This window comes from Topomyia yanbarensis, chromosome 3, assembly GCF_030247195.1.
Source record: "Topomyia yanbarensis strain Yona2022 chromosome 3, ASM3024719v1, whole genome shotgun sequence".
Lineage (NCBI taxonomy): Eukaryota > Metazoa > Arthropoda > Insecta > Diptera > Culicidae > Topomyia > Topomyia yanbarensis.
In genome coordinates this window covers 381,635,853-381,918,245 of record NC_080672.1, presented here as the reverse complement: position 1 = coordinate 381,918,245, position 282,393 = coordinate 381,635,853, and the positions used below count along the sequence as shown (strand labels likewise).

At 38.4% G+C, this 282,393-nt stretch overlaps 7 protein-coding genes and 4 non-coding genes across 25 annotated transcripts; 5 read left to right on the top strand and 6 right to left on the bottom strand.

Annotated features, from left to right (window-relative positions):
• Positions 1-13,842: 13,842 nt before the first annotated feature.
• Positions 13,843-15,308, bottom strand: LOC131693189 (uncharacterized). Its single transcript, XM_058980813.1, has 2 exons — positions 15,169-15,308; positions 13,843-14,886 (listed from the first exon to the last, which is right to left on the bottom strand). Exons 1-2 carry the CDS (start codon positions 15,199-15,201, stop codon positions 14,125-14,127), a joined length of 795 nt encoding a protein of 264 aa, XP_058836796.1. The 5' UTR covers positions 15,202-15,308; the 3' UTR covers positions 13,843-14,124.
• Positions 15,309-54,229: 38,921 nt separating this feature from the next.
• LOC131694053 (uncharacterized) lies at positions 54,230-54,831 on the top strand. The gene is made up of 2 exons (XM_058982407.1): positions 54,230-54,384; positions 54,484-54,831. Exons 1-2 carry the CDS (start codon positions 54,352-54,354, stop codon positions 54,790-54,792), a joined length of 342 nt encoding a protein of 113 aa, XP_058838390.1. The 5' UTR covers positions 54,230-54,351; the 3' UTR covers positions 54,793-54,831.
• Positions 54,832-76,592: 21,761 nt separating this feature from the next.
• On the top strand, positions 76,593-77,394 carry LOC131687032 (uncharacterized). The gene is made up of 2 exons (XM_058971065.1): positions 76,593-76,720; positions 76,821-77,394. The coding sequence occupies exons 1-2, from the start codon at positions 76,688-76,690 to the stop codon at positions 77,103-77,105; spliced, it is 318 nt and encodes a 105-aa protein (XP_058827048.1). The 5' UTR covers positions 76,593-76,687; the 3' UTR covers positions 77,106-77,394.
• Positions 77,395-106,079: 28,685 nt separating this feature from the next.
• On the bottom strand, positions 106,080-106,151 carry Trnam-cau (transfer RNA methionine (anticodon CAU)). Its single transcript has one exon. It is a non-coding gene; the product is annotated as a tRNA-Met (tRNA).
• An 864-nt stretch (positions 106,152-107,015) lies between these two features.
• Positions 107,016-107,087, top strand: Trnam-cau (transfer RNA methionine (anticodon CAU)). Its single transcript has one exon. It is a non-coding gene; the product is annotated as a tRNA-Met (tRNA).
• Positions 107,088-109,710: 2,623 nt separating this feature from the next.
• Positions 109,711-109,784, top strand: Trnan-guu (transfer RNA asparagine (anticodon GUU)). Its single transcript has one exon. It is a non-coding gene; the product is annotated as a tRNA-Asn (tRNA).
• A 5,160-nt stretch (positions 109,785-114,944) lies between these two features.
• Trnan-guu (transfer RNA asparagine (anticodon GUU)) lies at positions 114,945-115,018 on the bottom strand. The gene has a single exon. It is a non-coding gene; the product is annotated as a tRNA-Asn (tRNA).
• Positions 115,019-120,021: 5,003 nt separating this feature from the next.
• LOC131693786 (intermembrane lipid transfer protein Vps13) lies at positions 120,022-169,890 on the bottom strand. Of its 7 annotated transcripts, none has more exons than XM_058981918.1 (27): positions 169,790-169,890; positions 169,204-169,407; positions 152,284-153,522; positions 151,454-151,736; positions 151,142-151,393; positions 150,179-150,948; positions 149,760-150,121; positions 149,579-149,698; positions 149,309-149,510; positions 141,641-141,753; positions 141,465-141,575; positions 140,739-141,407; positions 140,556-140,679; positions 140,099-140,143; positions 139,676-139,858; positions 139,180-139,620; positions 134,305-135,989; positions 133,911-134,243; positions 133,723-133,850; positions 133,570-133,657; positions 132,518-132,568; positions 123,679-123,882; positions 122,283-123,620; positions 121,686-122,218; positions 121,198-121,620; positions 121,005-121,143; positions 120,022-120,947 (listed from the first exon to the last, which is right to left on the bottom strand). In XM_058981918.1, the coding sequence occupies exons 2-27, from the start codon at positions 169,301-169,303 to the stop codon at positions 120,735-120,737; spliced, it is 10,149 nt and encodes a 3,382-aa protein (XP_058837901.1). In that variant the 5' UTR covers positions 169,304-169,407; positions 169,790-169,890; the 3' UTR covers positions 120,022-120,734. The 7 variants fall into 7 exon arrangements, with proteins under 7 accessions (XP_058837901.1, XP_058837899.1, XP_058837903.1 ...); XM_058981916.1 differs by having other exon boundaries at positions 169,574-169,882; XM_058981920.1 differs by having other exon boundaries at positions 141,641-141,726; positions 169,574-169,876.
• Positions 169,891-175,331: 5,441 nt separating this feature from the next.
• On the bottom strand, positions 175,332-176,290 carry LOC131692543 (LDLR chaperone boca). Its single transcript, XM_058979654.1, has 2 exons — positions 175,976-176,290; positions 175,332-175,918 (listed from the first exon to the last, which is right to left on the bottom strand). The coding sequence occupies exons 1-2, from the start codon at positions 176,129-176,131 to the stop codon at positions 175,508-175,510; spliced, it is 567 nt and encodes a 188-aa protein (XP_058835637.1). The 5' UTR covers positions 176,132-176,290; the 3' UTR covers positions 175,332-175,507.
• Positions 176,291-177,168: 878 nt separating this feature from the next.
• Positions 177,169-178,035, top strand: LOC131689700 (ribulose-phosphate 3-epimerase). The gene is made up of 2 exons (XM_058974959.1): positions 177,169-177,437; positions 177,495-178,035. The coding sequence occupies exons 1-2, from the start codon at positions 177,249-177,251 to the stop codon at positions 177,978-177,980; spliced, it is 675 nt and encodes a 224-aa protein (XP_058830942.1). The 5' UTR covers positions 177,169-177,248; the 3' UTR covers positions 177,981-178,035.
• A 13,152-nt stretch (positions 178,036-191,187) lies between these two features.
• LOC131692050 (guanine nucleotide-binding protein G(q) subunit alpha) lies at positions 191,188-274,144 on the bottom strand. 9 transcript variants are annotated; one of them, XM_058978894.1, is made up of 10 exons: positions 250,053-250,154; positions 248,780-249,697; positions 213,636-213,820; positions 213,421-213,575; positions 213,063-213,191; positions 207,042-207,170; positions 206,320-206,449; positions 206,111-206,264; positions 205,664-205,771; positions 191,188-195,030 (listed from the first exon to the last, which is right to left on the bottom strand). In XM_058978894.1, the coding sequence occupies exons 2-10, from the start codon at positions 248,895-248,897 to the stop codon at positions 194,948-194,950; spliced, it is 1,191 nt and encodes a 396-aa protein (XP_058834877.1). In that variant the 5' UTR covers positions 248,898-249,697; positions 250,053-250,154; the 3' UTR covers positions 191,188-194,947. The 9 variants fall into 9 exon arrangements, with proteins under 9 accessions (XP_058834877.1, XP_058834876.1, XP_058834870.1 ...); XM_058978893.1 differs by lacking the exon at positions 207,042-207,170; XM_058978887.1 differs by lacking the exon at positions 213,063-213,191 and having other exon boundaries at positions 250,053-250,153.
• Positions 274,145-282,393: the final 8,249 nt, after the last annotated feature.

Genomic DNA, 282,393 nt, shown 5'->3' with positions numbered 1-282,393 from the left:
GGTTTCAGAGTGCGGCCACACAGAAATTTCTCATATAAACTATAGAAAAAATTAAAAACTGAATTTTTATTTTTGATGCTAAATGTGTTCAAGGTGCATGAAACGTCGAGATTTGATGCAAACTCGAAAAAAAAAATTTGACTACGATTCACTTTTTTGGATTTTGGCACATTTTTGCCTTTCTCATATAGAAAGGTTATGCAATCACTCTGAAAAACGTCAACATAATCCCGGCCCGGAGGGCCGAGTGTCATATCCCATTCGACTCAGTTCGTCGAGATCGGAAAAAGTCTGTATGTGTGTGTGTATGTGTGTATGTATGTGTGTGTATGTGTGTGTATGTGTGTGTGTATGTATGTGCGTATGTGTCAAATAATGTCACTCATTTTTCTCAGAGATGGCTGGACCGATTTGCCCAAACTTAGTCTCAAATGAAAGGTGCAACCTTCCCATCGGCTTCTATTGAATTTTGGATCGATCGGAATTCTGGTTCCGGAATTACGGGTTTCAGAGTGCGGCCACACAGAAATTTCTCATATAAACTATAGGAAAAATTAAAAACTGAATTTTTATTTTTGATGCTAAATGTGTTCAAGGTGCATGAAACGTCGAGATTTGATGCAAACTCGAAAAAAAAAATTTGACTACGATTCACTTTTTTGGATTTTGCACATTTTTGCCTTTCTCATATAGAAAGGTTATGCAATCACTCTGAAAAACGTCAACCTAATCCCGGCTTTTTCGACTCGTTTAGGGTTTCTGGATTTTAACAGGGGCGTAGTTGATGGTTTACGGAGAGGGGTTACACCCCCCCTCTACTGTTCGTGCCCCTCCTTTAAAAATCTCCTTAAATCACCCCTCAGACCACCACCCCATCCAGCCCTCATACCCCTCCCTTTCAACCCCATCATCTTTAAACCACCACTATATCACAAAGCATACCAATTTAAGCTGGGGAGTCGTTCGTTCATGGGACTTTCGCCCTCCTCACATACCCACCCCCGCATGACAAAATGAGTTAGCAAGCAGATAACATTGATCTAATGCTGATTAGGCTAATGAAGTATGATATTTTTTTGTTTCAAGTGTTTCACCGTCGACACGTAGCTCATCAAGTTCGTGGCTGGCATGCCATTGTGTATAAGTGCAAAGTGTACTAAGAATGTAATGGACATTTCCACGATTATGTTGAACATAAAAAGTCTCCGTGCCATAGTTTAGAGAAATGAGAAAGGCACAATTGCACCGCTAGGTGGATTAAAACAGGTTTTTGTATAAATATTTTGCAAAAATGTTGTCCTGATAATCATCGTGAAAAACATGATATTAAGTCATGAAAATCTTTTTCGGCTATTGTCTCAAAGTGTCATCAGATACTACCAGATACATACAAGAAGAGATACAAGAGAGTATATTACTTTATTAGCTTAAAACATGTACAGGTCAATAAAAAATATAAAAACACTAATAACCTAAATTTGAAACTACGTTTCCGTCTCACAAGAGATTATCACATTTGAAACACTTCGTTTCAGTTGAATGTTCCGTCAATCATTTCTTCTAATACCATCGCCTTGATACTGGAAATAACCACGCCGTTGAAGTAGTTCCTGTTTTTGCTTTCGTTAAATGTACTACGAAGTGAACACAAGATTGTACCTACATGGACAACCAGAAAAGTTACTCATACACTTGTTCGTACAGGTCCCCATCGTCGGATGAGTAGTATCCCTGATCGTATGAGCTACACCAGGGACAATCTAGGTAGCGGGTTGATCGTCGACCATCTGAATACCAGGTTTGTTGCGGATTGACAGAATAACTAGATTGACTCGGACCGTTTGAGTAATAGGTTGGTCGCTGGTCATAATTTGAGTATCGGGATGGTCGTGAACTATCTGGGTACTGGGTTTCTTGTGGACCATCGTATCGGGATGGTCGTGAACTATCTGGGTACTGGGTTTCTTGTGGACCATCGGAGTAATGAGTTCGACGCGAATCATCTGAATAATAGGTTTGTCGTCGATCATACGAGTACTGGGTTGGTCGTGAACCATCTGAGTACCGTGCTGGTCGCGTACTATCTGAATACTGGGTTGATGAGGGGTGTTGCGAATAGTAATTGTTGCTTGCTGCCGCTTCTTCTGCCGCCTGCTGCCTCTCTTTACGTAGCCGCTCTTTCTTGATCTCCTGTTCGCGATAGACAAACAACGGCCGGAAAACTGCACGTTTCGATCGATGTTTGCTTGGTTCGGGGTGGTTTGTCAAAAAGAAAATTAGCGCTTGTGATGCTGTCGGGTCGATTAGTCGATCGGTATGGACCACTTCGTTAGCTGAGGTTATCGGTATGGTCGAGATCACTAGGTGATTTCCATTGTGTGGTACCGTAGGGAAGCACGAGATCAACGTGAAATGGGTCACAAATGCAAATATCTGTAAGACACGCAAAATGGTATGAGTTATATTACTATTTCCTGTTACATATACAGCTATCTTTCGAAGCTTTGATTAGAAATAAGGAGAAACTATCCAACAAGTTATGAAGAAGAAGGAAGTTGATATGACATAATTTAAAATGGGCTAAATACACATTGCGTGCGCAGCATGAATTAACTGTTTTGACCCTAATTACCTGGATTATTTTCGTCACACCTGTCTCATTCATTGTACTGGTTTTCGGTGCAGTATACTTGGGTCAATTGAAAGTATTGTTTATTAATAACCAATTTCACCCCACAATTTCTCGTACCAGAAACAGTAAGATCGTTTTAATGAGAACGTACACACTCTTCTGCTGAATCAACACTGAGTTTTCGGCCGTTAATCACCTTCAGCTTTATATATTACAACGGGAGATCGAAAATCGCTCATACCTTCCCGTTGCTCGCATCCAGCCTACCTACATGATCACTAGGAATACTATATCGGCGCCATTGATCTATACCACCCATTAAAGCATAACAGTGTGTTAAAAATAGGTTATGTGTAGGATTGTGCCATATCATTGTACAATTAGCACCTAACGCTTCCATTAAAAACGAGACAATTTCCGGATAGATGGGAACAACAACGATAAAAGATATCAATGCAAATCAAATGTTTATTACTTCCTGTATTATTTCATGATTTACAAAAATGACTCCACTCCCTGTCGAGCGGCCTTACGACAGTTGACCGGAACTTTGGCCATAGTCGTCGAAAATAAAGATGGTATATTCTGCAACTCTCGAGTCACTTTATTGATCAGTTCCTTTTTGGTTTTCGCAAGGAAATTGTTCGCATAGATCCTCCGCTTCAGATTCGCCGAGAAATTTTCATTTGGGTGCTGATGGGGCATGCTGGATGTGTTAGCTTTCTTTTGAACGACTGGGAGTTTCAAACGCTACATTTTCTCCAGTGATCATTTCACTAGAGTTTCTGGGAGACGTGAAATAATCGTTCCCATTACCAGCCATTGCCGTCGAGCGTCAGGTACGTCTTTTCGTCAATGATCACAACCACGTTATGCTTCGCACATAAGAGTATTTCTATCAAAAAAAATATTTTGACATTGTATGATCAAAGCTAGCTTTGCCATTTTCTGTCAACTATATTTTTTCGCAAGTAGTTCGATGAAAACAATTGTTTCGGGGCCTTTTCTGGAGGTTAGAAGTGTTGTCAACTAAAAACTCGATATGGGAGCCAATAGCAGGTATGTAGAGTAAATTTAATCACATATTCAACTGGATACATGGATATAGAAATCATAAGAGAGGCTCCTTTTTGAGGATTTTTCACTCGTCGAATTTGGCAAAAAGCATTTTTGTTTATGTTCTAACCAAAAAATATTATATGTTTGGAAAGCTTAGGGTGTCTCAAATCATATCCAAAAAGAAAAAATCACGCATTGAAGATTCAGGTAGTTTTGAAGTCTTTAAGTTGTGTTTTTCGGATTTTCTAAATTGAGGTTTTCCTAAACATTAGTCAGAAAACATTAAATTTTTTCTTTCAGATACTGAAAAAGATGAACGAGAATTTCCAAATCAAATATCTTTTTGAGCTGGTAGAGCAACGTTTCTCCCGTCAATAGATATCAAGTTATTGTTCGTAGAGGAAATGCTCAGAGACTGTGTCTTGTGAATTCCTATAAAATGCTTCAATATCAATTAAGTTGCTTTAAGGTAGTTAAAATGCAAGACTGGCTGGCCCGTTGAGTAGGCTAGGTCCACCGCCGTGGACTAGATCGAATAGATCGGGAAGAAGCGGGGAGCTAAATGGCTCACGGAAACGAACATCGGTATCGAGAGAAATCTATCACTCGGTTTCGGGAGTTTCTCTCGCTGGGGAATTCTCCGTCGAAGTAGGCTAGATCCATTGACGGGGACTAGACCGAATACTTCGCGAACATGTAAGGGCTCATCGTCGAAGTTAAGCGAAATGGAACTAGAGGGGAACCAAATAGCTCAAAGGAGTTGTGGCACAAGGGAGCCGAAGGGCTCGGTAAATTAAACAATCTGAAGTTGCTGCCCAGATTGTCCTCGTAACGGAAGAGCACTAAGTCTCAACTCACAGCTAACTCTCCGACTGCCATGATTTGTATGGATGGTGGTGTGTCGAGGAGTGGTGCTGTAACCCTACTGAAGTAACTAACTGCTTAGTAGTTGAAATAGAGTGGGTGCTAGAAACCCCTCCCGAAGTAATGCCGTAAGGTAGTGCCAGGAAGGAATCGGGTTCTGGGCAAGAGCTGATGTTTTAGCGGGTCAGGTGATGGCAAGTCCAAACCCGTTCCCTGAAACATTAGCGTTTTTGTACGTTTTTTTCCTGTCTCAGAGCTTTTTTGGAAGTTTTTTAATGCTCTATAAAAAAGAACACACACAAAGACATTGTCCTAAATCATCGAGCTGAGTCGATTGGTATATAAGATTCGGTCCTCCGGGCCTCGAAAAACATCTTGAAAGTTTGAGCGAATTCTATACATTTCTTTTATAATAAATGTAAAAATCAGTAATCGCAACTACTGAAAATGCATTAATTTATATCTATCAGGCGACAGATTTTTTCGCTGGAAATTCAGCCATTAAATTGTCAAACCGGACCGAAATTAAATTGTCATCGAATGGGTCGAATTTTTGGAAATCTGGATTGATTTATTGAAAATTCTGTTATTGTATTGTGAATTTGACCATTCGATTAGTGAATTTACAGCACACAGAATCAGCCAAATTGTTGGATTCGGATTTCTGAACTTACAGTATCTTGGATTGCTGATTTTTTTATAACCCTAAAATATGGTGTGTATCAAAATGTATCCAATATTTTCATTAAAAATCCACGTACGACCTACGTGAAGAGCATTTTAGATTTAACGAAACATCTCGTAAATATTACCAGATCTCCCGTGGATCTCATCCAAGCTATAAATCATGTCTGATTCATCTGAATAATCATGTACATCGTCCAAGTTGATTTTTATTCAGTTACATGCAATTCCGGTAGAGTTATGTGAAAAATAGGGTGGATGAAAACCACATGGAAAACATTTTTCAGAGTGTAGGAGAAAGGCAAAAAAGTACTGCACCTGTCGTAACCATGTTCAAGTAGCAATCTTGATTTGACGTCCGGTCAGAGCATTTTAAATGCAAGGTCATTGTTTGAAACAAGCTACAAGCTTCCAGTTCAGCGTTGTAGCAATCATATCAAACCGGTGGTCACTATGATTGTGAAGAAGAATCTATGTTTCGTTTTGATATTTTGTGTACTAGCCGTCAGTACGATGGAGGTCATGTTCGATTACTTTGAGCAATTGAACGGAACTGCCATTCTGGAATCTGACGCTCGCGTTAAGAAGTTCAACAGGTCATCGGCGGTGCTGGATGGTACTTTTACCCTGAAAATACCAATGGATGATACTTTCAAGGTAATCCAGCCGATTAAACAATCTTCCTAAATAAAAATATAGAAAGTTTTTTTTTCAGATTAAGATGGACTTTTTTCATAGTCCAAAAGGTAATCAACAATTCAATTACTACCCATTGAAATTACCACCGACTGGAGTATGTACTTATATCAGGTCTGCATGGAAAGAATATATGTCGCGTTTTGAAGGCATGGCACATAATATGCCTGCCGTCGATGAATGCCCTTTCTTACCGAGGGAAGTGCGTTTCACTAATCTGTTATACCCGAAAGAAACAGTTCCCGAGTTTGCTCCAACTGGACTGTGGAAGATATATCTCACAATACGATCAGACACTGGTGAGGGGCTTTGTTTGATGGTGCTGGCTAGGCTGTACAACGGTGATTTTTTCGGATGAGAAGTCGTATTAATGTGCATTATTGACCTTTGTAGATGAACGTTATATTTGATTGAATTAATTAACATAAACAAATCGAAGAAAATAATTGCATTCTATTTAGTCTTGAGAAAGACTACTGCAGTTGAAAAACTCTAGGCAAATCAGGAACTTTATGACCGGATCGAATGGAGGCTCAATCCAGACGAGATAGTCTGATGCGCTATAGTGTTTTCGAACTCTGTTCAAGTCTCGTTTTCATATTGAGCTGACATTTATATATATATATATATATATATATATATATATATATATATATATATATATATATATATATATATATATATATATATATATATATATGTATATATATATATATATATATATATATATATATATATATATATATATATATATATATATATATATATATATATATATATATATATATATATATATATATATATATATATATATATATATATATATATATATATATATATATATATATATTGTCTTCGAATTAATAATTTTCGTACAGACTGAAATACTATACTAACTTAAACCTATTTTCAATTTGAACATTTCTCTACTTAAATTAAAGTCAAAATGATGAAAAACGCTATTGAAGAGCTGACAGTAAACATCTACGGGGTTATTCTGGCCGTACTGCGTGCGATGAGTAGAGCGCCGAAAGAAGTCCATTCTCCGCAGAGACCTACCAGGAGCGAGAAGCAGAGGGCAGTCAATGTTGTCTGCAGAAAAACTCTCCTGTTTCGTAGCGTAGGCAAGTTGATAAGAGCACAACGATGCTCATACGGTGGTAGTTCAAAACGATTTCGCCAGGGAAGCCGTCGAAGGGCATACCGGACGAAGCTCTTTTGCACCCATTCTATGCGTTTTTTTTTTTTTTACAATAGAGAAGACCTTTATGTCCTAGCCCAGTACACGTGCTATTGGTAGGGTCCAATCTACCGCACGGGGTGCACTGGGGGCGTGTCGGACTCAAATGGTGACCAGCCATTAATACCGACTAAACTCCATTGGGCTCCGCCATCATTCCTCCCAGGAACTACCTCTCGGTATTACTTCTGGGGGGATGGCTGTACTAAATGTACTCATTCACTCTCACTCACGCGTTCATACATCCTGTATGAGGCTTACTTGGGTGCTCTCTCAATCGCACTTTGATTCACTCTCAAACACTCCCACATGAGGCTGACTTTTGTGCCCCCCTTTTACGTTCCATGCGAGGCTGACTTGTGTGCTCACCTTACTCATTCCTTGCTAGGATTACTTTTGTGCTCGCCCTACCCATACCATGTGAGGCTGACTTGGGTGCTCACCCTATCACCTGATTCACTCTCAATCGTGCCACTCTATTGTACCTTTGTCACTCCCTCTGGCATCCCATGTGGGACATTTTTCTTAGGCCCCACTTCTGACATACCATGCGAGGCTGACTTTTGTGCTCACCTTTTTCATTCCTTGCTAGGCTGACTTTTGTGCTAGCCTCTACCAACCTGTGAGGCTGACTTTTATGCTCACCCTTAACATGCAGTGTGAGACTGACTTGGATGCTCACCCTTTCACTCCTCTGCCACGCCATGAGGCATCGATAGCTTAGTTCCAACATACTACGCTACGACCCTCCCGTCTTGGCATGAGGCAGTCCACTTATACGCCTATACACTCACTCTTCTGTCTTGCTTCGGGGTGGCTGGGTTTACCCCTTACGCGGTTGCCATTCGCTGCGCCAACCTGCCTCGGCATGAACAGACCATTCACTCTCTTATTTTGCGCTTGGCCTTTTCGCTCCAGCTAACCAATCACTAGTTAGCCGTGCCCGTCGTCTGTTGCTCGGTTCGCCAGATTACCTGTAGCCTACTGGCAATCTGGATGGTAGCAGCCGAGACTGCGTTCCACTTCTCCACCGATTGACACATCCTCTGAATAAGGGTATCAGGGGTTGTGTCCCAGCCACAGACGTCAAGCATTGCTCTTCTTTCGACGTCGAACCGATGACATACGAACAGTATGTGTTCGGCAGTTTCATCTACACCTGGGCAGTCCGGGCAGACTGGGACCTCCGCGTGCCCGAACCTGTGGAGGTACTGACGGAAACAGCCATGGCCTGACAGGAATTGTGTCAGGTGGAAGTGAACTTCCCCATGGGGTCTTCCCACCCAGCTCGATATGCTAGGTATCAGCCGGTGAGTCCACCTACCTTTCGAGGAGTTGTCCCACTCACGCTGCCATCTGGCGACCGAGGTCGCCCTGGTGCGCTCGCGGGCTCCCCTATTTCCACGTAGCTCAAAGCACTCCTCATCTTCCCGAATGACCAGCCCGACTGGCATCATGCTCGCTATCACGCAGGATGCATCGTGTGATACCGTGCGGTAGGCAGATATCACTCTGAGGCACATCACGCGGTAGGTGCTCTCCAGTTTCTGTAGGTAACTGGTTACCCTCAGTGCTCTTGACCATGACGGGCCGCCGTACCTGAGGATAGATACGGCAACGCCTGCCAGTAACCTACGTCTACTGGCGCACACCTTTGAGCTGTTGGACATCATTCTCGATAGTCCCGCAACAGCAGTCGACGCTCTCTTGCACGTATAGTCGACATGGCTGCCGAAGGTCAGCTTGTCGTCTATAATGACTCCGAAAGACTTCAGACTTCGCTGTGAAGTGATCGCGACTTCTCCCACATGGATAACTGCATGTTGTGCCGACTTGCGGTTGTTGACGATAACTACCTCCGTCTTATGATGAGCGAGCTCCAGGCCTCTCGCGCTCATCCATTCCTCCACCGTGCTAATCGCGTGTTCTGCGGTTAGCTCTATCTCAGGAATTGACTCCCCGTAGACCTCCAAGGTTACGTCGTCGGCAAAGCCGACGATCTTGACCCCAGGAGGGAACTTCAGTCTCAGAACCCCGTCATACATGAGGTTCCATAGCACCGGGCCTAGGATCGAGCCCTGCGGGACTCCGGCGGTAATCGGAACCCTTTTCTGACCGGCATCGGTCTCGTATAGCAGTACGGGGTTTTGGAAGTAACTTTCCAGGATCCGGTACAGACCCACCGGTAGGCTAAGCCGGTGTAACGAGAGCGCGATGGCATCCCAGCTTGCGCTGTTGAATGCGTTCTTCACGTCGAGTGTCACTAACGCACAGTATCGAATACCTCGCCTTTTCCGTTGGATCGCTATCTCGGCAGTATTTATCACTGAGTTGAGAGCGTCCACTGTGGACTTACCCTTCCGAAAGCCAAACTGGTTGCTTGACAGACCGTCCGTACCTTCCGCGTACGGGGTGAGCCTGTTGAGGATGATCCTCTCAAGCAGTTTGCCAGTCGTGTCGATCAGACAGATTGGTCAGTACGCCGATGGGTCGCCTGGCGGCTTCCCGGGCTTCGGCAACAGCACCAATTTCTGCCTTTTCCATCTATCGGGGAAACGGCACTCGTCAAGGCATCTCTGCATAGCTAGCCTGAACATGTTCGGGTTCGCTATGATCGCTGCCTTGAGAGCGTTGTTTGGAACTCCATCCGGCCCTGGAGCTTTGTTCATTGCTAGGGATTTAGCCACTGCGAGTAGTTCTTCATTCGTCACTGGAGCCACCATTTCGACCGTGCCCGCACTGTCTCGTAGTGCAGGTGGCCAGGGGCTTGTGGCTCGAGACGGGAAGAGTACTTCGATAATCGTTGCCAACCGGTCCGGAGACCGTTCTGGGGGTGAGGAGCCCCCACGGATTCGCGTTGGCACTCTCACACAGGTTGTCGAAACACGCTCTCTTGCTGCTTTTAATAGCCTTGTTAAGGGCTAATTTCGCAGCTCGAAACACTTCACGGCGGTTCTCTCTTGCATCCTCGGTGCGAGCTCTTTGCATCCTACGTCTAGCTCTGAGACAGGCTGACCGTAGAGCTGCAATCTCGGCACTCCACCAGTATACCGGGCATCTACCGTTTCTTGGCAGTGTTTTTCTCGGCATAGTGGCGTCGCACGCGCGTGATAGAACAGCTACCAGCGCATCCCCGCTTAGACTGTCGGTGTTGGCCTCCAGTCCCAGGGCCGCGGTGAAAGCTTCGCTGTCGAAGTGATTGGACTTCCACCCGCGTACCTGACAGGGATCTCCCGCCCTCGGATGCTGCACACCATAGTTGATCTTAAAGCGGATTGCTAAATGATCGCTATGGGTGTAACCTTCGTCTACCCTCCATTCCATGCCTGGAGCCAGACTCGGGCTGGCAAAGGTCACATCAATCCACGCCTCCACTCCGTTTCTACGGAATGTACTAGCGGAGCCATCATTAGCTAGCACAGTATCGAGTTTCGCAAGCGCTTCCATTAGCGCTTGACCCCTGCTATTTGTACAGCGGCTGCCCCACTCCACTGCCCAAGCGTTAAAGTCTCCCGCTATTACTACCGGTTTCCGGCCCACGAGGTCCGACGAGAGCCTGTCGATCATCTGGTAGAACTGTTCTATTGGCCACCTTGGTGGGGCGTAGCAACTGCAATAGAACACACCATTGATCTTGGCAATCGCCACACCCTCGGCGGAGAGGTGTATTACCTCTTGAACCGGGAACCGTCCCGTTGTACAGATTGCCACCATTCCAAACCCGTCCGACACCCAATTGCCGTTGCCGGCAGGGATGCTGTACGGGTCTGATAAGAGGGCGACATCTGTCCTCGACTCCGAGACCGACTGCCACAGCAGCTGTTGGGCTGCTGCACAATGGTTAAGATTTAGGCATTCTATGCGTTTAATGTGTATGGTGTGATACGGGGCCCAAACGATAACTCCATACTCTAGAATGCTGCGTACCAGACTGATGTACAGTGCCTTCAGGCAGTAGACGTCGTTGAAATCTTGGGCAGTTACTGTATTGAAGTGTTCGATGAAACGTAGCTTACGGTCAAGTATAACACCAAGGTCCTTGATTAATGAAACTCGTTCTACTGGGGCAGCGCTCACTGCATACTCAAAAGTAATTGGCGAGAGCGAAGCGTGTGAATGTGATTATGTTGCATTTCTGAATGTTTATAGTCATTCCGTTGCTATCACACCAACTCATGATCCTATCTATGTCCATCTGAAGTGCACAACAATCTACCAGAGTTGTTATGATGCGATAAATTTTCAGATCATCTGCGTACATCACCTTACACGATATCAATTCGCTGCAAATGTCATTCACAAAGAGCACGAAGAGAAGAGGTCCAAGGTGACTCTCTTGAGGTACATCCGATGTGATGTCGAATGGGTCTGAAAGTACAGTTCCAAGTCGCACAGATGCACTGCGGTTTGTAAGGTACGAGAAGATCCAATTGGTCAGCCAGTCCGGAAATCCGATTCGCCTCAACTTTTCAACAGCTAGCTGATGAGGAAGGCGATCGAAAGCTTTGGAGAGATCTACATACACTGCATCAATTTGTTGTCGTTTCTCTAAGTTATCAATCAGCGTTGACACATAGCTCATTAAGTTCGTCGTTGTTGAGCGCTTTCTAACAAACCCATGCTGATCTGTAGTGATGATGTGATTTACTGCAGGGTAGAGAATATCTAACAGCATACAAGGGATTGAAATTCCCCTGTAATTTATGACGTCATGGATGTTACCGGCTTTATGAATTGGTGTTATTAAAGCCTCCTTCCACTTGGCGGGAAGAATTTATTCACCGAGAGAGCGATTGAAAAGCATGAATATCGGTACAGTTAACGATGAAGAGCATTCCTTGACGAAATATGGTTGTATTCCGTCCGATCCTGGTCCCTTTGAACCGTCAACATGGTATTAGCTGTTGAGTTTGTAGGAACTTCACGCGGATTTCGTAGTTGTCATTATTGCTTGAACAGCAGCCACAAATTTGGCAACCGTTTGTGGCTCAGGGAACTGGCACTAGTTTGTCCTTGATATGTACATAGAGTTCGCTGTATAATGGTATAACCCCCTTCTGTTGTGTACTGCAGGGTAAGGTAGGAGGGAATGGGTTGGTCTACCCACATTCTCACCACAAAAACACTATTTGTAAAACCCTGGAAAGTACACAAGAAATCTAGAAAAAATATCAATATTTGAAACATAGGTTTTGTCCGGCTGCTGTGCAGTGCAACGTCTCACTTTTTTTCAAATTTTCGTGGAAATTTGCTATTTTTTCAAGACAAAAACCATCTCATTGTATTTTAGATGCTTTTCGTAATTGATGAAACTGGTTTAATCAAATATTGTAGGGTTTACTTTGATGCACGATTGATTTTTAGAAATGGGCGGCATCTCTCCCCAAATTACACTATTATATGGCATTATGAACGAATTTTTATATATAATACATTTTACCTGTCAATACCAGTGGTGCAAATTTTTATTTTCAAATGCCAACTTTCAGTTCAATCAAACCCAACCATGATTCAAATTCAAAGCCTCCCTCAATCATTCACTTTCAAGTTGGCGGGATTTTCATAACTGAATCGTACGTCTTCATTTCAAATTGATGCTTTTTCATTCACCAACCAAAGCTGTCATCTGCTCTGTAGAGGCCAGTTTAGGTTAAATGTCGTCATTTTTTTCATTTTCAAGCTTACATGAACAGTGAGAACTATGTTCAGAGTAGTTTTTCTTGAAAAACCTAGTCAATACCCCAGTAAAGAGATATTCACAGGGTCAATGAAATTGAAAATGAATGGAAAATGATTGAGCAGGTCGGCTGTTTGAATGAATAATGGAAACGAACAACTGCGAATTGAACATAGTAGGGCATGATTTGAGAATTTTTCCTCCTTCAAGTTCAAAACAAACTGTTGAAAATTTGCAGCTCCCCCTATTCCATCAACTACCGATCAGCGGCTTGCGGGTACGCACACGATTGCACACGCCACAGCAAAAAAATACCAATTCACAGCTGTGACTAACAGACAGATTAAGTTTTTGTAACGCAAGTTATTTTTGCTCCTTAAGTGGTTTCTCCAAAATATATTTCAAAGGTAAACAGAATTCCATTGTAAAAAATAAAAAAAAAAAATGATGGTCTGAATGGCCCCGTAGGGAGGTTCGAATTACCCGTATATTGTAAAAGGATGGAAAACGTAGAGTTTTGTAAATCGTCGCCTAGTGCTGCAACGGAGCAGCGTAAATGAACTTTTTTGGCACCAAAATGTAGCTGAGGCTTCACATCTATCCACCCACAAGGGTGATTTGCTTAGGTAGGTCCAAAGACCCGGGTCCCCCTATATTTTTACCATGATAAAATTGTAAAGAAAAGAAGAATCTAAAAATAAATACAATCATATGCCAACTCAGTCATTAAAATAATCTCAATTGAAAAAAATGCTAATAAGAACACTCTCCAGAAGCAAAAATATGATTAATTTGAATAGAGGGACCCGGGGCTATTAAAACAATGGGGGTAATTCGATTTCACATAAAATAAAACTTAATTTTAGTTACGTTTTGTGCCCTTAATGCGCAAAGTGGGTCAGTCCAATTTTCCCTTATGGGAATTTAAGTTTGCATACAAGAAGATATTAGACACTACAATACTTTATTAGCTTAAAACTTGTACACGTCAATAAAAATAAATAAAAAACACAAATAATCTAAATTTGAAGCTACGTGTCCGCCTTGCAAGAGATTATCACATTTGATTCTTCGTTTCATTCGTATGTTCCGTCAATTATTTCTTCGAATATTATCATATTGATAATAAAGGTGATAATGGATTTAAAAAATCCGGCGAGAGCACAATTCGATTCTCAAATAAACACGCAGTTCAAGTAGTCCCTGTTTTGCTTTCGTTAAATGTACTACGAAGTTAGCACACTATTGTACCTAAATTAACATCCCGGAGAGCTAATTATATGCATGTCCATAAAGGTCTCTATCGTCGGATGAGTAGTATCTCTGCTCGTATGAGCTACACGGGTGACAATCTAAATAGCGGGTTGGTCGCCGAACATCTGAATACCAGGTTTGTTGCGGATCGCCTGAATAACTAGATGGACGCGAACCATTTGAGTAATACATTAGTGGCCGGTCATTATACGAGTACTGTGATGGTCGTGAGCCATATGAGTACCAGGTTGGCCGCGAGTAATCTGAGTACCGGGTTTGTTGTTGACCATCGGAGTAAAGAGTTCGACGCGGACCATCGGAATAATAGGTTGGTCGTCGGTCATATGGGTACGAGGTTGGTTGTGAACCATCTGAGTACCGCGTTGGTCGCGGACCATCTGAGTACTGGGTTGATGGAGGGTATCGAGAATAGTAATTGTTGCTTGCTGCCGCTTCTTCTGCCGCCTGCAGCCTCTCTTTACGTAAGCGTTGTTTCTTGATCTCCTGTTGGCGATAAACAAACAATGGCCGGAAAATTATGGCTCGTTTTGATCGATGTTTGCTTGCTTCGGTGTGGTTTGTCAAATGCGAGATTAGCCCTTGTGGTAGTGTAAGGTCCTTTAGTCGATCGGTGTGGGCTCCTTTGCTATCTGGTGGTTCCGGTGTGGCCGAGATGTTAACTGCAGAAGCGTCTCCTGTTGTGTTCACCGGATGATTTCCATTGTGAGGTACCCTAGGGAGGCATGAGCTCAACGTGAAGAACGTCACAAATGCAAAAATCTGCAATGCACATTAAATGACTTGAGTTATCGCACTATTTCATGTTTCATATACTGTTTGGTTTTTAAGCCTCTATTAGAAATTTGGAAAAAAAATTGCATAAAGTCAGTAAAGGAGAAGGAAGAAACACAGATGGTATTACATAATATAAAAGGACTAAATTCACATTGCACGCGCAGTATCAACTACCAGTTATGACCACAATTTCTAACTGTGAAATGTTTATTTTAGATGGCGAAAGTTACTCTAGACGTGAGAATTTTTTTTTCTAACAATATTTACCTCGATTATGTGCTTCACACCTGTTACATTCATTGTACTGATTTTCGTTGCAACTTAGTTCTAATATATTGATTGTTTATTAATAACCAATTGCACTTCACAATTTCTCTTACCAGAGACAGTGAGATTGTTCCACTAAGAACTTCTACACTCTTCTGCTGAATCAATACTGAGTTTTCGACCGTTTATCACCTTGAGCTTTATATATTACAACGGGCGATCAAAAATCGCACTTACCTGTCCATTTCTCTCGCATCCAGCCCAACCAATATCCCGTCTCACACCACCGTACGTACCTACATGATGAGTCAATGGAAAAATTGTCACCATTTCTGGAAAATAAAATCTCGCGTCCAGATGGAATACTAGATCGACGCCATTGGACTATGGTGAGTAACTGTTTTGTTTCTTCTCGTTGAAGGACACTGAAAGTGACGATGCAGTTCTACATGCGGTTTGAAGATACTTTGACTAATTAGCAGCATTCCGCAAACGGCATGCATACTAGTATTAACATTGCGGTACGTTCAAGATTATGAGATTCACTATAGATGTAGTAGGGATTGACAGCTGATTGAACTGTAGATCATGATTCGGCTCAATAACATTTTCTAATTAGCACCTACGCTGGATTATACAGATCCGATCATTTTACATTTCTCATAAAAGAAAGGTATAGAAGCCGTTCTAACTTCGCCGCTGCATATAGTAATCGATTCAGGTTCAGAAACGCGCACTTTCGTTTTAAATTTTGATCGTTGTTCACTGAGATATAGCTGATTTCGTCCTAAAAAATGTTACCCACTAATTTCCATGGAATTAATGCGAAACGTGATATAATTTACTTACCTGTAGGATAGAGTGGGGTCAAGTAGTTCAGTTTTTTTTGGCGAGCTCGAGCGATGGTATTTTTACACTGATTTGAACAACCAAGCACTCATTGCAAATCTTATACATTTGGTAACGTTTTGGCAATATTGATTTTAAGCATGGCTAAATATTTTTCAAGCTTAATCCAATAGGTACCTTTTCCGATGCTTTGGAAATCTGGGGGTACGATAGGTAACTATATTCGAGGTTAAATAAAACAATGTACCTATAAAAACAGCGGTTCAACTTTTATTTGGAGAGTATGAATACCGCAGACTATTTTAAAATAAATAATAAATGCAATCCGTTGACGTCATTCAGGTAATAAAATGAAGAAGTGATAAATGATATGAAAAATCATGAAACCGCGGAAGAAAATGTTGAAAAAACATGTTTTTTCAACAGCTGCGACTGGTTTTGTACTTGCAAATGACATCTTCGGTGTCCTTGTCGTCACTAGAGTGTGGAATTGAAATTGTGCTTTCCGGCTCACGTGGTTGCTTAGTTGTGCGACGACCAGGTTTGGGGCATTTTTTGGGATTCCTTTTCCTTCTCGTTTTCGATCATGTATTTTTCAACAATACCATAAATTATTATATGGTTAACTGACGCGCTTTCATTGATGACGAGTACTTTCCTTTGACAAGAAGACGTAATGTTTCGAACGGAATCTTAAATTGTTCAGAGGCTGGTCGAATACCGGCGCCATCTTGAACAGATGCAGTTGCATTTTTTATGTCCTCTTTACTTCATTTTGGCGGTTTTCGCACGAAATCACGTACAATTTTCCTGTTAAAATAATTCAAATTTAAAAAATTTACGGCAGACCTATCGTGCCCCCAAGCGTACGTGTCATGTTGAAGTCCGTATTTTTTCAATAAACAAAAATATCGAAAAACCAACACAATACTCGTGTTTAGCATCAATTTTTACGTAAGAAAGAACTCACTTGACATATTTTTTACATTGATTAAATGTACTGCACTGAGGACGAAACACAATGCATTTTCGCTGAACGACACGCGAAAACATAAACGACGCCGTAACTAATACAACTGATCCACGATAACAGCCGAAATGGCAGTCGTCAACGATGTTCTCTACCGTGTATCTAAATCACACATTTTAGTCGAAACGATTACAAAAAGTCCAGGCCAGGCATTTGGTTTCCTAGCCGAGAGACAAGAGTTCGTTTTCGCTTTCTCGTCTGCGAACCAGAGTAATGCCAAAGACTTGCAAAAATGCTAGTGAGTGTGGTATTACAAAGAACAGCGTTCGTCTGTGTGCTCGCATACCTGTTCGAAGATTTATTGCGTTCGGTTGTGCATCTTCGAAAATATATTGAATTGGCTTGCATATCTTGGAGTAAACTCTTAGATTAACTAACTAACTAACTAACTAACATAGCTAACTAACTGACCTAACCAACAAACAAACTAACTAAACTAACCTAACTAACTAACTAACATAACTAACTAACTAACCTAATTAACTAACTAACTAGCCTAACTAACTAACTAACAAACAAACTAACTAGCTAAACTAACTTAACTAACTAACCTAACTAACTAACTAACTAATCTCGCTAACTGACTAACCTAACTAACTAACCTAACTACCTAACAAACCTAACTAACTAACTAACCTAACTAACTAACCTAACTAACTAACCTAACTAACTAACCTAACTAATTAACCTAACTAACTAACCTAACTAACTAACCTAACTAACGAACCTAACTAACTAACCTAAGTAACTAACCTAACTAACCTAAATAACTAACTAATCTACCCGTTTAAGCAACAAAAAACTCGATTTTGCAACTTTGTAAATCAGGCTCTAAAACAAGTTAACCCTCTGGAAGTCGCGCAAATGGCTCCCTTTACGAGCAGCCGCAGCTGCTCTAGGACGGTTTCGCTAGATTTTCAGATCAGCGATTTGGAAAAACTATAAAAGTATCAGCATCCGTTTTCATGCAAAATTAATACGGAAACAATCCAACATACCTAGCCATGGGATCAAATTCAAAAATTACACCAAATGCAATGGAAATCCGACGTAGCTTAGTCCTGTCACTAAACTAGTGTCAGATTCTAATGAGACGAAAACGCATTCTGTAATTAATTTGAAGTCGAAATGCAAATTCTGTAACTAATTTAGTTATAGGTTTTGCGCTCTTCACTCGCAAAGATGGTTTTAAACAAGCTTCTCCTAAATGGAGAAAAAGAGTTATAATCTAAATTTTTCTACACCATGGAAAAATACAGCAGGCTTGCTAAACTAAACCAAGTTTCGATTTCCTTAATTCTTTTTTTCAGCTAGCGTCAATCCAGCTCCAACTCTAAGTGAGCGTCGGATTCTGATGAGACGAAGTCGAAACGCAAATTCCTGATTTTAAGGCAAAAAAAATGCAAAATAAATTCAGATTGCACCTTGAAAATTGATTCACAAAGTACACATCTGTTAAAGGGACGAGATTGCCGAGAGGACGAAAAAACTGAATTCGTGAAAAAGAATATTTATTAAACAAAAGCAAATTATGTTTCTATTAATGATTGCTACGTCTACTTAAAATTTAAGGTTTCTTCGATATTTTCAAAATTTATTTTTTCTAATTTCTATTAACCCTTGTGAAGGCAAGCTAAAATCCTAACATTAAAGGGCAAGCCGGGCCTCTCAGGCCCGTCTAAATTCAAGCTCCTTTTTGCCGTTCTCATATAGAAAGGTTATGCAATCGGTCGAAATTTCGACTTTTTAACCGAGACCCGCAGGGCCAAATCTCTTATACCATTCGACTCAGTTCGTCGAGATCGTAAAATGTCTGTATGTATGTGTGTATGTATTTGTATATGGATGTATGTATGTGGCAAACAATCTCACCGATTTTTCTCTGAGGTGGCTGGACCGATTTGTACAAATTTAGTCTCAAATGAAAGGTGCAGCCTTCCCATCGGTCGCTATTGATTTTTTTTATTGATCCGACTTTCGGTTCTGGAGTTACGTGTTGAAGAGTACAATCACACAGCAAATTTCCATAGAAACTGATACCACCATGATGTCCAAATGATGCAATATATATTAAAATATGTGCAACATTACTTGGCTTTGCATGTCTAGATCATTGATGACCCACCGAAGGCACTTCGACCACATTGGCCAGCTATGGCGGTTCTTGATGCCCCGGTGGGAACTTACCAAGTTCTTAAGATAATGTCATACCTATTTCTCAGCGAATTCTTCACCGATTTTTACAAACTTGGTTTCAAGTGAAACGTACAGCATTCCCATTGGTTGCTGTTGAATTTTTAATTGATCCGACTTCCGGTTCCGGAATTACAGGATGATGAGTACGAACACGCAGCAAATCCCGATTTCAGCGTATAATGCGATGGATGTAAAAAGGTCAAATTTTTTTCCAAAGGTGAGTATTCGGAAGATCACGTCGACTGTCGATTGATTCTGAGCTCCATTTCGTTTGAACACGACCAATAAATGTTTCTGGGTTGCTATTAATTTCTTCTGATGCATAACCGGAGTACATATTTAGATTCTTCTTCCCAGTCTGCATCAGATTCATTGTCGGAAGCAATATCATTCGCATCTTCTTCCTCGCTTAGCATATCAGCTTCGGCATCGTCTGCTGTTAAATTTGCTCGAATTTCTTCCATTATTTCAGATTCTTTGAGACGATGAAAACATGGGCAAATCGTTTTATAGCCATTTCAATTTGTTGATGCTTTTAGATCCTACAATTTGAATAATTACGACAACTATATCACAAAGAATAGACAACAAAAACAGACAATAACGACAGAGTTAGGTTGTGTTGTATCCAAATAATTGTCAAGTAGACCACAGTGGGTGACATAAAAGTATTTACCCAAAAAATATGACACACGTCATTATCGTATGCTATTTTTACATTTCTTATAAAAGAAATGTATAGAATTCGCTCAAACTTTCAAGATTTTTTTTCTTAAAAGAAAAGGTAAAAAGATAAAATCAATCAAAACATGAAAAAAATTACTGCTAATATGAAGATGAACTCATCAACATGTTTTTTTCAGGTAAATATTAATGTATAAAACCCGTGGTATTCCTAGTAAATGTTGCATTCACACCGGGCCTGCCAGGCCCGGCTTGCCTTTTTGTGCATGTAAAAAATTCAAACATAGCTGCGCATCACTCCATCGACGAAAATTTCACAATTCTTTATTTTTGTTATAGATTTCAAAGCTACTTATCAAAATTTCCATGCCCAAGCTTATACTGCATACACATTTTTTTGTAACTAAAAAATTGTAACGTGCCGGGCCTCTGGGACCCGGTTGCCTTTTTGAGGGTTAAAAACTTACTCACGACTTTAATAATGAACGCGTTCTGGATGTGTTTGAACATTTGAAATGGAAGCCAGCAGTTATTTTCTGGAATATTAGATGTGTATTCACGTTCTTCCCGCGAGCATCTGGCTATCGACGGAAATAACAAATCCCGTATACAAATAAGAGGAACAAAACGAATAATTTTCATTAGCACAATCGTCACTCACATGAAAATGATTTCAGCAATAAAGAACCTGTGCTAATCCATCTAGTGGTGTAAATATGACTTTCTCATCCTGGGGGAGGGCATAGCGTAGTTGGTAAATCGATTGTCTTGTACGCAGCTCACCTGGGTTGGATTCCCAACCCCGCACATAGAATTAGAGTTTTTTTTCTGAAGAGATCTTTCTAACCCGAAAAGAGGCGAATTGCCATAAGGTTAAAACCTCTATAATAAAAAAATGACTCATTTATGTGAACTATGATGTTCAGTATAATTGTGGACACGTCTGTTACTCTGGTATTAGGGACCATTCATAAATTACGTAACGCTTTTAGGGGGGGGGGGGGAGGGGGTACGACAAGTTGTGACATAGGGGGGAGGGGGTGTTAACTAGATCGTTACATAACATGTTTTCATCAAAGAAAAAAAAATTTTCCTTGGAATTTGTTACGTAACAGGGGAGGGGGGGATGGAGAAATTTGTGACAATTTGTTACATAGGGGGAGGGGAGGGGGGGTCAATTTTGGGCAATTTTTGCGTTACGTAATTTATGAATGGTCCCTTAGACTTGACACCAACATACAAGAAAAATAAATATTTGGTACCAAAAATTGTGGACTAGGACTTTTGGTCGTCACTAATACAAACCAATTGTTGTCACTCTGAACCTCTGATCACACCAAACATTTTCATATGGCATTTAGAGTTTAAATTGTTTTTAAATCTGCTGGAAACAAAATACTCAAAAAAAATCTTTGATAAAAGTATAAACTCCGCTTATATTCAGCTCCCGCCTACATAGCTTCCAAAACCATCTGGTCACTGTGGTCAAACCGACTTTGATTGGTCACTTGTGATCTAGACCAATCCAAATAATATTGCACCAATTGTAAAAAAATTGGCCTCATCTTGATATCACGGTTTTACCAGTTTCAATGAAAATTTACTGTGTAACCGCACGCTACAATCCGCCACCATAGACTAACAGACATAACACACGAAAACAATGCTTTGACCACATTACCAGTCACTTTAAATATATATTTAGTTGAGACTATGGTCACATTTGCAATGATGGCACCACTGCCAATGCACAAGTAATATTGTTCCCAAACCTGTGTGGTAACCCACTAGACAATGATTGTTTGTAACTATGTATAAAATGTGGAGTTAATATTCTGGGAAAATTGGCGGATCAATATGTTTTGGAAAAATTTGCTCATGGTAGTCTGTGCAGCAACTCGGGAACCACAGGTCAAACCAGAAAAAAAATCAATAGCAGCCAAAGAGAAGATTGCACCTTCTATTTGAGAGTTTGGTTTGTGCAAATCCGTGCAGACATCTCTGCAAAACTGAGGTGACGTTTCTGTCACAAACTTTGTAGATTTTTAGAGTGATTGCTTAACGTTTCGATATAAGAAAAGCAACATCTTTTTCTCCCATGCGCGTAGCGGTTTAAGTCACTAGCGAACGTGAATATCCAAACATTTTTCAATTTTAAATGAATTTCTTACAATAAAACAGGAAGTCAAAAGTTCATGCATTATTTCTGAATACCACCAACTGACGCTGACCAGATACCTTGGCGCTTGGCACTTGCATTTGGCAGAGAGATTGGCAGATTGACATATACTTAACACAGCGCGGAGCTTACGCAGCTGATATGCACGACTAGAAACTTAACGAAATAAGCGAAAAGCTTTAGCGAGAGGAGAACGAAGTAAAATGCGCCTGAGCATTGGAAGTAACACATCAAACAGCTTGTTGGTAAACTACTAAAATATTAGGAGCATAGCGTTGATTCATTATAAAAGAATGGAAACCGCAAATTTCGTTACGATGCAACACTATAAATAGTAATGAACGTCATTATCTGACAAAACCTAAAAAAATATTAAGGAAATGTTCATTGAATGTATCGAAAAAAAATCGTGGTATATGGCGGTACACAGGAGCGGATCCAGAAAAAAAAATCGGAGGGGGTCCAAAATTTCGACTTTGGAATATTTATTGTACAATACGTAATATGTAATACCCTCATTTGATTTAAATCGGTTTTGAAAATCGAATCTGGTTTGGAATGATTTTGAACTTAGAATGAATTTGAAATAGAAATTATTTCAAAATTTCTCAAGAAGTTAAAAATTTTCGGGGGGTCCGGACCCCCAAAGACCATCCTCCTGGATCCGCCACTGGCGGTATACATTTAAATTAGATTTCGCTGTTCGGTCATTTTTTGACGGAGAATACCGCCCGAATAAATAAATACCACTCCAGAAAGCTTCGAAACCATTTTCAAACTATTCATATAATACTCACCATATTGGGAATACTATTGATAAATTCCACCATTATAATTCAACTGTTAAACTACCATACTGATTTTAGTTACCATTTCCAACATCTTCCGTGTATTCTATATTAAAGAATGGTATACTACACGGTACTTTTGTGCCCGAGGTTAATATTGCTGTGGTGATCTTCGTTATTCGTATATCTGTTTACCCAGCTCCAAAAACCTTTAGATTAACACGATCAAAAATCCTTGTCTTACAATATAACGGCGATAGCTCAATCGAATAAAGTGTCAGTCCACTTTAGTGTCTACGAAGCTTTCTATAGAAGATAGCGTGTAACGCAATAAAACTTTGTCAATCGATAGAATAGAAATGTGGAAGAGATTTTTCTCCATCTAACATGTTGTGCATAGCTACATCTAAAATATGCAATGTACCATAAACTGTATGGTTTTTGAATGGTATGTTGTCAAAATGTGTATGGAAAAAATCATATTTTGGTACGGTGACCGTTCTTAACAACCCATTGTTTGTATGGTCGAGAATGGAAAACCGATAATGGTTATGTTCAGTATTATACCAAGCAATGATTGATCTATAGTTGAACGAACCATATTGAAAATGGTTTTTAAACGTTTGATGCAATGGTTGTCTTATGGTACACATTTATGCGGGTACAAAACGAATTGTAACAGATAAGTGAGTTAGCTGTCAACTTGCAGTTATTTGTAAATTTGAAATAAATTGCATATTTGAAATGAATTGCACAGTCGTGATTATTATCAGTGTTAATAAGAGCACCTAGTCCAAATTTCTTGTAAGTCTTTCTTTAACGCTCAATCGCAATACAGCGGGAGGGAAGCGGTTGCGACAGATCTCTACATTTCACACATATTCTGTCAAATTATGCCACTACCGCTGTTATTCCGCTGCGTTGTTAGAATTTTACCATGCCGTTTCCCGTGATAATACTTACATTACCGAATATTTAAATAAATTCCATGAAATGTGCTATAGAATGAAATGATAATATAATATAACATTTGAAAACGTGGTGAAATACCTTTTGAAAACAAATCCGAAATACCCTTCAAATAAAGTGACCAGACGTCCTGGATTAGACAGAACAGTCTCGGATTTCAAGGTCTTGTCCCGCATGGTAAAACATCCCGTCACATATTAACCAAAGCTATTAAATATTTATATTTTTCAAAACACTCATAAAAGTTTTGAGCCGTACTGCCTAATCACCAATCTACGAAAGTGCAAAATTAGCTAATTTATTTTGAGTGTCATGGTTCCTTTTCGACTCCTCAAATAAGCCATTCTTACAAACACAATTATCATCGCTTACATTTACCAAAGTCTACTTTGATTCGTTGTTGCCATGATTGAAAGCGCGGTTGGATCGCTTGACGTTTTCAGTAGCACTCCTGAATATTCCCATTTCAATTTTCGAAATATGAAATTAAAGCAATGTGCAACAAAAAACAACTAGGACGCTGTAAGCATGGGAACTATGTACACTACACTGTCCAGAAAAATAATGAATTTTTGAAAACTCAATCGACCCACCTCTGACTCGTTCCACCTGTGACCGTATAGAGGGCTCCAACACTAATTTTTCATAGAAGAGAGATAGAATGTCGAGATGTTTGGCAGAATTATTGCAAAATGTATGTTCTATAACTTTGTAGAAGACACCTCATTGCTAGCTCTCTCCGTTGAAAAGTTAGTATTAGCGGCCTCTATGCGGTAACAAGTGGAACTAAAATGTTCTAACCAAAACATGACACATAATATTTACTATAATTCTTCTGAACGTGCTATTGAACTAAATTTAACCATTATTGCACAAAAATATTTAGTTCGTGGGAATCGAGTCAATAGGCCCCATACAAAACTGACTCAGACATCAATTTGTTAAAAGTTCAATAATTTCTTTTAACAAAGCCGGGTTGACTACCAGTCTTCGATAAAGTTGTAGACAATTATATTATCTTTCTTATTTTCGCTTACAGTGATAATACGATGCATACAGTGCAATATAGCGGTGAAAATGCGAGCCAGTCGGTTTTCTCCATGTAAAATGTCGAAAAATCATTTGTTTCAAATTTGGAGTAAGTACTCCTGGTGGGACTAGGAATCGAGTCAAGGGTGGGCCGATAGGGGTCATTTTTTCTTGTCAGTCTAATGTAGGGGAACATGGGGAGACTTGACCAAGCGCAAAATTCTATTTTCGGCTATGGCGTCTTCTATTCGATTCTCAATTTTTTTTTCAAAAATATTTTTATACTTGTTTCGATCCCTTAAGGTAATTTTAAAAGTTTGGAGAGAAAAATCCTTTCCGTGCAGAAAATATTACGTGATTAATAAATTTGCATCAAATGATGTAATTTTTTATCAAACTTTGTATGGACATATCTACTCGACTACTAGTTACTATTAATGTACTAATCTACCATCTTAATCCTTGTGAAGCAGTGAAATGATTTTACATAAACTGGAACATTGGAATAGTTATTACTAGAATTTGCATGACATTGAACGCAATAACTAATGTTGGGGAGACTTGACCAAGATTTATGGGGAGACTTGACCAAGTGGCGATCAGCTGAAGAAAGATACAAAATTCCTAATATTTATTATGCTTTGGTATCTATTGTTAATGTTAATCACGCCATAAAAAATCCCACCCCAAACATAAGTCTTTATATTTTAATATTTGTAAACAAAGTTAGCAATAGTAGGACTGATTTCGTGACGTGTGAACATGCAATGCAAGCAGTACAGTTAATCCTTAAAAAGAAATGCATTAAAAAAATCAAAATTTATCAAATCCAACTCTTTTATATTTTTTTTTCTTCTACCTAAGGATCTCGACAATAGGGAAAAAATAATTACAGTATGTTTTCTGTCATTATTTTTTGCTATGATTTTTCAAAATTCTCTTGGTCAAGTCTCCCCACTCCTTGGTCAAGTCTCCCCGCAATGGGGAGACTTGACCAGAAAAAACGATCACAGAAAAACTTTTGTAACTTTTGAAAAATTAAATTAAAAATTCTGCAAAAAATCATAAAGACGCGCAATAACTTTGCGCATTATATCTGAATGACTTTTGAGGGATTGAAGGCTTTTTTAAAGATTTATGCAGTTTTAGCTGAAAACCTGGTCAAGTCTCCCCATGTTCCCCTATACCTATCATGCTTCGGTCTTCCAGTAAAATCGCTGGCTTGAAAATCCATGGAATCGAACAGTGACAAATAAATATCATCACTAGTGCATTTTTTCCCCAACTCTAAAATATCAGTTTTTTTCAATCTCAAAGTAAAGATCGTTGTCTTATTTTCGAATTTCGCAAAATTCTGGCGGTTTGAAAAGTAGCGTCGCAATAACTAAGTTAGTAATGGGAGAGGCATTTCGAGCTCCTCTCCTCAGAATCCGACACTAACTTAGTAACAGGACGAAGCTAGCGCCGGATTAACCCTAGATCTAAAATCGACTCTAACGGATAAAATCACTGTCATTAGATTCTTTCTACGGGTGTCAGTAATTTAAAAGACGTGGACAAATCCTTAAGAAGTTTTACATGTTGTCACAACTCAATTTTTACAATAAAAATTTCTGAAAGATTACACAAATTTTAAAATCATGTTCGAAAGTTTCTTTAGATACTGGAACAAAACGTTGGTATTTATCTGTTTTACTCTGTACTTAGCATAAACATAACCGTGAAATCGCAAAAATTTGCTCATTTGATCTCTGACTCATCTTAAAGTAATGTTGCGTCTCAGATCTAATTTCAGCAAATTTTTAGAGTGCCTTGAAGGTTATATCTGTGCTCAATTTATAACACATGACTCAGCACAGCTTTCCCTATCGAAATAGATTTACAAAGTGAAGCCATCTGTTTCGTACAATTTGTCCACGCGCTTATATCATTAGCACTTCTTACGCGCATACTTCCCATTTCGATTTGCTATAAGCTAGCTTATTCCGTTGCATTAATCATTCGGATAGAAATCACACGATCCTAAAAGCAACTGATGGGTTTCGCACCTTTAATTGATTTCATTGTTTGGGAAGTTTTACTATGTAGATATGTAGTATTCGGCTGTAATTTAATGTTTGATTTTTGAATACCGCATATTTCAGCGACGTAAGTTGAATACGTAGTAGCGACGTAAAACAATGACGAAGTGTGTTAAATAGATCCAAAGACTTCGAATTTCCACTACCCTTGCCTAGTATCCAGTAGGCATTCGCTGCCACTTAAGAATTGGTATTCTCACATTTTAGCAAGCGTGTTGCGTCTAATGTTCAATATTGGATCGAACCCGCAACACTCCATTCTGCAAGCACTGCTGTATTCGCGTGAACAGGAACGTTTCGGAAATTTTATAACACTTCAAATGGAGCACAAAGTTTGTTTCGGTAATTTGAAAAAGAAAATATTGACTTTCGCTGAATCATACAATGGTTGTTCCGATTTATACGATATAAGCGATATTCAGCATCGGATATGTTTAGTCAAATCCTAGAACTTTTTTGCTACAAACCTCTGTGGTTGTTCCTCTCTTTGTGAAACGAGTACCTAAATCACGATGAATATCAGAACCGGTGTCCTGTTAAAAGTTAGTATATCTTTCAAAGCAAGATGAGTGTTGAATTGAAATTTGCAGTAAGAAGACCAGTTCGTTGAAGTATACATTTTGCCATGTCAAGAAATCCTAAAACTTTCTAATGTATAATGAATGTGTTTTACAGTATAAATTAAAATAGGAATAGGTGGTTGAAAAAGTGAAGATAATCCCAGTGAAATCTATGAAGTGTTTTCAACTATTTACGTGAATTGAATCAAGTTTTGATCCCTTGTACTCTTGAAGTTCAAAAACAAATTCTTTGCACTACGATCTCATTGAAGAATTTTCGCGTACAGTTTCTACAGACTTGGCAGCCAATTTCTCCCGAACACAGCTTGTGCTATGATTCCACTGCCATCGAGAATCGTTCCGGATCGGAATTCGAAAATACGTCGACTGTCACATAATAAAATTCGACGAAACAAGCTAAATAGTTAAAATTCGTTCTCATTTTTAAATTACAGATTTTATTGTTGCTGTTCACGATAGCCATTAGGACTAGTTCATTTCCAACGGCCAGCATAGACGCGTCCACTCCCGACGAGCACATCCGAGAACGACGAGAAATAATTTTTCGACCATTATTTGTCTATCACGAGCAGGAGATTCAGGCAGAAAAGTTACACCATAAACAACAGCTACAATATCAGCCTTATTATCATCAATATTATCCGTATTATGGATACGGAACATATCCACAATACAGTATGCCATACTATACATATAATGGATAACAAACAACTAGTATTATGTACACTCATGTGGTCAGTTTAGTAAAAACATATCCTTCCTGCCTCTGTCCCACGGATAAAAAAAATGCTTGTATTAAATTTATAAATCTATAATTTTAGTGTTAAGTATAGGTGAGCTCCAAAGTTCAAATAACGGTACTAAATTTCAAATGATTTACACTTGTTTAATCGAAATTTTAAAATGGTGCCGATCGCATTATGTCATTTTTATTTAATTCATTTTTTTACCCGGCGTGTTAACGAAACTGTGAGTCTTTTATACATTTGCAAACAATAAATCATAAAATAAAAATCTATCCTAATATGTATCACTCGAATTCTGCACATGCTATTTGTCAGCGTATAAGGGGATTAGCGTCGTCTCTTTCTTCCATAGTATCGTTGCGGCTGATGTCTGGAAGATCGTGGTTCCTTGATTTATTAGATTTTTCGGTTTACAGGCTGTTAGCAGAGTGTAGTTGTGTGAGAAAACCGGGTAGGGTCTTCACCACACTTCAACGAACCTGTAAAAGGGTTTTCTTTCATAAATCATAAATAATACCGCAACCCAGAAACAGTTCAAATAATATGCCTTTCGCATTCTTTATTTGACCATTCTTTAGTATCGGTATGATCGACTCAAAGTACCTTCGAGTTTAGAGTTACATTACATTGTATGAGTCGCCTATGTCTTTATTCTACTCCCTAGTTCGACAGCGATGGATACTCATCACTTTACTACCTTCCCTACTCAGAGCGTCGGCATCGTCCGAACTAATGGCTAAAGCTTTCTCTCTCGCAATATTGCTCTCTTGTGGTATCCCGAGTGTACAGGTGTACAGAATAAACATAGTAATGATGAATTGATATTACATACCGAAAATTGATTTTCCAACACTTCCTCTCAATTTATCATTCCTAAACTGCTAACTAATTTGCAAAATCGAGTTTTATATAATGGTTTAGTAAACAAATCTGCAATCTGATCTTCACTTTTAATGTATTCCAGTATCATTTTCTTCTCTTTAATCAGATTTCTCATATACATATATTTAATATCGATGTGTTTGCTTCTTTGATGTTCTCTTGGCTCTCCTGCTATTCTAATACAGGGTATGTTGTCCTCGTATATAGTGAACGGGACAAATTGTATCCCAACTTCACGCAATATACCCGACATCCATACACCTTCTTTAGAAGCATAGCAAAGCGAAACCAACTCAGCCTCTGTAGACGAAAGTGTCACGAGCTGTTGCCTCTTGCTGCTCCAGGACACGATGTTTCCGTACACCGTAAAAGCATATCCCGAATTAGACCGACGTTCCTCAACGTCATTCGCGAAGTCAGCATCCGCATAACCCTTAAGTGGCACGTCGTCTTTATCTTGATGATATAGCAAACGAAAAGATATCGTCCCTTTAAGGTATCGAAGAATCCTCTTCAACCCAATCCAGTGTTCCTCACTTGGACAGCTCTGAAATTGACTCAAAATATTTACAGCAATTGTTATATCAGGTCTAGACATCAGGGATAAATACTGCAAACAACCCAGAAGTTCCTTATACGGTTCATTAGTTAAGTTTCCTGATTTCACCCATTTACAATTTGCATCCATAGGGGTGGCAACTGGTTTACAATCTGTCATTCCAAATCTGTTCAATATTTTGGCAATGTAAGTCGATTGAAATAATTCTAATGATCCCTTTTCAATATTTCGTGTACATTCCAGCCCTAAGAAAGTTTTCAACTGTCCCAAATCCTTCATTTTAAATATTTTAGAAAGATTGTTTTTAATCCAATGGACATTCTCGGTATTACATCCAAAAATAAGAATATCGTCAACGTATAATACAATGAATAACCCTTTTTCAAAACAAGCATACAGGCAAGTATCACTGTTCAGCTGTTTGAAACCCAACTTAGAAATAGTTTCAGTGAAATGATGATTCCAACTTCTACCCGCTTGTTTTAAACCATACAAACTCTTGTTTAGTTTGCAAATTCTTGTATTTTCATTCTTGGTTCGAGGTAAATTCATAAATATTTCTTCTTCCAAATTCCCATATAGGAAGGCAGTTTTTACGTCCATTTGATGAATTAACCACTTTTTCTTCACAGCAATTGCCAGCATAGTCCTAACCGTGGTCATTTTCGCAACTGGCGCAAAGGTTTCCGAATAATCTAACCCTGGCCTCTGTGAGCAACCTTTGGCAACAAGTCGAGCTTTGTACCGTGGTAAACCACCTTCATTTTTGATGCCGAACACCCACATGGAATTGATAGTTTTTCTTCCCTTAGGAAGCCCACTAACCAATGTCCACGTGTTGTTATCATCCAAAGCCATAAGCTCTTCATTCATTGCTTGTTCCCACTTGTGCCAATCGTCGCGTTGCATTAATTCATCAATTCGTTGTGGTACCTCTTCAGAATTATGAGACATAACAAAACTAGTTTCAAAATTATTCAGCCATGCTGGGGTTCTCGTGTTTCTTTGACTTCGGCGTCTCTCATCAATAGCTATATCTTCGAGGTCATTAGAAACATTCTCGGTGTCCACAAATTCATCTTCACTATCAGAAGCATTAGCTGATTCAATCTGAGGGTCTATTAATTCTTGTTCATTTTCTATTTCGCATTCTGTTAAAATTTCTTTCTCGTGAAATTCAACTTGCTTGCGTTCCTCGTCAATAAAACTTCGGAAATAGAAATTATTTTCATCGAATTTTACGTCTCGTGAAATTATTATTTTCCCTTCGTCTTCGTCCCATAGTCTATATCCATTTGGTGCGTACCCAACCATAGTAAGAACTTTACTTCGTTTGTCTAATTTCGTCCGATGTTCTTTATTAACGTGTGCATAAGCTAAACAACCAAATACTTTGAGCTTACTTACATCGGGCTTACTTCCAAACCACATTTCATACGGTGTTTTCAACACCTTCAACGCACTTGTTGGACTACGATTTAGTGTATAGCATGAAGCATATAATGCTTCCCCCCACAAACTCATTGGTGCATTACTTTCATGTAAAATGGTTCTTACTTTTTCCATTAGGCTTCGGTTCATTCTCTCGCTTACCCCATTTTGTTGAGGTGTATACGGAGCGGTAGGTATCATTTGTATTCCTCTTCCTCGACAGAAGGCCAAAAATTCTTTACCATAATACTCGCCTCCGTTATCAGACCTCAGTTTAGAAATACGAAGAGAGAAATGAGAATTAGCAATAGCCTCAAATTCTTTAAATTTTTCAAGAACTTCACTTTTTTGACTCAACAAGTAGACCATGACAAAATGTGTGAAATCATCTGTGAAAGTAACAAAATACCTGTAACCATCATGTGTCACTTCAGGCAATTTACCACAAACATCGGAATGAACTAGTTCTAATGGCCTTGATGATCGTATTCTTGGATCAATGTTAAATTTTTCTCGCGTTTGTTTCCCAAAAATGCATGAATTGCATCCAAACGGGCTCGCAATCATGGAAGATGGTACTAGATTCAACCTCTCAACCATATTGTCTCTTACCAGTCTGGATAAACTTTGCATTCCCAAGTGTCCAAAACGAGCATGCCATAATTCAGTTTCATTCAATCCTTTACCTGTTAATGCTTTACCAATATTTTGAACTAAAAACAGTTCCAAAATATAGAGACCATTTACCTTTTTACCTGTGATAATAACATGACCTGTCTCATCAAGTATTTCCACCATATCATTCCTGAAAACAACTGATTTTCCAGTAGATTCAATACGAGAAACTGATAGGAGATTTGAGCTTAATTCCGGAATGAAAAGCACGTCGTAAATATCAACCTTACGCATTTTATTGGTCCTCAAACAACAGTTTCCCTGTCTCTTACCAATGATACCGGTACCAGTTTTAGCGGTATCAATTTTTAGTTCCTGGCAGTCCCACATCTCGTTGAACGCTCTTATGTCTTTAAACATATGTTGAGTAGCGCCGGAATCCATCACCACTGGAATAAACGTTGTCGATTGAACGGGAAATTTTCGTGAGTCCATACAGAAAACTCGAGAGTCCTGCACAAAATCGTCGTTCAGCCTTTTTAATGGCACTCGTACCATGAAGCTACCATTCTGACGTGTGACTAACGCTACATCCCGATGCTTTCCATCCGCGTGCATCTCTACCTGAGGCTTATCCTGCTGCTTTTTATTCCTCCACTGTCGACAAAAACGTTGTTTGTGGCCTGGCTTACCACAATGGAAGCAAACAAGTTGTTTCTTCTGTGGTTTTTGCGTTGGCTGCTTGCCGTTCCCAACCATCGCCACTTGTCGATCGAAATTTTGTCCGCTCGCACCAGAATTCTCCGCGTCCAGAAAAATGCGTCTTATCTGATCAAGCGACATCTTCTCTATGTCGTCCTTTCTCACAACCGACAACGCTCCGAGAATATGTTGATATCTCTCCGGTATGGCAACCAGTAGTGTATTTAACTGCTCAATACTGGTAACAGTTTCTCCCATACACTCAAGTTGTCGAACAATCTCTTCGTGAGAAGCAAAAAGCTCTTTGAGAGATTTAAATCTCTGCGTCTTGAGCGTGTACAATCTTGTTCGCAGCCCAAGCATGGCTACCGCACCTTGCTTCTGGTAAACTTGATCCAACCGAGTCATGATTTCTCTTGCATATTTACAATGCAGCACATGCCCCATCGGTTCATCATCTAGTGCCAGCCAAAGCTCATTAACAGCAGCGTCGTCATCTTTCAGACGTTTTGCCAGTTTCTCTTTCCTTTCAGCTTCCTGTTCGGCTGAAGCCCCTACTGCCGCTTCAAAATATTCTTCTTCCTCGGGAGTTTTCTCGAGGGCATGCAACAAACCTTCATGCTTGAAGTGTTGCTCCATCCTCTTTCGCCAAAGAGGGAAAGATTTTTCGTCTCCTTTGAATACCGGAACGATTACTCTTTTCAATCGGTTGTCCATAATTGAAGATATGTCAATACCTGGAAACCTTACAAATGTTAGAAATTAAATAATTTCCCCTTCTTTCAACATAGAGCACTAGCTGTGTAGACAATATTCGGAGCTTTGCCCCACAGACAAAACAGATCTCTGTCTGAGCAAATGCAACGAAAAGTCACTCCACAAAAAGCCTCTGAACCCAACAAAAATAATCGAGAATAATTGTTCCGCAGAAAGGGTGGTCTCCGCCTGAACAATTCTCAATTCTTCCAAAGCAATTATCTGTTAGGACAATTTACTCTGGGCCCATAACCTGTTAGCAGAGTGTAGTTGTGTGAGAAAACCGGGTAGGGTCTTCACCACACTTCAACGAACCTGTAAAAGGGTTTTCTTTCATAAATCATAAATAATACCGCAACCCAGAAACAGTTCAAATAATATGCCTTTCGCATTCTTTATTTGACCATTCTTTAGTATCGGTATGATCGACTCAAAGTACCTTCGAGTTTAGAGTTACATTACATTGTATGAGTCGCCTATGTCTTTATTCTACTCCCTAGTTCGACAGCGATGGATACTCATCACTTTACTACCTTCCCTACTCAGAGCGTCGGCATCGTCCGAACTAATGGCTAAAGCTTTCTCTCTCGCAATATTGCTCTCTTGTGGTATCCCGAGTGTACAGGTGTACAGAATAAACATAGTAATGATGAATTGATATTACATACCGAAAATTGATTTTCCAACACAGGCATCGGTCGTAAAACCATCTTTTGTGTTATCTGCTTCCTTGTTAGCGGTGCTGGTAGTTGCCACTGCAGCACTAGGTATAGTCTCTACTGATGTAATATTGCGCTGTTTGGAGCACTTATGTTTAGACCAGTTCAAGAGTAGATAAATAAGTTCGATTCAACAGGGTTTCACTTTACTACCATAATAACGCGATGATAAACGCAGATAGGAGTTTCGAACAGTGTTACCAGTAGGAAGCTATCCATTTACAACTGGAGCTGAATACTGCATACTGTATTGTACTGAATTTCCCGCCAAATCTCTTCGGTTCAAACTGTATACTAGTTATAAAAGCAGCAGCTTCATCGTAATATACACAGTCCACTATATGCAATTCATGAAACCAGTCGAAGTTTATGATGCGTTTCTCTATATCTAAATAAAATAGTTTAGTTTATACGATCAAATGATGCGGTTGTGGTTGAGTGGTAAGCGTAACCGCCACTCATTCCAACTTCAATCCCAACCGAGGTCGTTGAGATTTTTCTGAGGTGAAAAAATCTGTTATCACGTCTTCCTTCGGAAGGGAAGTAAAAGCCGTTAGTGCCATGCAACCCTCCCGCAACTTGACGTTTAGCCTAAGTTGCATGAAACCACCGTGTTTCGAATGATGTCGCCACCATAGAACGCCGTCCACTAATTGCGATACTGTAAATTTCTATGCGAGAAAATAATTTCGTGTCGTCTTTTACGAACTTGTTTTCTTTATTTACATTCGGAAGAGATAATCAAGATGAGCATTTCAAAACAGCGTAATAATTTAAGATAAATACAAACAAGTCAAGGATTACAAATTGTGCCGAATGTAAAATATAAAATGCATGATTTGATTTGAGTGCGCTTCTAGTGTAAACTTTTTCCTCTTCCATTGCCCTTGAAATATCTTTCGCATATGACAATTCTCGAAAGTTTGTGGTTAATCTTTAAATACGTTTAGTTTAGTTTTTTTTATCATTTTTCACTAAATACATTTAGTTTAGTTTTTTTAAATACATTTAGTTTAGTTTTTTTATCATTTTTCACTTTGCATTTAACAAAGGCAGGATTGACTTCGACTGTTTATTTCTGACAGTACACGCTCATTCAGAACTACTCAAAATTTGAGTTTCGAGTACTCAAATTCAAAAATCTAGGCAAACTGTCAAAAAATGAGTTTTGAGTTCAGTGAAATTATCTCATCTCTTGAGTAACCGTTAAGTTTTAAAGTTTTGGGTGAAAAAATTACTTTGAACAATTGACTAAAGTTGGGTGTCGACCAGAACTTAAAAAAAGACCTTGCTGTGAAGAGGAGGCGCGGGAACATTCAGGAAAATCAATCGTAAATTTCGCCAAGTTTTATTTTTGCTTTAACTTAATTCCTTTTGATTTTTTTCAGATCCAGCCGTTACTAAGAGATTATGATCTGCATTCTATCTAGGAAGGGGGAACATTCAGGAAAAAAAGCTCCCGGAATATATGGACTGAGATCCAGACATCGTGTTAACGCCGGGAGGTATAGGTAAATAACATTTTAAATTACGTTGAATTTTCATATAGCTATATTCTAAATATGGAGTGGTTATTTCTCATATTTTGTTTTTGAGTAAAAAGTACTCAAATGTTGACATGTTCAACTCGAACTCAAAACTGAGTAAGCGAGAAAAACTCTCCTTTTGACTATGTGCACTTTTTATGAAATTGAGTGGCTGGCCACTCACTTTTGAGTTATGTTGGATGAGCGTGTAACTGATAGGTGCTGCGACATGTACGGTGCAAAGGTTTCCACGAAATTCAGAAGTGATGACAGTTCATTTTTTATCGGAGAGGGAGCAAAACAGTCCAGTATCATTGTGTGTGTTTTTTACATTGTAATACAAATATTACTACATAATATCTTAAGACTAAATAAAGGTGCTCACTAACTAGTATGAGCGCCGCTTATTTGTATGCTGATGATTCCAAAAATCATGAATCATTTAAAAATAATGCATCGGAATAAAGATGCATTTTTATAACAAAACAACACCAAACGCCCAAAAAGTCTTCAAAAATGAATTATCGAAAGTAAAAAAAAATTGAACAAGAAAATTTTCACTGTGACCAAGTTTACGCTTTTTTTAGAAATTGTTCTTGAATAAAAATTGATCCGCCATTTTAGACCCACAGACCCAAATAAGGTGGTTTCAACGATTTGTATAGAAGCTGTCAAGTTGTTCCCCCTCTGTTGCCATGTCTCATGAGTTGATGGATCGATATCTAGTCCAAATAGTGCAGTAACCTCTCTGGCGTTGGTAATGAAGAAGTCCAACTTCTATACTTACTAACAAATATCCTCCTCCCGTGATACTTGTGGGGTTGCGCAGTAGTATATACGGTGTCTAGCAAAAAGCAAGTATCGCACTAACATTCCTTCCCTTTCCTTCCGCGATCTACACTCGGGTATTGATCAATAAACACTTTAGGATTACCAGGAAGGAGCCGCACATTGAAAGATGTTTCGCTAAGTAGCGTACTCCCAAGCATAATTATCTACTGATTCCCTGTGCAACTTCAGCTAGTCCAGATCGACAACGAAGTAGCTCAAGCTCAAAACTGAATTCGATCAAATGATGCTTCCGAAAAAATAGAGTCTAAGTGATCACGCGCGTAAACAGAGTATAAGGAGCCAGATCGCTTAGTCATAGTTCCACATGCATGGAAATTGAAACGTAGGGGTTAAGTTTTCCAGAGACGTTCTACAAAAAGCTTCGTCACCGAGTCGTTTGTTAATATTTTTCGATAGAAAAATTACAGAATGTTGTTGAAATGATACACTATAAAGTACAAAAGTTTTGATCAATTCGCTTCACGCAAAGTTCTAAAAAAAATCGCAAAAAAGTGTTTTTTTTCACGCTGTAACCCTTGACCCATGACAATTTTCTCGTTAATGGAGAAAAAATAGTTTTTACCAAAATTGTTCTCCACTAAGGAGAAATATAGAATAATACAAAGAAAATAGTTTCGAGAGAAAAAGCGCACTGAAATGGAACAATAAATGCCTTGTTGTATTTTTGTTGCCCGGACATATTTTTCAGTTTTATAGTTTATCAAATATACTCTAAACTCGATTAATCAAATGTTTGTTGATGGTAACCCATGTCATCGATAATATTATTGTTAGTCAACTTGCAGAACAAACCAACAAAGACGTTAAATTGTATAATTATTTACAAAAAATGTAATTACAGGGTTCGGTGAATTTTTTTATAGTCCTAGGTGACTTTGTAAAACGAATTCATCTTAATCTGCATATATCGAGGTTTTCTAGAAATTATGCATTTTTAGGTTCCAAATTTTAACTTTAACGTGCTATAAAAATATTTAAAATGCAGCCATCTGTAGCACGGTAATCATTCTTTCGTGGTCAAAACAATTTCAATTAGGGGAACATGGAGAGACTTGACCAAGCACAGAATTCTATTATTGGCTATCACGTGTTCTATTAGGTTCTTAAAAAAAATTCAAACATTTTTATACTAGTTTCGGTTTGTCAAGGTAATTTTAAAAGTTTAGAATGAAAAATTCTTTCTTTATAGAAAAGATTCCGTATTTAATAAATTTGCGTTAAATTATGTAATTTAGTATCAAACTTTGTATGGACATATCTACTCGCCTAATAATTAATAATTTTATACTTTATGAACTAGTGAAATTATTTTACATAAATCGGTACATTGAAATAGTTATTACTAAAATTTGCACGAAATTGAACGCAATAACTAATGTTGGGGAGATTTGACCAAGATTTTATGGGGAGACACTTGGTCATAAGTGGCAATAAGCCGAAGAAAGATAAAAAAATTTGATTTTTGATCCCACATCAAACATCAGTCTATATCTTTTTGTACTAGTAAACAAAGTTAGTAGTAATATGGCTGATTTTGTGACGTGTTAATATGCAATGTAGGCAGTACAGTTAATCCTTAAAAGGAAATGCATTAAACACAGTCGAAATTTATGAAATGCAACCATTTTATATTTTTCACTGCTACCTAATGACCTCGCCAATATGTAAAAAAAGATTACAGTATTATTTATGTCATTTTTTTCTGATTTTTCAAAATTCTCTTGGTCAAGTCTCTCCGCAGTGGGGAAACTTTACAAAAAAAACGATCTCAGACAAACTTTTATAATTTTTGAAAAAGTAAATCAAAACTTACGCACAAAATTATGAACACGAATAATACCTTTTTACATTATATCTCAATGACTTTGGAAGGATTGAAAACTTTTTTAGAGATTTATGCAGGTTTAGCTGAAAACCTGGTCAAGTCCCCCCTTGTTCCCCTACATGTGGAGCAGAATGATAAACTGCAAATAAGGTATTCCTTCTCAAACAGCAAACTTGATGTTTTGCAGTGCGAGTGCACTTTACCTCGTCGTCTACTACCCTACTCCCCCAATACGAGCCTCTATCTTCATTTCCCTGTATGCATTGTGATGTCCTGAAGGAAAAGTTGTCTCAAAGAAAATCATTGTGTTCTATATGTCGATCTCTCACTATGTCGATGGCCCCTTCAATATCGACATAGAGAGAGTTAACTGTAGTGGTTCCACGAATATGTACGATAGTCAGAAAGTCTTGCTATTTTCTGAGAAATCGAGAGGATCCGAATTACCCCCACTGTCTTATTAGCTCTGGGTCACCCTATTTTATATTTATACAAAAAGGAATGCATTTTGGCACATCTACATTTTGAAACAAGGAGTCCAGATTGATATTCAAAAAATGCAATTTTATTCAGACTAAAGGATGCAGTTAGAAATATTTTTGAAGACTAGATATACAATTTGTATTTTTTAACAAGAACAATTATTTGATTGAAAATTGAAACAAGGAGAAACACTAGTAGGTTTTTTATAAGGAAAACAAAAGATATACACAAGAGGGATTGAATCCAATATCAGTAGAATAGACCAAGGGCTTTTATGTTCAGGGGATACGATTATCAGAAACGCCGATCAACCATGTTGATTTTAAAAACGGCAGCTAACAACATTGTTTACTAGTTACTAGTGAAGATACACACATATTGATATATGTTTGCATAGATTTCAGTTTGCACATAAAGTTGTTTGCTGTCATTTTGCTCCCCGCAACCTGTTGCACGTTTACCTCACTTTTCACTTAGTTACTGCCGAATACGAATCACCTTAAAACTCCAAGCACCTTGGAAAAGATCGTATCAGTAGAGGTGAGGAAGCGCGGACAACAATGGCAGGAAAGAAAGGAAATTAATGTAGTTTTCTTGGCAAACAGAAGCTCACTGTCACTACATCATGAACCGGATCGTCGGCTTGCCTCCTTGAATACGCTGGGAATCAGATTACCAGGTATCTGTTATAATGTTAACCAAAAGAGAAGAAATAACTAAATTTGAATATCTATCGTATTAAAAATATGTATTTGAGAGACATATAGGAGAGATCGAGGATAGCCAGCACACCTCGGACTGGAACGATTCCAAAGAGATTCGTTGAACAGAGATCAGCCGCTAGAACACTAGGCGCACGACCAGACAACATGTTTTATGTCACGATAACCGTCAACACAAGCGCAGAGACCGCTCTCCATGACCCCAACACGCCGGAGATGCGCATTCAACGTATAATGCTTGGACGTAACCCGAAGTATTACCCAAGGGAAGTCACGACCTTCATCAATCCTCTCTAACCAAGGATAGTTAATACCTTTAGGATTCCTAAACTTCCATTGTCCCACAAAATTTACCAATTTTCGAGCGTCCTCTGACAATAAATACTGGAAATCTCATTTCTTTCATAAACATCACCTTATACTGTCTAATTATTCGTCTTCTCGTAAAAAATCTAATCTAAGTGTCCTCTTTCTCATTACCCGGAATGGAGCAATGCGAAAGAACTCAAACGAAATAGTTGCATCTGGTAATCTGGTTAGATTTTTCAGATAAAGCTCTCAGAATCTCCCAGCTTTTCCCCAGGAAAAACAAGAAGTGCTTTCCACGCTCCATCGAACGGAAAGCCTCGTTGGAACTGTAACGATGCTGGCATGGTCGTTCATAGAATAAATATAAAACCATAAGTTTTGTGGGGTGAATACTTGCAGCACAGCCTCTTTTATAATCACCCTGCTATAATAATTAACATGGAAGCTATGCATCGCTCTCATCATCAGACGAACGTTACGGTGATATCCCCACTACAATGCTTAGCGCGAGTATCTTTGCTGTCAGATAAATTGGTGTGTTTAAAGAACAATCATTATATTTATATACAGTATCATAATTACATCACGAATCGGCTATCGCTTTGGTGTGGATCTACATGGAATGCTGTTGCTGCCAAAAAATATTTTTGGCTCAGAGTATTCTGATCAAAAGTTGAATCTAATACACAACGTAGGGCCTTGCGACCATACGATATACTGTTTCTCTCTCTCTAATTTGTCGATGAACCGGTGCCAATAGCCGCTTTTTTCAGCTTTCATTAAATTTTTCATTTGCGTTTCTAACGTCGCATATATTCGGAAAAATTCGGACAGTCCTACGTTCAAAAAGTCTATAGGACCTTTTCGCGTACAATTCTGAGCACGAAAAGCCAACCCCATGAAATACCGTTGGAATTGAAGTCTTCTGGAACCAACTGTGGTGCAATATACATGGAAATAATTCAATAAGTATTTACATTTGATTCAAACTTGACAAGCGACAACTTTAATGCCTTTTACCGAGCAAAAGCTAATCCGATTGAAATAATAGCAGCACGTTTTGTTCCCCAAAAATGCCCCAAATTAAAATTGTTACAAATCTACGTTAGACATTACCATAACACTATGGTTTCGAGAAAAACGCTATTTGGAAACAGTCATTTTGAATTTTCGAAAAAAGTAAATCATTTTCTAATTATCGATAAATAACGAATAAAAAATCAAAAGTAGAAGTTCGTATATCTTTTCATTTTTCCACAAAAAAATCTCAAATATAGCTTTAATTTTCCGCCGAATCCAGGAGAAGGTCCCTTTAATTGCCTACACCTACAGCGTGTGCCAACAAGCATGTAGGTATGTATGCACGTAAAATGATATGGAAATGTACAGAGGTTAAAAAAACAAAAGAAAGTATTGTAATTAGAGACTTTCGGAAATAATGAGTACCTCCAGGCGTGAACATTAACATTCATCCACAGATCGTGTGATGAAGAGTTATCAGTTTCTACGTTCTGGAAAGCTGGGAGATGAACATTCCAGATTTTCCGCAATTTTCGACCAATTGATAACAGTTAAGCGATAATGATCGGAAGTTAGAGCTGAAGGCGAGAGTGATTAAAGCAATAATTAGATGATAACTTGATAGATTAACACAAACGCATCAGTAGATGAGAAAGGTGCGCATTATTTAATAGCTCATGATCGAGTTCCTTTTTTAAACAATGAATAATTTAATCCAACTAATCGTTTTTATTATTCCAGATATCTTCTTTATCGCTCTGATTCTATATCGCCGAAAATATATTAATGTTAGCTCTGGAAACTAAAGCTGGAAAACATTTGTTACTTATAAAACCTAAAACTTTCCAAAGTTTCTGATATATTCGACCAGTATTAAATTACACATATCTGACCAGTTTTAAATTACAATTCCAAGATAAGTTTTTACGCGTTTCTCGAGTAGAGATCGATACATTTTTGTATTTCAGAGCAAATTCGAACATTGGAACTATATCCCGCTTTAGAATGTGACCTTCTATCGGGACAGATTTCGCTGCCTACATGTGCATTGCAGAGCTACCGCACCAAGCACATTGACGTAAAGCGTACTTCCACCAGGTCGAGATTCGAACTAATAATGGTTGGATTATGAGAAAAGTTTAATTTTTTCTGCATTTTATCGACTCATACAGATTTTAATTAAATGTACGTTCTAGAAAATTCTACCGCATTAAACTTTTAATCCTTCTTTGACTCTACCTACCTCTATTATCTTGTACTGAAAAGTCCCACAGACTCATGTTTTCGTTACTCCTTATTTAGCAACTTCGATTGGTTGAGTGTGGTTTTTGAAAGTATTGTTAATATTCAGCTCATCGGTTTAGCAAGTTCAATCTGGAAATCAATCGGTGTTTCCCAATTTCAGACGCTAACGGTAAGTGACTCTTGCAGATATAGTCGCAGAAATTATTAAGGCGGTCTTCTCCTTTTATGAGTAATGGATTCGAAATTCTGAAAAAATCGTCTTCGCAGAACTTTTACGCAATAGTAGACGGTGGCTAATCTGGGCTGGATATAGTAAATGATGGTGCGTCAATATATTATCTGTACCATTTATATCTACTTGGATGTTCTAATGCGTTGTTATAAAAATTTATTTTTAATGGCTGTAACAATCTCTAAAAAAATAATCAACCAATGCGCTCAACTTTGTGTGGTTATATCAGTGCACTACTAGTTTCAGCTAAGATCGTTGATATACCTCTTGAAAAATTAATATGATAACAACGAGAATGTTCAGTCCCTCTCAAAAATCATAAAAATGTGCATTAAATAGTCTTTATTTATATGAGAAAGACAAAAACCAACTGCCAATGGGACGATCGCCTTAATTGCAGATCCAAAAATCCCAAAACAAAAGCGTGATAATTGAACCATCGCGTTATACGGTGTGGTAGCCAAACCTGTTATAATTTCCTAGGTTATGGTTTCCTCGTCGTAATAATACTTCCTGCGTGAGATTCGGATTTAAGATTACGAATCGCAATTACTCATACATACATATTGTACAACGTTAAGAACCATAGTTCCCCCTTTGGCCCATTGTGTGTACTAGAACCACAGATCAACAGACATAACACTATGAGGAAATTCCTCTAACAAATATCGATGCGCCAATTTCCCAAAACGCTAGCTCCATCTTTATACGGTCCCAAACACTCATTTGGGAACAGTTTTTCACTAGTGGTCTATCCTTACATGCTTGTTCATATGTCAGTGGCGCCATCATCGCAAACACGCCTACAGTTCCAGCTACAAGTATATTTAAAAATGACCGTTAAAGCACTCGAAGCATTATTTTCGAGTGTTATGTCTGTTTTTTTTATTCATTTCGTTTATTTGATAGGCACAAATGCGTTAGCTTGGCGGTGCCGAATTCTTTTGTTTTTACATTTTGAATATCTTAAAACTAGGAGATTACAATGTTGAAATATTTTTTATATAAAAGAGAAAAAATTTACAGCTATCTTAAGACTAGAAAAAAGATTCTATATATAAGAGAGGGGGCTCGAGTTATGTCTGTTAGTCTATACTAGAATGTTATAGCATCATTTCATTACTCTGATTAATTTAACATACTCGAGTCACTCATGACTAGAGGAATAATATGCACGGAATATTTACAATATACAATAGCGAATCGAACGATATTAGCTCCGTACCAATTGGAATGCTGATGCAGTAATTTCGATATGAGCAGGATTCGTTTTTTCTCATCCGATTATGACTATAAATCTGATTATTCTGTGGCTTCTATTAAAAACAGTTGCGAAGAATTTCTATCAAAATTCAAATAAAGAGAATATTCTAATATCAATCGAGCAGCTTCGCTGATTGAGACATCCATAAGAACTATGGTCGGATGGTGCCTTTCAAATAGCTAGTCGAATTCAATGATTCTCAGTAGTGGATGAATGCTATGTATTCCCACTGAGTAGACACCCTCGTTAGACGAGTTTGAAACATCTTGTTCTACATGTTGTTTGAACCATCGTGGTATCCGGTATCTGACAAGTAGCCCTTCAATTTGTAGGTGGTGGTGTGAGTGGATTTATTAAGTTTTAAACTAGCTATAATTAACAAGTCTATGACCACGACCAAAAAGTTTTATGGAAATAATGAACAGTAGGTAAGGTACGTACACAATTTCAGCGAACAGAACAGGTCAACAGAAAAAAAAATGCCTAAATAGTCATATACCTACTGTAATCAAAATGTCGTGATCAAACTTCTGCCATTCTTCGTGCCTGGTAAGGAGCATGCACTTCCGGCAGCGCTCAATACTGACAAGCCTAACCCACCATGCATCGCGATGAGCTTCAGAACGGGGTTCGTGAGCCATGAAGTGGAAAAGTGCGATTTTTGAGCATTCTAAACGATATAAAAATCACAGTTGCAGCGAATCACGTCAATAGTTCTCGAGCAGCCATATATGACTAGAGATACAAACATAACTGGCGAAGAGCTGATCATTCGGTAGATCGAAAAAAAATAATACAATTTCATTCAAGTAACGCAATTATAAGTACCTACAAATACTAAACATGGAAATGCAAAGGCAAAATTGTATGTTCAAGGTAATAATTATTATTGATAAGACGGTTTAGTGCGTATTTTCTAAAAAACCTTACTTAAATTTTAATGTCTTTTCGTAGGTTGTTCTCCTAATAACTATGTGTGCGGTGGCAAGCTGCTTCCCAGCAATTAGAGACCATCTTAAACCTCAGCAAACAGCCCAGTCCACACATCCCACAGCAGTGACAGTTGCGTCATCAATCATCCCTAGAAAACCACCAATTGGTCAACCACTGGAGCTGAATCGCATCAAGCGCGAGATCATTTTTCGTCCGCTTTTCGTTTATAAGCGTGAGGAGCTGGAAAAAGAACGCCTGAAAAATCGTTTCATTTTATCACGCCAGGCAGAACGGCAATATCAGCAATTGCTTTCGGCGAATTTAAATGGTTGATCGGATCTTCATTTATACCTTCTACCAGTCACTGATATTGCTAAACACAGCTCGGCCAAACTGAAGTTGATTATTAATCTTTACGGTAAATTGTGATAAAACTAAACTGCCAGTTAGGTAAATCAGTCAAAGGTGAGAAATAATGCTCTCTCACGTTTCGAATGTATTCAATCGTTGTATGCTTCATTAACAACATATCATTAGATTGTTGTTTTTGTTTAGTTGTACCTAAATGTTTATAAAAATATCAATTGTAATAATTCTTTGTAACGCCGATATTGACATTTAGAGGAAAGATGGTTGAAGTTTTTCGTTTGAATGTACATATATAATAAATCTAATAAAAGGTATGGAAGAATTCGCCAAAATATCTTTGTCTGGCAAGCGATCTTCGGAGGTGGCAAAATGAGTCAGCCCTTCATCACATCTTGTAACATTATCGGATAAATCCACAGGTACTAATGCTCCTATAAGCGGCCTCTGCTGTTCTTGAGGTCTCACAAAAACCTTACACTATTTTGACCGGATTTATTTTTTTTAAACTTTATTTCAACATCTTCGGTAACTACTGTACAGACGTATTTTAACTTAAATGTTTCTTATTAATGACATATCTATATTTGAACATGTTAAAATCGAGCACATAACAGATTTCCTTAAAGTTGCGGTAACATCTGTCGATTGGGTTATTTTCGCCATACACAGCTGGGTAAATGGGGATTCAAAAACATAATGGGGTTACGTAGAGTACGGGGAAGCACAGACAAACTAATACTGGACGGAATGGGCTGTCAATATTGTCCGACAGTAAGTCGAATACTATACCTCTAGATAGAAAGATGCGCCGGGTCTTCAAAGTCTGCAAATCATGGTATGGCAGTAATCTAACAGAACTTTCCTGAGAGCGAATAGCACGAAAAAAAAAATAGTACACGCTCTAATTGGTCACTTTGAACGCTATGATATGACGCCCACATTTGCACCACGTACTCCAAAACACTTCTAGTCAAGACACAGTAAAGAGACTTTAGTGTGTAGAAATCGTCGAAGTGTGCAGTGTTCCATTTTAGAAAGCCTTGCACTTTAAAAGCTTTGGATATTGTCGCAGTAATATGATCGGGAAAACTTCGCTTATAATCAAAGAGTACTTCCAGGTCACGAAAAGAATTGACTTGTTTGCTTTAACTCGTCCTTGTAGGCAGCATAGTTTGCAAGCGTCGAAGCTTATCACATTGCATTTTTTAACGTTAACTTCCATGCCCTAAGGCATATACCACTCTTGTAGCAACTTTCGTTTCGACTTCGTCTCATCAGAATCCGACACCAACTTGATTAACAGACTTAGCTAGCACTGGATTGACGCTAGCTCCACTAAACGGTCGGAGACAGAATTTGTGTTCTTGAGCAAACTCCTAGTCAAGCGTGATGTCCTGCGAGAAAAGGAGCTCATTTTAAGCTGATGAGAACTAATGACATCGAAACATTTGGTATGGCTTAGCACGCCAATACAACATCTATGCTACATGTTTCTCCTTAGTGGAGAACAATTTTGGTAAAAACTATTTTTTCTCCATTAAGGAGAAAATTATTAAAAACTATCTTTGCGCGTAACGATCACAAAATCTATAACTAAATTAGTTATGGAATTTACGTTTCTACTTCGTCTCGTCAGAATCCGACACTAACTTAGCATACAGATGTTTTCTAGATGCACTATAGAGTCGAGTACCGTAACTATCATCAGCGAACATTAGTTTGCCAGATTTGATACGACTGCAGAGCTCATTAATGAAAAAGATAAAAATGGAAGAGCCTAGATGACTGCCTTGCGGGACGCCGCTGGGTGCATTAAACATGCTTGACCGCATATTATTTATCCACGCAAATACGGATTGATCAGAGAGATATGATTGCAACCAATTAGTCAGCTAAGCTGGAAATCTTAGCCGCTGTAGTTTCCGGATTGCAATGTTGTGAAGTAATTCGTCAAAAGCCTTTGAAAATGATATAAATTGGCCCTATCTGCTGGCGATTCTTGATGACAGGAAACAACAATGAAGTATAAGCCATTAGGTTAGATGTAGTACATCGATTCACGACAACATTACACTGTAGTCTAATTTTTCGAGGACTTTAGTAATACAATTTAGTAGTGAGAACGTCATTCCTGGCGGTTTCATACTGCTGCTTGGTTTAACGAAGCGTTATTTTGTTAGTGTCGGATTTATGGCGGAAATATCGTTTGCGATATTTTCGTAGAATGTTTCGTAAGCGGCGAATTTCAGCGTTCCACTACTCTTCTTGGTGCGTTTCACTGGAACATTATGGCGGAGTATTCCATAGACAGTACTGTAGAAAATCGAGACAGCCTTGTCTAGTTCATTACAGCACATTAAGTTGCTTTAGTCGACAGCAGCAATCAATACAGAGATTTCATTACTATTGCAACAATTGATACCAAAGTTGAGGTCGTCAATCGATTGGACAAAATTACGTCTCCTGCATTAGTACGTACATCCAACCGCAGCACAAAGGGTTTGTAGTCAGAAACAATTTTCAGTAAACCACTCGGAGGTTCAAGTAATTCAACTACGTCAATGTTGTTTACGAACGCAAGATCGAGTATCCTTCCGTTCACGTTCGTAATTGAGCAGATCTGGTACAGATCGGCTTCAACCGTAGATTCCGTAACAGCTTCTTCTTGTTTCGACGAGGTATTAAGAGACAAATAGCATTTCAAATCGCTGTCAAGCGACCACTGAAGACGAGGAAGATTGTAATCATCGATTATGAAAACGCTGTCGGAGGTTCTGGCTTTGTCCAAAGTATTATGAACGGAATTGGCGTGTGCTTTGTACAACTCTGGATCGCTATTTGGCCTCAGGTATATACAGCATAATAAAGACCGACTTATGCGGAAGGGTACCGGACCAGGTCCTTTTGACTTATCATCGTTCTGCGATTTGCTCCAAGTTTGCTACTCCGCCTCAGCAGAGGTAGTTCTTCAACGCTATGAGAATGCCACCATCACAGCGCAGATGGCTAAATACTGGTATACATCAGTATATTATGTAGTCCAGCGAAAGTTCTGAATTGAATACGTCGTTGCACAGCCGTGACTCGGTCAGAATAATGGCGTCATAGTCGCTGGAAAAGAGTTCCAGTGAAAAAGCTTGCATTTTCGTTCTCATACCCCTCACGTTCTGGTAATACACAGAGAGACACTCGTCGTGATGTGTGTCCGGTTGGGTAGTAAGCGCAACAGGAGCCGTCAGTGCTGGAACAAGTGAAACGAACTCGTTTGTCGATGTATCACTTATATTTTCATCATAAGCCGAAAGGTGATTCGCAAACAACGGAAGATCGATATGAGCAGGAGAAGATTGCGATGAGACACTTCCTCCAACTCCGATAGTAGTAGGCTTGTTGAAATGACCACACACGATATGATGAATACCTTTAGCATTTAGCATCTGCCGCTATGCCCGGACTGTGAAACTGACACAAAACTAATAATGTTGTTTTTTATTACGATTTCGTAGGACGGCTCAGATGCGGATCGGCAGAACACCGAGTTGCGCGTATGATGTTCGCGCTGTAGGTCCAGTGCTTGTTTGCTTGTTGACTCATACGACAGAGATGCATTGTGTCGGCTTGAAACCATCGATTGTGTTCGGTACTGGCGGAAAGGGTACTTCTGAGTATTAGAAGAAAAAACTTTTTTAACCCTCCGGAAGTCGCGCATATGGCCCACTGAACGAGCAGCCGCTGATTCCCTAAGACGATTTCGCTAGTTTTTCAGAGCAGCGTGCACTCAGTGCACTAGCGCGACTGCCGGAAGGATAATCCTTCCATATCGATTGTTCATCCGATGCGCTATCTTGAACCCGTTAGTAGTTGTAGACTTCGAGAGGCTTGTTGAGCTCAATTCTCAAACCCGATTTATGTCCTTGTACTTCGATTATATAGCACAAAATATCAATTCTCCTTCATATTACCCTAACTGTGTCAATCTCTCTCATGCTTCTGATTCAAGTATATTCTTCGACACATTCATGAACGATGAGATTGTTGGAATCCCAGATCACATATACCCACATATCCCCACCGCGGGGAGACTTGACCAAGGCGTGGGGAGACTTGACCAAGAATTTTTTGAAATTTCAGAACAAACAACAATGGCAAAAAACATGCTGTAATATTTTTTTCCCAGATTGTTGCGGTCCTTAACCAGTTAAAAATATAAAACGATTGTATTTCATGAGTTTTAATTTTTTAACTGTGTACTGATTACAATGCAGGTTCATGTGTCACGAAATCAGCCATATAACTGCTAACTTTGTTGACTAGTACTATAAAGATGCAGACTGATATTTAAAATTGGATTTTTTTTCAACGTTTTTAACATTCACAATAGATACCAAAGAATAGTAAATATCAGAAATTTTGTATCTTTCTTCAGTTTAGTGGCATTTAGTCAAGTCTCCCCATAAAAAAACATGGTCAAGTCTCCCCAACATTAGTTCTTACGTTCAATTTCGTGCTAATTTTATAAATAATCATTCCGGTATTCCGATTACTGTAGAATCATTTCACTTCTTCATAAGGATTAACGTGGTATATGAGTTCTACAAAAAATATCGCTACTTTAGTTGATATGGTCGGTGTTAAGTCAGACCGGGCTAAGTCGTAAAACATCAAAAAATGAGATAATTATTGCATTGGATAAAGAATTTCGTCAGCTACATTCGACACTTGCCAGATTTGAAATATGTAACAATAAACAAGAATTGTGGCAAAAATTAATTTCCAATCATAATGTAAAGGATGCTGAGATTCAAACTTTAAACTCGTTTTTCTCGAAATCAATATTTTGTCACTTAGTCCGGTCTGACTTAACACCGACCATATGTCCATACAAAGTTTAATAAAAAATTACATCATTTAACGCAAATTCATTAATTATGGAATATTTTATATGAGGAAAGCATTTTTTGCTCTAAACTTTTAAAATTAGCTAATTGGATCGAAACAAATATAAAAACATTTAACAAAAAAAATTTAAGAAGCAAATGGAACACGTTATTGACAATTGTAGAATTTCGCGCTTGGTCAAGTCTCCCCATGTTCCCCTATATGTATAAGATAGCTGCGAAATTTTCTTAGCTTCATTGTAAAAATAGGGTAAACAGATCTAATACGCCCCCCTTAAGCAAAAACAGCTATATTTCACCATTCGACGCTATGATCTTCTCACTAACTACTCTAATTTATTGTTATATTAGTTAGAAATTAGTATCCGTTTCATTTTTTATTAAAAACATCCTGATACAAGTACAATTAAACATTTTTCAAAAACGCCTAAATTCTAGTTTTTTCTTTTACCCAGGGCAAAATGCCCCTGGTGACAGTGTAATATGCCCCACAACAAGAGGACGGTATGCCCCACAGCAATCGGTGAGTATGCCCCACAACAATGGGTGGGGCGTTTTGGCCGGTGATGAGCTGTTGTGAATACATGAATAATTCTACACACACATAGTTTTAAGCCAAGCTATAAACTAAGATAGTAACTATAACATTCTAGTAAACTACTTGAAATAGTTCTATCGAATCCGACTATTTCTAATTGTTTGTAATGCTATTGGAAAAAGTGGAAGCTTACATAAAAGTTGCTCTTTTGAAACTTTTGTATATATTGTTGTTTTGCAACACATTAAAAATACCAAACTAACTTAGTACGTTGATTTCATGAAACGATACTGTTATCAGTCATTTTTACTTTTTAGATAATTCAGGAATCCTTGGAATCGAAGAGGGGCATTTAGCCCCGGTGGGGCGTATTAATACCCTTTTACCCTAAAATTAATAATTAAATGTGTGATCCCCTAGTTTTAATAAGTTCAGAATTCACATAAATCAAAGAAATTGGCCCATTTAACATGACGAAACTGTGCCTTATCAAATAAACGAATTGAATAAAAAATAGCCCGTGGCCAAAGTCACTCTAAACAAGGTCCTAGTATGTGTCAAATCAGTTAGTGGCAGTGAACAGAGACAGCCTATAAAACGTGGTATTGATGACGTACACGCTACCATTTTCCGAAGAAACTGTCACACATACAAGCACAGAGGCAGTTTTCGTTTTGACGCTTGCTAGAACCTTCCCATATAAGGACTTTGGGCCCGTGGTACAAAAAGCAGGACAAACAAGCGAACCTTGCTGAGGAAGACGTAATTTGACAAAGCTAAAAAGCTTACCAACTGTAATCACAGCAACCACGTGCTGCAATGCATTAATTCAGGCTACCAGAGTCAACATTATACCAGATATTCGCTCCATTTTCGATCAATGGATATGATAACAGTTTGGCTATAATTAGGTGAGATTTGAAGATAAAAGCAAGAGTGATAAAAATAACAATCAAATGTGAACTTGATAAAAAAGGAGTGACAAAACGAACGATGAAAAAGGCAAGTCACTGTTATTAATAGAATTAATAATTTGTTCCTATTTCAATCCAGAAGTAAGAATAAGCTATGAAATTTGATGTTTTTATATAATTGAATGACATGAGACTTCACTGTAAAATAATTGTACCATAAACGAAAAATTATTAGTGTTATTACACTACATTTCTATTCGAATACGCATCGGTTGTTGTTTTTTAAAGTGTGGTCATTATTTAGTTCATTTTTTACTCACGATCGATCTGAAAATCTTACGGTGAATCTCCATTTCAGTCGCTAATTATAAGTGAGTCAACCAGATGTGACTGTAGAAATCTGTTAATATAATTCAACTTAAAACATTAGCAAATCATACAGTTAAAAATAACCACAAGACAAAACATGATAATTGAACCGACCACGCGACATTCGCTGTGTCATGTGGATGCCTGGGATTCGGTTTAACTATACGTATTGCGATTACTCAGACATCATCATTAGTTACGACGATAGCAATCGTTCTGCCCCTTAATCACACAGATTATACTAAAACATTATGAAATTTCAATGTTCTAATTGGTTCAATAAAATGTCCCACGCGGCTCAAGCGATACAAATTGAGTAGAACGGGGCAAAAAGGGACATTTGAATTCGCTGAGCTTCTGCTTAAAAATATATTATCAAGTGCATTGTTCCCTTAGAAAGCTTATTTATATAGTTATAAATTTAGCTATAACATCGTTTCCGGAACTTTCACGCAATTTGTATAGCTACTACCGTTTACTTTAACCTAATATTCTTCAGCGACGCTATGCTTTGCTCATCTGCAAAAACATTGGATTAGACAGTCAACCAAGTTTGCAGCCATGAGTACCACACAAATATGCACACTCGTTAAATGTGTGATAAAAGTGTACATTCACGTCTAATCGTCTCAGTGTCATTGTTGCACAAACATGACTGGACTGAATATAACTCACAAGGATGTATTGTTTTCACTAAGATTGCTATTATTCATGCTGGCATGAAATTCAGCAATTGCAATCGACCGCGCTACGAGTTCAAGAGATTGGTTAAACTCGGTGGGTTAAGCGCCACTATATTGATTTAGTCATCTTCGAATGAATGATATCAATTTCATTCGTTCGTATTTCTGTATAGTTGGCGATTGTACAAATCACAAAAAAGTTTGTTTTTATCGTATTATTTTAATACAGAACATTCATTGAATAAGGATAGAAAGGGTGAGAGAAGTAAACACGTTTTCAACCTATGACCCAAGCAATCAATACGCATTAAGGCGTAATATGCTATGTTTCTACTAAAGGAGAAATTTTTTAAATCCGTTGTATACATAATGTGCACAAAACCTTACTATAATAGATTGAGGTCAAGGGTTATGAAATACGATTTCATCTAATCAAAATCTGGCACTAACTATATGGGCATAAATTAAAAGTTGGAAGACTATTTGTATTCCCAACTAAACATCTGCTAACTAGTAACGTCCCGCAAGAGGAGAAGTTCTGTTTGCTGATGAAACATACTGAAATCGAACTGATTTTCAACTAACAATCCAATATGTAGCAATATGCTATATTTTCCTACAGTGTGTTTCGAATAGAGGGACCTTACGTCGTCCTTTTTTGCTTCATATACCATAATGGATATGTTAGATTGCAATGAAGCATATCGAATATAAGAACAACATTAAATTGGCCTCTTTTGCTCCGATTATAGAGGATTAAACGTCAAAGTTATTCGTCTCTTTTTCCGAGTTAGAAAAATCTGATTTAGATAAATCTCTAACCTCATGTGCGGGTTTGGGAATCGAATCAAGTGTGCTGTGTTCGATTTACCAACTACGCCAAATACAGTTTGAAATATTGATAATTTAAATCAATGATCAGAGTAGTTATGCATCGAAATTAAAACTATGTTCACAATTTTCCATTGTTTGACAGCCGTGTGTTGTCCATAATCTTTACAACGTCAAGCATCGCTTGGCTCAACTTAAACAAATCATCAAAAGCACTGTCATGACTCATGATTAAACCTTAGCTATTCCTCTTCTTCTTCCTAATCTTCTTCTTCCTCTTCCTCGTCTTCGATCAGGATGGTGTACCCGCTGCAACACACGTCTCTGACGAGTCCGTACTACGTTGTCGTATGAAATGGCTTAGGGGCCGTACACAAATGACGTAGCTTTTTTTCAGCTATTTTTGACCCCTCCCTCCCCCCTCGTAGCATTTGGTCACAAAATTCTAACCTCCCCCTCGTAAATAACGTAGCATTTACCTACCCCCTCCCTCTCGTCCCATGCACAGCGCCCGGGTGATGAAAAAAATGAAATTACATGCTTTTCAATTATTTTAAATACATGTCCTTTCGAAATGTTTGACGACTTTTATCAACAATTTCATTATAATAGCAAATTACGTGCAAAATGAGCCCATTTCATCATAAATATAGTGTTGATAGTTTTGTTTTGAATTTTATATGTCAAGGGGAGCATGAAGAGAAGTTTTCTCAATCCTGTAGCTGCCAATGATTCTAAGAAGCATACGTTCATCTAAATCACTAAATTTAGTTTGGTTGATTCCGAAGTGAAAATTTAATTCAGCTTCCAAACTAAGTCTACTAGTTAGCAACATTACCTAACTAATGTAGCAAGTTAAATCCGCATACAAAATCTTTTCGTATTTTTGCGAACTTGAAATTGAAATTCTGCGAATCGTAAAATTTACCTCGTGAAAAACCGCATCAAAAGTAACTTGTTTGAATTTAAATTCATTTCTCTTGGGAATGGAGGATCATCAAATTGTTTTCTCTAAACAATGGGTTTTAAACATAATGCTACGTCGCACAACTTCTGACCATACCCTCCCCCTCGTCACACTTCGTCACAAATTTGGTATACCCTCCCTACCCCCCAAAATGCTACGTCATTTATGCATGGCCCCTTAGAGTAGCGCTCGTGAGCAGTGATGTGTAAATGTGTGAATCAAATTCGCTTAAAATGATATAAAAATCGCGGTTGCATGCCGCATATCAAGTCAGTAACTTAACAGTAACAGCAGTGACAACTCAATAAAGGAAACAAACGCAGTTGGTGAACGTTTCAACATTCGAAAAATCGGAAAAATACTTTGTAAATTATTTGAAGTAATACAATCATATACAAGTACTGAACATGAAAATGCTGTGGGAAAACTGTACGACAAAGGTAAACATAGTTGTTAATGTAAACAAACACTCAACGTCGAAAAATCAATATGACGCCTGAAATACAACCATTCCTAAATCACCATTTCTTTTTTTGCAGATCATTCTCCTCACGACCATGTGTATTGTGGTCGCGAGCTTCCCAGCGGATAGAGAGCAGATTTATCACGAGAGTTCAGTGCAGTCAGCCGATCCTGCGGCAACGATAGCCGCGGAAAGCATCCCTGAACTATCACCAATTGCACAACAACGAAAGATCAACCGTGCCAAGCGAGAGATCATTTTTCGTCCTCTTTTCGTATATAAGCAGGAGGAGTTGGAGAAGCGTCATTTCAACAATAAATTCGTTTTAACACCGCAAGCGGAAAAACAGTATCAGCAATTAGCATTGACGAATTATTATGGTTGATCGACAAATGTTTATCTCCTACGGGTAGTACAAGAATGGTACAGGATCGATCAGCTTTAAGACGAATTCCGCTAAAAGCTGTCTAAACTGTCAGTTAGGTTAATAAGTCAGGATTGACAAATAATGCTCTCTCACGCTCAAAAGCTAGTATAGCTATATGTTGTATTATATATTCAGTAACTAATCAACAGTAATTGGTAATCCAGCTATCATTTCGATGTTTTTCTTGTTTAGTTGAGTCACAATAAATTAAGACATCTGTAGATTTGTTTTGTACATACGAAGTAAGTGCAATAAATTATTTTCAAGGTATTATAAACAAAAATTGTCATAGTTTAATTTATTTATCGATGTTTGTCTTTGTGGGATGCTGTCACAACTTTAGGATAATCACACAACTGTCTAAATAATATCCCAATAATTAGCAAATCCAAAAATTCATGCCAGTACTGAAAGTTCACTAAAGTCTGCGAGGTGGGCTGAAAAAATAAATTGGTCTAGTGGGCAGAAACAATCTTTAATCGGTTGTTCATATTTTGCGGTGCGTCACACAGTGTCACCTCTCCATACAAATTTGTGACAAAATTATAAAAATTGGTTTATGTGGCTAAAAATTGGGTTTTTAACTAATTTTGGGCCGCTGAATCCATTTCAGCTACCAGTTTTGAAATTCCATAATTCTTTTTCTCGACTTTTTTTATGTAAACACACTTCATTGCGATGGTTGTTAAAGGGTTAATATATACATCAATAGTAAATCACATTTCTTTCAATAATATGATGTTGTTTATGCAACCAATTTGTAAGAAGATTTATGAGCTACTGGGCGTCTCCATCTGAATGTTTTCAAAAACATAAACATAAAAACTTCGGTGCAAAATGAGGCATGTATATCTAGCAAGTACACCATATTTTGAGTCAGATTCATGATAAGTGACCCATGAGAGAAAATTCCGAAAATTGTAAATGTATAAAGATAAATTGCTGCTGTGACATTCAATTTCCCAATTGCTTTTTCTTGACGCAGAACAAACCTAAACGATTTCTGCACAAAAGACTTATATTTACAGTTAAACACAATCATTCTTCTTTCCAAAGAATTCAAAACTACTCCAATCGGCCTTGTAGTTCTTAGGATATCTTTTTGCATGGGTGCGTTTCGACTTCGTCTCTAATCTATTCCGACAACAAGTTAGTGTCGGTTTCTGATGAGACGAAGTCGAAAGACACCCATCTTAAAACTAAGGATTTGTGCCCTTCAAGTGCAAAGACTGGTTTTACCAAAAAAATTTCGTCCTTGTGAGAAATTTTGGTGTTTATCCAATTTTTCTCCTTAGGGTGAAATATAGCATAGTGTCTTAGGATATCACCATTTGAAGTTCGGAGGTATGAAAAATTCTTATGAATCAAATTGAACAGAAATCCTCGACATCATTTGATTCAACGACATGTTAAAAATTCATGTTTCATCCGATTATCATAAAATTTTGAGATCATTATATTCATATTAAGAGAAAAATAAAATAAAAATTTACAGAAGAATTACAAGACATTGCACTATGGTCCCAAAGCTGTATTTAGGAAGACAAAACTGTTTGCGCCAAGACCGTTGGTTTTAGATATATAGTATCTTCGGCAAACTTTGTTAGTACTTTCTTGCCAATTTTTTTATGTTAGTTGAATTAGGGTGGTCCTTGTGGTTAGGGTGTTCAAAGTATCAACTTCTTAGATATGTAAAATTCAGCTACATAATGTTCTACAAAGTTATAAATCAATCAAATTGAAGCAACTTTTCTTAAGAAACTATGTGGCTATCTCTAATGGTTCATGTGCTATGATTTTTGCAATATTTAAGGTGGGGTGGCTCTTTAAAAAATGGTTTTCTATTAATATCTTTTTATGTGTTAATTTCTCGCTAATACTTTGTTCTAGAGGTTTTTAGAACTTTTGTAAATACACAGTTTTGCCGAAGCAATGAAGTTTCTATCTCTTTTGTTTGCATAGTTACAGGCAATTTTCAAAGCAAAAATGGTTTTTTTCAAAGCTATATATCTTCCAACATTGCAAATGGATTTTCAATCTTTTAGTTTCATTTGAATGATTGAAACTTTTGTAGTTTTTGGTGAAAAACTGCGAGAGCGTTATTTCTGTAAAATAAATAATTAATTTTTGAAAATGGTGTATTGTTCAACAAAAATCGTTCATAACTTTTCAAATAGACGAGATAATAACTTTATTACTTCAGCAAAAATCTTCGCCATGCAAAGTTCTAAAAGTGCTGCAAACAAAGTATTTACGATAAATCAATGTATGAAGTGACAAATAAAAAATAGTGATTTTAAGAGGTCACGTTTTCATCGCTCAATCTCTTATGATAAAATCAACTAAGAAATAGTCAATGTATGTTATAATGAAAATCTATTGTGTTTGAAAACACAACAATTTACCGTACAACTACATGTTAGCGTGAATTCACAATAGTGTTAATAGCGTACTATAGTAAACTCTAAATAAAAGTTATCTATTACGGGGCCAATAAAGCAAGTACGGTCATCATGCATTATATAGATGCTAGGGAATTATGCTTTATGAGTTATTTTACCAGTTCACGGTTAGCGATTTTCAGACCTCTTACTTTTATTTATTTTGAAGTAACAAAAAATTGAGAATCTTTCCTTATCTTACCCACAGCCGTCATTATAGTCGATAATTAATTTATACTTTCAAACATTGCATAAATGTTGGAAAAGCATACAATAATTTCCGCTGCTATCAATAACAAACTCTTTTCAAGATTTTATTATAAGATAACAAGACGTGAACTAAAACATTTTCTTTCTAATACTCGTTTTGAGCACTAGTCCAAACCAAAAAGGATTTACTTAAGTGAGCATAGATAACTTTTGTTGGCCGATTTAGGATTAACGATAGTTTGTAGCTCTACTGTAAATCCACTGTACTATTTAGATGTACGGTAGATTGTTCTTTCAAAAACGTTTACAAATCCAATAGAATTGCCATGCAATTCGGTATTACCACACTAAATGACCATTTCTCAGTTGATTTTACCATAGGAGATTGAGCAATGAAAACGTGACCTCCTAAAATCACTGTTTTTTATTTGTCACTTCGTACACTGATTTATCGTAAATACTTTGTTTGCAGCACTTTTGCATAGCGAAGATTTTTGCTGAAGTAACAAAGTTATTATCTCGTCTCTTTGAAAAGTTATGAACGATTTGTGTTGAAAAATACACCATTTTCAAAAATTAATTATTTATTTTACAGAAATAATGCTCTCGCAGTTTTTTCACCAAAAACTACAAAAGTTTCGATCTTTCAAATGAAATTAAAAGATTGAAAATCCATTTGCAATGTTGGGAGATATATAGCTTTGAAAAAAACCATTTTTGTTTTGAAAATCGCCTGTAACTATGCAAACAAAAGAGATAGAAACTTTATTGCTTCGGCAAAAATGTGTATTTACAAAAGTTCTAAAAACCTCTAGAATAAAGTATTAGCGAGAAATTAACACATAAAAAGATATTAATAGAAAACCAATTTTTAAAGAGCCACCCCACCTTAAATATTGCAAAAATCATAGCACATGAACCATTAGAGATAGCCACATAGTTTCTTAAGAAAAGTTACTTCAATTTGATTGATTTATAACTTTGTAGAACATTATGTAGCTGAATTTTACATATATAAGAAGTTAATACTTTGAACACCCTAACCACAAGGACCACCCTAATTCAACTAACATAAAAAAATCTGTAAGAAAGTTCTAAGAAAGTTTGCCGAAGATACTATATATCTAACACCAACGGTTTAGGCGCAAACAGTTTTGTCTTCCTAAATACAGCTTTGGGACCATAGTGCATTGGTTTTGTCACTCGTCGTGCCACTGCACACAGTGGTCCAGGAAGCGAAATTACCGGGAAACAATTGATTACGCTTCATCTTTAGATTTAGAGATTTGGTGTCTTAGAAACATTTATTGTGTGTGACAAACTGCATCTATTGGCTGAAATGGTTTTAGGGTGGTCCTTAAAATGTCAAAGTTGTAGAAACTATTTCACATTCTAGTTGAGATACAGCGAAGACCCCTTTGTTTATGTTGTGGTGACAAAATGGGGCAAAGGCAAAACATATTTGTTTATTTCTTTTTAATAAACCGAAGCTCTAAAAGATTCATCTTTAATCCCTAGACATAGCCTCATAATACTGGTTGGTTGATAAAATCGGTTGAAAAAACCTGTAAAATCAGGGGCTGATAAAAACGGGTTTTCAATGTAGAATGATACTTTCTTCTACAATATTCTAGAACAATCAATTCTGAGCAACTTTATTGAAGATTCTAACTTTGTATCTCAAACAGTTTTCATTTTATAGTGAGTTCCATGTCATAACTTAGGGTGTATCTCAAAAAAAACAGTTTTTTAGTATGATTTTTCTCTTCTGTGTACTTTTAGAGCATGATTAGGGGCAACTTTTGTTAAAAAATTTATCTTGTCTTTCAAAAGTTATACATAATTTTCTCTGAAAAATACGCCCTTTTTAAATATCGATATCTCAAAAGGGAGCAAACGAAAATTGATAATTTTGATTACATTGGAAAGGTTGTACTTATGTCTATAATATATTAAAAAATTAGAGAACGCTTTTTTGTCTTTCTCAAATAAACCAAAATTACGTAGAAGCATTTTTGGATACATTCCTACAGCGCTCATATAAAAAAATATTTATTTTACGCAGATTCGGTGAATTCTTGCCAAGACTTTTCAAGAATGCAGGCTGTTTTATATTGTAGATAGGGTAATGACCCTATTTTGGGCCTATTCGTTAGTGCCGTTCTATATCACTAATGACGGTCTATAATTTGCTTCCAATCATCACCAAGATTTCTTAAAATCTTTACACATTTACAAGCTTTTTGAAATACAGATATGTTCCGATCTACAGATTCATTTTACAGATATATTGTATCGATTTTGTTGGTTCTTTTCGGCAAATTTGAGACTAAGAGAAACGAAAGCATTGAAATTGAAAGACGGATAGGTATTCTAGAGCGAATCAGTTATAAACTTAGAACGGAAAACTACGACTAGGCAAGCTCATATGGGACCGTTCATAAACCACGTAGACCGAAATTTGAGAATTTTTAACCCCCCTAGTAGACCTTAGTAGACTTTTACCAACCCCCCCCCCCCTCTCCCCATGCCAAAAGTCTACGTAGACTTTTAATATATTTTTATTCGCGGGAAATGTGAAATTAGCAAGAAGCCCATTATAATGTTCAATTAAAAATTAGCGTTCAGATTTATTTCAAGCTTTTTAAATATTAAAGAAAGGTTTTTCACATTGGTTTTTTGTCTATGATTCATCAAATCAATTAATACCAATTCAAGGTGCTTTCCAACGTTTGTGTAGCGGAATACTTCTTTTCAAGGTTAGTCACTCAAGTATATGTAAAAGATATATTGCTATAACTAGTTCAAATTTTGGCCGAAGTGCGACCTACACCAACAATGCAGAATTGCTAAACACTTTTTGAGCCTTACTGGTGCATTCAAAATTGTTAAATTATAAGAAACAATTACAAAATAATACTGTCGATGTGTACTATCATCTAGACTAAAATAATAAACCAAACATGCACACAAATTTCACTTTTCGTGAACAAATTTCAATATTTCTAAGATAATAAGATAATATTAATTGCCTTATTTGATTAAGGGAACGAAGCTATTTAAATCTTCCCAAAAATATATTTATTTTTCTTATGTAATTAATAGCCATATCACCTGAGAGTATCATCGCAAAGTATCATAATATATTATAACTCCGATTATTTCCAATATAAATATAGTAGAACCGGTTTGCACGGAGTTACGTAGGGTCAAGACGTAAAATTTAACGGGTGTTTAAAGGTTTTGAAATCAGTGTAAATGATTACAAGAAAAACTGATTAACTCCAGTAAACACTTTGTTGTAGAAGTTTAACTACACTACTGCTTTAACCACCGAAATCAATAAATAAAAAAATAAAAAAAAAATTATCCACTTATTGTTAAAAATCGGGTGTTTTGTTGTTACAATGGTGGTTTTAATGCTTAACTTTGACCATTTTTTAACTTTTTATGGTTCATGCATTCAATGGTCCATGCATGTCTGCTAACTAGTGGTGTCTCAGATGATTTCACAGTCAACATCTTCCGTCGAGAGGAATTTTGGGCGATCGTCTTTGGAACTGTAATTTTGTATTATTTAGGGTTACCAACCGTCCTTATTACAAAGGACATGTCCTTATTTTCGAGTTTTTTGGAAAGCGTCCTTATTTTACTTCAAATGTCCTTAATTTTAGTCTCAAACCTTGGCATATACAGGGTGGTTCAACATGAAGTTTTTAACATGGCATTTTCTAGTTGTTAACGGGTACTAAATGCAAACTGTCATGCTATTATAGTTTAGTATTGTTTGCCATTTCATAATGGAACGACTTACACTGGTTCACCATCTTCAAATTATTCAACTATATTTCGAAAATCAGCGTTTAGTGTTTAGTGCACTCCGACCATAAGGTCGACATAATCGGCCAAATGACTCAACTAATCGCCATACAATCAAAAAGTAAGCGTTGTAGCTCTCGTTATTGGATGATTAGCGAACAAATCAACCACATCCAGCACGCAGTGAAGAAAACATAGCGGCGGTGACATCCCCAATCATTGGAAACCAATATTACTCGAGTAATTAGACAGATACCACTTGAAATAGTCGGATTTGTCATCAAAAATTGGACCAGTCGAATGGACTACCTGAAACGCCAACATGGTCAACATTTAAAAAAAATTGTTTTCAAACAATAAATGGCAAAAAATGTTCTTTCGATTGACAAATACACAATTCGCGATTTACTCCATTTTTCAATTTTTTTGCTAGATTAAAAACGTCATGATGAATCACCCAGTATTAAATTATTTAGATCAACTTTATTCAAAGAGATTAATTTGTTGGATAGCCCAATATGAGGTTTGGCCAAAGTGGTATCTTCGTTCGGGACCGGCACTACACCATTCTAATTTGTCTCGATTGAGATCCAGCGTCCCAGTTCAACCGCTGGAAAATTATCCAGAATTCCGACAGTTTTTTTCAGAATTCTGGCTCAAGTGCAGTGATGCCACATGTTTTTTTGAAATGTCTGTAGAAGCATAATTAAAATGTCTGTAAAAGTCTGTAGATAGTTGTGTAAATCCTAGTTACACTAGAATATTACTTTAAAAGTAGATTGAAAATAGAATTCTATTAAGAAGGAATCACTCGTATTCGAATACAGTTATTCTAGTGTAATTTTTCTAAACTCTATTACCCTTTTAAAAGTCTGCCAATCTCTGGTTACATCTGTAGGAGGCTATCAAAAGTCTGTAAAATACAGACATATCTGTAATTCTGGCATCGCTGCTCAAGTGACATAACTGGCATAACATTGGGCAGGGATGTCCTTAATTTTCTCTCAGTCCATTTGGTAACCCTATATTATTCCTAGATCAAAACTATATCAAAATATACGCAAGAAACAACAACGTGTGAGGATGTCCAAAAATCGTGGGTTCTGGGGTGAGTGGTCGTTTAACGAGTAGCTACCTCAATAGTGTACTAGCTTTGAAGTGTCTGTACAAATACACCTAGCTGAATAGACCGATATTTTGAATAAAACTCTCTTTAAATCCCATTTATAATTAGTAATACGAGAATAACAAAAAATAAAAGTCTACGTAGACTTTTTCAAAAACCCCTCTCCCCCCTCGTAGACAAACGTAGACTTTTGCCAGACCCCCCCCCCCCCCCCCGAACCCCCTGTGAGTCTACGTGGTTTATGAACGGCCCCTACGGACATGATCGAAAGGAAATGTGAAGAATCCTTTGCCTTCTGCTAAGTAGGAGTTGGGCTCATTCGTTGTTCGACTTGCGCTCGGATAAGACGTGTGCTAGTGCTTTTGCAGTTGCCTTCCCCGGCTCAGTTTTTATTGTGTCCAGTGCTCAGTGCAGTGTCAAAACCAGTTGTGATTGCTAGGCCTTTGTTTCGAAAACAAAGTGTGTCGTGCTGGTATTGTCAGCCAGTCCCAGCAAAGGTCATCGGCATCGAAAAGATAAGTACCTGTTTCCCTTCTACTATTATTTTCTGTTTTGCCCTTGATACATTCCGTTACTGCTCTTTTTATCGTTCTTTGCGCGAAGTGCTGATCTCGCGCTAAAATGTCCCTCGACGGTCAGCCCACCGATGATAATATGGATGATGAAACATCCCCTGATAAGCCTCCTACCAAACCCCCTCGCCTAAAAGCATACCCAGAGAACTCGACTGGGCCATTTGTGGTTTACTTCCGGACCACCAATAAATCATTTGATATTTTGAAAATATCACGTGATCTGACAGAGCATTACTCGGCCGTGACCCAGATTACAAAGGTTCGCGCGAATAAGTTAAAAATTGTTGTTAGCGACCTCGCACAGGCAAACGGGATTGCTTCCTGTACCCGCTTTACGCAGCATTATAGGGTGTATGTACCGTGTGTAGATGTAGAGGTCGACGGGGTCATAACCGAGGCGAGTTTGACATGCGAGGACGTGCTGAAGTATGGGGCTGGCTGTTTTAAAAACCCCCTACTAAAGCCGGTGAAAATATTAGACTGCAAGAAATTGCACACGCTCGCTGGAGATAAAGAATCCTATATACCATCAGCCTCGCTTCGGGTGACTTTCGCCGGATCGTCTCTTCCAAATTATGTCCTTCTGGATAGGGTTCGCCTGCCTGTACGCCTGTTTGTACCGCGGGTAATGAACTGCAGCAACTGCAAACAGTTGGGCCACACAGCCACCTTTTGTGGCAATAAAAAACGATGTGGCAAGTGCGGTGGAGAGCATGAGGATGACTCTTGTGACAAAGACACTGAAAAGTGTGTTTACTGCGGGGGCCCTCCGCATGCTCTTAAATCATGCCCTGCGTACAAACAGCGCGGGGATAAAATTAAGCGCTCCCTCAAGGAACGCTCGAAGCGCTCTTATGCAGAAATGTTAAAGAATGCTTCGCCATCTGTCCTTTCCGAAAACTCCTTTGCTCTTTTGGCTCCTGTTGAGCAAGAATCTGATAATCCACAAGAGGGAACATCTTTTGTTAACCCGGGGGAGTCCAGGAAGCGGAGAAATCCTGCCTCCCCTAGACTGCCCCGTAAGGGTCCCAAGGTGTCCTCCTCTGAGAGTGCGCCAACCACATCTAATAAATCCAACGGAAGTGCTGCACTAATGCCGAAGCAATCTGCTCCTGGATTTGGAAATTTTAATTCAAACAAGGAGTACCCACCACTTCCAGGGACACCAGAAACCCCAAGTGTCCCTCTTTTTCAAACAGACACTCAGTCCAGTAATGGACTAATGAAATTTTCTGACATCGTGGACTTAATTTTCACAGCTTTCAATGTTACCGATCCTCTTAAAAGCCTTCTGATACGTTTTCTCCCTATAGTGCAAACATTTTTGAAGCAGTTGACTACTAAATGGCCCCTCCTTGCAGCGATCGTATCCTTCGATGGCTAAGTCATCGAACGAGGTCACTGATTCGATCACTGTTCTACAGTGGAACAGCAGAAGTATCCTCCCGAAAATTGATTCCTTTAAATTTTTACTACATAGTTTAAAATGTGATGTTTTCGCATTATGTGAAACTTGGTTAACTTCCGATATAAATCTCAACTTCCACGACTTTAATATAATTCGTCTGGATCGAGAAAACCCCTATGGAGGAGTACTTTTGGGGATTAAAAAGTGCTATTCTTTCAACCGAATTAACCTCCCTTCGACACCAGGCATTGAAGTTGTCGCTTGTGAAATAAGGATCAAAAGCAAATACCTTAGCATTGCTTCCATCTACATTCCCCCTAGAGCGTCGGTAGGGAACCGAACGCTTTGTAATATCACGGAATTCCTACCGGCACCGCGGCTAGTTCTAGGAGACTTTAACTCGCACGGTACGGTATGGGGTGGTCTTCACGATGATAACAGATCAACATTAATCCAAGATCTTTGCGACAATTTCAACATGACCATCTTAAACACGGGAGAAATGACACGGATTCCTACACCACCAACACGCGCAAGCGCGTTGGATTTATCTCTATGCTCGACTTCGCTACAGTTAGATTGCACGTGGAAGGTGATCCCTGATCCCCACGGTAGCGACCATTTGCCTATCGTAATTTCAATTGCCAACGGTTCAAGACCATCAGAAACAATCAATGTCTCATATGACCTCACACGGAACATTGATTGGAAGAGTTACGCGACCGCGATATCCGCTAAAATCGAATCCATTCAAGAACTTCCTCCGGAGGAAGAGTACAGGTTTTTGGCTGGCTTGATTCTCGACAGTGCGAATCAAGCTCAGACTAAACCAGTACCGGGCGAGAACACCCACGGACGATCTCCCACCCTGTGGTGGGACAAAGAGTGCTCAGAACTGTACGCGGAAAAGTCCACTGCGTATAAAACCTTTCGGGACGACGGGTTACCCGATAGCTATCGACAGTACGCGTCGCTAGAAAAGCGAATGAAGTGTTTGATGAAAGCCAAGAAACGCAGTTATTGGCGCCGGTTCGTCGACGGGTTAACGAGAGAAACAGCGATGCGCACTCTTTGGGGTACGGCTCGACGTATGCGTAACCGAAATAGTATTAACGAGAACGTGGAATATTCAAACCGCTGGATATTCGCCTTCGCCAAGAAGATCTGTCCAGACTCTGTCCCGGTACAGAAAACATACCACGCCGCGTCTCCTCACGATACCGCGAACGAAACACCGTTTGCGATGGTGGAGTTCTCACTTGCCCTCTTATCGTGCAACAATAACGCCCCGGGGTTAGACAGAATCAAATTCAACTTGTTGAAGAATCTGCCTGATTCTGCTAAAAGGCGTTTGCTGAATTTATTTAACAAGTTCCTTGAGGGTAACATTGTTCCTCACGACTGGAGGCAAGTGAAGGTCATCGCCATCGCAAAACCGGGAAAACCAGCCTCCGACCACAACTCGTACCGACCGATTGCAATGCTTTCCTGTATCCGGAAGTTGTTCGAGAAAATGATCTTGTTTCGCCTCGACAATTGGGTCGAAGCAAATGGCTTACTGTCAGATACACAATTTGGCTTCCGCAAAGGCAAAGGGACGAACGATTGCCTTGCGTTGCTTTCTACAGAAATCCAAATGGCCTATGCTAACAAAGAGCAGATGGCATCAGTCTTCTTGGATATTAAGGGGGCTTTTGACTCAGTTTCTATCAATGTTCTTTCAGAGAAGCTGCATCAGCATGGTCTTTCGCCGATTTTAAATAACTTTTTGCTAAACCTGTTGTCTGAGAAGCATATGCATTTTTCGCATGGCGACTTAACAACATCGCGATTTAGCTACATGGGTCTTCCCCAGGGCTCATGTCTAAGTCCCCTACTCTACAATTTTTACGTGAATGACATTGACGATTGTCTTGCCAATTCATGCACGCTAAGGCAACTTGCAGACGACGGGGTGGTCTCTGTTACAGGGCCCAAAGCTGCCGATTTGCAAGAACCATTACAAGATACTTTGGACAATTTGTCTGCTTGGGCTCTTCAGCTGGGTATCGAGTTCTCCACGGAGAAAACTGAGCTGGTCGTCTTTTCTAGGAAGCGTGAGCCGGCGCAACTCCAGCTTCTACTCATGGGTGTAACGATCAATCAGGTCTTCACATTTAAATATCTCGGGGTCTGGTTCGACTCGAAAGGTACCTGGGGATGTCACATTAGGTATCTGAAACAAAAATGCCAACAAAGGATCAATTTTCTCCGGACAATAACTGGAACATGGTGGGGTGCCCACCCAGGAGACCTAATTAGGTTGTATCAAACAACGATACTGTCGGTAATGGAATACGGATGCTTCTGCTTTCGCTCCGCGGCGAACATACATTTCATCAAACTCGAAAGAATTCAGTATCGTTGTTTGCGTATCGCCTTAGGGTGCATGCAGTCGACCCATACGATGAGTCTCGAAGTGCTGTCGGGCGTTCTCCCGTTGAAAAATCGATTTTGGGAACTCTCATATCGATTGCTCATTCGATGCGATATCTTGAACCCGTTGGTGATTGAAAACTTCGAAAGACTCGTCGAGCTTAATTCTCAAACCCCTTTTATGTCCTTGTACTTCGACTACATGGCACAGAGCATCAATCCTTCTTCGTATAATCCCAACCATGCCCGTTTTCTAGATACTTCTGATTCTACTGTATTCTTCGACACATCCATGAAGGAAGAGATTCGTGGAATACCGGACCATATACTCCCTCAAGTGATCCCCAATATATTTTATAATAAATTCCGTGAAGTCGACTGTGACAAAATGTTCTACACTGACGGATCGAATCTCGATGGGTCCACTGGCTTCGGTATCTTCAATAATACTATCACCGCTTCATTCAAGCTCAATGATCCCGCTTCAGTTTACGTCGCAGAATTAGCTGCTATTCAGTACACCCTTGGGATCATCGACACTCTGCCCACAGATCACTACTTCATCATCTCGGACAGCCTCAGCTCTATCGAGGCTCTTCGTGCGATGAAGCCCAAAAAACAATTCCCGTATTTTCTGGGGAAGATACGGGAGTCCTTGTATACGTTATCTGAAAAATCTTACCAGATTACCTTTGTTTGGGTCCCCTCTCATTGCTCTATCCCGGGCAATGAAAAGGCCGACTCATTAGCAAAGGTGGGCGCATTAAATGGTGACATATACGAAAGACCAATCTGCTTCAACGAATTTTTTAGTATTTGTCGTCAGAGGACACTCAACAGTTGGCAAACCTCATGGAGCAATGGTGAACTTGGACGATGGCTACATTCCATTATCCCGAAGGTATCAACGAAGCCTTGGTTCAGGGGGATGGATGTGGGTCGGGATTTTATTCGTGTAATGTCCCGGCTCATGTCTAACCACTACACGTTGCATGCACATTTGCGGCGTATTGGGCTTGCGGAGAGTAGTCTGTGCGCTTGTGACGAGGGTTATCACGACATCGACCACGTTGTCTGGGTTTGTGCCGAGTATTGTGACGCCAGGTCTCTGTTAAAGGATTCCCTTCGGGCCCGAGGTAGACCACCCAATGTCCCAGTCCGGGATATGCTAGCAAATCGCGATCTCCCCTATATGTCCCTTATTTACAATTTCATTAAAACGATAAATATCCCAATTTAGCCCCTCTCTTTTATTTCTTGTTTTTAGAAATTTCCTCTTGCTTGTGGAACCGATCAGCTGCAGAGTGCCACTATGTAACCGCCGTCGCCTTTACCACTACGCCTGCATAGAAGGAAACTGAAGCGAGAGCGACTTGATGTCCGATGACTTTTTAAGGATTCCCCGCGGGTCCGAATAATACCATCCGCCAACCCGGTACTCGACGACTTACTAGACTGAGGCGCAAATTTGTTTCGCTGATCTCCCGTTTGCGCGATAGTTGCAAGTTTTGCTCTTCTTTCCCTGTCACCATATACGTCTTCTCTCCCCTGTCCTCGACACACCTGCTGCTACACTGATGTGGAAATAGGCCCCCCTCTGAAATATCTTGACCAAGCATAAGTCTTCGTTAAAAAATCAAATTTGATTTCTGTATTCCTAGTTTTAAGATAGCTGTAATTTTTACTCTTTATTGAAACTCTTGTCCTCCATCTTGTAAATAGAATTGTATCCCTAGTTTTAAGATATCTGTGAAATTTCTCATAAATATTTGTTCCACCTTTTGTTAGTTTTAAGATAACTGTAAAATATTTCGTAAAATACTATTACTCCCCCTCTTGTATATCAAACTGAATCCCTTGTTTTAAAATTTTTCATAAAAAAAATCTTTTGGCCCTCTCTTGTATATTGAATCTTATTTCTAGTCTTAAGATAGCTGTAAACTTTTTTTTTTTCTTGTATAAAAAAAATATTTCAACATTGTAACCTCCTAGTTTTAAGATATCCAAAATGTAAAAACAAAAGAATTTGGCACCGCCAAGCTAACGCATTTGTGCCTATCAAATAAACGAATTGAATAAAAAAAAAAAAAGTAGGAGTTGGGCGTTGCACCCAAGTCTACTGCATGGTCTATGGTAGAACATAACTCATCATCATGTTTTACCGCCGACGCACCAACAAAATCGATACAGTAGAACCTTGCGGCAAGTAAAACATAGTTACATTACAGATATATACGAAGATGTATGTCTGTATCATTCACTGAAATTTGATTTGGTGCATAGATATATATATTAATTGTTTGGCTTTGTGACCGACAAGCTGTCATTTAAGTTTGTTTTGATTAACTTCTTATCTTCAAACAAGTTGCAATTGAACTCACACGAATTTTCACTGCCAACTGTCGTAGATTTGGAAAACCACTCTTCAAAGAGCTTTAATACATCATGTGCAATACTAAAACTAAGCATGATTTTGATTATCAAATGGGGAACTGATGAGAGTTCGACTCATGGTAGCTAAGATGTTTGGTAACGCTTTCCGCTATTAGACATCTTTAAAAGTCGTGCTTATTGTGGAGTTTAAATCATCAAACACCCTCTACCACCAAAATTAATAGGTATGATCGAAGCTTCATCGACGAAGATGAAAAAAGAGAATTTCGCGAATACAACTATTCCTTTACACAGGGGATACGCGCGTAAAAGACTCCAGTGTATATTTGGTATTTGCATTCTCGCTGGCTTCATTATTGTTGGTGGTATAGTAGGGTGGAAGTAAGAGGAACGCGATTCTAGTATCTATTGCGCTGGGATACAAGTTTTTTCTTTATTGACTCTAACGCATTGATCATAATTCATATGCATATCAACGATTGTACATAGTTCGAGTGATTGATGATATAGTGCGGCACCCTAACGAATAGGCCCAAAATATGGTCATTGCACTATCAGCAATATGAAAAACCTGCAAATGTATGTGGTCCTTGAAAAGTCTTGGCAAAAATTCACAGAATCTGCGTAAAATAAATATTTTTTTATATGAGCGCTGTAGGAATATATGCAAAAATGCTTTTACTTAAATTTGATTTATTTCAGAAAGACAAAAAAGCGTTCTCCAATTTTTTTAATATATTGTAGACACAAGTACAAGCTTTCAAATGCAATCAAAATTATCAATTTTCGTTTTCCCCCTTTGAAGATATAGACATTTGAAAAGGGCCTATTTTTCAGTGAAAATTATGTATAACTTTTGAACCAGACAAGATAAAAATTTTCTTCTTTCAGCAAAAGCAAAAGAAAAATCACACTAAAAAACTGTACGGAGAAAACTGTTTTTTAAGAGACACCCTAAGTTATGACATGGAACTCACTATAAAATGAAAACTGTTTGAGATACAAAGTTAAAATCTTCAACAAAGTTGCTCAGAATTAATTGTTCTAGAATATTGCAGAAGAAAGTATCATTCTATCTTAACTAAAATTTGAAATAATTTCTACAACTTTGACATTTTAAGGACCACCCTAAAACCGTTTCAGCCAGAAGATGCAGTTTGTCACGCATAATGAATGTTTCTAAGACATCAAATCTCGAAATCCAAAGATGAAAGTGTAATCAATTGTTTCCCGTCACGGTGTCTTTTTTTTACAACTTTATGCAAAAAAATTCAGCATATCTGAAACTTTAGGATATGAAAGAATGAGCTTTCCCCTTTCATTTGAAACCAAAATCAAAATAATCCGTCCGCTAACCACTAATTTGGAAAGTTACTGCTGTGGTTTGCGTTAAATTAGAAACGGTGTGTCCCAACATTTCGTCTTGAACGGAATTATAATAGCTGACTTAAGCGATCATAACCTAAATTATACGACGTATGGTCCTTTCTAAAACATAAATGTAAGCAAACTCTTGTAACCAAGCAATACCTTCCGATGAATTGTAGGCCCTTCGAACCCATCGGGAAAGATTACAAACCAAAAGCACAAATAGTTTTCTGACTCTGTCAAACATCCTTATTTTCAGAAGTTCAATTAGAATTGTCAACGTAATGAATCCCGTCTAATATTTTCATGCCACTAAACCCAATTATTTTTTTTGGTAATGTAATAAGTGCGAGAAAACATATTTCCAAACCACTAGGCCTCGTGTGAAACTATCTTAGATATAACTTTAAAATCTTAAACAACTTTTCCGGATGGTTTCAGATCAATTTTTAGTGGTCAACAAACTTGTAGACAATTAAATTTTCTATCAAATTCTCACTTTTAGTATTGTTCGAATGCATAAAGCACCATCTAGGGACAGAAATATGAACTATCTCCAATAGTAAAACCTATATTGTTACGAAAAAAAGTTGCTCTGGACCCCCCGACGGATTATTTTGATCTTAGTTTCAAATGAAAAGGGAAAGCGCATTCTTTCATATTCCGAAGTTTCAGAGATGCTGATTTTTTTTTGCATGAAATTGTTCTAATAAATACACCGTGCCCGTTAATTTCGCGCCATCTCACAGTGGCACGACTTAGAACAAAAGGTGGACTAAAGTCAAAACTTTGCTGTATCGGTTCAGCTATGACGGTTTTATGTATTTTTGGTACGCTGAATTCGTTTTTGATATTAAAACATATTAAAAATAAACATTTACTATTCATTAGGGTGTCTAAAAAATATATATTTGATCGAAATGATTTTAAAAACTTTTGTATATTATTTTCGTGTGCCAAATCGTTTTTGATATTACCACGTGTAGAAAAATCTTCATTATGCATTAGGTTGGCTCAAAATAATTATTTTGTTGCGAAGGTTCAAAAAATTTGTTAAATACATTTTTGTAAGCTGACTTCTTATTTTGGTTAAAAAATAGAAATTAACTATACTACTTATCAGGGTGGCTCAAAACTAAGTATTTTGTCGTTTATAATGATTTTTTCAACAGTAAATATGATAAGCTGAATTTATGTTCCATATTGAAACGAATTGATTTGCATCGCATTATGGTGCTTCAGAAATGATTATTTAGTTTTTACGGATCAAAGTGTTCGACTAATTCTAGAACGATTAGTTCATTAGTGGGTTACTTAATATAAAAACTACATTTTCTTAAAATAAAAAAAATGTTTTGACGGCCTTAGTGGAATGTTTAATTACATTCACTAATCAATAAGATTGTTAACGATTTTTTTTTTCGCATGTGTGTTTTAAGTTATTTAGATTCTTATTTCATATCTTACATAAAAATAAATCAAAAACCCTTGTTTCGAGGTTCTATTAAGAATGGTCTTATTTAATTTGCATAATATCGCTTACCCTTAACATATATCAGTGATATACAAATTCTGATCAAAATAGTCTTATCAAATGACAACCGTGTTCATTTAATTTGACAGTTACTGCGTAATTTAGCAAAAAAAAGTTCTAGAAACATTCTATGGCATATTTCAATTGGTTGAAAATATTTACTGATTTTTAAACATTCTGAATACCACTACCATCTAAAAACCATATTTCCCTATCTGCACCTCACTCTTGATCACTAGTCACGGTATTCCTAAAACCGTTATTAACTAAAAAAATGACCATAAATTTGGCATACGGCATTCGAAAGATACAGTATCCAAGCATCTTCTCAGTGAATTTCAAAATGATCCATCGAGGGAATCGAGAGATATGGCGATTTGAAGTTTTATAATACGTTTCATAAGGCTACCAGCAAACACCCATGGGTTTGGTCCAATCTCTATAAACAAAAAAATATTTGTCTACTTATTTAGTACATGGCATTCAAAATATATAGTAATCAAGTATATTCCTTGCAAGTTTGAAAATATTTTATTGACGGAATCGAAAGTTATAACGGTTTGGATGTGGTATGCGGTCATAGATGGGTTTTCTACCAGACTTCAAGCGTGAATCCATGTTTGTCCATTGACTATTTAGATCGTTTATACGTGTCGTGATTTTTAAAGGAAACCCTTGCGATTTAATTACATAAATATAATGTACAAATGGTGTTATTTATATGGTGCACTGAAAAAATATGAAAATAGGGTTGTCTACCAAACGTTAAATATAATGTGTAAATTAAAAAAAATAGATGAAAGTTGGAATGTTTACTTCAAAAGGCCATATCTCAATGGTATGTTGACTGATTCTAATTATTTTTTCATTATTGAACAGGTAGACGTTTCATCGGTAATTTTCATCAAGAAGAATATAAAATAGAGTTGTCTACATAAATAAATAGACAATATAATTGGTCTCAACTATATGTATTATAATTATTTAGTGATTATTTTTGTATTAAAAATAGCGGCCTATCAATTTTTATATACTAGTTGATTGCAATTGCTGTTTACTACAAATTATGGATATATGAAATGTTTAAACTAACACAGTCGTGATTCGCTGGTCGCTTAATTTTTAACAGGAGCCGCTTTTTAGTTGGACCTCCGCTAGTTGGTCCATTGTCGACATCTGAATGTCAAATTCTCATGTTAAATTCAATTCGACAATAAAACTGACAATAGTTAGAGATATGATCAGATGAACTTGTACTAATAACATCCCCTTTGATCCCCCTACTAATAACATCCCCCAGTTTTAACATCTGTCAACCCAACCAGCGAATCACGATTGTACAAAATTTCCAACAAAAACCGTATCATAACATAAATTGATCTGAATTACCAAATACCTTCATATTTTTGAATATGTGTATTGAATTTATGGTTTTATTTTTCCATGATTTGTAGTTTGCGTTCGTTGCATTTAACTAATGTATAGAAATTGATAGGTCGTCGTTTTGAATATAAAGATATTTACTAAATAGTGATAATACATATAGTTGAGGATAATTAAGTTGTCTATTGTTTGAAGTAGCCAACTCTATTTTATATACTTCTTGATGAAAATTAACGATGAAACGTCTACCTGTTCAATAATGAAAAAATAATTTGAATCAGTCAACATACCATTGATATATGGCCTTTTGAAGAAACATTCCAACGTTCATCTATTTTTTTAAATTTCACATTATATTTAACGTTTGGTAGACAACCCTATTTTCATATTTTTTCAGTGCACCATATTAATAACACCATTTGTACATTATATTTATGTAATAAAATGGTAAAGGTTTCCTTTAAAAAAATCGCGACACGTATAAACGATCTAAATAGTCAATGGACAAACATGGATTTACGCTTGAAGTCTAGTGGAAAACCCATCTATGACCGCATACCACATCCAAACCGTTATAACTTTCGATTCCGTCAATGAAATATTTCCAAACTTGCAGGAGATATACTTGATTACTATATCTTTTGAATGCCATGTACTAAATAAGTAGACAAATATTTTTTTGTTCATAGAGATTGGACCAAACCAGTGGGTGTTTGCTGGTAGCCTTATGAAACGTATCACAAAACTTCAAATCGCCATATCTCTCGAATCCCTCGATGGATCATTTTGAAATTCACTGAGAAGATGCTTGGATACTGTATCTTTCGAATGCCGTATGCCAAATTTGTGGTCATTTTTTTTAGTTAATAACGGTTTTAGGAACACCGTGTAGTAAAACTGTACGTTCATACTAACTTTGACAGCTGGAAATCGACATACGCTTCGACCCTTTCGTTAATCCATCGTCCCGACCGCTGTAGGGCCAAATTTGGCATCACTCACTTCTAAAAAGTCTAAAACAGATAGGATTGACTCATCTATTGGCTAACCCACGTTTAGAAACCACCGGTGGATATGCATGATCGATTGCGGCTTTTGAAGACCGGTCCATTATTTAGAGCATCGTTTTCTCGCGCGAAATCTGGAAAACCTTCAGTGTTTCACCATTGCAGTCGCTAATCATAAGTGACTCAACCAGGTGCGATTGTAGAAATCTATTAATATCTTCAAACCCAAAACATAGCCAGTCATCGAGCTTAAAATAATCACAAACGTTAAACATGATAATTGAATCATTGTGGCATATGCTAAAACTATAGTGATTAAGCTAGCGGCAGTTTCCAAGGTCCTGGTTCGTAATATTTTAGTGTATTACGTTATTCGAACTAAACACCGAGTCATTGGAATCTCTCGTATGTTTCAATTCATTACATGGTACCAACATACATACCATATCGGCTACGATGTCAGTAACTGCCCTATCCTATTGTGTATACTAGTTTCTACTGGAAACAATAACGTTTTAAATTCAATTAACATATTCGCGCTAGTATGTTCGGAAAACAGGTGCTAGAAATATCTCGAGTCAGATGATATGGACAGCAATGAGCGTTGCTGATGAAATTTCAATTTCGAGGAGAGCGAGATTCGTTTGTCATCAATTATTGGCCCGAAACTATGACTAATAGCATTTGATTATTCTGCACCTAGTACAAAAAGAAATGCGTAGAAAGCTCATTTGCGCTGTTTTAATCTAATTGATAAGTATGCACATGATGGGGTCGGTCAGCTGATGCGTAGTATTGCATTGCAAGTCGATTGTAGTGCAATTTGGCGACCTGTTGAGACATTATTTTATCACCGAGCAATCTGCAATAAGATGTGTAAAATTATAACATAAAATGGCATGTTGAACAGAAGGCTTGTGTGCGTTTTTTACGTCCATATTTCACATACCACCATATTTTCAAACTAAGCTGCAACAAACCTATGTAATGTTGACCAGTAATAGCCTAGTTTTCTATAAAATAACTTGTTCAAATACCTTTGCTATATTACACACTCACTTTGACATTGTCCTTTCTGTACCTGAGCGACCGACTTGGCCATCAAATAGACGCTAAATCCAAAAGACTGCAAACAACTGGTCACAGATGAAGTCCCACAAGCACTGAAGTTCTACTTACTGATGAAACATAGTGAAATCGAAACATATAATGGTTTATGTGAAGTAAAAACTAAAATATTACAAGTCGGTTTTTTAAAGATCAAGTATAACAAATTAATTTCGGCATTCGACAAATTCCAGTTCCAGTTTCATTTAGATGGGTGCGGTGGTTGAGTGGTAAGCGTGATTGCTTCTCACCCCGGTGAGGCTGGATTCATTTCCAGTCGAGGTCGTTAAGATTTTCTGCGGTGAAAAATCTGCGGTCACGTCTTCCTTCGAAAGGGAAGTAAAACCGTTAGTCCCGATCCATGTGTTGATGGGCCGATCTCTATGATTGTAGAGGCACCTCTCTGGCATCGGTGATGGGTTCTCAGTGCGAACAGCGGTCAACGGAAACGAACATGTGTAAAAATAGTTTTATTTATTATAATAGTTTAAATTTGTAGTTTTAAATTAAGTTTTATATAGTATAGTAGTTTAAAATGTGTGCTGAACGACAGTCACCAAATAATGTTAGCTCCTGGGAAGTTGTGTACAAACTGTACTATAAGTTTTATATAGTATAGTAGTTTAAAATGTGTGCTGAACGACAGTCACCAAATAATGTTAGCTCCTGGGAAGTTGTGTACAAACTGTACTATGTCGAACTTCGCACAAAGTGTTTTTCTTTGGCTCAAAGTAACCAAATCGCGAAATGATCCTGTCGTAATCATTCCCCACATCGATTCCTTTTTCCTTGGCCAAGATCACGTACCTCCTGCAAAGCGTTATACTTACAGACCTGAGCTACGCTGACTCGTGATAAGCTTGACGCAAAGCTTGTGGTCAGTGAAGTGGAAAAGTGCGAATTTTATTCTTTCGAAATGGTATAAAACCACAGTGGCATGCTGCAAATCAAGCCAGTAGCTTTCGAGCAGCGACAAATTAAAAAAGCACCTAAAATATTCAGTGAATAGTTAACCAGTCATAAAAGCGAAAAATCATTGTAAATTGATTGTAGTAAACAAGTAAACATGGAAATGCTGAGGAAAAATTTTACGATCAAGGTAAATTTTGTATTTAATTTTTTTTTATTTCGAAAAAAATCGTCATGATTTCGTAGCCTGAATTGCCACCTTCCCTAACTCTTAATTTCCTTTTTTGTAGGTTATTCTCCTAATGACCATGTGTATCATGGCCGCCTGCTTCCCATCGGATAGGGATCTAATTTCTTCTGAAAGTTCAGTGCAGGCAGACAATCCCGCGGCATCAATAGAACCATCCGATCAACAACTGAAGCTCAGTCGTGCCAGGCGGGAGATCATTTTCCGTCCACTTTTCGTATACAAACAAGAGGAGTTGGAGAAACATCATTTCAACAATAAATTTGTTTTGGCACCACAAGCTGAACAACAGTATCAGCAATACCTTTCGTCGAATTTTTATGGTTAATCAATGATTATCTCCTGAGGGTAATGCAAAAAGTACAGGGCATTGAATGCTTATTGGAATTATTGTCTAGACTAGGAATTTTTGTCTAGACTAAGTTAAGTTAAAAACTGAGCTATCATTTAGGTTGATATATTATAGATAAGACACGAAGCCCTCCCACGGTTAGGATGGTTTACTCTGACCTAAGAATCTCTTTAGTCCCATTGATTAGTTCGCTAGCTTATATGTTTAGTCAAGTAACAAATGTGATACAGTTTAAGAAGGCCAATTTTGGAATTTCAGATACACAGGACCGTACTATATATTTGTAGATATGAAATAATGCAATAAATGATTTCCATTTTTTGTTAACATAGAAGTTGTCTAAGTTTTATCTATTGGTGCACATTGTATTTATTCTTATTCTATCAGAAACATTCTGAAGGATTAACGAGTGATTGTTCATTTGACCACCTATATGTACTATTTTGACTACGTTGAACTTATATCAAATAGTCAGATTAAATGGGAATGGTGAAAAATAACGATCCGGTAATTACATCTTGCAGTGGTCCCTTTCAGCAAATACAAAAATTATACTGTACCAATCAAAATATCAAACATTTCTACATTGATTTATAAAGACAGATTGCTATCCGATTCGTCAAAATACAGAATTAACGCTGCCCAATTCTACTAGATCTCTCTAGTGATCCGTCCCATTTAAACCCACCAGTAAGCTATCTCTATACAACTTATTGTGTAGTAGTAGGGGAACTGTGCCTAAGACGCACACCTTAAAGCAAATTCAATTCAACAAATAAACTTACTTGCAAATTGAACGGAAATCGTGATTTGTGATCTTATAGCTTCCCGAATAGAATTTTACAATAGCATTTACCCTACAAACAATCATAAAACAATAAATATTATAGTTTTTACTGTTTCACAATTGTTCGACGCAAAGTTCTCGCAGTAGATTTACAATAAAAATTCAAATAACAATCAATTTTATTGTTCAACAAAAAACTGATACAGTAAATTCACATTAAATTTTACTGTTTTCGTGAGAAAAATGTAAGGAAAAAATCGATTTTTGTAGTGTTAAGATACATAACCACCCCCTTTTATACTGTAAAAGTCGATTTTACATTGAAATTTACTGTAGAAACGTGAAAGTTTATTGTTGTTGTATTGTAGCATAATACTAGAATTCACTGCAAATTATTGTAAAATTACTGTACTGTCACAGCGAAATTCATAGTTTTGTTACTGTACATTTCTATTTGGGTTGTGGCACCAAAAACTGGATTCTAACCGCACTGCGCACTTACCATTCTTCCTCTAAATTCTTCTCATAGACTGGTTAGTTCGACTGGTCTGTCAATGAAAGCACCATCTCTATAACTTGAAATACATGTGTTTTGACAGCTCGCAGTTTTGAGATCAGGTCTAGCTTTATGGGAAGCGCGCAATAGCTTATCAATATAGTAATACCAGCCCCCTATCAAGGACGACGTCTCTGTACAGCCAGCATCACTGCCATGAAAGACAAAACATTGATTTTAAACCGAATGATTAGAAGCTGTATTTAGTTACAAAATGTCGATATTCTGAATGATATGATATTAAATCATGCCACAAGATGCAAAACGTCGTGTGGAATGCTTGAATATCGAGCATAGTGCCGAACATAGTTCTTTGTTTGGGGCTTTATAGCTATAACGCCCCATATATGTCGGTCGCTGTCAAACTCCATATGATGGTATAGGGTTGCCAGAAGGCTGAGTAATACCGATACCAGCGCAATGTATCATCCTATTCGCCTATACGTATAATCTTACATCACCCTATCCTCCTATACGTATACTAAACAACGCACATCCATGCTATCAATATACAAAGCTCAACCAACTGAGCTTTACAATAAAACGACTCACATCTGTAGCAATCGCTACTCATAGATGGCATTTGTTTTCTGAAGGTTGCTTTTCAATACACTGAAGTCTCACTTTTCTAGCCTTTTTCCATGGAATTTTTACACGTTTTTAATGGCGATTTCGCTTGAACCTGAAACTGAGTCAGGTTCTAACCCCAACTGCTGTCAGTTCATACATTTTGACAGCAGTTGGGGTTAGGAACTGACTCAGTTTCGCTTCAAACGAAAACCACATAAGAGTGCGTGGATTTTTAGGCAATCGAAACGAAAATGTTTTTATTGCCTGTTTCGTCTGTAGATAGCAGCGAAATAAATATTCTCATGTTAAACTGCACGGGGGACGCAAATAAACAAACCGAATAACTTATGCACAATCCTAGAGAGGGCGTTCAACGTTGTTTTTGTTAGTCACCGCAACAACCAATCTATGGAAGATGCGGTGTGAGCATATTTTCATGTGACAAAATTATTTTGCTATGAGTTTATTTGGGGTTGGGGATAAAATTTGTAATACAGCGCTTTAAATTTATGCTGCGCGTATCCTCCTCGTATAGAGGGAATTGATCTTATTCGGTTTACGAATCAAGAAACTGTAGTTTTTCTGTTCTGATCATTTCTGAATGTTAGTTTGCACATTTTCAGAAATTCCGATAAACCATAGTGTTTACACTGGATCTTGAGTTGTAGTAACGGTAATAGCAGTACACTGTGGTCTGAAATTGACAAACCGATTTAATCCACCTATCAGTAAAATTAAACATTTCTTACACATATCACTGTTGGATAATTCATTAATTTGCAGAACTCATGCGAAGTAGACACCGAACTAGAGGTGGGATAAACACAGTTTCGAGTCCTGCACGAATAAAACCTCGAATAAACTATATAAAATATAAAAAATCAATAAAACAAATGAAATTGAAAAATAATAGTACAAATAAAAATAAAATCAAAACAGTGACCAGAGTAAGTTAGATGCAAGATACGAATAAAATGCATCATGCAAACAGAATGAATCAAAAGAATGAAACGAACAAAATATAAAAAATTAACACAAATGAAGAAAATAAATAAAAAAATTATGCTGGATGAAAAAAACGATTAAAACCAAAATGATCATATACAGTAATGACTCGTTTTTATCAACCAACTGAAAAATTTTGGTATATAAAACAGAAAAGTTGATCAATCGGGATTTTTTGTCTTCATTTTTCCATCCAACATAATAAAAAGCAACCTGGGAACTATCTCAAGTTGTTAGTTTGCAGAAAAATTAAACTTAATGCCCTATCAGTATTAAACCGAACCGTCCGACGGTTGTCTAATCCAACTTTAAGCATACGAGTGGTTCCAAGGAGCCAAAAAGGGGGTTTCTTTGATTGCGTCAAAACTGTTGACTTTAGCAATGTAGTGTCTTTGATAAAGTTTCTTGGAATATAACTCCCCTTCTTTCTATCTTATCGGATTGATGATTAATCCCCTTAATAGTGAGTTACGAAATATATTTTCTTCAATAATTCAGATAGAAAAATTCAAAAATTCAGCAAATTGTAGGGAAACTCATTGCAAATGCTTTACCTGATAATCTCAATTCTGTAGTTTTCAAGCTTTTTGAGCTATAGGGCATTATTTGTGAAAGGCCCCTTCAAAACTGTTTTTCATCATAAATTTTATTCTGGATTTATTCCATTATATAAAGGTTCTAGAACATTGTTTGGACTGTTAAACTGCATTACTTTGCCGAAGACGGAATGTTGATTGAAAATAGCTCTTTTTCCAATGCCGATAACTTCTGAACGGGCAGAAATACGAAAACCACTCGGTAAACAAATTAAAGTGCAAGAAAAGCACGACAAATGCTGGAAAATCAGATCAGCCCAAGGCAGCCCTCAATGAAAATACTCAAGTTGAAGCTTTTACTCTTAAAAATAGAATTTCACAATGGTAAAAAGTGCATTTCATAATAAGTCATCAAAAATATGTCCTATTAATAAAAATACAATGATAAGCGGAATACTTTTGTCTTAAATAAAAGAACATGTTTTGAACTTTCATAGCATTTTTTATCGACTCGGAGATTTAGAACATGGGACAGCTATGATTGTAGGGTGACCATATGAGGCGAGTAAAAAACTAGGACAGTCGAAAGGGGACTCCCTCCCCCCGTTACCTATCAATCGACTGTGCCTTCTCCACAGGTTTTCGTCAGTTACAAAGATTTTGGGTCGGGCAGGCAGAGCTTCGGCAGTAAAAAAGTTCTATGGGTCTTGGAGGAAGAGCTCTACCAGAAAATTTTTCGTGGGAATTCGATTACCGTGCTTTTTAGAATTTACACACACGCGAAGTTCTTGCTACACCACCACCAGCGAAAGTTTCATGCTGTTGTTGGAGAAGTCGGAAATCCTGAATTGAGCAAATGAGACAAATTATTATGAGATCGTCTATGCAGGAACAGGCGAGGAGTTTTCAGCACTAAATACACGTCATGCCCATGCGCAAAGCCATGTAAATCACTTAGTCCGCTTTCACTCGGTTTATCGTTTTCGTCCATGCTGTCCTCTTGATGTTGTATGGGTTTTCACGATTACCTGGTTTTAATCGTTTGTGGGACCAGCACGGGTCACGATCGTGTATCTGAATTTTTTGTCATTTACTTTATTGTCGGGGGTGGTGGCAGTTGATTGGTAAGTAGCATCACAATGCTCGGACACGCTGTGTGTAGATTCTGTTGTTCCAGCATTCGTTGGTGGCTGAGTTGCAACTCCGGTTGATGGTGATTTAGTTAATGTTGTTGGGTTTGCTCGCAGTTGATGTTGTTTCATTAGAGGCTTTCGCACATGGCTTGGCGCGTAGGGATCTGTCCTTCATATGTGCACAGCGTGATTTGAGATTTGCTTACACCTTCTATTTCGTATTGAATGTTCAGATATGAAGGAATAGGTTACGTAAATCGCATTCTCACGATACGAACACCATTGGATATAGCTGGAAAAAAGTTTCTCCAGGTTTCAAACTTTCACTGTTACGTACTTCGACATCAATAGTGAATTTTTTAGTTGTACTCGGGGATAGATCGTGCAGACGCACACCAGTCTTATCATCGTCAATCTAACGGGTATATTGATTCTAACATTCTCATGTGCAACGACGTTTTGCATGTTGTTTCGCATAGCCAAACTTTTTGCACGGCCAATGTTTTAAATGCGCATTACGCATTACGAGTATGCCCCTTTATAAATTGTTCCACTTCGCGAACACAAGGGCGGATTGGACAAACGAACACTGTATTGTATCGACGATTGTTCAAATTTTGCTGCTGAGTTTCAATCATTTTTAAATAAACGATTTATACCGCATCAATGAAAGTAACGATTCATTATTTTCCACACTGGCTTGGGACAACTGTTATTTTTCGATTGCTTTACTGGCGCGGTACATATAGACAACAGACTGTATGTAGAAACGTTCGTTTGATTCACTGCACTATTAAAAGAGACCATTCATAAATTAAGTAACGCTTTTAGGGGGGGGAGGTGGTTCGACAGCTTATTACATATGGTGAAAAAAAAATTTCAAGGAATTTGTGACAATTTGTTACATGGGGGGAGGGGGGAGTCAATTTTGAGCAATTTTTGCGTTACGTAATTTATGAATGGTCCCTAACAAGCAGCGCGATTATAGCTTCCGATCCGATTGAGATGGAAAAGTAGACTGATTAGGAACTGGTATTGATCCTAAAGGGGTTCCATAATTACCAGTTCGAGAGAGCGCTCAATAAGGTTATTCCACGACAGCTATTGTTGCCATTTTCCTTTTTATGAAATTCCAGCAAAACGAAAAACTGCCACTTGCAAGAGAACTCTAGAAGAAGCAGAATCGCCAAAACTTCGATGTGCCTTCTTAGAGGTAGGTACTAAAGGAATTTTTTCGGATCCCGAAATCACTAACTTGCCCCAGTGCAGTTTTTGCAAACAGACTACAGCTCATTCATATGGTACGTACATACGAACGCCTTTTTCTCTTTTCAATTTCCGTATAAAAAAAGTAGGTTGGAAAAAGAAATAACGAGGTACTATTGAGAGATTAAAAAAGGCATCGGATGGTACAATTGAGAGATTCGAGTGTATTAAGTTTTGTTTGTCGTACTCGGGAGCAGAGTGAATAAAGCGAAAACTCAATAATTAGAAATACAACGGGTTTCAATAAAAAATGAGAATGATTTCAATACCTTTCTGTAATTAAAGAAAAGAGCGTAAATTCTTTTCTCTCCAAGAGAATTGCTCTCCGGACTCCCTGTAAATGGGAGACATGTTTCTTTTCGCTCGGGTGCTGTCAGTTCAATCGAAGATGGCATCGAAACAGCAAGTACTCCACGAGCGTGTTGTGCGGTTTTACGAAACACTTGGCCATCGTGGAAAAAAGTTTACGGTAGACCACTTTCGAGACGAAAACGTGCCAGTGAGTACAGTTTACCAGATCCCGGCATCCCTGAGCGTGGAGCGGAAGGCCGGTAGCGGCCGCCGGTAAAGATAATGCCGAAGAAGAAGAAGGAAGCGTTGAAAAAGCTGTTCGACAAAGACGAAACCAGTTTGCGTGATGGCGGCCTTGATTCACCGAGCCCTCAAGATGGAGAATATCATCTGTCGGAAGAAGACTCGGTCCCCGTGAAATCGCAGTGCCGGTGGATGACAAAGAACTACCGCGAGACGTTGTTCGTGCTGCTCTCGAACACCCACATTCTAGGAAATGACAGCTATTATTCCAGCGACAGGTCGGCCACACACAGTAAAATATAAGTTTAAGCATAAATTTAAAAGAAATGTTATGCTGTACATCGCCATATCGGACAGAGGGATTTCAAAACCGTGGTTCAAGCCGAGCGGTCTGGCCATCAATCAACAAGTATACCAGGAGGAGTGTCTTGAGAAAATTCTTCTGCCGTTCTTAAAAGAGCATCATACGGTTGGTATGTACGTCTTCTGGCCGGACAAGACGTCTTCCCATTACGCCAAGAAGACGCTGAGCAGAAAAAGGTACCGTACGTGCCGAAAGAAAGAAACCCGACTAACTTGCCCCAGTGCCGTCCCATTGGGGTTTTTTCGGCTCCCTCAGTGCTTTAGTTTATAAAAATAATTGGCGAGTCAAGGATACGAAGCAGTTTACCAGCAGGATTCGGAATTGTATCCGGAAGAAGGACGTCAGTGCCGTCCAGTGCTCTTGTGAGAGCATCGCGACTAAGTTGCGTCGTACGGCTGACCAAGGCCCCTTCTCCAATATTCATTGACGTTTTTTTTTTGAAGAAAAAACCTTATGTTTTTAATAAAAAAAATCTGAATTCGTTGAAGATTTTTTTTTGTTTTTCAACTACATGACTGAAAAAACTTTCATTTTTTATTGAACACCTGTTATTAGGCTTACAGGAGAAAAACCAGGACAAATCAAGCTTTTGCCTCGACTACCCAGGACACCAGGACAGTCAGTGAAAAATCAGGACATGTCCTGGGATACCAGGACGTATGGTCACCATATATGATTGGAGCGGTAGCATAGGGGATAATAAAAGGAATCAGAAACAAGACCATAGCTAATTCAATTCGAATTTTGTATAGTGATGAATCAAACGCGCTGGTAAGAGATCGTTTACGTTTTATAGGAGTAGACAAACTGGAGAACAGGTATCACACTCTTAAGGTCAATTTAACCACCTGGATGAAAACCGGTTTTCATTGAAAACCGGTTTTCGGCTAATTGGTCACCAGCAACCTGAAAACTGGTTTTCACCGAAAACCAGTTTTCGTCCAGTGAAGAAATTGGCCGTTAGAGACAAATATGCGCTAAATTGTATCCTCCGGCAAAATAGTCATTGGTTCAAATTTTGTTTGTAGTTTTATGTTTTGGGAACACTGCTCACGCATAAAATTTTGTGTGTACTTTTGAATGTTTTGAGAATACTGCTATTTATTTTCATCTACTAGTAATTTTTAAATAATATTATCCAATGGTGAAAAGTTAAAAAATTTCCATTTTGACGCATTCACTTCCCAATGTGCGTGTAAAATATCCAAAACCATTGATTTTCAACACCTAACGAGCGTTCATCAAAAAAATGAGAATTTTTTCAGTCATGTAGTTAAAAAGCAGAAAAAAATTAATAAAAATTCACCACCCTATTATATTATTTATCGATCAACGGAACAACATACCTTGCCAGAAAATAAACGCTCGTGACTCTCGTCAGATGATAGCTTACTACGCGATGTCATGAAGGTACGTGAGAACCACCAGGCATGCGACGTATTGCTAACTCCAATAAATGTTTACGATATCTTCGAGATGCTTCGTTGGAGCCACTGATCTAATTAGCAACATTAGTACCATATTATCGAGACAATAAACCAAGTGCGATCCAGGAGCCAAATTAGTCATAGGCTTTAGTTTTGGTGATACCGGTATGATCCGGATACCAGTTGGATCTCGAATATTCGTACCAAATTGTTATAACAAGCTACAACTACAAACTTAAGAAATCTAAAGAAATGAATTAAGAAAAATATTTAAAGCTTAAAAAGGAGCATGGATTTTTTTTGTGGTCAGTAGATCTCAACGGTTTAAACATTTAGGTATATTTAGGCATCAAAATAAATATTTTGAATAATACTCCTACACTTTTCCCAGTTATCGTCCTCCTCCTCATAAACTTACTTAAAATTTTAATAAATCAAACTTCGGCATCCTTACGGTACTCTTTTTGAAGAAACAAACATAATTAATCTTCGCACAAGAACAATGTAAAAATTTAAAATTTACGAGAAGCCAAAATTCGAATCGAGCGCTTCTTTTCTACCCTACAATTTGAACCAGTGCGTTGAACCAGCAATAGCAGATGTTGATCTGAAGAATGGGTTCGAATGTATAAAGTAAATAGGAATGGCAAAGATGAGCTAGATACCATAGTTGATTTGAAAAATTCTACAATCACCCATACTTTCATTGTCATCCAAATCAAACTTTCTCCAACTTATTAGGGCGTTTTTACTCAAACCAAAAATAAAATTAATTTTGGTTAGCCTGGGTATTTTACTATTAAAAAAATACAACTGCGGGTTTTTTGCATCAAAAGATTGATCCATGCTACTCCATTTTCCCCCCGACACGACCTGAATGGCGCTGAAGCGGAAAAGCGCGAAATGCGTCCCCCACAAAAATGTGATATATATACCAGAGCAGCACAGTGTTTGATAACAAATTGCCAACGTTCGACATACCGGTGATAAGAAACTACCAGAAAACATTTTGGAATTTGTGAACAAAAAAGTGGAAGAAAAGTGATTGGAAGATCAAATATTAAAACAACAGATTATAAGCTGATATTTGTTTGTGTGCGAAACGCGATGAAGGTACTGCAGTCTGCGTCGTAGAAAAACTGGTTTGGTTTTATAAAGTAAAATTAAACATTCTAACAATAACTTCACCGATCAACGCCGCCTTCTTGTTTAAAAAAATATTTATTTAATAGAGAGCTAACCCAGTTATTTTTTTCTTCGGCTAAATTTTATATGATTTGGTGGAATTTATATTTTAATAATTTTAAGTCTTGAAAAAAAAATTCTAAAGTGCTTGGAAAATTCATAAATTGTGTTCGACTTGAATACCAAAAAAATTATCCGAAGGTGTCTAAAATTTAATTTAATTGGTGATTGTTGGCTTCAAAACATTTTGACAAAATGAGCTTTGAAAATTTTTTAAAAATAGCTACACAAAAGATTGAAAGAAACTTTTCTTTTTCTTTATAGATTACCTGTCTACTCTTCGTTTTCTGTAGCATATGTACGTGCTACCCGGTTAACACAGATGAGACTAACACAAAGTTCGTAAACGAAGCTTCGTTAAACTCCTCAATTGTATCGATACCTGCAACATCGGCAAACCTTCCGCTACCAATGGAACCCGCCAGGATATCGCCAACTACCAATCAAATTGTACCAAGGCGAGCTAAGCGAATGATTATGTTCCGACCACTCTTTGTCTACCGAGATCAACTCTCTGCTAAACAACAGCAGAAGCAGCAGGACACCAAACGACCAACAGTGTCATTGACATAAAAGATAATCTTAGGGAATCTCGTGGGTGTGCAACATCATTTGACCTCAAATGGGAACGGTTGAAACCGACAAAGAACGGATCAAAGCTTGAGCTTTCGTCAAAGGTTATTTGTATTCTGGACCGAAATCCAGGTACGCAAAAAGTTTGAAAGGCGCCAAAGGGCATCGGATTTATGATGTGATAATAGTGCTCAAAATCGGTCAATAGTGTTATTTGTGAACATAAGCGTAATACTCCCTGTATCTGTACGCAACCGACTGTTTGGATTCGGAAAAAAAACATATTTACTTTTAAATTTAACACTGGCTATGACAGCGTGCAAACCAGAAATTTTCTTATAAATAGAAATAATAAAATTTGTAATAAAAAGCTTTTAAGATACAGAATGAGAAAGTCCCTTGGTATTCCTCTTTCAAAGCAGTTTTTATATACATAATACATTTGGATCAGGCCCAGTTTGCAAGAGATAGGAGAGAAAGAAAGCTCCACAATACCCCTCCCCACAACATAAGGATTTTGGAATTCCGTTTTGACACACAAGATGTCATTTGACCGAGTCTCTCTCGGTCTGGTATTCTGTTAGGAATCTGATTAAGAGCTTCTCAGAATTCTGACGAATTCTGGAAGTTTGGGATTTCTGAATCGGTACTCTGAGATAGAATGATGAGAAGAGTTCAAGCTCTTTAGTAGAATTCCATGAAAATCTTGAGATGAAGGCCATCAGAATTTCCAATAGAATCCTTACGTGTATTTGAAGACTTTTTTCATTAGGTCCAATCTGCAAATGAGAGCCCTCTTTTTTCGCTTTCTCTTTCGATTATTACTGCGAAACCATAAAGTTTTTCAAACATTTATCTGTATGCTTCGAAAGACCAAGGTTTTTACTAGCTTATTATGCATACAGTTGACGGGAAATCAGAAAGGTGACCGAGTAATTCGCGGAAGAGAAAGTAAACAAAGAGAGGCTCTCTTTTGCAGATTGGACCTATTGAAAAAAGTCTTCATTTATACTAGTTTTTGTAAAGAATTTCGGAGGAGTTTCTCATCGGATTCTGATGAAATTCATCTCGAGATTCTCGGGGATTTATTCTTAGGATTTGGATGGTATATTGCTTAGAATCCCGATAAATTCTGATAGTATCCTTAGCAGGACTTCGCAAAACAGATGGAATTCTGCTGAAAGTTATGATTTGCTCAGGAATCCAATGGAATCATGCTCATTTCTCTAATAAAATTCTGACCTTTAATATCGATAAAAACTGTATGAATATGTTATGATTGAGCTGATTTTGTTGTTCAACTATATTTTTACTAAAGTTTGCTGAAATAGATGCTATGGGTCCACTTGATCCCTTCAAATTCATGGAGATTTGATCCCCGTCGCCATGCTTTATACACACCATTGAAAATAACCAAATTCACGCCAAAACATTTGAAGTCATTGTTGCCACAAAATAACAAAAAAAATTGTCAAAAATGAACGTTTCATCGTACAGAAACTTAACTGTAATTGTTTACTAGAGATACGTAGCAACCATGCATCCCACATTTGACGTTTCTCACCCACAATAAAGACAGCTTTCAAATAATTCCATGGAGATTTGGGGAATTCGTTAAAAAAATCAGGTGAGAGATGCGTAATATGTAGTAATAAAAATAACAATATATAATCACAACAATTTAATTAATACCGCAATCCATTTATAACATTGAATGGGATAAGGTTTCCGTTCAATTTGCAACTAAGTTTATTTGTTGAAATGAATTCGCTATTTAACCTTAAGGTGTGCCCTATTTTGCCCTATTATGGAGGGTACCATTATTTCATTATTAATTTTATTATTTCGGCTTCTTTGCTTTGTTATTCACTCGGAATACCAAGGGGGTAAAAAAAATGGGAACGCTTACTTTGACCGGTCATATCTCAGCCGTTACATAATCGATTTTAAATCTGTCTTCACCAATAGAAAGGTATATCTTTTGTGAACACGTCGGATTAAAAAAATAGAAGAATAGAGTTGTCTACAGTAAGTTACAGTAAAAAGAGAATAACAAAGTCAGTGAGAAAAAAATGGGAACGCTTCTTTGACTTGCCATATCTTAGCTGTTTGCCAATTTAATTCTTTCTTCACCATTGGATAGGTAAATCTTTTATAAAAACAGTGAACAAAGAATGATGGAAAACAAATTTTTATATCTGAAGTAATTGTAAAAAAAGTAATTGAGAGTCAGTGCAGACGAAATGAGTTTTTCTGTTCAAACAATCGTATCACGACCATTTGTCAGCCAATTTCAATTTTCCTTACACCAATGCAATCCTTAGAGCTTCTAGACTTGTAATATATGCAATAAATAGTATATTTTCAAAAATTACTATACTTTTTCGAGTTTTTAGGAGATAAGATTTTTACAATGTACGTGGCATACGGCATTGAAATTCTTTGCGACTTGTTAGTTTTACGGTTTGAAAATTACCTGTTTACTCAATAGTTCTACATAATATACATGGATATTATTATATCAAAATGTTTGCACAAACGTGGAGAAACACAATATTGTATGTAAGTTACTTAATAATAGAGTGTGTTAGGACGATTCAGTAAATACGAAGAAGTTCAGAATTTTAAAATATTCGTTATATAACTTCAAATTTGAAGCGATGACCTATACATTTTAATACACCAATCGATTGTAATTGATGGCGGCTACAATTTCTGAAAAAACACATTTTTATATTTTCTCAAAAAATAGCCAAAAGTACGTAGAAGTACAGAAATTTCATTTAGTTCGCAAATAACGTCCAATTCAAAGCGATGGCCTATACCTTTTTATATACCAATCGATTATAATTGATTTTGGTTACAATTTCTGGAAGAACAATTTTTATATTTTCTCAAAAATAGACAAAAGTACGTAGAACTACAGTAATTTCATTTAGTTGACAAATAACTTCAAGTATTCAAATCTATCACCTATGCAATTTATACACCAATCGTTTGTAATTGATTTTGGCTACAATTTCTGAAAGAACAAATTTTTATATTTTCTCAAAAAAATAGCCAAAAATACGTACAAGTACAGAAATTTCATTTAGTGGGTAAATAACGTCGAATTCTAAGGGATGATTTATACTTTTTTATACACCAATCGATTGTAATTGATGGCGGCTACAATTTTTGAAAGAACACATTTTTATATTTTCTCAAAAAATAGACAAAATACGTAGAAGTACGGAAATTTGATGTAGTTTACAAATAAGGTCAAATTCAAAATGATGGCCTACACTTTTATATATACCAATCGATTGTAGTTGATTTCAGCTACAATTGTTGCAAGTTAAACTTTTCATATTTTCCCAAAAAACGACAAAAATACGTAGAAGTACAGAAATTTCGTCTGATTGGCACATAACTGCGAATTTCCGTACTTCTACGTATTTTTGGCTAATTTTTGAGAAAATATAAACAATTGTTCTTTCAGAAATTGTAGCCGCCATCAATTACAATAGATTGGTGTATAAATAGTGCAGGTCCTCCCTTTTAATTTGCAGTTATTTGCCAATCAAACGAAATTTCTGTACTTCTACGTATTTTTGTCGTTTTTTTAAAGAAAATATAAAAAGTTTATCTTGCAACAATTGTAGCCGAAATCAATTACAATCGATTGGTGTATAAAAAAGTATAAATCATCCCTTAGAATTCGACGTTATTTACCCACTAAATGAAATTTCTGTGCTTATACGTATTTTTGGCTTTTTTTTAGAAAATATAAAAATATGTTCTTTCAGAAATTGTAGCCAAAATCAATTACAATCGATTGGTGTATAAATTGCATAGGTAATAGTGTTGAATACTTAAAGTTATTTGTCAACTAAATGAAATTACTGTAGTTCTACGTACTTTTGTCTATTTATGAGAAAATATAAAAATCGTTCTTCCAGAAATTGTAACCAAAATCAATTATAATCGATTGGTATATAAAAAGGTATAGGCCATCACTTTGAATTCGAAGTTATTTGCGAACTAAATGAAATTTCTGTACTTCTACGTACTTTTGGCTATTTTTTGAGAAAATATAAAAATGTGTTTTTTCAGAAATTGTAGCCGCCATCAATTACAATCGACTGGTGTATTAAAATGTATAGGTCATCGCTTCAAATTTGAAGTTATATGACGAATATTTTAAAATTCTGAACTTCTTCGTATTTACTGAATCGTCCTAACACACTCTATTATTTAGTAGCTTACATACAATATTGTGTTTCTCCACATTTGTGCAAACATTTTGATATAATAATATCCATGTATATTATGTAGAACTATTGAGTAACCAGGTAATTTTCAAACCGTAAAACTAACAAGTCGCAAAGTATTTCAATGCCGTAGGCCACCTACATTGTAAAAATCCTATCTCCTAAAAACTCGAAAAAGTATAGTAATTTTTGAAAATATACTATTTATTGCATATATTACAAGTCTAGAAGCTCTAAGGATTGCATTGGTATAAGGAAAATTGAAATTGGTTGACAAATGGTCGTGATACGATTGTTTGAACAGAAAAACTCATTTCGTCTGTACTGAATCTCAATTACTGTTTTTACAATTACTTCAGATATACAAATTTGTTTTCCATCATTCTTTGTTCACTGTTTTTATAAAAGATTTACCTATCCAATGGTGAAGAAAGAATTAAAATTGGTGAGCAAACAGCTAAGATATGGCAAGTCAAAGAAGCGTTCCCATTTTTTTTCTCACTGACTTTGTTATACTCTTTTTACTGTAACTTACGGTAGACAACTCTATTCTTCTATTTTTTTATTTGACGTATTCACAAAAGACATATCTTTCTATTGGTGAAGACAGATTTGAAATCGATTATGTAACGGCTGAGATATGACCGGTTAAAGTAAGCGTTCCCATTTTTTTAGACCCCCTTGGTAGTCCGCGTAACTTTTTACCCCCTTGGTATTCCGAGTGTTAAGAGCCAATTATTTTTTATTCCGATTATAGCAGATTTAACCTTAAGGTCATTCGCCTCTTATGAAGAGCCAATATAATAACAAAATTGTCTTGAGAATGCTGAAAATCTTCTCTTTGAGCGCAGCAAAAACTTTAATCGAGTACCCCAATTATCGCAATACAATTTGAGCCAATGCGTTGAGCAAAGATGGCAGACGCTGCTCTAACCAAAGGCTTCAGATGGGTAGAGTGATAATAAAAACAGTGTAAAAATAGGCTTATTATCCTACATGCTCTTTCAAACACGTTTTCAAAAAGGAATCAAGTGTCCCCAAATTAGGGATCGAGTCTCTACTAATCTAAGAATTTTCCATTTTTTTGTTTTCCAGAAATAGCTCATGTCCAATATAATATTTCCATGTAATTTTTTTATGATTATCAGTCATCCATAGAAACAATATAAACCAACAAAAAAAATAGTTTTTTTATCATTCCACGGAGTTGGATTGAAAAATAAAAAAGGGGATCAAGTCTCCTCAGCCTCCCCTATATAACCGCATTCCTTCAAACCAAAGTTACCAAGAGAAGTAATAAATTCACCACCCTATTACTTCCCAGTCCAATTCAATCGATTAAACCAGTGGTTTTCAACCTTTTTCGTTCCATGTACCTCTTTCCGAATATTGATTCCCATGATATACCCCTTTCTGAAAATTGTTTACCATCATTACCCTCTAGGGTTGCTACCCCTGCGGGTTTGACCCGGAGACTCCAGTTTTTGAAGAGGATCTCATCGCCTCCGGGTTTTGCATCTAATTCTCCGAGTATAGTGATACGATGAATAATTTTAACTCAATATGTTCAAATGAGTTCCTCCGGTGTTAATGTTGACTGCTCCAGAAGCGGACCTTAACTGTTGGCCAGGTAGAAAAGATTTGCTACTTTGTTGCAACCTTCCTAGCGACTGTGTTGACGAATAACCGAATATTTTGTGCCCAGAAAAAAATTCGAAAGACACCGCAGTGTGCTTCGCAGATGCTACTGCTTTCCTGCCTGCTTCACGGTACTTAGCTGTGGCAGAGAGCAATGGTTGTTCGGCTGCTCCTCCACTGCGGGAGTGGCCGGTGCTTTTGAATGTTTGTCGTTGGCCAGGGAAGTGAAATTTCACACCTATCTAAGTGGACAATACGGTTTACAAACGCGATAAAGTTACAGCTAATAAAAAAAGCTCAAAGTAGTGGTGTGCATCATACTTTGCAAAAAAACAACAAAAGGTCAATGTGAGTCAATTTTGGTGATTGATACCTCGACGAGTTACAAAAAGAGTTTATACTTCTATAAAAACCTGTAACTTTAAAATGTTTCACAATATCGCCTTGATGTCAAAGAGAAAGTTGCAGGAAAGTTTACGGGCCTTTTGAAAAACCTATTATTGTTGATGGAGAAACGCGACTAACTTATGAAAAGGTCGTAATAAAACAAAATAATTGTGTTGTTAAAACAAAAGTTAAAATATCTCGAGAACTACTACATTTTAGAAAATTTTTGTAAAGAGCATTTCGATTTAAAATGGCGTTTAGAATCATATTCAAAAAGAAAATTGTATTTTTGACTGCAAATAGTAAGAATTATTAAAAAAAATGTCAAAAGTTGTTGTTAGGAAAACTTTTTTATTGAAAGCTTCTCCAGGATCCAAATACGCTAAAAAGTTGCTTTTACGTCTTTAAAACGATAAACATTAAATTTTTGACATTTTTTGATGGGGTAACGCGAATAACTTTTAAAAAGAGCATAATTACACGAATTAATTGTTTTTGAAGGAGCAAAATTTCAAATATCTCGAAAATTATCGCATTTTGGAAGATTTTTGTTAAATGCATTTTGATTTTAAATGGTGCTTAGAATTATACTACCCATGATCGCATAGTTGTCCCGTTTTCTATGGGATTTCCTATCTTTATGGGACTGATATGCGATCATGGGCAGTATATTCTGTAATAGAATTACAATTTTGTATGTCTATTAGTATGAAATTTAAAAACATGTACGAAATGATTGTTAGGAAAACTTTTTTACCGATTTTTTCTCCATCATGCAATCACATTCAAAATGTTTCTTTTTTTTTAGGTTTTTGGTAACAAAATATAAAAATTTTAAAAAATGGGTTTTTTCGCAATTTAAATTTTTATCATAATTTTTTGTTTTTTTGAAAAATGACAAAACATTTTTTTCAGTGTATATTTTTTTCAGACAGAAGTATTCATTCCCTGTAACTCGTTCTCAGATAGTTTTGCTGTAAAAAATACAGTAATCGAACAAAAAAAATTGAAATTCATACACGTAGAAACGTTTACGCCCTTTTGAAAAGTTGCTCTTGAGTCAAAATAATCTTATTACCTGTGGAAAATATTTAGTCTTGCATGACGGTGAAACGTGTAAAGTTTCATTGGAATCTAAGATGGTCGGTCACAATTTTAAAGATTTTCGGACGGATCTTCGTGGAATTCCTCAGGTCAGTAAAAATCTCCGGGTGAAAACCTTACCAAAGATGGTAACCCTATTACCCTGTAAAAAAGATTTTCAATAGGATGAATGCCATAATTTTACAATAAGAATCTTTCACTCTCAGTAAGCATCTCAATCAGGGCCGGCGGAAAGCGAGGGTAGTATGGGTAGTACTACCCACTCGAAAATAACCGAGTGGGTAATTACCCACTCGAAATTTTGAACCATTTCAAAAAATTTAGATGTGCAACGCATGTAACTCGCACTACACACATTTGAAAACATCGATGTATCACAATTCCATTTGCATAAACGAACGTGATTTAATGTGAGTGTAATATAAGCGCGTGCTTTGCGAAAAGGAAAAAAATCCTTACTAATGGACCCCTCACCCTATGCTTTCTACCTACTCGGGCGTAAAGTATTTCGCCGCCCCTGATCTCAATTCTTGACACACTTGTAACCCGTCAGGATAACAATTTAGCACTGGATGGAAGTATACCATTTATTGGGTATACACACCGTAGAGTGTATTTGTTTACATGTAAAATTATGCTCACCGCTGTTCGGTACCGTTTACTTTTTCTTGTAAATTTTGTTCATTTTCGCGTATGTGAACGGTTTTGTTCGTGCAGCTAGGTTAGATAATTTTTGTTTTATGTTTGTGAATAAGTAGCATAGGGATTAGATAGGCCACCGCTATCTTTTTGCTGAAAAATGTGTGCTGATAATGCTACGGATCGGCGGTGACAGCTATGCGGCGAGGCGGTTGGTGTTTGTTTTGGTCGTGCAGAAGGCGGCCATCGTAAAAAGTTTAGAAAGTTACGAACCACGGCGAATAACAGACGTCCGTAATAAGTTTTTGTGGGACAGTTTCCGCCACTAGAGAAAAGTTTCAGTGCGCGCGTGCGACGGCAAACTAAGACCGTCGGAAAGTGCCGGCCCGTAGTTCGGGCACAGTGTATAGTGCGGTGTCGGATCGCCGGGAACGGGGAGCTAATCGCAAAGGAACCACTCGCTTCCCCCGGCTAATTACCAAGGACCCAGTGACACCACGCCGCCCTCACTGTGGAGGATCAGCCGAACGAGCATAGCTCTCCTCCACAGTTAATTGCAAAGGAGGGCGAAGCAGGTAGGACAACGGATCCACCTGAGGTAGTTTACTGCGGTATCTACCTGGGCCATTCACGGGGAGTGAGTCGCTAGGGAGGTTCCAACAAAAAAAACCTTGCTCACCTCCCTGGGTAATTGTAAAGGACCGCTGCGATAGCAGCCAACGGTACCAGCAGGAGAATACGGCCGTCGGAGTCCCGGCCGGTCGGATAAACATTCACCTTCCACCATCGCCAAAAGTAGCTGATCAGCTTCATCGACAAAGTGCAGCAAAGAGATTTGGTGGAATAAAAGTCGGTAAATCTATTAGTTTATTTGTGTTTACCTTTTGTTATTTGTTGTTACGAAAATCCGAAATTCCGCTAGAAGCATCTAGGCCGCCCTGAAAAGAAGGGTACGCCGGGCAAATAAGAACCCGAGTAGGGGGCAAACCCCGACTTACACATTGAAACAATATATAAAGCCAAATACCCGACGGGAATGTTTGGATAACAAGTTAAAATTTGTCCCGCATAATTCACCCCCAACAATCGTCCAATTTACTCCTGGGGGTGAATTCACCCCCGGTTGAAAGCCACTGGATTAAACGGTATCTTCGCTGCAAATTCTTTATAACAAAACCAAATTTACCCACGTGGTTTCTGTCTGTTGACAAAACAACCCCGCCGTACGCTACGGGTACGTGATAACCAACAGGCATTTCTAAAGCCAACAAATATTTACACTATCTTCTACTTCCACACATTTCTTCATTTTTTGCATATTTTCGAGACGTTTCTTTGTTGCCACTGTAATTAGCAGCATTAGTGCCATATTATAGAGTAAATAAACCATTTGCGGCCCATGAGGGAAATTCAAAATTGTATTAAGTTGTTATATACCTTTGCGCTTGAAACTTTTTATTTATATTTATATTTACAGAGATATGTAGGATAATTAAAATCTCATACAAACCAGCTCAGATGTATATAATAAAAAATGCTTCAGCATGATTTAGAAAAAATGCGTAAAAATTAACGGAGCTACGACTGTTGCCCCGAACGAATCTTTTTAACCCATTTTAGCTACTAATGCACTTCTTGATCGTATTTAGAATATAAAAGCCAGCTCGCGAATAAAATGTTTTGTAAACCACGAACAATTAGGGAAGCTTGAATTAAAAGTCACGAAAAATGCTCTCAAATTGCCCTAATATGGTATCAAAAATTGAGCATTTTAGTACAAAAAAGTAAGACCGAAACCCTTTAAAATCTGAACGATTGGCGAGTTGGTTTTGCAGATTTTGTGTTGCTTTTTCATATTTTTGTTTACAAAATACTTGAAAACATGTTCGATTTGATACAACCTTTCCACCAAAATTAAATTTTGATGCGGATTTCGTTTTTGGATCCGGGTAAAGATAGACTCGATCGAAGCTTTCATTTTTGTATGTAATTTGTAAATATTAGAGCACATCTACACTGGTTCGGATACAAAAACGAGTTCATCGAAGGTGTCAAAAAAATTGACGAGAAACTTCACATTGCCTCAAATTTCGTTGGTAGCTTATACAGCAATGATATGTGTAAGGTATGAAAGTACAAGTTTTAAATCTTATCTGAACTAAAATAGTAACTTTTTTGTAACATGAACCACAATTCGTTGATAATCAAGGTCTGATGTAATGCGATCTACGCTACCCTATATTTATCCTCAACGCGACCTGAGTGGCACTGAAGCGGAAAAGTGTGATGTGCGTTCCCCACAAAAATGTGGTATAAATTCCACTGGAATGTTGACGCGCAGTGATTGATAACAAAGCTACCGGTGATAAGAAGTAGTCAGAAAAATGAGATTTTATTAGTAAAGTGAAGAAATAAAGGAATAGAAAAATAATTAATCTGAAAGTTGTTTGAACTAGTGTGGTGCTGTAAAATTATAAGATGATATTTGTTTGTGCGCGAAATACGATGCAGGTACGGAAGGTTTTACCACAGATAACAGACGTTTAGGCTAGAACAAAATTTCTTCAAAAACCTGTGTAAACTTTCAAATTGATAAACGTTGGAAATCCGTGTTTCACTATTGCCATCTGCGCAACTGTTTGCTATGCGTGTTCGACAGCTGCACTCTAACTGCATTGTATCGATCACTGCGCCATCTGCAAACGTTTGCCAAACGTGTTTCAGCCGTCGGATTTATTCGGAATCTCAGTAGCGGGTATTTACACACGATTCCAATCGAGCCTAAACATCTGTTATCTGTGGTTTTACTACGTCGTAGAAAAAAACTGGTGTCGTTTTCCGGTGGACAATTCAAACAAGACTGCACCTTTTGTCGAAATTGTGACTTTTTTAAAAACATTAAAATTGCTTTGAAAAATTCGAAAATTCGACCAATTTTTAAATTCTTCTATTTTATTAGATAGAATTTGGTAGACCTTTAAGTGTTAACTCAAGTGGGATTAACATTAAATGATGGGTTATATTGATTTCAGTTCACTGCGACTAGTTTAACCGTTTATAAGGTCATGCCACCTTTTCTCTTTCATCTCTTTGGAACTAAAATCTGGCAAGGCTTTTTAAAAGGGTTAAACATGTATGCATTTCACTTAAGTTATTATACAGCAAAGCTGATGGTATAAATAAGACCATTTTTATCGTTTCAGATCATATATCTAATGTCGATCTGCTGTGCCATATGTATTTGCTGTCCAGTTAACACAGGCGAGACAAACACGAAGTTCGTAAAGGAAGTGTCACCGAACTTCTCAATTACTTCGACACCTGGAACATTGTCAGTCCTTCCGCTACCAATTGGAATCATCCGGATCTCGCGACTAACCGATCAAATCAAATCGCATTCTAAGCGAGAGATTATATTCCGGCCGATTGCTGTATACAGAGATCAAGTATCTGCCAAACAGCAGCAGCAGTTCACCGTACAACCTTAACGAATCATAGCGGTGTTTGACATCGCAAACATATTTGATCTCAAATGGAAGCGGTCAGACGCGGCACAGTTCGAAGGCACAAAATCATAGCCTGTAATTTTAGACCCCACAGATCCTTCATAGGTCATGGGGTTTCGTGATTAATTGATTTGCGACAAGGGTTATATGTTTTATTGATCACGTCCTAGCAGGCACGCAGTGAGATCAGCGCCACCAGAAGGGCAGGATTAATGATATGAATGTGTTTTGGATTGGATTAATAGTACGAGTATTGCTTAATCGTAATTGAGCTGTACCTAATAATACTCTCTCTACTTTTATAGACTATATCAACTACTAGTTTCGAACGTCAACAGTGACAGTGTATTTTATGCAACCAAAATTTATCTAATAAATTGCATTAATATTAGTCTTCAGGAACGCCATCTGAGCTAAAGTTTGAGAAAATCCCTCTTCCAAAGCTTCAAAGCTTTCAGGATGGCTGTCACCACCAAATCGAACTGCGTCATTAATGTTCAGTCCCTCAATACTCAGCTAATTGATCTGTTTAACCTCACGTTTTTCAAATAACTGGCAAAATTCCATATTTTGCGTTTCATCTTCGTCTCATCAGAATCCGACACTAACTAACACAGAAAAAAAAGTTTTAATTTTAAGTTTTTTTTCATGCACATATTTGGAGCATGAATATAAAGAGCGAACACGAAATTATTGCGACACATTCAACTGGGCATAACTTTTTTACCATTGGGTAAAATTCAACCAAATTTTGCACGCTTTCTCATTGATGTGTATTGTTTACATGCTGTCAAACTCGAAGTCGTGTTTTTCGATTCAACGAAAATGGAGATGAACCAACGCGAGTCGAGAGAACAAATTCTTTCCAAACACCTGGAATTTCCAGACCTGTCGCACCAGCAATTGGGAAAAATCACAGAGAACAGACCACCATCTTCATCATTCAACTTGTGTAAAAATCTCTAACGGTTTCGAAGGTAGTTGGGATATCTTCACCAGGTGCGCTACTGTCGTCAAGTTTTTAGTCGCTGAGTTCGACTGAATTGACAGCGGTTATAGTTCTCCCTAGTCAAACTAGTCAGGAACCGGTTCGGACTTCTGAGTGGATTCAGTATGAATTCCAGCTCAAATGCATTAACCGATTGAGTAGGAATCGGTTGTTTTCTTTGAGCAAAGTTCCATATGAATCCATTCAGAATTTCGAACCGGTTCCTGAGTTGATTTCACGGATGGTTGGGATAAGTTGGTTTGGCGACGCTAGTGTATTATCGTATATTAATTTAAATGTTTACACACGTTTTATTAATATATTTGATCGATCATGGATGTCTGTTCTCTGTGGAAAAATGTTGAACATTCACCATTAGGGCATTGCAAAAAAAAACTTTTTTTTGAATTCTCAAAGGCCCCCCCTCTCGTATTGTGACAAATGTCAAAGTAAGCTCAGATGCCAAATTTCACATCATTTGGACAATTTTAGACCCCCGCCCACCTTGCTTGAAATTTTTTGAAATTGGTACTATGGGAAAATATGGAGGAAAAATGCATTAAATGCTATAACTTTTGAAGTAGCAATCAGAAAATTACAATTTATACCTCATTAAAAAGGAAATAATCTTAGTATCTGAATGGAGATATTTCTCTTTCTAGAAAAATACGAAAAAGTGGGGTACTGGGTCATTTTGACCCCAAAATCCCCTATTTTTTTAGTTTTTCTGCTCCGTTGTGCAAACCATACATATTTTGCAGTTTTTCTAATGTAAAAAAATCTCAGAAATCGAACGGAACCTTTTAGACCTTCTTCCGAATACGAGAAGTTGGGGTTATAGGGCCTTTTGTCATTTATATTAAATTCTATCATTGTCTCGTGCATATATCTCTATTATTCTTCATTCAATTTTAATAAATTGTACCTTGTTGAACGTGAAAAATTCTTAGAAATACAACAAAAATAGATTCGTTTGCGTTTAAATTCAAAAACATCAAATTTTTGACATTAACTCTACAAACCATATTTTTTTCATTAAATGTCTTAATACCCCAACTTCACCTATTTTTCCAGGTATGAAACTTTTCTCATGTGCTTTTTAAGCGCATTTCACTATAAATAGTAAATTAAATAAGAGTTTTGTTGTTAAATGGAGTTAATATGTGCGATTTGATGATAAAAATGTGAAATCGAGACTATATGTCAGAAAATTTGATGTTTCTGAATTTTACCGGTAACGAATCTATGTTTATTTTGTTCCTAAGAATTTTCCACGTTGAACAAGGTACAATTTATGAAAATTGAATTAAGAATAATAGAGATATATGCATGAGAAAATGATAAAATTTAATATAAATGACAAAAGGCCCTATAACCCCAACTTCTCGTATTCGCACAAAGGTCTAAAAGGTTCCGTTCGATTTCTGAGATTTTTTCACATTAGAAAAACTGCAAAAGATGTATGGTTTGCACAACGGAGCAGAAAAATTAAAAAAATAGGGGATTTTGGGGTCAAAATGATCCAGTACCCCACTTTCCCGTATTTTCCTAGAAACAAAAGTATCTCCATTCAGATACTAAGATTATTTCCTTTTTAAAGAGGTATAAATTGTAATTTTCTGATTGCTACTTCAAAAGTTATAGCATTTAATGTATTTTTCCTCCATATTTACCCATAGCACCAATTTCACAAAAATTCAAGCGAGGTGGGCGTGGTTCTAAAATTGTCCAAATGATGTGAAATTTGGCATCTCAGCTTGGTTTGACATTTGTCACAATATGAGAGGGGGGGCCTTTGAGAATTAAAAAAAAAGTTTTTTTTGCAATTCACCATTCAACCGTCTCCAGAGTGTTGAAGCGGTTCTAGGAGCGGTTGACGTTGGACCACGGCAAAGAAGCTGGAAGAAAACCGGGACCGGAGAATAAAAAGACGAAGGGAAAGGTGAAGCGGATGATTATAGCAAATCCCAACGTCTCAAGCCGTGATTTGGCTAAAAAGATCGGCATGTCGCAGAGCTACGTCCAGAATGCAAAGAAAAGAGCTGGACTACATACATACAAGGTACAGAACTTCCCAAAACGCGATGAGCGGCAATAATCGACGGCTAAAACTCGGGCACGGAAGCTCTACGAGAAGATGCTGACAAAATATGGCTGCTGTGTGATGGCCGACGAAACATAAAAGCCGATTTTAAGCAAATTCTGGGGTTGGAGTTTTTCACCGGCAAGAGCAAGTTCTATGTGGACGACAAATTTAAGAAGAAGAAAATGTCGAAGTTCGCCTCCAAATATCTCATTTGGCAGGCCATCTGCTCTTGCGGACTGAGGAGTGAGCCTTTCGTGACAAAGGGCACAGTAAATGGCGAGATCTACAAATCTGAGTGCCTCGAGAAGCGCCTTTTGCCGTTCTTGCAGCAGCACGACGAAGCTCCGCTATTTTGGCCAGATTTGGCATCATGCCACTATTCTAAAAGTGTCCTGGAGTGGTATGAGGCCAATTCTGTCCATTTTTTCCAAAGGACATGAATCCGCCAAACTGTCCGGAGCTGCGCCCGGTGGAGCAGTACTGGGCAATGATGAAGCGGGAACTTCGGAAGAGCAAGAAGACAGTCAAAGACGAGAAGGACATGTTAAGAAAATGGAAAAAAAACTGAGAAACTGGTACCGGATGACACTGTGAAGACTTTGATGGAGGGCATCAAGCGAAAATGCGTTCAATTTTACACTCAATGCTCCATCGATTAACTTGTCTTTTGATTTTTGAAGTAAATATATGTATAAAACTACCCTAAAATTTTGGTTTGATTTTAAACATTACAAGAAAATTGGCATGACATTTTCGGTGTCGCAATAATTTCGTGTTCGCCCTTTAAATGCGTTACATTGCGTTGCGTTGTGACGATGATTTTGGCGGATTGCACACTGACTTCATCATGTATGACTGCTGATTATCTAATAAGAGTTGCTTAGGAAGTGGTAAGTAGGAATTCATACCAATCCGACCCATATTAAAACCTCAACACATGATAGCCATCATTGCCGGCCGCCCCAACTCCATCGTTCACGGGGAAGGATAAAGGATAAGGTAGACGGGAAGTGTTGATGCTCCACCTACTTAACGGAAGGACGACGATTCATCAGACTCTTCCATAGGTATAGCGGAGTTGGTGGTTTGGAAGGGTATAAAATCTAGAATTCGCTCCAAGCAAGCGATGCGACCTGTAAAGAATATTTTATTATGTAGTTGTTTAGTTAGTCTTCGAGTACACGATCACTCGACATAGACAAGATCTTGTTTAGTTTTTGGTTCTTTTTAAACTCTGGGCAGCCGGCTACCGAGAGTATGCTATGTTTCCTAAACAAAAGTAATTTGAACTCCACACAGCCGACCGTGGGAGTATTGCCTAGAAAAGCTAAGCTTATTTGCGTAATGGGCCGGATCACTATCTATTGTAACAGTATTTAGACAGAATTCGCTACTTCTTCTCTATAGCTTAATAATTCTGCACTGTTGGTGTAGGTCGCACTTCGGCCAAACATGGACTAGTTATAGCAATATATGCTTTTAAATATACTCGAGTTACTAACTTTGAAAATACGTATTTCGCCATACAAATATTTGAAAACACTTTTATAATACGTTCACACTACTGAGTTAAAACATGTTATAATAATTATCAACAAGAAATATGTCATCAAGATAGCGTTAAAACATGTTTTAACTCGTAGAGTGAACGTAGTATTAAATTCACACTCGCATTATATTACATAATACACGGTGTTCGTATATGTCCAACTGACAGTGTAGCGAAATTAAAACGGAAACCTTTCTCAAAGTTGTAAGTAATTTATAAAATTCGAAATACGAGTTTTGTGTTTCGGAGACAAATATTTTGGTTTTAAATTCCATTGAATTAGTACTAATTGGTTTTAGGGATTACATATGTTGAGGTCGGTGAAAAAATCGGAATAAAAATTGTTCTTCTCTCTTGAACTTTAGGTTCTTGCAAATGTTATGTTTTAATAGAGATCGGAACAGTAGAAGAAAATTTGTAATTGAAATTTTAAACGGAATTATTTCGAAATCAAGTTTTTCCAAGAACGTCTCTGCGGTGAGTACGATTGTCGAGAAAGTTTTCATTCGATTTCAAAACTTTTTTTAAATTGTTCGTAATTTTACTGCCGTGTCCTTGAACGATTCCATTTTTGCGCTTAAATTTTTGCATCAATGTTATACATTTTTAAATTATTTTTTTCAGGTGAAAATAGCGTTTTTGATTACACTTCCGGTTCCAGAGTTACGGGTTGAAGAGTGCGGCCACACAGCAAATTCCCATATAAACTGAACTGAAAAATGCTCGAAGGGGGGAGTAAAGGAAAATTTCAAAATCGAATTTGTATTTTTGATGCCAAAAAAAAATGCATAAAACATCAAGATTTGATGCAATCTCGAAAAAAATAATTTTAGGCGAAAATTGACTTGAAAAAAAAATTATTTTAGACGAATATTGACAACCTAATTTGTTTTGACTTATATAAGCGTATGTACCCCTGGATTGTCCACGGCGGCTCCAGCCGGATGGTAAAGGAGGGGAGGGGGGCACGCCTTCTTGTAAAAATGTATCTGATGCACGATTTGGAAAACGAAATTTTAAAGTTTGGAAACGCATTTCTCGACATGCGTGTAGTGTGGCGAAGAATTTCTCAAATCAAGCACAGAATTTTTTTAATATGTACCTTAAGGAAGCCACTAAGGATGGAAATCTTTCTGTTTGAACAGCGGGGGCACGGTTGGTAGGAAGGGCGCAATAAAAACTCTTCTTTTTAGTAGGGGAACTGTGAGTAAAATAAACAGGGTAGGGGGGGGGGGGGGGTAAGTGGTAAAATGAACAGGTAGCCAAATCAAGTCGATGTTTGTTAAATTTAGAACAAAGTTCACAGAAACCTGACCTGTCAAACATTCAAAGTATGTTGAAACAATTTCTTTTGATAAAAAAATGCCGAATGAGAAATAAATATGATAAAAACCAAAAGTGGCGTTCATATTTGTCGCTGATGTTAAATTCGGCATGTAAAATATAAGGTCTTTTGAGGTGAAATTTTAATTTTTTTCTGAAAATGGTGTTACATCATAGTAGTTGAACCTCTTGCAGATGTTTCACCGCAGTAAGTAGGGATCAGGACAAAATGGCTCAATCGGAACGGCTGTTTGAAAATAAAATGTCTTGGGGGGTAAAATGAACAGGTTGTAGTGGGGGCAATATGAACCATCTTGCCACTCTAAGTACCAAGCCTCAAAATCAGTCGGAACGCTAACTTCAAGTTGCTATATTCGCACAAAAGATCCCAAAAGTTTAATCACCCATGGATAACCCCAAGTTTGTAGATGTTTTTCGGCGCCAAAGGATTGTAAGTTGGTTAATATTACGTCATGAAAATTTAATTTTTCCGTGACAAGTTTTTTTGGGTCCAATATGCCCTGTGTATATGCAATGCTCATGATCCGCTGGTACATCAACATCACTCGAAAAATGCTTTCCAACGCGGCGCATTGCATACATACAGGATATTTTGCAGGTCATTAGAAGGTGTTCATTTTACCACCACCACATGTTCATTTTACCCACACGCTATAAACTAGAGATGGGCAAATCAGTTCACTTCGAAGAACCATTCCCGATTGAACAGTTCTGTAAAAAGAACTAGTTCACATGAACCGTTCATTCGTTCAGCTGATGTTTTACTTGTATCTCGTGAATGATTCTCAAAACATTCGAATCTGGAAGATTCAATACAATGCTCTCACAGAATGATTTCTGCCTTAGCTGTTATATTTTTGTATGCTGACTGGACACACCAAGGCTGCGAGTTCTTTATGATGTATAATGACAGAAATCGAGAGTAAGAGGGAAGTTTTAATTTTGCTTGTGCGTCGTTCTTCGTCCGGCTCCATACTGGGAGATCACCGAAAGTGGTTTGTGGGACAACAAGTGAGTTCATTTTCATTCGTTCGCTAAAAATCGGCCCACATAATATGACCAACGGCTTAAGGTGATGTTCAGTTCATTCGTTTTGAAGAGAATTGAGAACTACCGTTCCTTAAAAAAAACTTCCATTCGCTCATTCTCTTTGAAGAACTAGTTCGACTGAACCGTTCGCGAACGAATGGCCCATCTCTACTATAAACATGTCTCATTTTTGGACATGTTTTGAAATCAAAAATAATGATTGAAAAAATGTGTTTATTTCGAAGTATTCTCACCAATGTACAAAACATGCCTAACATGAAACATATAAGGTGATTGTAGAGTATCTCAATCACATATTAGTTAGAAAATAAATACTTTGCTTAACGTGTTCATTTTACCACCAGTTCCCCTAATACGAGATTACGGGTCTTAGGTTAGAGAGTCGATTATCGAATAACAAAAAACATTGATAGCAGAACGTAGTTTCGATCTACGGACCTCTGGGTTATGGGCCCAGCACGCTTCCACTGCGCCACTCTGCTCTTTTGATCTTCCGACACATAAACACAATTTAAACTCAGAACTTTTCCACTAATGTATGTTGATGAGTTTGTTTCACAGAACTCACTACATATATAAAATGTCGTGCAACAATTAGATGTCATGTTGCACTGCAAACAAAAATCGTATCTCATCAGTGCTGCCAGTGATAATCCTACATTTCATTTTGTATCTCTGAAGAACTATCAAACACTATTTGCTTACAAACTGGAATATAGGACATCTGGTGAGGAGGCTATTTTGACCCTATCATACCTTGTCATACTATTTCGATGCTTGCTCGGCCGACATAAGTAGCTGGATAAAGAAAGTTATCTGAGAATTGCGCACTAATAAATTTCTCTATATGGCCTAGATTTAGCCCTCGTTTTTATGGAATTGGTAGCAGCACATGAATTATGTATCTGTAACACATATCATGTGAAAACTATTGAAATGTATTAGCGCGCATCGAAATTATAATATTTCCCCATAGAAATTCATTTTATAGTAGTTGTGGAAACTACTATCAAATTTATGTACGATGCATGTCATGTGTATGGAATACATGCAGCATATGGTTGGATTTTGAACATTGTACAATCCACGCGTTTGAGCAAAACGAAAACCCGAATTGATCACTGCAATTTTACTCCCCCATTTGACGCAACCTAACCCCAACAAAGTGACACACTGATTTACCTAATGATTTGAAATGGTTATGATGATCATGTTAAAATGGGGTCAACACCCTACTACCTGTTTGAATATTCATGTGTACATACTCCGTTCGCACAGTTATAAGTATAACAAGTGAGTTCCCCTATATGAAGCTGTAGTCAGTTGAGCACCCTCCACACATGTACAGCAGAGTGGCGCAGTGGAAGCGTGCTGGGCCCATAACCCAGAGGTCCGTAGATCGAAACTACGTTCTGCTATCAAATTTTTTTTGTTTCAAAATTTGCAATGTAGATTCTTTCCATGCCAATCGTACCTACAAATCAATTCGAAATTCTGGCTGGTTTCCGTCAAAATTACGCCTCAAATGACAACCGTTTCCGAGTCGGAAATTTATGTAATTTACATACAGAAATTAATATTGAAAAGCATTGATCCTCGAAAGTACTCCATAGCATAATTGGCCGTTGGATGATAATGAACACAAATATGAAGGGTACGCGATATGTCCACTAGCATTTTGCTTGTATTGACTAATGTATTAGAAAACATTTTTGTGATATTTTAGGCTATTTGAATTTTTGGCAGCTTTATGAACGACGCAATTTCAATAATCGAAGAAATAGCTGTTTTTATTACATAAGTTACTTCAGTAAAATTATTCGATTTATTAAACTACTTCGTTTTCCTTGACTTCATAAAAAGCTTCTGTAACTGACAAGTTTTCGTTCTACTTATAAATAAATTACAAATTACTTCATAAAATCACAAAAAATAATTAATTTTGTCATATTTCATTAAACACGAACTTATAATGCCATAACAACAACGACGCCCGCGAGTTTAATGCATCACAAGTGGCTTAAAACATATTGTTCGAAACATTGTCAAAAATATTCGTTAACCTAACCCTAATGTTTAGCGAATGTATTTTTTTATATAAATTCTAATGCAAATGAATTCAACGTTCCAAAATTATTCAAAAAAGTTTTATTTGACTCGTGAAGACAATTAGGCGTCTGATGTAGTGAGTTAAAAAAAAAATTATGCCCTTGTTAATATTGAAACTCTAGAATAGTCTCGCACAACCTCGGCGGCCAACTTTTGTTTTAAACAGCCATGCGTTCCTCGCGCATATTATATCACACCCGCAGATCGAGCGTTCTCCGAAACAAATACAAATTACTAGAGATGGGCAATTCGTTCGCGAACGGTTGAAGTGAACTGGTTCTTTGAAGAGAATGAGCGAACGGAAGTTCTTTTTAAAAGAACGGTAGTTCTCAATTCTCTTCAAAGCGAATGAACTGAATATGACCCAAAGCCGTTTAGCGAATTTCTCGGACCGATTTTTAGGCGAACGAATGAAAATGAACTGACTTGCCGTCCCACAAACCGCTCGCTGTGCTCTCCCAGAATAAAACCGGCGAAGAACGACTCATAAGCGAACGACTCATCTCATTCTCTATTTCTCTAGTTATACAATATACATAATGAAGAAATCGAGCCCTTGATGAACTTGTTAAGCATACAGAGGTATAATAGTTTGGGCAGCATCTGTTTGGTCCCTCTCCAAGAATCGAATGTTTTGAGAGACATTCGCTAGATAAAAGTAAAATATCAGCTGAACGGAAGAACGGTTCATCTGAACTAGTTCTTTTTATAGAACTGTTCAGTCCGGAATGGTTCTTCGAAGTGAACTGTTTCGCCCATCTCTACAAATTACCGACAGCATAAGTCATTAAAGTGACTTTAAGCTTGTCCGGATATGCCGCAGCCTCAGGTGATTCGATTTTAATGCCAAAAGATCCTGACTCCTGCGTTGCAGAAGACAAATAGTTAAGTAACCGGGAAACTCTAAGCTTACTCATTGACCCTACTCCACACTTTCTTACTTCAAACTTTCTTACTTCAAATCCTTGATCTATGTATACTATGGCTCTTAACTGTTATGTGTCCAACAAAAAAACACCTCATGCCAACGTGGGTACCCGAGTACCAACAAATTGAAATGCTCATAACTATGGCTTCCTTTTACCGATTTGGACACTTTTAGATGTTTTGGATTCAGGAACTCGTCTACTTTTTGATTCAATAAAATTGAACCGTATGAATGGATCTGGTTCTTGTTAAATCTTAATAATGTCCTAGCAATATGAGTATCAAAACTCTCCAAATTGTCTCGAAAGTCTGTTATTTATTGTCACGGGACCCTATGGTAATATGAAAAATGGAATTGGAATGGAATGGGCACTCGCGACCCCACGGGAAGAATTTTGATACCCATATTGCTAGTATTACATTGCAGTTCACAAGTAGTATCTCAGCACTGGAACCGGATTCCCGGGAACCGAATGTAACCCGATTTATTTTTACCAAGTCCAAAAGTAGACGAGTTCCTGAATCCAAAACACCCAAAACCCCCTGTTACGTAGCAAAAAAAATCAGGAGCCCCTCCTCACTCCCCCTTACTATATCAACAATATTATTAACCCAAAAGCTTGGCTTAGTAAAGTTCTAAGATGACACCAAGTTTCAATTTCCAGCTATGGATAAAACATGGGAATTTCATTAATTGAAACCTAGGTACCCGGGTACCGCGTCGGACACATAACAGTTAATATTTGAAAAATATTTCACCTTCCAGTCTCTTGCTAATTAAATGTCGTTACAATATAAAAAAGGAAAAAGATTGACTCACTCTAAGTCGTTAATAAAAAAAATCTAAAGGTAGTGTTGGTTCCCACACCTCACATATTGTTTAATCGAAACATGAAAATGGGTGCAATTCTCTTTCGTCATCCTCCATAATAAATGCGGTCTTAGATGATATTTCAATATCTATATGGAACCAAAGGTTTCAATCTTAAGCTTGAACCATCATATGCCTCCGTGGCGCAATCGGTTAGCGCGTTCGGCTGTTAACCGAAAGGTTGGTGGTTCGAGTCCACCCGGGGGCGGAATGTTTTTTGCTTCAGACTAGTTACAAACTGCAGCCAATTATTTATGGATGGGTGGGTGGCGGCGGCATTTCTTCTGTTTTATCCCTACTTTATTCGTCAAAACCACAATCGTAGAATTTTTACACAGGATAAAATCAATTTAAATTTTGATCGGCCTTATTCTGCGCGGCGTGTGACGTGAGGTGACTAAACTCACCTCACTTTACGTGACTTTTTTCGCTCGATTCTAAGAGTCGACTCGGGTGAGGTGAGATTCTCCATTGCGGTTAAATGGCCGTCTCACGTCACCCGAAGTGACTCTTCAGAATTGGGTGAGAAAAGTCACGTAGAGTGAGGTGAGATTAGTCGTCTTACGTCACACGCCGCGCAGAATAGGGCCGGATGTCTTACATCAGATTAGCAGCCCGTAAACGAGGCGCTAGTAATGTCATTCTTGAGCAGTAATGTCACTTTTAATGAACGTGTAAGGCGAGTAATGATGGAATTCCCATACAATTCCAGTAATTTCATTACTTAGTAATGACAACTTTATTGCGTGTGTAAGGGGCCCTATTAGGCCGACACGCTGATGGACTTCTTCGCTACGGGGTGAAGCCGGCGGTATATTAGCCGTAAAGGACGAAATCCAATTCCACACTAATGGGGTTTTCGATTGATTGACACCGGTGTAGTGGAGTGTACTGAAACTGCACCGTTTTCTGCACTTTCTAGCAGAAGTGCAGAAAACTGGGTATGTTCCATTGACACTTCTGCTAGAAAGTGCAAAACCAGTGCAATCCACTACATCGGTGTCAATCGAAAATCCCATAAGTAACAGCATATATTAATATACCGGCTCTCCCACGCCAAGGTTTAACTTCCAAAGCTTTGGTTTCAAAACCGTTTTTTAAAAAAAAGTAAACTTTCATGTAAGAAATTTATTGAATTGGCCTAAGATGGAGCTGTCGAATTGCACAAAAAGTTTTTTATGTTTCAAGCGATCTGTAGATGTGTTAAATTAGGTTTTTTTTATTAAATCTGGAACCGTCTACCGACAAATCTATATTTACGAATACCTCCAAAAGTGTCTTCTTGAGGTCTCATGAAGGCCTGACACTAGCTTTATAATATTTTGCTTTCCTAAACACTGATAAAAATCTCTACATTCCAGAACATCACTTTGTCAGAAAATGTAGGGCCATCGGAAGCCAAAACTTCGTAAAATCGCACTCCTGGACCTTTCTTCAAAATCATCCGTGAAGTACTCCACGTCACTCGTTCGAATTTGCGCCGCTCATATGGTAGTCGGTATTTGCTAGTATTGCTGTTCTCCCGTCCATTTTTTTCTGGATCTCCAAGGTATCCCCTGTCGTAGCGTTTATTATATTTGTTACGCATAATAAACATGTCGTTTGCAATTGGTAGTTAGCCCAATTATGGGAACGTGTCTGATAGGGAGAGTGGAGATGCCAACTTGTTATTAACATTTTGCAGTGATTTTTTTCACATTCATTTGGGATATCTTTTATACATTTGTACGCTTTCTTTGTACTGCAAACTTTGAAAATGATTATTGAATTGTTAATAAGAAGCATTACTCCCGATGGCCGGCTGTTTGGAGTTCAAATTGTTCGCTTCGAATTCTCGGAAATTGATCGCGAGCGACTTCGTACATATTGCTAAGATCATATTGTCTATAGATGAAAAGACCTCTATCATATTCCAAGCGGCTTCATCCTTTCATTACGCCCCACGGAAGAATAATTTTTAAAATTCCTATTTGAATGGATTCATATTTCTACTGGAGGTCGCACACCTGAAAACTTTGATCTAAAATGAAAAGACAAAGCGCGTAAGTACATAATTAGCTAAATCACAATATCTACCAAGATATATCCTGATTCATCTCCCTACCTACTAACACCAATCCTATCCTGTGACACTTGTGGATTATGCAGAGAATTCCTCGGTCATAATAGTCACAAGTGTTGAACTAACATTCCTTCCCATCCCAAAATTGATCTGCATGGGCGTGGCCATCTACGTTATTGATCATATTATAATCTTAGTCTCTATAGATTGCACGTTGAGTATGATGAACTACTCCCAAGTATCATACAATTGGTTCAATATGCAATTTCAACAGGCTTTGATCAATCACGGGAAACTCACGGGCGGTCAACTAAGCTAAGCTAAGCATTTTTACACCTACATGCATTCATTGACAATTAACCGGTTGACCGTTGAGATGATTGTTAAGCATCCACATGTACTTTCACTTCAGAAATAGTCCAGGAAAGCTACTTGGGGCTGTTGATGGTTTTGTTTTACTTCAATTACTTTAGTTTTGAACGCTCCTCTCCGATCTTTCGCAGACGATCTAAAAATATTCCGTTTAATTGAGGATTGCAAATATCCTCAACAATAGGGTGACCATATGAGGCGAGCAAAAAACCAGGACAATCGAAAGGGGACTGCCTCCCCCCGTTACTTATCAATCGACTGTGCTTTCTCCACAGGTTTTCGGCAGTTACAAAGATCTTGGGTCGGGCAGGCAGAGCTTCGGCAGTAAAAAAGTTCTGCGGGTCTGAGAGGAAGAGCATCGACCAGAAATTTTTTCGTGGGAATTCGATCACCGTGCTTCTTAGGATTTACACACACACGCTCGAAGTTATTGCTACACCACAACCAGCGAAAGTTTCATGCTGTTGTTGAAGAAATCGGAAATCCTGAATTGAGCATATGAGACGAATTATTATGAAATCGTCTGTGTAGGAACAGGCGAGGAGTTTTAAGCACTAAATACACGTCATTGAAGCAAAGCAGAAACATCAACGGTCCCAAGTAGCTTCCCTGCGCTATATCTGGTAATCTCGAATGACAACCATTGGTAAGCAGTATCACAATGATCGGACACGCTGTGGGTAGATTCTGTTGTTCCAGCATTCGTCGGTGGCTGAGTTGCAACTCCGGTTGTTGGTGATTTAGTTAATGTTGTTGGGTTTGCTCGCAGTTGATGTTATTTCATTGGAGGCTTTCACACATGGTTTGGCACGTAGGGATCCACAACTGGAATCGGTTCGATTTGTTCGATTACCAAATGTTGTTGCAAACAGACTACAGCTCATTCATATGGTACGTACATACGAACGCCTCTTTCTCTTTTCAATTTCCATGTAAAAAAACAGGAAGTTGGAAAAAGAAATAACGAGGTACTATCGAGAGATTAAAAAATGCAACGGATGGTACAATTGAGATATTCGAGTGTATTAAGTATTGTTTGTCGTACTCTGGAGCAGAGTGAATAAAGTGAAAACTCAATAATTAGAAATATAACGAGTGTTCAATAAAAAATGAGAATGATTTCAATACATTTCTGTAATTAAAGAAAACAGCGTAAATTCTTTTCTCTCCAAGAGAATTGCTCTCTGGACTCCCTATAAATGGGAGACATGTTTCTTTTCGCTCGGGTGCTGTCAGTTCAATCGAAGATGGCGTCGAAACAGCTAGTACTCCGCGAACGTGTTGTGCGGTTTTACGAAACACTTGGCCATCGTGGAAAAAAGTTTACGATAGACCACTTTCGAGACGAAAACGTGCCCATGAGTACAGTTTACCAGATCCTGGTATCCCTGAGCGTGGAGCGGAAGGCCAGTAGCGGTCGCCGGCAAGGATAATAACGACGAAGAAGAAGGAAGCGTTGAAAAAGCTGTTCGACAACAAGGACGAAACGAGTTTGCGTGATGTCGGCCTTGATTCACCGAGCCATCAAGATGGATCATCTGTCGGAAGAAGACTTGGTCCCCCAAAGACACGGACGAACAGATAGCGATCGTGAAATCGCAGTGCCGGTGGATGACGAACAACTACCGCTAGACGTTGTTGCTCTCGAACACCCACATTCCAGGAAATGACAGCTACTATTCCAGCGACAAGTCAGCCACACACCCCGAAGTAAAATACAAGTTTAAGCATAAATTTAAATGAAATGTTATGCTGTACATCGCCATATCGGACAGAGGGATTTCAGAACCGTGGCCATCAATCAACAAGTGTACCAGGAGGAGTGCCTTGAGAAAATTCTTCTGCCATTCTTAAAGGAGCATCATACGGTTGGGAAGTACGTCTTCTGGCCGGACAAGACGTCTTCCCATTACTAGTATCTTGAGCAGAAAAAGATACCGTACGTGCCGAAAGAAAGAAACCCCACTATCATGCCCCAGTGCCGTCACATTGGGGTTTTTTCTGCTCCCTCAGTGCTTTAGTGTATAAAAATAATTGGCGAGTGAAGAATACGAAGCAGTTGACCACCAGGATCCGGAATTGCATCCGGAAGACTGACGTCAGTGCCGTCCAGTGCTCTTGTGAGAGCATCGCGACTAAGTTGCGTCGTACGGCTGACCAGGGCCCCTTCTCTAATATTCATTGACGAAGAACAAACATTATGTTTTTAATAAAAAAAATCTGAATCCGTTGAAGAATTTTTTTTTTGTTTTTCAACTACATGATTGAAAAAACTCATTTTTATTGAACATCTGTTATTAGGCTTACAGAAGAAAAACCAGGACAAATCAAGCTTTTTCCTCGACTTCCCAGGACACCAGGACAGTCAGTGAAAAACCTGGACATGTCCTGGGAAACCAGGACGTATGGTCACCCTATTGACTCAACAATAGATTGAGACCTTCGCTGATTGTGGTGTATCAAATATTCGAATGACATTCTGGCAGAGCTCTGCATGTCAGACCGCTAAAATAACCGGGGGGGGAAGGGGATCCTTCAACTGTCCTGGGTTTTTACTCGCCTGATATGGTCACCCAACCAGTGAATAACCTCGACTTGGAACATCTGCAGTCTCTAATCCAGCTGTTTTCGTCCACTATCGTGTTTTCTATCTAGATTTAAATCTCCAAATTTCATTTTGGTATACTGCCGTTATAAGCATATTTGTCCCATGTTCTATGGGATTCCCTATATACATGGGACAATTATGCGTAAACTAAACTCTGTAAACTAAAAATATATTTTCTTCATCAAAAATACTTTCAATTAGAAGAAGTAACAATTAGTTAGTTTTGACAGATGAAAATAAAAACATCATCATTGCACTCTCGTGCCCCTCCGACGAATGGTATCCAGCGTTAAATCGCGAATTAGCAAAACAATCTAAAAAATATGCGCCCCCGGGTGGGCTCGAACCACCAACCTTTCGGTTAACAGCCGAACGCGCTAGCCAATTGCGCCACGGAGGCATGTGGCGACAAGTTGTTTTGAGAATCAGAAGAGTTCAAACTAGAGATGGGCAATTCGTTCGCGAACGGTTGAAGTGAACTGGTTCTTTGAAGAGAATGAGCGAACGGAAGTTCTTTTTAAAAGAACGGTAGTTCTCAATTCTCTTCAAAGCGAATGAACTGAATATGACCCAAAGCCGTTTAGCGAATTTCTCGGACCGATTTTTAGGCGAACGAATGAAAATGAACTGACTTGCCGTCCCACAAACCGCTCGCTGTGCTCTCCCAGAATAAAACCGGCGAAGAACGACTCATAAGCGAACGACTCATCTCATTCTCTATTTCTCTAGTTATACAATATACATAATGAAGAAATCGAGCCCTTGATGAACTTGTTAAGCATACAGAGGTATAATAGTTTGGGCAGCATCTGTTTGGTCCCTCTCCAAGAATCGAATGTTTTGAGAGACATTCGCTAGATAAAAGTAAAATATCAGCTGAACGGAAGAACGGTTCATCTGAACTAGTTCTTTTTATAGAACTGTTCAGTCCGGAATGGTTCTTCGAAGTGAACTGTTTCGCCCATCTCTAGTTCAAACATTATATGGAGAACTAAAAATCAAATAAGTCTAACTACTACACTGACGCAAATCTGCTTAAGAATTCCATAAGTTGCAACTTATGAAGCTACACAATTTGCTTATGCATTTCATAAGTTCGCCCTATGGAATTTATAGACGTATGTAATGATGTTCATAATCGTATTATTGTGCAAATGTCATGATTTGACCATATCAGTGAAAATAGGAAACTAGACATTCTTGAAGTGGATTGAATTTAATGTTTTTTTCGAATTTGGAGAAATATTCTTCGTTACTCATTGCTCCATATTTTACATTACTTTCATAAGAAATGTATTGAATTTTATCAAACTTTCAAGACTTCTTTTCCATTCATTTACAGCTTTTTGGAAGTATTTTGAGACATCACAAACTCATCGAAACACCTAACTAACTTATCTTTAGTTCCTTATTCATGTAAATTAATTTGTTTAAATGAAAAATATATGTTATAAAATGAAAGTTAATATTTGATCGAACTAGTGCCATATGATAAATCTATGGATTTCATACCATCGCATATATTAAATTTGGTTCTATCACATTCGCCCGAATGACATTCGCCCGAAAGTCATTTACCCGAATGACGTTCGCCCGAAAACCATTTACCAGAATGGACCATTTACCCGAATGTCATTAACCCGAATGGACCATTTACCCGAATGCCATCAACCCGAATGGACCACTCGCCCGAATGTCATTAACCCGAATACCACATTCACTCATAAGCATAATATAAAATGGGTCATTGTCTAGTTTACTGACTTTAGTGATAGAAGTCCGACTTTAATGCGGTTTTTTTTGCTAAAAGGATGTATTTTAACCTAAATAAACCAAATCCGAGCGGGAAATGTGAAATCTTTAACCAAAGTTTGATAAACTGAACAATAACAGGTGAGCTTATACAGCAGAGCTAGTCTGATGCGGCTTGGCCGCATATCCGAGGCCAAGGATCCGAAGCGGCGCAAAGCCGCTGAGGTTCCGTTGGACGAGGCGTTGATACACCCGTCGCCGGAGTTATAAGCAAACCTGTGATCCACTTGTTTGCCCGGTTTACTCAAACATAGGGGCTATAGCTAGTTTAAAGCCGACTGAGCGGCAGCGAAGTCGGACAGTGCCCCAGAAAGCGATGTGGCGTAGCCACATTAGTCAACCGTACACTGACCAATGTGGCTATGCGATATCGCTTTTAGGTGTACTATCCGACGTCACTGAGGTTCTGTTGCCAACGCCACAAATGCTCTTCAGGTGCTGATGCATATAGGACGCAGTTGTCAGCTCGAGCGGTGAAATCTTGTGATAAACCGGACAAAATAATAAGAAATCTTTCGGAAACACCATCGATCGAGGTAAATATATATTTAGATGTTCCGTTAACGAATTGAATCAACTAAATTAGTAATTATATCTTGCATGGTGGAAGTCCATTTGGTACAACACCGTTAGTAAATAGTAGCTCATAAATGTTATGTGGCGAAGCTAGTGTGATGCGGCTTTGCGACAATTACCGAGGTCGAGGAACCGAAGCGGAGGTCCCTACTCGGCAAACCTGTGATCCATTGGTATGCTTGGTTTACTGAAATATAGGGGTTGATTCCTTCTTTAAATATGAGCAGTTCTTTGAGTTTGTATACCAAATAGCCCTCGCAATCAAACCGGTGATCCACTTGTTTGCCCGGTTTACTCACACTTAGGGATTGATTCCTTCTTTTAAACATGAGCAGCTCTTTTCCCACAATTAGGAGTTTATTGCTTCTTTCAAACATGACAAATACTTGGATCTGCATGCCAAATAAGTTTGCAAAGAAACTGTTGATCCACTCGTCTGCCCGGTATACTCAAACATAAGGGTTGATTCCTTCTTTTAAAACAAGAGCAATTTCTTGAATCTATATACCAAATAGCTCTACGTAATATTGGATTTCGAGACAGGATGATTCTTCCACCTAATTCACGGATGATTCTTCCATCTAAACCAAAGTTTTTTCAGAAAAATAAAACAACTTGGTCTTCAGACAAAATATTCGGAAGATCACAGAATACAACTAATGTACAAACAAGTTGTTGCCTTGGCTTTCTTGCCCCATCAAGGTATTCCAATGGCACTCGAAGAATTGAGGAAAAGTTGCCCAAAGGCTCTCGACGATTTTTTGTATTACATTAGTAAAAATTGTATTTTTGGTAGGAAGGAAACTAATCAAAAAGTTTCGCGATAACCCTTCTTTGCCCCCCGCTTCGTGGTCAGTTTTCGAAAATGTATCGACAAAGATTCCTAGAACCATCAATAATGTAGAAGACTAGCACAAGAAATGAAACGGTTTGTTCAGCCGTGGAAATTCTATGGTGTGTTGAAGCAGTTGCAGCTTGAAGAGAAAAACCCTAGTACGTATGTTTTACGTACACTACAAGCGGTACCAACAGCTAAAAAGTCTAAAAAGAGCTCACGAAAGGATCTAAAACTGGAAACCCTAGTTAAATCATACAAACCAGGTGATTGGATTAACTATTTGACTGGTATAGCTTTAGTGTTAATTTCTTCATAGCATCAAATGTAATAAAATTTGTATTTCATCTTAATAAATTAATTTTTTTCGATTGACATTTTGATGTTTTTCGGGTATATGGAATTCGGGCGAATGGCATTCGGGTTTATGTTGCATTCGGGCGAATGTCTTTCGGGTGTTCGTGGCATTCGGGTGAATGACATTCGGGTTTATGTGACATTCGGGCAAATGTCCTTCGGGTAAATGGCTTTCGGGCGAATGTCATTCGGGCGAACGTGACAGAATCATTAAATTTATATTCAAGCATGAGGATTTACATAAACACAGTCGCATGAAAGGTATACAGAGGGCTTAAAAATTTCATTAGTATGACTTATGAAAATTCTAAGTGAATCGATGGCCATTTTTTCCTCCGAGTCATAAGTTAAACTTTTGATTTTCATATGGGAAACTTGTTGCGCCGAATCATAAGTGATTCTTATGGAATCCATTAGTTATTTTATCTCGGTGTAGGATGGAACAACATGGTACACGCAGAAAAAGATTTGTAGGTTCAATAAAAATATGGATTAAATTCAATAAATAAAATGATTGATCGGGAGACAATAAATTTGATTGATTTCAATAAAATTTATTTATTGTTTCAATAAAAAAAAGTTATTGTTCCATTTTTCTAATAAATATTTTATTGAAATTAAAACAAAATTACTGAAATTAAAAATGTTTTCATTGAAAGCACAAATTATTGCAATTGCAATAAAGAAATATTTCCAGATCAACAAGCTTGTTTGAAGTAATAAACAATAAATAATAGGATTCAATAACACATATTTTTGGTTTAACTATGCTTAATTTTTCTGCTTGTAATTTTTAAAGTCGACGGGCCGTATACTCACAGGCACATCACCTAGTGACTAGATTTTTTTTTCTTTTAGTCACTAAGTGCCGTGACTGTGAGAATAGGGCCCAACGTTTTATAGCTTCTTTTGGAGTTCGAATTAGAGTGGACTGGTTTAATGCGATGCGACCCTTCCCCACTTCAAGAAATCATCAGTTGTTAAACGGAAGAACCTTTTTAAAACATTACTATAATAAAAAATTAATTCCGTTATTATATTATTGTTTTAGAATGTTGCATTTACACCCTAATTATAGAATTTATCAATCAAATTAATGAGTGTTAGAACTCGATCTGAATCATTATTTTAACAATTTGCGACTATGCTGATTAAAGTTATGGGGTTTTCGATTGATTGACACCGGTGTAGTGGAGTGCACTGAAACTGCACCGTTTTTGCACTTTCTAGCAGAAGTGTAGAAAACTGGGTATGTTCCATTGACACTTCTGCTAGAAAGTGCAAAACCAGTGCAATCCACTACGCCGGTGTCAATCAATCGAAAATCCCATTAGAAAAGCTTCCATATTCGTTCTCGAAAAATTTGTTTTCGCGTTGCCAAACGAACAAAAAAATTTAGTTGTCGTTTTTCTTCCAGTTTCAGTAGTTGTAGCTTTGAAGAGTGTTGCATTATAGTACTCAGAGAGAATGTAGCACCGATATCCACGCGACATCGCATGCGCACTGAACTCGCCTCGTCGGTATAGAAGTGATCTATTCCACCGATTATATATCTGCTAATGGAGAATGGTTCAAAAGTTGAATGCAAATTAATCGTTAAAGATCTAACAGAATGCACCGTCATTGAAGGAACGCCAAAGTACTAGCTGTAAGACCGGTCAAACCAAGGATTGCTTTGCATAGCTAGCGAGGCGATGTTGTCCCGACAACTTTTTAAAGGTTCAAATAGAGTCTGACACTCCGCCAGTAACGTAGCATTCTGTATGACTCATTTGTGTTCGAATGAATGTTAAATGGTAATTCTTTCCGCAAGAAACATGATCTAAATTAAATACATTTATTGCGTCAGCTGCATTTTAACTATATGGTAAAAAACAATATATGTTCTCCTGGAAAGCGAATGCAACTCCATCAAATGATTCGTTAGTTTTTTTACTCAGCTGAGATGTGCTTGTACCATGCTTTGGTTTTTAGTCTTTGTACTGATTATAAACGCTAACGAACTTAGTAATGTTTGCTCTATAATACCCATCAACATAGATAAAAGAGATTGCTTCTGTTTCTTTCTACAAAGAATCCACTCTGTAATGTATCATCTACTTGGTCTCTTTTGGTTGTATGCTGTAGTGTTGTACATACAAGGAGCGAATATACCAAATCATGCGCTCCTAATCATCACTGTCAGGTTTGATGCCTTAATGTCCAAAATATATTCTAACAATATATGCCTTTTAGAGCGAAAACAAAACACCGCTGGACGGTAATATGAATAACTACAATCGAGTAATATGACATATAAGTCTTATAACTGGGATACATATCACCATTATTTCTCTAGAACGTTAGTAAAGCTACTATCATCGATATAAAACATGCCATTACTAGCTAATGCAAAGTGGATGTATGGCTGTCAAACAACGTCACTAAAAGAATAAATAGAAGATGTTTAAAGAAAATACTAGTCTGACGATATTCAGATTAGTGGCGCCGTAGACGGATGAATCTGTGACTAAAATATGATAACCCCTACGCACTATCATTCAGCTTTCTGCCGAAGACGTTCCATTATCTCCGCTAGTCGATTCCTACGATATGCTATCGGCATAATTAAAATCTTTTTCTGATTCGCATTGGAGCCAAACATTTTCTTTAGTGCAGACTTGCTGTCTTTGCTGCGCAGAAGCATCTCCACTCCGTCGTTCAGAACCGATATGCTAAGAATTTCTTTCCACCGATTAGTCCATTCGCACTAAATGTATAAGAAAAATTATAACATCGACAAAGCTGGATATGACACAAACATTACCTGCCATCCACCGAACAGATCACTTTTTGTTGCATAGATGATACGACAATCCGTCAAAACCACCACATCCTTATTGTCTACCACTGATTCATAATAAGCAAAAACATCTGTAGCTGCAAACTTGCCTTTGTCGATTTCCCTAAAATAATCTAAATTAGAATGGATCTCCATCCACAAACCACTTCTAACTTACTTCAACAACTTATTCCCTTCCGCTTCTCGCCTGTTGTAAGGTCTCACGATTCCGTCCTTGTGCAGAAACCGCGGCGGTCTAAGCCTAATCGCCTCATCTGATAGTTCGGTTGCTCGTTTAACCGCGTCAAAACTTCCACTGGCAAAATCTGTCACGCCGGCAATCGGACGGGCAACCAGCCCTACAGCTCCTTTACCCAGTCCTTTGAAGAAACCTTCCACACCTTCCTCTTTAGCACCACTGATCGGTTTGGTAAACACCCCCGTAACTCCGTCGAACACCCCCATCACCAGACCCTTACCGCTGCGTGCGATTCCTTCCTGTAGCGTGGCTGGTTTTTTATTCAGTGCATCGCGACGCTTTTTCTGGTAGTCATCGTCGAAGGTGAGTGCGGCCAAACCTTTACCCATGGCACCGGTGATCCTAGGGTTAAATAAAAACCAAAGCGTAAGCAAAGCAAACTATTTTTCAACCTGCATTCAACTCACTTTGAAACTGCCCCCGCGGCTCCGCCCACAGTATGACCGAAAAGTGATCTCACTCCGAGGACCAGTCCCTCAGCAAACTCTCCCGGTCCTTGGATCGCACCCTGGAAAGGTTCGTAGAACAAATCTTCCACTCCCTTCGTGAATCCAACGACTAAACCGTACGGATTTCCGATAACGTCTAATCCCAGTACCAGTACGTACAGTTGTTTCACTGCTTGACCGCTGTAATGCGTCACACATTCCGACACCAGCTGCCTTTGGGTAAGGAATTGAAATTCTCGCTCGAAAAAGGCCAACCGGAAGACGACATCATTGATGTCGGTCAGTGTTACACCAACGCCTTGCAGAATGGTTGACAGTATGCCGGGCAGGGCTTTGGATTCAGAACCAGCCATTGAAAAGCTGACGTGAATTTTGAGCGGTCCTAAATGTAGATTGTCGTAGAAGTTCTTTACCTCTGCTTGAGACTGAATTGCAACGTGAGCATGGAGAGGTTGTGTTTGAACCTTAAGATCCTCCGCGAAGAGTTTTTTCTAAAAAAAATCAAGACAAATAGTAGTAGCTTTTTAAACATTTGACAATCAAAATTAAACTCACCGCTTCCGCCTCGGTGATCTCCGTACTGATCATTTCGAATATTTCATTGATGAACAGTAGATCTACCTTGACATGAAACTCTTGCATGAGCACTCGTAGATATTTGAACTGCTTTACGTTCGAGTGAGGTATGATTCTCTGCACCATACTCATTTCGATGAACGGCTTGAACTCGGTGGTGGCGGCAACACTTTTTGGTGGTGGAATCGGTGCTAGAACTACGGGGAAAATACAATCTGCTAGCTGATTGTCGATTTGAATTCGATTGATTTTTGCATGGAACTGCAACTGGTGGGAGGATGATTTGATTTCGAACCAAAGGCCCGGGTAAAAGGTACGCTTAACGGCCCGATCCGTCGATTTTCTGATGATCATGTTGTTGAAATCCACTTCGACACGTTTTTCACCCTCCAAGTAGTACTTTTTGCTAGTCGATGTTCCGATTTCGGTGTCACGCAGGAAATGCTGGTATGCGTTTTCCATGTAGTAGGTCTCTTGGATCTTCATCTGCTTGAAACGGCCGGATCGTTTGCATTCTTCCCAAATAACACCAGAGCTGGCAATTCCAATGTACATAAGATCACACTGTTTCATATTATTCACCAGTGACAAACCAACTCCATGTATTTCCAGCTTTATTTCCTGCGTCACTTGATCCAATCGACTAGCACTGTGCACTCCGTACGCGATGTTGGCATTATCTGTTACCAGCAGAACTCGCTGAGTTCCATTCAGGAAGGAGACCCAGAAAATGTCTCTATCAGTCGGTGATTTAAACTCGCTTATATCGTCTCGGCGTAAATCGTTCTCAACAGAAACCAATTTCGATCCACTGTCCCACATGATTTTTCTTTCGCCGGCTGGATTTATCCATGTGTGGAGAACCAATTGATTAGGCATTAGAATTTTCCCGTTCACATCACCTTTTTCTTTGAACGCAAACACCTCGCTTGTATGGTTAATTAGCAACGCAGGAGCATCACCAGCGTGATACCCGGTGAAGGTTATATAAATGGCACCTTCAGTGACGTGTACATCCACGTTTATGCCACCGTAACGGTTCTTCAGCTGTAAGAGCGTACATTGCACCTCAGTGTATTTGAACGGGGCTGTAATTTGTGGATAACCAACAGCTTTGACTCGCAACATTCGATTGTCCTCATTGTTGGGCCAGAGGGGTACGCAACCGTTCACCGTAACTTTGGTCCAGGGGTCACCCGGACGTAGATGTTCCTGAACTTCTACGTCGAAGTCAGCTCGATTGATTAGTACGAAGTAAGGCATGAACACGATCTGTTTCGTCAGTGAATTGTGCGTGAGAGTGTTGTGTACTCCGATCTGGAAATTCAATAGTTTGAGTATACAAATTCAATGAATAATAATGTTAAGCTGGTACCTGATAGGTCATATTATTGGCCTGACAAGCGATCACGCCGCTGGAACCGGCAACGTCCAGCGAGAACTTCTCGCTCCATTCTCCGGTGTCTACGCGGATGGCGGCTTTCTTCTTACCAAAGAACACTTTTTCACGGAACGAGAAAAGAATTGGGCCTTCGTACTCTGGCGGATGGTAGAGGATGTTGGTGTTCTCGTCGTTCGACTGCGTGTGAAGTGAAAAGAAGCGATTTTTTATATAAGAATAACCTGTTTGTTAATTCCGATATGTTTTATGCGGGAAACAAATTTTATTCTTTGACACTAGATACAAAAGACTAGAGTTCGTAACTGCCTTTAATGTAATAGTGAGTATTACTTGGATTACCTACATATGAACTGAACTACTTAGTACTGCTACAGTAGCTTATGGAAAAAGTAGTACGGGGCGCTAACGACAATCTAGGCTTCTATACCTACTATCCTAAACAAAACACAACGAATAATTAGAAACACAACGATACATTAACACAAAAACCACCTCCGATCTGGTGTCATAATAGTAAACACATCTACTATTTTAACTTAAGCAACATATAAGGCAACAAACGTCAACAATTAGCATACAGTGGGTAATTAGCAGATCTTCATACTGCCCATAGTCGGATATTTATTATGTTCTATGGAATTACCTATCCACATGGGATTGACTTGCGATTATGGGCAGCACAAGCTATTATACAAGTAGATTTCTACTAGTTTAGTTTTCTTATAATTCGTTTGTTTAACACGGCTCAAAGCGGTAGCTAAACGGAGCCAGCATCTGGGGAGCTGCTGAAACTCGTCTCGGAGGTGCAAGGCAATATTACCCTCAATGACGTCACCAGAGAGGGTAAGTTTTTGTCGTTGCTCCTAATGCCAATCTCAACATTTTAGGCTTTGACATGATGGACCTGTTCAATTTGTGAAATCAGCCAATTACGTCATTCTGCAATCACATCGGCACTCCGAAGTATAGTAGAATTACAGGATCGGTTTCCCAATGTTTTTACTCACCGAATGGGTCTGTGTAACAAGACTCAAGTGCAGCTCGTGCTCAAGGGAAGCCCCAAACCAGTGTTTCGTCTAAAACGACCGGTTGCCTACAGTATGGAGAGCGTCGTAGAAGACGAACTAAACCAGTTGGAAAGCTTTGGGATCATAAAGAAGGTCGACTTTTCGGACTGGGTAGCACCCATTATCGTCGTACGAAAACCGAATGGAACTGTTCGGATTTTCGACTGGTCTAAATGCGATACTTGAGAAGAACAACTTCTGCCGGAAGACATTTTTACCAAAATGGCCAACTGTCGGATTTTCAGTCACATCGACTTATCCGATGCTTACCTTCAGGTACAAGTGGACGAAGCCAGCCAACCGCTTCTCACACACACACTGAGGCCTATTTCAGTTTACCCGGTTGTCACTCGGTATCAAGGCAGCGCCGGGGGGCCTTCCAACAGTTAATGGACGCAATGCTTGCTGCACTTGAGTGCACTACTGGTTATTTGGATGACATTTTGTTGGGAAGACGTACGGAAGAGGAGCATCAACACAACCTGCAGCTTGTTCTTGAACGACAGTTGTTACGGCATTTAATTAGCAAGGGACTGGAAGGTGAAGTATATTTTTCAATATTAAGAGCCATAGTACTCAAGGGAGAGCAAGGAGTTGAAGGGAGAAAGCGTGGAAGGATCATATATGCAAGCTTAGAGCTCACCGGCGACTTAACTTTTTGTCTGCTACCATAGGAGTCAAGATCTTTTGGCATTAGAAATGCGAATCACCTGAGTCTACGGCATGTCCGAACAAGCGTAAAGTAACTTGTTACTTCATACTGTCGAAACCACCTTCACCTTCCAGTGCCTTGCTAATTAAATGTCGTAACAACTGTAGACAAATTGACTCAATAGATCGTTAACAAAAAATGGTTAACAAAAATGGTAAAAATATAATGTTCTTGAACGCTTGCAAGATTACGGCTTCACTGTGCGCATCGAAAAATGTTGCTGCAAAATGCGCCAGGCTATGTACCGGGGCCAAATTCTCGATGCTGACGGTATACGACCGGACCCAGAGAAAATAGCACCGAGTGTCAACATGCCGCCTCCGCACGACATCTCAACATTGCGTGCGTTCTTAGGTGCTGTGAACTATTACGGCAAGTACGTCAAGGGGATTCGCACGCTCCGGGTATTGATCAATTACTCAAAGTTGGTATAAAGTTCGAGTGGTCGCCAGAATGTCAGAAATCATTCGATCGGTTCCGTAAAGTTCTCCAATCATCGTTGTTGCGACACAATCGTGTCGACAGATGTGTTAAACGCCAGGTTGGGTGCCCGTTCGCACATAAGTTTCCCGATGGATTAATAAAAGCCATTTGTCACGTGTGCCGCAGCCTGACAGCTGCTGAAAGCAACTACAGTCAGATCGCGAAGGAAGGATTGGCGCTGGTATTTGCAGTGACGCGATTCCATAGGATGATCTTCGGTCATCGGTTCACTCTGGAGACCGATCATAAACCACTTTTAACCCTTTCATGTCCAACTTTTTTCTAGTGCATGCAGGGTATCTTAACCATTTTTCCTTGAAAACCGTGGGGTCAAGAAACACGACAAGCCTTTTTTCATAAAGATAGGTGCTTCCCTTGCAGTGCTAGAAGCTGCTCAATTTTTATCTTCCAATGCTCAATACAATTCTCCTAGAATATTTACTATAGTCCAATTGCGTGGAAAATGTAGCCAAAAACAGTCTAAATTGATAAGTTTTATAAATTTGCAATAATATTTCAACATAACGAAGATATATGAAGAATTCATTTTCCGTCGTCAACGTAAACTGTTCCTGGCAGCACTGCTCCATCGGAATCCAATCAGACTAATTGCAATAACTTCAGTTCTATAGCTGGTCCTTGAAACTATTAATACTCAAATGAAAGGTAATAGTCACATTTATTACCCTTACTTGTTTTTGTGCAAATTTTGCCTTGATCAAAAGTTATAGCTGTTTGAAAACGTTGTTGTCCACAAACACCATGGCCATGAATGGGTTAACAATCTTCGGATCGAAAAAGGGTATCCCCATCTACACAGCCAACTGTCTACAGCGATGGGCACTAATGCTACTCCTTTAAGATTTTACAATCTTCTATGTGCATACGGATAGTTTTGACTACACCTACACCTTTTCTCCGCTGTCAAACGGATTGGCGGAGAGATTTGTCGATACGTTTAAAAGGTCCCTCAAAAAGATCACCGTAGGGGGGGGGGGAAATATCTATGCGGCAATCGACGCCTTTCTTCTCTGCTATCGTTCAACGCCGTGTCGCAACGCACTTGGTGGGAAATCTCCCGCATAACATATCTTTGGTAGACCAGTACGCACATCGTTAGAATCATTACGTTCGCCAACGCCATCGCACAAGGTCCAGAATTCCGGTCAAGAAAAACAGTTCAACCGGAAGCACGGAACCAATGAACGGAACTACAACTTGCAAGATCTGGTCTGGGTCAAGGTTTATCGAAATAACAAGTAGAGCTGGCAATCAAGAACAGTGATCTAGCGAATAGGTAGTGTCATGTATAACATCTGGCTGTCATCGAAACATGACCTCGTCAGATCATACTGCAACCAAATGACTGCTCGGCACGGAGCTGAGCACGATGGATAAACAGCAGAAGCAGTGAAAAGACCACAAGTGCCTCTAGCTATCCTCTTGGACGACCGTGGTCTGAACAGCGTGATACCGGAGTCGGAAGCTGAAACACCTTTCGTCTTGCCGACCGAACTTATGGTGGAATTGCAATGTCTAAGTCAACGTCGACGCACACGTACACCTCATAACAACCCACAGCAAGAATCGATTCATACTGGCCAGTCTTCCAGACTTCGAAGACCGCCAGTGAGGTATGAACTGTATCACCTTTACTAAAGAGGGGAGGTGTTGGCAGGACCGCTTATCACCACTCAACTCAGTGTGACAGACGCCTTCGTAGGTAGCGGTGACCGGAGATGAAGCCGAAGCTGTCATCGATAGTCAGTTTGTGATAAAGTTGCTCGAAGCATTTTATATTTGTTAAATTATTAAAGTATTTTATGTATTATTATCATTTGCGTCTCGCCATCATTGGACCGCTCCAATATCACAATAGTTACCTTTCCATAGCACGTATTTTCAAAGTAGAGTTTTGATGACTTTATTTATTGAAAATGGTGCTTAGAAAAATATAACGAAATGAAAAAAATAAATAAAAAGCCGATCTGTTATATAGTCCACTTGGAGGTTGATAACAGTTTGTTATCTTTCTACGGACAAAATCAGCAGGTGTGGCCAAGAATCAATCCACTGGGTTGCTGCTTCTATATCGTAACACGCGTCTGAAAATAGGAGTCCTCATTGTTCTGACCCGTCAATAGTCCGAACCCATTCGAGAGATATAGTTAGAATAGGAGAGAAACCAAATACTCCAAATACTGAAGAGTTCAATATAAGCTGCTGGTAGTGTCACTGCAAATTTCACGACTCTATAGAACTGTCCACAATTTAATATTCCGAACGAATACCTGTGGCGACGAGAGAAAATTTTGTAATTTTTCGTGACGCGTGTGAATTATTAAAAGTGAAGCGTGTAAAAACGAGATTTCCGCAAAGATGGATTCATCCGGGTGCATCGAATTTATTACACCGAGCTACTGGTTGTAAGTATACCGTTTGGGAAAAGTACCAATAGAATGCTGACAAGTTAGTTTTCTTTGTGTACAGCTGCATAGTGTATTTACCAAAATCAAAGGCTTACGTAAAAAAGTTTATAATTAAAATCAATTGCTGATTGATAGTACCATTATGGTAGTCAGAAATATATAGAGGAAAAGTGTTCATTGTGATTTGAACAAAAAGTTTCATTTAAATAGGGGAACCCGGGGCTATTAAGACAGTGGGGGTAATTCGGACCCCCTCGATTTCTCAGAAAATAGCAAGACTTTCTGACTATCGTACATATTCGTGGAAGCGCTATTCTGAAACATTAATTTTGAGAGCTGAAGTTGATTCTTTGTTCTTTGTAGAAAGGAGATACAACGTGTTTCGTTGTGTAGCAATTCTCAAAACAAAATTCATTATAATGGAGAAACCGTGATTAAAGCAACAAATAAAAGTGAAAAAAAAATGTAAGTGTTTTGGTAAGCTTGAGGCTCCTATTTTATGGAATGATTTTTGTTTGGTTGAAAACAGAGATATTTTCGAGACGCTCACCACTTTTGTGCGCTATGAGCGTACGGGGCTATTCGGACCCCCTATTCCGTCAACCACAGTTCAGCGGCTTGCGACTGCGCACACCATTGCACACGCCACAGCAAAGAAAATACATGGGCCGCCAATCGACAGCTGTGACATACCAGATTAAGTTTTTGTAAGGCAATTTTTTTTTTGCTTCTTAAGGAGTGACTCTTGTAACTAATTCATAAGTAAACATAATTCCATTGTAAAAAAATTAAAGAAAAATTACGATCTGAATTGCCCCGTAGGGGTACCCTTACATTGTAAAAGGATGGAAAAACGTAGAGGTTTGGAGATCGTCGCCTGGCGCCATTGAGTGGTGTAAATGAACCTTTTATGGCACCAAACCCGATCAGAATGAAATAACAAGATTATAACAGAATGCAATTTTCGTAACATATCGTGTTATAAATTTGGTCTCGTTAGTAGTTAAAATAACAGAAAATTATAACAAGTAACAACAGGAGATATAGTTTTGAAATATTCTTGTTATGTGTTTCTGATCGGGAAATGTAGCTGAGGTTTCAAACTAACAATTAGGACTTTTGACCGGTAACTTTTTTTCATATCTATTTACCTAAAAGGGCGAATTGCTTAAGTAGGTCCGAATAGCACCGGGTTCCCCTACTAATTATTTCTTTCTTTGCATCTCAATCAGGCCGCTTAAATACTTTTGATGGTTTTAGTGAATACCCAGTACGGTAACGATATCGAAAGGTGAGCTTTTACCGTGTTATCAGCTGACATTTGAGATACCTAAAGCACAGAACATTTAAGGGGGCGTCTGGTGCAGAGGGACAAAAAACCGATTTTTATTGGCTTAATTGCTAGTATTGAACCTCTAGAATAGTTTCGCGCATTCTCGGTTCTTTTGTATGGTCATGCATTCCTCGCGCGTATTAGCTCTCACACCCGCAGATCGATCGCTCTATGAAACCGCATTTTTCAAATTGGTGGACACGATAACCCAAAAACAATTCAACGGATTGAACGTCAGTCGATGAACCACGGAAAACTGAATAAATTCTTATCCCTATTTCGAAAAAAGCGAGTGAATTTTACTTTAACATATGAGATTTTACGGTTTTTACGATGCCATTTTCCAAAATTCAAACTTTTTTCAATTTATTTTTTGGTTCATCGAGTAACTACAAGTCTATGTTTTCAAAATCATATTTTATTTTCTGTTTCAGATAATTTTATCAAGATCTTGATAGTTTTAATCATGTCCGCCGTGGCGCTTCTCAACATGGAAATGGTTCTACCCTTGGAACGCTCGTATGTGTGGGGCTCTGCGTGACCGAAAATATCTGCAAAGCCGTCGATCTCGACTCCCTAGGGGAGGTGCAGTGTTAACACTCCGTTGTACATTATATTCCAGAGCGTTGGACCGCGTATGGAGCCATGAAGTACTCCCGCCGTGACCCTAATCCTTCTCTGCATCATGTTCGTCTCGTAGACGGTTTTGTAACTTTTCGAAACCTTGCACAAAAAGTTTAGAACCCGCATTCTGTGCAGTGCTACGGCGATAGCTTCCCAGCTGGCGCTGTTGAACGCGTTCTTCACGTCGATCGTAACCACAGCGCAGTAGCGGTTACCCCTGCTCTTTTACTTCGATGCTTTATCCGTACTCGCGATGACTGTGTGGATGACGTATCCAGCAGGTATATAGGCCGATGTGATGTTGGATCTCCTGGTGACTTCCCTGGTTTTTGGCTTCAATGCCAGCTTCTGAATTATCTATCTATCCAGAAAAAAGCCTTAGTCTAGGCATTTCTATAGAACTATCCTGACCATGTCCGGAAACGATAGGATCGCGGTCTTCAGTGTCAAGTTGGAGATACCGTCCGGGCCGGGAGCTCTCTTCGCTTTCAGCCTTTCTGCCGCTATAAGGAGTTTGTCGTTGGAGACTGCTGTCACCAGCATTTCCACCGTTTGCGTCGACGTACGGTGTTGGGGGCCATGCGGTTCGGTCGTGCTTCGGGAAAAGACCATCCACGATAATTTTAATTCGTTAGTGCACGTTTTAGCTGGCGTCGTTGGACCCATGATATTGGCCATCACGATACAGTAAGCGTTGCCCTAGGGATCAGTATCTACTTCTCTGCACAGTTCCTTACTAAGCACCATCTCGCGTTTAAAAGCTGCCCTAGCCACCCCTTTTCTTTGATTGTCTCAGATCTTGCTCTTTGAACGCGTCCTCTGACTTTTAGGCTGGCAACACGGAGGATGCTGAGCCTTTCATTCCACCAATACGCTGGACGTCGGGAGTTACTCGGCTCCATTCGAAATGTTCAGATACTGCTTGAAATAATGCAAATAGTGCTCTGTCGGTTCAGAAAACGACACGGTATTGAGCGCTGCGTGCAACTAGAGCAGTTCATGGTATAGCTCATTAGGTAGGTGTACGCAAAATATGCAGAACGTATTTTGTTTATTTACGTGACTTCAATTTATTTTATTCGGCACGTCTGAACATTTTTAATTTTGCTAATTTTGATAGTTATTTACAAAAAAACGAAATTACAATGACTCTCCAGCCCACAGTATTAGCATTTTACAATCTTAAAAATATTTTTGACTGATTTCAAATACTTAATTTATGAAATTCACTCCCATCGTACATCAACTCACAAAGTTTGTTATACATTCATATCATACATAAAATTAGGGACTAAACAAATACTCCCTAAGCTCCCGAAGATACCAAGGTAGATACAACACATACATACCACCAAGTTTGTGTTTTGTCTGTGTGTGTGTGCGCTCGCGTATAAACATTTCTCGACAGACTAAACGCATGTTCGCAACAAAGTACTTGCGGAAAACGAGAAAAGTCCATTGCATATTCTACCGATTACCTATATATACAACAAAATGAATTGTCTCCCAGAATGGTTATTTATACGTGCGACATGAACCGTTTAGTTCGACTTGTTCATAGTATGATACATTTCTCGATACAGCTTCTGTTCGTTAATCGACCTACTTTTTTGCGAACTGATCCACAGCTGATCATCGAAAGCATCTGACATATTCCTGCTCTTCGTATCTGCAAAAGGTTTTATTGACACATTTAACACAGGTTTTGTGTACTTATTTTTCGGTGTGATTGGTTTGTGTGTGTGGTAGTAGTGGTGGTGGCCACATAGCAGGGATCGAGATTGAAATTCAATAGAATTTTTTAAGTTAATAGGAACATGCTGAATAGGAACGAACACAGAGATGTACAAACATGTAACAAAGAAAAAAAAGCTGTTCACCGAATAGCTCAACACTCTCGAAAGGGAAAATTGTGCTCCGTTTGCTTGATTAGTAATCAAAAGGAAAGAATCACGTGCGGTAAGAGACTCTATTCGATTCAACTTTGAGGACAATCATCACACGTGATTACACCCCAAATGTGAAACTAAGCTGCCGTGACCATACAAATGTTAAAATAATCGTCAAAAATAAAAATAGTAAAACATTCAAGATTTCTACACATGAGCAGCCAAATGGAAGAAAAGTAGAAAGTAACAATTGAGTAAATTATGATGCGAAATACCTTGTAAGTAGTTTTACCAGCCAACTCTTTCTTCTCAGTTTTTCTTGATTTCTAGCGTTCGAAGGTGGTAACGGAACAAATGACGAAATAAATTTACACAATACATACAGAAAATGGATGACGAACAGTACACAGTACCCGTAATATTAGAGAGATATGAAAACAAAGAAAAATGAGAAGGATAAGAAGACAATATGCATGAGACGAAGTTATATTATTGAATAGATAGAAAAATAATCAAATTCTTCTAGTAGATAGATATGTATGACGAAAAATGAAATAAACATGTGGGATTTTCGATTGATTGACACCGGTGTAGTGGATTGCACTGGTTTTGAACTTTCTAGCAGAAGTGTCAATGGAACATACCCAGTTTTCTGCACTTCGGCAAGAAAGTGCAAAAACGGTGCAGTTTCAGTGCACTCCACTACACCGGTGTCAATCAATCGAAAACCCCAATGGAAATAGATATGTTTCTGCGACTATGCTTCTCTTCATTTGCTTTAAATTGCAGTTTTTAGTCGTTTCATCTAATATTCAATGATCATACTTTTGTATCAATTGAAGAAAAAAAACATTTTCAATACTGACACCGGTATAAACGTAGTGCAATGTACAATTGTTGTGGGTGTTGATGCTACCTATATGCACTTATCGGACCAAAACTTGTATGCATAGAATAACGTGAAATTTCAAAAAAGAATCTGAACTTGCTCGCAGTTTTTATCCATATTTTCGGTCAAATTACCGCCATAGCCTTTATTTTTAAAAGAAAAAGGATAATTAGCGAAGAGCATACGACTTTACCATTTCGACCATCATAATATAGTACCGGGAATTCAAATTTGATTCAAAAGTATGCTATTGGAACTCAGAATTGAGAAACACCCACTATTACATATCGGTAGCAATATACGACAACGTGAAGCAACTCATTTAAAAGTGAATTTGTGACAAGCAAACCTATTCGTAAAGGTGAATATTTCAAAACGGGATCTGTATGTATGATTCTTGCTTTGAAATTAGATTATCTTGTTAAAATAAATACTTACTCTATAACTGAGCATCAAACCCGTCTTATTAAGCATCCAAAATGGACAGTAAACAATCAACGTCAAACCGTCGCTTCGATGTTCGTATCTATTGACAGAATTACCAACGATTATTAACAATGTGATTAAATTATTATTGTTATTTTATCTTACTTCACACCTAGCTGCAACGACATAACTTCAACGGAATCGTAGGCGTTGAACGTCCACACCCCAAACTCTGGTGGCTGAGCTGGAATTTCCGTTGTACAGGACCAGTCTTTTTCTAGATAATTAACCAACTGAAAACATGGCAATATTGTACCTAAACTTATCACATCAACCGAAAATCGCTAAATTACCCTCGCCACGATGTAGGACGTCTCCGTTGCAGACCTGGCCGCCGTCTTCACCGTAGGTAGATGTAAAAGCTCCCCGGGGCGGAGCAGTTTTTCACCGTAATCCAGGTAATCTTCACCTGCGACCGTGGAGGTGGTGGAAATACTTTCTGAACTGGTAATGACCTCGTTTTGCAAATCCCGTCGTACGGAACAACCTGCCACCGAAACAGTTAGCCCGATGGGGAGTGCATTTCGTAGCATGAGTGGTGGCCGGAGATGGATCTCGAAACAAGCACTTAGCATCGTGTGCTTTGATGTTACCTCATGGAAAACGTCGTGTCGCTCCCGAACGGCCTGTGTAAGAAGAACAGTCTTTGAGAAACTGGTTTGTTTTTTTTTAGAAATTAATACTTACATTTATATAGAAAGGTTCAAACGTTTTAATTGGGTCGCACTGCAACGACTTAATCAGTTCCAAATTGTTGGGTTGCTCCTTCCAACTGATTCCCTGAGCAGAAAAGTGATATCCCTTCATCGAAAAATAAAATTCTTTCGAATCATTGTACACAAAGTACAATGGGACATTGAGAAATGCTCCCGGGCGAATTTCTCCGACTAGGTACTTTTCGTGGTTAATAAACTGAGAAACATACACTGGAGCAGTGAAATGGTTGTATACTTGAACGATTCCTCGTAGTACTACCACTGTCGAGCCATGTTCTATTTTCACCTCCGAAATGATGGCCCACGGTTCTTGATCCGTCTTCCGATACAGAGGGAAATAACGCTTATCCGACTTGTACACTGGCAGGTTCAACTCCTTATCCGTGTCCCCAACAATCACTTTAAGGAACTTTTTCTTAGCACTATTTTCATTGCCCTGCATCACAGTCAACATAGACAGATCAGTGTCTTTGTCACGTGGCTCCAGATTTAACCTGCCATTCGCCATTAGGATACAACTGGTGATTTCCTCAGTTCCAGTTTGCTCGATTGCGATTAATTCGTCTTCCCGACCCGCTTGCAGGTGAGAAGGATGAATTACAAAATCACTTCCGATCAAATTTATTTTGATATCCTGTCCTGTGTCATTTTGTACTGTGTATGGAGCTTGAATTTCTGCATTAACAATTCCTTCGCGTTTGATTGCTTCGGAGAACGCTTTACCCAAATTTTGAATTACATCCAAGCAGGTTTTAGAGACTGTCATCTCCAAGCTATCTCTAGAGCCGACAAGTATCTTCGTCGTTGGATCTCGGGAACGGTCCTCATGACGGTCAACTTCCAGTTCAAATGTAAGCTCCCATGGAATGTTTTCGATGGCTCCGTTCGGTTGCTCTATTTCATTAGGCTCTATCACATATTCCCACAGTGCTAATGCCTGATTGTAATACGACATACTCAAGCGTAACGAGCTGCTAATCTTCATATCCGAGCTCCAGTTGGAAACCTCCGCTTGCATGTTCGTCTCTATAAATAACATAGGGATGGTGTTGATCCCTAGGCCAGTTTCTATGATCAGGGAAATAGAGGGAACTTCCACCATGCATTTTTCTTCTTTGATATCAATGGTCCGTAGAGACTCCAAGCTCAGTGCGTCCTCTGCCATTTCAGGTCTGATGAACCAGAAATCGTCCGGATCATAACTTTTGATATCCCACAAATCGTTGTACTCCAAAGCTCGCTGAGTCTCGTCTAGCTTGATCTGGTCGTTTGTTGTCAACGTTACTAGCGCATTATTCATCAGCTCAATAACCGCTGGGGACACACTGATTTTGATGTTGGTCGAGTTCAAGCTAAGGTGCAAACCCTTGCCCTCCGGTGTAGACCCGTTCAAGCTCACCGAACAAGGATGAATAACGAAGTGTTTCGTATCGTTACGTCTTTCCGGATTGAATTCTGCGTAGTAGAGGCAGAGATCCTTCAGCTCACCTTTGATTATTTGTCTTTCTCCCACCAGACGTACGTTGAGGGAGATCTCGTTGTTCAGAATCAATGCATAACAGTTGATATCGTCCATTTTCTCCACCAGAATGATGTCCGGTTGTTCGATTTTTATAATCACCGTCATCTGGCCCGATTCGGTTTTGTCCACCGGTGCTGCAATTGGAAGAAGTGAGTTAAATTTGTTTTGGTGGCCTCCTGTCCGAACAGGAGTGCATTTGAGTAGTAAAGCTATAATCGACTAGCTTCGCATGCGGGAGCACGTCGTTTGGCATAAGTTCATTTGGCGTGCCAACAGGTGATACATTCGGTTAACATAATGTTCATTTGGCATAATGGTCATTTGGCATAGTGGTCCTTTGGCATAATAATAAACACGTGTGTATATTTCCATTCGGCATCGAATTTGTGTGAAATAATAACAGGGTTCCATAACATTCACTCGGAAGTCATTTACTCGAATGACGTTCAGCCGAAAAGCATTTACCCGAATGTCGTCAACCAGAAGGGACCATTTACATGAATGCCATAACCCGAATAGACCACTTGTCCGAATGTCATTAACCCGAATAGCGCATTCACTCAAATATAACATAAAATCAAATGCAATGGAAGGTAACCCTATGCTTATAATACAGTGGCGTAGTAAGAATTTTTTTTTTGTGGGGTGGTGTGCCGTCACGGTTTACTCAGTCTAGTCCCCGGCGGTGAATCTAGCTTAAGCCGACGGAGAGCTCCCTGACGAAATAAGTTCTCCTGATCCGATTCTTGTAGGTTTTCGCTACATTTCTCTCGAGCCAACCGGTAGGGTGTCGTGGTCAGTGATTCCGGGTGGCTCGTGGCGTCCGGCACCTCGGCAACCCAAACCCCCGGGTTTATTGCGGTCTACTCGATAGTCCCCGGCGGTGAATCTAGCCTACTACGGCGGAACGTTTTCTCACCGGTGATTGCTCTCCAGAAGCTCGCTTTTCATCACGCCGCACACAAGGCAGGAATCACGTGCCCTCTGACATCCGCTGAACCGCTTTGTAGTTGCTGACCAACAACATCTCCGTCTTGTGGTAAGGCAGACGATGTGTCAAGACCCCATCGCACATCCCGTTCTAAAAAAATTGGACCGAAAATGGAGCCCCGAGAAACACCCACTGTGATTCGCATTGACTTCTGCCTTTCGTCCATCTCGTACAGTCACACTCTAATATGGAAGTAGCTCTTTAGGATCTAGCATGGTTATTCTGTACAGCACTGCGGCGATGGCTTTCCAACTGGCGCTGTTGAACAGGTTCTTCACATCTATCGTAACTACAGTGTAGTATCGATCTCCTTTTCGTTTCTGTTTAGATGCCTTCTCAGTACTCTTGAGCACTATCCGAATTGCCTACACTGTCGATACTACTTTGCGGAATCCGAACTGCATCTTGGACAGCCCACAGCCGCCTCCGCGCATTTCGTCGGCCTGTCGAGGATAATTCTTTCCACGAATTTTCCGAATATGTCCAGCAAAGATATAGGCCTATGCGAGGCTGGATCGCTCGGTGACTTCCCTGGCTTTGGCAGCAACACCAGCTTCTGCGCCCTAAACATTTCGGGAAAATTGCCATCATCTAAACACTTTTGCAGCACCACCCTGAACATGTTCGGATATTCCAGGATTGTAGTTTTCAGCGCCTCGTTGGTTCAGACCGGAGCTTTCTTTGATTTTAGTCGTATCGACGCTTCTTTGAGCTCGTCGTTAGTCACTTGCCACTTGTCTGTGTTTGCTTCTTCGTCTTCACCGTACAGAGTCGTTGAAAAGGTAGTTGGATCGTGCTGGCGTCGACGAGTCCTCATCTTCGCCATCACGACTCGGTACGCGTCCCCCAGGGATTGGTGTCTACTTCTCAACACAGCTCCTTATGGCAAACTGGCTTGCAAAGCATGATTTCTCGTTTGAAACGACCCTAGCTTCTCGAAACGTCGCCTGGCGCTCCCCTCTCACTCTCCGATCTTGCTCTTTGTGCACGAAGTCTGGCTCTAAGACAAGCAGCGTGTAGCGTACTGAGCGACCCAATTAACCAGTAAACTTGACGCCACCTACTGCGTGGCTCACGTTTTCACGGCATCTTAACATCAGAAGCCGTCGCAATCCTTCTTGTTAAATCAACCGCATGAACGTTCTCGATCCCGCTATTCGGCAGGGCTCGCCGTCAATGCAGTACTGCAGAATGTGGCAAAATTTCTCTCGGTACCAATGTCCGTTTCGTAAACCAATTAGGTCCCAGTTTTGTCACGATAACAGGATCCATTTTGCCCCCGCTTCGCCGAGAACTCCCCGTCTAGTCCTCGGCACTAGACCTAGCCTCCACAACTAACCGACTGGTAGGTGCCGATATCTGTTGCCAATTTTCACTACAAGGAAATATTCTCAGAAGATAACTTTTGCAAATGATACTTAGAGAATTCCATTTAAAATATTAGGCAGGTTTTTTTTAACATGTTCAATTTTGTCAAATTTCTTTAAAATAAAAAAAATATCCCGCTACTACGCCACTGTTATACTACCATTTACAATTGTTATAATTCCAATAAACGAATTTCGCAATGTTCCGTCACAGAGTCTGGGATCACATCATCATCATTGTGGTCTGCTGTGATTTCCCGGTTGCTAGAGCAAAAGACCACACCACCGGTTCCATCGTCTTTGGAACAGTACTAGTTCGCGGCATTGACATCAATAGCAGTTTGCCAGAAACATAAGGGCTGATACCTTCTTTCGAACATGAGCAGTTCTTTGAATTTGTATACCAAATAGCCCTCGCTAGTAAACTGGCGATCCACTCGTTTGCCTGATTTACTCAAACTGAGGGGTTGACTCCTTCTTTCAAACATTAGCAGTTCTCTGAAACTGCATGCCAAATAAATTCGCCAGCCACGCCAGACAACTGTTGATCTGCTCGTTTGCCTGGTTTACTTAAATATAATAGACGATTTTTCTATTAAACATGCGCAGTTTTTTGAATCTATAAACAAAATAGCCCTTGGCTTTGTCGCATAACAGAGACCAGACGATCGCCGACCCGCCAAACCTGTGATGTCAGACATCATCACCAAACTTATAGCTATGTGGCGTAGCCACATCTGTCGTCAATGTCTAATAGAACAGAGAATTCAATGTATACTTCAAATTATGCCAAATGACCATTGCGCCAAACGACCATTATGCCAAATTATCCTAAACAAACTTATACCAAACGACGCGCTCCCTCGCATGTGCTGAAGCCGTCTCGATTTCTACTTTGAATATGCAGCTTAAAGTACAATAAATTTTAATAATGCTAATACACTTGAAAATACACAACAAACTAACCTGCAGATGTGCTCGTCTTCCTCTCCCGTCTGGCTTGCTCCTCGGCCGCCTGAATCGCTTTTTGCTCCACCAGCTCCTCCGGCTGAAGAAACTGCTGTAACTTCAGTAGGAAATCCACCGAGAATATAAGATTGAAGCTGGACACCTTCACATCGGCAAACATATCGTTTTCTTTCATATTAAACGTTATATCGATCATCGAATGCAGCGGAGCCATCAGGGTCGCCGTTTCTTCGTCGTCACTTCGGCTAGCAATACTGATTCTCATATCACTGGAGCGACGTTCCATCAGACGCGTCAACATGTTCTGTCGATTGGGTCGGATATCATCTAGTCGGATGTCGCACAAAATGACGGCCGTATTGAGGGACCCATCGGTTAGTTTTTTACCCTGCAGTGAGAGATAAAATATCTCAAAGGCTGCCAAACCTACTCCGGGGGCTGAAAAGTAGACAAGTGTTACTGAAGTCGTAATGCTAACGAACCGATTGCTTACCTGTATACAGCTTGATGTTAATACTGTCAATCTGAAAACTGAACTTCAAGAAGGTATCGATCTTTTGCTTAGAAGCTTGTTTCTCTTTGGCGGAAGCTTCCTGTTGGGTCTTCAAAGCAACAACGTCCAATCCGAATGGTTTCGCTGTAGCTTTCTTTGCTACAGTAGACCAATTAGTTTTTCCTATGCGAAAAAGACGACGTTAGCACCGAGTAGATTCAAGTACTAATTTTGTGCAATAGTTTAAAATTTACAAAATTATGTGAACAAATCCGTCCTTCGCAAAGGGAAGATCTGCCCACAAGCAACTTTAACAATAGTCAACGCCAATTGGTTAAACTTCCGCACAGCAGGAAAGTTTTCCTAGACATTCAATGTATAGTGCGTGTTCATATTAAAACATCCAATAACAGGTTAGCTTACCATCGAGGGCATAATTGTCAGCATTTGAAGTTGTATAATTGATTACTGTTGGCAGTTGGTGTTTTTTTTTTCGATACCATGGATGAGTAGATACAGATAGGTTGTATGACACAGATCACAAAAGCAGCACAAGCATGTATGCGAAATATACAACAGAGATAATGGGTGCACACAAAGCAGCGCAGCATACGAAAAGATAAAGCAAACAGTAGAAAGAATAATTTCAGGATGAGTATAGATTAATAATGTAATGCCGAGCAACGACATGTTTGATGTGAACAGTGATAAAACGATAGATGACAAATTACAAAAGCTACAGCCAAGAAATTAAAAATTAATAATTATCTGAAATGATGATGCAGTTGCTAGGAATTCAAGGTGCTCGACATTTCATTACTCGATTATTTTAACTTTTCTAAACACAATATTGAAAATTGTACGAAAAAACAACACTTACTTTGAGGACTGGAAGGCGATTTTTCTGTTTTAACTGGCGGCCTTTTAAACTCATCCTGACCTTCTGTCATATTTTTCGACAAAATCTGCATTATTACGCTATAGTCAGTCGCAATAAAATTGAGCTGAAATAAAATAACACTTACAATAAAATAAAACAATGATATCCATTCAACTCGTTCACCTCAACAGCTTTCAACCGTCCCGAAATGTCCATATCCGGTTGATCTCGGTACCAACTGGACGATAGATTTCTCCTCATAATGAGCGTAAAACTGGTTGGACTTAGTACCGCACTCTGATCCGGCACAATTCCATATATCATATCATCTGTTCCGAATCGTGACAGATGTGACGTGTTGCTGTTGTCCTCCGATGGGCAAACCTCCACCTTCGAGAGCTTCATATCTTTCAGTTCGATTTTCATATCATCTATAACGGCTGGTCCGTGAGCGTTCTCCGTGGCAATGTCTCGAAAATTGTTGGTAATACTCAAATAGCCGAAATCCATTGCAACTGCATTCATGCTTTTTGAATCCACCGGAATCACGATTATGGGAGCCTTCACTTTAATATCCAGCTTCATTCGTGTCGCTTTACTATAAGCTTCTACTGCATTGTTTTTGACTGCCTCCGCAGCAGCAGCACTGGCATCTTTAATCCGTTGCTGGGCCGCCTGGAAGTTGTCCAGGAATGCGAGTACCGAAGTGACGAACCAATTGAGGAATACAATTCTAGCGCAACCCATTTTGACTTCAATGCGCATATCATCTGAATTGTAGTCCGAAGTAGCTTCCAGGTTGAACAGCACTACTTGAACTTGTAACGCGTTGTCTCCAATGATCGATAGAATCTGTGAATCAAGCGATGATTAATTTAGCTGTAGTGTTACTTCACAAGCAAATCCTACTTTTGTGTGAATCGTTGCCGGATTGGTGTCGGTAAGGATGATATCCTGAAGTCGAATTACGACCTCTGTGTAGGAAGATTTGATGGTGGCACTGCATGTCAAGTTTTGAACCTGTTGTGTTAAAAAAAGAAATAATGACAATAAAATATCCATTGCTAGTAGATAAAATAACATACCTCAAGAACGGCGATCGATCTCTTATCGTTCTGCAATTCCACCGTAACATCTTCCAGCTTGGCTACGACTTTGATTTTTATGCTGTCTACAATTGATGTGCGTTTACGGTTAGCTGCTCATATTCAAGTGTCATGATTTAAAGGTATTGTTGTGTAAACGGGGATGAGTTTTGAGCATTTTTAATCAAAATCAACAGAACGGGCAGCAGTTACGTAAAAATATTTCACAGGCAGGCAACAATCAAACACCGGTTTCGTTTTCCGCATAAGAATTAATATCAATGTTGTCGTCAGTATCGAGTTCAGATCGCCATGCGAAAACCAAACCGTAAAAAATGAAAGAAAAAACACGAAATAACGTTAGTTACTACATCTACTACTAAAATATTGAGTATGTACTATAAAAAATTTACAAAAATTTAAAATCATAAGCTTAAGCGATTCTAACGTTTATTAGAGGTCTGCTCAACCGATAAGTACTTTTATTGGTCCGTATTGGGTCCCACAGATCTCCAAATTATAACGATCTTTGTAAAGTTTTGTAAACAATATTGATTAATTTTCATATTAGTCATTGGTTAGCAAAACTAAAGCAACTTTGCTTTGGTCTTTTAGCTCAGAGGGGTATCAATCGACAATCAATGAATGCATGGGAAAACTGCTACAATACAGTAAAAGCAGTATTGTGTTTTGAACGAATTGACCTGCTCCGGTTTGCACACGGGATGTTTCTTTAGAACAGAAAAAACTTTCAAAAAAGCCCTAAGAATGCAGGAAAAATGTACAAAATCTCCTTTGTGCCATTCAGCGTTGCGGTGCTGCACCACGAAGCATTCAGCTTCACTTACTCGTTGAGCTCCAGACTTGTTTCGAACTACTCGGTCTAGTCCCCGACGATGGATCTAGCCTACTTTCTCTAATTTCCCGCCGAAAGAAATCCCGAAACCGAGCCAACCAACCAAGTGTCGAGGTCAGTTCGGCGATTCTGGTGGAACAAGGGTGTCCGGTTCGCTGGTGCCCTGTTGACTCGCGGTCTACTCAGGCTAGTCCCGGCGGTGAATCTAGATTACGACAACGGAGAGTTCCTCTAGCGAAGAAATTTCTCCCGATGCCGATTCTTCTTTGGTTTTAGCACCATAACTTCTTGAGTCTTTGGCTCCCTGACCGGTGACATTTAGCCCACCCCCCCCCTCTCCCCCCTTAGACCCTTTGGTTTCCTTCCAGTTCCATTTCGCCCCGCTTCCCCCATGAGCCAATCAGCTCTCGACTTTTGGAGCGTAGCTTTCGGTTCACTGGCGCCCCAACGACCCACTGCTAGCTATGTGACGCGGTCTACTCGGCCTAACCCCGCCAGTGAATCTAGTTTACACGGGAGCTACCCAGTGTCGAGGTCGGTCCGGCGATTCCGGTGGAGCCTGACGGCCGGTTTAATGGAACCCCGACCACCCGAACAAGGTGCTGCGTCGCTTACTATTCAAATGGTCCCCGATAGTGAACCCACTCTACACCGTCGGAGAGTTTTCCGGCGGTGGAATTTCTCTCGAAATCCGATTTGTGGTTTCACGGCGACGTTCTAGCCAATGGCGCTACTTTGTTAGTCCCTTCGCCACTTCATCTGCAGCTCGAAGAGTATACTCGTAACCACTCTGTTGACAGCTTCCCAAATATGCTCGTCGTGGCACATCTTTTCGACGATATTGTCAGGCATATAGACCGATACGATGTTGGATCTCCTGGTGGTTTCCCTTATTTTGGCAGCAACACCAGCTTCTGAACCTTCCATCTATCCGGGAAGTAGCCATCATCCAGGCATTTCTGTAGGACTATCCTGAACATGTCCGGAAACGCCAGGATCGCAGTCTTCAGTGCCACGTTGAGGATATCATTCGGTCCGGGAGCTTTCTTCGCTTTCAGCCCTTTTACCACTATAGCCTTTCGTTCTACCAGCACGCCGGACGCCGGTAGTTCCTTGGCGTCATTTTCCTCGGCATTGTTACATCACATGCAATCGCTACTGTTTCCGACAGCTCATCGGCACTCGGAATTGGAATGACGCTGTCAGCACGAAGTGCTTCCACACAAAGGCCCTTGTCGTAGTACTTTATTTTCCACTTCCGCTCGCCAGTCCTCACTATCGGCGTTACCGTGCAATTTCGCCGACTAATGGTGCAGTGGATCGCTTGGTGGTCACTATGTGTCTACTGCTCACTAACTCGCCAATTCATGTTATCCATCAGCGTGGCGCTGTAGAATGGTACGTCGATGATGGATTCCCGGCCGTCTTTACGGAATGTACCAGCGGAACCTTCGTTGCATAGTTTTACGGCCAGCTTCGTCAGTGCTTCTAATAGGCTGTAACCACTTGCGTTAGTCAGCCAGCTACCCCACTTCACGACCTAAGCGTTAAAATCTCCTCCTATAACAACTAGCGTTCGCCCGACTAACGGGTCGGTTAGTGCGTCCAGCATCCGGTTGTACTGCTCTGATGTCCACCGTGGAGGAGCGTAACAACTACATACAAACACGCCGTTGATCCTAGCGATCACAAAGCCTCCGTGTGTGTTATCCACCACCTCTTGGACACGATACGGCATAATTGCAACGTCGCACTTCGTTTCTATTGTTGAATTCCACAACAGTTGTTGTGCAATGTCGTAATGATTGAGATTAAGCTGGATTATCTCCATCATTGTTTGCCTGCCTTCGCCTTTTTAAACGCAGGACATTTGAAGCCGCCCGTCGTGTGGTAATTTTCGTCCTCCGGTTTGCACATCATGCATCTAGGTTGCTTCATGCAGTCTCTAGCAACGTGCCCCTTTCCTCCACATTTTCTACACAGTGCAGACCTGTCCGGGCACTTGCAGTTCCTTGTCTGATGTCCGAGGTCCAAGCACTTGAAGCATCGCTCCATCTGTTTGGTAACTCGCGACTCTTAACGAGCACACCGACCATCCGACTTTTATCTTGCCCATCTCCGCCAGTTTGTTGGCAACGACCACTGGTAGTCGAATTGCCGCCGTTTGAGTACCTCTATACGATTTCCAAATCCGAATAGTCACCGGTACGTCCAGTTTGCACTGCTCAATCAGTGCACCCTTCAGTTCTTCAACGGTCGTTATCTCATCTAGACCCTTGCATTTGACTACGGCTTCCTGCGACAGCAACCTCACGTTCGCTTTACTGCCCAAGGATTTAGCACCGAGCTCGCGTTAGGTCGAACTCTTGACGGAAGGATCGTTCTTCAGCTGGAAGATCATCTCGCCTTTCTGAGTGCGTCCCGTTTTAACGACGTTCTCTCTCAGCTTCTTCAATTCTGGGTTCTCTCTTACTACCTTGAGAAGAGCAGCGTAAGACGTCGTATCTTTCGCTTCGATGATCAATCCATCGACGTTGTACCTTTCCCGAGAAGGCTTCCGTTGCTCTTTCTTCTCTTGTTCCTTCTTCAATTCTTCTTTTTGTTTCCATTCCCTCAGCTTCGTCGGCAGGCATTCAACGATGCGCCAACCACGGGCTTTCGCAATGTTCCTCTCGCTGGAGCCCTCCAGTTCGCTCCCCTGGCGTGTCCCTCTCTCTTTTCACAGAGAGAGTATTGTGGTGACTCTTCGGTGTCACCTCAGTTTCTGCCGTCGCGTTTTCTGCGGCTTCCATCAGAGCAGGATCAGCTCTCATCAAGAGCGCTTTCTGTTCGCGTTTTGCTGCTGTTACGGGTTATGGCCGATTTGATACTCGTCACTAGCTACTTAACCTTATTGTGCACATTGTACTTGCCCTTAACGAACTCATAAAGCTAGCCAACTATGTAAACATGTTCCATCCATCTCCTGCTCGAGCCATGCTGAACCCATGGACGACAAGGGTTGGAACTGGCAATAAAGGATGGCACCCCGTTCGAACGGATACTAATACAAACCAATATACAGGCAGTTGCAATACGCCATTGAAACATACCGTGGCTTCAGTATACCTGCCACCAAGAGACAAAAATGCCGCCGAGAATTTGAAGCACTCCCAAAACCAGTATTTCTCTTAAGCGACCTGAACGCTCACCATTCAGCTTGAAGCGGTCGGCTGATAAATACAAAAACCGATGCACAGAAAAGAAGCAATGCGATACCGGAGACGGTAGTAGTGAAGTGGTTGTATTAAACGATTGGTCCCATATTCGAGTTGATCCCTCTACCGAAAAAAAAAACACAGGCTCTAGACGTATCGATCTGCTCAACATCCATAGCTCCCAAAACACTACTAGACAGTGCAGACAGTGACCAATTACCTATCAAGTGTGATAGACCCGGAACCCCAGACGAACGAAGGCGCTGGCCTAGGTGGAACTACGAAAGAGCGGACTGGAATCGTTACGAAGAACTAATTTGCCCCAGCCAGAGCATGACAGCCGAAGACTTTACTAAAAGAATACTAACCGCACCCGAATCCAGTATCCTTAGAACCAGTGGTAAGCCAAGGCAGTTGTGTACTGGAGCTCAGAGGCAGAAGGTGTAGCTAAAACACGACGAAAGCGACTATGCCCCTCGTTGCATTGCCGACGGTAACCATAATAAAGGGATCACCCAGTCATTCCAAGAAGTCCGATCCACCTGCCGTTGAATCATCATGCAAGCCAAACATGAAAGTTGGAAAGACGTGGTACAGAGCATAAATTTCAAGAGCTCCTAACACAGATATAGAGTCGTATAAACCAGTTTCAGGGAAAATGCGCATTAATACGGCCACCCTAACCCTCCCAAGTGGCATCACAAATAACCCACAAGAAGTCACTGACGCATTTACTGAAGTGTATCAGAAAAAATCTTCTAACGCTAACTACAACGAAAAATTTCGCTAGAAGAAGCAGCACTGGCAGGCGAAACACCTTAAATCTAGACGACCGAACCTCTTCAAAAGCTTTAATGCAGACTTCTCCATGGCTAGCTGATGTGAGCCCTCTCCAATAGCAATGGATCATCAACAGGACCTGATAATGCTACGACTCCCTTCCTCCGCTAAAATAAGTCTGCTCGCCCTGTATAACCAGGTTTGAGATTCCGGAACTTTTCAGGCCCGATTCCAAAACCAGAAAGAGACCGCTCCAGTCCAGCCTGATACCGTCCCATCAATGGAAGAGTGGATCGTCGTCAGTACGCATCCCGCCCCGGTAGAAGCGTTGAGTTTCACCTAGCACATATGTAATGCAGAGATAGTCTCGCTTGATGTATCCAAAGATTACGACACTACCCGTCATTCTTCAAACCCTTGCCAGCTGGAAAATCTATGGCCGTATGCTTAACATCATATCCAGTTTCCTATCTAGCAGAACCTTTCACGTATCGGCGAACAGCGTGTCATCAATATGCTGTGTAGCAGAAAATGGTGTACTATTTTTAGTAGCGATGGAACCAATTTTCAAAATTAGCCCAGTTGATGTCCAAATCTTGCTTCACACGGACTATGTATTACTTGTAGCCAAGGGGTATAGTCTTGGACGAGCCCATCTAAGAAAAGCTGTTAAGGAAGTTGTTGACTGGGCTGGCAGTGTCGGGTTCCGTGTTAGGAAAATGATAATCTTAGGAGTACCGGTTTACACCAAACTGAACTATTTACAACATCTTACATAGACAAAAAAAATGCGCCAACCGAACAAACATACTCCGGATCTTGGGTTGTCAGCTTGAAACGAATAATAGACGACCAACAATCGTAAAAGTCGGCTCTGCACTAGTAATCACTAAGATTGTCTTCGGGGTAGGACATACTAGCAGTAACCACGAGGGAACGAATGCTTGCTCCAACATACAACGAAATGATACGTCAATCATCCGGGGCTTTCAGATCAAACCCAGTGCAGTCAATCATGGCAGAACCAGGCTTCCCGCCGGTTAGATTATTGTGAGTTCAGCGACTGTCGCAGCTGGTTACTCGATTAACAGAAAAAGATCCCAATGTAGCGAACTACCCAAAAGATCAGCAGAACTTTTCCACCAAACCACAAGACTACCTATACCAAGAACTTGAAATCTTCAAAGACTCACCAGCAGAGAGTGGTACAGCCCTACACCGAAAATTTACGACGAACTAAAAAGAAACGTCAAAGCTGGTACACCCTCCCAAATAGCTGTACCAATATTTCAGGGCTTCATTGGCAACCACTACCCTAGGCACAAGGCAAATGTGCACGGATGGCTCGTCCTTCGACGTAGAGAAAGAAGGGACCGGTCTCGCGACAAGCAGCACTAAAACAAGCTATACTTTGCCAGGACCCTGCAGCGTATTCTCCGTCAAGTTTTATGCGCTGAGTGCCACTGTGCCAACGATAAACGAGCATGCCGAAGTAATCATCCTTGTTGACTAGGCTAACTACCTAGATGCCCTCCGTGGAGGCCATTACAGATACCCCTGAATTCAAAAAAAAAAAAATGGCACGTCCACTAGTAGCGCGTAACATTTCGCTTATCTGGATTCCATGATACACAAGAATACTTGGTAACAAAAAAGGTGGCAGACTCACGAAAAAAGGAAGAATTGGAGATCCAATGGACATTCCGAAACCTTCTCAGGGCGTCATACGCTTCGTGAAGCAGAAAATATGGAACGTCTGAAGAGGGATTAGGACAGAGCCCTGTCGCTACTACGGCAGGTCAAGCCGAACGTAACAAGAAGCGCGGACCGAAAGTGCGCATCAGAACAGCGTACCCTAACTAGCCTTCGTATTGGATACACCATCTTTAGCCACTCGTACCTAATGGAAGCCAGCGCATTGTTATTGCGAAGTTCCAATGACCATAAAGCATGTCCAAGTGGATAGCCGAGGGTACGCCTAGGCACGACAGCAATGCAGCATCACTAGCTCTACAAGGGTCTTGCATTACAATTGGTCTATGTTAAGTCAGACCGGAATAAGTGACAATGCATAAATTTTGAGAAAAACGAGTTTAAAGTTTGAATCGAAGCCCCCTTTACGATATAATTGGAAATTATTTTCGCCACAATTCTTCCTTATTGTTGCATTTTTTCAAATCTGGCAAAAGTCGACTGTAGCTGAAGATATTCTCTATCTAGTGTTATTATTATCTTATTTTTTATGTGTTGCGACTTAGTCTGGTCTGACTTAACACCAACCAACGAAAAACGGAAACATGAATTGTTGAGAATGTTTTATTGACAAAGTCTCGCCAAAAACGGTCGCTACTAGAAATCCTAGATGTGATGTGACATTTGTTACGGAATATTTTTGGCAATATTTATAGATCAGACCATCGTATGAAAAAGTGGATTGACATGTAATTAGTACGTGATGTCACACCGCTTTCATAGTTATATATACCAACAATCCATTATACTTGATGTCATAGCCAAAAGGGTAGATAAACAATTCTGCTCAAAAATTTCTTGCCTGCTCAAAAATTTCTTGCCTGAATCTTATTAGCCACATATATTATTTTGTTCATATTACAATGTTTGTGCATAGCAGACTTTACCACCTGGGTAGTAGCAAGACACAGTCTTCTTCAGACTATTCAAAAACAGTAAAATAAAACAGTAAAACCACAAAGTAGGAAAAAACCCAAAAATTCTTTCAAAATAAAACTGACACACAAATCACTTAAAACGAACCAATTCTATCAGTACTGCAAACCAATCCATACACTACGATCGATATTTTTTTAGTCCTACCTTTGATCGGCGACGTCGTCACGACCGTATCATCCTCCATAATGGTCGGAAGTTTCTCTTTGGCCGCTTGTAGCAGCGCCGACGCCGTGCTTTCGGGTTCGTGAATCGTAGCGAAACGATCCCGTTCCGGGTACTGTTTTTTCTCCTGTTCCTTTTTGCCGCTCATAACCAACTCCATTCGCACTTGAAAATCATTGGCCAGCTAAGACGGATGAAAAACTATTAGCATAAAGCGCGTACGATCTTTGTTATTGGTAAAAAAAAGCTTACCCTTATCAGTTCGTTCAATGCTTCCTCGTGCAGCAAAAGTACCAAAGTGGAGAAATCGATACCAACTTCTTGTTCGACAGATTCATATTTTGTGACAAACTCAGGGCTATTTTTCTTGCACTGCGAAATGATTGGAAATTAGGTTTTTATAATCTAATTCAAACTTTTTACATCCACTCACATTTGTATAGTTCAATGTGAACAAATAGTCATCGTTATCGTCATACTTCGGTGTTTGGATGACATTGAGAATATTCTCATGATCGTTCTTAATACGGAATTGGTCTAAAGTTACGGCTCCTAGTTTTAACGCTACTTTTAAATCATACGTTCGTTGTACCATGGTCATCTCTAGCTGCTTAACTTTGATTGCAACAATTTTGCTAGAATTAGTGTTCAAAAAAGGTACATTGAACGCTACACTCTTTCGTTGCATCAAGTTTTGCTCCAGCGGAGACTGACAAAACTCTTCCGTTGGTGTTGCGAATACATCCGATGAACTACTTCCTGTGCCGCTGATTTTAAAAATAGTCAGCGAGCATTCTATAAACAAACATTTTTCATCAATCTAACATAAATTTCATAATTAATTAAACATACCTTTCAGAACAAACCTCACTTCTAAATCAATGAACTGAATTATCTCGCCATCAACTACATCCGAAGTGTTTAAATTCTCTGCCGGTCGTTGAATTTTGGTTAGCTTTTGTTGCGTGTCGTCCAAATACTTCAACAGGGATAAGCTGGAACTGAACACATTGCTCTCTTTGGTGATTGGTGCTGGTTGAGGTTCGTCACTCTCTGGCAGCGGTAGACTAGTCACAATCGATAAAGCTTCCAATACTCGTTGCTCTGTTACGCAAATGTTCACCGATGGAAGCTCGCCGAATATTTTACACTTGGCCAACCGTGGATCGTCATCGATTACGCAAAGATGTGCGGATATTCGGAAAGAGGTCGGTTCTAACAGGTGCATCTCTGTGACGGTACTACACTGGAGCGTTCCCTGCCAATCCTCGTCAAACGTGGCCACGATTGCCTGTACATCACGGATTTCAAGCACAAACTTGTCGTAACTTTGACGAATAATTTCGTTTAGAATCTCCTCCTGGTTCGCACCTTCCTCGTGCATTGTGTGTACGTCTTTCTGGTTCAGGGGACGCGCTTCCGTTCGAACCAACAGTTGACCCAAGCTGACAATTAGAACTGATTCACGACCACAGAAAAATCCTCCGTTAGGAACTATCAGATAACTGGGGCTGATATCGACCTTCAACTCCATTCGAGGATGTTTTGCAATGGCGTATTGCAGTCCAGTTGCTGATCGCTCCTTAATGTTGACCAGTTTCTCAGCGGCGGCGTCCGTTAGCCTAAAAATAAACTACGCTTAGCGTCTTGCTTTAGGTGTAGGCGATTTGATCATTTGTGCAAACAATTCGAACATTCAATGTAAGAATAGGTATACAAAAATAAACATAACCCTGTGTGAAAAAAACCGCCAGGGACTTAAATTCCAATAATTAGATACAAAGGAAAAGAAATATTAAGGCTGCTTAGACTCACTGCGAAATCGTGGCTGTTGTGGGAGTCCTGAAAATTTTCGCCAGTTGTATTATGGTCTCTGCATCATATATAATCTGCAAAGGACGCGAGGTCACTTCAACTCGTAAATCAAACAGTTTATCCTCGGGATTCGTTTCAACGGATACATCCAGCAAAGTGTCCGATCGTTCCAGCTGAGATTTGACTATGATTGGGAGAGCTTCATTCTGCCACAAACCGGAGATGGTAAGCTCCTGCATCGTTAAAGCAATTCTACCGAAGATCGGACCATGAGAAAAAACTTGAAATTTATAATGGACAACCCCAACTTACTTCATTGCCGCAGCGGACGGTCTCTGTTGTATACTACAAAGGACGTTATTCAACTCAAGTAGCATAATTCTCTCCAATTGCCGGGTGTTATTGGCAAATTTATCCTGAGAATCAACGTTGACTTCTGATTTGATAGAAACCTCTAACGACTTTAGCTCAAATTGCAGAACTTGAGCCACATAGTATTCCGGAAGCTCTGTAGGAGAATCCTGCTCTTGATACCCGATGGCTTTGAACAATTTTGCTTTTTCTTCTTGTGTCATCGCGGCCTCAAATTGTGTTTCTGTAATAAAACAATGTTACTTGTATCACTTAAGGTTCAAGTTACCTTTTTTAAGCATGTGTTAGAATTGAACGCTTGGTAGTGTGCGTAGGAAAATTTGTGTTCAGCTTTGCCACCGGATTATCCATTTAAACCTTTTCAAAACTCTAAAAGAAGAACATCAGTCGATTTATTAGATCATCACGATTCAATTCATGCAAAATACCTGCTGGAAAAACCATCGGCTTAGCTGGATGGTGCTTTTGAAAAAGTGGCTGTGGTTTTTTCATTGCGCAGTTGTGTTGCGTACCCCAGCTCGGTGTGGTAGTGTGATAAAAAATCACAGCCACTTTTTCAAAAGCACCATCCAGCTAAGCCGATGGTTTTTCCAGCAGGTATTTTGCATGAATTGAATCGTGATGATTTAATAAATCGACTGATATTCTTCTTTTAGAGTTTTGAAAAGGTTTAAATGGATAATCTGGTGGCAAAGCTGAACACAATTTTTCTTACGCATACTACCAACCCTTGAGGTAACTTGAGCCTTAAAACAAAAGAAGTTACTCACTTATGTCAGCCGTGCTATTAGCGTCGTCCGTTTTCTTAGCACCTCCACCCCACCAGGAACTAAACCAGCCTCCTTTCTGCTCTTCCTGTTGCTTTTTACCCTCTTTCATAACTTCCAGTTCTATTTTCTGTCTAATGACTATAATATTGTGTAGATCAAGTATCTTTTCCAATTCCTCGCACCGAGCGGTTATTTCCGGGGTTATCTTTTTGGCAGTAAGCTGCCCCTTATAGGCTTCTTCATAACGTTTCAAACACTGCCTGTGCTGAAGCATATTGTCCCAGGACCAGTTCTTGCGACGCCGCCGTACGTCCATTTCCAGTACACAAACGTAAGCAAACTTCCACCACACCTTGCTATTGCCCTTGTACGAAATTCCATGTGGTCGGTATTTCCTGAATGGCATAGCCCGCATCATTCGTCCAAATGCCTCCAACAGCTGCATACTGTTTTGGAACTGTACTCTCGTTATACCGATACCTAATGTCTCCATGCACAAGTTCAGTTTAATTTTAGGTGAACTAAACGGCGTCGCTTCCGATTCTGGATTCGGTACCATTTCCAACCGAGCACCCGAGCTGATTGGACCGAAAATATAGTGATACCCTTCCGGTTTTTGATTTTTCGAAGCAATTGTTTCCTGGAAAAGTGTCTTGTACATGGACTGATCCTGTTCTTGGAAGAGCTGCGTATTGCAATTCATATACACCGACAACATTTCCATTTGTGCCACTTTGTATATTTTGGTGACTGATTGGGACACAAGCGTTTGCATCCAATTTTCATCGGTCGTGTGAACGCTCAGATTACTCAACGTCACCCCGAAGGCGAACGGATATCCAGTGGTGGTAGTGTCCTCGTAGCGCACGTGGATATCAGATATCTTGATCTGTACATTGTTGACGATCTGGGCGGTAAGCTTCTCGGCGAAGGATTTATCAGCCACTGGTTTGTCCTTTTCTTCCTCATTCTTCTTCGCCTGCTCGATACGTGCCAATTCAGCTTTCTTAGCATCGAAGGCAGTCTTCTCCTCCTTTTCGCTATTGTAGCGGACATCTGTGTTTGGAACGGCTAACAGATACAACTTGTCAACAATGGCTTCTACGGGTGCGCTGTACAGATTTTTCCACGGGATCTTGAGTACTAGTTTACCGAGGTGACCGTAGACAGTACTGACCGGAAGATCAAGCTCCTTTAATGCGCTTTGTTTGAGCGTCAAATTATTGAGTACGACGTCGCCTACGGGAAGAGAGGTAACAAAATTATTGCACACCTTTTAAATTTATTGAATGTTTATTAGACTGGTTCAATTTTTGACTTTTAGCTCCACCAGGCTGTACTGATTCCTTTTATGGCTCTTAGTAATTGTGCAAATTTTGGTACCTATCGGTTGTGTCAACGGACCCTCCAAAAATTTCAAAGTTTATATGGAAGTTTGTATGGAAAATCGGTTAACATTGAAAATAAATTCTTAAAAAATCACGTTATAAATCAATTAATCAGAATACTATATATTTCGAAAGGTAATCTTCTACTGAACACATTTGTGGAACATAAAAAGTTTATGAAAATTCGTTGAGAAAAGTTATTAACTAAAGAAGCAGTATGAGTTCAAAACAAGTGGATTTTATTAGTAACCATAGCAACCCTGTTTGAATAGCTGTATCTGGCATACGCGAGCGGTGGGTGGCAAGTCTAGTTTACACTTGTAGGGGAAGATGGGGTAAAACGCACCCCCGGGGTAAAATGCACCCATTGATTATATCGAAAACAGCTGAAAATTTCTAGAAAAAGGTAACACCAGTCGGAAGTCCGCCATAGTAAACATTCACTGTCAAAGTTTGATAACCGTACATTAATGGCAGCTCGAGAAATAAACAAAAAAACAAAAACGTGCTCTTCTCATGTAATTATTGTAGCTCGTGAAACAAGGATTTTACGCTCTCATAAATACTGTTTTACTATTATATTAGAGCATTCCAGTTCTATTTATACCGTTGTTTATTATTCTGTCGCACTACATATGAAAAATCTACTAAATAATCCACTTTTTGCTAAATTTATATCTCTGCTCCATCGGGTGCAAAATGCCCTCTTTTCTGATTTTGCTGGTTTTTAATCGAAAACAGAAAAATCGTTCTGAAAACCCATCAATTGCATAACCTAAGGCTATTTAATGATACACTTTTGTGAAATCTCGTTAGAAAACAAAACTGCTTGTTCGCCGATCATTATGCCCCGTTGTTGCGGTGCATTCTACCCCGTTGTTGTAGTGCATTATGCACCGTTGTTGTGGTGCATTGTGCCCCCGCACAGGTGCGTTTTGCCTCGCTTATTTTTCAAAAGGTAATTTTTAATGATTTTGAAAAATTGAATTATTTTCATGTTTTTGAATATTTGGCAAAGCGTTATGATTTTGATTACAGAGGTAAATGTTGGCTACACGATATCATTAATTAAATTCTCCCAATTGATGTTCTATAGCTTAGTTATGTTCGTATTTCCTTAGGGGGTGCGTTTTACCCCATCTTCCCCTATAACGATGTAGCTATTCAAACAGGGTTGCTATGGTTACTAATAAAATCCACTTGTTTTGAAGTCATACTGCTTCCTTAGTTAATAACTTTTCTCAACGAATTTTCATTAACTTGCAATGTTCCCCGAATGTGTTCGGTAGAAGAATACATTTAGAAATATATAGCGTTCTGATTAATTGATTGATGAGGTGATTTTTTAAGAATTTATTTTCAATGTTAACCGATTTTTCATACAAACTTCCATATAAACTTTGAAATTTTTGGAGGGTCCGTAGACACAACAAATCGTTATCAAAATTTGCACAATTACTAAGGACCATAAAAAGAATCAGTAGAGCCTGGTGGAGCTAAAAGTCAAAAATTGAACCAGTCTAATGTTTATACTGTACGAGACTTGATATATTGAAAATGGGTAATCAATTAAAGGGTTATATAACGCTTGCATTTAAAAAATGAGACAAAGTTCACCGATGTTGTCACCTGGTGGTGGATTCACCAGTGAATCGTGAAATATTGGTAGGTTATATTATATGAACTGATCCACATGCGCTTGGGTTAGTGCGAGATTGAGGTTAAGGAGGTGTAATTTTGAAAAGTGAACGTAAATCAGGTGGAAAATCTCACGCACACACTCTTTTTGTATACATGTATGCCCATACACATTGTAGCTGTGTTGGTATCCTAGAGTCGAAGAACTCAATATACAGAAACAAATTGACAGATTTATCGTTTTGCTCGTGAAGTAACTACGTTTATAATTACCGCCGGTTTCACTCCGGAGCGAAGAAGTCCGTCATCGTGACGCATTTTGAGTCAGCCGAATACAGCAGAGCGCACATATACAAGATCCTGGCGCTCCTGGAGAAAGGTGAGAGCATAGAGTGGTACCGGCCGTCCTACGGTTTTGCGTGACCGAAAGGTGCACTAAGCACCGCAGCGATAAACGGGAGACAAGGTGGTGAAATCCTTCTGCGCCTTGGACCCGGAGTTCGGTGCGACCGGCCACACGATCAGAAAGCATTTGACCAACATGGACATCGTCTTGAAGAAGTGGAAGTCGTGACCGTATGAGTAGGAAGCATAAGCGGCCATCCAAAATCAGCAGCTGAAGCTGTTCGTCAAGGATATCTTCCCTGCGAAGCGCAGTGATTGTGATCGTGGATGATGAGATGTATCTGAGGCTCCACGGCCGATTCGTCCCTAGGAACGTAAAGTACATCTCCCACACGAAGTTCGAAAAGGTACACTTGTGGCTAACAATCAGTGAGAAGGGGATGTCAAAGTCGGTATTATTTTCATCGCAACTTGCGGTCAACGAGGAGCTGTAGGTTCAAGGATACCATGTCCCTGTGATTGGTGTGGTATCCAAACGCCATCTAGCAGGTTTCTAAGGGGGGAACCTAATAAGAACTGGTTGCAAGCGAACGTTCAGCACAAATCTGCCTCATTTTGGGGCTAAGCTTGCAAACATGCTAAGTTAGCGTATTCCCTCACTCTTTCCTTGTCCTATCTCGCTCCATGCCTCATCCATTTCAACTAATTTGCGAGCCCTAACCCTAGTAAAAGTTGAGGTTTTATGGCACCCTTGAAGTCCTCTTAAAACTTATAATTTGTAGTGTGTTATGAAACTAGAAATGCTACTTGGGAAGTAAAGGTATCATGGGACCCGTTCTGAGCAGTGAAAGATTTGAGAACCTATAAACCGCTAACGGAGCGTGATGGACACCTGGTACCCCATCAATATAGGGCTTCGGCTCGAGTCTAATCTTGCTCGGTCGAAGAAAACCGAGTGGAAGCTTCCCAAGTAACAATTCAAATGCTAATTGGTTTTATTTAGGTTTTATGGTAGTTTTATCAAGGCATTACATAGTGAATCTGGTTTTAACATTGCTTATGAAAAGAGCATTTAGTTTTATGTGCTTGACGGGGTTTAAGAGTGCTTCAAGAACTCTTGAAGAAATATCCATAAAACTACATTTTTCATAAGAGTAATTAGTCTTATGGGCAGTTTTAAGAGAATCTTGAGCCTCTTCTTAAGACAACGCTTTCCAACCTCCTTAAAACCAAAAGATAGCTTTATGACATTTTTGTTGAAGCATAACGTATCTTAACCCATTATATCCTAGCGTATGAAATTTCATACGCAGAACTATCCATCGTTTAACGAGTATTTACTGTAGAATTTTGGCATCTAACTGCTTTGTTATTGCACTAACGGGATCTTTACACCTCATATTTCATTGTTTTGAAACGTCCATAGTAGGGGCAAATGGCGGCTGAAAAGTAAGCAATGCATTTAGTTAGATTTTATTGTTGGAATTCGTTCTAATAATTCCATTATGTGACAAAACGTTCCCACAGGTATAAAAGAAGTGTTGTCTATCAAAAAATCCGAAGAAATATGTGAAACAACTTAAAATTTGTTGTTTTTATTTAATCGTACGAAATTTTTGCACGAGATATTTTCATTCTCAAAACCATTTTAAGCGGCGATTTTATTTTTCCCATAATCTTTGATACATTTTTTGATGGAATTGAAGATATCACTGCATTTGGCTCACTTTTTGAAACCCCTGGGTTATAATGGGTTAAGAATGCTACCATAAAACCTCCTTAAAGCTTTAAACGAAGTGAAAATACTCTTGCATTCTATAATAAACAAACAAACTGTAACGACTGACGGGCTATGTGACGTATCCCAACGGAGAAGACGTAACGTGTACCTCAATCATGTACAAACAGCAAACTCGATAATTATAAATTAATCATTTAACTTTGAAAATTTGTATGCTGCACATATAGCGAGATGTCGTTAGTTGTATTTAATATGCGTTGTTGAAATAAATCAACAACTTTTAGATGGAATTGTGATTACCATAATAATTAATCATAGACATTTTTATTTCAACATTAACATTTTCAATGTTAAATAGACTGGATTAATGGCGATCTTCCATCTAACCTTTCTGTCTTGAAAAATTCCTATTAGTTTTATTCAAGTCCAACAGCTCTTCTTCAAGTGTATCATAAATGAAAATGAATTTATCACGATCTTGAAAAACTCCTATTACTCTTGAGCAAGAATAATTAGTTTTAATAAGATCTTATGGCGGTTTCAGTTAAATCCAATGACAAGTAATGGCGTCGTGAATAATTTTGACCACTTCGAAATGGTAGCCATTAGCATAAGAATCAAAATAATTACTTTTTTTCATATACTGAATTGATTCTCACTGATTGAAATGCACTTCTGAACTAGAAAAATGTTTATGCACGCGTTTAATCCAAAATATGACAATTATGAACAATTACACATACTATTGAATTTTCGAAATGATTTAATATTTCCTATAAAAATCAATGTTTTAGAGATTGTTTGACGCGTTGAAGTTTTCGCACATGGCCATTTACATTATGGATTTTTATTTGTATCCATTTTGGTAATGGAACATCATATGATGGATATATTTTTTCTCAAGCTTATTCTTAATTTGCATCTATACACCAACCTCTCTATCTAACAAAGCAGTTTCATAGCGCACTAGAAGTGTTCTTGGAGAATATCATAAAACTATCAAGACTTATGGTAGTCTTATATTAGTTTTAAGAAGCTCTTGAACACTACTATAAGAATGTATTAATAAGATCTAAGTTTTAAGAAAACCTTGGAAAATACTCTTGAGAACCATCTTAAGAATGAGCCTTTTTCGTCTTAAGAGGGGTTTATGGTTGTCTTGAAGCAGTGTTGTATTGGTTTTATGTCCGGTTTTATGGAGCTAATTTTGAAGATATCTTCAAGTGTACCATAAAACTAAATTTGTTACTTGGCAGGGTATTACACAAACCCCCTGCTAGTGGGACCAAATATGGAAACAATGAGAAAAAACAATAACAACAACAACTGCTGCATAAACAGTAACAAAAACAACAACCACATAAACAATATACCAGAACGGCAAAGTCAAGAGCCCCAAACAGTCTCAGATAGACAACGCTGAACAAAAAAAAGTAGTACTAACTTGTTTACTGACGAATGTGATTCTGATGAGCCCCAGGAGGGAACATCTTTTGCTGTGCCTAGAAGCAATAGAAAAAGGAGGAACATTTCCTAAGCTTCGTTGCCAGACGGAGTCTCTACCAAAATAACTACTCGAGGAAGTACTGTTGCAAATCCGAAGCAAGTAGTTCCCAGTATCAGAAAAGGAGTACCCAGTACATCCTGGGGCATCAAAAACTCAAAGTGTTCCCATATCCAGCCAGAGAAAGAACTGTGGAACTGCAAAAAGTGCTATTCTTTAAAACGAATCGACCTCTCCTCGACACCAGGTGTTGACGTTGTCGGTTGTCAAATTAGAATCAAAGACTTTTTCATAGCTTCCACCTAAATTCCCCCTAGAGCCTCATTTGGTCATCAACGGTTTTGCGATATTGCGCACCGAAGCTAGTTTTAGGAGATTTTAACTTGGTACGGCATGGGGTTCGTTCATGACGGTAATCGATCTACGAGCTTTGCGACAACATTTTGAACACAAGTGAAATGACACGAATTCCCGCTCCCCAAGCGCGCCTGAGCGCTTTAGACTTGTCTCTCTGCTCGACATCGCTACAGTTAAATTGAAGGAAATCCCGATTCCCACAGCAGCAACCAAATGCCAATCGTAATTACTATTGCTAACGGTTCGGGGCAACCGATAGAATCAATGTTTCGCATGACCTCACAAGAAATATCGATTGGAAAAGCTACGAGTCGGCAATATCCGACAATGCACACAAGAGCTTTCTCAGGTGAAAGAGTACGGGTTCCTGGCTGACTTTATTCTCGACACCGCGATTTAAGCTGAAACTAAACGCGTACCAGACGCGAACTCCCGCAGACGGTCTTCCAACTCATAGTAGGACAAAGAGTGCTCAGACGTGTACGCGGAGAAGGCTGCTGCGTATAAGACCTTCAAGGACAACGAGTAACCTGCTAGCCATAGACAGTACGCGACGTTAGAAAAGCGAATGACGAGTTCGATGAAAGCCAAGAAACGTAGTTACTGGCACCGATTCGTTGAAGGACTAACGAGAGAAACATCGATGAGCACTATTGGGGATATGAACCGGTGTATACGATACAGTTCTAACAAGAGAAATTTCAATGGAATATTCAAACCGCTGGATATTCGATTTCGTCAAGAAGGTTTGGCCGGATTTAGCACCGGAACAGAAGATGTACCGCGTCGCGTCCCTTCACGATAGCGCGAACGAAATACCGTTTTCGACAGTGGAGTTCTCTCTTGCTCTCTAATCATGTAACAATAAAACCCCAGGAACAGAATCAAAAATCATCGAAGAATCTGCCAAGATACACCTGTTGTGATTGAATCGAAATTAGTTTTGTTTTGATCGCTCCGATTATTTTTTGTGCTTTAATCGTTGTGTTGTCACCAATCGTTTCGCAACCTTTCTGTTGTTGATCAGGAAGTGACGAATTAACTTTTTAAACTGTATATTCGCTGTTTTGTGTTGCGAAATATTCCCGCTACCTAGTTTGTTTTGCATTCTCCATTGGTACCAGCACTGCTATTTTTTTCGTGCCGTATAGTGGTAGCGTATGTAGCTGTGATGGAGAAGCAGCAGTGCGGAGCGTGTAATTTAACGATAGGGTGAAGTGCCTATTTTCACCATACTAAGCAAGGTGCCTCACTAATTCGTTAATTTCTCGCCCTACACAGGGTTGCCATTATGCCAGATTCATCTGGCATAGCCAGAGGTTTTGGCAGCTTCCAGACAAAAAGACAAATCTCTCATTCTGCCAGATTTTTAAGTTTTGGAAGCTACATACACATTTTGGAAATTTGGGTAAAAATGTCCCAAATTTTACAAAAATCGGTTGATGCACATTCTACGAAAACTAAAATATATGCCAAATTTCGATGACTCCGAGGTCGCTGTCAAGTGCCAGATTTTGCCAGATATTTTTAATTGAACTGCCAGATTGTCTTTGAAAAATAGTGGCAACCCTACAATACATGGAATACGTAAAAATTGACATCAACAGCTTTGCTTCGTTGTTAAGAACCAATATAATAACACAAATGCACTGAAAACAGTGAAATTCTCGTGTTTGAGCGCAACGAAAACTCGAATCGAGTGCTCCTATTGTTGCGTTACCATTTGACTCGATGCGTTGAACAAAGATGGCAGACACTGCTCTAACCAACAGCTTCAAATGGGTAGGGTGATAATAGAAACATGGCGCAAATGGGCTCATCACCCTAAATGATTTAGAACCGGTCTGTTGTGGCTTTTGCGGATCGTGTACCGACAAATGCTCCTAAATAACTAATGTACACAGACGGAGATTTGAATAATATTTTAAAGAGGAGTAAAAATACTTCATAATATAAAAAATTAATTAATAAACTATTCACACTTCATGAAAATCAATAAAAAACAAAACGGCGGATCCGACTTTCAACTGAGGAAATGAAGATCGTGGATATCAGATATCTCGGACGGATCACGAAAATCTGTCCGAAAATCTCTAAGATCGTGACCGACCATCTTAGATTCCGATAAAACTGTACAGGTTTAACCGGCATGGAAGACTAAACATTTTCCACAGTCACTAAGATTATTTTGACTCAAGCGCAATTTTTTAAAAGGGCGTAGACGTTTCTACGTGCAACAATTTCAAAAAAATTTTGTTCGATTACACTATTTTATACAGTAAAACTATATGAGAACGAGTTACAGGAAATGAATACTTCTACGCGAAAAAAATATACACTGAATTTTTTTTGTCATTTTCCACAAAAACAAAAATTCATGATAAAATTTCAAATTGTAAAAAAAAACATTTTTTCTAATTTTTTATATTTTGTCAACAAAATCCTAAAGAGAAAAGAAACATTTTGAATGTGATTTCATGATGGAGAAATTATCACAATTTTTTTTCTGACAATAACTTTATACATGTTTTTAAATTTCATACTAATTGACATACAAAACTGTAATTTTATTACAGAATATGATTCTAAATATCATTTTAAATCAAAATGCATTTAACAAATATCTTGCAAAATGCGATAGTTTTCGAGATATTTGGAATTTTGCTCCAACAAGAACAATTAATTCATGTAATTAAGTCCTTTGTAAAAGTTATTCGCGTTACCCCATCATAAATTGTCATAAGTCTCATGTTTATCGTTTTACAGACATAAAAGAAGCTTTTTCGGTGTATTTGGATCATGGAGAAGATTTAAATAAAAAAGTTTTCCTAACAACAACTTTTGACAAATTTACATAATTCATACACTGAAAAAAATCCAAACGTTAATTCTATTTGCTTCAAACCGCTTAAAATTCATATGAAGAAGAAATGCTATTGTTATCACGCGCACACATTCCTTCTATGTGTCAACTGTATAAACTATGTATGCACACACATAAGTTATATGTGCATATTGTTATAGAATGGGGTTTTATGTGCCTAATAGTTATGAAATGTGAATGTAAGATTAATATTTCTTGTAAATACACACATTGGGTTTATGTGCCAGCAAATAGTGTCTATATGCCTCCGTTAATTGCAAAAATCTATGTGTAAAATCAATAGGCATAACGTTTACTTTTTTTTGAGTGTACTATTTGCAGTCAAAAGTAGAATTTTATTTCTGAATATGATTCCAAACCCCATTTTAAATCGAAATTCTTCTAACAAAAAAATTCTGTGATGTGGTAGTTCTCGAGATATTTAAAATTTTGTTTTAATAACCCAATTATTTTGTTTTATTACGACCTTTTCAGAAGTTATTCGAGTTTCTCCATCAACAGTAATTAGTTTTTCGTAAGGCCCATAACATTTCCTGTAACTTTCCCATTGACATCAAGGCGATATTGTAAACCATTTGAAAGCTATATAAAAACAATCAAAGTATTATTCAACCATAGGATCTGATGATTAAACTATATAGTTGAATTATATTTTGGTTGTTTTCATGTAGCTTTCAAATGGTTTACAATATCGCCTTGATGTCAATGGGAAAGTTACTGGAAATGTTATGGGCCTTACGAAAAACTAATTACTGTTGATGGCGAAACGCGAATAACTTCTGAAAAGGTCGTAATAAAACAAAATAATTGGGTTGTTAAAACAAAAATTAAAATATCTCGAGAACTACTACATTTCAGAAAATTTTTGTTGTAAGAATTTTGATTTAAAATGGCGTTCAGAATCATATCCAAAAATAAAATTCTACTTTTGACTGCAAATAGTATGAATTATGAAAATTTGTCAAAAGTTGTTGTTAGGAAAACTTTTTTATTTAAAGCTTCTCCATGATCCAAATACACTGAAAAAACTTCTTTTATGTCTGCAAAACGATAAACATGAGACTTTTGACAATCAATTTATGATGGGGTAACGCGAACAACTTTTAAAAAGGAAATAATTACATGAATTAATAGCTCTTGTGGAGCAAAATTCCAAATATCTCGAAAACTATCGCAGTTTGGAAGATATTTGTTAAATGCATTTTGATTTAAAATGATACTTAGAATTATATTCTGTAATAAAATTACAGTTTTGTATGTTAATTAGTATGAAATTTAAAAACATGTATAAAGTTATTGTTAGAAAAACTTTTTTTCTGATGATTTCTCCATCATGAAATTACATTCAAAATATTTCTTTTCTCCTTAGGTAAACAAAATATAAAAAATAGAAAAAATGGGTTTTTTTTTGTAATTTGAATTTTTGTCATAAATTTTTGTTTTTGTGAAAAATGACACAACATTTTTTTCAGTGTATATTTTTTTTCGTGCAGAAGCATTCATTCCTTGTAACTCGTCCTCAGATAGTTTAACTGTATAAAATAGTGTAATCGAACAAAAAAATTTAGAAATTATCGCACGTAGAAACGTCTACGCCGATTTGAAAAATTGCCCTTGTATTAGAATACTGCAATAGGGATCTTTAGGGGTGTGCGGGTTAAGGCAAATTCTGATGCAGATTAGTACCGTGAATTAATATCTGAGTCCTTTTCCAATTTTTAGGCCCGAAACTATTGAAAAAAACATTTTTTAGTTTGTTTCCTTTTAGGACAATTACACATCCAAACCCATGCGACTTGCACGACTCTATAGCTCGCCTTATCAGATCTACCATAGTTTGCAGATGAAACTTGGGATGGCAGGCTGTTAGCGGATTGACAAAGTACCAGATCATGCTGTGTGGGGTGCTGTCCCGGTTAACAATGAGGCGAACGAGATATTTGCAGATACGTCATTTAGTCGGACAACTGTCAGTTTGTTGGTTGAATTTAATTTGGTTTTTTTAAATTTAAAAATCAGAAAAGAATAATTAAGGTTTAAGAATGATATGAGTGAACTCGTAAGGAAACCAGCTATCAATAAATATGAAAAACTGGCACAATTTTTCCAAATTAAAGATCCCTATTACCAGAGAAAATCATGGAGATTCATAAACCGAACACAAATTTAAAGTTTCGTTCGAATCGACGATGGTCATATTTTGCGATCTGCCGGTTTCTCATGGAATCCCTCAACTGTAAACAAACCACCAGACGGGTTACGCCTCTGCATTTCTAAGGTAGTGTATACGGGCGAAATTGACAGCGTCATTGTTTACAAGGCCCGTAAATAGAATCGCCCTAAACAAAAACCAAATGCTTGTAACGCCTGGGGGGAATAACAAATTTTCCCCTCCGGCGAGCACGGCGAAAACCATATTTGATTTTTGTTTTCTGGCGACACTGCAGGCAAAATTGAGAGTTATCAAAGCAAGAGGGCGACTCGAAAATGGCCTAATCAACATTCCATAACAACACTCAGCGAAATATTTTTTTTTTTCAATTTTATCAACGAAAGCGTTATTACATAAAACACTTTAGTTATGCTTCCGATAACTAGTATTGTTTTAAAGCGTTTCAATGCATTTGAAAGCGCAGTATGCAAACACTGTTAAAATACGATTTAATTTTCTGAAGCGAATTTTCAAAGCTATTTTTCTCGATTCGATATCATTGCGATTTCGGCCCTTTGGTCGGTTCATGATCGATATTTTCACATCGGCCAGCAGTGTTTGGGATTTAATCATCGCGCTAATAAGGAATTGTTGTCGCAGGGAAAGATTGTCTTTTTCTGCTCACCGTGTCGCGATGAGCTCAATGGAAGGAGTGTGCGCTATTATATTGCGGCTACAGTTGAACCGGGAATTGCCACACAGAATGTTGAAAATCTGTTATGACAAATTCAACAGATTTCTTCATTTGTTGAATCGTTGAGAGCTTGAGCTAGTGCGATCACCCTCGGCTGCTACTCCGTTATCGATCTGGACTAGCTGAAGTTGCACAGGGAATCAGTAGATAATTATGCTTGGGAGTAGCGAAATATCTTTCAATGTGCAACTCCTGGTGATGCTAAAGTGTTTATTGATCAATACCGGCGCCGGCCAGACCCGAACGTAGATGATCGCGGAAGGAAAGGGAAGAAATTGTTAGTTCAATACTTGGTTTTGCTAGAGGCCGTATATACTACTGTGCACTCCACAAGTATCACGGGAGGAGGATATTTGTTAGTAAAGGGCGAACACGAAATTATTGCGACGCCGAAAATGTCAAGCTGATTTTCTTATAATGTTTAAAATCAAACCAAAATTTTAGAGTAGTTTTATACATATATTTACTTCAAAAATCAAAAGAAAAGTTAATCGATGGAGCCTTGAGTGTAAAATTGAATGCATTTTCGCTTGATGCCCTCCATCAAAGTCCTTACAGTGTCATCCGGTACCAGTTTCTCAGTTTTTTTTTCCATTTTCTTAACATGTCTTTCTCGTCTTTGACTGTCGTCTTGCTCTTCCGAAGTTCCCGCTTCATCATTGCCCAGTACTGCTTCACCGGGCGCAGCTCCGGACAGTTTGGCGGATGTTATAGCTCATAGCTATAACATCGACAATTTTCAACCGATTAACAAAAAAATGTTTTGCTGAAAGCACACTTCTCTCGCAAAAGGTTTTTCGCGATCTCGTACCAATTTTTATCTATGGCAAAGGGCCAAATTGGACCAAAGCATACTCCATAATTAACAAACACATATTATACAGTATCACTCAAAGCACAATATTAGATGAGAGATATTATTCAAGAGATTCAATTCAATATCTATTACGGATATTACCAAGACTGAGAAACAGCAAGAGGTGCGAATTTGCCCATATCCCCCTACATACACCTGGACAAGTTTCAACTTCACCAAAAATGATTAAAGCATAGCGCAATGTATTGGGAGGCTGCATGTATGCAACAGATTGACGAGTTAATAATCAAACAATGATAAGTAAACATTCGAGAAGAAGGATCTCCGAAAAATATTATTTGCCTACGAACCTCAATAAAATCGAGTGCATGATGGTTGGTGATCATATTTATCGTACAGTGATGAACCGATTTCGTCAGCTTTTGACTTTATTTTGTCAATGCAGGTTGTTTGAATTTTTATATAGTTCGTCTAAAAATTACGACATGTTTAAACGGGTTACGATTATTAAGGAATTTTATCACAGGATGTAATGCAAGGAAACCTAATCAACTCACCCGAACATACGTCTTATCATTTACATTCGCGTTTAAAGTTGTACAACTGACGCAACTTATAACACAATGCAATCTACGGTACTTTGGACACTTTGCCGGTCACATTTTGATCAACTTAAAGATAAAAATACGCCAAAATAAAAAAATCATGTTTCTGGATTTGTCCCCAGGACAACCCTAAGACGGTTTTCTCAGCGCCCCATATCGTCAACCGAAAATATACTATGGTACTAAGAAAATCGGATCATCACTGTATATTGATATTATTTTCTCTTTGTGTAAGTTTCATATACTCAGAAACTAGCCGTCTGACTGACTTTAAGCTTGGTGTCTGCTGTGCACGTATCATATTTTTGTGGTTATTTATTTTACGATATATTGAAACGCACCGGGAGTCCTGCACTAGTATAACATATATTATAATAAAATGACATCATCAACGCAACGGAACGGTGTTAAATAAACGATTGATTTGAAAAAAAAACAAAGCGTTATCGCGATGGTGATCCATATATGAGAGAGGCAATAGATGGATTAGCAAAGGTGTTTTTTTTCAAATTTAGATTAAGATAAGGTGTTTTACAGAATTGACGTTGATCAATCCGTTGAAAGGCACGACTCTCATTACACATTGTAAAAAGAGGTTTGACCATCATATGAGCGAGAGAAATCATCTTCAGATAGGTAATAGTCTAGTTATAAGAATGGAACTATTACAATAAGCATACGCATTCGGTAATTGAAAATCTAAGCATCTTTGAAATCCTTTACCTTTTCTTCGCTATTCTACAAACCGTATTGAAACTATAGTTCTTCAACATGGACCAAATGGCCAGCCCATTAACCTAAGTTTTACGAAGATAAATCCGCGAAGCTATTGTTTTCTGTATATGTATACAGCTATTACATACCTGAAGCTACAACGAATAATGAATAATAAAACCTACCAGTAGTATACACAAATCACTATTCACTAACGATACTGTTAGTGATAACACAATTGAGAGGTATTACTTGTATTGCGGGCTTATCAAACATGCCACTCACATCTCAAATTATTTAAAACTTATGATTAATAATATTCGTCTGTCAACTTTTGTTTGTACTGATAAATGTGGAACTGCATAGCGACACGCGTCTGGTTCACAGCAAATTCGAGTTTGACTCTCAACTTCCTTATATACACTAGATCTAACAAAACAATGCATCTCAAATTTTATACAGATTTTTGAATTGTTGAATACTTCAAAACATTGAGTACTTCACCTTTCCGGTTTTTGGAGCGTTGGCTCTCTCGGTTTAAAAATGTTCTTAATTTTTATTTGTGGATTGATTTTTGGTTCATTGAATCGTTATAATTTAGTATCGTTACGCGATTTCGAAATTTGGATCAGAGTTGCCAGATGATAATAAGATGTGATTCGTTATAAAGAAAAAATAATTCCCATTTTTTATTTTTAAAAAGGACCGTGCAGTATTAATTTGTTTGTTTTCTATCAAATTATTGTTGTTTAAAAATTGAATGTGCGAATATCCATAGAAATTTCAACGTGTTATCCATCACTATAGCATATCAATCGAAATAGCAAGCTGTAATAGTAATCTTTCGATTACGTTAGCCCTTTATTTTGTTTACCCTTGACATTATCAATTTTTAGCTGTCACTATATTTTCAGTGTGTACCTTTCAAATTAAGTAGAGTTTGTATATGAAAAAAAATAAATCAGCTAATTCACTAATCAAAACGAAACTTATGGTACTGACAAAATCGGAACATTATTGTAGTTTGCAACGCACTTTAAATTGTTTATTGTCAGGCAACAAGTGATAGCAGCGAAACTGTACGACATGAATCATATTTTTTATCGCTTAGTATGCAGCACTTGCAAGTAAATTACGGTTGGGTAGCCTTGATTAGCTCAACACAAAATACTGCCGTTGGAGGCATATGTGCCTCATTTTATTTTACTTTTTTTATGTTACTGCAAACAATCTTAAACAAATTGAAATTTTTATTTTTAGGAGCAAAAAAACGGACGACAAAACAAAGAAATCATTCAATACCAATATGCGACAAGTTTGCGATTAACGGCTTTAGGTATAGGTGTTGGCGAAGTTAGTATGATCAACAGATTCCGACTGCTAAAACCAAGGTAGTAAGTGATACGTCATCTTCGAAGCCATGCAAATGCCGTCGATTCGTGTAGCGAAGATTATATGAGATAGTACACACCAAGTCGCTAATGATGCGTTTGCGTGCTAATTGTAAAATAAGTTTCACATTTTTCTGGTTCGGAACTCAAGTCTTGCCTCAAATCAATGTTCTTCGGCAGTTACTAATAGCATGAAATCGGTTGATAACAACCAACGGTCTTATCAGGAAATGTGGTAGAAAAGTATACGTTTCAAAGCAACGAACAGCGGAAAGTGGCTATTTTCTGGTGGATATTTTTGGTTGATCGGTGAAATATTCTCTAGAAAATTTGTTCCTGGTTCAATGATAAATTTGAATCAAAAGACGAAAGATTTAACCCGTAACAAAGTTTACATTCTACAGTGAGTTTTTCGTGCTGATCCCGAATATTTATGTTACGAACAAATAAATAACAGCTACAAAATTTATAACTAGGTCAACAACAAACGCTACGCCTGTGCGACGTCACCGGGCTAGTCTCAGAGTATATTTTGATTGTTGATTTCGGGTTCACCTTGACTTCAAAATTACCCTCAGTGCTATTCACTTGATGGGATACATGATCAGTGTCAATATCTAAAATACTCACCGCCCCATATGCCAATCTTCAGTTGCTTCTTGTCCAGATTTTCCACATATTCGCCTACAAATCGGTTCAGAACATCTGCGACAATGCTCTCGAAAACCATCGTAGCGTCTTCGATCTGTTACGCGTCTGGTTAGTGGAATCCAAATTTGCATGTGATTCACTGCTAGTGTCTATTCTATTTTTAGCAAAAATCGGCCAATGAATCTGAAAAAAAGCAATATTCACTACTTATGTCTACACATTGTGTCTCTACTAGCATGAAAACAAGTGATTTTAACGTAGCTCTTATAGTCAAAACAAATAACTGTGACTCAAATAGTCAGTCATCCATTACACCAATAGCAAAAACATTACTGCATTGATCCGTCACCTTATTTCATTGGACAATCAAACGCAACTCCTGGTGACATCACTTTCGTGCACTTCTCTTATTTCAACAATAATTTTTTTTCCTCCTCCCCGACTATTATACTCCGGTTACTTCTACTTCTACAAGTTTGCAGCAAAAACTATTCTCACCAAAACAACAAGATTCACTCGTTTATCGCTAGTAAATTGACTTTTTCGATTCTCATCATGTTTTCACCTTCACTACAAGAATGCGCAGAAAAATATTTATCAACCTGACACTGGTGCGATTGCAAAACAACATGCACGGTTCGATTCCTCTTCTCTACTGGCTGACAGACAGAACTGTCAAAAATGGTCTTTCTTTGCTGATGTCGCTTATGTATACGAGGTACGTTGCTACAACTACATTCACCACAAAAGCATGTAAAATAATCAAAATAATACATACAAAACCTTTCGTATTTTGCACGATGTGGACCCGAAATTTTGTTGATAAGCACCCGTCAGCCAATCAACGCAGCCCATTTTATAAACAAACTGCCGATCTTCCGGCCGGTTGTAAGCTTCGAATGAAAAATACTACACTTACCGTTGTGTGCACGTGGTGTAGAGCGTAGCGGTTTTTATTTTGCAGCCACAACACAACCTCCTGTACGAAAGGAGGTGTAGAATCGATGCGGTAGAATAGTGAATGGTTCATGAAATGAATAAAATTTAATTTTTATTACAGACCGTATTTTTTTATTTTATGCAGGAGGAAACAATGATCTGAAAAGGCAAGTTTTACAACTTTATATGCGTATATTGTGAATAATAAGACGAATTTTCACGCGAGCTACTAGATTTTCCAATATTATATTAAAGAAATAGTTCTTTCAATTTAATTCTTACCATAAACTTTGTCTAAGCTCTGTAATAATCCTCTTGTAAAACCTGTCGAAATTTATGGATTAACCAGAGAGCAATTGTTAAACCTTACTTTTTTGAAAGTTCAGAGGGCTTGTTAACATAGATTTTCGATTTCATTGAAATAAGTAAAAAAGTTCGCTGAGCTGTGGTTTTTTCTTCAACGACGTCATCTCCTCGTAATCCAAGTAGCAGTCACACAATGCACAGTTGCCTACATACTCTCAGACAGTTGAAATGTCTTTCGGTTTCTGTGCGGTGTACGATTAAACGTTTGTCTCGGTGTTGCTTAGTGTCTTTTTCTTAAGGCCACATTCCACAGTCTTTTATTCACGTGTGAGGATTAAGCAATAGCCAGCTGTATAACCTGGATCGGTTCGTCATTGGACACCAGTTTAAAGATAAGTGGTTTTTATCTTTCTCATTACATTTACTGCTTTTTTCGTCTGCGCGGGCACTGACCTCGCGCGTTGACGTATTCGATTCCCTCCCCGGATGGTTGAATGGAGGTTGAATCGGGTTCAACTCCTAAGGCTCCCCCTGGTCCAAATGCTACCCAGAACTCTCAAATGGCCCATTTATAGTCTTCTTTCGGCCCAAAACTAAATCGTTGAATTATCTTGAGATTGCTTAAGACCTGACAGAACGGTTCTCGGCTGTGAGCGAAATTTCAAAGATCCGCTCGGACAAGATAAGGGTGTCGCTAGTCAACTCAAAGAAATTTTTTCAATTTTCGGTTCCGACAGCATGAAGTAACAAGTTACTTTACGCTTGTTCGGACATGCCGTAGACTCAGGTGATTCGCATTTCTAATGCCAAAAGACCCTGACCCCTACGGTAGCAGACAAAGGGTTAAGTCGCCGGTGAGCTCTAAGCTTGCATATATGATCCTTCCACGCTTTTCTAAACTTTCTCCTTTCAACACCTTGCTCTCCCTTGAGTACTATGGCTCTAAATATTGAAAAATATACTTCACCTTCCAGTCCCTTGCTAATTAAATGCCGAAAAAAAAACTGTTGACAAATTAACTCAATAGGTCGTTAACAAAAATGGTTAACAAAAAAATGGTAAAAATAGAACTTACCGTGATGGGGATTCATCGTTGCAGCGTTGGGTGAAAGCTGCCGACACCGTGCAAATCAGCAACACATGTGACCATATTGTCACACACGCTGAGACAGTCACAATAGTCGATAAAATAAAATCACTCAGGCAGGCAATTGGTGAGGGAACAAACAAAACTGGCTCATTCAATGAGTTTCAACGTCGCAAATGCTTAGTGTGGAAGTTTACCGTGACTTAACTTTTTGTCGGTTCCGACAGCATGAAGTAACAAGTTACTTTACGCTTGTTCGGACATGCCGTAGACTCAGGTGATTCGCATTTCTAATGCCAAAAGACCCTGACCCCTACGGTAGCAGACAAAGGGTTAAGTCGCCGGTGAGCTCTAAGCTTGCATATATGATCCTTCCACGCTTTTCTAAACTTTCTCCTTTCAACACCTTGCTCTCCCTTGAGTACTATGGCTCTAAATATTGAAAAATATACTTCACCTTCCAGTCCCTTGCTAATTAAATGCCGAAAAAAAAACTGTTGACAAATTAACTCAATAGGTCGTTAACAAAAATGGTTAACAAAAAAATGGTAAAAATACAACTCAAAGAAGGCTAACAATATTGTTTGTTATGAGCACTTTACGCGGGATTATAATGTGTACATTCTAGCGGTAAGGGTAGAGATGGAAGGCGTAATCAACGATGAGAGTTTGTCATGTGAGGATCTGCTGCAGTACGGGGTTGGCTGGGACCGCTTATTCAGCCGGTGAACAACGCCACCATCGTCAACAAAGCTCTATAATCTCTTGCCACCTAACGAGGGCGAGGATGATGACTCACAAGAGGGAACATTAACTAGGGTGCCTAGAAGTTATAGGAAGAGGAGGAACATTTCCTCTCCTAAACTTCCTCGTAAAAATCAGAAGGTGTCCCTTGACGGGGCTCCGAAAGTGACATCTCTTAGAAGTGTTGCAACCAAACCGAAGCAAGTAGCTCCTGGTTTCGGAGGAGGTAAATCAAAAGCCTTAAGTGTTCCTTGGTTTCAGTTCGAGAGCGATCGCACCACTGAAATTATCAAACTCTCGGACATAGTGGACTGGATAATAAAAACTCAATATTTACTAATCCTATTAAGACTTACGTTAGCTTTGCTCCCTACAGTAAGAACATTGTCCAAATGGCCCCTCCTTTCAGCGATTGCATCCTTCGATGGCTAGCTCATCGAACGAGGTCACAGATTTGATCACTGTTCTACTATTGTGTCATACCGAAAATCGATTCCTTCAAAATTATAATAAATAGTCTGATTGCGATTCATTTGCATTATGTGGAACTTTGTTAACTTCCGATCTAGATCTCAACTACCACGACTTTAATATTATTCGCCTGAATCGAGACACTCCCTATGGAGGAGTGCTTTCGGGGATCTGAAAGTGCTATTCCCTCTACAGAATCAACCTTTCTTCGATAACAGGTAGTGAAGTTGTCACGGATTCCTGCTCCCCAGGGGAGCCTTAGACTTCTTCCTCTGCTCAACATCGCTGCGGTTAAATTGCACGCGGAAGGTAATCCCTGATCCCCACGATAGCGACCATCTGTCGATCGCAGTCTGAAAGCGACCATCTGTCGATCGCAGTCTGAAAAAGTACTAACGAGAGGCTGCAATTGGATTTTGGATTTTCGATTTCGCCAAGAAGATTTGTCCGTATTCCGCCCCGGCACAGAAGACCTATCGCGTCGCGTCTCCGTCCGATGCCCTGAACGAAATACCTTTTTCGATGGTGGAGATCTCTTTTGCTCATATAACAATAAAATCACAGGGCCAGGCAGAATCAAATTCAACTAGTCGAATAATGCGCTAGACGTTTGTGAATTTATTTAACAAGTTTCTTGAGGGTAACATTGTCCCTCATGACTGGAGGCAAGTGAAGGTCATCGCCATCTAAAAACTAGGAAAACAAGCCTCTGACCACAATCCGTATCGACCGATTGCAATGCTGTCCTGCATCCGGAAGTTGTTCGAGAAAATTATCCTATTCCGTCTTGACAATTGAGTCGAAACAAATGGCTTACTGTCAGAAACACAATTTGGCTTCCGTAAAGGCAAAGGGACAAACGACTGTCTTGCGTTTTTGACAACTTAAATTCAAGCCAATGCTCGTAATGGCATCAGTTTTATTGGATATTAAGGGGGCTTTTGATTCAGTTTCTATCAACACTCTTTCTGGGAAGTTGCACCAGCATGGTTTTTCAACAGCTTTGAACAACTTTGTGCTGAATTAGTTGTCGGAAAAGCACATGTACTTCTTACATGGCTTCTTCTATACAATATTTACGTCAATCCCATCGATGAATGTCTTGATAATTCCTCCACGCAGAGGCAACTAGCTGCTACTGAGTGCTTTAACTGACTGACAAATCTTTCCAAATAACCTTGGTTTGGGTGCTTTCTCAATGCTCCATTCGGGGCAATAAGAAAGCGGCCTCCTTAGCTATGGTGGGTGCTCTAGAAGGTGATATTTATTCGCTTCAACGAACTTTTCAGTATTACTCATCAGAGAACCCTCGAAAGTTAGCAAACTTCGTGGAGCATTTGTTGAACTAGGAAGGTGGCTACATTCGATAGTCTCGAAGGTATCGACGAAACCTTGGTTCAAGGGGATGGATGAGGGTCGTGACTTCATTCGTGTGATGTCCTGACTCACGGCAAACCATTACACGCCGGATGTACGTCTTCGGCGTAATGGGCTCGTGGATAGTGGTGTCTGCGCTTGTGGCGACGGTTATCATGACATCGAACACATTGTCTGGGCGTGCACCGAATATAGTTCCGCAAGGTCTCAGCTAGTGGATACCCTTCGGGCCCGAGAAATACTACCCAACGTTCCAGTTCGAGATGTCATGACAAGCCGCGATCCCCCTTTTATGTCCCGCATCTATTTCTTTCTAAAATCAATCAATATAAGAATTTAGTGTTACTCTATCTCTTTTTCGCATTCTCAGGAGTAAGTACCGGGGCTTTTGTGGCGCCAACTCGCATCAAAATAAAATAAAACGGGAGTCGGATTCGCTCGAATTACATTCATTTGAAAAATCAATCCATCGTAACACAGAAGCAGAGACGACGATTTTGACAAATTTGTGAAACTCACTTTTCCGAAAAAAAATACGGAATTTGCTTAGTAATTTAAATACTTTAAAGTAAAGTAAGTAAATATTTAATAAGATCTAAGTAATATTCAAAAAATCGCTTAGTTTACTTTCGCTTCTGTTAATAATTCGTTTGCCAGCAACATTCACCTTTAATTTACCCAATATGCTAATTAATACATCGTCATTCGATCTGTACTGGAAAATCAATCGAAAGTTTTATAATGACGCAGTAATAATCGAAAGAGAGGCTCTCAATATTATTCTACTGATTTTTTCCCAGATTTCAAGATACCGTATGTTAAAGATGGACAACACTTTAGTCAGTTTGTGTATAATTTTATCCATTATCTGCGTTTTTTGCAGTCTATTTTGTACTTTGCTAGATGGGGTAGGTTATGTGGTTTGTTTATGCATATTTTGTGGTTACTATACGAATCAGACTTGACTGTACGTGTACTGATTTAAATAGGCGGATACTAATTGGTGGACGCCATGCATTATAGTATTCTCTAGATTATTAAGAATTGTTTTGAGTCAAAATATTGCCAAAGTACTGTCCAAGTACTTACCCTCCATCATTCTAAGTTCCGGACCAACTTTATACCATCTCGAGCTCATATGGAAACCAAGTTTACGTATTACGAATTTGTAATATACAAAATATTGACTTCAATTCATCCGTAATCTTTATTCATATTCACACAATATCAGCCAAAAAAATATCTCTCACATCAGTCAATTCATACTACCAAGTATTCCGGTACTTGAAGAATATTATACATCATTACGTGTACTCAAAAAAATGCCACCGCTTACATATTGTAGATGCCGTTCGCTGTCTACAGCTCATCCTTCATCCCGTCGTCCGTGTCCTGATTGTGCTTGCCCTTGTAATCCTTGTTCTCGATCGTAACCTGCAAACAGCGCTCTTGTTCGATCAAGAAGTCTTTCGCTTCCCATGCCTGTGAGCCCTCTTTGAACATGAATATCGCTCGATTATCATCAATCAAATAGCGTTCCGCTTGAATATGATTGTTCCACAAACTGGTCTGCCACAGCTTGGTGATTTCCTCGGTCTCCTCACGGGTGGGGTTCCCATTGACCATGACGAAGCTCATTAAAGTCCTGCCCTTCTTAGATGCCTTCAGGATATTCTCCGGATTGGACATGTCTAGCTGGGACATATCGATCGGAGCCGCTGGACGAAGGTGCTCCGGCAGTTCGTCAGGTTCCAGTGGCTCCTCGTCTTCCTAACAAATTATTAGCACTGTGAGAAATAGTTTCCAATCGAGATATACTACACTTACCTCCCATTGATCCAGCAGACGTTCCAAATCGGCTTCGGTGTAATCACGGATGTCTTTTTTTGCCCAAGCTGGTTTTTTATCTTCCTTGAACTTCTTCGCCTCCAAGCACAGGCATAGTGCGGCAATCAGCAGTACACTAAGAAGGTTTTTATTCATCTTGTGACAGTATTCTCAATTTGCGTTCGTCACTGATTTCTTATGTTGAAATTTTTACTATAACTAATGGATCTATACTTGTTTTGTTGTCTGTTGGCGTTCTTCACGTCACATCAACATTAGCGGCTTGTCACTGATAGTCAGCCAAAACGTCAAGATTGAACTTCCAATCGCTGTTTGTTATAGTATTAGTGTGAAACAGTGAACGTACGGAAATGACGGACATGCGTGCTTGCGTGAATATAGAATCACTCAAAGGTGTTGCATTACTTTTCATACACATAGTTTGCGTGACGAATGATTTTTTTTTAAAGTCGCGTAAATGAAAATAAAGTAAAAAAGTAAAGTATACAACAGTTTTATAGTTTTATTTCTATTATAGAAAATTATTTCGTATTACTACACTTGCTCTGATTTCTCTTTGTGCTTTAGGTCAATCACATATTAAACTTGTATTTTTGCTCCAAAACGTTTATATGATCTAGTAGAGTAACTTTAAAAAAAAAATATAGCATAGAACTTTAAATGGTTAAATAATGTGTATAATAAATAAGCACAACAAAATAAACAAAATTTGACTTCATATTTGATTGCCATAATCTGGAATCGAAGTGAAAATTCAAGTAAATGCTGCCATCAGATTATGATTTAGATTTGTATTTATTTTATTTTAACTTATCTCAGGAAAGCGGCGAAAAACCTAGGAAAAAAAGCTAACAAGCCTTGATTTTTTCGCAAACACTATTGAGTAATCAAATGTTCAAAAAATTTAAGTAAGCAAACAACTTCGCAATTAAAAAGCTTGAAACCAGAGCGTATGCATAGAAGCGTGCAAGATTACGGTAACCAAAAAATGAAATATGCTCGAATATTCAGTTGAAGTTGGAACGTAATTGAAAGAACTCGGTTCATAGTAAAACACAAAGTTGTCGAACAAAATTGATTGCGATACTTTTCAACTGTTTCATGTTACTATATATGTCACTTTGAACTGAACTCAATTCGCACTAACACTTAAACGTATAAATAAAGTTGCCTAGTAACCTTACTAACTTAACTCATACTACTAGTGGATCTTATCAAATAAGAAGACAAACAAAAATACCGTCTTGTAGTCATGTCTTCTTTAAGTGCAAAAATTGGACCATCTATTCTGAACGCAGACTTATCCCAGCTGCACGAAGAGTCCCAGCGGCTGTTGGACAATGGTGCTGACTATCTGCACCTGGATGTGATGGACGGCACGTTTGTGCCGAATCTTACCTTCGGTCACCCAGTAGTTAAGTGCTTGCGAAACAAGATCAAGGTTAGCTGAGTTTGAATAATAGACATACTAAACTAAAGGGGACAATATTCATTGTAGGATGCCTTTTTCGAAACTCACATGATGGTTCAGGCTCCGGAACAGTGGGTGGAACCGATGGCAGATGCTGGCGTAAATCAATACACCTTCCACATTGAACCGGTAATGAGCAGCGTGGTAGATATCTGTCGTAAAGTCCGGGAGGCCGGGATGAAAGTGGGTCTTGCCCTGAAGCCAGGAACGCAGGTAGAATCTGTAGCAGAGTTTATTTCTCTCGCCGACATGATATTGATCATGACCGTTGAGCCCGGCTTTGGGGGTCAAAAGTTCATGACGGACATGATGCCCAAGGTGCAGTGGTTACGGGAAAATTATCCGAATCTTGACATTGAGGTGGATGGTGGAGTAGGTCCATCTACAATCGATATTTGTGCGAAAGCGGGTGCCAACATGATTGTGTCTGGAACGGCCATCATACGAGCTGATGACCAGGCGGCGGTTATTCGAAAGCTGAAACATTCCGTTGAAACATTTGCATTACATTGAGCACCGAGTGCGACATAGGAAAAAGATATTTTTTTAATAAAACTTTGAAAATGAAGGGGAATGAGTATTGTATTTCTTTGGTTTCTTAATGAATGACTGAAGACGAAAAATAGTAAGTCAATCGGCGGGTCGAGAATTGGTAAAACATCCCCTATTTTATTGTCTATTGACGTTGAGATGGAGCCCGCTGTTTTAGTGAGGAGCTCAAAAATCGGTTTTTTCATTAAAACTTTTTTCTGTGATTTTTCCAATCTTTTAATCGTCCTGCAAAGTTGTTAGAATTCATACATACATATAGATGCTCGCCGAAGATGTTAAAATTTGTACTTCTAAACGTAGGAGTTTTTGAATATAATAGTTATAAAATACCGCTATTCCGGTTCCCCAGAATTCTATCCCCCAGAATGAACCGTTTCCCAGAAAGACATTGCCCAGAATGTACCATTCCCTAGAAAGCCATTATCCAGAATGCCCCATTCTCCAGAAAATTATGCCCCAGAATGCCACATTCCCCAGAAAAGTTAATGTTCGTAATCATTTTTTGTGATGGAACCTAAGGTTTGCTCATTACCTCATTCAAGAAACTGATGCGGTGTGGAGCTGCTGAGGTCATGCCGCCGAATGTGGCTGCCTCTCGCAAGCAAACCTGTTATCCACTCGTATAACCGGTTTACTCGATCATAGGGATTGGTTCCTTCTTTCAATCATGAGCAGTTTTTTTGATTTAGTATGCCAAATAACACTTGCACGCAAATTTGTCATATTTTCGTCTGACCGGTTTATTCAAACATAGGTGTTAATTCCTTCTTTTGAAATTTCCTTGAATCTATATTAAAATCGAAATGAATGCTCATTTTGATAAACGGTTTGGTGTGTTTTTAGAGCATTTCTCGACAAACATATGACAGCATAGTTCACAGCATTTAATGACAAAGAAAACTTTTCTCTTTTGTTTACTACCAACAGCTGTTGATTGGAGAGTAGCGGTTTGTCTAGAATTTCCGCTAAAAGTGAATTTTGACAGTTGGCTTTAACGCCGTAATCATATGTTTGTCGAGAATTATCTTTCTTTTGCATTGGACATGTTTCGTACGCAAATGTACGATCTACCCGAAATACATTCGAAAGTATTTTCATATCTTATGCCAAATGGTACTTATACCACAGACTAACAGATATAATACTCGACAACAATTCTTCACAAATTTTAGCGGTCATTTTGAATATAATTGGAGGATCGATATTTTTAAGGAATTAATCATAGTGTTATGTCTGTTTGTCTGTTCTTATGCTACATGACTGTTAGGTCAAATGGCCAACTACCATATAATATCTGATGTCAGACGATGTTGTGCCAAAAGACTTTATGCCAAACAGGATAGTCTTGCTCAAAAGTTGGGACAATTCTTCAAGTGTAAACTGGGCAGACGTAAGGAGTCATTTTCATGAAGATTCAATGAGCTGCTCATGTTTGAAAGAAGGAATCAATTCCTTTCAATTATCAGCATAGCCTGCACTGCTCGAAATGTACGTTCAAATATTGTTAACAGAAAATGTTCACATATATTGCTTCGTATCAATTTAATGAATAAAGTGATTAGCTAATTGGACATTAAAAAATAGTGAATATATAAAAAAATAATGAATCTATTATCAGATATTTTGAAATAAAGATAATAGAGAATAAAAATATTCAACGAGCACAATTCTATACCGTTTATTCAAAACGTAATAACTAACAAATGTAAACAAACTGAGTTTATTATGCCAAATAACAGCTATGAGAAAAATGATAACTCTTTATATGTTAATTTAATCTTAATTCAAAATGTCACATATAGTATACCAAAGTTTTGGTAATATTTTGTAGATGTGATGTTTTGCGTTGTGATGTTTCTCCAAGTCGACTTTAGTTAGTATGTTTTGCCAATGCCAAACCTCATATCTACACTCTCGGTTGCAATACATCACATGAAATATATCACAACTACAAGTCCGTCTCTCAAAACGTCACAGTAAAATGTACCATCTACAAACGGTGTTGCCAAGACCACATATGTAAAAGAGCATAATAGCAAAAGTGATCGGCAAAATGTAATAAAATAATAGTGATCAATTATCTCCCTATTATTTTCGCGAAAAACATGTAATATGCTTATACGACCCTGCAATGAGTAAATGCAGAGGTGATAGTATAATCATTTACATATTCTTCATGAAAAATCTGAAATATTTTCATATTGTTGTCCTAAAATCGCACATTATTTCCTACAAAACTAAATCATATAACGTTAGAAAGATCTATTCATAAAAACTGTTAAAAAATCGAAGATCGATTGAAAAATCAAAGCACAGCCAATTTTTAGTACCAAAAGTCCCAAAAAATGGATTTTTTGTTATAGATCAAGATTTTGGAAGCATAAAACATGTTTCACACAATTTACTGTTATCAATGTATGGTGTACGATAAAAGCTGAAAGGCTCCAAAAAGCAGCAATTGACTTCTCGAATCAAGCTTCTTATCATTAGTTTTATTATTGTCTGGTGATCTGTCAAGATGACTGAGTCTCTTTAACAAAAAGTGATTCTTCGGCCTAACACGGTGTCCATTGACCTCCGCTCTTTTCGCATAAGATCGAGTACTCGCGGTGTCGAACATTTGCTACAGTAGAAAATGCCGCTTTCGGAAGTCATCTTCATCCAGCTCGAGTATGTCAGGCACTGGGTGCTGATAACGTTCAACCCATGCGATAAGATTAATTTCGCAGTATAACTAGACACGTGCTTGTTTATGTCAACGCTAAAATCAAAATCCCCATATATATGGATAATGGAAACAGCGAAGTCAAATCACATGATCTTGCATCACTCTCCTGCAAAGTGGCAATTGAAAGATTCATATCATATTGCGGAGAAGAAGGACACATGGAGGAACTACTTTCTACACGCCACCGAAAAACTACCTAAAATTCAGTACTTTTGACTCTATCTTGTGGTATCGTGCAGGAAGGTAAAATTAGGTAAACCATGTTGAAGGTAGTTTCCATTTAACTACGGCAAAAATAATAACTCAACCTTGTGTTTAATTTACTTAAATTTAAGTTGAATTTACTTAATTTTGAGTATACCCCAAACAACTCAAAAGTACCTTACTGCACGGAAGACCTCGACTGAGTCGAATCTCTCGCTTTGTTTTTGACAACACTAATAAGTGCGAAAGCGACACACAGCTCAAAAGTACCTAAATTTAAGTTAAAAGAACTTATTCTGTAGAATAATTTATGGTAGCGTGTAGGTATTTCAAATAGTGTTTTGTGGTGAGAATGCGGATAGACCAACCCACTCTCTCTTACCTTACGCTGCAGGACAAAAAAGATTTTTTTCAGATTTTTCTTTAAAATATAAGGGGCTCGGCGCTATTTAGACCGTGGGGATAATTCTGACCCCCTCGGAAGCGTCATTCTGTAACATTAATTTATACAGATGAATCTCATTCTTCAGTTTTTACCTTTCTCATATAGAAAGGCTATGCAATCACTCTGAAATTTGTATACCTAATCCCGGCTCGGAGGGCCGTGTGTCATATGCCATTCGGCTCAGTTCGTCGAGATCGGAAAGTGCCTGTGTGTATGTATGTGTGTGTATGTGGAAAAAAAATGTCACCTCTATTTCTCAGAGATGGCTGGACCGATTTGCACAAACTTAGTCTCAGTTGAAAGGTACAACCTTCCCCTGTTATTGATTTTTGCCTTTCTCAATAGAAAGGTATTGCAATTGCTCTGAAAACCGGCTTTTTAACGGAGGCCCGGAGGGCCGAGTGACATATACCATTCGATTCAGTTCGTCGAGTTCGGCAAATGTCTGTGTGTGTATGTATGTGTGTATGTATGTATGTGTGTATGTATGTATGTGTGTATATGTGTGTGTGTATGTGACCAAAAATGTCACTCATTTTTCTCAGAGATGGCTGAACCGATTTTGACAATCTTAGTCTCAAATGAAAGGTGCAACGTTCCCATAGGCTGCTATTGAATTTCTAATGGATCCGACTTCCGGTTCCGGAATTACAGGGTGATAAGTACGAACACGCAGAAAATGTCGATTTTAATAAATTCTGCTGAACCGATTTTGACAATCTTAGTCTCAAATGAAAGGTGCAACGTTCCCATAGGCTGCTATTGAATTTCTAATGGATCCGACTTCCGGTTCCGGAATTACAGGGTGATAAGTACGAACACGCAGAAAATGTCGATTTTAATAAATTCTGCAATGAATGTATAAAGGTGAAAATTTTTCCAAAATATGACCACAACTGCTTCGATTTGTAGTATTAGGTCACTAACATCCATTCAAAGTCTATTTGGCCACATTGGCCACCATCCTCGGTTCCGGAAGCCCCGGCGGAAGTATCTAAATTCAGAATAACAGTCACATCGGTTTCTCGGAGATGGCTAGACCGATTCGACTAAACTTGGCCTCAAATGAAAGGTATTGCGTCCCCGTAAATGGCTATTTAATTTCATCCCGATCCGACTTCCGGTTCCGGAGTTACAGGTTGTGGCGTGCGATCACATAGCAAATTGTGATTCAAACCGATACTCCGATGAAAGCAAAAAAGGTAAAACTTTCGCTAAAATGCCTCTCAAACAACTTAAATTTGCTGTTCTAGGTCACCGACGGCCAACCAAACTTTCGTTAACTACATTAACCACCATAGACGGTTCCGGAAGTGCCCGGGAAAAGCGGCCATCTTTCAAAATTTACGAACTCACATCAGTTTCCCGGAAATGGTTGGGCCGATTTTCACAAGCTTAGTCCCAAATGATAGCTATAATATCCCCACAGATGTCTATAAAATTTCGTACGGATCGCTTATATGGGTCCGGAAATATAGACTAAATCGTCCGGTCACATATGAAATTCCCATATAAGTCGGAACACTAATTTTTTTTTCAAAGGGGGGACCCCATGAAATTTCAGAAATCGAATTCGTATTTTTGATGCCAAACATCTTTAAAATGCATGAAACGTCGAGATTTTATGTTATCTCTAAAATTTTTTTTTATCAAAATCGACTTGGGACTTTGCCGATTTCGCACCTTTTTTCAGTTCAATATTACCATGGCTGTTTTTTCTTTTTCAAAATTTTAGAACTCGAATAATGATTTATTTTCCTGAATATAGTTGTCATGTGATGTATAATAATAAAATGTAATATACGCATTTAAAAGTTTTTAATGAATATAAACAACGCACACATTCTCGTGATTCATGATTGAGAAAGGCACAATTGCACCGCTAGGTGGATTAAAATAGGTTTTTTTTATTGATTGAACTTCTGGTTCTGGAGTTACGGGTTGAAGCCACATAGCAAATTCCAACATAAATTGAACTGAAAAATGCTCAAAGGGGGGAATAAAGAAAAATATTAGAATCGAATTTGTATTTTTGATGCCAAATGTCTTTAAAATGCATGAAGCGTCGAGATTTGATGTAATTTAAAAAAAAAGATTTTTTACGAAAATTCACTTTTTTGGACTTTATCACATTTTTGCCTTTCTCGTATAGAAAGGTTATGCAATCACTCTGAAAATCGTCAACTTATTTTTTTTACTTTTATAGGTGGTTTGGTTGTGGGTTATTCATCCCCTTCACACACACACACACTCACATGATAAAATAAGTTTGCCGAAAGTCGACATTGAGTTAATGCTGATCAAGCCAATAAAATATTATATATTTTTGTTTTAAGCTGGGGCGAATCTAGAATAAAATTTCCTATTGGGTTTGAAATTTCGATTTTGAAATGAACACATTACGCAATACTCATTCATTAAAAACCAATGAAAAATTTGGCTCTAAAGGATTTTGAATTTGAAATTACTTTAAAATTGAAACTAGTGTATGATTTCTTAACAAGTTGAAATTTTAGGCGGGGTTCAGATCCCCAGGACCCTCCACCTGGATCCGCCACTGGTTTCAAGTGTTTCAGCGTCGACACATAGCATCTCAAGTTCGTGGCTGTCGATCCATTGTATGTATGTGCACATCGAACTGTATACATTTCCACCATTATATTGAACATAATCAGCCATGGAATCATAGTTTGAACAAATGAGAACACAATTGCACCACTAGGTGGATTAGAATAGGTTTTTTAGAAAGGATATACAACGTGTTTAATTCACGGTGTGTATAATAGAACAATATTATGACAAAAAAATAAGCATCGCTGAATTGTTCATTATTGGATAAAAGAAACTTTTACCTTTAATTTAAAACTAATTCGGAAATAATCCACCGAGGGATCCAGAACAATTTTTTTTAGTTCAAGTCTAAATATCATGATTTATGAAACATACTATATTAGGCCGTCCCAAAAAAAATCGATGTGCGAAAAGTCATGGTGCTTAACCCTATAATGAAAGATAAGCATATTTTAAGCACTTTTGTAGAACAAATCAAGTTTCTAAAAAAAAAATATCTAGAGGTTCCACAAATGCGATTTATGAAAAATGGCCATTTTTGAGTAAAATTGTCGTATATAAGCAATTTTCGTAATTTTTTCGAAGTCCGATTATTTATTAAATATTTTTTTATTTTTCTGTGGACCTTGGAGAATAAATTCCATTTAAAAGTTTTTCACAAAAAAGTGCTTATATCAATGATAGAACAAAACGATCAATGATCAATGATTAACAGCGAAAATAATATTTTTTAGTCAATTATGAAGAAAATCCTTACAAATCAATTTTTTTTTTCATTAAACCAAAGGCATGTATTAGAAAGTACTATTCATTACAAAAGTTTTCGTGAATAAATATTGTGAAAATTCGGTCGGGAGGCTGAGATATAGCATATTTAGTAAATGCTTTCAAACCATGAAACTTTGTCACATTTTTTTTAATTGATCATTATCTCAACCTTAACTTGACCACTGTAGGCATTTTGAGTGTCAAATAAAAAGGATTTCTCTCTATCTTACAAAATTTTTCCATATGTGGAATTTACCATCTTATTCTAAGGTAGTTATTGAGATATTTATGGAATTGTGCATGATTTTTCGAATAAGAAGTGATAACTTTAATGATGCTATAACCAGTATAACATTCACGATTGATTAGATTTATTTATTAATATAAATGTATGGAGATAGAGAGTTGAAGTCTTCAAATAAAATGTTTGTAACGAGTTTCTCTACAACTTTGCTGAAAGAAGTATTTGTCTATCTGAATCATTGACGAAAAAAATTTTGTAACTCACTATTAGGGAGATTAATCATCAATCCGATAAGGCAGTAAGAAGCGGAGTTCTATTCCAAGAAACTTTCTTGAAGACACCATTATGCTAAAGTCCCCAAGTAGCACTTGTAACAAGCAACGACTACGATTAGTTGCATAAGCATAAGCTTTTACACGTGCGCTTTTTTGGTGGCTAAACCACCTCAATAATCGTTGCCGTATACCTTTATGTAACAAATTATGTTGCTGAAACTGCTAGTCAAAACCAGTGTTGCTCGGGTCAACCGTTTTGACGCAATCTAAAAAAAACCCCTTTTTTGATCTTTGGGGCCACTGTGCGTTCCGGTCATTATTTCTCTTACTGTGTTCCAGTGGACACGTTCCTAAAACCCCTGAAAAAGGAAAAAAAACAAAGACTCACGTCAAAACAAGGACTATATACTCAAAATGAAACCATTTTATATGTTATCGAATACATATGGCATGATTGATTATTTTGGCCCCTTCTTATTTTGGCGATAGTTCGCCAAATTGAATTGAAAAAATAAAAATGTTCGTCGACTCTCGGTGGAATATTTTCAAACAAGTCTTAAATTAAAGGTAAAAAGATCTGCTATCGAATAGCGAAAGATTCAGCGTTGCTTATTTTTTTGTAATAAGGTCATTTTATATACACACCGTGAATTTTTTGCCATCCTCAAAACAAAAATCATTACAATGTTACAAGTTCCCAACACCGCCTCTAGGCGGTCTCTATAAAAATCTAAATAAAACTACTAACACATGATTGTATGTTGTCATCCGCACTAGCATTTCTTCCCAACGCTCACACCTTTCATACACACACATTATTTGAATATTCGTAGCTTTCTGTTAAAGGCAATTGAAGCTCAAAGTTGAAAATTCGAGAAAAACGTGAGAAAAAACTATTTTGTGTTTAGTGGTAATCTTCATTAAACAAATTTTAACTATTTTTGGAAATTTCAAAAGCTAAAAAAATATTTTTGAGTAGCCTGTTACTAGCATTTCACTGTAGATGTGAATTGGTTTAGTGTAATAATTCGGAAGTTTAGGTTTTTTGGTAAAATACTTTGCCCGCCTAGAGGCGGTGTTGGGCACCTGAGTGAAAAAAAATTCAGTCTTTAGTGATTACTTATAGTACCGAAACTAGCATTATGTGCAATTTTAGCTGAAAAGAAGTATGTTTTAAAAACATTGGGTGAATGTTGCTGTTAGAATATGGATATTCTTATCATTTAATTTAATATTTAGGAGAGTCTGGGGCTAGTTGACGGAATCTTTCTTCTTTTGTATTAGACATATGGCGCTGTCTCTAGTTCTGCACTTCAAGTACTGTTTAATCCATTCTCCAGTTGCATTAAATTCTGTTTCGTACACGTCGTAAGTGATATTGACTTTTCGAGCGTATCAGAGTGAAGAGCCTATTTTAGTCGTATTAGGAAGGGTGACTCACCATTTCATTAATTACTCGGAATACAATTGATGCAATGCGTATGAATTGGCACCAATATCTTTGCTTTCTTCTTATGAACCATTATGATATCAAAAATCGCCATTTGAACCAATACGTTGAACAAAGATGGCTAACGCCGCTCTAACCAACGGTTTTACATGGTTAGGGCGAACATAGGCTCATTACCCTAGGTAAAGTTTGTAAATTTCAGCATTTTTGTTATTTAGGGCGAGTTCACAGCTATTCCACTAATGACTAGATTTTTCGATAGCGCGCGAAAACGACTTTCCTTGGCCGTATATGTAACCACATGTAACCACAAGAAAATTTTGTTTGTTTGTATGTTTTTTTTTGTTTGTTTGTTTACTTCGGAATTTCACCTGAAGAATTTCGAAAATTTAGCTTTTGAATACAAGGTACGCGCCGGAGCATTGGGGCTGAAAAATAATAACAAGTATCGATTGATTTGCAGTTTTATTCGAAAAAAAAACATCTCACGCGATCAATACTTTATCATCAAAAAAGACCAAGTGGCATCATTGTGCGTATAGTCGTAAATTGGCGAGATTCTCGCATCACATATTTAAAATTCTGTAATACAGCTAACAGTCCGCTCTTTTATGCAACGCATTCACTTTTACACGATCTTCTTAAATTAAAAACATAAAACTAGATAAGTGAAACCATCGCCAGCAGACCCTGGACTCCCCTACTATAAATTAGAAGTTAATAATTAAACAACCAAAGCACTAGAGAAATACTCCTTACAGTTTAAGTATTTTGCGTTCTGATGGAGTCCAAAATATAAGCAACCCTCTGTATTCGCTTATGTTGAAGTAACTAGAAGAAAAAAAGTTTTTGTTTTTATTCACCCAGGTGCCCAACACCCCCTATAGGCGGCCTACTTATTTTAAGGCTTTAATGAAAAATCCATTACTTTTAAGAATTTTCAACATTATTTTCGTTTTTCTCATCACGAAGCCCACCTCCAAAAGTTTTTTCAAGCCAAAAAAAAAATTTGGGCTCTAGAGGGTTAAGTGATTAGTTAATGTAACGAATAAACGTGAAAAATACTAGATGTTTTGGAGAGCTTGAGGCTGCTATTTTATGGAATGATTGGGATTTGGGTGAAAATACAGATATTTTCAAGACGCTCACCACTTTTGTGCAAAATGAGCGTACGGAGCTATTCGAGTCCCCTATTCCATGAACCATCGTTCAGCGGCTTGCGACTGCGCACACGTCACAGCAAAGATAATATATGATGAGCTAATCGACAGCTGTGACTAACCAGATTAAGTTTTTATGTTACTATGTTTTAATTGCCGCAAGGTTCTACTGTATCGATTTTGTTGGCTATTTTCTGCAAATTTGAGACTAAGAGAAACGAAAGCAATGAAACTGAAAGACGGATAGGTATTCTAGAGCGAATCAGTTATAAACTTAGAACGGAAAACTAGAACTAGGCAGGCTCATATGGGCATGATCGAAAGGAAATGTGAAGAATTCTTTGCCTTATGCAGAGTAGGAGTTGGGCGTTGCACCCAAGTCTACCGCATGGTCTATGGTAGAACATAACTCATCATCATGTTTTACCGCCGACGCCGGCAAAAAATTCTTCACAAATCCTCGCCTAGAACGACCATGCGATCATTCTTCTCCCTTTCTGCTAGCATCAAGCCGTGACGTATGCTAGCAGAAAGGGAGAAGAATGATCGCATGGTCGTTCTAGGCGAGGATTTGTGAAGAATTTTTTGCCGGCGTCGGCGGTAAAACATGATGATGAGTTATGTTCTACCATAGACCATGCGGTAGACTTGGGTGCAACGCCCAACTCCTACTCTGCATAAGGCAAAGAATTCTTCACATTTCCTTTCGATCATGCCCATATGAGCCTGCCTAGTTCTAGTTTTCCGTTCTAAGTTTATAACTGATTCGCTCTAGAATACCTATCCGTCTTTCAATTTCATTGCTTTCGTTTCTCTTAGTCTCAAATTTGCCGAAAATAGCCAACAAAATCGATACAGTAAAACGTAGTTTTGCAAACCGTCGCCTAGCGCTGGCATGGAGCGCTGCAAATGAATTTTTATGGCACCAAAATGTAGCTGAGGTTTCAAACTAACAATTAGGACCATTGATCGATAAATTCTTTCACATCTATCCACCTAAAAGAGCGATTTGCTTAGGTAGGTCTGAATAGCCCCGGGTTCCCCTAATCAGTACGGAAGATGCCTAGAAAAAACATAAAATATTGATATTTGAAACACAGCTGTTTTGGGTTTTGTCCGGCCTCCGGCCACTGTGCGCAGTTCAGTTTACGAAACCAAAATATGTCAAAAAGATACCTAGAATTTCTAATAATGTGGAATGCTGGCACATTAATCGGAAGAATGGAATGCTTTGCTAGTACGCACGTTTTCCGTACACTGCAAGCAGAACCAGCAGCTAAACAACTAAAAATATCACTAAAGGACATGAAACTGGGAAAATCAATGTACAATAAATGTACCATTTAATTAACTATTTAACAGATAGCTTTCTTTCTTAAAATAAATAAATGTTAATTGATCGTAACTGTATTTCTGCTTAGCTTAGTTCTATTGATCGTAACTGTATTTCTATGTTATAAACTTAATTTACTGTACTTTACTGTCATTTCAATATGTTTCTCGGTTGACTGATTTTCGGTTAAATGGCATTCGGGTGAATGGCATTCGGGGTAAATAGCTTTCGGGCCAACGTGATTCCTGCAAATGTTATAGAATCCTAAGAACATTATTAAATTAAAGGCTTTTCGGATATTCTGCTCAAATAAGTGCTGTCATCTATTTTTCTATTATTTTTATTATATATTTAGTTTCTTATAAATTCCAGCCATTAGTTTACACAATTATATTATCATATTATTTATAATTATTTTTACTCATTATTTTCATTATCATTATTTTATTCTGCACTTCCACATTTCTCATGTTTTTCTTCACCTTTTGTATGTTCTTCCTTTTGCTTTGTTTAAATATAATTAAAAACATAAATATATATTTATTTTGTAGTGTTTCCATATCATAGATTATTTTTAATGTTGTTTATTTAATATTTTATTAAGAAAGGACTTTCTGAATTTTTTTTTGTTTGCTTCCTCAACTTCGGGTTTCTTTTTCTTCTTGTTTCTAGATTAGTTTTTGTTGCTTTAGCGAACCACGCTTTTGTTCCGAAATATGTCGTGTTCATTTAGCGGTTGTTTCTCTACCCGCATTGCAACTTTGTTGTGATTCTTAGTTCTTATTCACTGGTGGCCGAGCAGTTGGGTACGATAAAATCATTTGACGAAACGAGTGTTCACCGAGGAATAACAGATATTTAGAAAGTAATCTACGGTCACTTCTATGTAGTGGTGTAGAACATAGTTAGGAAAGTTGTCGAAATACAAATTTATATCATAATATATAGGCTCTCTCATTCGGTATGTTTCATATATGAAACAACCAAATTGCAAAGTTTAATCATTGAATGTAAGTATAGTTCAAGAAAGTCAACATTGAAGGGAAAATATTGCCAATCAAACAACATATCGTTATCGTGAATATTAGTTAGTCAGCTTAAAGAATGACACAGACAACGATTGATAATAAAGGCAGAAAACTTTTTTAATTGATACCTTCCGCTGGCCTTAATGAAAATTCTACACCGTCGAAACGTCAGAATGTACGATTTGGATGCACTCGTATTTTTTTCCGCATGGTAGTAAAATGTACAGGTTGAATCACTAGACTTGTTATAACCGTGTATGATTCAATTAGTTTTGTCACCATCATTACAGTAACCGACCTCCGGAGCCGAGATACGTATGATGTCTGCTGGTTTACTTGTTCTGTAGTGATGTCTGCTTCAGTTTCGATTCCGGTGCGCAGTAATCAAATGGGCGATTTGACTACGGAACAATGGGATCTAGCTACGTGTTTTGTCTGAAGTAACACTAGTTTTATTAAACTTTGTCTCGGGTAATCTATTTCAAACTTTGTATTACTTCACTTTTTAAAATTGTTTTTTTTTTTGCAACGATGTTTGTGCATGACACATAGTCACTAGTCCTGCAAATGTTTGACTTAGCAGTCGGCACCCTTTCGGGTTAGTAGTCCTTTTGGTTTTCAGTTTTTTTTTGCTACGAGATACATGAACGTTTTACAATCTTCTCGTTTATTGGTTAATCGTTTCCAGAATAGTTTTTCAAGATCTGTTGTTTCAGCAGATTCTGCTTCTTTTTGCTTCTCAATTGAATAATCATAATATATATTAGTAATAGCAAGGAGAGATTTTCTTTTGCGGGTAAATGATTTTTTGTTTGTTTTATGTTTACTTGTTTAGATTATTGATTCTTAATCAATCTACTTCATCTTAATGAACGCGTAAGAGAGGAGATTTCATTCTTCAATCATAATGGCACACAATACTAAAAAGACGCTTTACTCGAGTTTCCTCTGTTTGTCCTGTGCAGTTACCGCGCATTAAAAGGTGATTCATTTTCCAGCTGATAAAGAAGCAAGGAAAAGGCGTGATTTTTGTTATAGTTAGCAATGATTGATGATAATACATATAAAGGACGATAGATTCTACACTGGATCAACGTGGAATCGTGTGAAAAAACACAATTTTAAAATACGTTTTATTGAAAAGTATGTACAGGACTCGAATCGTCGAAAAACAGACAATGCGAAGTAAACCAAAAACATAACACACGTAGAATGATGTCGCGGGTAGGTATGTATCGTGCAGAAATGTCACCACTGATCTTGTTGTTCTCTTGACACGAACATAATTCGTTATATTCCTAGCTTCTTCACTGGGAACAATCACAATTAGATTTCACTTTGTTTCATTTGCGTTATTGGTTATAAAAACAAGCAATGAATACCAAACGAAAGGTTTTTTTTCTTGGTTCTGACAGTTCGATTTCGAACGATAAACCACTGCAAACAATCGATAAATGTGGATTACTGCCGTCATACGCATATACGTCCCATGTTTCTATGGGATTCATCTCATATACATAGGACTATTATGCGTGTAGATCGACAGTGTAGGAGAAGACAAACCTAGGATAATCGTGAAACTTCACCCATAACAATTTCACATGGTTGTTGAATTATCGGGCCAATCAAAATTATTTAATCTAACTATCTAAAGCCTATGCTGATTTTATTTTCCATTTATTTTTACGTACCGCAGAGAGGTTTTTTATCGTGTCGTACAAAATAGAGCAAAATGTCTGTTTTGCAATTACTTTTAGCTTGTTTCGTTGCTCTATGACTTCCCTATAAATAGTTGATTCCTTATTTTGTTTTTAAAGAAGAAGCAAATGTCTACGCATTTTTTCGATCGATATTTGCCTTGTTCGTCTTAGTGACTATTCTCTTTTTCATATTTTTTTGCTTGATTTTTGCCTAATCGAGTGGTGTGAAAACGGGTATTATGTGTAATACTAGACCTTTCTTGGTTGCCGTTGATCCTGGAGACATACTGCTATCATACGCCCCCCGCTTTTTTTTACTCCTCTGTAAATGTGTATGTGTGGCAAGCAAGTGTGAATGATCTGCATCGTTTTCCACATTGTTGTTTCAGCATAATTCGTAATTCATTTTGGTTCGGAAATTGTACGAAACAGCGCAATTTGAGGGTAGAAAAGCAGCACAAAATACTCATTCAAAGAACTGAAGTACAGGCCACTGTCGGTACGCGCACCAACTGGACTGAGTTATCAGTATTTTCATTTCTTTTTCTTTTCAGAATCTATGTGAAATATTTACACGTTTCTTCTGGTTTACTTGCAACCTCCACTGTTCGTCTTCTCGTATAGAAAAGATTCTTTCGGTTAATTTCAATTGTTTACCATTTAAGTTAATTATAAAATTATGAATAATATTACACATTAAAATGGGTTTATGCTTACTTTTTATGAAACAAAATTAGCCAGCGAATGTGGTCTCATTTTCGTTCCGGAAAATTGGTAGTACGAATTTGACTGATTTTTTCTTCTTCTCATGTTTATCCCAATGAAAAATAGCGAACGAGTTCTCAATAGGAACAATGCAGGAGAAGAACGATTCAAATAAAAGATAAAAACACAACAATAAAGGTATATACACTTAATTATATTCGTCGTGTGAAAAAAACACATCGTTAAAAACAAAATAAACCGTGAATAGAATGAAATAAGCGGTTATTATACATTATACAGTATTGTACATCGAATAATGGTGACGGCTGCGGGGTTGCCTAACAGTACGAGCAGCGAACATATGGATGCCGCTTTGCCAGCTGTTTTGCTTTTCTTTTTTCGAACGTAGAGGATTAGATCAAAGTTTAAACAATAAACAATATAAACCGTTAATGTTTAATACAAGTAATATGCGTAAATGATTATTATTTTATCTCACAGTCATAGTTACGTAAAAATTACAACTAAATTTTGGGACTGAACGGATTCTTCTGGGTGCTATCATTTGCCACTGCTGGTCGGTGTTAGTGTGTAATAAACGATGCTGCTAGCACCGAACAGCACAAGCCAGTGAACAGTGAAGATCCGGATTTAAAAACGCAACCATTTCTAAATACCGAGCTAAATACATTCAATTATGATAATGTGCTGAAAAATAATTCTAAATATTTGCTGAATAAATAGTTTTACGTTTTGTATATTCTCCTTTTATGTATATGTATAAATATATAAACATTTATCCTTTCTTTCAATGCAGTTTCGTGTACCTAGGTATGCGTGTATGCGTGGGTGTGCGGATTGTTACCTTGTTTTATTTTTCAGCGCATTACATGCACCACTGTGTAGTTGCAAAAAGTGCTAAATTATCGCCGTAAGTATGTACGTGTTGTTTGAACTATTCAATCATAATAAAAAAAAATAAACAAACAAAATCATCAAACGCGCAAAAAACGGAAGATATGTATGAAGAAAACAATGTACGATATAAAGAACTAATAATTTAATTTAAAACGTAAATTAAATAAATATAATCTAAACGATTCATAAAAAACAGAGAACTGTACAGACTCGAACATCCATCAACTCAAAGTGGTAAATTGAGGAAAGGGTTCAACAACAAAACAAAATAGAGTAAAAAAGCTATCGCTTCTATTACACTTTAGTATGTATGCACGGTGCACTCGTTTTCCTTGTTTTGAAATGATTTCTACTAACCTCAGTTTTCGTTTTAGCGTGTATCCTAAACGGTGATCCCTATTAGTTAAGAAATGCACAAAAACTAAAATGTTTCACTTTTTTTCCTTTCTTTAGTTTGTCAGTGTAAAACGAAGCGAATCTATCAATTTTTTTCATTATATAAAATGGTTGTGCTGGCATTGCATCATTATCACTAAAATACGACAATAATAGCCATTCCAAACGGGCGCGCGAAAGGAAACTTCCATTCCATTCTGATCTGCTGAAAAGTCTCGTTTCGTGAGCATGATGTGAATTTGGCGATAAAAGAAAGTGTCGAAATATGTATATATAAAAAACTGGCAAGTTATGGCTTAATCTCAATTTTCACTTTGTTTTTAATGTGTTCGATCGGTCTACAATGCAAGTTTGCTTCCGCCGTCTGAGTGCTACTTTTTTTGTTAATACATGGAAATTCATTTCCATCGAATCTGCGCTGTATTCTAGTCACTTTTACTCAATTATTCATTTAATGGTTGTGGGTATGCGTGATTGTTAACATCACTCTTTGACTTTCAATGTAAATTGTGTGCGAATATATTTGTCTTTCGGTAATATGCGGTAGTTTTTTTTGTTCTAGCGTATCGTTCTATTGTTTGCTGTACAGTAAAAGTAGCTTCAGTGTCCCTTCAACCAATCTGGTAGCAACCTGACTATTTGCTCATGCATTATAGCTGGTTTACCTTCGGCGGTGCCGTTTTGTTGTTGCAGTCGATGAAGAGGATGTGATTTTTTTGGCAACGAGGATCACACAGAGAGTAGTTTTTTTGTGGTGTTGTTCCCCTGTCCTGGTGATCTTTGGTTACATTGAAAGGGTCGTAGTGAAGGTGATGGTGAACATTGCAGCTATTTTATAGCTGCGGTTGTTGCTACTGTTACTACTATTACGACTACATCTACTGTTGCTTCCGCTGCTGCTACTGCTGCGGCTGCTGCAACTCGTACTAGGAAAAGAGTAGAGGCGGTGTTCCGGTACCAGCCATGCTGAAGACGATGACCATGGCGAAGACGATATTGTAGTTCAAACCAAATTGTACTCCTTTAGATTAGACTGCAGTATCGTATCCTTTACGGCAGCGAACACAAACCTAATGTTTTCGGTATCTGATTGGGGATTGGTGATATTATACATAGTTTGAGAAAGGATTGAAAAAATCAATATATCATGAAAATTTAATGTTTGTAATCGATAAATGCATTTTCCACCAGGTGTTAGTTACTATAATTTTCAATGATATCATTAAACGAAAAGTAATACTCAAATGAAATAAAATCTCAGCCGCGTAAATCTGTTAATTAAGCTGCATTGAAAAACCTTTGAAATCATACCAAATATCTCGATGCGTCTAATCGAGATTGTACCACTGATTTGGTTCAGTGTACTTTTACGGATCAGTTGGTTTGATTGCTCTGGATAGTTATTTTTGACTATTTTGTAAAATTCTAATCGTTTTTTTACCAATCGGTTTACTAGAGAAGTTTTATAGTATTTCCTGTTTGTTTTTGTATTGCGAAATAATAATCAGCGAAGAAAGCAATTGGTCAAAATTGTGCTACTCAGCCTACAAATACCCCTTCAACTGCAGCGCCCCCTGAATCTGATTGTTGGCAGAGCTGCGCACACTATGGTAACTCCAAGTAATCACTGTGCAAAGACCGTTAAATCGGAGGAAGACTTTATCAAATACATAGAGTTTTGGCAAAATGTCGTGCAGTACGGAAAACAACTAAATAAGTCGTTACTGAGAATTCTGTCGGAAAACCCAAATTTATTTTGGATTTGTAACAAATGTGTGGTTGACTGTATTCCACAAGTAGGCGGACAAGTCCATTATCTTACTCTGGACAGCTTATAGGCTATGGTATCCGGCGAGTTGAAGTAACTCAGCCAATAAAGGATTCTCTGGGTTCCTGCTTCCTGATTCAACAATCTCCGTGTCGAGGTTTGAATGGCTAGCGGGGATAAAATTTGCCAGTAGTGAACGGAGTATCGTGACCCTGACCTTCTCTGATATAGTGGGCATTTCGCTTCTTCGCAAGTCGTGAGACTCAAATAATGAGGCACGAAACTAAAAACTATCCAAGCGAATCTGCATCATTCGTAAGGAGCAACTGGAATCCTTTATCGAAGATTCACAAGAGAATATATAACCGTGACTTTAATTCAAGAACCATGGGCTTTGAAAAACAATATTCTCGGAATATCTACACAACGGGAAAGATAATATTTGACAACTAGGTTAATTTGGCACTATCTGGATCCCCCGCCACAGTCGAGCCTTTGCCGCCAGCATTCAACAGTCATCCCGTTCTTGTGGGTATGAATGGGGAAGGGGTATTTCAAGCAATTCTCGGCAAGTTTTTTTATTTAAATTGCAACTATACAACGACTAATGCGTTTCACGCTTCTAGGTTTTTTTTTTTTTTTTTATTTGTTTATTGAGATATGGTTGTTAGTTTAAAACATTATTTTTTCAGTTCGTTTCTAAATAAAATTTTAGCTCATCTGTATCTATATCAATATTACTTTGGTTAATATAATTAATATAATTTATAAACAATTTAAGCACTTTTACCCTAATATGTTTTGTTAGATTAGAAAGAGATGGTTTGATCAAATCCTCGAAACACAGTCGTCTTCCACCTGGATATATCGTCTCAAGCTTTAGTCTGAAGAGAACCCATGCCGCTCTTACTCTCGGGCACTCAGAGAATTTATGCTCCAGAGTCTCTATCACTACGTTGCAATGTACGCAATATTCATCGTCTGCTCTTCGAATTGTGCACATTAGTTGTCGATGTTCAGTTTTTCTATTAACCAACATATATAATGCTCCTCGTTGTGATGATGTCAGCTTCTGTGTAGATATGTTGTTCCAAACGTGTTTCCAGTTAACGGTCGGGTTGTCGCGTTCGACTTTCGGCGCTTCTGTTTGCTCTACGTAGTATTGGAGAAAATTACCGGCAGATAAATTATGTAGCAGATGAGCTGGCAGCTGGTAATAGGATTGGCGGACTAGCTTCAAGCATGGTATATCAGCTATTGGGACTGGTTGGTTAACAGCGTTTTGGAGGATCACAGCTTTGTAGAATGTCATGCACTCTATCTCTTGAAGATGACGATTGATTAAAAGCGCCTTGCACTTTTGAGCTGGAAGCTGGAGCTTTAATCCTCCCTTCTCGATACTTCGTGACAATTGTTGCATAGCAATCCGAGCTGGTACTCTGCTCCACAGAAACGTGCCCATCGTCGATGTCAGTTTTGCCGTATGAACGTTGAGCGGCACTAGGGTCGATGCTAAATACCAAATTTTGGATGTTATGAATGTATTGAGGAGCATTATTTTTTGATGAAGAGTCAGAACTCGCAATGAATGGAGCCAAACTAATCTAGAAAATTTGATGACTACATCATTCCAGTTTATGGATGTCATTTGTCGAATAGAGTTGACAAACGTTACACCTAGGATTCTAATTTGGTCGGTTGTGTGTAACCAAGGTACTTGCAATGCCAGTTCATCTACGAGCCCAACGTTAATTGCAGTCGTCTTGTTCCAATTGAGTTTCGCCCCGGCTAACTGCTCAAACCGAGAGAAAATGTCGCGAGTTTGCTCTATCCTGCGTGTTGATGTTACAATCATACTTATATCGTCCGCATAGGCCACCACTAGATCAGTGCCACATACATTTTCAAGTTCTCTCACTAGTGGAAGAAGATAGAGAATGAACAGGTGCATGCTGATTGGGCATCCTTGTCTGACCGATCGTTGGATACGGAATGAAGGAGATAGATGGCCATTTACTAATATACGGGATGAAGAGCGATCAGCTAATCGTGAGAGTAAATCCACAAACTGTGTGTTGAAGCCTAGTGATCTCATATTTCCATATAGGAATGAACGTCGTACGCGATCAAATGCATGGTCTAGGTCGAAGGAGATCAGCTTCCCCCGTTGTTTGTTTTTGATCATTTGGGCTATTCGATCTTTGAGAGTAAGTGTTGCTTGAAATATATTCGCGTCAGGGTTTGCACATTTTTGTGCGTTGCCTACAATCCGATGTCTTCTCATGACTGTCTCAAGTCTACCTTTCAGAATGCGTGTTAGTATCTTGTAATCAAAATTTAGCAGCGAGATCGGTCGGTATGCCCCTATGGTGTCTCCGGAATTCTTTTTTTTCACCATTACAATTATCCCGTTTACGAACTCAGATGGAAAGTTTTCAGTGAGTGCTTCATTGAGGATCAGATTGAGTTCTCTGTGTATCACATCGAACAACTTGTGGAAGAACTCTTTCGGGAGGCCATCTGGGCCCGGTGCCTTTCTGGATGCGCTCGCCCTTATTGCTGAGAGTATTTCTGCTGTTGTGATGTCGTTCATCATAGTTTCGTTTATCTCGTCGTTTTCTGGAATAATTCTCTCGCACCGAAAAACAGTTTCTGTTGGTTGATCTTCCCTCTCATTTTCTTTGTATAGTTCAGAGAAATATTTATATATATGCTCTTCTATTGCATCAGAACTCTCGAGAGTTTCGCCGTGCTCATTTTGAAGCTGAGTGATCGCTGTTCTCTTCTTAGTTCTCTCGCCTATCTGGAAAGTGGAGAGTGGTTCCCCGGATATATGCGTATCGTTGATCCGCATGAACATTTGTGTATGTGTTCGTTGGAGTGCAAGCATCTCTCCCTTCAACCGATTTATTGTTGTTAACATTCGAGGATTTTGATAGTAGTCGTCGTATGCCTGTCGAAGTTGACTGTAGAGTCTCTGGTGCTCAAGATGGTAGTTATCATAGGCAGTTTTCGATTTCCACCGAAAGAAAGACTTAGTCTTTTTCTTGGCGTAGTACATCCACCAGTTGATCCAAGACGGATAATAGCGCCGTTGTCTGGTCCAATATTGCCATTGATTACGGAAATCGTTGATATTTTCGGGCGTTAGGAGGTACGGGCGAAGTGACCAGAATCCGTAGCCTTGTCTTCTACCTAGATTGGGAAGGCAGATTCTCGCTGTGAGCGCTTTATGATCCGTGAATGAACACACATGTGTATCCGCCACTCTCAGTTGATCCCGAAGATTAGAGCTAATATATATACGATCTAATCTCGACATAGTGCTTTGGGTTATGTATGTGTATCCAGGAGTACGAGAGTACAATTTCTCCCAGACGTCGTGTAGTTGCATGTGGCGTACTAGCGTTTGAAGAGCTGTGCTTGTATTGTGTCCTGTTGCATCACATTGCCTCAGAACACAGTTAAAATCGCCAGCGAGAATTGTGTGTTCTGTCTGATGACGTAGATAGTATGGTAGTGTGGAATTAAAGAAGCGTTCTCGTTCTGCACGGAGAGCCGTGCCTGATGGCGCATATATATTGCACAGAGTGGTGTTGTGTATTCTAAGTGTAGTTATTCTACCATCTAAACTTTTTTCAACGTGTGAGAATTTTATATGATCTCTGAGAGCAATTGCTGTTCCTCGACGCGCGTGATCCACGTTGCAGATGATATTAAAACCAGGTAAGACCAACTGCTCGTTCTCCACCTCCTGCATAAAGATTAGGTCCAGGTCCAGGGTTCGAACGAAAGTTTGAAGAGCATTTATTTTTGTCGTGTTTGTAATCGTGTTAATGTTTATTGTAGCAATATTATAACTTATTTGGTTCTTTGTGAAGTATTCCCCTCTTGCTCCTGCAGGTAGTGTTTCATTTTCTTGCTCGCTTTTCGTCTGAGTGACCGTCTGCTGCCGTTGGAAGCGGAGGATCCATCGCTGTCCATGTCTACATCGTCATTTTTTCCAGTAAGTGCTGCTCTATGGAGAATATCTCTTCCTGCCAGTGTTGGTTGGAGGATCAGTTCGGAAGCTGGTGTTGCATCAGTGATCGCGCTTGTTTTCGTGTGGCTGTGTTCCTGGGGAATCTTGCTTGTATCAGTGGTTTTATTTTCTGCTCTCGTTTGGACTGTTCCAGAGGTGCTTGGATTCAGTGTTGTCGGTTTCGACGATTTTGGTTCGACGGGCTTCAGCACAGGTGAGTTTTGTCTTTGCCCGGTTTTGGTCACATTAGCGTATGTTTTCTTCGACTGGTCCGCCGTGAGCTTCTGGACTAGCAGCTTTTTGTTTTGTACACAGGATATTCCGTTATGTACAAACTCTGAGCAGTGCCTGCATGTTTGTTGCTGGCCGTAGTATGTAAGGAGAGTCGTTTCTCCTTCAACGGTAACAAAGGTTGGGATGTTTTGCTTGATCAACATCTTAGCAATACGGATCCCTGTCGGTATTCCTCCAAAGGCAAATGTTTCGTCCCACACTAACTCGTGAATCGAAATCACTTCACCGTACGCACTTAGAAAAGCCATGATTTGTTTGTTCGACACATCTTCAGACAAATCATGTAATTTGACATCTACTGCTCCATCTTCCATTTGGATCCGTATCGGGTATCGTTTTCCTTCGACTTCGATTTCGTGTTTGTTGTCATTTTCAGTGACCACTCTCTGTGCCACTTCGAGCTCAGAGGTTTTCACAAAAACACAACCAAGATTTCGGCTACACTGGATGCGTCTTACCTCCTCTCTCTTCAGACCAAGGTTGGTGCTAACAAAGACATGGATCTCTTCGAATGATGGTTTTTTCGGCACATTCGCAAAATCAACGCGGAAGGTATTTTCGCGTCGTTTCATGTCAAAATGTCCCAGCAACGCGATAAGCGCGGCGAAACCAGGGCTTGGCGATGCCCAACGAGCAATATGCTGTTAGGTAATTTCAACAAGTCTGTGGACTATCTTCCGAACGTAAGCTCTCGCGGTAAAGACGTTTACTCAGCTCAGAAGTAGAGCGCTAACTTCTCTAGTTCGTTATCTAGCTATCGTCGCAAGCTGCCCCCATCGTTACGCAACGCAGCTGATATGGTATACCTCGAATTCCCCGCCGCAGTCGATACAGTGATCGTCAGTCGTTCCGATTCCGTTCGTGATAGTGATTTAAGAACCTACCAACCTGCTTCAAAAGACAACATTGCTGCGCTCTCTGCTACTAGTACTGTCGACGTCACTCCAACCGAACCTGCTTCGTCCTGCAATAGTTTCGAATTTTACTACGAAAGCGTCGGTGGCCGTGGTAGCTAACAAATAGCCGTCATCAGCGGACAGCTATTTGTTAGCTATTACGGGCTGCTGCTATGACGTCCTCGCCATGACCGAGACTTGGCTTGCTAACCATACTCTGTCTCGCCAGGTGTTTGGTTCGGTATTTGATATCTACCGCTGTCACCGCAACGCCCTTAACAGCATAAGACATCAGATGGTGGGGTGCTTATCGCTGTTCGCATAAAAACCCGATTGATCAACGATAACCGGTAGACGTTACCGGTTATCGTAACGTCTACCGGTTATCGTTATCGGTTATCGGGTGGCTATCAGTGAAACTTGCCGATCGATTCCTGTGGAAGGGATCTCCCGACATGTCCCGCGTACAAACAGCGCGAAGACAATCTTAAGCGTTCCCTTCAGGGACGCTCTAAGCGATCTTTTGCAGAAATGCTAAAGATAGCTATGCCACCGGTCTATACGAACATCTATACTGACTTGTTTACAGACTAAGACGCCTGTGACGAACCCCAGGAGGGAACGCCTTCAACTGTGCCTAGAAGCAATAGAAAAAACGAGGAACACTTCTTAAGCTTCGGTGTAACGGCCAGAAGGTGTCCCTTTAAGGTACTCCGACAATAACAACTCGAGGAAGTACTGGTGCAAAACCGAAGCAGGTCGCTCCCGGTCTCAGAAACCTGAGCTCAGAAAAGCAGTTCCCAGCATTTACTCCAAGTGTTCCCATGCCTGAGCCGGAGAAAGAAACCAGCGCTGGATTAATAAAATTAATCTGACATTGTAGACCATATTTCTAGTTTTAAATATTTCTGACTCTCTTAAAAGAATCTTGAAAAGCTTTCTTCCGACAGTAAAAACATTTATGATGCAATTGACTGCAAAATGTTCTCTCCTTTCAACGATTGTATGCTTCGATGGCTAATTCATCGAACGAGGTCACGGATCTAATCACTGTTCTATAGTGGAGTTGCAGAAGCATTATCCCGAAAATCGATTATTTTAAAATTTTACTAAATTGTTTGAAATGCATTTACATTATGCGAAACATGGCTTACTCCAGAGAGACCTCAACTTCCATGATTTTAATATTATTCGCTTGGATCGACAAAACTCTTACGGATACGGGGTATATTTGGGGATCAAAAAGTGCTATTCTTTCAATCGAATCGACCTCCCCTCGACACCAGGCATTTAAGTTGTTGCTTGCCAGACCACAATTACTAACGGTTCAGGGCCACCGAATACAATACAATCCGGAAAAATAGAGTCGACACAAGAGCTTCCTCCGGAGGAAGAATACGGGTTCCTAACTGGCTTAATACTCGATACCGCGATTCAAGCTCAGACTAAACGCGTACCAGACGCCAACTCTCGCGGGCGTTCCCCCAACCCATGGTGGGACAAAGAGTGCTCAGACGTATACACGGAGAAGGCCACCGCGTATAAGACCTACCGGGACGACGGATTACCAGACAGCTACCGACAATGTGCGATGGCAGAAACGCGCATGAAGAGTTTGATGAAAGCCAAAAAACGAAGCTACTGGCGCCTGTTCGTCGACGGGCTAACGAGAGAAACATCGATGAGCACTCTTTGGGGCACGGCACGGCCCGGCGCTTACGAAACCGAAACAGTACTAATGAGAGCGTAGAATTTTCAAACCGTTGAATATTCGATTTTGCCAAGAAGGTTTGTCCGGATCACGCCCTGGCACAGAAGATCTACCGCGCCGCGACGTCAAACGAAAACGCGAACGAAACACCGTTTTCAATGGTGGAGGTTCACTTGCTCTCTTAACATGTAACAATAAAGCCCCAGGGATAGATAGAATCAAATTTAACTTGTTAAAGAATCTGCTTGTTGATATTTGTCATAAGTATCTTGAGGGTAAAATTTTCCCTCATGACTGAAGGCAAATGAAGGTCATCGCCATCCAAAAACCAGGAAAACCAGCCTCCGACCACAACTCATATCGACCGATTGCTATGCTGTCATGTATCCGAAAGTTGTTTGAGAAAATTATCTTGTTTCGCTTCGACAATTTGGTTGAAGCAAATGGCTTACTGTCAGATACACAATTTGGTTTCCGCAAAGATAAAGGGATGAACGATTATCTTGCGTTGCTCTCAACAGAAATTCAAATGGCTTATGCTAGCAAAGAGCAGATAGCATCGAAAGCCTTTCTGAGGAAGCTGCACAAGCATGTTCCGACTCTGAAAAACTTTTTGCTAAACTTGCTGTTTGAAAAACACATGAAAGTGCATGTTTTAGTTACATAGGTCTTCCCCAGGGCTCATGTCGCCCTTCTCTACAATTTTTACGTGAATGATATTGATGATTGTTCAATCCTGTACGGCAGCTTGCTGATGATGGTCTCTATTACAGGTCCCAAAGCCATCGATCTGCAAGGACCATTGCAAGATACCTTAGGCAGTTTGTCTGCTTGGTCCCTTCAGCTGGGTATCGAGTTCTCCACGGAGAAAACAGAGCTAGTCGTATTTTCAAGGAAGCGCAAATCAACGCAACTAGAGCTTCAATTAATGGGTCAGACAATAGCTCAGGTTTCAACTTTCAAATATTTCGGGGCATGATTCGACTCTAAAGATACCAGGGGATCTCACATTAGGTATCTGAAACAAAAGTGCCAACAATGGACCAACTTTCTCAGTACAATAACCGGGACCTGAAGGAAACCTGATCAGGTTATACCAAACAATGACATTGTCGGTGATAAAGTACGGGTGTTTTTGTATTTTGTAAATCCAGTATTGTTTTTTTGCGTATTGCTTTGGATTACCTGCACTCGACCCATACAAAGAGCCTAGGCGTGCTCGCGGGGGTCCTTCTGTTGAAAAATCGATTTTGGGACCAAATTTCGAGAGACTTGTCGAGCACAATTCTCAAACCCGATTTATATATTTGTACTTCGATGACATGGCACAAAACATCAATTCTTCTTCATATTATCCCAACCGTACCAACCTTTCTCATGCTTCTGATTCAACAATATTTTTCGACACGTCCCTGAAAGAAGATTCGTGGAATCCCAAATCACATACGCTCGTCGGCTCATGGGGCTACGCCACATCATTTTCTATCCAGTTCTGTCCGACTTAAACTACACATAGCACCAATATTTGAGTACTCTGCACATACGAATGGTTGCTTCCCAAGTAACAGGTTTTATGACGCTCTTAAAGCCCTTCTTAAAATGCACTTGTAGCATGCTATAAAACTAGAAATGCTACTTGGGCTTGCTTGCAAAGTAGCGCCGCTTCCGACGCTATAAATTTAAAAAAAAACTGGCCGCCACCCAATGTGACTACGGGCCTACGGCAAATCGCTTCCTTTCCGCTACCACTCAGTCGGACTGTATGCCAAGCGGGCTTATACCAAATGGTTTTATGCCACATGGCCTGACACCCTACAGTTGTACTAGTGTACCTATAGTTGAGCGCGTCCCATAAGATATCAGTGGGAAGTAGGACTTTAGGAACCAGTCTAGTGAACAAAACGATTTAAAATACAAAAAATTGCTTAATTTTAGCTTTAATATATTTCGTATGAAATATAGATTGAAAGCTTTCGATAGACATATTAACATAACCCACATGTCAATTATCCCTCATTGGACTGGTGTCGTCTACGGCCATGAAAACAAGACTATACTGGCGGAGGTGCAACATGCATGCAACGGCGGGGTACAGATGTAAAACGCAGTTTGGAGACATCGTGTGAATCACGAGCTCACAATTGCGGCTTGGAGAAACATCACGGCAAAAAATGGAATGGTTGCGGTAAACTGAGCGTATCATTAGGATACCAAACCGGTAAAAATGGTACGCCAAGCTAATTCGACAGATACAAATATGAGAGGAGCGCTGCAATTTAGGTGGATTCAGCTGAGCCAATGTGTTATTAACTCTTACAAAAAAATAAATAAATTTCACTAGTGTGGAAAATGCATTGATCTCTACGGTTTATTGTTCATCCAACAATAATGTGCTAAACCTAACACGCTATGGAATCTGAACTATCGCGTTTCAACTAATACTGAGTCTCGAAAGTACACAGTTGAAGGAAAGCAATTATTCAGCCACAACATTTGATTGAAGATAGTTCCTCAATGAGGTGATGTTAGTTGATGAGTGAGTGACCTTGGAAAATCAAATGAAGAAAAACATAAACCATGCGTGAAACATACAAACTTTATTAATACTAATGAGTTGATATCATAACTGTCCAATCCAATAGGATAAAATGAATAAACGGCAAAACATTAGAGGGTTCGGTAATGAAATGAAATACACAACAGAATCAGGCTAAATTAAATTCCTTCAGAGCAGTTTGCATTATCGTATCCTTGACGGCACAGAATACAAGCTTGATGTTTTCGGTATCTGTTATCCGTTTCGATTGCGTAGACGAAACAAAAATTTGACGTTTCCGTAAAAGCAGTCAATGTTAATAAAAAAAAGATAATTTGTTAGTCAAAAAAAAAAAAAAACGAATTGGCGCTTATATTACGACAAAGCATTCAACCAAAGCCAACTCACCAAACGATAAACTAGATATTATTGAATGAATGAAGGATCAGGGCGACGAGATGAAATAAATTCTAGCATGTTAGAACTAGCTTACCGGTTGCGCATGTGAAATGCGAATAGATAATCTTCTCCGAATCTGGGTTCAAGTCTACAAACATACGGAGTATAAATTCTCTGGCAGCTATTGCGTCTCTTTGTGGTCCTGGAAATCATTGTATGGTGAGGAATAGAATGAAAGGGTTTGCGTGTATCAGTAATACGTTTCTACTATTAGCAATAAGGGGCAGTATGTTACTAATAAGGAATAACGTTCTAGCGCGCATTTCTAAGGCCTCGGAAGACAAAATAAAAAAGATTGACCTGTGGCAGCAGTGAAATGCGAGTAGCACATCCTATCCGGATCTGGGTTCTCTCGCAGATAAACTTTCAGAATAAACTCTCGCGCTTTGACATCATCGTGCTTCGGGCCTTGATTTGTTAATTTTGTTGTACTCAATGTAAACAAACTGAATGCATTTTTAAGCGAACTAATGTTACTCACCATCATACTCTGGAAAGTAGTCTACCAAATGCGAATACATTATCTTTTCCTCCAGCAAATCCTTCTTGTTCAAGAACAGAATTACCGATGAATGTTGGAACCATGGATACGTAATGATAGTCTTGAATAAAGCTTTCGATTCCTCCATACGGTTCTGAAATAGAGAAAATATTTAGTAAACCGAGTTCGCGTTCAGTCATTGGCCTTACCTCATTCTCGGACTCAAACAGAATCTGATCGTACTCTGACAACGCCACTAAGAAGATGATCGATGTCACATTCTCGAAGCAATGAATCCATTTCCTTCTTTCAGATCTTTGTCCTCCGACGTCAACCATTCTATATCGTATTGATGTATGTGATAAAACAAAAATAAAGAAATAGTTTAGTGACAGGCCGAAAAACTGCATAATGAAACACGTAAAAGCTTTGTCTTTCTACGATAAAATTAGTACAGATAAAATACGAACTAAGCTAAATAATGAACACCAAATTAGTTGACGAAATACCATAATTATTAAAAGTAGTACTACGAACATTATCAGCAGGTCGAATGATTGCATGGGCGTTGGATATGAACAAATGAGTTTGGGTTTGAAGCATGTATGAGAAAACTTGCACATTTTATAACTATATGAACATAGAAACACAATGACAAACCCTTCTATTACTGATAGAACAAACTACTCCTGCCAAAGGTTGGTCGTACCAAACATAATATCTCTAGCCGCCGTAAGAAAAGCTAAATAAGTCGCTTTTGTTTGTTAGAAGAAAGCGGAAACTTCAAAACCAACAACTCCATTTCCCTAGGTGTAGTAGGAAGTGACGAATTGGCTTCCACCAGCGTAGGACAGTAACACTAGCCGTAATACTCTGCTCTAGCCATACGGGAGAACAGACACCTGTTTCATTGAACACTTGGCGGCATTACCTAAATACAATACTATCCAAATCGAACGGATACTCTAGGATTCCGGTTGTCGGTGCTCGAGCTCTCAGAATATCCTGCTCGGTTGGGAGGTAATCTTCAGCTTCGATACGTGCCAGATCGCTTAGGTAACTGGGTAATTTTGAAACGAAAAACAGACGTCAGGTAGAGAACAATAATAATCAAACCATAAAAAACACTAGATCAGTGTGAAGACGTTTCGGGAACCTAACTAAGCGTAGTCGATTTCAGTTTGATTGTTTTTTTCTTTCAAGGGATTGAGGCTCTTGGGATACGCTAAGCCAGTCGAAAATTGTACGATATTTTTCAAGTTTTGCGAAGTAAAATCTTTCTACGAAGATTTCAACAATCCAATCAAAAATCGCGTAAAATTTGCTTTCTTTCTTTAACGACTATCGGTAATTTCACCAAACATTTTCTGCATTATTGTTCACTATATTTAACAGTACTGTCAAGTCGCCATTTCGTGAATAATATTTCGACTTGTAAAACACAACAAAAACCTAAAGAGAAAGGAAACATTTTGAATGTGATTTCAAGATGGAGAAATTATCAGCAAATTTTTTTTCTAACAATAACTTTATACATGTTTTTAAATTTCATACTAATTGACATACAAAACTGTAATTTTATTACAGAATATAATTCTAAGTATCATTTTAAATCAAAATGCTCATAACAAAAATTTTCTGAAATGTAGTTTTCGAGATGTTTTTAATTTAGTTTTAACAACACAATTATTTTGTTATATTACGACATTTTCATATGTTATTCGTGTTTCTCCATTAACAACAATTGGTTTTTCGTAAGGCTCATAATATTTCCTGTAACTTTCCCATTGACATCAAAGCGATATTGTAAACCGTTTGAAAGCTATACAAAAACAATCAAAATATTAATCAACCATAGAGGAATTCCACGAAGATCCTAAATGGTGCTTAGAATTATATTCTGTAATAAAATTACAATTTTGTATGTCAATTAGTATGAAATTTAAAAACATGTACGAAGTTATTGTTAGAAAAACTTTTTCACCGATTTTTTCTCCATCATGCAATCACAATCAAAATGTTCCTTTTCTCTTTAGGTTTTTGGTAACAAAACATAAAAAAATTAAAAAAATGGGTTTTTTTCGCAATTTAAATTTTTATCATAAATTTTTGTTTTTTTGCAAAAAGGACACAACATTTTTTTAAATGCATATTTTTTCGGACAGAAGTATTCATTCCCTGTAACTTGTTCTCAGATAGTTTTGCTGTATAAAATACAGTAATCGAACAAAAAAAATTTGAAATTCATACTCGTAGAAACGTTTACGCCCTTTTGAAAAATTACTCTTGTATCAAAATATTCCAATTGCCAGAGAATATCATGGAGATTCATACAGCGAACACACCTGCAAAGTTTCGTTCGAATCGACGATGGTTATATTTTGCGGTCGGCCGGTTTCTCATGGAATCCCTCCATAGAATCTGATGATTAAACTATATAGTTGAATTATATTTTGGTTGTTTTACTAGCTAATCTTATTGACTGTGCAAAATGCTTAGTTTTCCATGCCGGTTAAACCAGTAAAGTTTCATCGGAATCTAAAATGGTCGGTCACGATTTTAGTGATTTTCGGACGGATCTTCATGGAATTACTCACTTGGTATAACCATAGCGAGAGTTAAGCGGTCATTTGGTATAAAACCATTTGGCATTAAGGTCATTTAGCAGAATCGAATAAAACAATTTGGCTTAAAACCATTTGGGATAAAAGACCTCAGATGTATTTGATTAGCCAAACCTGCACTGCCCATGATCGCAACTCAGTCCCATAAAGATAGGAAATCCTACAGCAGAAGGGACAAATATGCGATCATGGACATTGTAGGCCAATAACCGAAATAATATGTTACCAAATCAGTAATTTTCTGGGATGCAATTTCTCGAAATACCATTACGGGCAAATGGTAATCCAATATTGTCAATATTGTACAATCTTTAGATGAGTAATATTCGACCTACATAGAGTCATCTATTCCGACTCCATACTGACTCGGACCTTCGGAGGCCGCAGTAGTGCCAAGAATATCATTTTTATGCTAACGAAGTGCCATTCTTCCCTCTTTAGTAGCCCCTAGCCTCGGTCTCTTTTGGCAACAAATCGATGAACATTAGGGCTAAAAGATACTTACAATGCTTGTAATATCTTCAAAACCAAAACATTTCCTTCGTTGAAAATATAAGATACAATTTTGACTGGCAAAACACCCCCACGAAGCATCTTTGGACTAATTTTCGAGATGAGTTTATTATAACTCTCGTTATTGTTCTACGCGAATCCGCCAACACATTTTGCAAGCAACTTACTTTGCGAAAGATCAGTAATGCACTAACACTAATGTACATTCTGAGAAAGTGACTTCTTGAATCAATAAGCATTCGGTAGGCATTTAAATATATACGCATTTGGTCTTTTGAGGAAATATCAAATTGAAACGGTCGGTACGGTTATCCACGTTTCTTCCTTATTCAGGGTTTGAAATGGTTCGTTGATTAAATTTTGCATTAAATGAATAATTTAATTGCCGTATAATTTTGAATCATCTTCACTTTGTACGCTGCACAGTTGGCCTGGCCGCTTTAATGATAGTGCCGCATATCATATGTATCACAAACATTAATATTGGTAAGTAAAATTGTAGGCGAACGTTTGCAATTTTCTAGGATCCCTACATGTATTGGCTGTGTATGTGTAGACTAGACTAGATACGTTCAGAGAAAACCCTGAGCGCGTAAAAATCAGAGTCACTTAGGTTGCAGAACACCTTCGGCTACTTAGCGCTATAAGTTCAGTTGTAATAGTCGGATTCTTTTGAAATTTTGTAGCAACATTCTTGGGGGAAGGTACAATAAGAAAACACGAGAACAAAATTTTCGAATTTTTCGATTCATTTGGATATAATCCCTTAAAGGATCTGGGATTTTACCTGCTTTTATACATTTACAGCTAATTGTTTTTGACTTTTAATTTTATTACTTTGAGGTTTTTTCTTATTTTGAATATGAACTATTCTTGAGATTTTTCGTTCTTTTGAATTTAGACAGCAAAAAAAATAAAGCACCGAAAGAACAAACATTTGGAAACAAGAATTAAATATCATATTGCACAAATAATAATTTGGTTAAAACTATTGATAGCGATCCAAATAGTCGTAAATTGAATGATTAATACAAAATAAAAATATTTCTTTTTCGCGGGTTCCCTCCAATATCATTAAATTGATCCGTAGTTTGAAACTAGCTGGCTAGCATATGATCAATAGATTACAATTACAGACTCCTTGTTTAAGGGCTTTTCACAAATGTGTTTTATTTTCATACAAGATGACCAACAGATTGATGCGGCGATCTTTGAAAACAAAGCATGCGGTTTTTTTTCGTTACCCTTTACACCACCCTAATAACTAAGTCTACTTTTAAATTCTGCCTGGGTCAGACCTACCATCGAGCCAAGTGAACAACAACTAGTAACTTCTCGATTTATAATACAATTCTTCTAGAATGTCTACAATAGCCCAAATGCATGGAAAATGTAGTCGAAGACAATCTAAATTGTTAGGTTTCCTTAGGTTTTCAAATTATTTCAAGATAACTTGGATATATCAAAATTTCATTTTTCACCGTTAACTGAAAGTGTCTCTGGCAGCACTGCTCCAACGGAATGCGATCAGACTATTTCCAATAACTTCTGTTCTACGGATAATACTTACAACTGTTGGTGCTTAAGTAAAAGATATTTTAAAAAGTTGTTGTTTATAAGCAACATGTGCATGAAGGGGTTAAGGAAGTCAACGATCGTTTTCGTTTTACAATACCTCAACCACAAACAATTGCCAAATTTGTGGCTGCTGTTCAGGCCATTATGACAACCGCAGAAGCAGCATCTAGCAAGCAACATTAGTGAAGAAGTCAATAACAATACGACGGATTTACACTGGTCACCTGCAAGTGCAAGAAGCAGGGAAGAACATTTGATCACGAGCTGTCTTTTCGAAGTGGCGAGAATTTAAAGACCCCCATGACGCAGTATGCGCGCTGACAAAGGTTTTCCTGCTGCGAAAGCCAGTTTCCGCGCCGCAATCAAAAGTTTCGTGCGCGAGATCCAACGGATAATCAAAATTACGGCGCCGTTAGGCTATCACTATGAGCTGTGTCAAATGAACGAATTAAAAAGAATATTCCAAGGATGCGAGAAATAGCTGTTTTTTTCGATTTCAAAAATGGCCGCTTTTCGAGGCTTTCTCAGTTGAACCCTACGGGGAGGAGGTAAGGTATCGTCGGCTTGAACATTTTTTTGCGGCGATTGTGTTAGTCAACTGCTATTCATTCAATTCCCATACAGCAATGCAACATTTAAACAACGTTTTAATAAATGCAATACAGTGAAGACCCGTTTTATCAGTCCCTTGGTGAATTTCAGACTGATAAAACGGGGATATTGACAAAATTGGGACATATATTTTTTTTCTTTTTAAGAAACCGAAACTCTTAAAATATTCTTCTTTAGTCCCTAGATATAGCCTCATAACCTTTCCTGATTATTTATCTTAAATTTACCTTAAGGGGATCTGACAGCACAAAATTTATAAAAAAAAATAAAAAAGATGTTTTTTCTTATTTCGGATCTCTAAGATAAGAAAAATATTATCAAGAAAGGATTTACCCGAATTAAACTTGGTTCGTCTGCTAGAGTCCATCAAAGTACCACCAGTTACACACTCCCTCAATTGCAATGAATATTGCAGGATTACTAATGAGAAGTGGAAATCACAAATATAATACAAATTTGGAGCTAAAACTAAAGATTTTTACTACTACTTCACCCCTATTCATCTTAATACCGATAGTTGTGATCCTAATCAGCGCCTATATAAATGTTGATTTACACGTAGTTTTGTCACCCAAACTGTTTCCTTGTCTTTACCCTCGCCGAATATTAACTAACCCATGCTTCTCAGATAACAAAACCGCTCCTACGCTAGGCCCTCAATAATAATACCAAAAACTCGGGCAAAACGTAAAGCACACACAGAAGTGTACACAATCACGTGACAGTCAGCAGAACGCGCACCGAGCCCCGTCATGTCGGAGATCAAAGGACGACCGAAACACTTGCTTTGGAAGCGATCGCGACCATTAATCAGAGCAGTAGGTACTGATCGGCTCCTCGACAACGAGCACATGGAAAACACTCACAGACAGAGTGACTACTGATTGCACCGCACGCGACCACACAGACACAAACACTGGGCTGTTTTCGCGACGTGAATACAAACGTTGAAAGCCAATGATTGTGGGAAGCACTAACTAGTATGACCTGCCGATGCAGTAAGTATTCCCAGAAATGGAAAAGCGTGCAACCTTTTAACCACGTGAATGGGAAAACCTGTCAAATCCCGTGGGCCAAATTATATATGATTTAAGCGTGTATTACCGGTTCCGCAATGAATTCTAATTCGCAGAAGCGATTGATCGTATTATAAAACGCTGGAATGATGATAAATGCAAGTACGGTCACAAAAATCAACACAAATAACACAAGGTCTCTGGATGCAAATGCGAACAAATACAATAATAAAAACAGCAATCATCTTTCAATTCCAAAAAAAAAACACCAAGATGCACAGACACGAATATTTCAGTCAGCCAGCAATGGAGTAAACAAAATAAGTTAAATATGAATGTTGCGTGCCAGCTTCCCTTCGTTCTGAGCATGAGTGATTAGGTCATGATGCGCAGACTGATGGAAAATTAGAAACAATGGATGATTTTAGTGCAATTAAGGTGGACCGTTATTGAACGAACATAAACCTGTCATGCTGGACGAATTGGTTATTAGTTGGTTGGTTAAAAAATCACAGGCACAAAAAACAGAAAAAGCCAGCATTCGCCCGAATTTATGCAAATTCCAACAGAGGGAAACCAAATCGAAGCCAAGTTGCATTGTATGGATACCTAAACCGGATCTCCTCCAGATCGAAGGGATACTCGATAATTCCTGTCGTGGGCACACGCACTCTCAGAATGTCTTGTTCCGTCGGAAGATAGTTGGTCGCCGCCACACGGTCTATTTCCATAAGGTAACTGTTTTACGTCAATTGTTCGTAGTGTTGCGAGATAGAAATTTGAACAGACAAAACAATTTATTAAATATGTTGTTACCATACTAGTCTATTGTGCTGTAAGAAATCTATGGTAAACGAGTACTGAAATACGACTACGAAGTATATCGATAACCTTCCAGAAGAAAGGGTTCCATTAGATGAACTGAACAAGACCTGATCCATCAAATTAGAACACAAAGTATACTTACTATTTGGCTGAATCTGTTAGCTGATACTCCCTCCTCCTGTCGTAGCATTCTTGGATACCGGCTTCAGCCCACAGATCCTTGATTGCTTGAACATATGGTGGTTCAAATGTGGTCACCGTTTCAAAATCCACGCTTCGTATCAGCTCCGCGTGTTCCTAAAACAGGTTAGCATTACATACCGTTGGACTTTTGACCTACGTTTAGTTGCATCTTACCATATTCGCTGGATCACTGTACTGTATCTTCAGCAGGTCCATCGCCCGAATCATCGACTGCATTGCCATAAAAATATTTTGGTACACTAGTTTAATAAAGCCACGCTTGTCTTCGTCCGAGTAACCGCTACCGTGGATAATACGCATCTGTTTGATGAACGTAGATTTACCCGATTCACCAGTACCTGTTGAGAGTAAGGATAAAAGGAAAGATATATAATTAGTTTAAGCTTGTCTTGAGATTCTGCGAGCAGATTGTTAAAACAAATGCATGTTAGGTAGGTAAAGTCGGTTCCCCAACATTCCGAGCCGACCACGTAGGTCTTAAAAGCTGATTTTGTAGCTTAATGAAGAAGTGGTCAAATAAATATTCGACAATGAAATTCGTGTTAAATATGAGGAAGCAATCGAAATAAAGGATTTATAAAAAATATTTAATGATACTCTGTTTTGGGATCTTATTTTTAAGAAACAAAAACTGCTCAAATATTATAAACATGATCGGGACTGATACAGGTGATACTCATTTTAAAACCAGATTAGAGTACCTAAAGTCAGTCAGAAAAGACCATATTGCAATGCATGGAAAGAGTAAATCTCTTTCAGGGACACTTTCTTCCATATATGGTTTCAGAAGTAATGAAAATTTCGCTAATTCATATCGCACCTACAAATGGCTTGCCCACCAACATTTTGTTCTTATCTAACTACTGTTCCAACCGTCTGTGGCAATTATTTAAGACATACAGTAAGAAGAAGCTCCAGATCTAGAATTTGGCATTCTGCTTCATACATTCCTTTTTTCCCTTGTCATCGTTGATGCTACGTTTCTATTAAAAGTGTCAAATCTATGTTCCCCAATCCTGACTATTGCATGATGACCGTACAACTCAGAGAATCAACTAATGGGGCCTGGAAGCAGCGATGTCAGATCTACGGAAATCTCCGTAGATCTACGGATTTGGAGGTTTTCTACGGATCTACGGATCCGTAGATAAAATCTACGGAAATGCAATTTTTTCTACGGAAATCTACGGATTTATCTCAGTGTACTTTTGAAGAAGGTTGCCAATTATCGACAGTTATTTTTTCTATTGGAAAATCATCTTAACAAAATGGAGAATCCGCAAAACCACGTTGTGCGATAATAAATACCAGCGATCAAAAATTCAACTCGAGAATATGGAGGGTCCATAATAATAAGCTTTATAAAACGCCTTCCAAAAGTTATACCGCATTTCGGCGATAATGAGTCGCTAAAATTATATGTAGTTCAAATCAATAAATCCAGTAAAAGTCGTATTGAATAGAATTTAATATATAGTCTCATCTGTAAATGATAAATTGTTTATTTCATAGAATTCAATCAACGTTTTCTCCTATCTGAATCGATATCTTGGATCCTGATTACTGTTTTATTTCGTAGCCTGACAGCTGATTTGTCGATCGATTGGCGCTGGTTCAGGTAAAAGCGGAGAGGACACTGAGTATCGTGACAGTTGTCTTTGATAGTTGGAAATATTGGTTGACCAACCTCGGCGCGGCCCGATGTAAATATGAATATCTGTAGCAATTTTTAACACGAAATGCTATTAAGAAGCACAACTGGAAATCCCGAATGGCAAAACGCGATCCAAAATCAGCTGGGTATTTCTCCGATGTCATTGATGTCAGGACCTTCTGAGAAACAAACGTCGCCTCTGACCATGTTCTGGTGGTATGTGGGATATGTACTTGACGAAACTAGAAAGCGAATGCTCAAAGCGGTTATACGTCAAAAAGGAGCGATATGATCGTCTACATCGTACGAATGAGGGTACAACAAAAATGAGGAAAGCTTTGCCATGAATGACACGTGAAAGCGATCAACAACACGAGAAGGAAAAACTTTTATTACTAAAGCAATTAGAGTTATCTAAATCTGTACAGCAACCAACGCCACGTTAAAAGGGAATATGTGTATTGCCAGATATAACGTTAATCTCATTCAGCTTCAACATGTTCGAAATTTGGCTCTGGTATGCATACCTCGTACCTCACTAGATCAATTTATCTACAGTAACAGCATGACACATCTTTATGAACAGGATTAAGTTAAGATTAAGGTCCCCGTCCACAAGGAGGGCGGTGCAATCGACGGAAGACTACATGATTTGTCTCCTGATGGCGTTATCCGTAAATTCATGTCGCAAGACGACGAAGTTGTTGCCGATAAAGACGTGTTCAGGAATTTGTTCCCCATTTCCTACGCTGTCCGGGTTGTGAGAATGCGGATAGAACACTCCATTCCTTTCTTCGTGACCCTGGAAAATGTAACCAACTGGCACATATAACCAACAAACTGTTACGTTTCAATTCTACGAACAACTAAGGCAAACAGTGGTATAAAATCTCTCTTTTGTTCCCCATTTCTGCTGCATTAACCGCAACCAGGATTCAGTTTCAACGCCTTATTCATCCTTTAATCTGCATCTTGACTGAAGTTTAAAGCAGAGTCTAAAGCCTTCAGCTCGGAGGCAATATTAATGCATTCACCCACCTAAACATTCATGTGTTTTATATGAGCTCTTTGAAATTAAAAGCAGAAGGTGGCATCTGTTACATTTTCGAGAAAAAGTGAATTGTGTAATCTATGAAGTTGAATTTGAATCGAAAATAACTGAATGAACGCGCTGCCTCAAACGAACTAAGGACGAGGCAAACAACTGCAATATTCCCTCCAGCGCGGCGGGCATACATTGAATTTTGCCATAACCAAAAAAAAAAAAATCTCGACTTCAACGCCGAAAGCGAAAACGCAAGCAGTGGTCCAACCAGCAACGACAGCTAAACCAGAATCTTATATTGAATCATCAACGATTACATCCAGTACTTTTATAGCAACAAATAGCACCGCCAAACAAGATGCAAATGGTAGATAAAGATTCATCAAATTGCATCATGAAAAAAACGCTGCACAACACAACACAACACATCGGGATGTTTTCTCTTGAAAATTTGGGAAGAAGTAGTTTAGAAAGTATTTATTACATTGTGTTTTTATCGCTGTCAGAACGACGTTGAATCCCACTGGATAAAGACTCGTCACGTCAATCGTTTGTTTACCATTTATCTGTCAGTGTCATTCCGATCGAGCACGAAACCTATCAGTGTCATTTAGTTGGGATAAGATGGCGAGGCTTTATTCAGTAATTCAGCGTCTTTAGCTGTCAGTGTTTCGAAAATTGGAACGAAAAGCAACGTCGCGAATTCATTTTGCGACACCCATCGGGACATCGGAAAACAATTGGGAATCGTGCAATCAACCGTGAGTCGTATGATTAAAAGGTACTACTAAACTGTGAGCATCTAATGGAAGGAGAAATGCAGGCAGAATGGATGTTCTATTAGTGGTCAGGATCACAAGCGTGTAGTGAAAAAGTTTAAGCGTAATCCAATGCTTCGGTCAGGGTGTGCGTAAAAAGTTGAATCTGTCCAAGTCTTTGGTTCAGAGAGCCAAAGGCTGGGAGAAACAAAGTACAAAGTGCAGAAGGCTCCAAATCGTGACGAACGGAAAAATTTGGTGGGAAAGTCATGGACGTGAAAACTGTACACCCAGATGCTGACGAAGCCTCATTATCTCATCATGGATAAGACTTGCGTCAAGGCGGACATTCTGTAGCTTCCGGGGCAACTATTCTTCACCACTCAGAGCAAATTTGATGTTCCGGATTAAGTAAGGAAGCAGAAACTTTCAAAGTTTGCCAATAAATACATGATTTGTCAAGCGATTTGCTTTTGTGGCAAACGGAGTAAGCCTTTCCTGAGAAATTAACCTCGTTCGTAACACAACTCACAATTATAATTTTGTTGAATACGATATCCTATCAGTTTACATTGAAAGATCGATCGCAGCAATCTCTGACGACGAAGGTGTTTTTTTCGCTCCTGACACGTTTTTGAGAAAATAAAGTTTTCCGTTCGCTGCTTTTCAACAACTCAGCTGATAAAGAGAACAATTTTGCATATAGAAGTTCGTGCCCAAGCGGACTGAGTTCGAGGAGATACGACCACAGGTATCCATCCGCAAGCGGCCCTACCTAAGGAAATCCCCTCAAAGTTGACAAACCCAGAACTGATTCATTCCGGTGACCTCCTGGCTGTAGGTTTCGTTGAACCCGACAAAGCCGTTCACTCCGGAGTGTTCAACATTCAAAAAATGTTTGAAGCGATGGCTGGCTCAATAAGGGATCTCCTGGGCTCGATTGAATGTAACAACAACTACAGTTGGAATCCAGAAAATCGTGAATATTCTGTGTGTGGGAGTCAAGGCCGCCATCACGAAAGATATAGATGACAGCATTCTGGATGATCTTATTACACGTGAGTCAGATTTATTTCCCATTTTCTAAAAGATTATTTTTGAAATTCGTTGGTTGGTTCGTTAGTATTATTGTTGCAGTTGAGGGCTGGAGGGTCCGACCGGCGACAGTCGTTTTTTCGCTTGTTTCGTGGTAATCCCTTAGAATAAGAATAAGAGAAAGTACGATTGTTGCTGGTCAGATTTTCCAGTTTTCAGAAGCAGCCAGAATAGTTCGAAAAAACATCCGGATTTCTCGGCCGCGAATTAAGAGCGAGTAAAGGCGCTTCAACCAAGGCTTATTAGCCAGGGCAAGGTGTAAATACCTCTGTCCCATCCCAAAGGACCAAAGGAGTGACATTAACCTTCTTAGCCAAGTCACTCCCAACGATTTATTATATCCCCTTTAAACTGAAACGGTTGGTACGGTTGTCCTAGTTTCTTCCTGCTTTAAGATTCAAAAAATTCGTTGATTAACTTATTCATTAAATGAATAATTTAATTGTCGTCTAATTTTGAAACATCTTCAATCCCAACTTTGCACAGTAGGCCTGGCCGTTTTAATATTTGCGATATATGAAAATATGCTTCAAATATTAATATTGACAAGAAAAACACTACAGAATAACTGCAGTGTTTTCCAGGATGCTTTTCAATACTGGCTGTGTAAGGGTTAGAATAGAATAGAATAGAAACGGAGTAAGCCTTTCCTGACTACCGAGACTGTAAACGGGGAGATCTATCTCGAGGAGTGTCTTCAGAAGCGTCCTCTGTTGAAATAACCCGAGGGTCCTACGATCTTCTGGCCGGATCTAGCTTCGTGCCACTATTCATATGTTGTTCTGGAATGGTACGAAGGCAACGGGGCTACTTTCGGTCCCAAGGAAATGAACCGGAACTAAGGTACATCGAAAAATACAGCAGGCACTACGGAAGCATCCCAAGGAGGTCAAATCTGAGGAAGACATAAAGAAAAAATGGGTTTCCGTACAGGAGAAGCTGAAGCTAGATGTTGTACAGAAACTAATGAGGGGAGCTAAGCGTAATGTGCGAGCGTAAGATTGTGGTGTTGTAGTTGAATAAAATAAATATGCCAAAAACTTACTAATGGATTATATTGCATTGTTTGAAAGTTTGAAAAGAATCGGACAACCTTGGTAATTTTTTACAGCGTTTTTCCGTGGTGCAATTTAATGTGGGACATTTCGGAAGGTTTCACGACCGTAGTCAGCAAATCGAAGAAGCATACAAAGCCAACCGACCGTTAAATTCTAAGCAACTGCTGCGTTGTTAGCATGGACGAAGTGACGATCAAAGAAGCAGACTGAATGACCGTCAGGCATTGCTACAAATGCCCCCCACAAAAAAGCTCCGTGCGCAATAGTTAATTGCGCGCGAGGGAAATACTACTAGCCTATTGAAAAAATCTTTATCTTTATTTGTTGTAAATATATAAAAGGCAATGGCTCCGCATTGAATAGCGTCATATAAACGAACAATATAACAAAAATTTGGGATAGCACAATCACCAATAAGTATTAAGAATAAGTGGCCAGATGGCAATAACGTTCGAACATCTAAAAGTCGGGAGTGACAAGCAGGACGAAGCAATCCACTGCATGATCCTCAATATCGCCTATGAATGCCCTGTTCTGTTTAAAAGACTGCGCCCGTTGGCTGAATCGGGTGAATACCAACACAGACGATTTACGACGGACCAGACGTTTACTCTGCGATATATCTTGGACAAATTTCGAAAATACGACAAGCGGACTCACCATCCGATTGTGAATTTCCAGGCAGCGTACGATTAAGTGAAACGAAACGAAAAGGGCAGATAACGCTGGTTAAAAAAGAATAACCAGAGAGATATCTCACATTAAATAGGTTGAAACCAAGCGATGGGATTTCAAATTTGTTGTTCCATATAACGCTCGAAGGTGCGATACGGATTTGTTGTGCAAAGGAACGGAACTAATATCACGATATCTCACAATTACTGGCATAAAAATATTTTGAAAACTTGTATTCTTACTGTAGAACTAACAAGAATGGTTCCTGAACGAACAACATGAGCGACGTTAGAACCCTCGACTAGACTGAACAATTCTATAGATATTGTCATATAAAATTTGGAGCTTTACAAGTACAATGTGGACTAAAAAATACTTTTCATCCATTGTGTAATATAATTTTAAGAAATTTTTCCGCATTGCTAATTTTTAGGTTACAAATAGGCCTTAACAGTGCGTCTTGAATAAGTCGGTTGGACTGTTATTTTAAAATGCTTTTTACTGCTGTTGTGTATTGAAAATGCTGCCTACTAGTAAGAAGCATATGTAGAGTACTAAATATCAATTCATTTATGAATACAACTTTAACTTGGAATTGAATTTGGGCACACAATCCCTAAATAGGGTGAAAAACACTATTGAGTTCTGCAAGATGACGACACGAATGAACTCTTGCTGAATGAAGTTCACGTTTTACAGTTCTCGGTGGTTTGTTTACTTTGTCAGTTGCGTGAGTTCGAGTGTAACGGGTGCTCATCTGTCACATTCGAACTCACGTAACTCCTATGTAAACAAACCACCGAGAATTGTCAAACGAAGTTCATCATTTTGTGGGGTTATGCCGGTTGGTGTAAAACCTAATTTGGAATACTTTTGTTTCTTTGTTGAGTGCAGAGCAAATCTACGGATTTAATGTCGCGAGAATCTGGCATCGCTGCCTGGAAGTAGCTATCCATCCTCAATCTGCACGTTTCGAGTTTTATACTTTGAAATGCCAATAATAGCGCCGGTCACGTCCTTGTAGTCATCAGGGAAGGCAAGCAATTTTAGTGTACCAAAGGTTGTTTTGGAGACCAGATATACCTGTACATCTGTACGTTTATCACGGGAAGGAGTTTCAACATTTGCGTCAATAATCAAGCTATCACATTTTTATACTCGTGAAGAAATATGGTAAACATGACAATAAAGTACTACTAAAAACGATATGAAAGTACTCAACACGATGAGAATAATTAATATAATTGATTGATGATTTAATTGACTAAAAGTAAACCAATGAATATTACAAAAAAACATTTGTTCTTTGTGCTGATATGACTACCGCTAATTGGTAACTGGTTTTCGATTCTTCTTTCGAACTGTCAATTCTCAACCCTCATACATAATTCAAAAGACAAGACCATGCGTATTCTCCACGTGCATTAAAGGCCTAGTGGATTAGTTTTTTAGAGAGTCAAATAAACACTAAACAAAGAAATTAGTTAGCTCATTCCAAATAAATGCCAACTCGATTGGCATCAACTGGCGTATACGTGTAGGGTACAATATATCAATGACACCAAATCAAAAAACATTTAAAATTACATGCAACAAAATATGTGCGATTCTGAATATAATAAAATAAAAACTGCTTGATTATTCGCATTGAAATGAGCTCGGAAAAAAATAGTTGTATAACCAAGGGAGCTCATTTTCAAAGATAACGCTGTTAATGAATCACTTACATAAAAATAGGTAATAAGGGACTCATTTTGTTAGATTATGGATGCCATACAATCTCATCGAAGCTCATAATATAAAAACAAGGTTAGTAATGAGTGTCTTTTGTGTTTACGATCATCCTTTGAGTGTGGGTCTTAAGATCTGCAAGCGTAATCAACGATCCTTTCGGAGCTCCTTGAATCAAGATGAATCAAGTATTGATATCATATGGAGTTTTGGGTCATCCAAGAACGTCCTGGAATACAGGTCTATAGATCAACATACCTAACTGGAGACCTATTAGAAAGCTACGAATAAAGAACATATTCGAGGAAATTCGTAAGATTGAGTTCAATAAAGTTTTAGTTTTTCCTGATGTTCTAGGCCATTTCAAAACCTTCAAATATTGAGTTCGACATAGGGAAGGAGCCTTACGAGAATATTCTGTAAATAAACTTTAGGATTTACACGTGTAAGCAGTGATTCCTGAAATGTCTACAAATGCATTACATGTACATTAAACTGCCCAGGAAAATAAATTAAATAAAAGAATTTTTGAAAATTCAATCGGTTAATCCCTGAGTCGATCCCCAGTCCCACCAGGAAAACTTACTGCATATTTGAAGCAAATCGGACAAGTCTATCTACCGGACCAATGTGTCTGAAGTTTGTATAAGATTTTACGACAATTTATATGGGGAAAAACGCACTAGCTCGCATTTTCACCAAACGTACGGTGACTCTGTATGCATCAGAAAAATAACGACAAATTTCTACCAATTTGTCGAAGACTGTAAGTCAATTCGGCTGTGTTAAAACAAGTTATTTGTTGTCCTACTGGAGCTGTAGAGCTGGATTCTCGAAAGGGCTCTCCGTCAGAATCACTCACTGCAATTACAGACGAGATGGGAAATGTACCCACTTAAACACTGCTTAAGGACAATTGCAGCGGGCCGTGATTTTGAATGATGTACTGAGTGTTCAGATGTGCGGGTGCAGGGACTTCACGATCGCGTGTATCATTGCGAAGGGCTCCAGCGTTTGTATGTTAACGCGTTCGATTATGTGGACTTTCGTATGTTGCATGTGCTAGCGTATATGTAACTTCGCATGCAGAAATTAAACGTGTGGCTTTAATAATCGCGTGAAGCGTGAATAAGATACTTAATTTTCAGTGTGTGGCTCAGATTTTCGAAGAGAGTGGGTTCACCCCATATCACTAGAGTTCCCAGTCATGTCGTGTGTCATGTAGTGTATATCGGCGTTTCCAAAGATCATCTGGAATATTGTCATCTTCGGGAGTCTACGACACTTCTAGTTTAAGAGTCCCAATCCAAAAACTCATCTTCAAGCCCAGGGCACCTCTAGAGAGAACTTAGCCCTAAACCATCTTTGTACATTTTTTCCACTCTAGCATAAGTGGGTAAAAAAGGTCGCCAAGTTAGGTACTAAATTTGATCACAATGAAGCTTAACTAAAAAGAAAGTAGTCGCACTCAAAGTTTCTATGTGATATAATAACTGTAACACTATTTAGAGGAAAAGTCCCTGGACCACGTCAAGGTACAGTATTCAACTTTGTCGGGGAACCTCCAATCAATATGCAATCTTCAACAAAACAAAAGTCAAAATTGTTGCCGGTCTCATAAATATACTTTTGATTATTTAAATCAAATATTTGAGCTACTGTAGATGACATTGAACCGTTATTAAAAGTGAAAACTAATCGTAATGGCAAGGAAGTGACATACATACAGTTACACCACGTGAGAAATTACGTTTAGATAACGTTTACAAGTTTACCCCGGGCAGAAAATTTCACTGTGAAGAATAACATGCAACACGGCATCGTATATGACAACGTTAAAAACAAGATCCCAAATATATGGGTAACGATCAAATTGAAGTGTGCCTACACGACCTACCGCCGGACATTAGACCAAAGCACAATAAAGATTTATATCGAAATACGGAGAAGTGGAATCCGTTACACACGCCACTTTTTTTTTTTTTTTTCGAGAGTTGTCCTACTGGAGCTGTAGAGCTAGGTTCTCGGAAGGGCTCCCCGTCAGAATCACATACTACAATTTGCAGACGAGACAGGCAATGTCGCCCAATAAAACACTGCAATAGGCCAATTGTAGCGGGCCGTGATTCTGAATGTGATATTCTTTGTACGGTTCAGGCATGTGCGGGCGTAGGGACTCGGAATCGCGTGTATCATCGCGAAGGGCTCGAATATTTGTACGTTAATGTGCTCGATCGCGTGTGCGTTTGTATGTCGCGTGTGCTAACGTGTAACTTCGCGTGCATAAATTCTATTTCATAACCGTGTGCCTTTCTCATATTCGCGTGTATTCTAGAATGATCGCGCGCGGACCGTGAATCTGATACTTAATTTTTTGTGTACGGTTCAGATTCCAGAAGGAAGTGGGTTCTTCCATATCATTAGAGATCCCAATCATGTCGTCGTAGAACGCGTGGTCTAGTGGATATGAGCTTTATTTTATTTTGATTGGTCCAACTGAATGTATGGACCTAAATTGCTAGAATAAAGGTTAAAGATTTCCGGACGTGACCGATTCATGATCGCGCGCGTTTGCGGGTTCGCGTTTGAGACCGCGTTTGTAACGTCGTAAGTACTAAAACGTTCACACATTGCCGGAGTGTTATCAAGTTTACGCGATCTCGGGCATAGGTGTGCGTAGATGATCGCGAAGGGCTTAAGCGTTCGTATGTTGACGTGTTTGTCCCGTGTGCTCGCGTGTATGTGACTTCGCGTGTATAAATTCGATTTTGAAAGCCTGCGGCGATTTATATATTCGCGAACCGTCATTCTGATCTTTAGTTTTCGGTGTACGGATCACATTCTGACAGGGAGAGAGTTACCCCATATCACTAGAGTTTCCGGTCATGTCGCCATGGAACGTTTTGTCCAGTGGATATGGTAGTTATTTTTCAATTTTATTATTTTTTTAATAATTAACAAGGACCTGGATTGTTTGTACCGAGGATAGATACTTCCGGACGATCCCGATTCATGATGGCGCGAGCACGGGAGTTTGAAGGTTGACACTTGAGATCGTGTTGGTAAGTTTATGAGGGCTGAGATTTTCACCTTATCACCGGGGTGTAATCATGTTTGCGAGTTCGTAGGTTGCTTGAAAAATCGCGAGGGGCTCTAACGTTTGTGCGCTGACGTGATTTTGTAACGTGTGTTCTTGAATGGTTGCGCGAACCGTGAGTCTGATATTAAATTTTCAGTGCGCGGTTTGAATTCTGGCAGAGAGTGGGATCGTTTATATCGATAGGGTTCCCGGTCATGTGTTCTCTAATAGGTATGGGCGTATTTTCTTAATTGGTCCAGCTGAAGGCATGGACCTAGGCTTCTAGGATCAAGGATAGACTTTCGGACGTGACCGATTCGTAATCGCGTGCACGATGGCATTTTTGTAGGTTCCCGCTGAGACCGCGTTTGAGAATGTGTGAGTGTTAAGACGTTCACTATCACCATCGTTGTTGATTCAGCTGAAGGCGGGTGTAGAATGGCAGTATAGGACTCGAAAAGAAGAAATATAAGACAATATATGAGAGACGTAATAGATTAGATAGGTACAAGATATTAATTATGAATTATGAAATTATGATCATCACATGAGACATACATTAGTACTTCAAACACTACTAATACTTGAATAGCCAATCACCACACATAGCACATCCTTTCTCAATTATCTATTTGTTACTGGTTGATTGTTGGTTATGAGCTGGTGAATAGAGGAAAGGTATAGAACAGACAAAAGGCTCATATCAGCCCTCCCGGCCTCCTCGACACACCACTATCGAGGCGTATTGTAATCAACATCTTGAAGCGGGCTTCTTATATAAATCAAATCCTCAGTAGTCATAATGTTTGGTGGATTATTAACATGAGAACTAATTAACCTCTAGTAGTAGAACTTGGTGCAAATAAAAACTAAAAAGAGCGAAGGTCCTTATATTTAGATAACTCTATTGAATATATTGTGGCTTGATGATGTTTACAATACCGTCAATCCCATCAACCTGCGAGAGGGGAATCCGTTACACACGCTACTTGAGCAAAAAAAAAATCAGTGGCAATCACTACGGAATTCGTCATATTAAAATGCATTTGGCAAGTAACGCTGTTCACCTAGCCTGGTCAGATTCCTACGTGCCAGCTTTATAACCAGATGGCACATAACGGAAAACAATGCTTCGAAGTAAACCTACAGTTGATGCGCTTTGTATATCGAAACTAACTTCCTGTCTCAACAAACGAAACAGCAACGACTGATCTAGTGTTTCCAAACCAACAGCCAGCACAATAAATGCCGATAAAGACGGATTTACAGGAGTGAGCCGCAAGAGCAAGAAACAAACAAGAACTACGAACATCATGACATACCGGTCAAGACATGAGCGTGAACGATTACGCGAGAGAAGGCAAATAAGCTGGTTCCCATGATTGTGGTGGATAACACAGCTAATGCATCACCGTCAACAAAAAAAGTTCTCAAGACCCTCCGGTTCACAGTAACTTTGTGTTATTCTTTTTGTTTTACATAATGTAAAAACATGAAAACTCCACGGCTGAGTTATGCTAACTCATTGAGCAGTGTCAAATATAACAAAAATAAATATTTAAATTGACGTTAAGCCGGGGGGTGCTTTAAAAGTGGTCCGTGATACGACAAAGGTTGAGAACCGCTGGCATAAACTATTAGTAATATCTAACCAATTGAGTGCCGTTATAACCGAGTACAAAGGAAATGTAACTTAATGTTGGTCAAAACACGAAACAGACCTGTTCTTCAAGGATTTTTTTTTTGTATGGAATCTCCATGGAATTGGGGTCAGATAGTAAAGTTAGTCCCCTACACTTTTACGAGAATGGAAAGAACTAAAAAATCACAGGTTATTGATTACGGTTGTAGATTTCAAGTGCTGTGCATCAAAGAATTCTGAATGCCAACATCAATTGAACTCAATATCTCATTTAACTTAGTACTATAAGTTTCAATGAACCTTGAGGAGTATGAAAAGAATTGGAACATCAGCAACAAATAACATATTACGCTAGTAAATCTTAAGTTCTGTACGTCAAGAAATTGATCCTCCCATGAAAATTGATAAGATTCAATATCTCATTCAACTTAGTATTAAGACACTCATTAAACTACCGTGAGATGTAATAACCACCGAACATTTTTTTTCATTTGAAGACAATTTCCTTTTCGGCTTTTTTCTCCTCTTCGAAACTTATGAAACCCCGCGAAACACAGAATTTCCTGAAACTTCATATTTTCCAATTTACATCCATTGTGCAAACTACTACAAAAATAATTAGCACGAAAAAGTTTTAAAAAAATAAATAATACAATTAACTATCCAACGATCAGCTCTCAAGATTTTTTCTACCAGGTCGGAAAAAGATTCTTGAATATGGGCTGGGAACTTTTTGAAAACAAGTTGATATAAGCCTCAATCATCGATATAAACACAGTTCAACAAAATATTGATACATATTTAGTGAAATTGTCGTCGTTATGCAACGCCAACAAAACGAAAAAGTGTATTGTATTATTTTGTTTGGCGCCTCATGTTGAAAAAAACTAAAAGATAAAAGAGCTACAAAATTGGGATGAAACCTCTCTAGAGGACATTTACATTACTTGCGGCGCATCATAACAAAACATCTGGTACCGCCTCAGTCAACAGACGCAGTTTGCCAATCACAACGGTTCTAGGACTTCAAATTTCTAAATCCAATGATGAAAGCGGGAATAATTGTTTCCTGCTAATTTTACTGGGCAGAATCACTTGGCAACGGCAATACGACTCGCGGGTTTATCACAGGTTGATTCTAGATCACATACAAGGCATTATGCTCGTTTATCTAGTAGTCAAACTTGCACCCGATTTGGTCAGACACTTCTGGTGGGAATAAAGGGATTAACCAATGGCGGTCATATTATTTTTCTTGCCACTCTAACATTACTGAATTCATCTTCGCCCATAATCAATACCGCCCAAAGTGTAAGTTGGTGTTCCGTCCTATCACCGCCGATTCGAAAGAAAAAGATGATAAGCTTTGACAAATCTTGCTTCCGCTAGTGTTACAAATATAAGAGGGAAGGCTCGTGCTCACGGGCATACAGATAGGAAAAATTTATACCAATTCACCACGAGAGATGTGCTCTCAGTAAAAACGAAGTGACCGCTAACGTAAATTTTAAGCATTCGGAACAATTGGCAAATGTGACAACTAAGATGACTGACGATGTCGGACGAAATATGACTTGTATCGAATAAGCCAATAGTGTACGTTTAGTGATGTGGATCAAAGCATAGCTGCAACAATACAAGGTGTTATGGATCGAAAACATGCAAGAACTTGGTCGATCATTCAATGCAAGAGATTTCTGTTTTGGGTGTATAGGGCGTGGAAATCGGACTTTTACTTCAACAAGAATCTAAAATATTTTTAATAACCCCGACCGTGGATGAGTGGCAGCGCATAGCGCGGGAGTGACTTCCTTATCAATTCGCCTGTTTACATTCGGGCTGGCGGGATTTTAGTTACTTATCACCCGTAGCAGTTTTTTTCTAGAGAAACTTACCTCCGTTCGACAGGAGAGATTCAGTGATTTGTTTTATAGTTCCGGGCGATGAGATCTGGGCAAATGATTCGGTGCTACAATGATTGTGTGATGGCTGTGTTACCCTGAATAAAGAGTGATCTATTTAACAAACAATATACATGAAAAAATATTGAAGTGGTTTGGTAGACACCGCACCAAAGGCTGCAGACTAGATGTCTCGTTTGTAGTCATGGGACATTATAACAAGCAAACAATATCATCCGATGCCTAGTTTCGTCATGGCTTGCAGCCAACAGCCCACTTTTACCCTCAGACTGTCACATATAGCGGCGGCACACAACACTAGCTGTCTATCGGACTAGCTAGTAGCATCATAAACAACAGCATAGTAAACAAATCATTAGCATATAGCCATCAAACTCAATACACAATACGGCACTAATCGATTTCTCGTTGGACGTTGGGCGCTAATAAGACACCGGTGTTCCGAACAGAATAAACACATACCGCCAATAGAGCACAAGACTGCGCGGACTGATTGTGCTAAAACTTGAAAAGGAGTGTAGTCCGTTTTATATAATATCAGTCCATCCGATACTCACACTCAATGTGTATCTAACTTTAACCAAATGCAAATGATTCATAATAAGAGCTTGCAAAATGCATTTATGGTCTTATCTTTCGTCATATTAGCGATAGTGGAACTTTTCATTCATCTGAAACTGAAGATTAAGTTGAAAGTTGAAAATATGAATATACCTTTTATTGTATGACAAATATGCCATACAATAGTCGTAGTTCCTGTCTGTGACAGTCAGATTGGCAGCAAAAATATCACGAATTGTGTGTAGGTATACGAAAAACCGCATCTCGAACGTTGCTTTGATACGATTGATCTAAGATCGCTTCAGTTTAGCTTGCGCAATATTTTGAAAATAAATGAATACTTAAATTGCTCCAACATGTTCCATTCTTCTAGCTCACCAATATCCTTATAGGAGTATGTTGTTTTCAGCCTTTGTGACAAAAATGCGCAAATCCGCAAATATGTGTTAATGAAACATAAGCTACAAACAGTCGAAATTAATATTTGGCAATATGTATATTCTACTCGTCAGCATGTAATCTCGTTAACTCGCTCATACACAAACAAATGTTCGTATAAAAATGCATGCATCAAGCAGCCCAATATAAAACTATTATCAATAATCCTATTGATCAACATAGCAATCTTTAGCGAAACTTATCAAATACTGTCGTCCATCACACAATCATTAAGCTCATTATTCAGCTTCAGACAGGTCCACACTGACACCACTAACTGATTTATGTAAACACATTCAAAAGCAGTGCAGTCAGCAGTGCACGCGCACACTGTGCAAAAACATTGAACGTTGAATTCAAGTCGCGCCCAACCCAAACGAGTTAATCTCACACTCTCGTTTGTATGAATTAAACCCATCGCATTGGCACACACTCGTTCCTCTACGCAAAGTTAAAATTTGCACTCGCAGATCCCAGGGCACACGATAAACATTGTACACTAGACCTCTCCACATATTTAAAAAGATTGAAAATTTACAAGGGCCACCCCAAATTTCTGCTCTAGATGTAAATTGGGAAGCTTTCGCCAAAAATGACGTAATTTGGGCAGATGTCTCCAATCATAAATCATGTTTTTATTATTTTTTATAGTATAGGCCCTACATGCCCACTTAACTCTAATTTAATAGGCCCTACATGACCACAAATCATCAAAGGTTGTTCCTTAGACTTATCTTAACATGTTTTAACAGGTGAACATAGCTCTAATCGCAATAGAAAATTTGTTAACTGGATTTTTATATAGAAAAGTATATCAAAACCAAGGAAAATTAGTAGTATTTTTTCTTGGTTTTGATATTCTATTCTACATTAAAATCCAGTTAACAAATTTTCTATTGCGATTAGAGCTATGTTCCTCCGTTGAAACATGTTAAGATATGTCTAAGAAATAACGTCTGTTGTTTTATGGGAGGGTAAAACTTTTCAAACCTCAGAATAAGTGAAATTTCTATGGAAACAGCGGGAATACGATTTTTTATTGGAGACACCTCTAAGTCATGTCCAAATTAAGTAATTTTAGGTGAAAGTTTTTAAAATCACACGTAGAACAAAAATCTGAGCTGACCCATGTATATTTCAAAACTTTTTCGAAATTTGGAGAAGTACAATGTACACAGCAAGGGAATGGGTTAAGTTTTGGTAAACTTAAATTGTAAAACGGAGTCGTTAAAAATCGTATTAGTGGCGTTAAGAAGAGCCAACATGTTTAAGAAGAGCCAACTTGTTGGCAGCTTGTGTACTGGTAACGGCTTGAACCGACCTACTCCTGCTGTCAATGTCTGCCCGGTACGATAAAAATTGAAATAGAATTTTAAAATTGAAAACCTCCAATCGCGCTCGAGACTGAGAGAAAAACATTTTGTAAAACCTGAACCTGACCAACCAGAGTCCGAGAATTTTAAAACTGGAAAACATTAGCAAAACTTGGACCTGCAAAATAATTATTTGAGAATCCCGACCGGAACCCGAGATTGTTTATATAGAAAACCAACCAACCTACCGTTGATTTTGAATTTTAGGCACCCTAAGCACATATAAAATAGTAGAACGACTCGAACCTTCAGTAACATCATACGCGTCCGCTTATATCTGCTTATGACAAAATGAATTACTGGGCAGTGAAATTCGCTTTTATATTAACCGTTATTGACCTCCCTATTTGTAATGTTCCAAGAAACTTTTAAATCGTCCGACCTCTTAATCGGAAAGGTTGCTGCGAACTTGATGGGAAACAGGAAGCTTAATGATAACACTTTCAATTTACCTAAAGCGTTGAACTCAGCCCAAATTTATTTATTTCTTATAGATAACCATTGCTGCACGAAAGCTTTTGTATACTTCATTTAATAAATTTGCTAATTTCTGCTGGCAAGGATGTTAATTTATAAAACTAATAATATAGCATTTAGAGTTTCAAGCTGTAATCTACCACCATTTGACAGTTTTCACGACGGCACCCGCGTTTCGGTTTGGTACGTTCAAACTGGTGAAAAAGATTTGTCTGGCATGTTATTGGTGTGACATCATTAGCGTTAGAATGATGATCAGTGATGGGGCACATAATCTCTTTTTGACTTCAGACAGTATGGTTTGCTTCTACATATGGAAAGTTTGTCGAAATTCACGTTCCATAAAGGAAAGACAATTTTCCGACAAATTTTCCTTGACTAAGTCAACTAATTACAAAGCTGTAATTTTATTACAGAATATGATCCTGCGTATCATTTCAAATCAAAATGCATTTAACAAAAATCGTCCAAAATGCGACAGTTGCCGAGATGTTTCGAATTTTACTCCTTCAAAAACAATTAGTTCGAGTAATTGTGCCCTTTTTAAAAGTTATTCGCGTTTCCCTATCACAAAATGTCAGCAATCTAATGTTTATCGTTTTAAAGACTTAGAAGCAATATTTTCAGTGTATTTGGATCATAGAGAAGCTTTCAATAAAAAAGTTGTTACGTCAACGACAGTAGGTTTTTCAAAAGGCCCATACAATTTTCTGTAGGGAAAGCTCTTTGACATTAAGGCGATATTAAAAACCATTTGAAAACTACACAAAAAAAAGAAAATATGATCAACTATATAGTTTTATCATCAGACCTTACGGTCGAACAATAACGATAAACATTGGTTTGTTGTAGAGCTTCTATTTCCCGACGGTTTTCAGCTTCCCGGGATACGGGAAATAAATAATAAATTTCCCGGGAAATCCCGGGAATACAGAATATAAATAAAAAGGTTAATGATTCTTTTGAAAACAAAAGAATCAACTGAAAAGTTTTCAAACCCGTTTGATTGCATGTATATCTGTTCTAAAGCAATTGTTAGAAGATGGCGATTTGGTGGCCTACACATCATTCAATCATTTGATAACTCGTCAATAAGTTGTATAACAAATAAGACGAAATATGCATTCGATGAACCGACCTAAGATTTCTGCAGACGTTCTAGAAACATTCCTTATTTTAAATAGCGTTTGCGTTAGGCATGATATCACTACAAACCATCCCAAGTTTTGAAACAAACACACATCGATTTTTTAAGCAAGTAACGCAATTTTTCTTACTAATTTGATTGCAAGCCCTTTCATTCAAGATCTAACTATTAAAATAAACTATAAAAAGAACTGTTAAAAAATCTGATCAATCGGCTCATCGTGCGCATCACTAACGCTACTGTATGGAAATGGTTCGGTACAACGGCCGGCAAATTAATCCATTTTTGAATGAAAAAATCAACATTCTTTAGCAGTGGTTTGAGTATGGCGTGGACTACATACCTAAAAAAAATCACGAAAACATATCAGTGAGCCTAAAGATATAAAGTCCATTGATCTGCAAATCAGTTGGAAAAGCACAATCTGCATTCACTACTCACTCCAAATGTTTGCCGGTAAAGATATTTCCTACAGAATTTCATTTGCAAGATCTAAGTCTATTGGAATAATTTAAAAATCTTTTTTCCCGGGATTCCCGATTCCCGGGAATGAGAAAACACAATTTCCCGGGAATCGGGAATCGCGGAAAATCCAAATATCCCGGGATTCCCGGGAAATAAATTCCCGGGATCGAAGCTCTAGTTTATTGACATCTTATGATGATGAAACGCGAATAACTTTTAAAAGGGTATAACTACATGAATGAACTGTTGTTTTTTCCTTGTTTATTTCGACTAATATGTAGTAATATTTTCAATTAGCTAGAGATTACTGAGTAGGGAAAGTTATGAAAATTAGGAGTCATAATACTCAAGTGAGAGCAAGGATGTGAAATATATAGATCGAAAAACTAGAAGTGGCAGGGTCATTAGAAACAAGCTTAAAATCTCGGTTCTCATGGTAAAGAGGGTCAAGTCTGTCTTTGCCAGGAGACACGCTGGTAGACTTGAGTGATTCGTAGTTATGCTGCCTAAGCTCGACTCCTGCCGGCGGAAGACAAAAGATTAGCCGGTAAGATTTTAAGCCTGTTTCTAATGACCCTGCCACTTCTAGTTTTCCGATCTGTATAATTCACATCTTTGCTCTCACTTAAAAAGCACATGAGAAAAGTTTCATACCTGGAAAGATAGGTGAAGTTGGGGTATTAGAACATTTAATAAAAAAAAATATGGTTTGTAGAGTTAATGTCAAAAATTTGATGTTTTTGAATTTAAACGCAAACGAATCTATTTTTGTTGTATTTCTAAGAATTTTCCACGTTCAACAAGGTACAATTTATTAAAATTGAATGAAGAATAATAGAGATAAATGCACAAGAAAATGATAGAATTTAATATAAATGACAAAAGGCCCTATAACCCCAACTTCTCGTATTCGGAAAAAGGTCTAAAAGGTTCCGTTCGATTTCCGAGATTTTTTCACATTAGAAAAACTGCAAAATATGTATGGTTTGCACAACAGAGCAGAAAAATTTAAAAAATAGGGGATTTTGGGTTCAAAATGACCCAGTACCCAACTTTCCCATATTTTCCTAGAAACAAAAATATCTTCATTCAAATACCAAGATTATTTCCTTTCAAAAGAGGTATAAATTGTAATTTTCTGATTGCTACTTCAAAAGTTATAGCATTTAATGTATTTTTCCTCCATATTTACCCATAGAACCAATTTTAAAAAATTTCAAGCGAGGTGGGCGGGGGTCTAAAATTGTCTAAATGATGTGAAATTTGGCATCTCAGCTTACTTTGGCATTTGTCACAATATGAGAGGGGGGGGGCCTTTGAGAATTCAAAAAAAAGTTTTTTTGCAATGCCCTAGTATAGGTATTCTAGAGCGAATCAGTTATAAACTTAGAACGGAAAACTAGGACTTGGCAGACTCATATGGACACGATCGAAAGGAAATGCAAAGAATCCTTTGCTTTCTGCTAAGTAGAAGTTGGGCGCTGCACCCAAACCCAAGTCGCATGGCTATTGATAAAACATAACTCATCATCATGTTTTACCGCCGACGCCGGCGTTGCTATTTAAAATACAGCAATAGAACGAAAAAAAAAATAATGCACGCAGAAACATCTACGCCCTTTTGAAAAATTGATCTTGTATCAATATATTGCAATTGTCAGAGAAAGTCATGGAGATTCATAAACCGAACTGCAATGGTTCGTTCGAATCGGCGATGGTCATATTTTGCGGTCGGCCGCTTTCTCATGGAATTCTATGGATTCACAATCATACCCTATTAGACTGACTCAGACATCACTTCGTTAAAAGCTTAATGATTTCTCCTAAAAAGTTGGATTCGTCCACAAATTTATAGGCAATAAAATTATGTCTTATTTTCACTTACAGTGATAATCTAATACGTAGAGTACCACCTGGCGGTGAGAATAGGAACTAAGGAGTTTCTCCAAGAAAATTGTCGAAAAAATCCATACAAATTTCAAGCACGTTGGTTCAGTCGCTAGGCTTGCCAAATTTGGTTCAAATTGGTATCAGACACTTCTGGGGGGGGGCAGAAATCGACTCAGGGTGTGGCCGAAGGGGGTTATATTACTGTACTGACCAAATATGGCGCAAATAATGGCTGTTTTCACAAAATTCATTTTTTTCGTTATTTATAATAGTCGCATATTTTAGGAACTCGCTACATAAGTGTTTTTATAGACAGTCCACGCTCCGATTGCACAGTGGTCCGGAATGCATATTTAGCAGGAATTTTGAGATTTTACTAAAACTAAACAACTTAGCCTTATTAAGTCTTTGAAGAAGTTTTCGTAGTTTATGAGCCCCCTCTTTTTGTTAAAACAACAGTTAGGGTGGTTCTAATTCTACCAAGATCAAAAAATTTACTTTTTAAACATTCTAGCTAGAGCCAAACGACCTTCAGCGAAGTTTTAGAACGACAAATTTTGGAAAGGTTTGCTGAAGACTTACATGCTCTATCTGTCATACTTTTTATTTTACAACAAATTTAAAGTCGGAGCTAAGGGTGTTTCTTCGAAATACAGTTTTATTCCAATAACTTTTGCTGTATTCATTTAAAACTGAAGTCTTTAAGATTGTTTCAAGGCGAATAATTTGTTTCATGGCACCATATATCTAGCTATTTCCGTTGAAAAGTTTTGAGCACTTTTTCGCCAAAAATGGGGCTGTTTTGGAATAACAATATCATTCATTTGGGGCAAATAAAAGATAATTCTTTTTGAACTATAAATAAGGTCATGATTAAAGTTATAATTGAGCAAAAAAATGCGAATGCGATATTTTTTAAAGTTTCATAAATTTGATTTTTGAAATATTAAGTGCTTATATCTTCTGAACACTAAAAGCTAGAGTTTTGATGTATTAGAAGAAAATATTCGTCTTCAAAAACTCTGAAAAACATCTGAAGGATAGGTTGGAAAAAAATGAAAACTGAAAAAGTTATATTAAAATTGTAATGGTTTTTCATGAATTGACTCTTTGTAATACGAAACGAAACTTTAAAAAACTTTGACGAAGACATTGAAACTCTATGTCGTGTACTTTTCATTTTACAAGAAATTTACCAAAAAAATCGGGGTGTTTCATAAAACATGGTTTTCTTTGTATAACTTTGGCAGTTTTAATTTTTCATTAAGACCACTTTAGAAATACTTTCAGATATTTTGAAGGAGAACAATTTGTCTTAATATATTGAACCTCTAACTTCGCTCGTTTGAAAGTTATATATACCTTTTACAAAAAATATACTATTTTTTGAGTAAATATTGCAAGATACCTATAAAAAAATATAGTATTCGCCATTTTTTGGCGATCTATACTACAAAGCATGCTATTTCATATGAAAGCAACAGTATTTAAAAGTTCTTATAACTTTAAAACAAAAATGGTAAGTAGTTGGTGTTTTAAACCAAATTAAGCGCCCTAAAATAATCTTCAAGTTGTCCAAAGGGTACTTTAGCATAAAATAAAAACTTCAAAAGTTATAGAAATAAAACCGTTTTTTTACCCAAAAGCTTACATTTGAATTTCTCGTGCAATGAAAAATATAAAAGCTAGAGCTTGCATGTCTTCAGCAAATTTATCTAAAATGTGTTGCTCTACAACTTCATCGAAGACAGTAAAGCTCTATCTCAAACCGTTAAAAAAATCTATTTTAAATATTGCTAAATTTAGAACCACCCTAGCATCGGTTTAAACAAAAAGAAGGGCCTTGCAAAGTACAACAACTTTGCCAAACATGTTGTAAGGTTAAGTCATTTAATTTTAGCAGAAAGTTAAAATTCCTGCTAAATTCGCATTTTGGACCACTGTGGATTGATGTCAGAAGGTTTCGCAGGGCCTAACTTTGACTCGAACCAATCGTGGAGCTATAGGAGACCTTTTACAGAAACAAAACATCAAGGATAAACAAGATCAATGACCGGGTCGGAAATCTTTTGACATATCTTACAGAAGTGGCAGGCAACTAGAAGGAACATTTTGAGTTGCTATAAAATGGATAAAAAGAGGGGTTAGCGAAATACAGGCCGAATTTCTAAAGGTTGAGACTGGTAGGATGTATGAAACAATACAACAATGAATTATTGAAAATTGTTTTTTTTCTATCCAAAGTATCAAACGTTGTTTCTGAGCATCTACAGATTTTCAGTTGTGCTTTTATTGTATTGAACTGACGAAATGGATATTGTATTATCGTTACTGTGTGACAATGTAAAACGTGTATCACATACTCCGTGTATTTATTGTTTTAAGAAAATAATTGCTGCGAATTGATACTCTGACGGTTAATCATGCTAAACTCAATATATGTTCAGAATTGTTGAAAGACCCTTTAATAAGAAATTAGATAATGTATTTTGAGACAGTTTCTAACAAAAATATCATTTTTATCAAGTAATTTTCAGCGACGGATTGCAAAGCTAAATATTTTTTTTTCTAGGGAATTTATAGCTTCACAACTTTGTTTACATTAAACTGTAGAGATTAAGCTAGAAGCAGCTCAAGTTTCATTTTGCGATTCGTAATATAATTTTCATTGATTATTTGCCATAGTACAATTGCATTTAAAGTTAGTCGAAGTCAATCTGAATTGATTCTTTTAAATAGTTTTCGTCAATGTTTCAAAACTACGAAGGCATATCAAATTAAATTAATCACCGATATTGTCGCTGGCAGCATAACTCCAGAGCAAAACTTTCTAAAACTAAACGAAACAACTTTAAATCTACGCTTTATACAGACAACTGTTAGTACTTAAATGAAAGATAATAGTCTATGTGGTAAACTCTACTATTTTTTGTATGTGAATCTCGTATAAACAAACCTATAACTGTTTATAAATGTTAAACATACGCCATATCCTCATTTTGTTTAGTGTCGAAATTATTAGCAATTGGAATCATTATTCTATGGTATAGTAAAACGCAATGATTACCATAGCTGAAAAACATGACAGAACATTCTTTTTCGTCTACTCCAACAAAGCAGTGTTTGCAGACAAAATACTCCCATACAGCTAGATATACAACGCGAAATCATATTCTAAATGAACGTCATGATACCGTTGTTCCATCCGAATATTCTATCTAGAGTTCAATGGCCCCACACGATTTCGCGAAAACTCAAAAACAATCCAATCAAACGCACATTCAGGCTAGATATATCGATTAAAAGAAGCTTCTTGGCCTCCGCTATACCCAGCAACAACGTTCATCAGTCTTGGGCTTTCACTAGCACGGTTCCTCACGCTGGCTAACAGGACGTGCCCAAGTGGTAGCTTTTTTCCCAGTTCTGTAAACATTTCGCATCAAAGCGCAAAATCATTCATTCTTTTCCTTCCGTTCATACAATTCGCTCGCTAGAACGGAGAACATTTTCATTCACTAAACCGACAGTAGCTGGGCACATGTATTCTCAATGATTTTTCCTAGCACCATTTGAGCGAGCAGATACCGGGGAGAGAAACCAATTCTAGGTTTACTAGAATTTTTTTATCCTAAACAGGACAAATTCTGTCGATTCTGGATAATACCAGCACAATCCGTTCCGAAACACTTCGGATCAATGGGCTGTGTGTCTGTCGCCGACTTGGTACATTTACATCCAAATCTTGAGAAAAAGGCATAACAACAAGAAAGGTGATATTCGGGAGATGCAGCACATGCGCAATAGTACTGTTTGCGATGTTAATGCTTTGCTGGACAGTGTCAGCAGTCGGAGCGGCTTCAACGATTTGCATAGACGTTATATTTCGGAAATAGAAACCCTTCAATAATTAAAAAATGTGTATTTCATGAGTCCAAGTGGAAGCATAATTCTATGCACATTTCATCAAGTCGACGACTGTGCATAATACAATTCGGAGGATCACAACATATTAGAGAAAGAAATTTACTTCTATCACATGTTTGGTAGTTGATTGCTAAGAATTCTTAGTAACATTGTCTTTTGAGACCCCAGCACGCTAGGGATAGTTTATCTTAGTCCCATGTATATCTTAGTGCGACAGTATTGGTAACTGTAGACAACTTGGAGCCCGATAATGTTGTTATCTTTGTTTGATGAGAACAAATCTCTCGAATGATCATAATTTTAATATTGATAATGCAACTGAAAGCGCGACTACAAACGAAGACTACATATCAAGAAAACTGACATCTTCTTCCTTCCCCTATACAAATGCGAAGCGACAAAGGTAACAGCGCCTGTATTGTACAATGTAAAAGTAGATATGTGTGCATACAGAAAGTACCACCTTAACCTGGAGGAAATGTTGCCGGTCTTCTTGATATGCGGTCTTCGCAATAACATTTAATTCTGTTGGCTGCGTCCTGTTATTTGCCTTTCGAAGATGGGTTCTGCGGGCATAAGAAAACCAGATGGATCAGTAACCACTGCTGACAAGATATTGCTATAGTTAGAAAATACTTTAAAATTCCTAAGCGCAGAATGGCACACGTCTTTCGATTGATTTCCGTTTTATTTTCTGGCGAAAATAAAGTGTTGTAAAAGCCCATGTGATAATTACGCAGTGATTTGGAAAATTTGATATTTTTGATTTCTGGAAGCCAGTCAAAATTTCAAATAATCAAATTCACAATAGAGTGAAAATAAAAAATGACCCCCATCTGGCCACCCCTGAGTCGATTCCTTGTCCCACTAGTAGTGTCTGCTCTACATTTGAGCCAAATCGAACAAGTCTAGTTACCGGACCCACTTGTTCAAAGTTTGTATGGATTTTTTGACAATTTACTAAGAAAACCCACCTTGCGTTTTTTTGCATGGGACCTAACAGCATATCGTCGCTGTTGTGCTATCTTATGACAAGCGCCATTTAGCACTTTTCGAGAAAAACGATTTTTAAAGCTTGAGATTGAATATCTTAAAATTTATAAATATTAGAAGCTTTTCGGAGAAGGCATTCGATGCTTCTATCTTTTCTGAAGTAAACGCTCGATTTGTGCGAAGATCGGTTGACTATATTTACAGTTTTTGCTTAAAATGTAAACTAAAGTCGCTCACATACGTGTCATAAGTGTGTATTGATGATAAAATATGTATGACGTGTCACAAATGTGTACAGAAGATTTCATATAAAAATGAATTATAACTGATTCGTAAAATTATGCGTTATAGATCACTATGTCCAATATCATACTTTTCCATGCGATAGCAGCAATATCAGGTTACAAAATGATGGTATTAGAACACAAAGTTTTTCCAATTTTCCTCCTTTATTCAGGAAAAACAATGAACAAAAATTGGTTTCATTGACAATTTAGAGACAATGCATATCAAACAATGTTATTGTTGACAGGTGACTAGACGAAACAAATGTTCTTCTTGCATAATCCATCACAACATTTCGGTATATTTTCCAAAACAAGTGGAAATCTCAAAAGGAAATTTGTTCAATAATCACGAATATATAAGCCAACCATTCCCAGAAAAAAACTATGGTAGGAAAAGTTTTGCTCCCGAGACAAGAACCTAGCTAATGCTTATGGTTGATCTGCATAAGAATTACCTATGTCATCAGAGACATCTGTTGGCTTGCTATAAGCTTTTCGGCTTATAGCAAGCCAACAAACTAAGAATGTTGTCTCTTTTTTCTTTGTCATAAGATAGCACAACTCGATCACTCGAGAAATTGGCGCTGGTCATAATCGTGTTTCGCTATATCTCAGTAACCCAGCAGAATTTCAAAATTCTGAAAACGCGACTTTATGGAGATTTTAAAACTTAGTAACATGGCATATCTAACTCAGTTCACCCCAAAATGGCGTTTGTCATAAGATAGCACAACAGCGACGATATGGTGATGAGTCAGTAGTCGATTCCCATGTACAAAAATATATGCAGAAGAATCAGGCCATTTTTAAACAACAAAACGTTTAGTTAAATTTCAAACTTGACGAATGACTGTTTCATTTGAATGGGCGTTTCTTGAAAGCACGTATTTGGTTTAGTTCAACAAATACTTCTGTTTGCATTGAAACATTGTTGAAACAAAATAAAATTTGTTAGATCTAACTGTCCCCTTTGTTAAAAAACAACAGAATCTTTGTTTGACTTCAACTAAATTTGAGTTGTTAATTTGGTTAATACTAAAGATATTTTTTTGTTTCTTCGAACTTAATTAAACTTATCATGATTTTGTTGTTTCAAAAGAATATTTGTTTTAAGCCAACAAATGAATTTGTTGGTAATTTCAAGCAACAGTATTGATTAAATCAAACCTGAATATTGTTTGTCACAATATCAAACGGAAAAATCGCCAAAACTTTTTTTTTGCGTGTTGTTTTAAACATACTAATCAATTAAACTCAACCATTAATATTTAACAAAAAAAATCAACTACTGTTTCACCACCATGGTTTCATGCAAAGCTGACTTAGACATCATTTAATTAAAAAGTTTAATAACTTCTTCTGGAAGTTGGATTGATTTGTAATCTTCGATAAAGTTGGAGACAGTAAAATGGTCTGTCTTACTTTCACTTGCAGTGATAAACTGATGCGTACAGTGCCACCTAGCGGTGAAAATGCAAGTTAGTGGGCTTTCTCCATGTTAATTAACGAAAAACCCCATACAAACTTCAAACACGTTGGTTCGGTAGCTAGACTTGTCCGAATTTGCTCTAATTCGGAACAGAAGCTCTTGGTGGTATTGGGAATCGACCAACGAGTGGGCAGATTAGTTTTTCAAAAATCGTTTTTTTTTCCTGGGCAGCCAAATTCGCAACACTGCTTACTTGAAATACCTAGACAAGATGATCGTGTGGATATCTGTAATCTCCGCTCATTCGTGCAAGTCAAATTAATCTTGTGCTTTTACCTTTTTCTAGAGGGCCTTTAGGAGATTGCCGTGTACAGTGCTTTGGTTTTGAGTTATACCTGATGAGCAAAGCGTTGGTATTCAAGGAATACGTTAATAGATACCACAATAGAACTAGATACTGGTCGCAGTGGTTCGTCTTCTACATAAAATAGGGTACTTTGTACGAACAAAGGATATACGGGACTGTTCTTTGATGATCTAATTAGAACAGAATGCAAAAATCCGCAAGCAACTGAAAAGACGTCCGAACATATTTTAAGATGGACTACAAAACAAAATATTTCCAAGGTGCAACAACACATATAGCACAAGGCAATCAAATTGTCACCCTCGAATCGTTTGGACGTGTATCCAGTGCAGTGCCGTTTAGCCGTGTGAAATAGTAGAGACGCTGCTGTGCTTTGGCCTCTTCAAGGTTTTTCACATAATCTTTCTGGCGAATGCAATAAATTGCAATTTGACGTGCGAAATAAAGTCTACGTATCCGCCCACAATGTGGAATGAAATGGTGTAGTCACCGATACGAGTTTGACATGCATGAGCCTGATGGCTGCTTGCTGTTACTCAGATAGTCAATTTCGTTTCCGCCAATGTAAAGGGACGAACGATTGGCTTGCGGTGTTATTAACAGAAATTAACAGAAGCAGATGGCATTTGTGTTCTTGGTTTTTAAGGGGGCGTTGATTCAGTTTTCTGCAAAGAAACTGCACTAGCATGGTCTTTCACCGATTTTAAATAACTATTTTCTAAGCTTGTTATCTGAAAAATACATGCATTTGCCGTACGGGGATTCAACATCGTCAAGATTTACCTATATGGGTCTTCCCCAGGTATTTTGCAGATGATGGAGTTGTTTCTATTATAGGACAAAAAGCTGTCGATTTGCAAGAACCATTGCAAGCTACCATTGAAAATTTGACTACTTGGATCTTCAGCTGGGTATCGGAGAAAACTGAGCTAGTCGCATTTTTAAGGAAACGTGAACCAGCGAAACTACAGCTCATACTGATGCGTCAAACTATCGCTCAGGTTTTATCCTTTAAATATCTCGGGGTCTGGTTCGACTATAAAATTATCTGCGGTTGCCATATAAGGTATTTGAAAAACGAAATGCCAACAAAGGACCAATTTTCTCCGCACATCAACCGGAACAATATGATCGTTGATGGAGTTGTGCATTCCTCTGGGTTGGATGTACTCGACCCATGCCATGAGTCCTGAAAAGTTGACGGGCGTTCTCCCACTAAAAAATTGAACTTGGGTCCTCCCATATCGATTGCTCATCCGATGCGATATCTTGAGCCGGTTGGTGATTGAATATTTCGAGAGGTTCGTCACGCACAATTCTCTAATCCGATTGGCAATACAGAGTCAATTTACATACAATATTGGGGGTGCGCGATGTTAGGCATAAGTACAATAGCCATAATGGACGTTAGGCATAATGGACGATTGGCATAATATGCGTTAGACATAACGGACGATTGGCATAATGTACGTTAGACACAATGGACGATAGGCATAAATAAAAAAAATGCAAAAAATAATTGTAAGACTTCCTTTATTGAAAGATATGAAAACTACGCTTTACTACGCTATGTCTTTGTATAACTTTAACGAGAGACTGCAAAATAAAAAATACAATGCGAGATATTTATATTTATCGATCAAAAGCGTATAATTCTTCGTATTCTTTTTTTTCGTGGATCAGCTGGATGCTTTCTTCATTTAAGTAAACAGCCTCGGTTCCAAGCACATTTAAAGCCAATTGGATGTAGTACCGATGCAAGTGCACCCAAATATTGAAAAATAATACAAAACAATGAACAAACATTATGTTTTGGAACCTGTGGAAACTTGCAGTGTTATGGACAGCATCAGTGTTAGGCTACGGATGTTATGTTTGTGACAATATGTTTTATGTTTCGGTAACTAGTCATGGTACACGAATCGTATCCGACAGCCTTCGTAGTTCTGTCTTTAGAGGCCTCAATAAAATAGTCATTGAAATGAATAATATGGAAAATAATCAATATACAAGCAGCAATATTCGTATATTTACTGAATGGATAATTAAAAGCATCATTCTTCCTTTCATGAGCCGCTCTTCAGGGTATATATTTTCTTCTTGAAAATTGCACCGTGCATGTATGTAAGAACTAATCCAAGATAATCTGCGTTATTCATACTTTAATACAATTCATCGGTTGTAAGACGCGAAATTAACGCAAGTTGAATTTTCCGCATGCCAAGTATGCGGTCTGTTTTTTTTTATATGAGAAAATATTTCAGCAAGTATATACAACAAAATAAAGTGTTGGTCGAGTTTGATTGGTTTCCAGAGTAATTCTACAACATCACAAAAAGTAGAAACATTAACTTTTTTACCATCCGAGGCCATTATCGTTACAAAAATTTCATTGAGTGATACATAATAAACTATGCTTAACGTCAATTATGCCAACCGCCCATTATGCCTACCGTATATTATGCCTAACGTCCATTATGCCTAGCTTGTTTATGTCTAATGGGATACACACTAATAGTGGAATGTTTAAACGACTCTTTGCCAAATGCTCATTGTAAAATATTAAAAATTGGGTAAGTAACAGTGAATTTTCAGAAGGCACTTCGAAATATGTTACGAACACAATAATTCAACACCCATCCCCTGGACCAATTGTTCTGAAGTTTCACACAGTTATTTTTCACATAATTGCCCAGGTAACTACGAGGGTGTTTTACAAAGTTATTAATAATATATTTACAATATAATGTTAACCGATTCTTTTATCAAAAATCGGATTATCGACTTAGAAATTGTACGAAAAATTCAAGAATCGAGGAAAAAGCTTTCATCATTACCTAGGGAATAGTGCAAAGAAACACTGCGATAAAAATCCCAACGATTGGTTCAGTAGATTGCGAGTTATGAACTACACCGTAAAAACAAATTTCGATGACGCTTCTTTAAAAATTACTCGCTTAATTTTCAGCATTTTGCCATGTAAATTCGCGGAAATATTGTTCAATTGTGGCCTTATTATGTGGAAATTGAATGAACACACTAAAACATTCTGTATTGTCGCATTTTTTTGAATGTGCATTATTTATCGAATTACCTTACTGCCCTTTAAAAAAAAGAAAAAAAGTTCACCAATTTTTCATACGATTATACTGCCACCTGGGTGCGAGTCCAGCGATCACTCGTCAATAAACATACAGATAAAAAATTGACAACTTTCAATTCGTTTACGGCAGCCATGACCAAAAAGCATAGCTCGATAGCTTTTAATTGTCGTCGGTTCGTGGTGGTTGTGTGACAAAAAATTACCGCCTTTTTTCAAAAGCACCATTCCACCCGGTCTATTGTTTCTCCATCAACTATTTTGCATGATTTGAATCGTGATAATCACATAAATCGAATGATTTTCTTCTTTTAGACTTTAATAAATGCTTTATCTGGATAAACCGGTGACAAAGTTGAACGCATTTTTTCCAACGCATACTATCAAGCGTTCAACTCGTGTAGACGCTCACCGAAATTTCTTTGGAGCTTAAGTTTTTTTTGTGAAATCATGAATTAATACAGAAATTGATGAAAATTTGTTTAGTTTTGATATCTTTGATCGTTTTTGCATCCAACCGAAAATTGTCTCTTTTTGCCTTTCTCAAAGAAAGGCTATGCAATCACTCCAAAAATCGATTTTCAAACCGAGGTGCGGAGGGCCGAATGTCATATCCCATTCGATTCAGTTCGTCGATATCGCAAAATGTCTGTGTGTGTATGTATGTGTGTGTCAAATAATGTCACTCAATTTTCTCACAGATGGCTGAACCGATTTGCACAAACTCAAATGAACGGTATAACTCTCCCATAAGACGCTATGAAATTTTTTGTTGATCGGACTTCCGGTTCCGGAGTTACGGGTTGAAGAATGGGGTCACACAGCAAATTCCAATATAAACTGGTAACCCTATGATGTCCGAATAATGTAATACATATTCAAATACGTTCAACATTAATTGGATTTGCGGGTCTAGATCACTAATGACCAATTAAAGTAGTTTTGACCACATTGGTCACCTATGGCGGATCTTGATGCCCCCTGGGAACTCGCTAAGTTCCCAAGCTATTGTCACACCTATTTGCCAGCAAACTTTTAACCGATGTTTACAAAATTGATTTCAAATGAAAGCTCTAATACTCCCATTAACTGCTGTTGAATTTCATTCAGTTCTGACTTTTGGCTCCGGAATTACAGGTTGGTAATTGTGGTCACATAGGAATTTCTCATATAAACCTGTACAATCGTAATACCTCATAGGTTTAAAATCTATTGAAATGAACATCAATTTACTTCGATTCGCAGGCCTAGATCACTGATGGTGAATCAAAAATTACTGGAATGTATTGTCCACTATCGATAACTCCGGAAGTCCCGGGGTTCCGAGCAAATTCCAAATCTAAAGCCACTTCGGTGATGACAACCAAATTTCAATTAGTCTCAAATGGAAGGTATAATATAAAGTTCGGTGTTCCCTCCACCTCCTACCTCTCAACCGCCAGCCCTCTCTCACCCCAACCCTCTCAGACCAACCTCCCACATGCATTCCCTTCATCCACCCCGTATACTACAATAAGTTAGATGATTCCCGACGCATCCTCCCTCTCCCAGTAATTATATCCCTTCCATTCTCCACCATGAAGTTAACATGAAGACAACATTGAACTCACGCTGATTAAGCTATATAAATATTATATTTTTGTTTGTTTCAAGTGTGTCAGTATCGACATGTTGCTTATCAGGTTCGTGACAGTCGCGCAGTTATACATCAAGTGTAATAAAAATGTAATAGACATTTTAACAATGTTGTATTGAACAAAACCAGCCATTAACCCATTCATGCCCATGTTGTTTGTGGACAACAACGTTTTTAAACAGCTATAACCTTTGATTGAGGCAAGATATGTTCACAAAAACAAGTAAGGTTAATCAATGTGACTATTGGCTTTCATTTGAGTATTAACTGTTACAAGGATCAGCTCTAGAACTGAAGTTATTGCAATTAGTCTGATTGAACTCCGATGGAGTAGTGCTGCCAGGGACCATTTACGTTGACGCCGGAAAATGATTTTTTCATATAACTTCAATATGTTGCAATATTAGTGAAAACTGATAATACTTATCAATTTAGACTATTTTTGGCTACATTCTCCACGCAGATGGATTATTGTAAATATTCTAGGAGAGTTGTAGTGAGCATTGGAAGGTATAAATTGAGCAGCTTCTAGCACTGCAAGGAAAGCACCTACCTTTATGAAAAATGGTTTTTCGAGTTTCTTGACCCCACCGTTTTCAACGAAAAACCCTACATGCACTAGAAAAAAGTTGGGCATGAAAGGGTTAAATCATAGTTTGGACAAATGAGAAAGGCACAATTGCACCACTAGGTGGATTAAAACAGGTTTTTAATGTAAGCATTATTTGGCTTGCACAGTAGTCTGCGCGCTTGTGACAAGGGCTATCACCACATATCATTATTTCATTGGAATATGCATGACGTTTTAGCCAATGTGGATTTGCTCGCATGGAGCAATTAGAAAACTTGTCGATTGTCGATCTCAGTGTTGCCGCATTTTATTTTGTGCATGGTATGAAAATATCTTTTCTATCTGCACTATGATTTTAGAAAATCTGTACCAAAATCTGCACCAATAAAAATAATTAATACACGGTCATTTTTCAACCGATTTTGATTTGATATTTGAGTGTTCTGGAAAGAAGAAGAAATGACCTTTCCAACGGTATGCTATATTATATTCTTTTGTCAAAAATACTTTGCGGTTTTGTAACAACATTATGAAAACTACCGCAATTTTGCAATTTTTGCATGAAATTTTTGAAAACTGCTCAACATTCTTCTAAAAGAGCGTCTTTCTTTTAATTATTTAGAGAGAAAATTCAATTTCGTATCCAACGACCTATTTATTATTAAAATCGATTGAAAAATGGCAGTTATTAATTTTTTTTCAATTTAGAAACTTTCCCGCATGAACTCTTAAGGGGTTAGTAAGGTATTGTCTCGCACAATAAAATTAGATATTTATATCTTCCGTTATTTTTTCCAATTTCAAGTTCAAAGTTCATACATATACTTTCGAATGTATACGCAATCGAGCAAAAAAATCTATTTTGTATGAGACCGTCCCCTTAAAAGTTCATACGAGCAAGTTTCTCATTTGGAAAAATATTGATGACTCAGCCATTTTTCACCCGATTTTGATCATAAATAGGTCGTTGGATGCGGAATCAAATGTTCTCCCTAAATTTCTACTTGCGCCAAGACACTTCCTAATAAAAATGTCGGGAAAGTTTCATATTTTTAATGAAAAAATCGAAAATAATTACAACTTTTATATTGTTCTCCCAAAACCGCATATTACTGTTAACAAAAGAACATAACATAGCATACCGTTGCAAAAGTTATTTCTTATTTTTTCCAAACATTTAGAGAATTTAAAATCCGTTGGAAAATGACCGAGTAGTTTTTTGTACTAAAAATCCTGAAAAATGCTATGAACAAGATTTTGAGGGTATATTAAATTGATCAAACGTCTACAACATTCAACAGATCACTTTAAAAGTACATTCATGTTTTTAATTTTGTAGCGCCGTGTAATTTGGATTCCATAAGGATTGTTAATTTTCCTGCACAAATTTGTATATGTATAAGTATATTTTTGTTTTCCATTTTTTTCATTTATGCCAACTGAGCTAAAGCATTGAACTCTTCATACGAGACATTTATTTTTATTGTTAAAGCTTCATCCACACAATTCGTTGGGAGTAGTCAAGTTACAAAATCAATATAGATTCCATGGGGATAATAAGTGGGGTAAAAGTAAAGGTAAAAGGTAGTAAAATAATGGGGGAAAATAGGTTTCTGATAATTTGTATAACCTGCACATACTTTTTCAATATTAGAATTGCCAAACAAAAATTTCTTTTTGCAAAATCTGTACCCTTCAGTACTTTTCCACAAATTTCTATAATTTGTGTGGTACAGAATCTGTACTAATTACAGCCACGGGCCGGGTTTTCAAGTTTCAGTTGTGAAATAATAAAATTAATAATTATTGACAACTATGTCGTGGATCTTTTATGGATTTAAAATTAGTAACAAAAGATAATTGTGGTGTTTAAATATCATTACATTTGTAAAAGCACAGCCGACCCTAGCTCCCATGCTCCCCTATGTCATTCTTACCAATATTCGGATGATATAAACAAATATAAAATAGAAAACTCACCTAATAGTAACAGCTTCAGCTCACGCCTGGCATCCCGTTTGTCTCGTCGCAACTGCCGCTCAATCTCCTGATTGATACGCTTCTGCTCTTTGGCCTCCTCGGACAGGCAACACTCCATGATTGAGTGTGTGTGGTGCTAAGTGTGAAGGATCACACTTTAGCAATTTTGCTGTGGGTCCTTCCGGTGGTCTAACTGGAAATAGTTGCCACACTGGACTCACGTTTCCTGCACGGTTGTCCTGTGCTTTGGTGCAAACACGAATATATATTCCACTCAACGCACCGAGCGGGTAGACACTGAATAATTTGATTATTTTTTTTTCTTCTTCACAATGCTTTGGCCGGCACACCGCAGTTATACCCCGCGCACCCTATCCACGTGTGCTTTGACAGCGCTGTAGTGGGATGATTCCTTGGTGTAAATCAAATTAGGCAGCGAACCAAGGACTTAGTACTTGTGCTGTTATTGCGCGTGCAGGACAGGTGAGTAAGTTGTCGATGGGTGGAAAAATTGGGACCAAGGAAGAATGATCGAGAGTAAGGAAGGACGAAGAAAACGAACGATGATCGTAAAGTCGTTGTCGTCGCTCGTTTAGCGGGTGCGATCGTTATAAGGTACAACGATTGCGACCGCCACTTCTGTGATGGTAACTGGTGACGACGGAGTTGGACCAGCCAGTAACAGCCCTGGATTGTGTTATCCGAGGTTCTAGCTGTCCCTGCTCCTGGCGACGGCAACGATAGCGGTGGTGCTGCTGCTGGTGGCGACGGCTTCTGCTGCTGTTATTCCACTGAACTTTGCCGCTTCGGCTTGTTCCGCTGATCATATATCACTGTTTTCTATGTATTTTTTTCTTCTTGTGATCGTGATTTAAAAAAAATATATATCGCGTCTATTCTCCACGTTTGTTCACATCACTGTATGAAAAAGGTAAGAAAAAAAAAACTCTGTTGAAGATGACTTCATTTAGCAGCATCGTTTCACAAAAGCAAAGTCACTATCAGCAACTACACAATCTTCAAAATTCACCCAGTGATTTTCATTCTAGTTTTTATGCAAGCGATTTAGCAACTCCATTCGATGATGGTTACACAAGCATAAGATCCAGTGAGTTGCGTCATTGATACCAACGATCGAATTGACACCGTGTTTGTCACTTCCCCCACCGCCGCATTTAACATTCCTGTAGAACACACTTGCGTACGATTCTTGGATTGATCTTTATCCTCGGAAATTCCAATCCAAGGATCCACGCCAATAGGAGTCACCAACCGAGCAACCGGGTCACTGTCAGGATCTTGCCAGGAAACCACACTAACCGGACTAAAAGTTGTCAACAGTCGTAACAGTCTTTTATAGTCTTTTTCTGTCTCACTCACGATACTACCATGGATCAATCAATGTTTTGTCAGGGTTGAACCTGTAAGGTGCTCATTTGGAAGCGGGAAACATGTGGCTCTAGAATGTAACCCTGGAAGCGCATAGTCGCGTAATGTAAAAATTGTCCTTCCTGTTACAACAGATTTTCGCCGTCTCGCGGTCACCTGAGTGTCATGAGGTTTCTTTCTGCCATTTCTTCTATACTATGTTCCGTATCGATCCGAACCATTGTTGGCTACAAATAAAGCCGTAAAACGTGAATCTATTACCTCGATTCTTGCTTCTACATTTCCCTTTCATTTTTTAATTAAATTATGCCATCAAACATATGGTGTTATTGACCAGATGAACGACGATGGTATCACTGGTTTCGGTTTGGCACTGTGTGAGGTCTAGTCCACGCGCCAAACAACCATAAAACTATGTTAAACCTATTTGTACTGCAGGATAGCATTGACACGGTACAACGGTGGCCGCGAAGCGAACTAGGGATAAACTATTTAAACCTAGAAATGGATACGCACTGGCCATTGTAACATAACTGCCCAGTGTATGTATTTACTTTGAGCATAGGATAACGGTAATTGAATAATGGTTGTATTTCCTGATTTTCAGTATTGCTTTAACAATGCGAATTTCTGGAATATCTTGAGTATGTTTCAGTGTGATATGAATCGTTAATTGTTGCTTGGGTACGAGGTAATCTTGTAATTGCTGGGTTGGCAGTAGGTTAATTAAAATACATTCATTGGTCACTAGATTGAATTAATCCGGTCTAAAGTTTTCACAAATACGAGATATAGTACACAATTTAAACGAAACTTATAAATGTCATTTGAGAAATTTGAAAATAATTTTTAGTTTTATTAGCGGTTAAAGTTGACCATGGAGGTAACCCCAGCACTAGCTGGCGTTCAAAAGGGACTATCGCCACATTGTGTCTTATGGAAATTCGAGTTTTCTCGTTCGTTTCCCGAGGTTTAAAGAAAATGTAGTCTATCGATTCGCCATCAGTAAATGCTATGTTGTAGCTCACATATCGGTGAACTCGATACAATATTGTTTTTAGATGAAACGTATTGTTGACAGCGCCACTTCGAGCCAGCAAACCCCTTGTTCGCCAATCGATGAAGATCAGTGACATCGTCAAGCAATCCCGGTCAGTCGCACCCGTCGCACATTTGGGGGATCGTCACATCAATGTCAACCGAGGTTGAATAAGAACGAGCTGGACCAAAGCCTTTCCAATAACCAACAGAATAGGTGAAACTCGTACATAAAACTCATCGAGTGAATCTAAAATTAACATTTGCTTAAAATTAAGTGTAAAGGTAGCATAACTATCGAATTTAATGAATTACGCTCTTTGTATTAAATTCTCCAATTAATTACTAGGTTGTTACGACCGAATTCACAAAAATTGAATTTGTGGTGGCATAAAGGCCGCGCTTTAAGTAATAGGGTAAGAAAATAAGTTGAATTAGAATCTAAAGCTAAATCTAAATTCGTTATAAAATTCAACAGGGTTGGGCGTTTACTAACTCATCTGGCATTTCTCAATCCAAAGAGAATTGCTAACGATCATTAAAAGTGAGTAGTTTATACATACGCACATAACCTCTTTACTAATTCTCACATGTATATTCAGGAATTTATAACCTTTATCATCGGAATAAACGTTTATAAAATCACGATCGCGTTGCTGCAAGCAACAAGTATTGTGCGTTGACGTTTCGGCCCAAAGAGTCGTTCCTGAAGGTGAGTGCCGCTCACATACTATGTATGGCTATTTTCTATCTAATGTATATTTCTTGCAAGGATGTATATTGTTGAGCCTAGTTTTTTGAAAATTCCAGTGAAAGTGTCATGTCTCTACATTGAAAGTTGATCGAGCAATAGGGGATCAAGAGAAAAACAGTACATTGTGGTCGGAAAAATAAAATAAACATGGGATCAATTATTATCATTCGTTATAGAGTTATGGTGTTTTCGGAAAAGATGCTGCATGGCACCTAGCGCTTTATTTGGTTGAAGCATGCTAGTTCGGAATTCAATCGCTACAGCGGCACTGTTATCAACTTTCAAATAAAGCTAGATAGAAATATGGTGTCTTCGAGAAAGTCTTAGGTCCTACCATTTTAAACATACTTATTTACAAATTATTTCCAAAAATCCGCCATATTTCAAAACTTGTCGGAATTACAAAGTTAGTATCCTCAGAATACAACTTTGTCCTAGACACCATCATTCCATCTCGTTCCATTAAAAAGTCGATAACAGCGCCGCCCTAGCGACCGAATTCCGACTAACATGAAATGTTCAAATAAAGCGCTAGATGTCATGCAACAACTTACACCATAACTGCAAAACAAGCTAAGGATGCGCGAATTGTGGATTACTCCCTTTTGGACGCTAGATACCCCCTCGAACTACGAAAATGCTTGTCAATTGAAAGGTAGTTCATGTAATGATCTTATTTTTTGAAGACAACATGGTCAATGAACTACTAATAAAATCGTGTATTTTAACAATAAAAACAAAGTGCAAAATGTGGGTTAGCCGCTTTTGGACGCCAGCCTTTCAATTGATTATGTGTAAAATTCGTGCAACAGCACGTTAAGCTTAAGTAATCGTTTCCATGAGCTAATACTTGTAATCTCTTGTGGTCTTGTGCAACTCATAAAATGTATAAGAGCTTGGAAATAACGAAAAAGCGTATTAAACTTGTCCCGGCATACCATGCCACTGTTGTATGAGAAAAATAATCTGTCTGACGACTTCAGTGTATTCCCTCGGGATATAAAATCGACCATTATTTAAATTAACCGTAAACAGCGTAGCCGGTTAGTCTGTATTATGTTCCAGTAGTTTATTTATTCGATGTAACATTATAAGTTGGTCATGAACTGGAGCAAACAGAAGTATTTAATCGAAAAAACTTGGCCGGAATAATTTAATGATTCGTTTACTGCCGGAAATATTATTCAACTCATATTCTATTTAAAAATTTATGATTTAGTAATCATTTGTAGGTTTACATTCACGTACAAGTGTAACAGAAGCTTTCCCATCATACCAGAATTTAATTTTATTTTGAATTAGCAATTTTTTGCAGATTTTTTTGCTAAAGGTTTGGCGCACAGTAGATTGCATTGTTGAGGATTTCGGTGGATAACAAGCCAATTTAGCATATTTTTAGAATGTAACAACCTGGGAAGACATATTTGCAGACTTTTCTGAATTATCTCGTATTGCCCACTAGTCAAATATTATGCCTTGCAGGATAATCGCTCGAAATGTTATTATATGAAAGTTCAACTCAAATAGGCACGTGACATAAAGTAACAGTGGAAGAGAATATCATTTATCCACATTTACAATAGAGACTGCTTATCATTCCTATAGTTCACTTATGTTCTACTGTCTTATTGTCAAATGCGGCTATATTTGATGCGCCTTTGAGACGCGCGCAATGTGAGATTTTTTTTTATAAGCGCGACAATACACTTCAACAAACACAGAAAGTGCATTTTTAGTAGAATGTTTCTTGGTTTTGTTATTGGCTTCAACTTGCAAAACGTGATTGATTTCAACGATTTTCCCTGAACAGGGCAGTTACAGAGAACGACAAATTAAAAACGCGTCAACTCCGCGCAACATCTTATGAATTTGAATTTTTCAGTTTTCAGTGTAACTTCATACTGTAACGTTTTAGATGCAATGTAATATTTAATATTGCGAGTGAATGTGTGTTATTGTCCAAGTTTCCTCCCTTTCAATTGTAAATCAATCGTACTGATTTTTCAGCAAAACCTTAAACCTTGAGTATTGCACAACAACGATCAATTTAGACTAACAGAATTAATAACGGCGCCTCAATTTAGGATTTACCGGTTCATTTGTTCTTGAGGTAAATTAGGCAATAGTTGCAAAGGAACTTTTCATTTTCATTTTGCAGCGTTTGGTGGGGCAATGAGAGCGCAAGTCAGTCCAAGGCCGATGATAGGAGAGAATCAGGGTGTGGGTTGGGGTGGAGTTGAGGAATTGATTTATACTTGACGAATAATTTCGCTGCAGAATGTGATGAAAAGGTGAATTAAACTGTTGGCTGTCAGAAATTGAAATAAGTTTCCCCATAAGGTTTGATAATTGTGTTTTGTGATTATGTGATGCCAAAATAGAAGTATGGATATTCAAAGTCGTATAACCGCCAATTTTTCAGCGCTCGTTTTATTTTTTTTAAGTCTAAACTGATTTTAGCGAAAAGAGCAAGTTAAAATTTGTAATAGTTTTATTGCGAGAATTTTTCAAAAATTGCAATTCAAACCTTTTTGACCTGGTGTCAACCACATTTCTGTCAAAGTAGATATTCCGTCACGTTTTTGACATATAAAAAGTAATTGAATGTTATAAATCGCCAAATCTCGCATTTGATTACATTTTAGCATTTTATTTTCAAACATTTTGGCACACGAAACAATGTTTAAGTTCTATATTTCCGGAAAACGCATTCCAGCGAAAGTGATTCTCAAAGGCTCATAGGGGTGGTATTCAACATTATAAAATCTTGTCTTGTCGGCAAAGCAGTACCAAAAGAAATTCGTTTTATCAACAATCTCGAAATATCGACCAACGAACTCACGAAAACCAATAAATAAATATCAGTGTATGCTTTATGTTATTTATTATGCGAACATTTATTGAAACATCTTGATTATAGAATTGCCAAAAATGAATTAAAACCTACGCGAAGCCTATATCTCTAACTTACATATCGTGACGCGAATGGTTGATATGCGGCTTTCGAACTACTAGACCCCTTCGACTTACACGTGTTGAAATTTCAAGTAGTCGCATTTTCCTCAATTTAAATCGAAATCGTTTCAAACTTTAGTAAGTGTCGTATTACTTTATAATGAACAAACTATTCAATATGAAATACTTCAAAAGGGTTAACGAGATTTTTGCAAACTAACTTATTTCGCTCATTATTCCGCTGTCGAGTTAAGTTCCATGAAAGATATACATGAATCAACATCTTTACCTTTGTCAGAATCAATTATAAATGTTTTCTGTGTTGATATTATAACAGATTAAGAGAAATCAGCAAAACAAAAGTTTGTTTACAAATCTTATCAATTTTGATAATCCACCCTTAATTTAGGGTGTACTCGATTAGGCATAAAGACGATAGGCATAAAGACGTTTGGCATAATGAACGTTAGGCATAATATACGTTAGACATAATGGACGATTGGCATAATGGACGATTGGCATAATGGACGCAAGGCATAAATTATCATATCGAAGTATCCTTTAAGGAAATAACTTTTTGGTGGTGACAGCCTCGGTTGGTAAGAGATCAAATGTTTAAAATTTTTGAATTACTCTGGAAGCTGATAAAACTCGATCAACATTTTATTCTATTGTATATACCACAAAAAATCTTCACTCAAATAAAAGATGCAGACCGAATGAACGAATGAACAATTTGCACATCTCTAAAATAGGCTAAATACTCTAGTTAAAAATCATTCTATTTTGTATTAAGGTATGAATAAAGCACATGCCCATAATGTTTTTAAACAACAACAGTTTAAACTGCTAAAACTTTTGATTTAGGTAGAATTTACTCACAAAAATAAGGAAGACCAGTAACTGGGACTATTAGAACTTAGAACTGAAGTGATATCTATTAGTCTGATATTTACAGTTAGCGTTGATAAAGGAAATTTTGATATATCTTCATTATTTTACATTATTATTGAAAACTGCTAAAGCGTATCAATTTGGACCGTCTTCGACTATCTTTTTTTCTAGGATATAGAATATTGAAAATTTTCTAGGAGAATTGTGTTAAGCACCGGAAGGTAAATATTGAGCAGCTTCCAGCACTGCGAAAGAAGCATCTTTCAAAGCGAGTGTTTCTTGAACCCTATGAACGCTAAAAAAAAGTTGGGCATGTAAGGATTAACTTAGATTGGTTCTTCATGCATGCAAGGTGTAATTTTTTATAAGAAAATATATAACCTAGAAGAACAGCTCATGAAAGAAAGAAAGAAAGATGCATTTTATTATTCATTCAACGAATGTACCAATATTGCTGGTTCTATATTGATTATCTCCCATATTCTTAAGCACAATAAGTGTATTCTCTAGGCCATCACAAATAGAGCTACGAAAACTCTTTGATGTGAGAGTTTAATCCTGTACTGTGATTAGTTATCGAAACGAAAAAGTTATCGTCACAAGCGTAGAATCCGTAGCCTAATATTGATCCTGTACATAACACTGTCAGTTTCCATTGGATCAAAAACTTAATGTCTGTTCATTTTTTTTCCATTTTTTGTTAACAACCTATTGAGTCAATTTTTTAAATGTTGTAACGGCATTTAATTAGCGAGGGACTGGAAGGAAAAGTATATTTTTCGGTACTAAGAGCCATAGTACTCAAGGGAGGGGACTGCCAGTTTCCATTTGAAGAAAGAAAGTTTAGGAAAGCGTGGAGTAGGGCCAATGAGCAAGCTTAGAGTTTCCTGGTGACGTAACGCATTGTCTAATACCGCAGGATCTTTTGGTATTAGAAATGCGAATCACTTGAGTCTGCGGCATGTCCGGATAAGCGTAAAGTAACTTTGTATTTCATGCTGTCGGAACCGATCTTCAACTCCTTGCTCTTCATTGAGTACTATGACTCTTAATATTGAAAAATATACTTCACCTTTCAGTCCCTTGCTAATTTAATGCCGTTACAATAGTCTGTTCATTATTTTGCTTTTTTTTTAAATATTTGGATGCAACTGTATTGGTAATACATCTAAAAGGCTAAAAATTTGCTTGTATAAAAACTGAAAGGATATTTTCTTCATCTCGTCTACAGAAAAATATAAAAAAAACTCTGCACTTGTAAGGGTTAAATATATCGCATGGTGTTTTTCATTTTGGAGTCTCTCGCTAGAGTTATGCGAAGGTTATCTATAGCAAAGCGTCATTTTTTCCTAACCTGAAAAAACAAGCGAAATCTCTAACGAAAGCCTTGCAATTATTTTCATATTTTTGTGAATTATGCCTATCGTCCATTATGCCTAACGTACATTATACCAATCGTCCATTATGCCTAACGTATATTATGCCAATCGTCCATTATGTCTAACATCCATTATGCCTAACGTGCTTATGCCTAATGTATGTATGCCTAACGTATTTATGCCAAACGTTGCGCACCCCTTAATTTATCAGTGCTGAAAAGTTCACTTTAGCACAGTAGTGTTATCAAGATTTCGAGATCGTGAGCGTAGGTGTGCGTGGAAAATCGCGAAGGATTCAAGCGTATGTATGTTCACGTGTTTGCCGGGTATGCCAGCACGTATGTAATTTAGCATGTATAAATTCAATTTCGTAACCGGGCGGCCATTTGCATGTGTTCATGTATGATCGCGCGAATCGTGAACACGATACTTAATTTTCAGTGCCCGGATAAGATTCTAGAAGAGAATGAGTTCCTCCATATCACTAGAGTTCACGGTTATGTCGTTATGGAACGTGTTGTCTAGTGGATTTCATTGGTGAAAGCATATATCGAAAACCCAAGCTCATTAAGTTTCCTCAACAAGCCATCGGCGACAAAGTTCCATAAAAGTGGTTGCAGCACTCCATCTTGAGGACATCCACAGACACTCAGTTTCTTTATCTCTAATTGTCTTAACGATGAGTACAGATGTCAGTTGCTAAACATTGCGTGTATACTGTTCGTGTTATATAAAAGTACTCCATGAGTTCCAAATACGATTCGTAAGACGTGTTATACTGAGCAAAACATTCCAGCGCCCATTTGATCGATTCGCTTGTCACAATTCTACGAGAAAATGCATAGGAATCAGGACTACCTGAAAAGATCTTAAGGGCAGTCGTCAGTAATATCTCAGAATAAATTGAAAAGTATGTCAAAAAGACAGTTGAGTACTTCATCTACGTCAGACGAGTATTTATCATTAGCAGTTCTAATTGAACTGAAATGAAAGTCTCGTTAAGACTTGAGGCATTTGTGCAAAGGCTTTTCCAGCCACTTCGCTTAGAAGATCGAATGGCATTTATGTAAGCTTTGCAAGTCTGCATCCAAGCGATTCCAAGTACCGCTACATAACTTGTCGAGTACAATAAGTTCGGCATTTCTCTAAAGGATTCCCCTAGAAGCATGCATGATTCGAAGCGGACAAGCCACTAAGTGCTACTACTATTAGTGAGTTTTTTTTCATTCGCGGCTTCATCCAAGTCAAACGAAAATTCAAACGTTTGAACATACCTAGTACCCAAATTCTTTTCGAAGAGGTTCCAGTTCGTAGATTTGGGATAAAGATATGTGACGATATCTAAATGATCAAAGATACAGTGAAGACCCGATTTTATCAGCACCCGATTTTATCAGCACCCGAATTTATCAGCATGTTGACCCGATTTTATCATATGAAAATTGATTGTTGGGCTCTAGCAGACGAATCAAATTGAATACGAGAAAATCCTTTCTTGAGCATATTTTTCTTATCTTAGAGATTCGAAATATACAAGAATTTTTTTTAATTTTTTTTAAATTTTGCACTGCCAGACCTCCTTACGGGAAGTTTAAGCTAATTAATCATGAAAGGTTATGAAGCTATATCTAGGGACTAAAGAAGAATATTTTAAGGGCTTCGGTTTATTAAAAAGAAAGAAAAATATATGCTCCGATTTTATCAATGTCCCGGTTTTATCAGCCTAAAGCATTGGTTTCCAACCTTTTTCGTTCCATGTACCCCTTTCCGAATATTGACCACCATGATGTACCGCTTTCTGAAAATTGTTTACCATCACTACCCTGTCAGAAAAAAATGATTTTTAATTGGATGAAAACCATAATTTTGCAATTAGACACCTGCTCCTGAGCACTCGCAGTGAGCAACTCAATTCTTGACACACTGAAAAAAATATAAAAACAAATATCCGACGGGAATGCTAGGATAACAAATAAAAATTTGTCCCGCATTATTCACCCCCAAGTCTAATTTACCCCTGGGGGTGAATTCACCCCCGGTTGAAAACCACTGGTCTAAAATTCACCAAGGGGCTGATAAAACGGGTTTTCACTGTATTTGTAATCAGATGACGGATCGAGCTTGTTCGGTACGAGCCAAATTGCCAACTGATGCATAATACCGTCAGAGCAGAGAGTTACATCAACACCTCTTCCCCGCCAAATTGTGCAAATGTTGAGTGATTTCCTATATTGAGTATACGCAGATTTGCGCAGCTTAAGTATTCCATCAATTCAGTACCTTTCAAATTTATATCTAAGCTGTCTTAAATAATGTGATGAACATTTGTATCACTGTCGATTATGAGTGGAAGTCCATTTCTGCCCGCTGGAAATCACTAGAAGACCAGATCCCTTATGCGGTAAATATGCCGAACAATAGACTATTCCCTGTGTCAGAGATTCGATTGATACAGCAAAGGTAAGAGCCATGACACTCCGTGCACGACCGGCATACTTTGTCCTGGGCACGGGAACCTTGACTTATGGACGTCTGTTTTTATTCGCCTTTTACGACATGGGAACATGTACCCAGTGGATCGAGATAGTAGACTTTTATCAATTCCCTAGTCGGTCACATTCACAATTATCCTAACCTACAGAACAGCTATGATTGGAAAACTGCCAATGTGTAGTATTTCGTATACTGATGTCTGTCTATCCCTAAGTGGTAATCCCTATTATCCACCCGCTCAAAAGACCTTCATCTATTTCAATTCTCACAATTGGTACCTGTGATTCACCAGCTCATTCGTCTCACAGACTCAGTGATATGTGGATCTATTTTCACGAGGTTTTATCTCCGCTACTTACTTTGTTGATCATTCAATCTATTATCCCGTACCCTTCGTTAAAGATTCTACCTGTCCGTTTGAATGTGGCTTGAATTAGTCCGCAGTGCAAGGTCGCATGGACGTACTTCGATTGCATCATAATTCATATATACCGGGATCTTGATTTCCATATCAACATTTGAATAGGGCTAATAAGATTTGTAAACAAACATTTGTTTTGCTGATTTCTCTTAATTTGTTATAATTTCAACACAAAAGACATTTGAAATCGATTCTACAAAAGGTAAAGATGTCGATTCATGTGTATCTTTCATGAAATTCAACTCGACAGCGGAATAATGAGCGAAATAAGTTTGTTTACAAAAATCTCATTAGCCCTTTTCAAGAATTGATATTGATTTCAAAGTTGTCATATTTGTAGCCGTGTTCTATATTGTTGTCCTTCACAATGACGCTTTCTGATTCGGTTAACCTTCTTAATGTTATCAATCACAATTACGCTCGTAATGTAGCAATGTACAACAAAGCGTTAAAAATAACCGATTGCTTGCTTTACTGATAATATCTATAATAGATAATAGCGAAGTTTCTGCTCTGCTCGCGATGAGAAGATAGACTGGTTTTGTTAGTATTTATCCTTTTCATTCATTGTATATAATTTTTTATGTTGTGTTACTTTATTCACTCTATTCATTTCAATGATTTGATCTAGTTTAATATAATTTATTACTTCAAAACTTTGAGCAAAGCTGTAAGAGATGGATTAACTCACTGCTAAGTGGACTAAATCACGGCTTTTAATGAAAGCCTCGGTGACATGTAATTATATTTAACCTCTTTATTTACTCTATCATCTCTTAGAAAATAGGAATGCTCAGCTCGCCCGACATGGCTTAACTGCCCTTCGTTCCCGTAAACATGCGGCTACATTTTCTATAAGTTACAATCTTTACGAACAGTGAAATCTCTTGGTTCATGCAAGTTTCGCTCAAAAAGTCTATTCAGTATAAAAACGGAAGATTTTTTCATTTCCATTGAGTACCAACGGCTAGGAACCTATTTTAACCCCACATTGGACGGTGCTGCATTATTCGGTCATCTTGCGAAGGAGTGCCTATAAATTGGTATTAATATCGACTCTAAAAACTAGCAAAATAACAAAAATGGCCTGGAAATGATGAAATAGTCATTGAGCACGACTACTCCAAACGAATACCTCTATTTTCGCGTTGTTCAAAGATGGTACATGCTACTCTAACCAGTCTTGCAACGAATTGGGTAGGCTGACAGTAGAAATAGGGAAAATACCCAATATCCTAGTGCACGCCATGCGACTATAGTTGCATTTAGTCTAATTGGTTTCCGCCGGCGCAGTGTTGCCGGTGATTGTTTAACCTAATAACGATTCATTAAATTGAATTATAATTTTGTTGTCAATGATGAAAACAGATAAAACATGTTAATATAAACTGGCTTCGAACAAGTTTATCACACATAAGAAATATATTGTAGATAGGGTAAAAAATGTGAATGAACATCGGAAAAACCGAGCCGTGTTTAGCACTAGCAGGGAAGCACCAATTGATTGATCAGAAGTAATTGTTTCCAAAATTTCTGCTCTCGAAGGAAAATAGTTTCGTAAAACTAATATGAAAAAGTAGGACATGCAAACGTCAAACGAATGGTATTGGTTCCTGTTACCTTCAATGACATGTGTTAGCTTTTACTGCCAGTATAACATAATGTATCACATGGCGCGAATATTTTTTTCAATATTCAGAAAATTTGAACAAATTAATTTGATAAAAACGAACTGCAAGATTTCCTGCAGGAAATCACGGCATTTTGTCCGCTATGCAATATGGAAATAAAAATAAAACAACAATCAAAAAGAACGTACGAGAGGTGTGTTATTAAGCACAATGAAAGATTATCGATTTTCTTCATTCCCTTTCTTCGACGGTCCATAAACGTTGAATGTTCTTATTCCCTTTGTCTATCTATATGCACCCATAACACAGAACGTGGTTACCATCCGGCGTTTAGCATACACGGAATCTATAGACAATCGTTTTTAGTGCGATATGGATTACCACATGAGCATAGAGACAAGAAATAACAAATTTTCCAGCACTTCTACGGTGCATATTCAACCTGCAAAAGATTGGCAACGGAAGGTTCCTACCACCTCGGTCAGAGCTCCGCGGGTGGCTCAGATGACTCAAATTATGTGTTGTTCCACTTGTGAATGTGCAACAACACTTTTTCTGCACACTGATCGCAGATCCTCTCGGAGTGTTCGCGTAAATCTCGCATGGACAGGAGAGGAAGAGAGCGTTACAATTGAATCTAAATACAATCACAATCCAAACCCGGTGTCGTATGTAACAGCGAGGTAACGATACCACACCAGTGCTTGCAGATCTATGGCAGCTGTAAGCACATTCAAACCGGTAAATACTGAACTCTATTTGTGAGTGTTTGCGCTCGCACTTTGCTGTTGAAGCTTATTCGCAGATTGCTGTTACGACTTAACAATCAGTGTGTGCGTTATCAGCACCGTTACCTTGCGAATGTCATAGCAGTACTATCACCTATCAGGTGGTCCGTCGTCAAAACAATGTATCGGAGCAGAAGACACCGTTCGGAGGAGGCTACGTCGGAACTGACACACTATATCACCCATACACACGGGTCCACTGACATTTATATCCAATGCATGACTCTCTCCTGCAATTCCTTCCTGCCGCTCCCAAAATTTTCACACAAGACACAAGAAAAGCTAGACATTTTTACATAGCAAAATATTCCACCTTAGCGGTCGCATTGGGCACAAACTTCACTATTTCCACCGGAAACGGGCACACGCGTGTCCATTAGGCACTAAAATCCAAACCCTAAAGTCCATTGTGCTGCGAAAAACAACAATAGCCTGGCAGGTCGTTTCAAATACCCATCACTCATCCTGGAACACCGATGGTTCGGCGAGAGCAGAAGCAGAACCAGAGAGCGACCATTCGAGAGCAACGGTTGGTCTACACTGTACGTACTACCATTGGCAGCACAGAGTGAGTGTAGTGCAGGTAACCAGTGATGCCAGATCCAAAATGAAAACGATTCCGCAAGTTTCGTGACTTCTTGCCTTGTATGTTCAAGAAACATGTTTGCATCTTCAATTCGATTAGAAATAAAAATAACTCCCTGGATAATTGTCGTTGTTTGTTGAAGCGTATTTTTCAGAATTTTTCAAAACTACTGCCAATGGGCTGAACCTTGTGTGGGGTTTGATTAGAGTAATGAACAGATTTTGAATTGTATTTCACAACCTTCTAGCCATTTTTGAAGTACTGTTATTAAGGAACGAAGCCAAAAAATTATTCCTATCGATTGTAGGCCGAGAATTTAACGAAATAATGCGACTTTTATACACATTGACACGATGAATATTGTGTTTCGAATTCATCTCGTCAGTAAGTATAGCACCAACTTGGGACCAGTTCGACGCTAACCCTAAACAAGCACCACGTTTGGCATCAGTTAGATACTAAATCCAAATTGATACTATTAAGCCAATGAATCCAAACAGTCACACAACTTGTGTGACCACATGAAGCAACTGGTAGTATGATGTCTCGGGAAGCAAGCACAGGAGCTCTGGTTTGCTGAAAAACGAACTCTCGTTTTCTTCACCTGGAAACCAAACGTCTGGCACTATGCTAAATTTATCTCTATAAGATTGGGTTGGCCACAATTTGATGCTAAAGGGTGTTTCGCATCAATTTGTGGTCAATCAAACAAAATATTGGTCCATTTCAACTTGACTCATTTTATTTCATCGTGCATTAAGGCGACCTTCTACTGTATTCGGCGGAAAATCGAACCAGACATACGAACTTCTTCTTTTGATTTTTTTTTCGTTATTTATCGATAATTAGAATTTTTTTCGGAATTCAAAATGGCATTTTTCTAGAAACCATGTTTTCACTTCTAATAGTCAACAATAGGTTTTGCCCTATGATCTGATTTCCTATATTAAAAAATGTTTGGAAGCATATACGTTTTTGTCTGACTTATACCTAACATTAACATTAAAAAGTATCTAGGGAAACTATGGGCAAAACCGACACCCCACAGCTTTCTCTAGAAATAAATTTTTTTTCATTTCATCTTGACATTTTATGATTAGCACAATTATGTTGAGCATTTGACAAATTAGATTTACGATAGTACGTCGAATGTCATAAAAATAAAAAAAAATTCGACAGCAGCATTCATACTCGTCTGGATGTAAGATTTTGTTAGTAGCTTTTCAGGTTTGAACCGAACAAAAGCTATTTAAATCACCACTTTTTTCAGTACCTATTATTATCGGTCTTTCCTATGATCGACTAGGTGCAATGGAGACGATATTTGATGATCAGAGTCTCGAACAATCAAAGTGTGGATAAGGTAGTTTTACTAAGAAGTTTCTGTCACTTATAAGTGAATGAATCCTATTAACAGGATGTGGAACACTTGCAAATCTTCTCTTACGAATACATCACGCATATATCAGATTTTTAATCAAAAAAGTATCGAAAATAAATTATAGGGGAAAGACGCGAATGACCCTCTATGTCGGTTTTATCCGCAGTGTCTAGAAGAAGTCACTTTGTTTTCCAAGTTTTGCAAATAATTTTTAATGAAATAAATTTTTTAAGCGTTGACAATATTAAGCCTGGTTAAGAATTTTCTGTAGAAGAATTTTGCATAGAAATTATAATTTTATTGGTTTTGTGGTAATCCAGAAAAAGTTTTAAGCTTAAGGTGTCGGCTTTAACCATAGTTCCTCTATTTATATTTTTTTATCTTTCTTCAGCGTCTATAAAATTGGTTTCATCTTTTCATCAAAATTTATTGAAATTAGGTATAAGTCATAAGAAATTTTATCTATTTTAATTAATTATATCCATTCTTCATTTCAGTTAACTACGAGAGACCCTGTAATTGACAAAATAGGACAACGTTTCGCGTGCAGAGGCCGACGTGATCCGCCATTTCGAATTAAAAAAAAACATTTTCTAATTAACGATAAATAACTAATAAAAGATCAAAAGTAGAAATTCGCGTGTTTTTGTAATTTTTCCACAAAAAATTCTCAAAGATTGCTTAATTTTCCGCTAAATCCAAGGAAAGGTCCCCTTAAAAAACTGCACTTGTCTCATTTCAAAGATGCATGCGAACTTTTCGATTTTGACGTTTGCTCTTGAATTATGAAAACGACATCGAAGCAAGAAGCGCAATAGAGCAAAATTTTGCTCGCGCATCGCGAAAATCCGAACTACTTGTACGTTGAATGTGGCCCGATCAATTGTCACCAACGTATTAGATGTTTCAGGAAATGTTTGCCAGCCAGTCAGGAAAACTGGACCGGAGGGGAAATCGAAAGCCGAAGGCCAGCGAAAAGGGCCTGACAATATGAACTGGATCATAAAAATGTGACCGATTCACGATATTTTGTTCTGTGAACTATATCATGAACACGATTTAGGGGGGCTCAGCACAGTTTTCGTTTTCTGTCCAGACATCACACTGAATCATCAAATGAATAGCTATGTCCGAAGTGCTAATGATTTTCTTATATCTACTTCCTGTAGATATAAGTACTTACTGGTTGCCAGCAGCTCCATGAAAAAGTGCATGGAACAAAAATGATTCCACGAATAATACTCCAAATTTTGTGAAAAACTTCATTACAACGTTGCATGAAATTGATTCGGGATATCTTCTAAATATCACAAACACGCAAAATAGCTCGTGAAACATGTACTAGGAACCATGAACCTGTTCACGAATACATGAATAATAATGTATGATTTCGTGAGCTATTTCACGAGTAAGATTGGTTAGTCGTGACCATTATACTCGGTATCATGAATCAGTTCACAAATATATGAATAATATTTCATGATTTTTTAATTATTTCACGAGCACGGATATTGGATCGTGGCCACTATATTAAGAATCATGAATCATTTCACGAATACATGGATCATATTTGATGATTTTGGTGAACTATTTCACAAGCACGAATGGTAAGTTATGACTATTGTTCTAGGATTTATGAACCAGTTCACGAATACAAGAATATTTTACAATTTTGTGATTTATTTTACGGGCACGCATGAATAATAATTTATGATTCCGTGAACTGTTTCACGAGTACGTATGGTAAGTTGTGACTATTATACTAGATATCATGAACCAGTTCAGGAATACATGAATAATATTTCATGATTTTGTGAGCTATTTCACGAGCATTGATATTGGATCATGACTATTATGTTAGGGATTATGAATCAGTTCACGACTATTTTTATAATATTTGATGATTTTGTGAACTATTTCACGAGCACGAATGGGAAGTCTTGGGTATTATACTAGGTTTCATGAATCAGTTCACCAACACAATTATCAGTTCACGAATAAAAGTTCATGATTTTATAAACTATTTCTTGAGCACGGATATTGGATAGTGACTAATATATTAGGAATCATGAATTAGCTCACGAGGATAAAATGGATTCATGAATAAAAATCTGTTCCGAGTTTCGTAAAATAGTACACGAGAAATGATCCTAAATGTTTTGATTTGGTGAACTAATGTTCCTAAATCTATGGATAACATCATAAATCAACCTTTGGTTTTATGAATAATGTTCAAAAAGTTGTAAACTAGTTTACGTACAGAAAATTGATTTGGTAATAACATGACGGGAACCGTGACTAACATTCACAAACCAAAAACAATTATTTTCGCTAATAAAATCGTTATATGGGCGTTACTAAACGGAAATTGAACAAAATTCATGGCACTCTGTTCACAATTTTGGTAGGTTTTTTTTCTGTGTAAAAAAATATCTCGAATGGCAGGCCATCTGTTCCTGTGGCTTGAAGCGCGACATTGACATCGCAACTAGAATCATCAAGTAGGAAATCTAAGTAAGAAAAATGCTCCGTTTCGTTTGGCCGGATTTTATATCTTGCCATAATGGAAAAAAAGACCAGCGAGATGCATTTAAGGCCAACTGGCTTTCTACAGCGAGGAAAGTGACCAAGGTGGCTAAACAAAACTTGTTGGAAGGAGTCCAACGGATTGAGCATGTTTTTCGTTATTCAGCGTGAAATGAACTTGTAAAAGAAATTATTTGATTTTTTAAAACTTTTACCGGTTACAATTCTTGATCGTAACACAATTTAATTACTGGCGAGACGAATTTGAATCGCAAAATCCCGCTTTATTCCAAATTCGATGTCGTAAAAACATATTAACATGTTCAAAAAGAATGCACTATGGAATTTTTTTTCTAAATATTAAAGCACTACAACTTAAGTAACACCTAGTGATGCCATTTTCATCCGAAGTTTTGTAAATTTACATTGAATATATCCAAATGCGTGAAGGAGTAGGAAACATGTCGGAAGAGGAGGCCAAGCTTTGCCAATTTCGTTTAGTTCTATTACAATGTCAAATTTAGCTAAAAACTTCAGGTGCAGAGCTCAAACTAAGGGCTTTTCCTTCGAAAAAATCGACAGAAGTGCACCTGTAATATGAAAACTGGTTGAAAACAAATAATTCGCTTGTAGAAAAATTCATATAACATTCAACATACCTCCATTCAACATTAAAAGTTAAAGTAAAATGCTACTCTGCAAAAACTAGCAACCTTTTTGTTCGATTTCATTGCTGAAAATTTTCAGATCGCCCTATTACATCGAAGAACATTAGGTGGACTTTAAATCTTGAAGCTTATAAGTAACTAGCTAATATCCACCGCGCGTTGCTGCGACTTTCAACGAAATAGGAGGAAAACACAATTTGCTCTGAAGCGCCATCTGGCGGGCAGATAATCTGCAACCAATAGCACACAAACACGCTCCATAACAAATGCCTACCATGTACAAGTTTTTGCGGCAATCGGTTAAGCCGTTTGGGGGTCCATAAATCATATACATACAAGCATTGACTTTTATATACATAGAATAGATAGAATAGAATAGATTTTTACATTCCAATATAATTAAAGGAATTTTACGAAGCACGGTTCGCTCATCTGACTTGTATTTTCGGCCGCTTATTTGGATACCGTAAAACTGGGGAACATTGATCACTTTTATTTTCGACTAACTTTCTAGAAAATCAGTAGATAAAATTGTTTGTATTTTCAAAGCAAGTAACTGGTACCCAACGATTGGCAACGTTTAAACTGTTGTGTGATTTAAGTTGTTTTATCATAAAATGAAATAAAAAAGTTGATAATTTTCTTTGTGTTCGGTGTAATAATTCACAGCAAAATCATTGATTCGAGTGAGAACATTCGAAAAGCTGCATAAATTTACATCTAGGATTGTAACCCCTCCGCGTTCGACCCGACGCCCCGGGCCACCAACTTTTACATTAAATTCACCGGACAGATGTTTAGTACCGAATTTCGAACGAGTTCGTCCGGTGTCCACACTGGCTCCTCCTGCAGAGTCTGTTGGACAAAAAGGGGAAGCCTTTCGGTAGAGGAGGTAATAATCCTCTACCGTACCTTCGATACCGTAGCGTACTTCCCACACTAAACTGCTTTCCTCTTCGCGTTAGTTTTGCGGAAAGCAATGCTTGTTCGGTTTATCCTCCACAGCGAGAGTGGTTGGTGCTTTTGGATTCTTTGTGGTTAGCTGGGGAAGTAAAATTCTACACATATCTAAACAGACTTAACTGTTCGCAAACGCGAACAATTTACAGCCTAATGAGGACGGTACAGACAAGTGGTGCACATTATGCTTTGCAAAACAAAGCACTCAACAGAAAATATGCATCATTTTGGCAATTTTCCAACCATTGCTGAATTAATAATCGGAAGAGTTACAAAGCGATTGAAATATTTGAAATTTGCTTCATTTCGAATCAGTAGGTAATATAAATCGACTAAAGTGCTCTAAAATGTCGCTTTGATTTAAATTTCTGTCTGGTTTCAGTGTTTACTCATTTTTTTTCTTAAAGTCTGTCCCAGGCCAGTAAAAGTATATAAATCAGAGTCTCACTAGAAGCGGTCATCCTATCTACGGCTTCTAAAAATCTTATCAGTGTAGCTATGGTGGATTGATTTCATGAGTATACAAGAAATTGTTTAAACTGATTGAAACGGTGCAGAAAAGTTCTGTCATTTCCAATTCAAATTTGTGTTCATAAAAGTCATTAAATAACAAAATATGGTGTGATAAGCTAGTACTCACAAGTTTCCTATTTCATGCCTCCACGTGAGTCTACCGATGACATTTGGTCGTTAGACCGGTGTCGGCTGGGTACTATCAGCCTTCTAAAATGTTAGTAGCTGTAGCAGCGAAATCAGAGGGTGCCAACGGGTGGGCCTCAAAACCCGTGCCGTAAGACTTCGAACCCCAGCCCTACGTTAAACTAGCACTAGGATTCGAAGTGATTACAAATACAAATGCCTTTTCCCTTTCAAGCGGAGCTCTGACAGAATTGACTTTCTTTACCTAGCTATTTGTAGGAACAAAACGGAAAACACTAATAATACTGAAACCATGAGATTGATGGAGATTGCGTCGAAGGAGGTGAAAGAGGAAAATGTGTGCGAAGAAAGCAAACGCTGCTGAATAGTGATCGTTAAAAGAGATTGTGCCCTGCACTTCATCCAATCTCAACTCTCCAGCTAAAGGCGAGGATCGTACAGTGGCCAATGAGGACACAGACCAGTCCGGCGAAATAACCGGAGTTTCTGAGGGCTCCGAGAATAACACAAGAGGAACACGGGGAACTCGTCACTTAAGCGGAGCGACGAAAAAACGCTATGGGTTGGCAAACATCCCAATAGGAAAGGTACCAGACTACCGACAGCGTTCGACGCACACCGGATCGAAGAACAATAGTGGGTGCAGTACCAGGAAGGAACCACAATTGCAACAGATAAAGGGGTTCATCCTAGACAAACTCAAAAAATTGGACAGCGCCCAACCTTCAATGAAATGGCCAAGTCGTACTCGATGACATCATTCCGGTTGGGTACCGCGCGGATACCCTCAGGCATGAACAGCTGAATGCTACTCGATGCGCGTTGATCGAAAGGGGCCATGCATAAATGACGTAGCATTTTGGGGGGTAGGGAGGGTATACCAAATTTGTGACGAAGTGTGGCGAGGGGGAGGGTAGGGTCAGAAGTTGCGCGACGTAGCATTAAGTTTAAAACCCAATGTTTAGAGAAAACGATTTAATGATCCTCCATTGCCAAGAGAAATGAATTTAAATTCAAACATGCGGTTTTTCATGAGGTAAATTTTACGATTCGCGGAATTACAGGTTCGCAAAAATACGAAAAGATTTTGTATGCGGATTTAACTTGCTACATTAGTTATCTAATGTTGTAACTAGTAGACTTAAAGCACCGTACCGTATGCGTCTCACGAACTGATACACAAGGAGAGGATCGAAAACGCCCGGTAGGCGAAGATGATCAAACGGCAAGAGCCAACGCATTTGGGGGGCCTAAGAAGGTCACTGGAACGCCCAACAGCACACAGCCTACAACCGTTGGCAAAATGTCACAAAAAGGTACCACAAGCGTTCTTGCCCGAAGGTTCACCAAAGAGCGCCTAAATATCGCTCTTCTACAGAAGCCGTGGGCAAATAAATATAAAAGCTTTGGCTTAAATTTCTAAGTTCACAAGTTAGTATATTGTAATGATCAGCCAACTCTAAGAGCTGCAGTAATGATAAACGGAGTAATAAAGAAGCGAAGTACTGGACTTCAATGATGCGATCAGTTCAAAAGCCAGAGAAATATTTGGTATCACACTGTAAACCCCGCAGAACGGCTGCTGAGTGCCAAAGAGCGACGGACAAGAAAAAACAAACCAGAAGCCGAATGCTTGCATCCAACCACACTAGGTGAAGTGCGAGGGGCTATTCGACAGCTAAAAACTGTTAGGGTGTTGGAAAAGACGGAAACACTGCCGAACCACTGCATTATCGGGATGATCTGGTTGGAAGAAGAAATGCTTTTGGATTGATTAGATGACCTCATATGTCCTATCTTCAAGCCGGGCCACAAACTTGTATGTGGAAACTGATATAACGACTCTGAATGTTGCCTACAAGGTATTCCCTCATGTTCTGTTTAGCAAACTACGCCCACTGGCTGACTTTGTTGGCAAATACCTAAACTGGTAGATTATTTACGAGGGACCAAATGTTTACACTGCAACAAATTCTGGATTAATATAACTTGCGGACTCAACATCTTTCCGTGGATTTCCAGGCAGCGTATGATTTAATGAAATGACACGAATTATGGCAGATCATGTTTGTACATGATTTCCCGACAAAACTGATTAAGCTGACTAGTATGACTCTGGATGGGTTAAAATCAAACATCAAAATAATAGGAGAGATATTCGACACATTTATGACATTGGATTGATTGAAGCAGGTCTCACATGCTTCTTGGTTTCGCAAACGACATCGATATAATTGGCGTTGATCTCAGAGCAGTGGAATAGGCTTTTCTGACTTAAAATAGAGGCTTCGAGAATCGAACTGATTACAAGCTCTGACGAGAGAAAGTATGTGGTAACTGGTAGATAGCGAGGCTTCCAATGATATTGGTTCCGAGAAGGAAATCGATGGGACATGTTACGAGGTTATCGATGGATTCATGTATCTTGTAACACTAGTAACATTGGATAACAATGGTTGCCGCAAGGTAAACACAGTTGCGACTGCGATTTTCTATGATTTACGTAGTCAGCTACGGTCTCGTAGCGTACAGACATGCTCAAAATTTGTTCTATACAAAATGCTGATACTTCCTGTTGCTCTGTAAAGCCACGAGGCATGTGCTTAAAAGGAAGGAGACTATAAAGGGGTTCAGTGTGTTTGAGAAAAGGATTCTGTGTTGAATACTCTACGACACAGTAAAAAATTGTGGATGTATGAAGCACGAGCTGCACCAGGTACACAACATGCTGGCATTGGAAGGCTGATAAAACACGACAGACAACAATGAGCTGGGCATATAGCGCGAATGCCGAAAGAGAATCTAAAGAGATCACCGTCTTCGGGGCAAGAAGGTTACAACGCAAACCCCTAGACTTAATTAATTGCGTTTGGTGCTCTTGACGCACAACGTAGTTTTAAACTAATTGCTACCTTAGGGATGAATATTGCAAGCGTTGACTAGCTGGCCTAAAACGAGTTACGATTTTAACATGGTTCCTCAACAAACAGAACTTTTTCCCTTACGAGATATCGTAAGTTAGGAGTCGTTTGAGGATAGGTGAATATAGTGTTTTGGTATGTTCACAAGTAGTGTTTCCGATTTTGGACTAGCAGCAGCCTGGTGCAGTAGTCAATTGTCATGGTTCTGAGGAGACGAAGTCTAAACGCCGCCTGTACTTAAAAAATTCAAAGTTTTCAAGATCCAATCCAGAAATTAATGAATTATTCAACAATTGAAATTTTGTAAACAAAAAAACAATTGAAATTTTAAATGTATGTACATCTGAGTACTCTTTAAAAGAGTTTCAACAACGGTAATCGATAGCTATACATCTGGTCAAGGAATCAACGATTATGATTAAACAAGGATTCTACGGTAGTGATAATTGGACATTGCAAAGGTGTCGAAGCGTGTAGTTAATATGTAACTAATTATTTGTGTTTTTTTTACGTTTGTTCGCGCAAAAAGCCCGTTATCAGTATCAATCGTCTCGTAATATTCGTCTTGTCAATGTAGAACACTATCCGAAATTCACTTCCTGTTTGCAAAATCCGAACCAGACTGAGATACTGTCCTTTCCTGTAACTGACAACACTGTATCCGTGTGTTGGGTTGTTTCACTGATTCCCACTGTACTCATTGCGGGCGTTGTTTCATCTCTTACTTTCACGCAACGATGATAAGTCAATGAATATTCCCGGTTGTGTTGCTCCACCTTCAGAGCACTGATCTCGGTACAGCGATTACAATGATTGAGCTGTTTCTCATTCTTCACTTAGTAGGCATCCTTTTCCAAGTAATCGAGCTTGCATTACACGTTAGTTGTACCTGAAGATTGAGCGAAAGATGACCGAACACACACTGGGCGGGGGAAGCGGTGAAACACCGTGCATTTTTGCTGTTTCTGTTGCTACTAGATAACACAAAGCACCAATCGCGACACTAAAACTACGACTACTGATTCCTATTGCGACTCAATTACTTGATAAAAGAAACAGATTTTCTTCGATACTTTGTTGTTGGACTCTCATTGCTGTTGTTGTCAAGTTGAGAATTTCGAAATTGCTATTTTTTATTTTCCTTTGGTAGTAAGGTTCACTTGCAAGTTTCTTATTCTTGCTCTTCCCATAGGCGGGTGGCCGTAATTTTCAGTGATGCCAGACCAGTAGTGCCTATTGTGAATAGCGATTACTTAAAAAAAGTAATTTTATTTAATTTATAATTACTACTAATTCTCTGCCGGATGACTCCACCAATTTTTACTAGCGACTCCTGCATTTGTAGAAATAAATCTTGAACTTCAATTTACATGATAATATCTACGCTACAACGAAGCAGGATATCTCGACTATTGCAACGAGATTCCACAGAATGCACCACCTGGTCTGACAACGCTGAATCCGTACACGGCTCCGGCCAATTCGCGAAGGGACGGGCGGACAGAATAAAAATCTTCCAGAAAAGCACTGGCTCCGGGTGGATTACGAATCGGAGCACACACGAACACACTTACGCGGTCGAGGTGGAAAAGGGTAATCGCGATTACGAACCGCACGACCACTGCAGCGAAGACGGCAACGACCAGCCTCGTCGGGGCAAGATTTTCAGCTTTTATTCCACACCGAACACCGATTTTCTCGCTTTTCACCTTTTTTTCTTCTCTGTTGCCAACGCCGGAATTCCGTCCGCGACCCGAAACACCTCAACGCGCTCGAGTGGGGCCCCAGCAAACTCCGTTGTACTCCATAAGTTGGGTGCCCCTTTATTCTGCCATTTGCTGCAAACGCAATTTTTCCACACGGAGACGTCGCGAACACAACTCCTATTTCTGATGATTTCGTACTTTCAACTTCAAATGCCAAACTTTTGTTCAATATGGCTGAAATTTCAGAATCACTCTCTTGCACTCTCCTGCGCTCAAGTGGTGCACACACACAATCGCGGCATCGAGAACGAAACGTCAGTCTGACAAATCTATCAGAGGGAGATCCCGATAAAACAGAAATATGCAAACGGGGGGTTTGCATAATTGCACCAACGACAATGACTCGTTGTTGAAAAAGAAAGGTTGCTGCTTATGTTGGTTTGAGCATTATTTTAGTTATATATCGCTGCTGGTAGTAGTCTAAATATTCTCTCGCTCTTACATCAGGAAGGTTCATTAGTTTAACAGTTTTTGTATACAAGTCAAAGAAAGACAGAATGGTTGTAGCAAAGCAAAACGCAGAAAAAAAAATTATGGAATAAATTCAATATTGCGAATCTTTTCAGCCATGCGCCACCGGGCCGTGAGTTGAATTACGCGCTTCTCTAATTTGCTTCAGTGCGAGTGAGAAAACATTTTGACGTTTGTTTTTGTTTCGATCGCACTCGAGTGTTTCCCATATAGCAACAACTCGACGAAATGCTAGATTATCTCGAGATAGACAATAAATAGAATTATTGGTAGGGAGACAATTGGTCGGGATGTCTAAACACTGAAAATGTTATTAGAGTTCAGCTATATAAAATAAGCATTCGCATGACGTATGCGTATACGGTAATAATAAAATTACTACATCCCTGCTTATATTGCCTCATTTCCCCCTAAGTGTACTTTTCACACTACATACGTCTGCAGCAAATTGTCGCCAGCCACAGCTACGATCGGTAACCAGATTTCCAGCAATCAGTTTGTTCAGAAAAATGTTAAGAAAATAGTGTTTTCATCCATTTTCATTTATCTATCAATTTACCCCGGGTCAAGGGTAGGTTGCTTCGATAGACGTCATTCCATGTTCTCAAAAAGGTTTGAAATTGAATTGAATTTATGTTTATATTTATTAGCTGTCAATTTAGTCAAACTTACGCACTACACAAAATGGCGGCGGTGGTACTCTGGGTGAATTGGTTATTAATGTTTACACATCTTTAAAGCTCGAGATGGACCTGTTCTTGTGACCCGTGTATCAAATTTTTTTTTAAACACGAGCACTTGTGCTTTGTACTTTGTATAACGCAGATAGACCTCGTGACTGACCACTTGCAGCACTGCCCTCTTCTGCAATCGTGAACAGAAGATTATGACCTTTTGGATGAGAATGTTTGATATGTGCCACTAGGCGGCGGTAGTGAGCATAAAATTTCTTAGACCAAATGAATCTCAAGTTTCTGATATGTTTAGCAGATCTGTGTCTTCGGCAAAGTTGCTCAGGAGACCAAAACCTACTTGGTGATATACCGGCTAGTGCGGGACTTTGCTACTAGCCAGCGCTAGTGAGCATGCCATTGTTTGACTTACTGTATCCCGAGTTTGTGATTTCTTAGCATGACAGTCAGCCTTATTTTGCATTACGACGGAACATAGTTTCGAACGAATGTGGCTCGATAGAAGCAGGCTCCCGTTTGGTTTTACTGTCGTTATTGAGAATGCAAATTATATTCGTTCGAAAAAGCGATTCGTCGTAATGCAAAATAAGGCTGAGTGTCTTCGGCATAATTACTCAAGAGATCAAAACCAACGAGGTGTGTACGTAATCTTGAATTCTGCCACTAGGAGATGCTAGTGAGAATGCCATTTTTAAACCTACTGTATCTCCAGTTTTCGATTTTTAGAAAGTCGGTATCTTCGGCAAAGTAACGAGATATCAAAAGCTACGAGATGAGTTTGTACGTCGAATAGTTTGGGATTCTGCCACTAGACAGTGCCAGTGAATATTATATTCTCTTCCAGTGTCAACTTTGAAAACAATCGATATAATCTTGATTCTAAGTGCGCGTATTGCCTTGGGGCTCATTCATGTTGCATCCGCGCTGTAGGAATAGAAAGGTTGTATACCATTCCCCCGAAAGCCATTTCCCAGAACGCCTTTCCCCAGAATTCCCTTCCCCAGAATGTACAATTCTCCAGAAAGACATTTCCCAGAATGTACTATTTCCAAGAAAACCATTCCCCAGAATGCCTCATTCCCCAGAAAGTCATTCTCCAGAATGTTCCATTCCCCAGAAAAGTTAATGTTTTTATTCAGTCAGCCAAAGGTTTGCGCATAGCTAATTCAAGGAACTTATGCGGTGTTAAGCTGCTGAGGATGTGCCGTCGAAAGCGGCGGCCTCTCGCAAGCAAACCTGTTATCCTCTCGTATAACCGGTTTACTCGTACATAGGACTTGGTTCCTTCTTTCAAACATGAGCAGTTCTTTGAATTTGTATGCCAAGTAACTCTTGCACGAAAACATGTGATCTTTTCGTCTGCCCGGTTTAATCAAACATAGGCGTTGATTCCTTTCTTTCGTGGTTTCCTTCAATCTATTCAAATCGAAATGAATGCATATTTTGACAAATGGTTTGGGGGGTTTTAGAGCATTTATCTTTCTTTTGTATTGGGAATGTTTCGTACGCAAATGTAAGATCCACTCGATTGCTCGGTTTACTCGAACAGGTTGCACTAAATACATTCGAAAGTATTTTTATATCTTACGCCAAATGGTACTTATATCACAGAGTTACAGACATAATACTCGACAACAATTATTCGCCAATGTTAGCGGTCATTTTGAATTGAATATATTTTTAGTTGGGACCGTTATCGCATTTGCGATTACCCGGATAGAATTTTACAATAGCATTTATATTACAAACAATCATAAAATAATAAATATTATAATTATTACTGTTTCAACATTGTTCGATGCCAAGTTCTCACAGTAGATTTACAATAAAATTTCATGTAACAATAAATTTCACTGTTCAGCAAAAAACTGATACAGTGCATTCACATTAAATTTTACTGTTTTCGAGAAAAAAATGTATGGAGAAAAACTGATTTTTTTTAATGTTAAGATACATAACTACCCCCCTTTTTCACTGTATAAGTCTATTTTACATTGAAATTTAGGCCATTACAAATATTTTTTAAAAATTATGTCACCCCCCCCTTCAAAATCGCTGAAAAAAATCAGGGGGCAAATAATTTTTTTAAATTAACCAGAATTCAAAAAATTGTCACGTTTTATAGAACAACAATAGCTTCCATAGAGTTTTGCTTTTCGTAACTGAAAACTATTATGGTAGTTTTAGAAATTACCATCCCATGATAATTTTTATTTTGACCATTCTCGGGTAAATGTGAAGTTTAAATGAGATCATCGATCCAGTCCAACACCAAATGATTTGCTGGTCGCGGAAGGAAGGACCCATCTGTGTATTATCAAACAAACATCCCGAGCAGAGTTTGATAAAAAATTGAGAACTAAACTTGATGTTTTGATGTAGTAGGGAATGATTGCTCAGGTTGTTATCATTTTGGTCGTTTTAACGGTTAAAAGATCAAAATCGAAAGTAGAAAAATTGCACTATGACATCAAACAGAAAACTATTCATGCTATCAGTGAAAGCAAATTGAAAACTCATTGAGATGGTGAAATATTTCATTGATAACAAAATAAGTAATCAATTTGATGAAATAGAAACAAACATTTTTTTCTAAAAATGTAAGCACATCAAAATGAGATCAAAATATGATGTTATATCTGAAAAAGTTTAAACTGATATCAAAATAAGATTTCAATTTGATGCTTGATATCAAAATATGTTGTCTATTTGCTGTAATTTTGATGTTGGACTTTGCTCGGGATCTCATGGAAAGGCTAATACAGACCGACTTCTGAATCGATTCCATTTTAAACGCAACAGTCGATAGAGACAGAATCGATTGTTGCATTCGAAAATAATTTCGATACGGAAACAATCTGAATTCAAATCAAACTCCTGGAGATTTATATGTGGTTCAATATTCAATACACATGAGCTTTACCGAAAGGTTTAATTTAAAAATTTCATATGGGATCGTAGTATTCATACCGTATATCCGCAGCCATATGTGCGATTCTTATCAACTTGATCAGATCAAAACCTGCTACTAAACCTTCCATTTAAGGCAAAGCTTGTGAAAATCGAATAAGCCGTTTTCCAAGTACTCGAAGAAACATTAATTCTGAAATATTCCATGAACCAGAAACATGCGAAATTTTCGAGATAGACGCTGGAATCAAAAGAACTTTGTCTGGCCATCAGCGATCAAGAATGCTCTAGCAAAACTAAATATAGATCTTACAAATAATGGTATCATCGGCACTTACCGCAGGAAGAACCGGGAATCCATTATCGATGTCAATTTTTGTAGCCTTGGAGTAACCGGAAAGATGGACTGAAAAGTGTGCGAGGATATATCCACAGCGACCACCAAGCGATTTGGTACAGCATTGATAACAGGACTATGAACTACACATGAATATGAATATGTAGGAGATATATAAACGAGTGAAGATGGAAAACAGCGATTTTTCACAGGAACGTGTCCGTCGAAGAACTTGAATTTAAGGGTATCCTCTTCAACCTAAATGCGAACGAGTTCACGGCACTACTAACAAAGGCGTGTAATGCGACCATACCAAGGGATGGGAAACTGAGAAACGCTCGCCGGGTGCAATACGACGATTATCGATCTACGTATAAGTTGCCTCCGAGCTTGGAGAAGAAGTCGGAGATCACTTCGGTTTCTCATCTCGCTCAGTTCAGAAGCTAGAAATCGCTCCGCTGCAATAGCAGGGCAAGTAATCAAATTTATCCGCGCGACGCTTGGCAAAAATTGATTCCTTCTGCCTAGTGTGTGATACGTGAACAAACAATGAGTGATAATGCCAAGCAAAAGTATATCACGATGCAGGCAAACTGTGTTGCTGTTGACTACACGAAATATCCGGTAATACCATCAATTCCTGAAGGGGAGCAAATGTTGAAGGTGAACTTGAAGTTCAACGTAGCTTGCGGTACTTTATGCGGTGCAATTCCACCATTTACGTCATGCGGTACTGAATATGTTAAAAAATATTAGTCAATCAGAATCATTCGCCTCCCAGAACAACATGAAACACATCATCGAATGTAATAACATTTTATACAGTATCCCAACGTATATAGATGTTGACAGCATTGAAATAAAGATACATGACCTGGCACCACGTACTAGTTCCTTCGCTATCAAACAAATCCTGTCAAAATACGGAGAGGTGAATAGTGTTAAGGAAGATAGTTGGAGGAACTACTTCCCAAGACTCCGCAACGGAGTTCGTGTGGTGAGAATGCGTCCGACAAAACCTATTCCCTCTTACTTGACTTTCACATGCAAATCACCTCATGGTGTTGAATATTCTCAACGAACACTAGTCACGCACCCAGGACAGATTCCTACCTGTCAATATTGTGATCATCCGCTACACCACGGGAAACCTTGCGCAGAGACTGCTAAAGAAATTCCACCTGATACGACCAAAGCCGGTATACAATCATCGTATGTTAAACCACAACCAGTTGGTAAACCAAAGGCTGCAGACCGGAAATTCACAAACACCCAACAACGATCGGCCCCAGTACCACTAAACCAACTGCCGTTACCAACATCGAAGTAACAACGATTACAGCAAATGTTTCCAAACCAACAACCAACACCACCAATAAGGAATCTAATACCGATGAAGAAGGATTTACAATAGCGACCCGTAAGCACAAACAACAAATAAGAACATCCGACGATGAGCAAGATGAATGCAGTACCGATGATGACATGGACGTAAACGAAAACGCGAGAGAAGACGGACCAAATGACCCCCAAGGTGTGCTCCACGGCTGAGTTGTGCTCACGCATTGTGCCGTGTCAAATATATTTAAAATTAAAAAAGAAGTCAGAAAGCTCGAGGGAAGCGAGCTGCAAGAACCGCTCTCAACAAAGCAGTCAAGCTGTACAAGAAAGCCTTGCCACAAAGCCAACGCGAATTTCCTTAGGAGAGACCTACAAAGTTGGCATAACAAAGATAAAAGGCTCAGTTGCACCACCTGAAAAGTGCCCGGAAAAGATGGAGGTCACCATCGAAAGGTTTTCCCCCACAACATGAATCTATTTACGCTGTACAGTGAGGAGGATGATCACAAAGATGAAGATCGATTTACCAACAAACAGCTTATCGAGATGGCGAAAGCCATAAAAGTGAAGCGATACATAAGAGCCCGGATATGTTCAAAACGATCCGATAATTGGAAGCGACAAAAGCTGATGTTGCTTCCGATGCCGGGACAACATGGAAATCTTTCAGCGTAGTCAATATATCCCTTGGTAATGTTAGAGAGAAGGAGTAATCCTGAACAAGCTAACGAAGTACGCGGACCGTGAGAACGGCATCTCATGTAATTCGCCTTCCTTATAGGCAGGTCTACAATGAAATCCATCCAAACGGTTGTGGGAGCTGTGGAGACAGCAGAGATAAGGATTTCGTGGTGGTTCCCTTAGGCGTGAAGAATGCTTCAATAGTACTAGCTGGGAAGCAATCGCCCATTCGCTGTACAGCATGACTAACTCTGCAGGATATTATAGAGCTACTTTCAGTACCGAACACTGATCTACGAGACAGACAAGGGGGAATCACAACTACAACTGACGTTCCTCGACTCGACGCTGTGGAACGCAGTGTACGATGGAGTATTGAAGCTGAACCTTCCCAGAGATATAACGATTTTCGGCTTCACGGATGATGTGGTGTTCCAAGTAATCGGACAATCGCTAGAAGAGGAGACACTCGACACGGAGACGATTGCCCATCATAAAACAGAGTTGGTGAAGACTAGCAGCCGAAAGACAGCGCGGTCGGAAAATATATCATCGACTTGAACTTTTTAAGTCACGACGATTATGTTAAGGGGAAGGCTGTGAGAGCAACCACAGCTTTGCTTGAGGCGCCAGTGTACTGGGCACCACGAACCAGCGGAAATCGCTGGACCGAAGCATGTGAGCAGACTAGTTTCACCGTCAGGGACAAGATCGAGTAGATCGAGTGAAGCACCAGCGGTGGGTCGTCGAGTTTTCAACGAACCGGAAGCAGCGAACCAGAAGCTAGGCTCCATCCGGTATCGCCGAACCGTCCTCGCCAAGTACTGGTTGGCCCTTTGAGTAGGATTTATGGACTATGCGAGTAGATTGCGACAAAACTGGGAGCTAAATGACTCGCGCAACAGGCATCGGTATCGGGAGAACTTCCGACGAGGAATTGAGATGGCTCGCGAAAACAGGAACTAAATGGTTCACAGAAACGGGTGCCAAATGGCTAACGGAAGTTCACCACTGCGATTAGCCGGATATGTGTTCGGAGCTAAACCGCTCTAATGTATCATTTTGTCTTAAGACTGAATCAGCCTCCCCACGATATAACGCTTCGATGCAGTCTCGTGGAACAAAAGGAAGGAAGAAAAGTGAGGACTATTAGTAGTGGTTAGGCACAAAAGTGAGTCCCACCTAGGGCCAATGCAGTTTTGAAGCTATTTAACCATACTATAAAACATACAGACATTTTCAGATATCGACGAACTGAATCTAGTGGTATATGACACTCGACACTCCGGGTGTAGCTTAAAAAGTCGAGTTTCAGAGTGATTGCACAGTCTTTCTTATATGAAAAACCTTTGACCGATTTTCATGCCTTGTGTGCACAGTCGGTCCTTGTGCCGCCACAACGGAACGAAAACTATTCAAGCAACCAAAAGTTAATACCTTAATGTACTCTTAAATGTTTACATTAAGTTCATAGAGAACTTTCAAGCTTTTATTGGGAATTTAGAAATTGCACTGTTCGGAAAATTATTTAAAACGAAAACTTTAGCATCCCTTTCCTATGTGAACTTTTGATTGATTCAGTAATGTTTGCTTGAATTTTTCTAGTAAAACAAATAGCTCAACCCCGCTATACGAAATCACCCTGCGGAAACGTCCACGAGAACAATCGAAAGAAAATGTAAAAAGAAAAAAAAATTGTGTTTATTAAAATAAATATTTATTTTTTGTTTGCCCCCCCCCCTTCAGAAAAAAATTTGTACTTGGACATAATTTTTAAAAAAGATTTGTAATGGCCTTACTATAAAAACGTTAAAGTTTATTGTTTTTGTATTGTAGCATAACACTAAAACTTACTGTAAATTATTGTAAAAATACTGTACTGTCACAGTGAAAATCAAGGTTTTGTTACTGTACATTTCTATTCGAGTATGGCGCCACTGATGTATGCGCAAGTATACGGGGAAAATACCAA

Bases quoted from the DNA above. Each gene is read 5' to 3' on its own strand.
- LOC131694053 (XM_058982407.1), top strand. From the start codon at position 54,352: ATGAAAATGCTGTGGGAAAACTGTACGACAAAG. The intron at 54,385-54,483 runs GTAAACATAGTT...CTTTTTTTGCAG, and splicing joins GGGAAAACTGTACGACAAAG to ATCATTCTCCTCACGACCAT.
- LOC131692543 (XM_058979654.1), bottom strand. From the start codon at position 176,131: ATGAATAAAAACCTTCTTAGTGTACTGCTGATTGCCGCACTATGCCTG. The intron at 175,919-175,975 runs GTAAGTGTAGTA...ATAATTTGTTAG, and splicing joins GTCTGCTGGATCAATGGGAG to GAAGACGAGGAGCCACTGGA.
- LOC131692050 (XM_058978894.1), bottom strand. From the start codon at position 248,897: ATGGAGTGTTGCCTGTCCGAGGAGGCCAAAGAGCAGAAGCGTATCAAT. The intron at 213,821-248,779 runs GTGAGTTTTCTA...TACTCTCAACAG, and splicing joins GCTGAAGCTGTTACTATTAG to GTACTGGTGAATCGGGTAAA. The intron at 207,171-213,062 runs GTATCCATACAA...AAAATTACCCAG, and splicing joins CTGGAGGAGATCCGGTTTAG to TTACCTAAGCGATCTGGCAC.
- LOC131687032 (XM_058971065.1), top strand. From the start codon at position 76,688: ATGGAAATGCTGAGGAAAAATTTTACGATCAAG. The intron at 76,721-76,820 runs GTAAATTTTGTA...CCTTTTTTGTAG, and splicing joins GGAAAAATTTTACGATCAAG to GTTATTCTCCTAATGACCAT.
- LOC131693786 (XM_058981918.1), bottom strand. From the start codon at position 169,303: ATGGTTTTCGAGAGCATTGTCGCAGATGTTCTGAACCGATTTGTAGGC. The intron at 140,144-140,555 runs GTAAGTGTTGTT...AACTGCCAACAG, and splicing joins ATCGCCTTCCAGTCCTCAAA to TAATCAATTATACAACTTCA. The intron at 139,859-140,098 runs GTAAGCTAACCT...TTTTTCGCATAG, and splicing joins TGACAATTATGCCCTCGATG to GAAAAACTAATTGGTCTACT.
- LOC131689700 (XM_058974959.1), top strand. From the start codon at position 177,249: ATGTCTTCTTTAAGTGCAAAAATTGGACCATCTATTCTGAACGCAGAC. The intron at 177,438-177,494 runs GTTAGCTGAGTT...TATTCATTGTAG, and splicing joins GCTTGCGAAACAAGATCAAG to GATGCCTTTTTCGAAACTCA.
- LOC131693189 (XM_058980813.1), bottom strand. From the start codon at position 15,201: ATGAATGTAACAGGTGTGAAGCACATAATCGAG. The intron at 14,887-15,168 runs GTAAATATTGTT...TGTGCATTGCAG, and splicing joins GTGTGAAGCACATAATCGAG to ATTTTTGCATTTGTGACGTT.